General features: G+C 41.9%; 9 protein-coding genes across 20 annotated transcripts; 7 read left to right on the plus strand and 2 right to left on the minus strand.

Annotated features, from left to right (window-relative positions):
- The first annotated feature begins 12614 nt into the window (after positions 1-12614).
- On the plus strand, positions 12615-25540 carry SPNS3 (SPNS lysolipid transporter 3, sphingosine-1-phosphate (putative)). Its single transcript, XM_054847449.1, is given in 8 exon segments — positions 12615-12858; positions 16598-16663; positions 17123-17259; positions 17835-17986; positions 18879-18945; positions 19864-20054; positions 21951-22103; positions 25245-25540. Coding segments are annotated over 8 exon segments (1251 nt in total). The 5' UTR covers positions 12615-12650; the 3' UTR covers positions 25522-25540.
- Positions 25541-35458: 9918 nt separating this feature from the next.
- LOC129215284 (transient receptor potential cation channel subfamily V member 1-like) lies at positions 35459-44826 on the plus strand. The gene is given in 13 exon segments (XM_054848093.1): positions 35459-36065; positions 36592-36758; positions 37064-37216; positions 38246-38544; positions 39167-39343; positions 39520-39684; positions 39958-40053; positions 42309-42375; positions 42794-42900; positions 42903-43109; positions 43677-43804; positions 44057-44171; positions 44694-44826. Coding segments are annotated over 13 exon segments (2022 nt in total). The 5' UTR covers positions 35459-35763; the 3' UTR covers positions 44733-44826.
- LOC129214985 (transient receptor potential cation channel subfamily V member 3-like) lies at positions 44771-79550 on the plus strand. Its single transcript, XM_054847448.1, has 18 exons — positions 44771-44850; positions 61663-61785; positions 65092-65196; positions 66829-66915; positions 67615-67772; positions 68389-68565; positions 68771-68911; positions 69357-69637; positions 70383-70559; positions 71332-71490; positions 71967-72068; positions 72631-72704; positions 73634-73799; positions 74318-74384; positions 74763-75034; positions 75861-75973; positions 76595-76665; positions 77561-79550. Exons 1-18 carry the CDS (start codon positions 44828-44830, stop codon positions 77653-77655), a joined length of 2391 nt encoding a protein of 796 aa, XP_054703423.1. The 5' UTR covers positions 44771-44827; the 3' UTR covers positions 77656-79550.
- Positions 79551-79693: 143 nt separating this feature from the next.
- LOC129214984 (aspartoacylase-like) lies at positions 79694-89836 on the minus strand. Of its 3 annotated transcripts, none has more exons than XM_054847445.1 (7): positions 89621-89817; positions 87724-87986; positions 85067-85262; positions 83781-83874; positions 82868-82975; positions 81847-81956; positions 79694-81316 (listed from the first exon to the last, which is right to left on the minus strand). In XM_054847445.1, the coding sequence occupies exons 1-7, from the start codon at positions 89678-89680 to the stop codon at positions 81104-81106; spliced, it is 1044 nt and encodes a 347-aa protein (XP_054703420.1). In that variant the 5' UTR covers positions 89681-89817; the 3' UTR covers positions 79694-81103. The 3 variants fall into 3 exon arrangements, with proteins under 3 accessions (XP_054703420.1, XP_054703422.1, XP_054703421.1); XM_054847447.1 differs by lacking the exon at positions 89621-89817 and adding an exon at positions 88209-88285; XM_054847446.1 differs by having other exon boundaries at positions 80767-81316; positions 85067-85259; positions 89621-89836.
- Positions 89837-91849: 2013 nt separating this feature from the next.
- SPATA22 (spermatogenesis associated 22) lies at positions 91850-97309 on the plus strand. Its single transcript, XM_054847163.1, has 8 exons — positions 91850-91892; positions 92319-92447; positions 93165-93219; positions 93352-93447; positions 94495-94849; positions 95160-95289; positions 96155-96252; positions 96615-97309. Exons 1-8 carry the CDS (start codon positions 91850-91852, stop codon positions 96804-96806), a joined length of 1098 nt encoding a protein of 365 aa, XP_054703138.1. The 3' UTR covers positions 96807-97309.
- A 517-nt stretch (positions 97310-97826) lies between these two features.
- Positions 97827-163761, minus strand: LHFPL7 (LHFPL tetraspan subfamily member 7). The gene is made up of 3 exons (XM_054847164.1): positions 163356-163761; positions 152362-152500; positions 97827-101116 (listed from the first exon to the last, which is right to left on the minus strand). The coding sequence occupies exons 1-3, from the start codon at positions 163641-163643 to the stop codon at positions 100890-100892; spliced, it is 654 nt and encodes a 217-aa protein (XP_054703139.1). The 5' UTR covers positions 163644-163761; the 3' UTR covers positions 97827-100889.
- A 5802-nt stretch (positions 163762-169563) lies between these two features.
- On the plus strand, positions 169564-189562 carry AKAP10 (A-kinase anchoring protein 10). 8 transcript variants are annotated; one of them, XM_054847149.1, is made up of 16 exons: positions 169564-169783; positions 171426-171529; positions 173815-173862; positions 176178-176360; positions 176683-177237; positions 178710-178808; positions 179229-179313; positions 179676-179799; positions 180656-180792; positions 181892-182036; positions 182776-182949; positions 185115-185224; positions 186081-186163; positions 186755-186807; positions 187479-187574; positions 188630-189562. In XM_054847149.1, exons 2-16 carry the CDS (start codon positions 171487-171489, stop codon positions 188633-188635), a joined length of 1941 nt encoding a protein of 646 aa, XP_054703124.1. In that variant the 5' UTR covers positions 169564-169783; positions 171426-171486; the 3' UTR covers positions 188636-189562. The 8 variants fall into 8 exon arrangements, 7 of the variants coding, with proteins under 7 accessions (XP_054703124.1, XP_054703119.1, XP_054703125.1 ...); XM_054847147.1 differs by lacking the exon at positions 169564-169783 and adding an exon at positions 169803-169939; XM_054847144.1 differs by lacking the exon at positions 171426-171529 and having other exon boundaries at positions 169564-169939.
- A 1788-nt stretch (positions 189563-191350) lies between these two features.
- On the plus strand, positions 191351-199256 carry NLE1 (notchless homolog 1). 2 transcript variants are annotated; one of them, XM_054847159.1, is made up of 13 exons: positions 191351-191398; positions 191761-191904; positions 191986-192203; positions 192296-192375; positions 192673-192749; positions 194119-194216; positions 195669-195861; positions 196314-196449; positions 196838-196884; positions 197038-197240; positions 198179-198338; positions 198434-198504; positions 198998-199256. In XM_054847159.1, the coding sequence occupies exons 1-13, from the start codon at positions 191390-191392 to the stop codon at positions 199008-199010; spliced, it is 1449 nt and encodes a 482-aa protein (XP_054703134.1). In that variant the 5' UTR covers positions 191351-191389; the 3' UTR covers positions 199011-199256. The 2 variants fall into 2 exon arrangements, with proteins under 2 accessions (XP_054703134.1, XP_054703135.1); XM_054847160.1 differs by lacking the exon at positions 194119-194216 and having other exon boundaries at positions 191986-192375.
- A 6459-nt stretch (positions 199257-205715) lies between these two features.
- ULK2 (unc-51 like autophagy activating kinase 2) lies at positions 205716-246933 on the plus strand. Of its 2 annotated transcripts, XM_054847142.1 has the most exons (28): positions 205716-206458; positions 207763-207855; positions 209126-209167; positions 218688-218720; positions 219101-219137; positions 220632-220805; positions 221922-221995; positions 222988-223089; positions 223442-223500; positions 223817-223899; positions 227397-227447; positions 227808-227896; positions 228615-228786; positions 229742-229802; positions 230052-230144; positions 233260-233397; positions 234472-234617; positions 234852-234932; positions 237736-238022; positions 238146-238339; positions 238852-238961; positions 239806-239955; positions 240695-240903; positions 242210-242388; positions 243340-243458; positions 243847-244004; positions 244857-244992; positions 245096-246933. In XM_054847142.1, the coding sequence occupies exons 1-28, from the start codon at positions 206366-206368 to the stop codon at positions 245161-245163; spliced, it is 3231 nt and encodes a 1076-aa protein (XP_054703117.1). In that variant the 5' UTR covers positions 205716-206365; the 3' UTR covers positions 245164-246933. The 2 variants fall into 2 exon arrangements, with proteins under 2 accessions (XP_054703117.1, XP_054703118.1); XM_054847143.1 differs by lacking the exons at positions 205716-206458; positions 207763-207855; positions 209126-209167; ... (1 more) ...; positions 219101-219137; positions 221922-221995 and having other exon boundaries at positions 220680-220805.
- Positions 246934-247496: the final 563 nt, after the last annotated feature.

The raw sequence follows: 247496 nt of genomic DNA on the forward strand, positions 1-247496 counted from the left end.
TGCTGCAGCTGCTACAACACATCTCTTCAGAACATACCTCCATGCAGAGTATGATGAAAATGTTTATATTTACTTGTATTGTAGCAATGTTTAGATTCTCCAGCTAAGATCAGAGTCCCACTGGGTTAACACTAATCCCTGAGGATCTCCTGTAGAGGTAAGACTCTCCATTCTTCTGTAAGAGTCCAAATAGTTAGGTTGGACGTGTGTGGCAGTCCATGGTGCTAAAATGTCTTGCCTAAGGTGCCTGAACAAGCCTGTACTGGAGCCAGAAATAGGACTTGATGCTGACTTCCATTCCCTGATACATGAAACCATAATGGCTTTAACGTTCAAACCTCACCATGTGTCTGCCTGTCATTCCTTAATAAATCTAGCAGTATTCCACCTAGGTCACTGACCAGAGATAAAGGTCTCGGTTGTGGCATGAAGACTGGAAAATGATTGCTTGAACCAGGGAGAAGGTATGTAGATGTAGACTAAGTTGTTCGCTGAAGGGCGACACCTAAACAAAGTGGTTTGATGTGACTTTTGGATAAGATTGCTGGTATGAATCATCCTTGACAGAATGGTCATGGTAAAACAGTCTCTGAACTGCAGGAAATCCTTATGGATTCTTATGGTGGTGTTTACTCAGACTTTTGGCAGGAAGGCACTGTTTAAGACTTCAGTAAACCGGAATGACCTTGTTCTAAACTTTATTTGTAAAAGCTTAAACTATTACTTAAACAGATAACATTCTCAGCTGGGAAACTGAGACTTTGTCTAGTCATCAATGTTAGGATCAGAGTAAAATCCTCACCTTTACACAACATGGACATAATTTCTTCAGAATACATTGGATTTCTTCCCTCATTATTAGTGAGAAACAGATGACTTCAAAATAGGACAGCAAATGAAAGCAGCAGAAATTAAGGTAATGATGAAAGACTGGCTCGAATGCCAAAATAGTTATGGGAAGGGTTAAGCTAAAATGAAAATTGCCATTTCTAGCTCACATTTCTAAAGCACCGAGTGTGAGAAATTTTTGCTTTGCTACCTGCAAAGCCTGACCTAATTGACAATCAGTTTAATATACCTAATGGAAAGCAGTGATGAGATCCACCACTGTGTCAGTTTTCAATCATTGGAACAAATACAAGGATGTGAAATATGAGGCAGGTAGTAATTGATTTGCCTTTTCTGAAATGCTGGCATGTTACTCGAAGAAAATAAACATCAGTATTCTTACTTGAAGAAAACAATGATGACATATATTTGAGAATGGTTATTTGTATATAAATTTAATGCCAGAAGTTAAAATACTGTTTTCACTACTTCCTCTTTCTATCGTTGGCTTAAACCAGAGATTTAAATAATCGATTCATGATTTTAAATGGTAGGCAGGAAATCTTAATTTACATGATTTATTTTAATCTTATTTTACATTTATAATTCTTAATGCTTTTATTAAATAAAAGCAGATTCCTTGTGCTTGGCAGGATCTTATTTCTTGTCAGTCAAAAGGACAGAAGTAGTCATTGATTTAAGATATATCAACATATATCTATTCAAACTTTTGATTTTGTTTTTTTTAAGTCATTAAGTACTATTTGAGATCTTATTTTTATTAGATGCTGATTATTTCTGTTAAGTTACATTTAGATGGAATTCAGTTAAAATGCACAAAGGATTCATTAATGAGAGATGAAAATTTGTTTTTAGCTCCCCCAACTTCCAAGATATTAATACTACCAGATCTTATCCTCCCACAAGTTAGAACTAATCACCCTGCATCTTGATTTTGTTCATAGTTTGGAAAAGGGAAAAGCAAGCTGGCTTCCTTTTTCAAATCCCAGTTTAGTTCTCATCTCTGAATGAACCAGTAATCAAAATGAAACTTGTTGAATAAACTGAAATGAAGAATTCACTTTTTTTCTGCACCTGCAGATGAAGCTAGTGTTGTAAAAAGCTGGTTCAGCACTCAACATGCTATTTCTAGCCACTTACTCAGTAACACCCACCAGTTTGGTGTTTTGACTTTCTCTGAAATTTCTGCAGCAAGCCTGGACTGCTCGTATATTTTGTACTTAGTGATTCTAGATTTCACTGTAGTGTAGGCTGCCCTTATTTTACATTTTATTTTAAATAGGACTGGTTTTAAAAGGACAAACATACTTGGTTTAAAATAAAGAATGACACTTTAAAAATTGTTTCACCTTTTAAACCGATAAATTCTTCGCTTTTGTTCACACTTTGCAGAATGTCTCATAGTTGATACCACTTACCTCAAATTGTGGCTGATAATTGTTGGTTAAGATTATATATAAAGTACTCTGCAACAAAGTTAATTTTTTCCTGGAATCGTCTAGAACAATAAAGCTGCAGATGTTTGAGATATACTCATATTTGTACATGATGTGTTCTAGCACCTTTGCTAGTACAAACTTAATACAGTGCACAAAAAGAAAGAAATTATATATGTGTGACAGATAGGTATTTCATAGCAAATTGTCATAGAGATTAATGGAGCGATGGATATAATTGTAACCTGCACAAGGGCTGTACTTGAGCATAAGCAACGCGACCTATACTGGTACGGTTCAAGTAGCAAATCCTTTAACGTGAATGCAGTTATACAATATATGAGGATTAGTCCAATATGGGAAGCAAAATAGGTTAAGACAGTGTAACTAGAGACATGTGTGGGCTCTAGTGTTATCATATAATATGATATTTGCCTCTACTGGAATATTATGCTACCATAATTCTTATACACAGGTACTCTGGCATTGAATTTAATTTCTACAGAAGCCCAAGGAAAACCGGCTTTGAAGCAGAGAAGGAAATACCAAGCAGACCTGTTGCTGGAAACAGGTGAGTGGGCAAAAGGGAAGAATGCCTCTGACCTGTGGAGTCCGGTAACTTCTTGCTGCAGTCTTGCTACAGTGCTGTATTTTTCTGATCTTAATTTCTTGCTATGTATGACTGGTTTGTTTTTCTGTTAGGACTACGCTATGAACTTCTGAGAGGAGGAGAAAAGGGGTGGGGAATGGAGGCAGAGAAAACACAGGTGGCTTGAGTTATATTTGGCTTTTTTGAACAGTTTAATCACTTTGCTGATTTATACCATCCTTATTCTGTACTTTTTAATTCTTAAGGAAGCATCTTGATGAACTAAGTCAGAAAACATTATATTGACATAAGCCTTGTTGTGAGGCAAAGAAAATATTTTTTTTTTACAGTTCAGAAAATTGAGTGACTGCAGTTCTTCCATGACTTTGATGAAGCTAGTTAAAGTCCTGCAACTGCTCTAGACTTTGAGACAAAGATTCTTCTTAGCCTCATTTAACTTGGGGATTTACAATTATAAATTCTCGTAACACTTTTTTTCAAATAAATATAGGAGCTGAAGTTGATATTAATGCTCTTATTGATAAGAGTCGTAGCATTGCGTGAGTATTACTTTCTGCTGTGTGTTACTTTTTGGCTTAAGACAACAGTGTTACATAACAAAGGAACATGTTTAAAAACTAAATATCGACTATTAATGAAAAGCATCTCAAAAGCTACTTTGAAGTATAGACTTTGCTGGTTGCTGGCTCATAAGAACAAAGAGATAATAGTTCTTTCACTGGCGCTGAACTTGTCTGAAGCAAAAGTAGCTACTAAAGCCATGAGAAAAAAATTCTTTTATTAGCAGCCTGAGATTCTGTATTATTATGCCATATCAAAAGTGTGCAAAGTGTGCAAATGCCAGCATGATTCCAGGCAAGAAAGAAAGGTCAGATTTTGTTCATACACCTTTTAATTTTATGTGGAAGACCTTTTGAGACCATCTTCAGACCAGGTAAAATTACTGGTAGTATAAAAAGTGGATGGAAAGAGATTATGAATGGAATGAATAGGTAGAATAGAAGTGTAAGATATGAGTATGTCTACTTTTTAGTTTAGTATTGCTAAGTAATAAATAAATATAAGCAATTCACATCATTACTGTTGTTGCAGATTTTGTAAAGAATATTGTATGCAAAACAGAGCCTGAAGAACCAAGTGCTGAAGCCTGAAAACTTCTTGTGCATTAATTAACAAAAATCAGATGTTAAGTAGAACTGTGTAAGTGTTTCAAAGTTTTAATGGTTATTGTTTTCTTTCTCCCTTTTAAGGATCGATGGTACCATTTGCTTTAGAGGTAGGGACTTGAGGTCCCTTTGCTTCAGCAAAGGAAATTGGTAACAGAGCAGGGAATTCTTCTTCCCAACTCTTCATCTCCCAGATTACCAATATAACAGATAGATTATCCTTCCCACACTTTAAATTTTTTTGCTCCATGTTCATGGATTTTTTTGGTTTTGTTTCATTAAAAGCAGACATTTGATTGGCCAAGGTTTTTACAGACCTCTTTATCACTAGCTGATTAAAATCAAACTGAAGATGCCCAGGAGAAGAGTCTCTAACCACTTTCTGCATTTGTTCCCTTGTTGTTGGAGTGGAAGCTACCCTCTGCCTCAGGGGAGTACCTGTCAGTGATAGTATAGATAGGTTTTAATCCCAATTTCCTATCTAAATTGCTTTAAGTATTTCCAAGTAGTTGCACAATAGCTGTCATAAACATCAGCATCCTGGGGTTAGTATAACTAAGAGCTTCGAAATGACAAAAGTTTTCTTTTGTTGCTGGCAGAATTTGTTTCCCAGTGCTAGCTATTATGCATGGCTATAGGAAGTTCATGTACTTACCCTTACCAAAAGGATGACTACAGCTTGCACTTTGCCTTACTGGAAACATTGAGAATGACAGTAATTTTTGTTTGTGCAGGACACTCTTCTGAGAAGTAAAGACATTCTCAATACTAAATTAGATTACTCTTAATTTAAATCTATGTTTATTCAAGTTTTTAGTTAAGGTTAACCTTAACATTCTCTGCAGTGATTAAAATACTGTGGTCACTTGCAGAATAGTCTGGACGTACTGAGGCTGGGTAGAAAAAGGCCTCATAGGGAAAGGCCTCCATTTTTGTTCTGTCCATGCTTGTCTGTTTGTCATCATTACTCATAATAAATGGCTCCTTATCTGTTACCCTGTCTTCTTAATTAAGAGGGCTCTGGTGTATAAAAGTGAAGACTGCAGTGGCAACTAATGGTTCTTCTGGGGATGAATGTTTCACTGTGGTAGAAAGGTCAAAACATAGGTTAAACAGACATTTAATTCCATAGTTTTCTTCCCAAATCCATGCAGATTTCACAGCCCTTTCCTGCTATAATCGTGGCAGAAGCATCCAGAATCCTAAAATGCAAGAAATCCAGTTATCAGGTACTCCAAAAAAAGTAAGCTTGAGCTAAAATACGATAAAGGCAAAAGCACTTAAATTGGTTAGCAAAATAGTATTTTTGGTGTATAGTAACTATAATACCTCCCCTCTCTCAACCTCCACAAGCTGTTCTGTGCTTGAATAAATCTCAGCTAGAAGAGGAAGCTCTGTTTCAGTGATGTGCAACTTCCTCCTTTGTCTGATGTTAATGCAAAATGTTCTCACTTGCAAAGGTTTTTTTTCTGTTTTTCCTTTTTTTTTTCTTTTCCCCAGAGAAGAAGGAGGGAACAGTTAATAGAATTGGAGTATGTTCATCTTTTACTGCTCTGTGATTATGTGCTAGAACTGTAATTTCTTCTGCTATACCTTTTGAGGCAGAATTATATGGATACAACTGAGGAGAATGTTACCTGTAAAATGAGTTATTTAGGTAAGCACCCCATGAAATTTTTCATAAAGTTGCAGGTTTTTTCCTAATTAAAAAGATGTGGGAGAAGAGTCTGAACTAGCCTCCCTGCCCAACCAAAAGCATGATCTGCATTCCAGGAAGTTTAAAGCTATATATAGCTTATTTGTCAGTAATAATGAAAAAAGTGGATTTTACACTATAGAGTGTGTAGATTTTATTTGCTGCTATCACAAAGCTAAAGTGTGCTTACCCTGGATCCACACTGTGTTTTGTGCTATTACCCAGGTAATGTGAAAGAAAGCATTTTAAAAGGAACAGGCTGAGGAGGTAAAAAGGATGCGGTAACTAAAAACATAGCATTTACTGAAACTCACAGAATGACAACCTTCCATGCAGATATTTTCCAATTAAGTGTATAGTGAAACAGGTGGTCCCGCTGGTTTTCTTGAAGTTTTCTGATAACAGAAGATTGCTCATAAAGTGTGCTGGACTCATAAAAATTGTTAGTCTGGATGGTTCAGTCCCTTGCTACATATTTGTTCCACAAGATGCATGCAAAGGTAAGAGATGCACAAACTGAGTAATGGCTCATACTGCTAGTTCTGCCTGCAAAGGTTTGTTGGCAATCTGACAGTCTTGATTATTCAGCTACTAAATTTTATTCTAAAATACTAAATATTTCACAGGAGTATTTTAAGTCATTAGCAGTTGCTACCTGAATGTTAATCATGACTAAATGTGGCCACAAGCAACACACCAAGATAGAGCAGATTCAACAAACTACAGGTGCGGAATTTCTCAAACTTCCGTCAGAAGGAGAGCACTCAGGCTCCCTCCCCTCTGGCTAGTACAGGTTGTATATTCCAAGGAATAACGATCTGGCAAATGGGCTTCAGTCTGGAGGACTGAAATGCAGGAAAAACATACACATTAGTAAATGAGTCATCCCTGGAGTTTTGCAATATGGTCTTTTATGAGAACAGGATAGACTATTGTTTCTATAATATACCTGAAACTGAAAATCGTGCTGAATTTTACACATGATTACATTATTTGAGTAGCCTGCTCTTGTGTCAGGTCAGTCACTGTTTGGTTCAAATTGTAGGTCAAACTGCCATCCCCCCAGTCATGCAACCCAGATATTAATGTCTAGGTCCAAGTTTGTCTTTACGTTTTATCATTGCAGACTGGGTTCAAAACCAAAAGTAATTTATTGTGCAGCCATGGTTCAAACAGAGACTACAGTGACAAACCTTAAAAAAACCCACAGCCTCTTACCTAAATCTCTGTCACTCTGCAGCTCTTTTGTAGTCATTATCATTGTCTTTGAATCTCCTTGGAGTGGAATATTTCAGGTAGGTCCAGACATGCATTTATTAAGCTGTCTGTCTACCAGAATTATGTTGAATTTAATTTTTCTGATTTTGTCAGATGCTAAAATGACTAAGTCTTGCAGCAATCCATATTTCAATTATTTGCAGAATCTCATGATTTATGAATTTGCTTCCATCACAATAGGTTTAAAATATCTACACCTCAAAATGGAGACCATTCCCATATATGCTTGCAAATACACACAATGATATATCCTCTTTCAGCTACTTTATGTTCTCTGTCTGGGTGATGCACAAGAGAGGTAAGATACCAAAAGCAGCTTATTTCTTTCTTCCTAAAATAAGTATTGGCAGATCTAGTCAACAATAAGTATTATATCTGTGTTCATTTCTTTCAGAGACTTTGTTGCTGTTTGCTATTTAGTGGGTTGTTAAGGTTCTTTTTGTTACACGTATAGAAATGGTTAATCAGGATAATAAAATATTCTTCAATTTATGTCTTTCTGACAACTTGGTTCACTATTAATGCCCCTTCTGATGTAGCTTTCTGGGAAAGCTCTGGCAAAACCTCCAAAGCTGTTCATGGATGCAGCAGCATCCAGCATTATAGGACATTTGGATAAATAAATACATTCAAGGGCATTTTGTAGTAAATACTTGGAAATCCTTTCAGGGAAAACTGGAAGCTCTCACATCAGTTGTCTGTAAACAGTCCTGTCTGGATTGCAGGCCTGGCATGTTTGTCGGCAGCATCTCACCTGGGTTCAGTTAAACTGACAGGAATACACCAGCGGCTGTTTCACTTGCTGCTTCCACAAGTCTCAGTGGGTTAATGTAGCCCTGCCTTTGAGCGCACAAGGCATCTCTTCATTAGCTGCCTCCTACCCATACCGCTGCCTTCTGTCTTGCTAGCAAGAATGGCAGCACAGGGTAGGGTTGTGGCCAAGAAAGGGTCATTCCTCAGTCTGTCAGGCAGAGCACATAGTGCAGAGTGAAGACCCAGCAGGACTGCTGCCCAGATGCTGAGTGGGTGCCCAGATAGACAGGACACTGTAGATGAGCAATAGCCAAGGAGAACTTACTTGAATGCTCTAGTTGAAACAAGCCAGCTTCCTAAGCACATAAAACTCCCATGGCTTGGCCTGCTGACTATCAGCCAACTAGTTGTAGCTATCACCAAATGTGCACGTTCATCTGGGGAGTCTCAGTTGCATTTGTCAGGTTCAGCCATCAAAACAACTTTGGTGCCACAGCCAGATTCAGAATGGTGTAAGAAAATACGTTGCTCTGTGTGTGGACTCATGCCAAATGCCTAGAATAAACAGGTTCTGACTTGCTGCTACCGTAGAAGGATTTAACTGCTGGGGACTTCTTGCATGACACAGCTATGAGATCTCATGCTTAAATGAACCATCAAGAGAACAGAGCTGGTGAAGGGAGTATGACAGGAATAAAAAGCTACTTTTTCTATTGCATTGGCACCTGGCGCCCCTAGTGTAAGCTATGTGGACAAACACTGCACTTTGTTCCCAGACAGTTAGTCCATATCCTGACTGACAGTAATGAACAAATAAGGAAAAAAAAAATTGGCTATAAAGAAATGAGCTGTAATCTTGCCTAACAAAAGTTGACGTGTATTGTATAGTGGCATTCTGTAGCTCACACAGCAAAAGTGGATCATCACCAAGTTTTGCAGGAATTTTTTGGCAGAGTGTCATCTGCATGAATATGAAAATGGTAATTGGAGAGAAGGACAAACAGGCAGTTAAAGGAAGGATAGCTATCAAGGAATGATGTCTCTAAAAGCTGACAGAGAAGGGCTAAGTCACAGAGGGCCTTTTAGAAGCGACTGCAGACTTGTACCCAGCAATGAAAAATGGTGTGGCTGGAAGGATATGGCCTGTGACACTGGTAAAGGAGAGAGGGGGGACGATGCAAAGGGAGGGTGGTGTCTGGTACCCATAACGGTGGCAGAGTTGTATATTCGGCACTGAGGTTCCACAGGATAACCTGGCTCACAAGTTTGGTGCTGCAGACAGAAAAATGGCCAGCTAGTGTAGCATCAAAAAGCATAAAGTGGGAGTGATTTCTGGAAGCTTTAACGAAGGGCAAAAGGGGAATCAAAAGTTTTAGAAGAGTTTAGAGCTGCTGGTTTGGTGTTCATGAGGAATATTTTCTGTTTAAACTGATTCTATCTTTGGAAATTGTGGAATTTGGAAATTCCATTTTAGGAAAGCAGAACTGAGTTCTTGCCATAACAGTATTAGTTAAAAATCTGGTTTTATCTGTCTATAAACATCAGGTCCAGCAGTAGATGTCAGGAGTTGAGAGCAATCTAGGACGTGCCCCAGAAACTCAAAGGACATTTAGATCAAGGGACGTTTAAGCTATCTAGAGTGAGAGTTAAATCCTGATGAGCTGCCCTGTGGGGCCTTCCTTACAAGGTTTGAGATGTGGCTGGGCATCAAATATGGAAAATATTTGTACTCAAGGATATAGAGCCCAGATCCACAACTGCCGTGCTTCTGAAGAGAAGAAAGATGAAAAAAAACAGCACAACTTGGACTGTTTCACTTCCTACTGCTAAGGAACGTCTCTGCCCCAAGCAGCTAACATTCATCAGTTTGAGTCTCCAACACCCAGTCCAGGCTCTACTTCTGCCTGCTGCTGTTGATTTTTCTTAAGAAAAAAGGAAAGGAAAGGAAAGGAAAGGAAAGGAAAGGAAAGGAAAGGAAAGGAAAGGAAAGGAAAGGAAAGGAAAGGAAAGGAAAGGGAAAGGGAAAGGGAAAGGGAAAGGGAAAGGGAAAGGGAAAGGGAAAGGGAAAGAAGGGAAAGGGAAAGGGAAAGAAGGGAAAGGGAAAGGGAAAGGGAAAGGGAAAGGGAAAGGGAAAGGGAAAGGGAAAGGGAAAGGGAAAGGGAAAGGGAAAGGGAAAGGGAAAGGGAAAGGGAAAGGGAAAGGGAAAGGGAAAGGGAAAGGGAAAGGGAAAGGGAAAGGGAAAGGGAAAGGGAAAGGGAAAGGGAAAGGGAAAGGGAAAGGGAAAGGGAAAGGGAAAGGGAAAGGGAAAGGGAAAGGGAAAGGGAAAGGGAAAGGGAAAGGGAAAGGGAAAGGGAAAGGGAAAGGGAAAGGGAAAGGGAAAGGGAAAGGGAAAGGGAAAGGGAAAGGGAAAGGGAAAGGGAAAGGGAAAGGGAAAGGGAAAGGGAAAGGGAAAGGGAAGGGAAAGGGAAAGGGAAAGGGAAAGGGAAAGGGAAAGGGAAAGGGAAAGGGAAAGGGAAAGGGAAAGGGAAAGGGAAAGGGAAAGGGAAAGGGAAAGGGAAAGGGAAAGGGAAGGGAAGGGAAGGGAAGGGAAGGGAAGGGAAGGGAAGGGAAGGAAAGGAAAGGAAAGGAAAGGAAAGGAAAGGAAAGGAAAGGAAAGGAAAGGAAAGGAAAGGAAAGGAAAGGAAAGGAAAGGAAAGGAAAGGAAAGGAAAGCTAACTTTACTTCACAGGAGGGACTGTTCGAAGGGTTGTCACACCGCTCAGCAACAGGCGTCGGACGCGGGAGGGGGCGCGCGGCTCTGCCCGGTGCCGGTGTTTGAGCGCCACCCAGCGGCGCGGTGCGGCGCTGCAGCGGCTGCCGGGAGCCGCGGGGGGGGGAGCAGCCTCTGCCGCCGCTTCCTCCTCACAGTCGTGTTTGGGCTGACCTTCACCTCGCCCACCTTTAAAGCTAAATGTCATTCTTCAAAGAAATTTTAATATCTTTTGCAGATTTTTTTATCCACGGTTGTGGGTGTAGATGAAGTTTTTAAGCTCTAGAAAATTGTGCTGATTCTTTATTGCTCCTGAGTATAGTCAACTCTTGACTTTGTTAGTTTAATAAACAAGTGGGATGCATAGATAATGTGACATTTACTCAGTGAAGGGTCTATAGTGTATAGTAGAGAAAAAGATAGTAGTGATAATATTGAATAGAGAGCAAAAATTTCTTCCCAGTAGTAAACTGACATACTCTGAATTGTTTTCAGACACAAGTTGACTTACCTGGAGCTCCCTTGAGCAGGAGTGGGGAGAGATGCCCATAAACTATATCTGTATCCTCCCTTAGAAAGTTGAGAGCTAAGATGTTACCCCCAAAAAAGACCCCTCTTGAAATAAAAATTAATATAGACTTACCTGTGATTAAATTAAACATGCCTTCTGGTTCATGAAGAACTAGATCTTCATGAAATGAAGATAGAATGACATACTACAGTGTTGAGCATGCAAAAGTAAAGGAGCCCGGATTTTACAAAATAGCCAAGAATACTAGGTGCTATTTTGTTTTTCAGTTTAGTCTGAAGTGTGAAACACACAGTTCTTAAAAAAAGCCCCACAGACTCTTGTCTTCATGCATGAGTCATAAACTGTAATCAGTACTCATTCCAGTTAGCTACCTCACTCCAACTCTTAACAGTTTACTGTTAATTTTCACTTTAAGCTTTCTTAACAGTGTGCAAAAAATGTTACCTTCTGAAGTTGGTAATCCACAAAATGGCTCAAAAGACATGTGACTAGTTATGTCTCTAAAAATAATTAATATAATAGGAAAACTGATGCTGGAAGAATTAAGAATACTTCTTCAAATCTGAGTGGCCGAAAGAAAGACAGGGAAGAAAGGTGTTTACATGCCCTGAAAGAACAACAACGCCTTCCTCTGTCCTCCTTTCTTCCCCTTTCAGACCCCTTTTTGGGGCAGAAAGGGGAAGAAATTCTGTTGTGCAATTCAGAACTGTGGAATATGCAGAGTTCCAACAGGGGTGAAGAGGAGTGGTTTTGTTTCCATCTCCTTTTGCTTACTGTAGCATTCTGGGTTGGTGTCTGGGGTTCTTGTTGGGGTTTTTTTGGTATTCCTCGCCTAAAAGACCTGAAACCAGCATGTAGTCTGGACTATGAGTCTTCTGCTTAAATTGCTGATTTGATCTAAAAACTCAGGGCCTTATTGGAAAGGATTTTGTTCATGGGGTAAATCTGGCCAGTGCAAAGCAGATGGGCAGTAGCAGGGAGAAGTGACTAGTCGGGTGCAGGGACAAAGCTAGGTAGCCCTATTTTAAAGGCCAGGGGTGTGTGGGGGTGTGGCAGGAATAAAGATCTGAGGTGCAGAGAAAGCAAATGACTTGTCCAGAGTTGCACAAGAAGTCTCAAGTCAAAGATAGCTACGTGGTCTAGCAGATAAACTTTTTTTTTCTTTCCCTCTCTTCTCTAGAAAGGCTATTTTCAGCTCTAGCAACTCACTGAGACCTTTGCAAAGATTATTATTAATTTTACATATGTGGTTTCTGTGAGATCATTGCAAAGTTGTGCACTTTTATTTCTTGGATGCACAATGGATTATTTTGTGTTTGTTTACATTTACTTTTCCTTGTCTTCATGGTCTAGCACTTCAACACTTTTGCTTTTGCAAAAACACAGGACTGCAGCTTCTTTCTTTGTAAAGTTCTTCCTGTTGGAAGGAACATTTCATTTCAGTTTTTAGTGGCTGGGCTTCATTGCCGGAAATGACTGTAGTGATTGAAGTTCCTCATAGTGTGAACACAAAATTGACTTGTAGCTTGGTGCGCTAAGGAAACACTTCATAATCTGTGGTGACTTTCTACTCTGGGAAATATGCAAAACCCCAGTACACATGAAAACACAGGCTTACAGTCCCAGCCACCTCCTGAGGAGCAGAATTATGGAGCTACTGCAGCACATGTGAGACACGGTCTGTTCGTGTCTGTGTCAAGGAATGGTCCAGCAAAGAGAAATTACCTGATAGCTGCTGTGCTGTGCTATGCAAATTTAATAAATTTCATGGATTGGTTCATTGTACCAGGTGAGAGCCTATTTTCTCCTTCTAAGGAAAAGGAAATTTAAGTTCTCAACAGCTCTACTTTGTAGTTACAAGTGTTTTCTAAAGTAAGGATATGCTTTATGTCTTTTTAATAGTTCTCTCATCTGCTTTAGCCTGTTGATCATACTCTTAATGGAACTTCCAATTACAAATCTTGAAAGACCAATAAATGATGTATTAGTTATTAGTGGTAGGTAGAATGCTGATAAAAATCACATCTGTTAAATGCTTAAGATTCATATTTTTAAATCTAAGTCTCTTATAAACAGACTTTAGCATGCAGAGCAACTAGTCTATTTTGTGTCTGAATTCTACAGAGATTTGACAAAGAAGCTTCCCTTTATTGTATACAGCAGCTTACCAGGCCTTATTTGGATCTAGGAGATTAGATATGGCATCCCTTTATCTGAAGAATAGTGATGCCATTCCCTCCATTAAAAGTACAAAGAATATGTTATCTTTGTGCAAGTTTGTTTAGGGGGAGGCTTAACTTCCTCATGGCCTGCCAGAAATTGTGTGATTTCTGCAATGTAGAGTGTAACATGATTGTGTAAAGAGAATGGAGACCCACTTCCATAAGCATTACCTACCAAATTTACAATTTATTTTCTAACAAATAATATCGTTCTTCCAAAATGTGATTTTTTTTTTTTTTAACCTAGCTGTGAACAGCAAAGCATTGCTTCTAGTAAACTGGTGGGAAATCTATGGTTTTTCCTGCTATGTACACTGTGATCTGTATAAATTCTTCTATTTAGCATCACTCCTAAGCATCTATCATGCTTCCAGGGATCTGATTTATAAATTAGGAGGAAACACTTGTTGTGAACTTGCTATATTTTACTTCTGAAGGGCCTGGAAATCATAAATGTTTTAAAACCTTGAAAAAAACCAAAGGATGGATTGTTACATTTGGAATTAATATCTAGTAATATATACAAACTAATTATTTTTACTACTTAGACCATTCAGAAATTTAAGACATTCGGTCAGTATCTTTAAAAATTGAGAGGCTAGTGAGTTTAAGAGTTTAAGCTTTTTTCTTTTGAATACTTCTTAACCACACATATAAGAGGGAAGGAAACAAGTAGGAGTGCATGCTGAATGATACTGCAAGACTGTTAGTGAAAAAACTTCAATGTGTGAGTTCTATTGCCAAGTAACTTTCCCTGGAGAAGGGCAGAGGACAGGAGAGGATGAAAGTATCTTCGAGCAAGAACTGGGATGCTAGGAGGGTATGCACTTAGAAGTATTAAGTGCAAGCAGTCATTGGGCTCATTCCAGGCTTTGAACTATCCTTTGGCTCCTGTGCATGCTAAGAGCTTAAAATTTTCAAAAAGGCCTGTGAAGTAAAGCTTGCCGCCTTGTTAACATGCTCAGTTTCTTGTGAGTGAGGTACCTTCAGGGACATGTAAGAATTCAAGAGCAGAGGTGGGGCTAGTGTCCAGGCCTTTGAAATATCAAACATCTACTTTCATTACAATATATGACTAAAACAGTTTTTAGTTAGCTCTAGGACCTCTTGGGCCATGGGGGAAATCTGTAAATGCAGTTTATTACCACAGCAATACACTGTTCATCTGCTAGAGTTCAGCTGCATTGCAGAATTCTTGCATCAGTACTTTTGAGTTTGTCTGTCCATATGTATGAACATACTGTTAAATATAAGTTAACAGGAAAGTGAAGAAGGAGAGGCTTCAGTATTTGTTTAAAAGTAAGCTGGTGGCAGTTATGAAGTTGTGATTTCTGGGCAGTTTTGCTAACAGGCTTTGACAAGAGTTTGCATCAATCTTCACACAGAAAACAAGCTCTTCCACTTAATTGTCTGCTGGAACTGAGTCTTCAGTTTGTTAAAAATGGTGATCATGCAGACTATATCCCCTCTCTGATCTGTTACTCTGTTCCAAGCTGTTCAGATCAATGCTTTGTAATTTGCCAATAACTGCTCAGGCCAGTTATTCCAGTTATGTGGTGGGGATAATATTTTAATGGTGCTCAGTGTGAAAGTTAGTTTGAGATGATGTTGTGGTTCAGTTCAAGTCTTGTGTTAGCTGTCATTTGTTCTAAATACTCTATTAGTCCAAAACTGAAGTGCCTATAATACAGTATTTCTGTGTGTTGATAGTCAGCTACCAGAAAGAACGGATGATTGATTGTCCTGTTTTAATGATGCAAAATGTTTGAATGAAGTCACTCACTTAAAATTCTATTAGGAAAACCCTAAATGCAGAATATGTTCAAGAGTAATTGAGAAACAGCTATAAATCCTCCGGTGCTACTGTTAGGCTAGACCTTGATCTACACTGACTTCAAGTCACATCAGTAAATGGTGAGGAGACTGCTTATGCTGCAGCCACAGGTACTGTGGGAGAGCATAGATTTACCATTAAGCTAGCTGGCTCAAGAATGCTTTTAAGTGGCCGCAGCAGCATAGTATATGGCATAACATGTAAAACACATGTAGGAGCAGAGTAGGTACCTCTTGCTAACCCTGAGCTCCATTCTGCTGCAGATCAGCTTCTGTGAACATAGCAGACAATTTACACCAAACTTCTTTTCTTAAGTGGTGGCTTCATTCTCTTAATAATGTTTTGATTTTGACTATTTTGGCAAAACTAAAGCTGCATGAACAGAAATTTCTTTTTTAATTGCTATCTTTCAATATCAAAGTAAAGGCATGCTTATTCAAAGCACTATCTTCTGCTTTTTTTTTTTTTTTTTTCAGGAATATAATGCAGAAATGCAAGATAGGTGAGATGGTAGATCTGCAGCCTTGGCGTGATGTAGAGATAAAAATGACCTTTTTGTCTCAACAGCATTCATACATCCATGAGGTGCCAGATCCATGGATCTTCCCTCAGTCTGTTGCTTGTGTGACTTTCTTCCACTCTTTTTGACAACTCTTCTAGCTTTTTTTCACAGATATTGAATGGTTAGAAATCGAGATGGAATTTCTGTCAGCCGTTTATCACAAATAGAAATGATCACTTTTGGTGAAGTTTGTCTGTCATTGTCACCACCAAAAAAGTTAATTTGTAATTCCACAGTTATCTATATCTCATCTGATCTCTGCAAAATTGTCATGGAAATACAAACAGAATTACACGATTGGAACCATGATCTGAATTACAGTAGTATTTCTCTAGCTATGGGCTGATTTAGCCACCATTGGCTAATGAAGACTGTAGCCATTTGCATCCTGAAAAATCCAACATGCACTAATTTGAATACTGTATATACTGAAAATATTAATAGTTTTTCTTAACAGAAGGAAATTCAATTCATCTTAATGTTTTAAGGTAATTAGGAAAATTTTAGGATTAGCTGTGTGAAGATAGCAGTCTCCTTGCTGCAAAACTTTGCTACTGTTTTGTTCCACATAGTGTCTATTAAACATTGAACTGTAAACTGTTTATGTGCTTATGTACTAATGGTGTAAAAGAAACAGAGCAGTTGTGATTGAAATAGCGGGTAAACTGACTCTTATAAGATCTATATAGTGGAAGATCATGAATTTTATCTATAGTGATAAGAATTTTTAATTCTCTGTGTATCTGTGCTTGTGGCAGAGTAATGGTTTATATGTAAACTAGCAAGCGAAATGTGCTGCAGTTCTTGCAAACCCTGTTCCTTGAAATAAATCTTTGAGTTGGCAAATGAATAGAATTACAAGGAATGAGCAGGGTACTTTGCCATCATTCAGTGTTTGACTCTGTTGCAGGGATCCTGTTGGATATACAGAAATACTTCAAGCTTAGTGATGGGGATACAGGTCTACTGCAAACAGGTAATAAAAACTCTTAAGTTCAGATAGCTTACTTTGCCTTGCATCTCTGTGGTCTGTTCCTAAAACACAGTCTAGTTACTTATTTCTTCTAGTTCCTACTCGTGGGGTATTGCTCACTTCCACTTGTGGGCAGGCTGACTATAATGCAAAACTGAAAGTCTCTGGTTCAGTGAAGGCTGGAGTTGAGTCCTTCAAAAATCTCACAGTATGTGAATCACAAAAGATGAAGGAATCTCAAGAAATACAGATCTTGAGCAATTCACACATGTTTTGTTTTTGTATAGGTTTTTTTGAATCTGCATTTATCTTCTAAATATCAGTCTACCTACTAGTTCTACAAACTCAGCCTGACTTTAACCTCTGCCCTAAAAAATAACTTGAGTTTGTCTGAGGGGTAAGGAGTACGTACAATAAAAATAATTTGACCAATATTGTTTTTGCTCCTTCTTGGATTTCCAGTCTTCATCTTGTGTTACATGCTCGCTGCCCCCATCTTTGGATACCTCGCTGACCGGTACAACAGGAAAATCATCCTTGGAGCTGGTATTTTCTTCTGGTCTGGTGTAACATTAGGCAGTTCATTCATCAGTGAATAGGTATGTTGCTTTTTTAGAAGGTACTATGAAAATAATCTGCATAAGTCTTGCAGGAGTTGATAGAGTCCTTCTCTGATCACATTTGCAAAAGCTGTCCGTGAGCACTCACCCCCAAGCCTGGACTAAATGCTTTGTGCAGTAATGCTTTATGGGATTGTGAAGTCCAGCCTAGGCAATGGAGAACCCAGACATTGCTGTTGCAATTGATGGGACCTTATTTCTGTGCGAAAAGTTTGTTGATTACGACCTTACAGTGCAGCAACTTGTTTGGCAAGCTTGTGGTCTAGTGACTGTATCCTGTAATTCCCTCTGGATGTCACTCTTACAAGTCAGTACAGTGCAGAAAGCACAGCAGTGTGATGCAAGGGAAGCAGGTGTGAGTAGAGGGAGTATGATATATGCAAAAGGCAGCTGAATTCTTATTTCCTCTGGCACATTTGATCCACTAAAATGCATCTCTCTAATAGTAAGCTTGCTTGCTTGCTTGCTTGCTTGCTTTCTTTCTTTCTTTCTTTCTTTCTTTCTTTCTTTCATGGGCTTTTTTGGACTATATATAATATGTCTTTTGCCTGCAGTATTACTGGATATTCTTTCTTTCACAAGGACTAGTTGGCATTGGCACAGCCAGTTATTCCACAATAGCACCTACCACCATTGCAGACCTGTTTGAGGAAGGAAAAAGGACCACAATGTTATCTGTCTTCTATATCTTCATTCCAGTGGGAAGGTTGGTTTGCTTGCTAGTAACTGACCAGCCTTTTGAAATTCTGTCTGACCATGCCTGCAATTCAATATACCCTGAGCCTTGATTAGATGGATTTTGATGTATATCTGCACTGGCTCTTGCAAAAGGATTTGTCACTTGCTTAGTGTGTTTAAATAGAGCTGGTAAGGTTTATTTCTGTATTTACTTTGAAGAAAAATTTTCTTTTTCTCCACCAACATTTTTTAGGGAAGATCTAAACTCTGAAAACCAGTAGGCTTTCAATAAAATATTGAATCAATTCTAAAATAAGTATGTGCATGGGAGTAAGTAATTTATTTCTGGGTTTTGGAAAACAAAAGCTTTCAGATGTTTGTTTACCTGGCAAATTTTTCAAGAACCGCCCATTAAATGTCTTCCAAGGAAGAACTGGAACTTCCCTCTCTTCTTTTAGTTAAATTGACATTGTGTCTGAAGAAGAGGTGGAGAAGGCTTTTTTAAGTGGTGTGGAGGCATACTCTTTATTAGAGCAGGCAGTCAAGGCTAACCCCAGAAGGCAGATTAAAACTAAAGGAATTCCTGCAGGCTTAATTCATGTGGCTAGCACAGAAAAGAGTAAATAATAAACTGCTTTATGGGCTGTTTGATCTGGGTTTGCAGTGCCATTCTACAGAATATGTATTCCGAGGGGAATCTGGGACATTTTTGCCACCATCTTAAGTCTGCTCTGAGGAGGTTAGACTCTTTTTAATACTGGCTGGCAAGTAGACTAGCATAGACCATGAGGATTGTTTCTGTTTATCCATTTTGAAAACTATGAGTGCTTCTCTGTGCTCTCCTTACCTGGCAAGACATGTCATTTCAGCCAGCAAGAATTCTTTGGTGCCTACTGATTATTCCTTTCTGTTGCCTACAGTGGTCTTGGTTATGTCCTAGCAGCCAGCATGGCAGAGGTCACAGGTGACTGGCACTGGGCATTCAGGGTGAGTTCTTCCTTTCTACTCATGGGGCTGAGCCATTCTCTGTAAAATCAGCATCATCACTGGGGTTTGGATTACTTGTACTCATTGTGTTAAAAGACGTGAGCAGTGGAAGGACTTTGTGCTGTCTGATGGTCAGGAACTTGGTGTTTAAGAGAGAGAACTCTTCCTGCAGGGCAAGCAGAACATTTATGCTCTTGCATAATGAAAGCAGGCATAGGTGAAATTGTACAGCAGCCAGGGCAGGTGCTGGTGTTCCTCTTACCTGAGGACACACTTGGAATGGTTATCAGTGCACCAGGACCTCCTCAAACAGAGGAAACTGAAGGTAAAATGATCATTACACTGGTAGCACCAGTATAATTCTTCAGGAAAATAGAGATACTGTTTTCTGAAATGCTGCTGGGAACAACTTCTATGATGTGAGGGTTTCAAGAAAAAACCCTCTTTTGTTCTGGTCATGTCATCATGATGTCTCTCCATGCTGAACACATACTGAACAGTGCTTTGGAAGTACTTTGTCAGGTCCTCCTAATTTATCTGTAAAATTAGTTAGCAAGTACAAGATGAGTAGGGAAGAATGTTTACTGGAATAACAGTCTGATGTTACTCAGATAACACTGATGCAGATTCTTGCATTTGTGGTCAGAGTACTACGGTACAGTTTTATTTCTTCATATGTTTTTCTCCAGAATCAGAGGGAGTGATCATATATCTCCGTGATGAGGAGGAAAGATCACTATAAATCACCAAAGTTACTCTTCTTCTTTACAAATATGACCTACAAACAGCAAGTTACGTCTATTTCTGAATATATCTGCTATTCTCTGAGATGCAATTCTAACAGTGAATTTGAATTGCTGTAGAGTTTTCACTATAAGAAAAAAAGCATCCTTGATCTAACCAGCCTTGTGTCTACAGATAACTCCTTGCATGGGAGGTCTAGCACTGGTTCTTCTGATCCTACTGGTCCCTCTCAGGGTCCAGAGAAGGACAGCAATACACAGAGCACTGAGCATCTCCGGCACAATACAAGTAGCCGCTGAGAAACCAGGTGTACAGAGAACTGCCAAGACTACTTGGTGTCAAGACGTCATATCACTTGTCAAGAAGTGAGTGATTTTAGCAACAGAGGTTCTCTCCATTGAGGAACGATCATTCCATTATTAGAAATATGACCATCAAATCCTGCTCTATGCAAGATGATTGAAATGCCATTAATAAAAATCTTTCTTCCACTCTTTTACAGGAAAGGTACACAAGAGATCAAAAATTTCTTTGCTTCTGCTATCCTCCCATTCTGAGGAGGGGGAAGGAGGCAAAGTTTTGATGGCAGTGTGATTCTATTTAAATCCAACTCTACTTTCTACTGTTTCCCCTTCTCTCTTGCTTTAACATATAGGGTAAGCTAGATTGGTAAAAGCGCATATTTTGCAGGTGTAACTTTACCTGTAATTCTTAGTGCCTGAGGAAGGTTGCATTAGTATGTCTCAGGCGGTCCTTATATGCTATTTGTGAGCCTGCTGTGCCTCATACAAGAGGTCAGAGCCTATAGGACCCCAATATGGTTTATAGAGTAATTGTACATGTGTTTTGACCAGCTAGTCTGTTGGCTGGCAGATGCTCCACACAAAAATTAAAGTCCACACCAGCTGACCTGCTGGACAAAGTAAAACGCTGCTCGGAGCAGGTTTCTCACGCCTTGTGACCGTGTGTTCCGTGAGCCCTTGCTAGGGGCAGGGAGGAAGAGATGGATCCGGTTTGAGAACAGCAGGTGCCGCTGTGCAGCTGTGCCAGAGCCGGCTCCGCACTGCCTGTGCCTGCAGGCTGCTGCCCCGGGGTCCCCAGCAAATGCTTTTGGTTTAAAGACTTGCTTTCCTGGGACCTTGTCTGTCTTTGGACTGTTCCTCTTCTAGAGGATCCAGCGTTTTCGAATTGGTGATTAGATTTGCATCCTGTTTGCATCCAGAATAGCAAGTACATTAGAGATCCAGTTTGTGGGATCACAATTTGTAGGCAGTACAGTCTGAAGTGAATCAAAAATGAACTTTCCTGAATCAAAAATTAACCTTTTGGACATTTCAACAACTAGACTATCATCAAAGTTGCTTTCCTACAAAGATGTTCCTTACAAACCTCCAGCAATTTTGTAAAAATAGATTTTGATTTTCTTTTTCTTTAGCAATTGATTTCCAAAGCATAAGAGCATACTGCCAAAAACCAGGTGGTTCCAATTTTAATCATGTCCAAGAGCCCGTTATCTTTAGAAGGTGAAGAATTAGGTTCATATCTTAACAAATCCTCTAGTCCGGTGGTCACCTGGTCATTTGCAGCACTTTTATTTAGTCTTAAGATTTCATACCTCCCTATTGACCTCACATGGGGCTTTCTGCTGAACTATTAGCTAGAGAGACTAGTAAAAAGTTAATTTTCTCATAGAATAGGGCAGGAAGGAGAAGAGATTTGGACAGTTTTGTCTGAAAACTCTCTGTGCAGACTGAGAGTCTATTTTTACTCAGGCAGAGTTAAGGAGTGCTTCAGCCACTGCATCTTAGCAGTTTGGAAGACCCAGATGTTACTCTCATTTATATTGGTTACACAAACAACTTAAAACCATCCTGAGGCATTTAAACTTGCACATATAACACTTTCATTTAGCTACTAAGCCATTAAATTCATTCCCACTGTCTATTGTTGTAGTTCTATCAAAAATTTCATAGCAATGGTTTTAGCAAAAGTTGGCAGCGAAATCTGCAAGAGACCAGGACTGGGATTTTACATGAAATCAGTAGGTCATACTCTTTGCTCTAATTAGTACTTTACTGTTGAAGTTAACAGATGAAGCCTCAACAAAATTCGTATCTTCAAGGGAGTGCATTTTGATTATAAGATGTCTGAATGAATTGTTTCATTATTGCTTGAAATCCTGGATATTGCAGGTAGGCTTTCCCTTTTTCCTCACACCCCATTCTTTCTAGCCTCTCTCATTTCTTTCTTTTGACTTTCAGTTGGAGTTTTGTCTGGTCCTCGCTTGGTCTGACTGCCATGGCCTCTGTTACTGGAGCCCTGGGGATGTGGGTACCGCTGTTTCTTTACAGGGCTCAGGTTGCCCAGGGCATTGTATCACCATGCCTCCAAGAATCATGCAATTCATCTAACAGGTGAGGTGTGCACGACTGTGGAAACACACTTGGAAACACTGCACAGTGCTAAATCGCAGTTTGTTTCCAAAGACAGAAGGCAGCATGTGACTGTGAACACTTCTTGTCAAGGCAATTGGGAGTGAATGTTAGACTAAATTGCTTCCAGGTATGCTGAGACATTCCTATTTATTTGTTTGTTTGTTTATAATCACTCGGTTAACTGGAAAGATGCTGCCAGCCCTATTGAAGTAAAGTGGAAAAAAGCAGTAACAGGAACACTTGCAGGGAAAGGAGCAGCTTTAGCAAGGAGACTTCAGTTGACAATCAACTGTGCACCCCAAGCTACTTAAATACCCTTCTAAGTATGTTTAGATCCTGTGTTTTGGTCACTTTCCTATTACCTCCTTGTTAGTCTGGTTTTAAAACTCATGCCATGTTGGCCAGGTGATTGTGACTCCCAGCATAAAGCAAGCTTGATGACTTTGATCTAGCATCATATCATTACATCAAAACAGGATAATTCAGTCTTGTGAGTAACTGCCAGCAGAGCTCTGCTTACAGAGGCTGTCCAGACCAGTAAAGAGTCATGAATAAGTATCAAAGGTTGGATGGGCAAAGGGAATTTACAACAGGAGAGGACTTCGAAGTAATCATAATACAACTTTTTGGAGATCACCTTCCCCCAGCTAGGAAGAGAATTTTTTTCTTTACAATGTGTTATGCAGAATAGAAAAATGTATTCTGTGTTCCCCTTGAGTCTTCACGGCTACTCTAAACAACAGTGAGCACTGGGACATTTCTCTTCTATGTACTGACTCCCTATGAGTAGCCTCCGTACAAGTGTCCCCACCTTTCTTCTGGAGGCATCCCAAATCGGGTTTCAATCTGCCTTCATGATGGATTTCCAAGAACCAACTGCTTATTACATTGTCTTTCCAGGTAAAGACAATTAAAGGGAAAAGCATTAATCATACCTTGAGTGTGTCCTTTGGTAACTGGGTCCTTTTGCTTTTCTGCAATAGAATAACCAAGTCAACTCAAAAGTGGTTTCCAAGTTGTAGTGTAACTGGATGGATTGAATAGGCATTCGCAAGTCCTTCAATGGGAAACGCTATCGTCTTTCCATGGACGCCACCATTGGCACATCACTTAATAACGAATAACGCTGAGGAAGGGAGTGAACTCAGGAGTCTGGCTCAGGGTAGGCAGAGAAGGGAAGCTGAACAGTTTAAACTGTTAACAGACACAGTTTAAATGCTTCCTTTATTAAGCTGAAGGTGTTAGCCTGTGTTTTGTTTTCTAATCCGATTTCTGAATTATTGTTCCACAGTAGTGTTGCTAGAGCAGACATGGTCTTCAGGGAAGTAAAATGGAGAACCTGATAGTTTAACTTCATGTACTGCTTCTTACAGGACGCTTTAAAAATAACCTTGGCATAAGCTAGTGCCAGAAGCAGCATAAGGCTGGTTTTAGACTGTTATTCCATGGGGATGTAAAGAAACATAATATAAACAACGATGTCAGACCTGTAGCTGGTGGTGCTGGAAGAATTGAGCTGCACATTCCCAGACCTGCCCAGGGCTACTTTAAGGACATTTTCCCCTCTGGCTGTTCAGCAGTTGCAGGCTTTGTTTAAGGATCAGGGCTGTGTCACTTAGACTCCCTGGAAACACAAATTCAAATGGCACAACAGCTGACTCAGGTCTCAATCCTTTCAAGGTAGATAAATAGGCAGTGTGAAGTTTTTATGCAGGTCTTTGTGCAGACACTTCTGAACAGATCAGACAGATAAGTGAGCATTCTCAGACCCTAAAAGATCCCATAGGAGCCTTTCCCCAGAACTAGGCTTCTGTACTTTCCTACTCCCTGTCAACTGAATGGTGCTGTTCCCGTTTCTTCCAGCTGTAGGTTTATTTCAACTGCAGTTTACAACCCATGAATCTTCTAAACACAATTCCATCAATGCTTTGATCAGCTAATGCCACCTTGGAACTTGCATCTCCTGGACATATCTCTAAGATAGTTATTCTGCCTGGTGACAATCTATATTGTCACTATCAAGCTATAGTGAGTGATGGATCAGAATCCTGAAGAACTTACAGGGAGAGTACAAATATCTTGTATAGAAATACTTTTATTTTTTTTCTTGTAGGATTATTGAGTTCTTCCTAATCAGCCAGAAAGAAATTTAAAAGTAGATGCACTGTAGTTTAAAGGAATAGATCATATCCTCACTGGTTGCTTTGCAGTCAGAGAAAGCTTAGCAATATGCACAGAACTTACCATGTAGCACTTTTTGAAATATTTAGAAGCACTGTGCTCAGAACACAATGCTCTTGTCCCCATTTGCCTTGGGAGAATTATGATGCATTAAACAATCAGTGGCACCACTGGTCTTGTTGCAAGAGAATGGCTTTGTCATTGGGCTCCCATCTGGGACAGAGAGAAAAGCATATATGGAAGTCCCCTTGGAAGCTGAATGTTCTAAGCTATTCAAACACATACTTTTAAAACATGAACTTGTCATTCCTGGAGAACACATTTGCATTTGCAGACACAGAAAGCTGAGTGGCATTTGAAATTCTGTGTTCAGAAAATACTACACGGACCTCCCACTAGTTAACTATTCAGTATTCTTTGAACTCTTTTGGGAAGTGGTAGATGTTTCCCGTAGTCAGAGAAGTGACTAATCTCAGCTGTGCTAACTAGAGGGTTATAATTTAGATGTATATAATTCCATGTGATAGGATCTCTTCCAAGACAGCAGATTGTGATACAGAGTTATTCCATCTGTGTTTTAGGGATGACTGAGTAGATTGGTTCACAGGGTAACCGAGAAGACTGTGTCTCCTGTAAATCACTGGATGCCCAAGCCAGGTCATACTGAGAAGAGGCCTCCTTGAGCCTGGGTGCATAATACCTGCTCTGCAAAAGGGAAAATATCTGCTCCACAGGATAGAGCTTCAGTTGCAGAGACATAGCTTCAATTGAGGCTTGGGATTAAATCCATTTAGAAGGAGTGGGAGGGTTAGATCAAGTGGAATAAAATTCAAGTTTCCCCTTAAATATTCCTCTGAAACTAAAGGTATATGCTAACACCATTTTTTTCCCACAGTATAGTCTTACTATGCTCAACTGAATCCTTTGCTTTGTCACCAGCCTAATATTTGGAGGCATTACCATTGGGACAGGAATCTTGGGTGTCCTTGTTGGGGCAGAAGCTGCAAGAAGATTAAGGAAGATAAACAATAAAGTTGATCCTCTGATCTGTGCCACAAGCATGTTCGTTTCTGCTCTGTGCCTCTACATAGCTCTGATGGTGGCCCAGATGAGCATCCTTTCCACTTTTTTAAGTGCCAATCTATCTAGCATTAGCAAAATATCTTCTGGGATCCTGGGGAGAAAGGGGAAGGGGAGACATAAGGCGCTATGTTGAGCCCTTGCTCGGCTAGGCGAGCCCGCAGCCCCAATGTGAGTGGGGCTGTGCGAGGGCCGCTGAGGGAAGTTTCAGGCCAGGCAGCCCTTTTGGGGCTGGCACCTTTGGCCTGGGAGCAGGGGCTCGACGTTTACACTTTTCAGCATGAACACTGATGTTGTTCAAGAGTGACGTAAGGCGCTATGTTGAGCCCTTGTGCAGCTAGGCGAGCCCGCAGCCCCAATGTGAGTGGGGCTGTGCGAGGGCCGCTGAGGGAGGTTTCAGGCCAGGCAGCCCTTTTGGGGCTGGCACCTTTGGCCTGGGAGTAAGGGGCTGGACGTTTAAAGTTGTGAGGCTGGACGCTGATTTTGGTTGAGAGTGACGTAAGGCGCTATGTTGAGCCTGCTCCTGCCTGCATGCTGGGCATAGACCTGGGCACAACATCGGTTAAGATAGCCCTGTTGGTAGAGGCAGAGCAAGGGTGGGTGGTGGCAGAGAGCCGCTCCAGGGAGACGCAGGCACACACCAGTAGCCTGGAAGCTGGACCGCGGGTAAAGGTGGCAAATAGCATTGCTGGCAATTTCAGGATACTGGCCTTGGCCTGTAGCGGTCGCGTTGTTTTGCTACGTTGTGCAGACTTCAGTGGCTTTCCTGGATTGCTTTTGTGCCTAGATTGACAGATGGTTGCTGTGTGTGTCTGGGTGTCTGAAAGTAGAATTAAAATGCTCTCTGTTTACTGTTCAAGGAAGTCAAGTACAGCTGCTTGATTTAAGAAAGACTTAAAGTTGCACAAGACAATCTAAAACTATTCTTTCATGAACTATCACCTTGTCTTCTACACTACCAGTCAGGTAACAGCAACCATTTGCCATCTGGAAGGGTATTTTGTAATGTGAGATGGAATCATAACTGGAAATTCCCTGTGGAAATAACCAGGAACATGTACTCCTGTTAAAGATCTTTACGTTCATTGTGTTGGTCAGTGTAAGAAAGGATGAGTCAGAGTCATAAAAAATATTTATCAACATTCCTCTGGCCTAGTATTGTAACAAGTCCAGGGGCTAATTTCTGAGCAAAGATACCAAACAGGCCAGCCCTCTCTACAGTCATGTTTATGCAGCCAAAAGTATGTATGCACAGATTAGTTTACATCTATATGTAGATTATATTTGAATACTTTTGCTTATAGTCTTCATACTGGTGTGTCAAAAAGTAATCTGAATCTTCAAAAGCATGAAAGCTGGAATACAGGTTCTCTTGTGGCACGTTGTGGTCAGTTTGCCGAGTAGGTCAGTTTGCTGGGTAGTTCTAGCAGTAGTGTCCAGAAACGAAGTATCAGCATCATCAAAATCAACAGTGACTAGATACGGAGAAGCTTTAGGAAGATGTAAGGGAGACTGCATGCTAGTCAGAACACACAGATAATCCTCTTTGTGAGGAAAAAGAGCAATATATAAGGTGAACTGATTAAAGCATGTAATGAGTGTTAATGCATTTTTTAAAAAGATCTATTTCAGTATGGTAACTCAGGAAATTAAGAATTATTTGGCTTTCAGTTTAAGAGGCTGTTATCTCATTCTCAGCTTGCTAGTATTGGGGTTTAGGTTTTGTGGTTTTGTGGGTTTCTCTGCATTCTTTTTTTTTTCTTTTCAATTTAGTAGTGAATGTTATTCTAATACATGCCATTAAGCTAAATGAATTCTGTTCTTCACTTCTGACTAGAGTAGCCTTGTTTAATAAATACACTGAGTGAATCCTAATGGTTTCATGCTCAGAATAATGCTTTATGATTGCAGGGAATGGAGCAGAATGTCCGGAGAACAATAAGAGCATTGAATGAATGCCTTGCTACTCTACCCCAGCAGCAGCTTCAGAGTCACTCACATTGGCATTTCAGGACAAATGCATGGGATCGTATTTTGGAAAAAAGATAAAGGTAACATTAATTCTGTGGCATTCCTGTTCAGACTATTATGATGCAGAAAATAAATTTTTAACACTGAAGTGATCGGTAGGAAACTGCTGCATGTTCACTTTGGTCTTCTGTAAAACAGAATTAACAGAAGATCTTCTGAGGGGATTTTGCTTTAATACTGGAATTTCAGCTACTGACTATATTTAACCATGTTGTTTACACAGATTAGTCAAAGGATTTAGTCCTATGAGATCCCTGCAGAGTCAGCATAATTATTAATATGAAGGAGGAATAACATATTTGTGGCTTGCTAATTGCTTGTCCATCATATGCTATCTGCTGCCAGTTGAAAGAACTTCTACATCATGTGAATGACTTCGGCGGGGGGGGGGAGAATATTATTCACCTCATAAAACACTTAACTAGCTGTTGCCCAGTATCTCAATACCTTCTAATGATTCTACAGTAGCAGTATTAACAGTTCTGTGTCTGCCTTGAAAAATAACTTATGTTTGATCTCTATGTTAGAATGTGCATAGCAGTAGCTATCCAACAGTGAATATCACTATGCTATTTTGAAATACTGTTTGAAAGTACAGTAGGAGAAAAACTGAAGTTCAGTAAACGATGTTTTCAGTCCTTTCCCTTCCCTGCCCCCCCCGCTCATATCTCAAGGCATGGGGTTTTTTTCTAGGAAGTCGTAGACTGTCATGTTGCATTTGTGTTGCTTCTTACGCTTCTGTTAGTAGGAGTTTAAAAAGTATTACGATCATGATTCTGAATACTCAGCTGCTTGTAGAATGAAGGGCCAAGATCTCAGAAACAAAATCAACACAGTGAGGTAGTCACATGAGGTTGATTGTGCAAATACTCAAATAATCTTTGTGACAGCAAGATGTTTGAAAAATTCAGGCCTTAAATTGTCAGCCCTGTGAGACAGGAATGGTTTATCTTCTTGGCTAACATCCTATAAACCTGCTGAAATCTAAGGCTTTCAGAATGTGGTTCTATGTCTTCTTTCTCTTTACCTTATGATGTGCACATCTGAACAATTATACAAGTCTTGTAATGAGTTATGCAAATTAAGCAAAGATTTATTGTAAACCACAGAATAGATTTCCCAACAGTGCTGGTCACTGCCTGTCAGAAGTTGTCAGGATCTTAATTGCTTTAAGAGACACTATGCTATTCATTACTGGCTGCAATTTTATGTTAAATACTAAAATGATTAGAAAGAAAGAAATCCAAAGGCTGATATACTGAAGGAGCTGTTGCTTGCTTTCCAGCTGTCCCAAGGGCTGCATAACAAAACCTCATGGGTTCATGCTAGACATAGATTCTTATGTCATATTGGTTAATATTTTATTTCCTAAAGCCACTTGCCACTTTTGTTTCATTTCTATCAAGTGTAAGAAGGTGTTTGCTCTCATTTGTTTTGAGTAGACTAAGTAAATCCGTGCACTTTGGGACACAAATTGTATTTCTAATAGCATCCTTTAGGGTTAGATTTATGGCTAATAATATTTCTTAGAATCCATTTAAAACTAGAAAAGCAAACCAATTGGAAATTCAGTTCAAACAGACTTGATACAACGGGGAATTAAGGGAACAAGAAAAAGTATGTGTTTGCTTTGCATGTTTCACACAGTACTTCCCAGCTTTCATGGTTGCTTTTTACTGTGTGAGTGTAACTTCAAACCCCTGTATCCAGCCCAAGACAGACTCTTTTAGCCATATTTGTGCTAGTCAGTTCAGCAGCCAGGTCTCTTCTCTGACCTGCATCACAGCACAGCTCGAAACTCTGCTCCTGTCCCAGCCAAAAACCTAAAGGTTGCCTCAGTTGCAGAGCCAGCTGGAGACAGTGTGTATCCCCACATTGTGGCCAGGCATCACCTGGGAGAGCAGTAGTTGTCAGAGGCCAAAGCTGTGCCAGCAAAACCTGCCAGCAAACATCACATGCCAGTGCTTGAGCTCAGCCTCTGCTTAGTTTGCTGCTCTGACAGGACCATATGCTGCCTTTGCAGGACTGCTTGTGGTGAGCATGTCAGGGCAGGAAGCAGCACACTGGACTGGAGCAATAGCAGACATTGCTGAGAAGGCTTCCTGCAACTCTGAGAAGTTGCTGTAATTTATTGAGGCCTTCACATGAAAGAATGTGAATGTTTCGTCAAAGGTGTAGTGTTCTCTGTTCAAAAGGAACATGCTGGACTGGTAAAACTGAATTAAACCCTATTCTACCTTTGGTGAAGCTTTGTTGCGTAGCATGGGGGACGAATGCTCTTTGGTACTTTGCAGTCCATTGCTTAATTCATATAGGCCAAGGTTTCCTGTTGCTGTGGCTGAAAAGCTGATAAAACTACGTGCTATTCATCATAGGCAGTTCATTGCTAATACAGCATTCCCTAGGTCATGATGTGGCAGATCCCAGTTAAGGTTTATATGTGAGAGCTGTCATATCAGCACATTGCCTCCCATAGCAGAATTGTGATTTTTTTTTTTTTTTGTGAGTCACCTGTTATGAAGTTGTATCATTAATATCTCAAGGTGCAAGTTGCTCGTTCCTCTAGGCACTAGCAGTGCTTATAGAGGAGGAAGGCCTTGGATGCCATTCTCTGTTTTAGCAAAGGATGACTTGCATTATGATGTTATCTAGGGCTGGAAAGTACGACTAATTAATTTGATTACCATCACTACTGGCTCCGTTTCCACTCTTTTTCCAATATATTCGACAAATTACCAAAAGTGTCCAGAAATTAAGAATTCCAGGAAGACTACACTGTGGGGAATCACTGGACTTCTCAGATACTGTTTCAGGTTGCAAGTGGACAGAGTGTGGTACAGGCCCTGCCTTTGAGCCGGAGGAGGTCAGTCATCTGATTACTTGGCAAGATGGCCGCTGCAGTCCCACCTTCCTCTCTTCTCTTCCTCTGCCTCAGTCACATATCAGCTTGGCTACAGGATTTGGGTGTGCCACAGTCTACTGGTATTTAAAGAAGAGGTACATCAAGCTGTTTCACTGGCAGTTTCGCATCTTGAATTTATGTGACAATTAGTATTCCTGTAGTGTGTTAATGTCACTACAGGCTGAGGGGCTGCGTTTCTCTGTGATCGTAATATTAATTAAGTAGTCAAAGAATATTTAAAATGGCAGTATTCAATATAAACTATATATATACAATATAAACTGAGCACACATAAAAATACCTCTGACCTCATATAAATACTACAGATCTATTTAACACAAATAAAATCTTTTGACCATATAGTAACAGAAGCCTCGAAGTATCAGAATTTCCCATCTGTCCTACTGCTCAGAGTGTAGCCAAAAAGATAGGCCTGTAATGAAGGCCTGCTTGTATTATACATAATAAGAAAATGTAGCCAAGAAGAAAGGCCTGTAATGAAGGCCTACTTGTATTATATGTGATAAGAAACTGTTCATTATTACTTTAGGTAGAAGGCTAACGATTCTTAGAATGAGCACCTGCTACACATCATGAGAAAAAGGAGGAGCTACAAGACACTTCAAGGTCCTTATGTACATACTTTGCAGAAAGGGAGGACATTAATTGCCTCCAGCAACATCCTTATCTTGCTGAGGTGTATAGCAAACAATTACCAACACCAAAATATTGAGAAACTAGGGGAAAGGTAATGTGGGCCAGGGTCCCCACGACTACCGACCCATAAGCCCCCTACCCAAATTAGACCACCTACTCAAAAGATAGAGGCAGAGAAAGGAACTGAGCATGCGTTCTATTTTGCATACTAGGCAAAGAAATATGAACCAATTATTGTAATGGGGAGTGTACGACTTTTTGTAATTTTTTTAACATTTGTGTATAAATATGACAAGAGAACCAGCGTTAGGTGTGCCTGATTTGAGGAACTATCCTCCTGACACCCAGCGCTGCAATAAAGGAAATGCCTGCTTCTTAATGCTAAATTGGTGTTAAGGAGTTTTCTTTCATTCCCGAATTTCAGTGACAAGAGGAGCTCTGCTAACACAGTTTGAACACTATAATTTTGCCTTGTGAAGACTGTGAAAAGTACAGACATGTCTAAAACAGACAACAGACTTGCTTTGTCTAGTTGCTGCCAGATGCTAAACCAAACAGTCCCTAAATTAATTTCAGTTCCTTCCTTCCTTAGACACTGAGATACTTATGAGGTGTTACGAATGGTCTGCTTTGTTGTGGCAAGTTTGCAGAGGATATAATTTTTCACATATGACTTGGCATCAACAAGATTTCCTCTTCTGTTTCATCTGTAGTATGCTATGTTTCTCAAACAGCCAATGTCTTCCTCTGCCATAAATTGAGGTTCAATAAATGGGGAAAAACTTAGTAGATCTTGGTTTCTTCCAATGTGTGTCCAGCAAATATGTGAAGCATGGCTTTAGAGCTGTATAACTCATGAGTCCAGCTGCTTTGTTTTGTTCCTGTTTTGTTTCACCTTTTGGTACCTTTCCATTCATGTAATATGTGGATCGTAGAGCAACTGCAGGAATTTACCTGTTTTTCTCAAATGCTTGAGAATCAACGAAGTGACATCTTTTTTTGTGCAAACAATTACTACCTTCTTGGGAACTTTTGCAGTGGTGTGCCTTTGAATCTAGACAATTCATTCCTTAAAGCCAGTGTTTCTCCATCTTCCATCAGGAGATAACTATTGCTGCTGTGGTGACAGCTTGGAAAAAAAATCCATTTAAAAAACCATTCCATTTAAAACTTTGGAAATGGTGAAGGAGTTAATCGTAATGTTGAATGAGATGCTCTGCTCAGCAAAGCTACAGGAGCACCAGCTAAGGACCTGGCTTATTGGTAACCTATACTTATGCATTAATAAATAGATATTTTATTTCTCTTGAGTACAGTGCCGTAGGGTGTTTTAAGTAGTATAATTAGTTTGCTATTAAATAGGCAAATATATTATTCTTTTATATGTGGATAGATAGATAGATAGATAGATAGATAGCAAGACTAGAAAGATAGTTGCCTTTTGCAAAACATAAACCAGATAATTTCATTGAATAATTTAATGATCTAACTGGAAACCTCAGGAGCTAGAGGTTTGGAGGTTGCTTCTAGCCTATCAGCTCAGCCTGCTGGAAAAGCTGTTTCTCTAGACTAGTTTTTGGCAGAAAGATTTTATGTAACTTATATACTTAAAAATATATCACAGAGTTCTTACTGTTTCATAGAATCATAGAATGGTTTGGGTTGGAAGCAACCTTAAAGATCATCCAGTTCTAACCCCCTGCCATGGGCAGGGACACCCTCCACTAGTCCAGGTTGCCCAAAGCCCCATCCACCCTGGCCTTGAACACTTACAGGGATGGGGCATCCACAGCTTCTCTGGGCAACCTGCTCCAGTACCTCACCAACCTCCCAGGGAAGAATTTCATCCCAATATCTCATCTAAATCTCCCCTCCTTCAGCTTAAGGCCATTATCCCTTGTGCTGTCACTCCATGCCCTTGTTAACAGTCCCTCTCCAGCTTTCTTGTAGGCCCCTTTAGGTACTGGAAGGTGCTATAAGGTCTCCTCAGAGCTTTATGGATTAGATAAGAATTATTTTTTTCCTAATGACATTAATATTTAAAAGCTGACTGTTACATATATATTATCTAAATAAAATATAGTAGGAACATAGAACGATAGAATGGCTGTAGGACTTTGTCATTGGTTCTCCCTCAACTCTGTTCAGAATCAGCTTATCTTTAAAATACTTGGTAGGGCTTTACAGCAGCCACCCAACAAAGATGTCCAGAAAGATGATTGATCTCAGAGAAGAGCTGTGGCATATTTTACAAAGTCTTGTAGATTGAAATGAAACTGTGACCCACAGAAACAATTGTCTGGTGGTTTGGGGTTTTTTTGCAAGCTTGAGTGTGTTTACAAAGAGGAAATCTGGAGAAGAATATCCATTACTAAATGCAATTAAAGACGAGAGAAAATCAACAGCAACTTACTGCAATTCTTGTAAAGAGCTTTGCTAAACTCCTGGGAGTAGAAGCTACTGATGCTTCTGGTTCCAGAATTGTTCTTAATGATTTTATTACTCTATTCCCTGTTCTTCTAGTGAACTTCCCTTGATTCTAAAAATCACCAGACACATAGAACACTTTTGCAGACAAATGAAGTGGAGAAGCAAACTCAGAGGTCTTTTCGGTCCAGGCACCTTGGAGGAGGAATATCCAGCATGAAATTCTTACAGATCAGAGGGTGTTTACTGAGGCTGAACTATTTTGTGGAAGACAGGATTTTTTTCAATATTTGTAAGTTCTGCATGTATATTTGAATAACATGGTTGTTAGATATTTGTAAACTCTCTTCAGTATTTACTATAAGTTGTGATGTGGTTAGACATTCTATCAAAAATATTTCCTTATTTATTGTATCAAACATCAATGTATGTAGGATTCAAAGAGCTGAAGTAGGTCATACATTTTTTAGGATAGGGGGTTTTTTTATAAAGAATCCTCCCACAGAATTTTGAAGGTTATTTCCCTTGCAAATTCATACTCATGAGGAAATGCGGCTTTGTCTTCATTATCAAAGATATTACCAGCAGGGATTAGAAATGAAAGGACATATAATGACTAAACCGAGTTTGAGCAATTTGTATAGGGATTGAGTCTATTCTGCAGATTTTAATAATGCACCTATTCTGTGGAAAATAAGGGATTCCATTTTCCATAGCCACCTCTCTGACATTTTTGGCTCAATCTACGTTAATTTAAATAAGACAAAAATTTAAAATTATACATGGCTGTATTACCAGTGTATTTTTTCCATATTTATAAAACTATTTTAATAACTTTTTCACTGAAGTAATTGTTCTTCTGTATTTTTAGTACCACATTCCAAATGGAAATATTTTTCTATATATAATTTCTTATTTATAGAACAATTAAGTTAATAAGATATTATGTTATTCTTTCAGAGTGATTCTAAGGACACAAAGAACTTGAAAGGTGAGCTCAGAGGGCATAGCGAGTTAAACTGCAGTCATTAGTATTTTGTCTATACTACACTGTTTTGCTTCCAGTAACCCTAAATGTGCAAGTTTGCAAATCAATGTTTTCTTTACATGTATGTTATACAAAATTATAGAAGATGCAAATGCCTGACAAAAGATTTTTTCCTATCCTACTCGCACAGGAAAATGTAAGTGACTCTTAATGTGAATATTAACTAATCCCATAGAACTGAAAATCTAGCTTTAATGTGCAATGTGGATTTGCAGACAACCCCTCAGAATACTTTTGTGAAGAGAAACAACCTTGAAGCATGTTTATGATGTTGTTTTCACACTGATTGTACAGAGAACATTACTGACCACTGTAATTAGGTTTATAATTGAAGGCTTTTTAAAGATTTTGTAACACTCCTGTGCTCAAAGCCATAAGATTTCAAAGCAATCTAGGATTTCGGAGTATGTTTCTAAGGCTGTTCTGCTCTTTCTAAAAGCCAGCTATGCAGCAGTTCGAATATGGTGCATTCCTGTCTCCACTGCTGCAATTTCAGAATATTTTGCATTCAGTGGCATGAAGACCAACATTTGTTTGATTAAAAAAGTTTGATAAGAAAAAAAAAAAGAAAAAGCCTGCTCTACTTTTAGTATAGTATATTTGTTAACTTGTGTCAAATTCTTTGTGGTTGTAAATCAGACAAGATCAAATGTGTGGTCTTAGTCATCTCTGATCTGTGGTAACCTTTCCCTTTCTGTTTCCATGTATCATGTTTGAGGTGACACTGATCTCCCAAGAATCACATGCCCCAATTTTCATCTAGCACTGCTGTAACTCTGGTAAAGCCATTAAGTGATAATTTTTCTATATGCAAGAAGGTATCTGTGCTCAGCATCATTGAGATACAGTTATGGCACAGGCAGGCTTTTTTCACATGCCTGATATAATCTTGAGAATATATTGTGCCACAAAACCGTTAGAACGTAGAGAAGACAAGCAGAGATTGTGCAGGGTTTGAGATTGTTCAGGCTTTAACAGCAATCGGAGGAGGATGAGGCACTAGTTTTAAGCAGACATGGTCAGCTCTGCAGTGAGGTGGCTGACAAGCTCTGGGACACTCTGGCTTGGTTTCTCCGTTCTGAAATGGGGAAGGGCAGTGGGGGCACTAACAGCGTGGAGGTAATGACCTAGTAAACAGTTCTAGCTCTGGGCATCATGAATATGTGTTCATCTGTCTCGCTTCTGGGATGAGAGCAACCAATTCATTCCCAGCTGTTTCTGGAGAGTAATCCTAGGCAAAAGGGAAGAAGCCTGGCCCCATAAAGTGCTGACTTGAGGTGTTTGTGTCATTCCTTGCAGACTGCCTGCTCATCATGTCTTCCATCCTTAGGAAGAGGAAGAAATTTGGCAGTTCTGACATGGAGGAATCTGAAGTGACAGATGAACACACGGATGGGGAGGACTCCATGCTGGAAACACCTGACAGCCTCCAGGGTACACTCAGCACCAAGGTGCAGCCACCCAAAAGCAACATCTTTGCAAGACGTGGGTGGTTTGTGATGGGTGATAGTGACAAGGACATGGCTCCCATGGACTCCTTTTACCAGATGGATCACCTGATGGTACCTTCTGTTATCAAATTTCATGCCAATTTGGAGAGGGGGAGACTTCACAAGTAAGTTTGCCTTGTAAGATCTGGTTGTAATGAACAGTTTGACAACTGCAGACTGTGTTTCTTGGAGCAGCATTTCTTCAGTTTCACTGTTTTCTATGCCACAATACGGAGTGTTGCATCTGAAAAAGACAATAGCTGTTGTCTCTTGGCATGTCTGAAAATTCAGTCCATGGATATTTTGCCCACAATTAGCGGTAGGCCTTAATTCACTTGCATGAGACTGTTCAGTGAATGGACATCACTCAGAATGAGAACATGGGATTGCCTGGCTCCCAGGCCGGCAGTTAGACTGCCATATTTCAATGCCTCTTTTAAGTCTTTTTCTCAACTTTTCAGCAACAGACACATAATTTTATCAGGACAGTTGCTTGCAGACTCTGTTGATCTTGTGGACTTTGCAGATCCATCTATACTAATCTGTAGTGCTTACTATGTCGCAGAAGGAAATGAAAAATAGTATTCTGGTAGCTTATAAAAAGTCAGCTAAATATCTGACTTTAAGTAACTGAAATTTACCCTTCTATAGGCTCCTATCTACAGAGTCCATCACAGGCTACTCAGAAAAAGCTTTCAAATTTTATGACCACAGAAGGATCTTTGATGCTGTAGCCCAAGGCAACACAAGGGACCTGGATGTTCTGCTACTCTACCTTAATAGAACCTTGAAGCATCTCACAGATGATGAGGTCAAAGGTACCCTTTAGTGTCACATACCTTAAGTTGCCCTCTTCTTCCAGTAGTGCTCTTGAGATGAAAATAAAGAAATATAATTGTGTTAAGTGTCTGCAGGAGGTCCTCTAATAGCTGGTACTTCCGTATTGATTGGGGAATCCATTGATTGTAAGGTTACAGGAGAATTCAGAAAAATTGAAATTTTCTGTGAAAGCCTGAAGGAGTTTTCTTGTCTTTTGAAAAGAACCTCATTAATTCCTGCATGCCTGGGTGTAGATGGTAGATTTGTAATCACTTCTATGTAGCTGCAATTTTTTGTGTTACAGAGCCAGAAACTGGGAAAACCTGCTTACTGAAAGCCATGCTGAATCTACATGATGGGAAAAACGATATCATTCCCTTGCTGCTGGATATTGCAAGGAAAACTGGAACTCTGAAAGAGTTTGTTAATGCAGAGTATACTGACAACTACTACAAGGGTAAGAGAAATGGCTGCTACAGTGTTGTAGAAAGTACTCTTGGTGCTAAGACTGAAGATGGGGTTAGGCAGGGCTCTCAAACAGTCTTCTGCATGAGGCTTTATGCCTGAGGATGCAGCATGCCAAAGTTGCAGCACGTGATTAACAATCAGTGCATTCATGCTAGGGCAGTGTTTTGTTAGGTGCAATATTCTGCCATTTTTGATATACGGTGATTTAATAGCAAGTTCAGGAGACTTGCATTTGCTGTCTGTGCCATCTTTTTTTGTTCAGTTCTCGAGCTTTTTAGTCTGCAAAGCTCTCGGTTCCACCATCTTACATGGAGCTGAATGAATCATGGTGCCTGAAAGCTCTCAGTCTGTATTAAATGTTGAAGATTTCTGACTGATGAGTGTCTCTGTAGGCCAGACTGCGCTTCACATCACCATTGAGAGAAGGAACATGTGCCTGGTGAAGCTCTTGGTCCAGAACGGAGCAGATGTTCACGCAAGAGCCTGTGGGGAGTTCTTCAGGAAAACCAAAGGGAAACCTGGCTTTTATTTTGGTAGGAGTGAGCACAATATGAGCTTTATTGATTGGTGTTATCCTAGCATTATTTCAAGTGCAAGCTGTTAAATAATCGTGTATGTGCGACTGGAGGTTCAGAAGTACCAGATGGGCTGTTCCACCACTTAGTCCAAATATTTACTCCCAAAGGCTGAGATTATAAAGAGACACAGTTGGTAGTCTGATGGTGTTCAGTGTGAGTTTGGTGTCTGCATCCCTTTGTTTTCTGGGCACTGTATCCTTTGAAATTTTGAACCTTCTGCTAGCTCTCCTTTCAGTGCTTTTCTAAGCAGCCGTGTTTCTGTGACGTAGTTAAACTGGAGGAAATGTGATTCTAACAGCTGTCACAAGAATTAGTGCTATATCAGACAGAGAAATTCACCTCTTATCACATTGTTTTCATCTTCCACCATGAGCTTCTTTCTGTTTATGCACATGTAGTAATGGGCTTTCTGACCACTTATTCCCATTGTGTGCCCACAGGGGAGCGGCCTTTGTCCCTGGCTGCCTGCACCAACCAGCTCTGCATTATGAAATTCCTCCTTGAGAACCCCTACCAGGCAGCCAACATCGCCGCTGAGGACTCCATGTGGAATATGGTCCTGCACACATTGGTGGAGATTGCAGATCATGCTAAGGATAATACCAAGTTTGTGACCAAGATGTACAATAACATATTGATCCTTGGTGCCAAAATTAATCCAATCCTGACACTAGAAGAACTCACCAGCAAGAAAGGGCTGACTCCATTAACTCTTGCAGCCAAAACAGGGAAGATAGGGGTAGGTGAGCAAATGTGTTTCTGTCCCATTACTGTATCAAGTTACACAGAGTACATGCAAAACATTTATGCAGGACAGATTTTATCACTGCTTATTGTTGGGGCCTTTTAGTTAAGAGGAACTGTTGCTGCAGTTTAACGTGCACAGCTGCATAGTCCTTAAAGGCTACAAAGTGTGTGTGTGTGTCTGTGCCCAGCTGGCATTATTCATATACCACCGGAATGCAAGGCAGCCCAGGCAGAAACAGAAGGTGAGTCTCTGCTGTCATCTGAACTGCTAGAGGCCTTGTACTTTTGACTGGCTGATATAACTCATCTCCTGGCAGTCTCCATTCAAAATGACTGTATGCTCAGAGATGTGTAACATATATCTCTGTTCTTCTCTTGCAATTTTGAAACAGATAATGGCAAGTTGTAAGTGTTATTTGTATTTCTCATCTTCCAGCATCCAGTGAGAAAATTAATTTTGTTTACTTCAGACTTTGATCTCTGCAGCCCCTCAGTGGGTTGACTTCAGCACAGTTAAACTAGGGAGAAATTAGCCATCCTGTCTTGTGGAGATACTGAGGAACTAGAAGTCCATTAGCACTGAAATGTTGCTTGTATTGTTCTTTTGCAATTAGATTTTCACTTACATCCTCAGACGAGAGATCAAAGACCCTGAGTGCAGACACTTGTCTAGGAAGTTCACTGAATGGGCTTATGGACCTGTCCACTCATCTCTTTATGACCCATCCTGTATAGACACATGCGAGAAAAATTCAGTGCTCAAGATTATTGCCTACAGTAGTGAAACACCAGTGAGTATGCACCTCCTTGGCATTTTATTCACAGGCTGGGGCACTGCACACAATGTCCCTTCCTGAGTTTAAGGGTACTAGAGGGAACATTTGCTCAAGACGAGTATCATTTGCTGTTTCCAGAGCCTGGTACATACTGGTCCCGTCATGATTCTCCTCTTTCTCCTTCCACTCAGAACCGTCAGGAGATGCTGCTGGTGGAACCCCTTAACAGACTGCTGCAAGACAAGTGGAACTGGTTTGTCGAACACTTATTTTACTTCAACTTCTTTGTCTATACCATGCATATCATTATTCTCACCGCAGCTGCTTACTAGAGACCTGTACAGAAGAAGGAAAAGGTATGTTAGTCCTGTTATATATGAGGGGAACCACCCACTGCGTGATGTCCCAGATCTGCTTCCCATTTGAATCTGTGCTCCTAATATCAGAATTTTCCTCTTTCCCGAAGGCAGGAGGGAGATTTTGACCCTGCTTGCTTCTCAGTCTTGCCCCCTTGCTGCAACACAAACAACTTGTCCCCCCAGAAATGTAGTTGCTTTCAGCTGCTGGCAAGGCCAAGTCTTTCCTATCCCCAGTCCTGCTGAACATATCTACGTTCCTGTCTTATACAGCCTCCCTTCATGTTTGGTCACAGCACTGGGGAATGTTTTTGAGTGACTGGAGAGATCCTGAGTGTAGTGGGAGGCCTCTACTGTTTTTTCAGAGGGGTAAGATATTTGAAACTTTTCCTTTTTGCACTTTTGTTAGATGTAGGAGAGAACCAAATGTGCCTTTCCATTCATTAGAATTGGCTGCTAAGATAATCCATGTTTTAGTCAAGAGCTACACATCTTTTTCCTTGGCCTGATTAGGAGTTCTCAGGTTACTAATGAGCTAAGGTACAGTTTGATCTATTGTATAAAAAAAGATGATCCTTAGAAGTCAATAAGCATCTCAGCAACTAGCCTGGCCCAAGCTTAAGAATGGGGTATTGCAAACAGCCTCTATTAAAGATTACCTGTCTTAGCTTAAAGTCCCCCTGCTTCCTCTTGGCTGCCAATGGAGAGCGGACAGTGAATCACAAGTCCTCAAACCAGTGACCGAATAGGTTGGTGTCTTCAGAAGAGACACCAGATGTAAGAGAAGTCTAGTGGTACTGGAAGAGTCCTCCCTATAAATCTTGCACCAGTGTTGGTTTTGAGCTGTTCTTGAGATACTTTATAGGTATCAGCTCCCTGGTAATAGGTATCAGTGCTTAGTTGATGTGTTCACATGGGATACTTAATCCCTCCTTGGATGCAAACCTGGTCTTCATTCTCCCCCCCCCCCCTTTTTTTTTTCATATACAGTATTTCATGCAGAGGCACCTGTCATTCAAGATGCTGATAGTTGACAGCTACAGTGAGGTTCTTTTGTAAGCTCCAATATCTTTGATTGCATTTCAGCATCAAACAGATGAATGTATGAGACCTGTAGCTTTGGCTGAAGCCACTTGTAATAGGTAGATGCTTTGCTATAATTTCCTGGGTCCTTACAAAATACTTACCAGTGGATATCATAGCACTTGAACAAGTGGGTCTGGATCAGTAACGTCCTTTGGAGGTAAAGCAAACGAAGTGTCTAGAAGTTCAGTTACTGTGTCATGCAGCAGAGTTAGGAATAGACCTCCAAGTTGGACTTGCAATCAAGTGCATGCATTGGATGTGCAGAAATCCTCCCATTCCTAAAGGGAGCTTTGCCTCTCCATAGTTTGGGCCCTTTCTCTTCCCAGCTGGAATGTAGCTGAACAGGGCAATATCATGGGCCCATGGAAAAAGAGGGAGTGCTGAAGAAATAAGTGTTTTTAAGGACTTTTCTTCCCTCCAGTCACAAAGAAGAACAGGGATGAGACTGCAGAAGTTTGTATGTGGGGAAACCGAGGAGTTCGCAAGAGGAACTGTAGGGTTTAAGAAGGAAAACAATGAAGGGAAAAGAGGAAGTGTCGGCCAAGGCTCCTTTGTGTTTTTGAGAATCCCTCATTCTGCTGTATGCCTCATGGGGCTCCTCTGTTCCCACCACCTGTGGCCAACTCAGCACTCTGCATTCAGACCATGCTTGTCTTTCAGCTTTGTTCACTCCCTGCTCCTCCTGAGCTCTGTGGTGCTGTACTTCTGTGGCCAGGAACTGTACGTGGCTTCCATGGTCTTCTCCTTGGCGCTGGGCTGAGCTAACATGCTGTACTACACCCGTGGCTTCCAGCAGATGGGCATTTACTCTGTCATGATTGCCAAGGTCAGTCCAGTGAGTGGGTGATGGGGGCAGCAGAGTGCTCAGATCAGGACGCTGCTGCCAACAGCCCCGTTTCCACATCTACCTCCATGATGCCACTGGGAAATCTCATTGCACTCTGCTATACTTAGCCATCATTTTCTGGGTGAAGTGATACAATTTATGTATAAAAACCTCCTGCTCCTCATCCATACGTTTCATAGAAGTCTTGATATTATTACCTGCCATGCTTCAAAATAACTACATTTGGATAGGCATGGATGAAAGTAGACTGAGAACAGTGCAAACTGGTCTGGTGTGAAATGGCACAGCTTTCTACCAGCTGGAAATTTCTTTAGCTGCAGTTTAAATGTTACCAAACAGAGCAATTAGCTAAGAGGCAGTAGTTGGCTAATAAACCTCTGTATATGCTGTAGACAGCTAGCCCAAGAGGGGAAGAAAGCTGCAACTGTCTTAATGTGGTTTGTACTCACAAAGATGAAACTGTTTGGCATGCATATGTTTTGCACGTGTGTAAACTGTTGCATGAATAACAGAGAAAAATGTTTTCTGTATTAAAGTTTATTATCTCAGCAGGATAAACAACAGTTCAATGCATGAACAGTGAGTTCACAGCAAATAGCCTCTTGAGCTGAAGCATTATTTTCTACCAGTTTTTGTTGCAGTTTATATTCAAGTGTTAGCAATATAAAAATATTCTGTTTCCATGTTACAGATGATCCTTAGAGATTTATGTCGCTTCATGTTTGTCTATCTAGTGGTCCTCTTGGGATTTTCTACAGGTAATATCATGCTTGGAGTTACTTTTTGTTATCTTAAAGAATCTCAGAAAATTTTATTTTTCAAGTGGCTTAGACTTTTTGTTTCCAACTAAAAACTAACAAGTTAACCTAATTACAAAAAAATCTCCTCAGAATAACAATTATGTGTAGTCATTTCATACAGCTTTTCATCCCTGGGTCTCAACTACTTTGCAAAGCTGAATAGAAAAACAGTCATCCTAGTCTATCTAGGTAAAACTGAGTCAACACCTTCTGAGAGGGTGTCAGTTATGGGGAATATTTTATAGAGCAATTTCACTAGGGACAATGCACCATGAAGATAACGTCTTACCTTTATGCTCATTTTCATTGCTTGCAATGGAATTGTGATCTCGCATTGTATTTTTATCCTGCATATGTGATTCTTCTTTTGCAACAGCTGTGGTGACTTTAATTGAAGATGACAATGAGGGGCAAGACACAAATAGCTCTGAATATCCCCAATGCTGCCATACGAAACGAGGCCGCACATCCTACAATAGTCTGTATTAACCTGCTTGGAGCTTTTCAAGTTCACTATTGGGATGGGGGACCTGGAGTTCACAGAGGACTACAGGTTCAAGTCTGTGTTTGTCATCCTTTTGGTTCTCTATGTCATCCTTACATACATCCTCCTGCTCAACATGCTTATTGCACTGATGGGGGAAACTGTGAGCAAAATTGCACAGGAGAGCAAGAGCATCTGGAAACTCCAGGTATGTTGGTTCTGTGAAGCTGCTATCCAAGAAGGAGGGTGCAGGGAATCATAAGAAATTTTGGAGAGAATCTTTAGGAACTGACATGCTTCTAAATAAAAGGTCACTGCTTCTTTGATTCCCCTAAACAGTTCCAAAAAAAAGTATATTATTTCCTTTTCCATGCATATTCGATGTTTTGCCTGAGCAGATGTTCCCAGCGTTCCACAGATGTTCAGAATTTAAGAAAAGAAGTACTTTTGTAATTAGACAGAATTATTTGGGTTTTTGATGATGGAAAATCCTGATCAGAGTATGAAGACAGGGATTATGCAAGGGGAATCTTAAAGGCACATCAACTTTTGTTTGAGGTAAGAAAGGGAACTTCACAAATCTAATGACAGGGCAGTAATTTAGCATTTCAAATGGCATCTTAACAGAGGTGATATTTTAGATATGGATACGATGCCTGCTCTAAGATGGTGACAATGATAAATGATCAAGGTTTTTAAAATAAAGGCAGAATTCAGGATTGGTATGACTTTGAAACGGCAGCCTCTCAGTGGTCTGCTTTCTTTTACCTGGTAGAGAGCCATCACAATCTTGGATATTGAAAACAGCTACTTGAACTGTGTGAGGCGCTCGTTCCGGTCTGGGAAGCAAGTCTTGGTGGGGGTCACACCTGACGGCCAAGATGATTACAGATGGTGCTTTAGGTAACCTGTTTGTATGTCAAATGAACAATCCTTTATAGACAAACAACATTAAGGTATCTGGTAATGGGAAGCGGAACTTTCCCCCTGGAGCACTCCGAAAAATAGTGCACTAACACTGTCTACAGTAGTCAGTTTAATCTGTTTTCTGGGTCAGATCTGAGGTGTGAGAGGTGGCAGTTTGTGATACAAACTCATCCTGGAGTTGTCTGGTGATCTTTATAATAGATTTTGGTTTTGTTGTTCTCTCTCCAGGATTGATGAAGTGAACTGGTCCACATGGAATACTAATCTGGGCATAATAACGAAGACCCTGGGTACTCTGGGGACCTTGGACGAAATCCCAGTTACTCTATTAAGCCTGGCAGAGGTGAGGGTTTCAGGGACCTAACTCCTATTATGGGCTACATACTGGCAATAGAAGCAGCAGTGATTAATTGTGAGAGGGCAGTCAGTTTTATGCACTTAATGATAATGGCTGTAGCTAAATTAATGGCATTTTCAGTCAGGACAAAATGTAAAGGATTAAGTGGGCTTGTTATCCACATAGCAGTTTTAGTCTCTGGAATAGAAGCCCCATAGATTCATCATTCTGATTGTAGATTTTACAAAACAGTGTATGATGGCAGCCAGATAGCCAAGAAGTTACTTTGGAGGCCCCAAACCCTATAGTTTGGGATCTCAGCATCCAGCGCAGAAGTATTTAACTGTATGATTAGTCTCTGCTGTACTTGCCAGCTGAAATATGGAAAACTCATGGAACAGTATGGGGAAGAAAACCACAAAGCCATTTCTTCCTGCTTCTTTCTTCTTTCATCAGCTTCCTATTTAAACCACTTGTATATTCTGGTTCTGTGGAGGGGAAAAAATTAACCGTTCCTTTCCTTTTTAGTTTCAGGGAAAAACTGGAAAACATTGGTTCTGCTTTTAAGAGATGGAAGCAGGAGAGAAGAGACTCAAAAACTACCAGAAGTCGTCAAATTGAAACCTATTTTGGAACCTTATTATGAGCCAGAAGATTCTGAGATGTTGAAGGAGTCTCTTCCAAAGTCAGTCTAATCTTATTTTATTTTTAAGAAGAAGGTTAATTCTAGTTGCCCATGTTGGTCCTCACAAGCAGGGCAATTAGAGCACTTCATTCATAGGAACAGGGATTTTTGGAAAAAGGTCAGAGGACTTAGGAAATTACTATGTGCAAGGATTCATTAAGTATGCTAAATAAACTACTTGTTGTTTAAGCTTGTGTCTTCATGGTTATTTTTAATACAAATCTGCAAGAAACTGTCTATACTACTTGGTTTATATTCACTTGGCTAGATATTTGCATCTAGGCTGTCTCATGAAGTGTTAGAAACAGTTCCCATAGGTTTTTTTTTTTGTTTTGTTTTATAAATAAATACATTGAGAATTTCCTACACTTCAGAGCTGTCTGTAAAGTAGCTAGCCCTTTTTTAGTGCAGATTTTTTTTCCAGTCTTCATCCATTTCTTTTACTCTTTGAAAGTGCTCTTGTGCATTTCTGAGATCTGAGCTGATATTGGCATTGTTAGCTAACAGGAGCTTCACTAAGTTTTGCAGGTGGCCAGTGATGGTGGATAGTCTGTTGATAATATGCAAAAACCAAAAAGTGCCTATAGAAAACCTGTTATCACTCAACACCCTCAACATAGTGGATTTCATACCTTCTGTCTGCTTTTAGATTCTCTTTCTTCTAAAAAGTATTTTTGTGAGCAGCTACAGACCCCAACTTTGTGGCTTGGCAGCCTGAAAAACTAACCCACCAAACTACTATGAAACTGGAGAATGACTCATAAAAGAGCAGTAAAAATCTCCAAGAGCCCAGAGATATGTTCCTGTGAGGAAAGTTTCTTGGAAAGCAGATAAATAAATGGGGACACAGTGAAAGAATACAAAAGTAATGAATGATCTAGAGATGTTGTTATTCTTTTCTCATAACACAAGAACAAATACACTCTGTGAAATTTTAAAGGTTGAATAGTCAAAATCAATGAAATATATGCTTCTTTTACACTGTCTGAGTAAACTCCAGAATTCACAGTTATTGTTACTGAGGCTAAAGGCTTAACAAGATCCCAAATTTGACATTTATTTAGATAACAGATGAACTTTGCACAAAGTAAGAGATAGTGGTTATAGAGAATATATGTTTTAAAGGTCAGATGTATAATAATGTATAATAATAATAATCGTGAAATCAGACAGGTTTTTTTTCTTGACTTTGACAGCAACAACAGGAAGAAAGAAATCTGGTGCTGCAAATCCATCTGGCTGGATTTACAAAGAGAATCAGGAAAGATATCTGAGAGGGAAAATAGGCAGATATTCCAAAACTACAGATAGTAGTCTTTCTCTCCTGGAAAGAGAGGAAAGAATAGGAGGAACTTTGGCATCCTCTTGAAAAGTGGCTGGACAGAAGGGAACTGAGGATAAGAAAATTTGTCTTATAGACAGCTGGCCCAATATTTCAGTGCTGGACCTGTGCAGATGTGTTGGGCAAGAAAAGGTACATTGTTTTACCTTCCTTCCTTGTTATGTATCTCTAAAGCACTTAGACTTAACAGCCTTTAATGCCCAAGTACAGCATGCATATACAAGTATCCTTAAGACAACAAGGTATTTAACCATGGGTTTCAGTTTCAGCATGTGCACTGTTTCTGTGGTTGCATTTGAAGTATGGTTGTGCTACAGCGCTCCTGTGAAATTGGGCCAGAGTGCGCAGCCTTTGCCAGGGAAAGCTCGTCATGCTTGGCCTGTGACGCATCCAGAGGCTGCGGTCAGAGAACATTCGTATGAGTCATTGAAGTTGAAAAGTGGTATGCTGGAGGGGTCAGTTGCAAATTATTGGGAAAATTGGAAATTAAAGACATAGAAAATTGAGCCAGCCTTTGAAAGATAATTTTCATCAATACATCCTGTAATTTTTCTGCATTTAGTAAGATACTGAAACATTCACTACTCTTAAAGAGAAGCAATTAGTATATATACATAGAGACTGCCCTTCACTGCTAACACTGTTAGATGAAGTTTTGGATTGTTTGACATCAGTTCTTTTACTGGGGTCAGGATTTCTCACAGTGCTCCTATCTCATAGGGTACTACAGCAATATATTTCAACAAAATCTTCAAGCATCCAGTTGCTTTATTTGAAATAGTAGCACCATCTAGAGGACTAATAATTCTTGTTTCTTTTGTTAACATCATTCAGGACAAACGTAGGGGTTTTTTTTAGAGAGTTTGTAGGGTATAACCAGAGAAAGTTTGTAACCAGCCAAAGGATTTGAAAGAATTGCTTGGAAAAAATTGGAATTTAAACCCAACAACCTTTGTCTCTGGTGGACAGGGAAACCACAAAAGAAGTTTAAAGTAGGCATGTTCCATTTCATACCATTACAAAGGTGTATCTCTAAATGCTTGGTAGCAGTCTCTATATAGGTTTCACTCAAGACTTCAGTATGCTCCATGCTGAACATGGCAAGAGACAATTCACGTGGAAAACAAGGCAGGCTGAGACAGCAAAATAATTTTTTATTAAAACTGTTAAGAATAAATGTAGAAAGGGGCTGACCAGAAAAACAGAGTTGATATTGTCTCCATGCCTTTGTGTGCCAGGACAAATTTATGTTTGAAAGCACACCAGGATGATTATATAGCTGGAAAGCATTTATGAAATTTCTTTATTCCCTGTGAGGGATCTATTTCTTACAATTATCAGCCTGGGTAGAGTCCTAACCCATTGCTTAAATTCTACCTTGATTTACATCAAGTGCCTATCGAGAAAGGTTGATCAGCTGCCCTGGGTAACCTGAACAGAATATAGATCTCTGCCTTCCTGTTGCTTTCTGCTTCAACAAGGTTACAAAGACTGCAGGGGACTTCTTAATAAAAAACTGAAATGCTAGAATTCAGAGTGAAAGCATACGTCAGTATAATGTTGTGGTTAAAAATGTAAATGCCCTATATTTGTGGAATAGGGTGGTGCTGGTGGGTTTTTTGGTTGCATTTTTTAAATCCCTTAGTCTTCTCTGGGAAGCAAACAAAATTATCCCACTTTTCTAGAGTCAGTTACTACTAACCTCTCAGAATTTCCAGCTATATCATCAGTCAGTTACTGCAATGGGCAGAAATTTATTTCCCACAGCTGAGGAGGTATAGCTCGGCAGTGACTCCAATCCGGTGTTGCACACATTTATTTAGACTCAGCTGGCCAGGGCTTGCTTTGCCACAGTTGACTTCCTTCATCTTCATTCCACCTAGGTGCATAGAGTTGCTTTTGGAAATTGAGGTGTGTCTCTGTTTAGGCAGACTGGGTGGGATGCCTATAGGGGACATACTTGTCTCACTCTCACAGTGGAGGGCTGCAACTAACCCCCAGGGGAGAAAGGTGGCTTGTCAGGAAGTATTTCTGCTTTAAAAATAGCCTTGCTTGGACGAGCACCTTTCTATTCCTGCTGCTAGACACCGCCACTGGCTGAGGAGGAGCATGGCTTTGCAATAAATTACCTTTACTTGGGTTGTTTTGGGGAGGTTCTGCTCACTTTAGCAGACATACTTTGCATGGTCTTGCAGAATCCATGTCCTGAGCACCGGGGGAGTTGTTTAGTTGGAAGTTTGGTACTTATTTCACACTGAACATGGTTAGAAACAGCACATGGTTCCAATGCTGTTCCTTGAGGCTTGCAGGTGGTAAAAATCTGTCCTCTCACAGTTATTAGTCACATGAATTTGTGTCCACACTAAGTGCTTAATATGTGATGATCAGGTTCTGCAACTGTATATATCCATCAGCTCCCAGTAACCTCACTGGCTCAAAAGCAAAAGAAATGAAAGGTGGTGATGCACTCACCTCCTGTATGTGGGTGACAACTGTAATTAGCAATGACTGCAAATGTGTGTGGGATGGGAGATAGCAAGAAGAGACGAGCTGGATGAAGATGAGTTGGGCTACACCTCACTGGGAGTTGCAAATTGGCTGATGAACATCTGGAAAAGCAAAAATGCAATCTCAGTATTATACAGCATTGCCATACCTGAGATAGAACTTGTGTAGTCAGCCATGTAAATGGAACTGTTGTGTCTTTCAAGCTCCAATAATTTCTGAATTAGTTGAGAAAAACATGCATCCTACCTGAAAAACTCAGAGCCGCACAGCCTGTTGTTCGTGTGTGCTCATTGTGCCCTCTGCAACAGCTGGCATTGGATTCTGAATAGCCCTTGTCCTAATTAAACAGTAATGTTAATCCCCTGTCACGCAGCACATTGATAGTTTTTAGTGGGGTCCACGGGAGACACCAGGGCCCACAAGAGGGCCCCCACGCCATGTGCAGGGATGCTGCCTGGTACCTCTGGGGTACCCCATAACTGACTTGCCCAGGAAAGCCCCTCTCCGACACCACTGTCTTGCTTTGCTGCCTCTGATCGTTATTGAATATATCGAATCATATTTATCTTTGCCAAATGACAGCTAATCCTGTCACTCTTCTGTGGCATCTGTATCACACTAGCACGTTATTCAGTCATGCATCTTTGCTGGAGTCCTCAGTACTCAAAAATCCACAAGGCGTGTGCCCAGCAAGTGCTGCTCTGCTACAAATCACAGGGGAACCTGCCAACCCCATAGCCTTAAGGGATAAAGCTAGTGGACTCAGGTTCTGATGCCTGAAGTTTTCAGAACCCGTCAATAGGAATTCTGTACAGTGTTTTTGAATAAACTATCATGGTAAACCTTCCAAACTCAAAAAACTCCACGTACATTAAAAATCCCAGACAAGCTGATGTTCAGAGCAACTCACTGTCAGCCAGTGTCTTGGATATTTAAAACCAACTTGCATGTTTTGGTGCATTAGAGAGAATCCTCTTGCAAGGAAGGATACTTCGTAGAAGTCTCTTGCTCTATTAGGCAACAAGAATGGATTTATTAGGGCCTGGGAGGAAGAGGTCTTAATCGACACTGCCAGATGTGGCATAGACATCCTGGGTCTTTCTTGATGTGGTTAGAGGGCTCTGAAGTGCTTTCCATCACCCACAGCACACAGACTGGGATTACTTCTGACTCTGGAATAGTTTCCACAGAGAAAATATGGACCTAATTTCTCCTACATCAAATGTTAAACTGTACAAAGCACTCCAAAATTCATGGTGGGGAGTACCCTGTTTCTCTGGGAAGGAGGGGAAATCAAGCAAATGACCTCACTGGACTTACCTCTTTCTGGTGTGTTTGTGATACTGTGGCAGAGCTACATCACTATTAGTAACGCTTCCTGTTTCAGTATGCAGGCAATGAGTGGGCGTGAGGAGACATGAACATTTACAGAATCACCAAGGTTTTCAGACTTCATCATCATCCAGAAGAGTATTTCTTGGTCATTGTTATAATCAGGCTTTAAAATCAACATTTTAGTCACTTGAATGTTGGTATGAAAACTCATGTCACCTGGAATTGCCACATCAGCTGGCTATTCCACAGCCAGCGAGAACAACTCCCAGTTACAGGAACTGGAAGGAAGTGTCCTACTCACTTGGCCAGTAAGAGCAGTTTTAAGCTATGTCACTAAGTCAAAGTCATTTGTTTCCATGCTGACATAGTAGGTTTAGCCCAGACAGCTCCTCTTATTCCAAAGGGGAATGCAGACAATGAACCACCTGGAGAGAAGGGATCGTGTCCTGAGTTCCTGTTAGTCAGACAGGGAGAGCCAAGCGTGTTTAATTAGCTTAGAGGAAGACACAGGGAAGATGATGTCCCTCATTACCAGAAAGATACAGAAAAGTGGAGTTTAAGGCTGGAAGTAGGTGGAGGGTTCTCAAGAGACTGATTTGCAAGGACAAATGGAAACAGTTAGCTATATCTTAGCTAAGCACTGAATAACAGAAAATTGAAGCATTGACAAAGAGAGAAGATGATTTGCATAATAAAAGGAGGGTTAATCAGAATAATGAGTTGAAATTGAGACAGGAAAAATGTATCCTGAAAAGATGATCTTTCTATGCGAAACATACAACATGTGTCTGCCCAAAGAACTGCTTTTGGAAACACTGGAAGATTCAAACTTCAGCCCACATAAGCAAATATATCAAGTGCCATCCTGACTGCAGCAACATGGGACCTGCAGGTTTTAGCTCTCTTATTTTGGGGAACCAAAGTGTCTGAGGGTTTATTTCAACTGGTAGATGTTCACCTTCAATTCTGCTTCACTTATTTCCCAGAAAGAGCTTGACAAAAAGTGAAAAGGGCCTGCAAGGACTTTATTTTGTTACAGTTAGTTATCATCTCATATGTTGCTATAGTTGATGCAAAGTGTAGCTCTCAGTATAAGATGTCATAGTGGGTGAGTTTTTGTTCCCCTCATATTTTTTACAGGTCTAACCTCCCTAGCTTGGAGGGAGAAGGAAAAAGAGCAATTCCTCAGATTTAGAAGGATGAGATTGATTTTTTTTTTTCCTTTTAAAATGAGACATTTGATGCTCTTAAAATTAAATGACTAAACTATTAGTTCAATCTGAAACTATTATAACATTAAGGTTCCTCCCCAGTTTTGGTGATCACCCTCCAAAGACTACTTCAGTCAAACAGTGGAAGTACAGACTTGAGCAAAATATGTAGCATATAGGTGGGGCACGCTTTCTTCATGGTGTATTCCTTGAGACATTTTCATATTGCTTAACTCCCCTGCGCTGCTAAGCGTTACCTGAAACCATGCACCACAACTGAAGATTTACCGAGGGTACAAACTCATGCTAAAATAGCTGGAGAATAACCCTGACCTAGTTGGGACTGTGAGGCTCAGAACAGCCAAGCGAAGTTTGTGCTTTGAAAGACCTCAATGAAATGTTACATGCCGTTTCACGCAGGACACACAGCACGCACCTGGGTGACTGTGAAGTGAGAACCAATAGAAGTAAAAAGTGACTATCTCATGGTCTTAAAACTGGTTTTATTTTTTCCTCAGATAGAAGCCTCAAAAGGCTGCATACCCATGTGAGCCTCCCCACTGACTGTGCATGGCCTGTGACTTACAGCACCAGCAGTCAACATGTGCACACAGGACAGGGACGAGAAGTAGTGCCCAACACCTCGCACATTGATGGAGCGATGACCGGCGAAGGTCTTTGTAGGTTTGCACTTACTTTTTGCCTTGAGAGCAGCAGGGAACACTAACAGTAGCACAGATACAGGAAAAGAGTGGCAGAGTCATTCTTCCCATCACTTATTTTTATCTTGTGCTTATGTAGTCCCCTGTAACTTTGCCAAGAAGGGATTACTATGATCTGAAGTCAAATGCTGATGCCACTCAGATGAAGTAGATTTTTACTACAGTGATTTCAACACATTCATGACTGAGCTCACCCCTACATAGAGAAATGGCCACAGGTGCAGGAATTTGAGAGATTCAAGTGGAAGTGAGCACACTATCAGGTGGAGGAAGAGTATAATAAGGGAGGAAGGGAGATGGTTTTGTTTCTTGGGCAAGGGGAGGAGTGGGTAGAAGCTGAGACACAGAATTGTCTCTGGTTTTTTGTTCTCTTTGTGTATATATTACAGTAGCCTCTGTGAGCTCTAGCTGTGGTTCAGCAGGGCACTGCTATGCTAGGTGCTACTCAAGTGCAGAATACAAATGTTCATGTTTCCAACCTTAGCTATAGAAAGGAAGACAGCAGCAGAGGAGTGTCATGAGCAGTGCTACTTGTTGTGATAGGCAGGAGTCTCAGGGCATCAGCACTGCACCTGGAGAAAGCTGCTTGAATTGGGTCAAGAAAATGTAGTTTGAGGGAATAGGAAATAATTAGGGTGCCTGGCTATGGGATAATTTAGACAGTCCCAACAATAATGCTGGTCCTTCAGTGCACCAGGCTCATCTTCCTTTTTTTTTTTCTTCTGTCTGTCCTGAGTGAAAGAGTAAGTTGGATAGTGACATAGTTGCAGGGAATATACTTGTGATGGAGGCTACAGTAACTGTCCTTTTGTGAATGGGACTGTTCTTTTATAGCAAGAATCTGGGGAATAAAATCTCCAAGCTTGTATGTTATGCAAATGTGCATAACAATATTGCTAAAGAGGCTGACTTGTCCCTGCAGTCTGGACTGTACCAACTGGTAAGTGATATCCCAAGATTTTCCTGGAATGATTTCCTACCAGGCTGTCTCCTGTTAGGCAATAGTCAAATGCTTACAGGGTAATTCATTTCTCTGTGGCTCAGCAGCATAAAAATCTCACAGTTATGAGCATAATATTTAAATATTTACAAGTGCTATTCAGATGTCTGGAGCAGTGGAAAGGCTCTTCATATGTGTGTGCAGCAGCACACAGGTATGATCCTAGAACAAGTTTAACTCTGAGTGGAGGAACGAGGAGAGCATTATATCAGAGATAATGTTATTGAAGCTATATACTTAAAGAGCAGTCAGGAGTATGCTATTTTAATTCTGCAAGCTGCAGTCTCTGAATCTGAAAATGTTTGGTACTAGTTACATGGGATATAGCACAGCATGAATGTCCAAAAGTGTTAGCATGGTAAAAACAAACTCAGTACAGACTTTTGCGGATCTTCAAAGTCCCTTATTTTCCACCCCCCCAGAGTAAGAACAGCTAAATAAAAAGAGGGAAATTGTTTCAACATAATCTGTAAAACAAGGAAACAACTTGGTGAAAACTCAAGTACAATTATTAAAAAGGCCTAAATCACTTGCAGAAGTGGCTAAATATACTCTTATCTCTAAAATGGGGAAATTCTGGCATGCATATTAAAGGAAGATTCTTTTCATCTGGGATGATACTTATATTGAAGTATTTTGAAAACAGAGAAGCAACCTTTAAGAAGCAATGTGTATCTCTTTGAATTCAGATACAGTTCTGTATGATTAGACTTCCTTTTTTTTTCAGGGGAGAATGAGAGAAGGTAACACTGATCATACTAAGCAATAGTTGTTGCATTATTTTTCCCTTATAAAGTTTGTATAAAATGCCCTGTGAAGGCCAGTGCCAAGGATGAAGGTCATTCTGATGATTTAAGATGGGATATTTGTTTTTTTTCTAATACAATATTTCCTGGTGACATAAAAATGATTTGTTGCAAGGAAGATGATTGCTTATCATAGCTGATTGAAAAGAAATCAGTAAGACAAAACCTCTCAATGCTTGGTGACCGGATGTGTACTGGGTGAAAATCTGACTCCTAAAATCAAGAGTTCATTATTAGCAAGCCAGTAAGAACAGGAGAGCTTTGCCTTGCTACAGCATCACTCCCTGTGGAATGGCTGCAGCATTTACAGTCTTAAAACACAAGATCAGCAGCAAAGCACCCTTTCTGAGTTCTAGTTGGGGTAGCACTGTGACCATATTGTTGTGACTTCCCTATTCTCTCCTGCTTCCTTCCTTATCTCTCTCTGGCTAAAAGTTAACTGGAAAAACTGTGGGAAAATGATAATACCTTATCACTCTTATCCCTTACAGAAGTACATCTTCATGTGGTTCTTCAACATAAACTATAACACTAGCATTAAATGCATGCACATTCTTTTAAAATCTGTGGGATATCTTGTGGATCCTTGCCACAACAGATCAACAACTCTGAATCCTTTTCCACAAAAACAAAGAGAATTTAAATGCACTTTTTCCACAGTGAAAAAATCATGAAAGACTCTTGTGAATCAAACGCTATGCTCAGAGGAACTGGACTGCTACCGGTAGTTGGCATGTACAGTGCTTAAGTATTAAAGCTGTGTATTATTTTTAAGGAGCTTGGGGAATGAAACACTGACAAGAAGTAATTTACAGTTATCCTCGCTGTTACCTGTTAATGTTAAAAATGCTTTTTAGACGGTAGCATTTCCTCTTAGTGACTCCCTGTTGGGGTACTGAAAATCCCAGAATTAAATATAAAATCTGAATAACTTCTAATGCAAGTTTTACTGGAATTGTGTCATGTATCAGCAGAACAGAAAATGCAGCTCTGACTCGTTGATGTCAGATGGCAGATCTCCAAGTGCTCAATCTCTTCCATCTGGGGTTTCCTTCATCTTGTTCATTTTAGTTTCTAGTGAGTCTAGCACTTGCTAGAAAAACAAAATAATGAATGCCAAATAGGACTTCTGCTTATTTGTACTGTGCAGACTATGCAAAACAAATGTTTTCAAGTAATTTTTCATAGGAGATGCATGATTAGTTATTAATGTTCCTGACCTTTACGGCATCTCTGTTAGTAACTGAAGCAGCTGGTAACTGTCGTAAAACCCTATAAAATGGTCTGCACAGTCATGATACGGCCTATTGCAAAGCCCTCCGTGACTTCTGAAAAATGCTAGCCTTGTCAGAAATCTCAGGGTGGAGCAGGTCTGGGAACATAAAGGTTAAGCAGGTTAATGATTAAAACTATCAGAAAATGTTTGCACAGATGTGACTTACTGTAGTTCTGCCTCTTATTTCCTGGCTCTTAAGCCTGCCCTTAAAAATAGCTCAGTTCAGGCTCACAACACCTATGTGTCGCACGTGATGTTCTTAACTGTTTTCAGGAAGATTAGCTAGAAACAGTCTGGGCTTATGTTTCCTAAATCTGGCAATTGCACAGAAAAGGCCACACTTAGGTTTAGCAAGTGAAAGCTGTCCTCTGAATGGAACAAGAAGCTGTTAACACAGAACAGGCAGGATGAAGTGTAATTCTCATGCATGTGAACTGCTACAGCTTGTGCAATCTTCCACACCTTTTCAGAGGCAGGTTCAAAACAGAGCTCTGACTCTCTTGCTGTAGCTTGTCCCGGTTTTTCTTTTTGGATACCTGCCACTACATTATAAATAGACCACACTGCTATATTCTGCTAAACCACACAGATCTGGGTGTTTTCAGATATAGCCACTTTCTGAGTTCAAAGTATTGGTTGCTGCCAAACACGTCTTCTTTCCTTAGCAAAAGACTTTCTTAAGCGGTCTTTTACTGTGGTTGATACAAGAGTTAAAGCAAAAGTCCTTAAATGCACCTTCACCCAGATTTAATCTAACTTTGCTTATTTTCACGTTTCCATCCTCAGAGTGACTTCAATTAAACAGTCTCTCACAGTTTGAGAACTAAGCTGATGTTCTCCCAGGCAAGATTAAATGGCAGTATTCAGTCCTTATTCTAGGTCGTCAGACCAGCAGGTAAGAGACTGTCAAAGCAGCTGGCTCTAGACTGTAGCATATTAGCTTAGGCACAGTCATTTGACAAGGTGTGAACAACCTTTCCTGGTACAGGATTTGGAATATATTATCATAAATTTGTGTCAGGTGAAACTGGATGTGTGCTCAGCACATGTAACCAAAGGTCTCCTAGTGCCAAATCAAACTGGCCTGGACATGGCTTGTTTCACCACGCCATTTGTGGGAAGCTGATTCATTACCAGAAACAGTGTTGTGCTGCTGGTATTTCATACAGCAGATTTGGCTTTGATTTGAGGCAAATGTAACACCCAGCAGTCCTGCTTTTAAAGATACCTACTTGATGAACAGAAGTTGTTTACTTGCAGTTTGTAGATATATTTTAAAGTCATATTTTTCAGATTCAAATGCCTGGTTCTAGGTCTTAGTATCCTAAGATATTTTATGGTTTTATTTCCAATTTTTCAATCATCTACCTCCTACCAAAAAAACCCAAACTTGACTCTTTCTTCCCTTGTCTACAGCTGGAGAAAGATTCCTGTTTTGCTGGCCTGCATAGTTCCCCTTAAACTCCTGTCTGTTAATCAAGTAAAGGAAAGACCAGCAGCTGTAAGTACATCTCTTAGGCCTCACTGCAAAGACATACAATTTTTAATTGTACCATTTCTGGTGATAATAGAAAGACTCTATAAGGAGAGCAGAAGAACTTATGGTCACTCTTCTAGCATTTCCCAAAACAGACATCTGCATTAACCATTGCTCAAGAGCTCAAAATGAGCAAAGCTGAAAAATGCCATTCCCTGTAGTTGGCACAGCAAGAAGTAACACCAGTACGTACTGTTTATGTGAAACACGCCTGTTTGTATTCTCACAGACCCTAAGGGCACGCATTCATCAAAAACTATTATAGATAGGGAAAGATCTAAACACGCCCACCATGTTTTCACTGACATTATCACTGTGAGAGTGTGAGATTATTTTAAGGCCATTTATACTTTTTCAAAATAATAGCAAAAATTTTTGCTTTCTGGAGCACTTAGCATGATCGTTTTCTTGTTTTTGCTTTGTGCTTTCTGAATAGTTCCATAATATATAATAAACTAAGCATGACATAAAGGGATGTCATTTACAACCCAAATGCATGTGCATAACCATTTTCTTTTGAAAACAGTATGTAAACTGCAGAGCAGTGATCGTTTTAGATATTCTACTGCTGCCATTAAGTCATCCGTGAGCGACTCGGCTTTAGTAATATTTCAGTATGTAATTATTGCGTGTGTGTGTGTGTCATCCCACTTTGGCAGCTATGAAGTAAAGAGTTTGTTGTCTAGCAAGTTTCTCTCTGCTCCCTAATTTCAGATGTAGCAAACCCTGTACAGCTGCAGTACTCCAGCACTGTATTTACCTGTGCTTTCCAACAGCTGAGCAAACCGGATGACTGAAGAAGGGTGGTTTTGTGTTTTTAGGATAGTTTTGAGCTTTAATATAGTTCTTCTCGTTTGGCAGATCAGCTTCTTTGGATGTTGTCACCGCGGCGGCGAGCACCTACTTTGAACTTCATTCGTACAATTCTGAGGCTTGTCTATACTAAAATGCAAGTTTCGTAAGCAGGGTAAGTTCTCTGGGAGCTTCTGTGGGTGTTCAGTGTAGGTGTGATGCTTTTGTAGAGAGTGAAATCTTCAAGAGACAAAGGCTAAACCTGTATTTCAACTGGAGAATGCTTTTCTGTTGTGCTTGTTTCTGGTTTTCTAGTTTATAAATCTGTCTTTCTCCTGAGCCATGCCACGCTGACTCCTTGGGCATTCAGAAGTGAAGATAGACAGACCTAATTTCATTTGTATTTGTCAGCCTGATACGCTTCCTAATTTCTGTGCTAAGGGGATCTAAACTATACTATCACGCAATATAATGCTATCATTTAAATAATATTTTCATCTTCCACTGAAAGTTTCAGCTAGTGTAATGACCGTCAAAAGTAAAATACCTAGCCTAGTAGAACAGTTTTCATTTCAACTCAGTAAAATTTCTTCTTTTTATTTAATTCAGAGATAGGCAAGTAATAATTTTAAAGTATTTTCCTCAGAGAAAAACATTGCTTTTTAGAGTCTTTTAAAATTTCTGTTAGGAAAAACCTTCATAGGAAAGAACAAATTTCTTACCAAGAAGAAAATGACTTTTTGATAGCACCTGATGTCTACAAGTGCCCCTCAAAGGTTTGAAAATCTTTCAGAAAGATGAAACTCTATCAAGTGTAGCTTTCTGCTGATAGGATTCATATACCATATGAATAATGCACAAAAGTCAAAATGATATTTTATCATCTTTCCCCTCAGGGAGGGGATTTTTTTTTTTTATGAGCTAGTAAGAATTAGGTTGTAGGTGCTGGAAAGCGCTGTGGTCTGTGCTGTGGATGTTCGAAGGATCCTGTGAATGAAACAACTATTGTTAGTCACTTCCACTCCTCTGCCCTTAAGGAATAAGAGAAGACTTTTGACCCATGATATCACAGCTGAGTGTTTCTTTTGATTTGTAGGATTCTTTCTTTAGCCACTTTGTTTATAGAGTTATTGAGCTATAGAGATATAGATATGTATGATTTTTCTTGTTCTCAGATAAGATGAGTCTGTGATAGGGTGTAAAGAGCCACTGACTGTAGGAGTGGCAGAGTCCCATTCACCATTACAGATAAATGCCCTTTTCTTATCCCCAGTGCACTGGAGACGAGATACTAAGTCTGCAATGTCCTCAAAATCCCCTTCAAAGTAATACTTAATACTATAAATCAACACAGTATTTTTGTCTCAGTACCCACTTCAAATAAGCCACTTCTCTGGTGGCCTGTAAGTAACAATTAACTAGATAATGGGAGTAGAAAATAGTTACAACAAAAGAAGACACTCCATATCAGGTTACGTAAGCTACACTACTTATGATTTGACATTCTTCAGACTGTTGCACTGTTTTTCTCTATATGTCATAGATTACAGAAAATGATAGTGCACAGGAAGATGATGAAAGCAGTTGGTCGTTAAACTAACAAGACAGAGTAAGGAAAGAAGCTCATAAGCATAAAAAAGCTCCATTAACTCCTATGAGATTTGCATGGATATAGTTAAAATAAGAAGTGAGCTCCGTAGGCCATATTGTCAAAAGTCCTAGCTTAGTTTTCATCTAAGTGTGCGATTAATCGTGATTAAAAATGAGAAAGAGACACTACCTCAGCACTGTAGCAAGGTTCTTCCACCATTGTGCCTGCAGTTATTTACTTGTGTAGACTCTGAGATCTCATTTAAAATAGTCTTTGTAGCTGAGGCTACAGTCAAATCTCCTCTGTGCTTTTGAAAGCTGTAGTCCATGTATACAAAAGTGAATCTTTTCTCTTTTTCCTTCCCAAATTGTTCCCTTAAATCACTGATGGTTCAGTAGTCCATCATCCAATACAACTTCAATGCTATCTTTGCCTATTTTCACCTCTCCTAAACGATGTAGCCTGCTCTCAAGTCATTGCTAAAATTTCTGGAGCTTTGACTTGCTCCCCCACACAGAAACTTGTTGCCATATCTGAGCAGCTCCAGAGTTGCTCACAAATGAGAGGCTGTTCCCTGTGTCTGTTGTGTGCTTTAGAGACTTTAACCTTGGTCTTTATTTTTGCCAACTCTTCCTACCACTCTTTCTGACCCCTCCAGCTTCACACACCTACCAGCTCTGTCCCTCTCAACTTGGCAACTCCTTTTGCTGGCACGCTTTTTGACCTATTAGTCTGTTTCCAATTATTCTCTTCCTTTAAAGTCACTTTTGTGAAGTTATTTAATGCCCATATTCATCTTATTCTAGTCCCCTTATATTTGATTTATGTCAAGTATCACATTTGCCTCTTCCTCTGGATAGGAAATGTCTTTGCTCATAAACTGCTCTGTGTTCTTAAAGTACTTCATAAGAAGTAAATAGCTGAATTATTTGGGAATTAGGCAAGACAACAGTCATTTGTTTTAGCTGTGTTAAGATTAAATGTTTATCAGCGTATTTACTGATACAACATGTGTCTGAAGAGTACATGAATTGCATTTGCAAAGGCATAGACAAAACCCTTTTTCCTACCTTGAATATGTAATATCCAAGTTCAGTTCTTTTGTGCACTTATTGCAGTGAAAGCTAGTGTACTTTGTATGCAAGTGTACTAAGTAAATCACATTTTTCCTTTATAAATTATTTCTGTGAAAGTTGTGATATGAATTCTTAGGAAATGCATCCAAGTTAGGCATATTTCTGAGTTGCACTAGTGTGAACATGATAAAAAACACAATAAAAATTTATTTTCATGCCTGTTGTTTAAGCCAGCCTTTTCAAATTCAGGAGTACTTTCCAATATTTAAGATTTCTATTCAATTTAGTGACAAGAAATTAGCTGCACTTACATGTTTTGGGCCTTGTAAATTCTGTTCTCTGTAACTGGGATTGAAAATTTCCCATACTTATACATTTGCCCTTTATGTGTTAATAGATTTTCATTCAAATATCAATGTATTTGATATGCCTGTCTCCTCTCTCATACCAGGTGTCATGTCTTTTCAAAGCTTTACTGTCTGCTCTCTATATCTTGATATTCCCATAATGAAGAAATTCTAGTAGTAAGGCACAGTGACAACACTGTGACAGGAGTAGAAAGTTTGTGTGTACATTTGTCATATTACAGAAAGTGGAGGTAGGAGAGGAAAAATATGTAGTTCATTTTGCTCAAATTTGCAAGTGATTTTTATCATTTATCCTTGGGTATGGAGGGCACTCCCCTGATTTCCTTGGGAATGGGTCCATGACCTTGTAAAACCTACTATTTTTACATTCTGTGAAGTTTAAAGCATCCTAAATTAACCTTCTCACTTTCAAATTATACCTGGTGATTTAAAATGATGCCCTTGAGTATATTGAGAAATAGGAAGATAGTTATTCATTATTACTTAGAGAATTCATGTTGTGGGTGTTTATAAGCAGACAACATGCATTAAGATCATTTTCTCATGTGGTGGTGATCATTCCCGTCCAGTAGAGGCATGATTTTTTCTTTTTCCCTGAAGAGATGTTGAGAAGTGTCACCAGGACACAGAAGTCCTTGATGTTATCCATGTGATTGTTTAGCTGAGCTCAGCCTGAGCATCATATTCAGAGTCTGTCTGTGGTTCTGCTATTCTAATGCAATGAAAAGTGTCAGGGCTTTTCCTGTGTTTACTACCCTTCACGTCTGAAACCTTCCTTCACACGTTGTATCTCTTGCACAGATCTTCGTGGAATTTACCACTGTTCTGAAGTTATCTTGGATAAAAGCAGACTACTTAAATTAACTGTAAATATGTACAAACTTTAGGGCTACCTATGAAAGTCATTGTGCTCTTTTGATTTCTCTAAATAACATACACTGTCATTGTGACTGACAGACTCCCTTCAGTTTAATTGAGGCGCGTGCTTGAATTTATGGTTCTCCTGGACTTATGGTATCACTTTTAATGACACTTAGAATGTAATTTAATCAGTCATTAAAAGAATCCTCCAGCTTTGACATATAAAATGGCATGTATGTGCTTAATAACTGAAAAATGAAAAACTTAAAAAAAATAAAAATCAAGGCTTGTGTGCTTACATGTGAAGAGACTGTACATAGGCAATATGGTCACTATACTTTCTTCAAATGAACAGGAGTTAAGTAACTGTTGATCTATCTACTGCAGAAACATGATTAAAGATAACAACGAAATTATTCCACTAATGGGCAAGAAAACAAATCCATCTGGTATTCCCCCTTCAAACCAGCAAGACAAAAAGCCAACTGAAAGCACTCCCACAAAGAAAAGGTATGACTGTAGCTCTGTCTAAACCACTAAAACTCCCTGGGCTATTTCCTAGTAGATATTTGCACTGAAATATCACTAACATCTTTATTCATGCTGCACATATGAATGAGAGAGACCTGACGAACACAAGGTGCCTTCAAAAAATATATATGTTTATGCTGTTTAGAAGTGACAGAGAACCCTAGTTAGGTAGACATATGATGTGTTTACCCTAATGGGACAAATATTTAAACCCAATCCTAGAGACATCAGTTTTAAGTTTGTGTCTAATATCAGCTGGGTTTTCTGCATCCACTCGATATACCTGTATATATATATAGCTTATAAGAATGTGGTCTAATAATGGTCAGTGTTTCAATAGGAGAAGGTAGAGTGATCTCTTTAAAGAGATCACGTGGCAGAGTACACCAGGTTTTATGTAAGAGATGCTGGCCTGACAGAGCATTTCAAACTTAGCCTTATGGGGGAATGTGATAGATTATAGAGAGGCAGAGGTGAATTAAAAAATGAGGGCTGGGAGAGCAACAGGTTTGAATAATCCCATCACAAACAGAAACCCTTATTCACTCTGTTTTTCATTATTCTGATTAACAAGACTTCTTCATTATTTAATTTTATAAAATACTTTCATTCATAATTTATGATAGAGAATTAATACAATAAGGGTTTGTATTTAATATGAATAGGGAAATATAAGCAGTAATTCATCCCTGATACTATGCTATGGAAGTCAACCAAGCTACTGTAGAGTGAGGGTGAATTTTCATTCATAAATTTTTCACTCTGGCTAATTACTAGCTATTACAGCAATTTTTGAAACTCTGAAGGCCTAGGCAATTGTGGCTGTTCTGACATTTATAATTTTTAATAATCAGAGGAATCATTTCCACAGAAATGGTGTCATTAGTTATTTGAGACCCACTGCCTGGGTAGCCCAATTTGCCTTTCTGTCATTACATTCAAAAAGAAAAGCTCTTTGGTTGTCTAAGGGGGAGATGAGGTGTCTGAACAGCTCACAATACACCTACTACTTCAAAAAGAGGCAATTCCATGAAAGATGGTGTAGTTGTAACAAATGCTGGCAAACACTACCCCTCAATTACTTAAGCTCATATCTCCCATTCAGTTTTGTGGCATCAGAAACAGTAACCTTGGGGTTTTTCCCACCTCTCAACTAAGAGCTCAGGGTGTGGCTGACAACATTCCTGTAATATAAAGAATGAAGATCACGTGAATTTTAATGCAGAGGTTTAACGTGTTCTATTAATTATATGTTTCTATGCTGCTGTACTTCTGTTGCATCAAAACGCTTCCTTCTACTGTGCCACTCAGCAGCAAGTGCACCTCCATGGGTGGCGTTTCTCACTTGACAAGTGTATCGGCAGGATGCACTTTCTCAAAAGACAATGACTTCCCCTTCTGGAAGGTCCTGGTATTTGTGTGGACTAACAGTATATAATTAAGCACAGGAAAACCAACAGGCAGGCTGGGAGGAGTGCTGCCAATGTTGTTAGAGCCCGATTATGTTTGTGGGCAGTGTTTCTGAGAGTGTGCACCATGGCCACGTAAGCACTTTGGTATTTGTTGGCAACTGTCCACCTGCTTTGCACAGTGGCTTTTGGGGTTTTTTCCCCCCATGGTATCCCCACATATAACCCACATGCCAGGATAGGTTAGGTATGTCAGCCTCCAAAACAGCGTCCACTTCATAGTTGCTGTGCATCTACTGGATGCCAAAATCTTCAGCATGAACACACTGTTGGGAGAGCAGGAGCCGCTCTCGGAGACACTAGCCTGTAGCGCACTCTCCCCTCCTTGTGCTGAGCCAAGGGCAGGTGAGATGGTCCAGCAAAGCCCAGAGCTTGGCACTTCTGGCTTTATGGAGGTTCACTGTGGCCTCCAACAGATGCTTGCCTGTTGGGACAGCTCCTGCACTTCATGGTCAGGGAAGGCAAATAAGCAGGATGAACCCATGTCTTTCCCACTCCTCCTTAATCTCTCTGCCAAGTCCAGACCCCAGTGAAAGAACAATGATTTACAGCAGACAGTGTCTAGCTTTTTCCTGTACTCTGAAGAGCATCCCCTGCCTAGGTAAACAGTCCTGCTAACCAGAAGTGGCGTTTTACTTGCTGCCTGCTTAGAATACACTCACAGGCACATCTCAAATCTTAAAAGGTCATATAAGTCTAAACAACTACACACAGTGAATTAACACTTGGATCACCAAGCCATTGGAAAAGGAAGTGAACGAGGGCCATTAGATCATGCTATTTTTAGCAGATATCAACAGGTTGTTCAGTAGTGTCCTAATAATATACTGCATTTTAGCATCAGTATGTGTACTTTAATTCGACAGGATTCTTTGGGGAAGATGCAGCTAAAAAAAAAAAAAAAAAAAAAAAGAGAAATAGCCTGTGGACTAAACCATAAATATTAGGTGAATTGGAAACGTTTTCCAGGTGACTACTGGAACTTTTTAACAATATAAGACAGTTTCTGAACAACAGGCCATGTGGGAGTCACTACATCCAACAGTGAAATTCCTTTGTCTTTGGCGAAATGTGGTGATGTTTTAATGAGATCTAGTAATACCAAGCCATTGATTTTGCCTCTCAACTCTGCAGGCTTTTAAAGGGTGAAATCTTCCTATTCTTCTCATGTGTTTTCTGTGTTGTTTCAAAGTTCATTTATTTTCCCTGCAAATAAAAATAGGGAGAATAAATAGTTAAATGTCATGTACTGACTGGCAAGATTACACATTCAATCATGGATGGTTGAAATGTCTGATGTCATTTAACATGTGACCTTTCAAACTTTCTGACTTAATGATTATCACTACTGATGGGTTTGAAATTATCCATCCTGATGGCTCCTGGCTGGAGAAATAGGGACTAGAATGCAGTAGATAAAAAAGCATATGCATGAGTGTGGTATGTATACACATATGGCTGTTCAATAAATGTCTGGTGTTGCATTTAGCTATTTGCACAGAAGTTGGTTGCAAGGCTGTTTTTAGGCTGCTAGGGTAGCTGCTTAGACATGTCAGGATCTGATGCCGTGTGTCCTAAAAACATCTTGGGATCTTTTGCCCATCTGCCAGCATGAAAGTGCTGGGCACAATGCTGGAGGATGGGATCCCCCCAGGGGAAAGTAGGTAAGCCTCTGTTCCAGCATCCTGTTAGGTATAATGCCAGAAAATAGAAGTTGTCAACCTTGTCCTAGGCCTGTATGTGTAGTGCTTTGCTTATTTTATGGGTGAGCTTGCTTTTTTTTACTAATATTTTGTAAATGCACTATGTTCAACAGTTCACACTTTTTTCTGGAGATTGATGGTTTTGAAAGCAATGCAACTCCAGATAATACCTCTCCCCCTGTGTTTTCAAAACCAATGGATTCAAATATTCGTCCATGGTAAGTTATAGATGTGTATGCAATATTTATACTGTAAATATATCTATTTTCTTTTCAGCAGTTACTCCTTATTTCTCCTTACACTTCAGAGCTAAAATTTCACATGGCTTTTCTTAGCTTTTGGTCACTTCGAAGACAGAACTCCATTGGATGTCAGCTGTTGCTAGATGACTTATCTTTGAGTTTATCTGCTGCTGTCATTTACACTGAATAAAGCAGGCCTCAGATTTCAATAAATTTAAAATCACTACAGTCTTTTTTTTATCTTAGCCTCTTATTTATGATACATCAGGACAAACTCCACACACCCATTTGTGTATTTTCTACTGTGTGAAGACCACAGTTTAATTTAGCAAACCCTATTCCCAGCTGTGTACTGACACCCTCCCTCTATTGCTCATTAACAATCAAACAATGTGAAGATGCTGAGTCTGAAACATTTAAAGGCAGCCATTTATGCTGAATGAATAGAGAAAAATTATGACTGGGAAGAATGCACTTTACTTTTAAAATGTGTGGGGTACTAACAGCTAATAATTATGAATAAAGGAAATATGCATCAAATCTAGCATAAGCCCAGAATGACCAAATGCTTTGTGTCTGGTCAGCTTTTTGGAATTAGCTGACAGTCTTATTTTTGTTTGAGAGGAGAGGTATCCAAATTTCTCCCCCTCACTCAGGGACAGACCTGCACAAGACACACATATGCTTTGTCACCAGATTCCTCACAGTTTTCTGCAGAGAAGTGATGAACTGAATAAGAATGGACTCTGAGCTACCAGCTTTATTTCAAAGGGAAGGGAATATCTGCAGAGCAATGCTGAATCCTTGCATTACTGCCCATACATCTGTTTTGTCAATAACTAATAGTTCAGGCTCCCTAAGTTATTAACCATCAGATCTGAACCTTATAGAAAACAAAAGCACAAGTAAGAAAAATTATAATAAATTAATTTTTAAGTCAGATCTGCTTTTAGGAATGTCTGGAAATGACATACAGCAATTACAATATACCAATGCCATTTAAATCCTTTAAATGGATTACCTAAATATGTATTTAGGGCACAGCCCTCAATTTCTTTTGGCTGAAGCTTCTATTCAAGACAGCTACAAAATACTCTTGAGTTGCCTACAGTGTACTGTGTAGTAAATCTTTAGGTAAATCACTTTCATTGCGTGCTTGCAATGCATGTACAGTTACTGATTTAGCACTTGTTCTATGGCAGATGACAAATTAAGCATGTGAAAAGGAAGAATGTAAGCTTCAAGCATTCAGGATGATGCATAAAAAGCAGTGAACATTAAAAAAATAAAGGCGGGGAAAAAAAAGAAGAAAACTTCCCACAGTTTCAGGATCTGTAATGAAATAACATAGTAAAACACAAACCAGGTTGCTTTCCTAGTGATTTTTTAAATATAATAAAATCCTGTGGGTCTCTTCTTTTTGCCACTCACTTTAAAATTCACGGGGGAAATGAAATGATAGAATTAAAAAGCACAATGTCAAATTAGACTAATTTCAGCTCTGCTGTAGATACTGCTTCCTAGTATTGAGTGATTCTTCATGCAATTTGCTAAAATGTCTTCCAGTATCTTCCTGACTTAGCACTTATGCTTTTCTGTTTTCTGTAGCGCATCTGGAAACGGGGAAGATATGGATTCCCCACAGTCTCTTCAGGATGATGCGACTGAATATAGCCCTAATGTAGACAGTTGTTGGTGAGTGGAGACATGAGGTACTTCTTAGTACATTTTCAATGGATTAGAAATATTTAGAAATAGATTCATATGTGTGCATGCATTTCTGATTCATCAATAATTCAATTGAACACTAACCTCTGCTTTTCTCAAATCTCATATTTAGTGTGAGGATTCTTCATGTATAATGTGTTTCCCAGCTGACAACGCAGGGCCTAAACACCATGCACAACTAGGCATGAGCTAGGAGTATTTCTGATTGGGGGGAAAATATTAAATCATTCTTATTCCAGAATAATGTATGATCAGGAAAGTTGTGTAAGAAGATGTGAGGTTAAAAATTATCTTCTGCTCCAAGTGGGATGGGTACAGCTGGAGTGCAGCATCAGGTAATTTCAGGCACTGAAGTCAGTGAGTTGTGAACAGATCGGAGCAGCAGAGAAGTATTTCTTAGCCTTTGTTTTAAAAGAATGGGTAAACTGGAGAAAAATGCAAAACAAAATACTTGGAAAATGTCCATTTTTATTATAAAAATAGCCACTTATCTGCAAATAAGCAATCTGCAGAAACATTGAGAGATCCATGCCAAGACACATATGGAAGCAGGGCAAATACATGTAGTCTGGGGCGACTAATTGTATTTTTTCCCTCTTATGTAGAAAATAAAACAAAACACAGTAAATTGAAGCAGGAATTTCATTATTATTTCCTGTAATTCAGTGCTAACATATCACAAGGCCCCGAGCAGACTAGTGCCCGGAAGAAGCTGAAAAAGTACATCTTTCGGGCAGTATCTGAGGGGAATATAGAAGAACTGCAATGTCTGCTCGCAGAGCTGAAGGAACGATCAAACGCGTGTACAAACATGACCGTGCCAGGTAAGCTGAGGAGTTACCTGCAGGAAGATTGTTAGCTCTTCTGGCAGCATTTGGGTAGTCTAAAACTGGGAAATATGTCTGTGCTACAGCTACTTGCCTGTGTAAAGCCTAAGGTATTCAATCAGCCACCTCCTTGCTGCCTCCGAGACAAGGGAGAGTATTTGCTACTTATGATACACGGGGGTTCTGTCTGCACTCTGTTCCCATTCCCTAAGCTCACCTTCTGCAGCACGACACTCAAAGCTGATGTCTCTCTTCAACCTGCAGTCAAATTGCAGTATAGATTTGGCTTGTGATGTGTGTGGCACGGTAGAATGGGCAGAGAAGTTAGGAAAGGGTTCTGGGTCAGTCTGGGGTTACCATGGCAGTGGGATGTCCGAAAGAGAAACCAAGTGCATTAGCTACCTTATTAATTAGTATCACATCTCTGAATGCATCATCTCACCAAGTATATGTAGCTCAAATACAGAGTGAATAGGATGGAGTAATTGTTTGGCAAATAATTTATGTTCATATATATCCCTCAGGTTCCGCCCCAAATAAACAAAAGATTAGAATTATTTTCCATCTGCTTTAATTAGTAATGATGATCTAATCTCAAAATTCACTCTTGTAGAATATCTGATGAAAAAATTCACATCTTCAGATACTGGCAAAACCTGTCTGATGAAAGCTCTGCTGAACATCAATCAAAACACGAATGAGATAGTGAATACACTACTATCGTTTGCAGAAGAAAATGGTATTTTGGAGAGATTTATCAATGCAGCATACACAGAGGAGGCATATAAAGGTATTGCCATCTGATACCAATTTCAGGTATATGGTTAAATATACCAGCCATAAAAGTAATGTTTTCTTCAGACATTCTAATGATGGTTTAAATTCCTAAACAACTTTTATTCAATATCACTGGTGCTACCCATTGTGAAATATCATTAATGTTTCATAACATGCTTAAGAGATTCAACACTGAGTACCTGCGTCTGTTGTTTCAGGCCAGACAGCTCTAAATATTGCCATTGAAAGAAGACAATATGAAATAACTCAGAGCCTTATAGAAAAAGGAGCTGATGTCAATGCTCATGCCCAGGGTATTTTCTTTAATCCCAAACATAAGCATGAAGGCTTTTATTTTGGTAAGTGGAAATGCAATCTCTCTAGAAAAGTTAGGAAGGAATACCCAAACAATTAAGACAGTGTAGAAGACAGGCAAGTGTGAATCGTTACTGTAGCTAAACATGGATTAGGGAATTCGCATCACAAGATATAAAAATGGCACAGTACCTTTTGTAAAAGTAACTTGCCAGAGTATAATGCATTATAAACACTCAGAAATAATTGTACAACACTTACAAAAAAAATTGTAAATGCCAAATGGCATATAAAATGTAACAAATTTGATTTTGAAGATTTTCGCCAAATGTTTTCATGAAAATTAAGCTTTTATAAAATGAGTTAAATTCAATACAATATGTAAATGTGCTTTCATGTATTAAGATGGTTAAGAGTCACTCTTTTATAATATGATTTGAATTGCTTATCATAAAATGTGAACACATGTTACATTTTATAATTTTGTAGGTGAAACTGCACTGGCATTAGCTGCATGTACCAATCAACCAGACATAATTCAACTGTTAATGGACAACACCAGGACTAATATTACTTCTCAGGATTCCAGAGGAAACAATATCCTCCATGCGTTAGTTACTGTGGCAGAGGACTTTAAAACCCAGAATGACTTTGTAATCAGAATGTATGATATGATTTTGTTGAAAAGTAAAGACAGAAATTTGGAAACAACAAAGAATAAGGAGGGTTTGACACCACTACAATTAGCTGCAAAAACTGGGAAATTAGAGGTGGGTATTATTTCAGTAGCACGTAAGAGAAATTAAGTATAGAGAAAGAGTTAAGGCCAACTATGTACTCAGATGTTAGTGCACTGACATGTAGTTTTCCACACTGGTTATGCTGTACTATATATCAGTAGTATTTGATGAGCTATTTTGTTCAAAATACAAGCAAATATTTCTATTGCAATGTTGCTTCCACCCTTGAAGGCTTCCCTCTAACATCCCCTCTCTGTATAAAATACACATGCTGTTTAAAAAGAGCCTTGCAAACCCTTTTATTGTACAGAAGCTCAGAAATTCTGCATTTATTACAATACTACACTTATACAATATTCAGTCTTTGAATAATTTCAGAAAACTCACTAGAACTGTTCTGTTATGCTGCTGTAGAATTTGGCTTTTGTAAATCAACTGTATTGTGGTAAAGAATTGACAATGGCATAATTTAGAAAGTCATTGATTAAGTTAAAGGAAGGTATAAATGGGAATGCATGGAAAGTTGTGCTTTCATCCTTTAGAAAAATGTCTCTTTGACAGAAGATCCGGAGGCATTAAAAACACTGTATTTATTTCCTAGAGGTCTATCATCTCTAACACTGCTTACTGAATAACAGAATTACAAATACATTGAATTGCACTACTGTAGCAAATGTGAGAATTAAAGGTAGGGGTTTTGGCAAGTATGTGTGTGTGCTTTCTCCTTTCCCATGAAGAACGCATCTGCTTACAAATGATTCTGTTAATGTTATAGATTCTGAAATACATCCTGAGCAGAGAGATAAGAGATAAACCTAACAGGAGCCTGTCAAGAAAATTCACAGACTGGGCTTATGGTCCTGTTCAATCTTCTCTTTATGATCTGACTGAACTAGATACCACCGCAGACAATTCAGTATTGGAAATTATTGTCTATAATACAAATATTGGTGTAAGTTACCTATTTCTAAAATTATATATATATAATTTCTAGCAGTACACTCATTTCAGATGTGTTAGCTTATATATTTGACTGAATTATTCGTAAAAGAGAAAACAGTAATTTTTGGTTCTCAGTTTTGTATCAGGAGCAAGATCAATTTTATACCTCTGTGGATTGTCAACTGTAAGTGAATACACATTCAGCTCCTGAAACACTGGCTAGGCATTTTGGGACTGTTTTTCCTACATTTGAAGCATTAATTTGCCTTGCATAAGAACATAAATACAGCCCAGCTGGTCAGACCAAAGCTAGTGTCTTGTCTCCCTGGAGCGGCCACTAGCAAGCTGCCTAAGATCGTGCATGAGAACAGAGCAAGCAAACAGAAATACTTTACAAGAATACTCTGGTTAAAGTTATGAACTTTACTTAGCAGGTATGTATTTTAGGCGTTTAGGAATGTTAGCTTTTCAAAGCCAGAATTTTGCATTTGCTAAATTCAAACACTGCCATAAAACTTCCGTAGGAAGCAAGACCAGAACTTCACAGTACAGTTTTTAGCTCAATCACAATTTACTGGACTATGGCAGGTTATCCCGGCATGAGTCGGAGTTGTCCCATTGTATCTTGTCAGGTGAGGGTCTGACACATCTTTAAGCATAGATGTGTTTCTAGATCAGCGCAAGGATAGACAATGAAATACACAAAACACCCGCCTGAAATTATCTGTTTCCCTACAGGCAGCAAGTTCAAATCTTAATTGTTGGGGTCTTTTTTCCTACAGAATCGTCATGAAATGCTGACTTTGGAGCCTCTCAATTCACTCCTGCGAATGAAATGGAAGAAGTTTGCACGACACATGTTTTTTATGTCCTGTTGGTTTTATTTCCTATACAATGTAACATTAACACTAGTTTCCTACCACAGGCCTAATGAAAATAAAGTGAGTACAGCAACTTGATCCCACCAAATTTTACCGATTTAAAATGCAATAGTATTTCCTGAATTGTATTTAAAATGCTAAACCAAAACCAGATCCCAGAATATCTGGCTGTAGTGAGACCAGGTTGTCCCACATCAGGCCTTTGTATCTGGAAGGAGAAAGAGCAGTAATAGAGGAGACAATTGTATTTGCATTTTGTGGAAGTAACCCAAAACACAAATACCTAATATAAAGACAGGTAGTTAAATTTCTTAAAGTGTGGAGAGGGTATTTTGGCTTTCTTTTAAGAAAGAAACTTCTGCTTTTTCAAATATACGCATTAGGGGGCCAATTCTGTAAATCCACCATGAAGAAAATTCTCACTGAAAGGGAAGAAATCGTGTACCCAGAGAGCTACGTTCATGAGGCTTTCTGTTACTTTGCCTTTTACCTTTTGGCTATGGAACTCAGTCTTTCATTTTGGACCTGTCTTGCAGGCTCCACCTTATCCACTGGCTCTAACACGTGGTGTGGGACGGCTGCAGTTATTGGGACAGGTGATGGTTGTGTTAGGAGCAATATTTTTAGCCATAAAAGAGGTAACACTTTTTAATAACACATAATAAAATAGGTAAAGAACTTCTCTAGATCTGTAAATACACTGCTGATGATATTGGCGATATGTTTGGAATATCTTTGATATGTGTAATTTGTAAAATTCACATAATACACCACTTAGAATGACCCTGGTTATACTTTTGAATATAAGTGTATTGCTCTGTGAAACAAACATGAAAGTTTTTTCCTTTCAAATTCTCAAGACAGAGATTTGATATTTGTATAACCTTGATGTTGTCAAATGACTGGCTTTAAGGACATTGTTGAATTAGAACTTGTAATGAAAAAAACAGGGTATAATATTTGCTATTTACTATAAGTAGTTAAGACCAGTAATCAACTCTTAAATTATGCCAGAGATGACAGAAATTTAAACTTTGAAGTTATAGACCTATAAAAATACTTTTAATTGTAGAAGTTATGTCTTGTCAGTAGACAGATTTTTTTAGAACATCAACTTCAATTAAATTATTTTGAAAAGTCAATTTTGAGGCCTGCTTTCTCTTACTACCATTTCTGTATTTTGTATATTTGTCTACATAGAGTGTAGCCATCTTTCTGCTTAGGCCTTCAGACCTGCAGTCAATTCTCTCTGATGCGTGGTTCCACTTTGCCTTGTGAGTCTGTCATGCATCTATTTTATACTATATAGAAAATGCTTATCTATCTCATGGTCACAGAGAATGTACTCCTGTAGCAGATGCTCACTTTCTCTCTACATTATCATTTTTTAGAGGGATGGATGTAATCTTACGTGCAGTTTTCCCATAACACACACTAATGTTTGCACGGGTCAGTAACAATACTGGGGGTTGATGTGTACAGACTGGATTTTTTTTTTTTTCCACGGTACAGTACTGTCTTTAGCTTCTCCTGGTGCTGTATCTCTTCAGAGCTGTATATAGAGAAATGTGTTTAAGAAACCTGATTAATAAACCAGATACAGTTTCACACTCCTCTCGACTCCATCAGGAAGGAAAAATAGCATAAAGCTGGTTCAGCTGGCTGATGGGAGTTATCCCTTCAGCTGGCCTAGATAAAGCACAGATGATTCCCTCTCATTTCTAGCATGTGATTGTAGGATCAATAAAAAGAGAGGTGGCTTAACTCTACCTTTCTTCCTTCTCTTACAACCACACTGGCATCGATCATGTGCTGCTGAGAATCTGGTCTACATCTTATTGCAGCATGTCACACCTTCTTCTAGTGTCTTCCTTGTTCATGGAAAATCTGTAACAATTCTAACAATTCATTAAGCTAAAGCTTGAATTAAATGGCTTCAAAAATACTATTAAGAATTCTTAATGGCTTTGTCAGCAAAATCTGCCATTGATGAGCTATTTTGGGGAGAATAGTTCACTTAAGTAAGCTTTAATAAATATTATTCTAGTATGTTAATATATTACCTGTACTCATCTGTTTTATTGTTAAATTATAATGGTAATGTTCATAGGGGAGAACAGAATGCATTGTGAAATTAGAATGGAAGTATAAGAAGTAAAGAAGTCTTGTTTTCATATTTTTCCATGTGTTTGTTTTTTGACAGTTTTATACAAGCTTTGCTTGTGATCTTCTCTGTATTTTTGTACTTGTTTTCCTACAAAGAACACCTCGTGTGTCTTGTTTTGGCAATGGCCCTAGGATGGGCTAATATGCTCTATTTCACCAGAGGTTTCCAGTCCATGGGCATTTACAGTGTTATGATTCAAAAGGCAAGTTTGGTTTGGTTTGTTTTATCTGCCTTGTTATAATGGTTACTTTGTTATGAAATGATCCCAATCAAGCATATTCAGCCATTTAGATATATTTTATAGTTCATACTGAAAGTTCTTATTTTCAGTTTATATGTATTATTTCAGCAGAATACACTATATAACTTCAATGGCAGAAACTAGTTTATATCTTAAAATTAACATTTTATTATATTAAATATGTAAGTAACTTGTGTTTTTTCAGCTAATATAGTTCTGCCATTTAATTGCATCATATGCTGTGATGCCTATATTGTACAGAGTTAATCACCCTTGGAAATACATAAAACACCAGGCTCTCCATCATGAGATAAAAAATTAGACCTAAATCTTCTCTGGGTTCCTCACTGAGACTACACCAGCTTAATGAAAGCAATCTGATACTTTAGTGTGTACTACACTTGTATCCCTGCAGAATTCATAAGCATAAAACTAGTTCTCAGTTTTCATTTCTGATAAATATTTAATTTAATTTTTAGGTCATCCTGCAAGATGTGATAAAATTTTTAGTTGTCTATATCGTGTTTTTGCTGGGATTTGGCGTAGGTAAATATTACTGGAGAAAAGCACTGATGCTGTGTGTGAGTAAAAATTTTAGCATTATTATGAATAAGAACACTATTGTCATAATCAGAGCTCATGCTGGTGTTTCTTTTGGATATTAAAAAGCCAAGTTCAGAGATTTAAACTGTCTAGAAGCTATCTGAACAGATAAGTAATTTGGCTCTTTCTCAATTGCCTGCGATTTCATTTGGACCTGAGCTCTTTCTGCTTCCTGGTAATCTGTCATCTTGTTGCTGCTGTGTATGCTGCTGGGCAGCTCTAGCTCTTTATTATGCAGTGCATTTCAAATTCTTTAGGATAAGATGCCATGTATACATAAAGCATTATTGTGATTAAGATTTTCTCATGCTTTCTTCTCAGCTCTTGCTGCATTGATTGAAACATGCCAAGATGGTGGTGAATGCCATTCCAAGAGCAGTCTGGGACCTGTTCTGATGGACCTTTTTAAGCTCACCCTAGGACTGGGTGATCTGGAGATCCAGCAAAATTCGAAGTATCCTGTACTATTTCTTCTGCTCCTCATAACATTTGTTGTGTTGACTTTTGTTCTTCTCTTCAACATGCTGATTGCATTAATGGGAGAAACAGTGGAAGATATTTCTAAAGAGAGCGAGCACATCTGGAAACTTCAGGTTTGTTTGTGAGATAGTTTGCTTAGTGACATATAGATGCATTGGCTAAAATCTTTTGAGCTGTACCAATGGTAACTTACCATGCTGACAGAAGGGGTTAGTTATTAACAATGATAATCCCCATTTGTATATGTGTACAAATAATGCAAGTAATTTTATTGTTAGGCTATCGTAATAAATCCAGAATGAACTACTATCCTAAAGGTAATCTTCTGTCTTGGATTTTCAGCCTCATGCACTGTCACATACCTATATGACTTTCATTCCCCTTGATATGTCACCAGGAAGGTGTGTTTCATTATCTACCCTGAAATCTGTAACACAGCGTGCTCTACTATTCTGTCCCTTCAGTCTGAGCAATGTGTGAGTTCATTCCAATTTTTCCACATCTTATCCGAGCCTGGTCTTTTACCAAGGCCAGCTCTGAGTCCCAAGCTGTCATCAAGAACACAGTCATGATTAGAATTGGAGTTGCGTTCTGTGGTGGGCAGCATCCCACTATGGGTTGTATACATCCCTGTGGCAGGGTGTTGCATGAAGGTGTTGGCATTAAACCCTAAATGCTGAGTGTAGAGTGAGATTTCTTGATTCTTCTCTGAGTATGCCTTCTGCGGTGGGGCTAACGAGCGAAAGCTATCTGCACATCCCAAATAATAAGTAGCATGTTGTATTAATTACTGTTGTTGTAATCAGTGTTGGTTATGGATGGTGGATGGAGGCATCAGATGTGATAATGAAACATGGAGCCTGCAAACTGTGTATACTATGACATCAGACAATTTTGAATATGGTTAACCGTAGTCATGTTACTGTTTATTGTTAATAGAGAGCCAGAACTATTTTGGAATTTGAAAAATTCTTACCAAAGTGTTTGAGGAAAAAATTCCAACTGGGAGAACGGTGTAAAGTGGCAGAAAATGACACCAGGGTGTGTTTAAGGTAAAGCAAAGCTAGAATACTGTGCTATCACTTCTGCTCTGTGTTTCTTCAAGGTTATTTCTCCTCAAAAGCCTCTTTAAAATATTTCTACATCTATGTATAAAAATCCAATTTGTTTTTTTCAGTTGTAACCAATTGTTTAAAAAAGGGGGAAATGTGTTGTTCTTTTTTTTAATAGACGCAACTTTTTGGTAAGAAAACAGATTTTCAACTTCATGTTTTTAATGTCCAAGTGTCAAGTCTGCAGTAAATGTACTTTGGCATAATCTGCTTTGAATGTTAGCTTAAAACTAATTACATTTAAATTGATTGCTAATTGATGATTACCATATTAAAGAAAATATTACTATGCTGTTCTATGAAAAATATTTAAATATTTAAGGTGAGTTTCAAGACTGTACCCATAATGTGAGAAATTATAAAGTAGCCTTAGTATTATTCTCATCTTCATATAGTACATAATGCTGCAAAAGACATTCAACCTGTTAGTACTAGTAAAACAGGTGTGGATGGTAAAGTATGACAATCCCAAGAAGGAATAAAGAAATAAAAGGGGAAGTGCAGCTGCGTAGCTGGGAGATCATGCATGCTAATAACACAACTTATATACAATATAAACAGGATTAATGAAGTGAAATGGACGGAGTGGAAAACACATGTTTCATTTATTAATGAAGACCCAGGACCAACAGGTACTGCAGAATTTTATGACACCATATTTGTGAAACTTTTTTTTCCTTAGAAATGCTTTGATATAGTTTTATACCGTTAAAAATATAAATTCTCATAATCCAGGTATTTAACCACACTTTACTGCTAGGGAAACTCATGGCTAATATGGCAGGGGTGTTAATTATTTTTGAAGATTTGGAGAGAAGGTTGGTTACAAACTCATTATTTACACCTTGGTGCCAAAACATGGTGCTTTTACCTTTTCTTTATTTTTCTCTCAGCTGTTATGCTTGATTTAAGTTTTACATTCTCTTATGGCATTTGAATGGTATAAGACCAGAGAACTTTCTAATAGACAGAAAATATTCTTTTTCAAAAGTTGTCATACTCTTAGTCCTTAAATAGTGAAATATAGCATTGCAAAATTTAGCAAGAAGTTGAACTGATTCTACCTGATGGTACTATAGTCTGCTGTTTATAACCCTAGAACATTCATGTTTGTTTTGCAATATATATTAGATGACAAACTGCCCCTCCTGAATGTTGACCAGGAAATTCAAGATACCCATCTGCTGACAGCGTAGGGAGTGTAATAGAGAAATGACCTAACTCTGAGGTGTCAAATGTCCTGGCAGCAGGCATCAGAGCTTACCATGGGGGCATACGAGGATCCAAGAGACTTGTTCTGGAGTTTCTTCTTGAGTCAATTAGCACTTATATTGCTTAGCAGAATGAGCTCAGTAATAATGAAAAGGGGCAGACAGAAAAATTTCTGTATAAGATATGGTAGTAAACTGACAACTTGTTTAAATAAATGCATGGTTATTTTAAACAAAAACTAGATGTGCAGAACTTTGATCTTGCATATACAGTTTCTACCATATCCTGTTTTGTTTATAATGCATTTTTTTGCAGATCCAAGCAGAGTTCAAGATAATTCAAGAACTAATAGCAAAACCACCCTGAATACATTTGAAGAAATGGATGATTTGCCTGAAACTTCTGTTTAGTTGTGTATTTGTATTTGATATGTGGTCATTCTAAAGGTTAAAAGTGTCAGCAGTGGATGCTGGAAGCTTTGTTGATATTTTGGACAGCTGTAACCAGCTGGAAGAGAAACTTTCAGCGACATGGTCTGATGACTTTCACCCATTTAATCAGGGCAGCTGAGCTAAAATAAAATGGACTATTTCACTGGTTCAGTTTTGAGCCTTTTGAAAACCATTGCTGTCCAAGTTTGTGTGACAGTACTCAAACTTGGCTCTAGACTTTTTACTGGATAAAAAAGGTCAAATGTGGGATATTTCTTCCTTTTGTGGAAAATTAGGATCATCGTGATCCCAGTCTGCTGTCTTTTGTTTTGGAATCTCTAACTCATGAGAAACATTTTGTACGCTGAAAAAAGTTAAGTTTTTATCGTGGAGAAAAGAAAGGCATTTCAGTTCTGAAGACTACTAAATGAAGTACGTTATTTTGAAATAACAATGTTCTGGATACATTTGATTGAAGCTTTTGTATTGCCTGTCAGTGTTTCTGGGGGCTTGATCCCACAAGTTGGAGAAAGCCTCGTCAGGTCTCATTAGCTTTGCCTGATCTGTTTTCCTGTGTGTAATCCCTAGGGTATGATGTGGTGTTTATGGCTTTTTATTTATTACTATGTATATATGCCTTCCCATAAAATAACAGGGCAGAAACATAATTCATGATGGAGAATATTTCTGAGTTTGTTCTGGTAACAAGGTCTTTATTTTCCTACTCAGCTTGTCCATGCTGTTGGAACTTGCTGCATAAAAAGAAAAGTTAACACATCAGTTCTTTGAGTTTAAAAGTAAATTAATTTCTATATTCAACCTCTTCAGGAAAAATAGAAATCAGTATTTTTTTCCAAAATTAACAAAATTAGTTAAATGCAATTGCAGACTTTTAAAGCTTTTTTTTATTATTATTCAGAGGACTCTGTGATGCATTTCTGTAGCACTTTTTATTTCACTGCCTGTGACAACCTAGTACTATGAATTATATTTTTAGTTTTCTATTTTATATCTGTATGTATAAAAAGCAGTATTTGTTCTATGTACTTTTAATTATGTGTCTTCAGCATCATGGCTTTTCATCAGATGTGTTCATTTGGTGCCTGTTTTAAAGGTGCTATTTAGGAAAGACTCAGGTGAATTCTGTTCCATGTTTGAATGATAATACGAATTGCATTGGATTCTTACAGCTAAGCCTGCTGTGGGCAAAATGATCCAAAAGACTTTCTTAACACAGAAGAGAGCGTGAGGGAACTCTCCAGCGGAAAGGATAGTGCAAAGCTGTTTGCAGGGATGGTGAATGTGGTTCTCGCTACCCAACCGGTCTTCTACAGATGCCGTATGCCATTTCCTAACACGTATGGCCTGGATGGATGGGATCAAACTGAAATCTTCAGTTCCATGTGAACAAGCCCCAGGAATCTGAGGGGAAGGATGTTTATGGGTACCAATAGACCAATGTAATATCTGGGCTTTGCTTGGCTGCCTTAGGAGGATTTGTGAGTATGAGAAGAATAATTCCTGCAGTCTTGGAATCTTTCATCTTTGCTAGTTAATTTTGCATTGAAACTGCCAAAAAAGAATATTGCCTTAGGACTATGCAGTTCTGTGTGGATTCTTTAGAGTGCCAGTTTTTGTACAAAAAAAAATATACCTCTTTGCATATACTCAGGAACCAGAAGAAACTGGCCTGTGCTGTACTCCCTGTTGCTATGGGTAGGTTTGTCACTGAAAGCAAGTTCAGGTATCTCTGCTGTACTGAGGTCACACTGTAGGTGTAGCCATAAAACAGGGAAGGCACAAAACAACCATAAGGAATGTGCTGTGCCAGTGTCCAGCTACAAAACTGTATGAAAAAACTTGAGAAAGAAGCTGGGGGGTTGTTTCTAGAAGTTCTTTGCTGAGAAAATACCCCCATTTGTGGCCACAGAGCCCTGCCAGATCACACATGCTGTCTGCTATCTCAAGGCTCTTATCAAGAACACTACGAGTAATGACTAGAACAGATAATTCTGTACTTTTTATACAATGTTTATTTAAATTAAAGAAATAAAACTTGTAATTCAATAAACATTGTCCTGTGTTTTCATTTTATTGCCATGGGAGTTACACAAAGCAAGGAAAAAAGGATTTTGGCTTAGTAGTAAATAAGGAAGACATCACTTTTCAAAAGATGTAATTTGGGGGTTCTCTAGACAATGAATCTTTCAGTAACTGGCTAATTATTGTATCCTTATGCAAAGTTCTTAATGTTTCCTCTGTCCCCAGTTATTGTCAACTATGTTAAAAACTTTAGAAAAGTAATTAAATCGCCATTTTGTTCTCTTTTTCAGCTACTATGACGAGCTTTCTTTCTATAAATACAGAACAAGTCAGTCTCAAAATTCTGAGAATTCTCCCCATGCGGAATTCTTCTTAATTTCCATTCTGAAATACTCAGGTATGATTTGTGCATCATTCTTCATCAAAACCTGAGTAATTACCTAATCTTGCCTTATTCATTGTAAACTTTTGAGGTACAACAGTTGATGAAAATTTTACTTGAAAAATGTTGTAAGCAGTAGGTGAATACACCTAGAAAGTTATAAAGCTATAAACTTGTCTCCATTGCAAAAGAAACTTTCTGCAAAAGTTTTTGTGGGATAAGCACATCTTTTTCCTGAATTTGAATATTGCTCCAGTATGTTTCCAACTACTAGATACTTTTGAAACTCAAATCAGAAACAGCTTGAATTAATGTTGTAATACTTTAAATTTAAAAGCTTTACATTTCATTTAAATGTATTTTTCTCAGAAATCATATGGTTTTAGCTTATTTCATATCTTCATAAGTATAAAAAGAAAACCAAAACAAACTCTAATGCTTCCACTTCAGCACAGTAGGGGTTAGTCACATATGCAGATAATAAGAAAGAATTTTAATATCCATGCCCTCATTCTGTTTCTCTCTCCCTAGCTTTTCCTTTGTCTCGTATTTTGTATGTTTATCTGAGGAATTAGTTTCAGGGATCACCCCATTTTAAAAGTGTTGGTTATTGGAAGTTTGGGGTTATAAAGTAGAAATGCTGTATTTTTTTTTATATAATATAGTTTTGTGAATGAGCATCTTTCTATATAATGCCAGATATAAGTTCTATAGCCACTAACCCATGTATGGTACATCATTTAATCATTTCATATAGTGTGAACTAACAAACTTCATAAAAATATTATTTATTCTTTGCATCTATAGTAATCTATTAAAAAAGTAAACAGTAGTCATCATTAGCATTATGACAGTATGCATCATCTTAAAAGTGCTCAGCAATGTTAAATTACAATTTAAAATTAGATTCTGCATTTATTTATTCCATGAATTACTACTGAATGGCAGTGGATTTCAGAGAGAAGAAATCCACTTTTTGTATGGAAAATCTGTGATAAGCTTTTAGGAAGTGTTCTGGTCTAAGACTGAGGATCTGATGTGTTTTGCAGTGAGTTTCACTTTTACTGTTTTTACAAAAGCTTGTTTCTTTTCATAATATGCAGCTTCGTTAATAAATGTTGGATAGACTGTACAGTCCCCTTTATATGCAATTACTTCTCCATCAAGAGTCAAAAATAGAGGATCACCGTTGTTCAGCGGCTGCCAGTCTTGATCCTTAGAGAAAGAAAATAAGTAGAATATATTTACTTTCAGGTTTTTGTATATTTCATGTGATTTCAGAGTTTATGCTCAATAATAGTATTCTCTGCAGTTTATGGCAAAAGCTTTAAAAAGAATTCCTTTTAATCTTCAGTACGTAATTTCAGTTTCTGGCCCTCGCTTTCAAGCTTGTATAGAATTCACTGGTAAAGGTGAACAAAAGGAAACTGCATATGCTCATAATTGATTAAAATGACCCTCATTTTAGAATTCAAAATCAGATTTCTATTTTAGAATAATAAGCTATTGTCTTTTTAGTTTTAGGTTCAAAAGTTATTTTAAATTCAATGATTCCCAAGTCAGTTACTGAAATACTGCATTACCTTAGTGATAGAACTTACCACAGGGAAGGCCTAAAGTATTCAATAAACCCATTGGCAATATTGTAATTTTACGTATTTACTATGAAAATATACTACAATGAAGTAGAAGCAACACAGGAATACTTACAAAATGTCATAAATGGAAACTACTTTAGAATTTACCTGCAGTTTAGGGTGAATAATAGCAATAACTTCATCATTCTTATTCCTGGGATAATCTACTTTCTCCATTATTTTAAAAACCTCAATTGTACATGGTGGAAATTCCTTTCCTAGAAAGAATAAATGTAATTTAATGTCAAAATGAACAACTGCCTGTTAAAAAGAACAATGCATTATTTATTATTTTTAGAATGGCTTAAATCATGAGGTTGTACCTCATCAAAAGTTTACACACTAGTGATTAGCTCATATATCATAAAAATGTCTAGCTCCAGACTTTTTTGTCCCCTGGAAGCTAAGTTGCAGAAAGATGGTCCAGTCATGTACCGTAGCATATGAAGCCCAGATCTAAATTTGGTGCTGAAATGTGACTTTTCATGGTATACTTAGAGATCTATCTTGTAGATGAAGAAATCAATGAACGGCCTGTGTTTGATAGTGCTGCACAACACAGAATGGTATTGGTGCTATTTCATCTTTACCATTCCAGCACAGTAATGGAGATTCTGACACGCACGACTATATTCTTTTCCTTCTACTTCCAAAAAAAGCCCACTGACAAAATGTCTTCTAAAAGAAATTGAAACATCTATTTTTGTCAGTATGTATTTTAGATAGTACACAGCTTTAACAATCTTAGAAAATTTATTAATTTTAATTTTAGAGAGCAATGCACAGAAGACATGTAAATTAAAACACTTCTTAGTATTAATTTATGTATGTTCTCCATGTACATACTACTATACAAACATTGTTAGCTAGTATTTCAGATTCTTAAAGCAACTGTAAGATTAAGAGCAAGTATACTTATTGAATCTTCAGAAAGAGGAAATATCCTTAAGGAGCTATACAGGCATTCTTCTGACACCACACTTAGGTGGTCTAGAGAACAAACACCACCCCTCACCCCCCATTTTACCTGTTGTAACTGCAAAAGGCCAACCTATTTTTTTTTTAAATATTGTCCTGAAATAGTCCACCGACATGACACGGAGCTATATTCTCTCAGTACTTACTCTACCTTCATTAAAAAGTTGCACAAAATCAAGGCCGTGTTTGACAATCTTCCTCATTTTGTCCACAGTATCAGCTCTAACAACACCTTGCGGCTGAGGACCCACCTCCACGCCTGTTTGCAGATGAGGGAGATTATTAATATAGTCATATCACATGCTTAGATTACAAGCAAAAATAGATGTCTGATTGGGTCTGTGTTTTATGTTCAAGAGGAATTGTTTTTTGTTTAAGAGGAATTTTAAAGTACAGAGTTATCTGATTTTCTAAGGCAAGCAGACAATGTAACTCACCAGTCAGGATCAGTTTAAAGAACCATATGGACATTTTTAAGTGTGCTACTAGAGTAAGAGAAAGGGTCACTATATATATTCATGTATCTTATTCTTTTCCTCTTCCTATCTTTCCATGCTGAATTTTAGAGAACTCATTGTTCAATATGAAAAGCAAACAAATTCCCCCCCCCCCACCCCGGTTACGGGTTTGATTCCAGTTTAAAAGTTTACCAGTTCCATGCAGAACATCGTTTCCCCCCTTCTTTTATCACATCGTCTCTTTTCCCCTTCTTGGCTCACAACCAACATTTCAGCCAAGGCTTATTTAGAGGAAGTAAACATTTCTTTTCTGAAGCTGTTATTTCTTCCTTATCCTCATATATTATAAATATTTTCTGCAAACAGTGGGTTAACTGAGTTTAAGAATTTCCATCTGGCTTCTGTATTTTGTAAGCCAAGTATAAATCAGAACTCTTCAGAAGAAGAGATAATCACATACATTTGATTCAGTAAATATATTGTCAAACAAATAGCTACTGCTGATCAGAACACTGTATAATGTAATGAAATGAATAGATCTGGAGACGGGCATAATTTCTAAATAATTTATAGTGGGTTAAAATAGTCTTTATTTTTCATATTTACCAACAGGATGTTTTGCTACAGATCGAGTTGTTGCATATTTCAAGTAAGGATGTTCAATCAGCAAAACAGGACAGCATTCCGGAGCCAAAGCATTCTGTGGAGATTGTTTAAAAATGTCTTTGTTATGCAAATATTTTTAAAATGTTGTGCCACAAAAGATTACTGATGCAGAAGTGATTTACACAATGTCTTCAATATGTTGCCTTTATTTTGTGGCCCTCAAAGAAGTAGGACATCTTTAGAAAACATACAAAGCTGTATTTGTTGGTCTCTTTTCCATTAACTCATGCCAGGCATGCTCCACTGAACTTTGCTGTCTCCTAATATAACTGAACACAGTTCTAGTCTTAAAATTGCTAACAGGAAGAAAAATCTAGTCATTGGCATTCCAAAACTTAGAATCAAAATACTGTAAAGCAGATTTCAAGTATTTTTTGTTAGACCTAAGATTCTCTTATGGGGACACAGATTGTGAATTAAGCCTTATTTTAACCTTTTTTTTGACATAGAAACCTATTTCAGGCCTCTTTCCTGTTGACTGCCTACTATTGCTCTTCATTTAGTCATAAGCTTTCTAGATGGTCACATATTTTATAAACATTTAAATGGGATACATGTAGTAAGAAAAAAAATCAAATGTTAAAATATACCTTGTTTCTAAGGAAAAAGAAAAAAAGTAAAAATCCGCGTTGTTGGCCTAACCTTGATTTCATCAGTCACTGTCTAGGTCACTAGTACTTCAACCAGATTATGCTTAAGCCAGCACTTTTGCAAACCTCACTCTACCAATACTTATCAGTTTCAGGAACAGCAGAATCAAACAGCTTCCAAAGACATATCACTATTCCTATAAATACTGATGAAGGGAACATTTGTCATTACCTAGTTCCATTATTTTTTCTGTGTCTTTATTTCATAAAATTAATGTTTAACTATTTAGCATGCATGAACCAAATTTATCCAAGTTCCTGACAGATCAGTGTGAAAGCAGATTAAATTACATTCATTTTCATAGATGTTATTCTAAGCATTCCTCTTTGCCCATCAGTCTAACACTCATTTTAATACATGAAGAATATGATAAGTTCAAATCTGAATTACCTGATATTATAATCAAATTAATAATTATATCTGATTAAAAATACCCATCTTACAAGTGATTAAATATTTTTAAACGGTTTTGCAGAATAAAAAGTAGTATATTTAAAGAAACTACAAAATAAGATACAGTAATACAACATTACAACTAATAATCTATTTTAATAGTTCATTTAAATTAGTTTTACCTTGATATAATGAAACATTTGAATTGTAAAGTCATCCCTGGAGTTTTCAAGAATAAGGGTACCACCCATGTTAGAAGTGGTGTTGTGAAGGTCAAAAATAAGGTCATACGCATCATCACTACCTTTTGGACCAAATATATGATTGATTTCCTGAGCCCTCCTCACTTCATATGGAATATCTTCCACCACTGTCCTGCTGTTAATATCAGTACAAAGAAATTAGTAAACTCATTCCATGGCTTTACAGTCAACAAAATATGTATACCCTTTTCTTTTTACTTTAATTCCGTAACTGACTGGAGTTGAAATCACCTATTTAATTACCAAATTGTTAAAACCTGATGAATTTGTGCTTCAAAAAAGCAAGTATGACTGTTAAACAAGTCTTACTATTGTGTATCTTGTGCAGAAGGGTAGTAAGAATTTTTAAATCTGATTTTAGCTGGAGACTATTTACTTCTTTCTTATGTCTTTACATCCCAAATTTTCCCCCTATGCAGAAGACTAACTCAAAATTTATCAACAATTTAAACAACTTCCAAGACTGGATCCACCTCCTACTGAAGACAGTTTTCAGATACCGGTCCATGCCCTTTTACCTTGGACATCAGTCACAAGCTCTCTTGTAACTTGCTTTATTTCTTGTCGTCTTATATTCTGATCAGACTTTTGCAGTCTCTTGTTTTAAGCCCTCCTGACCCTCAAAGTTCACAGAAGATTTTGTTACCTCAACTCCATTCCTCCACAGTTTTAATACTTGTAATCTCAGGTGCTATGTCTGTACTACACTTTGGAAAAAAATGGTGTCAGCCTAAGGAAAGGTCTGAGATCTGCTTCCCGTCTGTATAAGGGCTCTATAGGAAACTGATGTGTGACACAGACATCTATCTCACATATCAAAGGTGTACACAACTGCTGTAGGCTCAGGCTTGTTCGCATAGATGGCAAATCTGGTTTTGATGACAGGCTTGGGATACTACCCAAGTACAATATAGAAATAACATCTTTTGCACTAAACTCAGGTGTTTTTTCTCAATACAACTCAAGCTTGGTGATACTGTAATTTTGTAAGAACTACTGGTATTAAGAAGCATAAAGAAAGGTTTGTTAAATACTAACAAAATGCCTTACTAACTGCATGGATATTTAAGGAACAGAAGAGGCTCCTGAGGAAAATTACAGGATCACCACTGCTGGAGTCTAAGAAATGGTAAGACATAACCTATTAGGAATGTCTACCTGCAGTTGATCTACTGGTAGGATGAGAGATGGATTATCATTTTTATGTGAGCCACCAAAGCTCCTTTTTCTCTTTTTATGATTCTGTATATCACATAATCCACCTTTGCATTCTTTAATTCTGTCTTTGAAATTCAAGGGTTCTTCACGTAAGACTGTTAAATACTTCTTATTGAAGCCAATGGGACTTCTACCATTACTTTTAGTAGTATCAGGATTTCACTCTACTTTTTCTTATATTGTAAAATCATTTGTAATCTTGAAGAGTTTACACTAAAAGGGATCAGGTGAAGGTATTCCAAACTGTCAGTAGCGTTTAATAGGACTGTGCATCTTAATAGGATTTACTAAGGAATATTAGTTAAAAAACGAAGACAATCTGCAGATGTCTTAATTTTCTAATTTTTTTTAAGTGTTCTGTGTTCAAAGCAGCTGAAAACAAACCAACCCACTTTTTTTTTCCAGATGTGTGTCCAAAGTAAGCAATTAAAAGAATGGCCTCAACACTTATGTGTTCAAAAGTCTGTTTATATAATCACCAACAAAAAGTCTGTTTATATAATCACCAACAAAATTATAAGATGAAAAGCCAGATGAAAAGATGTGCAGGGTAAGAGTAACCATGCTTACAAAATATGTGATACATATTTTTCAGTGTTATTCACCTTTACCGTTAAAACCTTTCTGAAACATGATTACCTGTTTAGCACACAACTATACCAAGCATAAAAATATTTATACAGCAAAGTACTCCTCTGAAATAGATGTCCCAACAGCAGAGAAATAATATAAAATCCCATTAAAAATAGAAAATCAATTACTATTTTACAGTAACTATAGATTATATTTCTTCTAAAATAATGTGTTGGTTAACTTATTGAGACTTTTTGGCTATCACTTTTGCCATGGAATACATTCTTTCTAACTTAGCTAAGTTTTCCTCTTTTACTGTATATAACTGAAATTACACTTCCCCAATTCATATGCCATTCTTTCAGATACTCATATGTCTACCTTTAAATTGCCTTTATCTGCTATCTTCCTGCAAGTATAACTGCATTCAGAAGAACTCCAAAGCTGAGTTGCACAAGACAACGTGAGAAATAATGACTTTGCAGCTTGGAACACCAATACTTAAGTTTACACAAATATAGCTAATCTAATACTAATTTAAAATGCTGTGTTTAAGATTATGTGCTGGTTTAACACTCATTCTACTAGCAATAGTTTTAAAATGAATCTGTTAACACTCGTGCAATTTGTTCTTTTTGGGTTAAAGGTCAATAATTTCAGTTATGTGACTACACAGTTAAAACAGTAGTGGAACTTGTGTTAACATTTTCATCTAGAACAGAAGCTCCTTACAATTTTTTATAAAAACAGAAAAGTAAAACAACAGAAAGTACAACTATTCTTACCCAAGATTATCAGGGTCAAAAACACGGTTCAGATCACAGTCAATATATCTAGTACACTTCTTCACAGCTCTTGGGTTGGTAAGAAATGGTTTCACTTCCATTCCTGTTCTTTGAATCTCAGATCCATTCTCCTGCCAGTGCTTGACCAAAAATACCCCTGATAACTCATTCCCATGAGTTCCCCCGAAGATAGCAACCCGTCTTACCGGCGGTTTATCAACAACAGAAGAGGAAGTCATGCTTTTCAGCAGCTCTAAGAATTGCTGAAAGCAAAACAAAAAATAACGATAAAGTAAACCTTTTGTCTCTGGAAAAAAAAAAAATAATTCTTTTTACTCTTTTAAATAGGAAATTCTTTAAGCCTATTTAGGTCAGATGTGAATGAAAGTGAATTAAGATTTCTCTAACTTTTAGACTCCCGTTGTGAGGCAGGGAGTTGCCAACCTGACACTCCTCCCTCTCGAGGAGCCCTCCCCTTCACTTACCGTATTTAGTAGTATCTCCAAGTCTGTTAATGGTACTGTTACACAGTTCAAAAGTTAACTTCTCCAGGCAATCTCTAGTAATATATGATATATAGGTAAATCTTGTACTAATGACAGTGTGAAAATACTTCTTTAATGTAAACTTTAATAATGCACTTAAGTATCTCTGACATTTTTGCATTGCAAACTAGGTGTAACAAGTATGCTCATGTATATCTGAAGTTACATAAACATTACAGTATACAAGGGCAGAATGATGTAAAGTGAGCAAAAACAGTAAAATATGAATATCTTGGCTGTAGATCAACACATAATGCTGAAACATCAAGTACTTTCATCTAAAAAAACAAGAACAGCTGAGTTCCTCAAAGCATGTTGTTGCTTGTATGACCTTTTTTGTTTTATAGTATCTGAAGAACAGTGATTAGAAGGAACACTAGCTGAAATTAAAGTGTGGTTTATCCACGACTGACCTACCTAGCATTCCTGGCTCTAGTTCAATCTTGGGATCTGCTAACACAGACCTCTAACACATTGAAACAACTCTGTCAGTGATGACCCTTCTTACTTCTGCAATCTCTTATAAAAAGGGAAATATAGACCACAATGGGACAAATGTTGTGTTCTCCGCCCAAAATGTTAATCAACAACTTCTTCCATTTCCAAAAGCACTCAGGCTCCTGAAGGGAAACTTAAGCCAAAGAGCAGCCATAACTTCCATCATGAGGATCCAAACATCCAGAATAAAAGCTCTTAATAACAGGAATTAAGTTTTACTGCTGTAAATTACAGAAGTATTTGCAATTACACAATTTAAATATGAAATATGTTTTATACTCCAGTGACTGAGAGAATATTTGGCTAACGCCTGCGAGAGACTTTATAACCCAGGCTGATGGACTGTAGGTCTACGAAAAGAAAGTTAAACATTGGACTTATCGAGACAAGCTCTGCCAGGAATATATTTCCTACAAAAGTTGCTATATTTCAGCTTATGCACACAGGTTTGCTGAACCTTACAGCAAGTTAATACAGAGAGACTGTTTACTTAAACACTCAACTGTATTACTCCCGTACTTAGAAGCTGTCAGATATTTAATCATAGTAAGTAATTTATTAAACAAAGCAGTAAAGTTGTATTTTACAGCATTGGACAGTCTGTACTGTCCTTTGACCCCAGTCTCTTCAGCATGGTGCCAAAACAGCTATTTACACGCTGCCTGGAAAAATGACACTCTCTCTGAATCTCGGTTTGCTGAATTTAAACACCATAGCAGTCTGAAAAGTAAACAGCAAAATGTAAACATGCAGTGCCGATACGTATAGTTTGTCTTTTATTGCTGGTGGTACTGTAACGGTTATAATTCCCAGCAAAACGCTGAATGAAATACAGAGATTGTCTGTGCACTTACCTCATTTAACATGCAAGTTGGTCTCCTAAGAAGAGCTTTCCTAGGACAGATACAGCGCATTTCCAAACATGAGTTTAGGAACTAAAGCCATGGAGGCTTCTTTTATACCCTTAGAGCAACTTAACTTCCAGTTTTAACTCCTGGTCTCCCAGAACATTACAAGCATCCACGAATTTGTGGCATAAATACAGATGCTTGAAAAGCTTTCACTTTTCTGAATTAAACACCGGGACTGATCCCTTATTCCTCTGCTTTGCCAATACTTAGACTTTGAAAAATTATGCAGGATCGCATTTAGTTCATTAAGAATTCAGGTTGGTTTTATGTACTTCATGGAAGTATCTGGTAGTGCATCTGAAAGCTTAGGATGTGTGCCACAAGCTGAAAAACATATGCAATAAAACATAAATGCAATGAAGTCTAGCTATCGAAGCCACAAAGGTATATGTAAGAAGTGTAATGCGGCTCCCCAAGGCATTCCAAGGCTGAAGAAAAACGATTACAAAGAAAGGACAGGCTGCAGTCCTGCCGAGCGCTAAGATTTTACACAGGAACCAGTCAGAAGTTACACGGTTGAAAACAGCAGCGTGTAAAACACGGCATAGTGGCTGAAGAGAAAAACAGCGTGCAGAATGACTTTTATTTATACCCATGTTCGTGCCACACGCCTGCGGGGCCACAGCTCCCGCCCCACCTCGCGCACGAGCGCTTCCCAACGCGCTACCCTCGCTGCCGGGCGCCCCCTGACGGGCGGCTCCCCCAGCCCACTGCGCCTGCGCCAGGCGCTGCCGCCTCTGGCAGCAGGGTGGGGCCAGCCCCTTCCCGCTCTTTTTGCACGCACCCAGGCGCGAGAGCGTGGGCGTTGCGTCCGTTATTTTTGGCGGGCTTCAGCTCAGCCCTCTCCTTCAGGCGCCAGCAAGGACCTGAGGCTCCTTCAGTCTGTGACTGGCGCTGCTGCGGTGTGAAGTACTGCAGAGGTTTATTCTGGTATCTTCCCCCCCCTTTTTTTTCTCTGTAGCTTTAGCTCTGGGTTTTGGTTTGCTCATCCTTAAGAGAGGACAGAAAGCAAAACAATACAGTCTAAAATACTATGCAACATCAAAACTGGCTTCATAAACTGAAATGTCAAGTTTACAGGGTTTTATTTTACAAGTACGTCACTTACTGATGGCCATTAGGCTTCATAGTACTAGCAATACAGTTTAAATTGTGTAACAGCAGCATGCTAGAAGCTGCTGTAATGTTGTTGTGCATGTAATTGATATATCTCACAGAAATAAAGAGGAAATTGATCTATTAGTCCAGCTGTGGTAGGTACTTGTGCTTAATTCTTATCCACATGTTTAATAGCTGCATGCAGTCAACTGTCAAATGAAAATAAATGTAGCGGTAATGTCTTATGTTATTTGTACACACAAGTAAGTGGTATTATTCATATACCACTGAAAGCAATATGCATCAGTAACTAACTGATAGAAGAGCAACTAATGCTACACAATGGTCTGTGTTGTATCCTCAATGTATACAGTAATGTATAGGCATTTACTATAGAAGTAGATCAATCAGAAAACAAATACAGGAAGCTACCTGTACCTAATATGCTAATATATACTTTTTCTGTTCATAATATTTGGCTGGTAATAATGTTAGTTTGATATGTAGGCTATTTTCTGTATGAGGAAATTGGCTAAAGGTTTTAGATCTGTACCATAAAGTACAGAAAAGAAGTTTATTTTTTGAAGCATGACACTATTTTTCACAGAATAGTTAAATCAGGGTTTTTTATTCAAAGCCATGTACCTTGTAATCACACTTTGCAGCAATGTACAAGTACGCATTTTCTATTAGTACTCTATTTTCAGGAATTAAAACCCTTGTATTTGAAGAATGCATATGTGCTTTTAAATTCAGAAGTGAATTTAGTGTTTTTAAACCACTTTAAAAAAATAGATAGTATAACTTCAAGAATGTAATCATTTGGTCCCTTAATCCACAAAGAGCAATTGCATGTTACTTGTGTGCTCATGGATCTTTGAAATTTACCACAACTGTGTGTACATGTTAGCTCGTGTCAGTGACTATACAGAGAGTTAAGAGAAACTGCCATAAAATCACATAAAATTTGGATGTGTTTACAACATGAATTAGTTTACTTTGTCTGCTTATCTAACTTCAGTACAGCAAATTTGGAGTAATCAATACCGTTGCCTATTAAAATACAGCAAAGAAATGAAAAGGAGTCTAGCTGACACTTCAACTCGCAGCACAGCAGGTACCATCCATTATTTGTGCTTTACACTTCATGTCTCATTATGGTCTTTTATTTTCTCTATATATGTATATATACACACACATACACATGCAGTATTCATACAGGATATACAGTATTCAGTCCTAGACCCCCATTTTCCGAGTGGACTTGTATGGGTTGTCTGTTTTATTGCAGCACAGGGCAAGAGATTGAATGGAGTCAGGTGACTGGTCACTAAGGGGAATGTTTCATTCATGGGATTATTTGCAGGAGAGAGAGCTGAGAATATAAATTATGTCAGGAAATGGCTGGTCTGTTACATGTTTATGAAATGTAATTCCTATGGGTGCTGTAAAATAACTGCTAAGTAATTTTATTTACATATTTTCAGTGTAGATTGTGTATCCTTTTGCTATTGGTATAGCATTATTTGAATTTTAATTTTAGGTTGTCTGCCTGTGCCTCTCTTCAATCAGAAAAAAAGAAATAGACAGCCCCTCACTTCAAATCCACTCAAAAATGAGCCAGGTACCAGTTCTGGAACCTGTACTTACAGCTTCTCTCCCACATCATTTGGTAAATAAGATATTTTTTAATGGCTCTAATTCCAAAAAAATCTTAACTTTATGATTGTTTGTTATTAAATTAGACATTATCAAGAACTATATGCATTCTTTATGTTTTGGGGTTTTTTTAAGTTCATTATGTAAAAAATGTCCTCCAGGAAATTTCTTTCTCCTCTATACAATTGAGCTTTTTATACTTTGTGCCTAGAGGGAGTTTGACTCTTTGTGTGTTAGAGAATGAAGTAGCACTGGCATTTAAATAGAGTGTCTTGAAACTATGACCTTTTGTTTTCAGTTGATTTCAATCAACATTCAAGTCCTGTGTTACAAGAAGAAACATTTATAAGATGTCTTTCTTGTAATTCAGAAGAGAACTTCTGTTCTTCAAATTGTGCTTGGAAAGAATGATGCAGAATTCTGCCTTTAGTACTTCCTTTGTTTTACTTATAATAAAGTGAAAAAGTTTACTTAAAGTAAAAGTCTCTTTGCTAGTAAGTCTAATGTCTGTAACTTAACCATTGTCTAGAGGAGCAACTTACTTGTTACAAGTTGCCTTATAATTACAGATATCAAAGAATCACATTCCCTTTTTTTCCCCCTCTCCTTCCTGTATGAGATTATTTGTGGAACATTAAGCAGATAAAGAGTAGGAGCCCTAAGCAGACCTATTACCTTTCAACCTTTGCAGTTTGTATCCATATTCAATCCTTTGTCTTTTGAGAATTAGGCTGGGGAACTGCAAACCTAGAAGTGGCTGAACTACAGAAAGCAGCAAACAATGGGTATGTAAAAGCAGTTTATTTGTTGCTTATTGGTTTTTATTTGGGTACCACTTGTTTCACAAACTATGATCCATGTGTCTGTCTTACAATAAAGCTACTATGTCACTGATACTTTAAATTTATCTTTGAAAGCCAAACAGAACATCAGATGGCTCCTTCCCTTATGAAACCACCAAATGCATCAAAGGCTAATTTAGCAAATGTTGGGAAAAGCTTGTATGCCTGCAGGTTGGTGTGATGTCTTTAATTTTTATTATCCTTCCTTAACCAAAACTATTCTCATGTGAAAATATATCTTACATTTTTCCATATTCTTGTAGCAGAGAGACCCTTTTAATTCTCAGATCATCACTGTAGTCCTCAATAATTCCATTGTGCTTATGAGCCAAAATACTGAAATGAAGTATCTTTCCAGTGTACCTAATGAGGACTATTAATTAGATGTAATATCTAGCCTTATTATCAGGCCTAAAATTCAGTCTTATCATAAAAGTTGATTGAATTTTGCTGGTCTTAGATGTAATTTTTTGAGATTCCCCTTTACTTGAAGTTTTACCCACTTTCAAACCAAATTTCTCAATATACTCAAGTGAGTTTCTATCAGTGTACACTAGGGCAATTTTATATTAAAACTGAATATAATTGTGAACTCTGTGCTTTTATAAACCAAGGAAAAGCCTAGAGATTCAGATGCCTAGAGCTGGCAGGAAAACTTCCAGCAATGTTACAATTGTCCTTTTTCTCTCTTCCCTTCCTCCTATTCTTTCCAATGGCAAAAGAAAGGGAATGTTTCACACAAGTGCCTTCATAGGCAAAATGGAATGAAGGTGGAAGGAATTTCTGGGATGCCTTTATAAAATGAAGGGTGTTAGAAATAATAAGGTCAGCACTAGAGTTTGTTGTAAAATGACTTCTTTGGTGACAATGGTAGAAGAATTCAGAAATATCACTGTCAGAAGAAACTTTGCTTATTTTATTTTAGACTTAGGAAAAGGTGTGAATCTTAGGTCAGGAAGGATCCCTTATACCACACAGGACAATAATTAAGCAAGCTTTTAAGGCCTATTGAATTCAGCTGCATTTAAGCACAGCTGTGATCACTGCTCTGTATATGGATAAATTTAAGTGCATACTGAAGTGTTTTGAGTCTGAATATTTAACAGATGTGTTTAAAGCTAAACCAACAACACATAGATTGCTTTTATATACTTTAATTACATATGTGAGTATTCAGAATAGATGTGATACTGAACTATGTCTTACATTGTACTGCAGGGCAGAAGAGAAGGCTCCCAGTACTAAAGTTTGGAACAGAAATGAGTATGCTCCTTTAACTAACACAACAGATTCAAGATCTGATAGTGGAGTTATTCGAAAGTTTGAGAGCCTTTCAAATAGTTTGAAAACTGTTCAGCCACAAAAAACCCCTGGTAGCCATAATTCATCTCAGCATATCAAAACAACAGAAACCACCCAAACATACACGTCTAAAGGACAATGGCCAGTGAAACCTAACACTATTTCAAGAAGTCTGCAGGATCATAGTCTGGCATATAAATTTAACCACAATATTCAGCAAAATAAAATGAATGAAAAACAATTTGATTGTGTTCCAGAGGACAAAAGTCAGGTAAACTTATGGAGAGAGTTAATAGGAAGATACAGTAAAGAAAAAGTGAGGAAAGATGAGGCTTTCATCAGTCCTATCTGCCTTAGTAAACCCTTAAGTTTCTGAAAATTTAGAAATGAGATTTTCATACTATAATAACCTACAATCCTCAGCAGAGTCATATAAATTGGCAGGGAATTGTTCATATAGTCTGAAGAAATACTCTAATTTTAATGTAAATATTGGATATTTAACATAATATATGTCTATATGCCTTTTAAAATTGTGTGAGTGTGTATCTCTAACTTGAGTTTTCATCTTCATCTGAAAGGAAGTTTCATCATCTCAATTAAAAATTAAAGAAAAAAAGAATTCTTTGCGAATCATATCTGCAGTCATTGAAAGTATGAGGCACTGGAGTCAATATGCTTATAAAACTGCGCTATTATTTGAAGTTTTAGGTAAGCATGGTAGATTGTGCATAACTGATAATAATGGTAAGAGAATAGCCAAGAGAAAATGTTATTAACTGTAGGAACAATAGCTGAAATACTTAAAACCACAAAATACTGGCATGAGCCCCATCTGAGTTTCCTGCTGGGAGATATTCAGCTATCAAAGGTTACTAGAATAGGTACAAAATTAATAATAGAGTCATCCTCCAAGATTTAAGCTCTTTATATCCTGTTTCTTTCCTTGTTTTTAGAATGTGTTACAATAAATTTCCCTATTTAATAGGAACCTTCTGGAGAGAGGTACAGTTTTACGGTAATTTTTAATACAATTCATCTAGGAATGAATTCAAGTCTGGAGTACTTTTAAACATAGATGACTTTTAGTGTGTTTCGCTTTCCATTTTAATTGACATTATCTGAGAAATGAACATGACAAAAGAGTGAAATGACTAAACTTTAAATCAAGATGAATAAGAATATACAATGTAATGGCATCTCAGAAAACTATTCTTTTGACAAGATTGCAAATATTTAAAGTTGATTTGAATATGAAGATCAATAAAACTTAGAGAATTGTGCTCTGCTTAACAAGGGAATAACCTCTTTACAGTGACAGTTATGAAAACCACATTTGGTCACTCAGTTTAGAGAGACATCATATACAGTTGTGCTATTCAAAGACAATGTAAAGCCCATAACTTTATTGGAACTTCCTGTGCTGTCAGCACAAGTTCTCACAGAAAGCTGATGCTGACTTCATGTGACTTAGTGCTTTTGTGTAGTAAATGTTGTCCTGGTATCTTTGTGTATTGTACTTAGTACTGCTCTGATGTTTATTTACATCATGATTTATTTTTGCTAAATGGTATAGGCACACTTGATTCTGCAGTCACACCTGGAGCATATGGGGCAAAGAATTTTCTTTTGAGAGATGGAAAGGAGAGTCTGCCTTGTGTATTTTATGAAATTGTAAGTATTCTGTGTCTGTACATGACACAGACATCACTAGCTATAATCCCTTTTATGAAGCTAATAATATGTTGTTCTGATAAAACAGAAAATTACTATGTAAAAGGAAAACTGTATGCTTATACCATATTGTTCCCAAAGTGGTCTAGAGCAATAATCCAGACACTGTTTAGGCATCCTCAGAATTCTAGTTCAGCAAAGAAGGTGGGACTTTCAGTTCAACTTCTAAGTAATTGATAATAGCAAAAAAGCTGATGTAAATTCCTTCTGCGTTTGACGTACTCTTCAGAAACCAGACATTTTGAAAGCTTTTATGTTAGGTGATATAATTTTTTTATTTGTTTATTATGCTTTTGATGAAGGACCGTGATCTTCCAAGACTAATTAGAGGTCGAGTGCACAGGTGCATGGGAAACTATGATGCAAAAAGGAACATTTTCAAGTGCGTCTCTGTAAGACCAGCAACTATTCAAGAACAAAACACTTTCCAAGAATTTGTTAAAATTGCAGATCTTGATATGACAGCATATGTAAAAACAATTAATGAAATTTAAAAGTTAAAATGGTTGTCCAAAACCCATTTTCACTAATCATTACCCATAAAAGCTGGACATCATAAAGCACTTACAAAACTAATACTGAAAATCTGATTAAATAATTGAAAATATCACTATGCTCTGTTAGCCAGCAAATGTTAGTAACAATGTTTTGTTTCCACTGTTACTTTTCATAGTTTATCTTTCCCAGTTAAATGTGCAATAACAGGGATTTGTTACCTAGTAGATTAGACTTTACTGGAGAAATTCTGAATTAAAATGTTTAAGTTGTGCAGTAGCGGAAGTGTCTTAGAAGACCATCAGTACTAGTTCAGATTGCCATTGCTTTTCATTATCTTCAATTTTTAGAAATTCCTTCAATACCTACTTCAAAATGTTGACTATATATTACTTTTGAGGAGTATTTGGTCAAAGTTTAATAGTGAACAAACATCAACAAAGTTCTCTTTGGCTCTGCATATTGCATTAAAACTCCTCTTTGGTAGAAAGAAAGAAGGTAGTCTTTATTCCACTTCAGTTCCAACTAATGGGTTCCCTTTTGTTTGCTGGATTACAAGAACACGTGTAAAAGCTTTTCTAGAAATAAACATAATAGACATTACAGAAAAATTTCACAGGATGCAGCTGTGTATATTAGGTATTCATATTGTTCCCATTGATATGTTATCTGATTCATGTTTTTTTAAAAAATAAATAATCAGTATGACACCTGTATAAAACAGCTACCCTGAAGCTGTAGGAAGATTGCTCAAGGACACAGAGGAAGTTGGAGAGAAATAATTATTTGAACACAGAACTTCCTTGCCTTTGCCATTGAAACATCTTTCATGAGGGATGGACCATGTACATGTTTATGTGTCTTTGCCTTCAAACATCAACTTTCATAGATTATTCCTGCTGTTTCTATTTCCTTTTCCCGTTAGCTAGTTTCCCTACTTCAGTAGCTTTGTACCTGATCTGTTGGGAATTGTAAAACAAAAAGAGTTGTTAAGAAAATAGTGAACAGTGTGATTTTTCTTTTTTTTAATTTTATTATACAGTGTTGGCAATTGGAAAGTTCACATTTAAAATAATTGAAATATTGTATCCAACAAGTCAAATACAGAAAACAGTTAATATTCTAAAAAGGAGCCAGCTAGTCAATGCAGAAACACATTAATGGAAAATACAGCTTTTAGTTACACTTAAAAAATTATATATTTAGAATAAAACTTGAACCTGGTCCAGTAAATCATTTGACTTGTAACAGGAAAACGCTTTTACACAGTTTAACGCACAGACAGTCTTTATTTAAAAAAGTGATCTGTCAGTGTTAGCACATGTATTGTTAGCAACACCCCCCTAATGTTGCAGCTGAGGATCTAAAGTATATGCTTTACTAGCTGTTGTGAGAATCACTTGCATTATCATCTCTACCTTCTGTGCTAAGCTGGTTCTGAGCGTGAATGTTGCAAGGAGAGTTGTAGAAGTCATATACATATATTTTATTTCCTTTATATATTATAAAATATTAAAGAAAGTTCCAAATGGAGGCATTAGCTTAACTCAGAGCTTGATGATGTTTGCAACAGAAGAAGCTGAGTTTTAGGAAGTAAAGGTACAGCAGTGTTGTAAATTGTAAGAGTCCCCTGTAACAGATAGCTCAAGCTTCCTTTGTAGTTTGAAATATGGGACCAGACCTGCAAGCATCTGTGCGTGTTATCAACATCCCACAAATGTTGTAGTCCTACTGATTTCAGCTGAATGATGGTTCCAGTTCTGCACATGTGAAAGTGACGTTAATAAGTAATGACAGGAATAGGTCATTCGTGTCCACTAGGTAGGTTATGGCTGTTAATAAAAATCTAAAATAATTTTACTTTCAGTAAGTGTTTAGATCTTTGCAAAAAAAGTTTTCTACTTTACACTAACAAATCACTTTTTCTAGTGAAACATTGAGTGAACAGTCGTAAACATTACACAAAACAGAAAAAACCCTACGTAATACAGTTTATACACATTACTCAACATTTTTCAGTTGTTGGTTGCTTGGTTTTTTTTAATCATATTGATCCTGTCTTGTATAATGGTTCTAGGGTAAAGGCACAGGTTGGTTAGGAAAGAAAAGCCTGCATCTCTGTCTCTCCTCTTTGCGGTGATGATTTTCTTTTTACACGTTGTTTGTTATTCCTCACTTTTCTGACTCATGTAAGAAAATTACTCATTTCAGCCATTCATGAAAAAAAGTGTAAGACATTACTGAAAACTACATTACTATACATAAGTGACTGAAATTTATTGTTCTTACTTTAGGGGCATTCCTTCAACCTATTTTGTTAAATATTTGGATGATTTAATTCCTTAGTCGCTGCGAGCAAAAATGCATAGCACGTGCTCTTTCTCAGTGTACTTATTTCTACATTGAAATCTGTACTTTCAAAGATTAGTGATGGAATTCGCTAAGTTTACGTGCAGAATTTGCTTTTAGAGTGCACGAAAATATAACAACAGACAATTATTTTGGAAAACAATGCAACGTTCCATTGAAGTTTAGAAGGGTGAGGAATGTAAACAAGACTGCAGAAGTCTTTGACATTTATTAAAATAACGCAGTGATTGTTCTATCTGTTTGCATTTTCTTATACATCCTCAACATGTTTCTGTCTGTCCCTTCATGTACACTTTCCAATAAAAAAATAAAGTAAAATTCAGGAATCAGTTGGACTCAGCTAAGTGAAGAATAATAAATTTGATCACTTGGTTTGTGCCAAAATACAAAACTAAGAAGTACAGCTCTGAATTAAATATAATCTATGTGATTATTTCCTTTTTAATAAATAATAGAAAATAAAAGATGAGAATAGAATTAGAATTCAATTTTTATTTTAAATGAAAAACTTAACAGTGGGGTGAGGTTAGAACCCAATGTTTCTTTTGCTTAAGGCAATCAAGTGCACTTATTTCAGTGCTTGATAGTAATGAATTCAGTGCTATCGTAGAAATCAGACTTCACAAATTTCACATACAAACTCATGAAATATGGCCATTGGCTAGTTCTGACACGGCATCAGATTCTTGTTAGTCGTGTTCAGTAGCATTTCATTTCTTTTTTTTTTTTTCTTAAATAACGGGCTCTTAATAGTAATGGAAATATTAGAATCTAGTTCATTCTGGCGTGGGTTATAACTACATATAAGGGTCATCGGGCACATACATTTTTTTAAACAGAGATTTTTTTTTTCCTTTTTGGCCTTAAAAAACAAACAACAAAATGCCAAATCTATGCTTGTAATAGTTCAAATGATTTTGTAAACATCCACCTAAAATTATAATTTAAGAAATACAGAAAACAAATTCTTAGCAATTTTTTCCCTGTTAAGTTATTAAATCATCATGAAGCCTTTGGAAGTAGTTAGATATCTCTCTCTCTCTCTCTCTCTCTCTCTCTCTCTCTCTCTGAAAAAATGTAATCTAAATTTGATGCAAGTCTTCATGAAGATGACTCTAAATCTTGAAGATTAGACCAGTATTACAAAGTGTCCCGACAACTTACTTACAATATGCAGGTACTACTAGTACATATAGATTAAAAAGAAACTTTTTCCTTGCATACGATTCTTTTTAGATATCAAGCTTAATTTTAGGCTGTGGCTACTAGTAGGTGCTTTTTCACTAATCAAAATAATTGTAACAAAATATCATTATTGATTTTAAAATTATTGGGTTCATAAAAGTTTTGACATTTAATAATATATAAAAAGTGAATTGAAGCTTTTAAAAGACGTTTTTGAGACACAAAAGAAACTGGGAGGTAGACAGATGTTTTGAGGATAAACAGATTTTTTTTTTGTCTAAGGCATTATGCCACTATATGTTTAGAGCAGTATAAAGGCTGCTGATTAATGTTATTTCAATTCCAGAGTGTTCGCTGCTCATACTTACGGAAGACTAGCAATGCACTTTTGGTCTTTGTGAATCTGACCTTCTCTTCCCCAGCTCCTCTCTTCTCTCTTTAGCAATACAGCTAAATGGAAGTGCTATAATAATTTCTGCCCATTGCCTGTAGACAGGAATGTTCTGTTCTTTAACAGTAATAAAATACTATAAAATAGTAGGTATTGGAGTTGGAGATATGTGCTCTTTTGGTGCATATTTTGCAAAGAATGGTAAAAAGACAGACAACATGACCCCAACAATTGCCAGCATATACCCCCAGCCAATCTGGCAGTCTCCTGCATAGTAGATGTCTGAATTCTCACAGAATCTCTTCACAGTAGCAGAGTTGAAACCAAAAGGGTAAACCAGAAGCCCAGAAGCCATTATGAACACTAGAGAGGAGAAAAAAAAACCACAACAATTATTATCGAACACTTAATTCCTTTGGAAAAATTTCCTTCTTTTAGAAAGGCAAATGTATGTTATGTTAATGGGAAAAGTCACAGCTCAAAACTTGTGATTGTCAGATGTTCTTCCCTTTCATAATTACCTCTTATGGACAGCAGTGTCATAACACGGTAGCAAGTTGGCACTGGGATTTTTTTCATGAGAACTGTTGCCCATTACATAGCTTCAGAAACGCTGTAATCCAAATTATGTAGCCATTTAAAAAGTAAGATGATTCAGCTACAGTGGAATCCAGAGTAGAAGAATTCCTAAGCTTGCAGATTCCCAGCCAGCTTGACTTTCTTCTCAACAGCATTTTTGTACTTGAGACAAACAGTTACTTTGTTCTGCCAAATAAAAACTTCCAAAGAAAGCGTTTAAATGTAGTTTCTCAGATTCTGCTGATTAGGTTCTGGTAATGTAAGCACTTTCTCATTATTCTCAGTATTACAAATTCGAATTGTTCAAAAAAATCCTGCATTTGCCCCAAAGATTGAGAGACAAAAACCAATACAATCTGTTGTCTTTTTATTTAGCTTTTAGCATTGGAGTCTTTCAGTATATTTTTAGGAATTTTCTCTGTAAACTTGAGGATTAGAAAAATTTTCAGCCTGAGGTTGAGACCTAAATTATTAAGACCTGAAGTTCCCATATAACCTTGTATTGACAGCTTGGGCTTTAAAACCACCCAGTAAGTGTAACAGGATATGCTATAGAAGCGTAAAGGTTCAGTAAGTAAAGGCACCGACTTAAAAGTAGCAGTAAATCTCTCTCAGTAAGTCATCTTGTATCTCCTTGTAGCCAACACACTAGCAGATTAATCCAGTGCAAAATGAAAAAATATGTCTAAAATACAAACAAAGCTTAAGCCACCTCTTGATGTTGGAAAACCAGACTTGCCTCCTGCAATTACACTCTGTATTATCATAGAATCATAGAATGCTTTGGGTTGGAAGGGACCTCAAAGATCATCTAGTTCCAACCCCCCTGCCGTGGGCAGGGACACCCTCCACTAGACCATGTTGCCCAAAGCCCCATCCAACCTGGTCTTAAACACTTCCAGGGATGGGGCCTCCACCACCTCTCTGGGCAACCTGTTCCAGTACCTCACCACTCTAACAGTAAAGAATTTCTTTCTAACATCTAATCTAAATCGACCCTCCTTCAGCTTAAACCTCTTACTCCTTGTCCTGTCACTACACTCCCTGATAAACAGTCCCTCACTATCTTTCCTGTAGGCCCCTTCAGGTACTGGTAAGCTGCAAATTATCTGTTTGCTTTTACTAGAACTCTACAGCTTTTACAGTCTTTAATGAATACCTGTTATATTTAAATATCCTGGCTTATGCAATTAATTTAATGAGCAGCAGAACTACTTTTCCAGCTTTGAAAATAAGACTGCCCAAGGTATAAATCATTACTATGATAAAGCTGCATGAAAGTACTACAGGTACAGTTTTTGCCCAGCTGGGAAGTCAGGAGGGGCTGAGCTAGACCGATGCAAAGTGTTATGTCGACCCACCGCTTGTTTGAGAGAACACCGAGAAGCCATTTTTTCTTTTCTATCCTTCCTGCTAATGAATTACCGCTGTATTTAAAATCTATAGTCTGTTTTAAAAGGCTTTATTTTATGTACCAAAAAGATACCATGAAGCAGTCCCTTCTCCTACCTTCCCATTCTTCCAGGATAGTGTTTTGTTCAAATTCAGGGTGGATTGTTAGTGATTCAAGAATACTGGTAATCAGAATTAGTGGTTATGTTTGAGCTGATAGATAATTCATAACCAGCAAACACCTAATGAAACATTAAGATTATAAAGCAAACATAACATGCTATTCTCTGTATTTGTAATTGCCTTTCAGGTAGGGCATGTGCATATGACTCCAATTATAATATTGGAGAGGCTTAATCTTAAAAGTATCCACTAAAAAAGGGCAATCACTCATTAATCGTTTTTAATTTAAAAAAAAAATTTAATAAGCTTGAGGGCTAGATGAAGTAAAAAAATTTAACACACACAGCCTGTAAGTCCCTGAATAATTTGAATTAAACCTTTCCTTCTAGTCTAAATGGAACCGCTGAGATAATCCCTTGTAGAAAACAATAAGACCAAGAAAATGGAAATGAGCAGGAGAGAAACTGGAACAGAAGAAACTTGCCAGTCCATTTCCCTCTAGGGGAACTCCGGGATGGGTACGAAGAGAAATCATGGCGCTCTCTGAGAGCAAGGTGCTTTTACCTGCCCTTGCTCCCACAACCACTCTCTTTTCCTTCCAGCCTTTATGAATTAGGGTTTTTTACTGGTTCCCAAGGAAAGGACACTGTGGCCTTTCCCTCCTTCCAGGCTCAAGGTGTGTCACGGTGATGCTGCAGGAGCCAGTGAAGGGAACGGTCCTTCCCAGCACAGGCAACATCTTGAGCACGTTGCACACTCCCTGATACGCAGCCAGCTGTGCCTGCTGTGGGTGCCAGGGCAGGAGGGAGCTCACAAAGCTCAGCACCGAGTTCTTGGCAGCTGTGCTTGTGCATTTAGGCTCTAACATTAAACAAACATACAGAAGCTGAAGCTAAATACAAAGAAGTAAGTTGTATTATGCAGATGTCCCTTACTTACACACATATGACAACACTAAAAACAATACAAAATAAAAATACAATTAAAATTAATCTAAACTAGACACACACACAAACACCTCATCTAGCAAAGGTCACTGAGCTTTCCCAGAAGAAGAAACAGACCTAAGGCCAGCACGCTTACTTTGTTCAGTTAGCACAGCCTGAAAGTTGTGTGACCCTCTTGCCTGCCCAGGAAAATTCCCCGAGCAGCACCTCTGCAGGCAGAAGCATAGGAAGGGACCTTAGAGAACAACCAGAAAAAAGGGGAGACTTTCCTACTGCTGGTGTGAAGCTGGAGAGTGTTAAACCACTAAGTTGAGCATCAAACTAAACGGTGTTAATCCACAGACATATGCAGGTTGTAGCATTCACTCGTGGGCTAATACAGCTAGGAAATGGAACAACGTGCTACCTAAGAGACCGTGATATAAAGTGGATATGCAGCATAGCCCTGCTTAAACCCCAGGCTGCTCGACTGCACAAAGACTCTTGAAATAGCCCCGTGGCGCAAAAACTTCTGTAATATGTCGGGCCCATTTGCAAAGGAAAGTGAGCCTGTTTTAAGAGAAACAGCAACTGCTCTAAGCAAGAAGCAGCACTAAAATTAAAATTTCAGTTTGTTCATCTTTTCAAAGCCAAAATAGTCCATGCATCTCATTCAGCAAAAGAAAACATTATGCAGAATTGGAAGCAATTGTTTTATCATAAGATCCTTTTAAACTTTGCTAACTGTTAAAATTTGCTGGGTTTCTGATACTATCTCAGCCCCTTGCTCTACTTCACGTAGCTGGCCATACGTATGTTTTCTTTTTGACTGGGTTACACAGAGTTATTTTGAAGGCTGTGCTTTACAATGACACCAGTGTTTTGATTACCAGTTGGTGCTGATGTTGTATGGTGTGATTTAATGGAAGAAGCTTTTTTTTTTTGAAGGCTAGAAATAATCTGTCACAGTCGAACGTAATGTGTTCACATATCAAACGGGCTAAAAAGTTACCCATGGTTTCATATCCTCAGGCATGTCATAGAATGACCTCATTATTCTCATTTAGGTGCCCTCTTTCTTACAAAGGCTCAAAATATTGAATAGCTTGTTATTATCAGCAGAAGCCAAGCTTTCAGACGTGGTGCTAATGACTGCTTAATAGTGCTGTCTGTCAGCAGTGCAGTTAGCTGGGAGAGCGCACAAAGGAGCAGTGGGGCTCCATTTAGGCTCCTCATATAACACTTATGCCTCTGCACGGGTTTTCAACAACAAATATCACTTTAAAAGGTGTCAGAATACAGTAGCGCGTGCATCTTACCATTATGTTTAGTGTAATCCCACTGTCATGCAAGACGATGAGAAGGCTAGACAACACATTTAGGCTTGTTCTATAGCATGAAGTATATGGAGCATAGAGGGGACTTGCTGGTAAAATGGATAGTTGGAGGTCTTTTTTTAACATGGCTTGACTGATCATTTGGTTCATTTCCCATCAGCTGTTGGGTCTTGTTAAAAATGTGCGTTTTTTTATTTTATTATCTGACACACAGTGTTTGTTATTGCTAGGTCCTCATCCCCAGAGTTCTCACCAGTAAGTCACAGCCACTACTGACTGCAACGCAGGTTAAAGTCAAGACCAGGCGCGTTGGTTCAACTGTAAGTCACTTTTTATTTCTACTTTCTAATCTTCCGCCCTCCCAAACAGTTACAGTCTCACTCTCATCCTTTCTCATCCTCTTTACTTCACCGGTGTCCTACAGCCAGACAGTAAGTGGCAGGTTCTCCTCTGAAGGGTTTGCTAGCTGAGGCAGGACTGCTGTGCTCTGCTCTTGCTCCCTGTGCAGGCCCACAGCTTAAAAAATATGGTTTACCTGTTTATTTTTTTAAAAAGTAGCTTCCTGAATTGGTCAATTTCTAAATATAACAACTTTAATTAACAGGAATAAGATATTATTAGAAAGGAAGACATTTCTTTTTAGGGGAAACTGGGCATTTCGTAGAAAAAGTTGTAAATTGTTGGTGATAATACTGAATCAATGACACTTATACTCAGGGAAAATAGCATTTTCTGCTATTTTAAAATCTAATAAACTGTGACTCTTTGTCATTGCAATGGTTCATTCATTCCACTAAGCTCCTGAAATACTGTTTAATTATTTAAATCTATCACATAGCATTTTCATGTTTATTTTAAACCAGACAAGCCAAAGTAATGCAGTTCTCTAGAGTATGTGTAGAGGGCACCAATGTACAGCTCTCTTAAATACCATGCACAAAAAATGGCTATTTCCATTTCCACTTCTTTCAGCAAGACTGATGGAGTTTTCAATGTATGAAACAAAATAATTTAATAGTTTGTATTGTGAAGCAGGAATGTGAAAACTTGGCTAAGCTTATGCGTATCCTTCCACATTAAATGTTGAAGTGGATGGAAATCCAGAGGTGGACCACAAATGCTATAGAGATCAGGAAAAGCTATTTTATTTATTGTATTTGTTAATGTGTTTAGAAGATGTGTAGTAGTAGTACTGATCACCAGTAGTAAAATATGATGTGTGCATGAATTATCTCCCTGAAATTACCTGCTGTAAGAAGATTAGTTTGTCTTAAAAGTTTAATTTGCTTATTTTAGGAGTATATTATATTCTTGATACTTCTGACAATGACAGATTAATTGCAAGATTGTGGGACATATCAGACAATCATTAGAATTAGGGCTGAATCGTAGGCCAGCAAGAGTATTATTCCAACCCTATTACAGATTATCACAGTCTTATCTCTTCGTGGAACATTTTTATTGACAGAGCTTAATCTACCAAAGCAGTTTTCACTCATCAAGAAGTTTCCTCTCACATATAATCCATTACTTCCCTTCTTAAAGCTGGCAGTTCTTCTTATGCACAATCAGTTGACTTTGAATAAAACATTTCCTCTCAGGTTTATACATTTTATTAATGTATTAGCTCGTCTTAAGCTTTTCTTTATGTTTATTTGATTTTACTTGCATCATTTTAAATAAGAAAACAGATGCTCATCCAAAGCCACAGACACCCTAACACAAAGCCAGAAATACAGCTAACGTCTGAGCAGCAATGAGAAAACCTCTCAATCAGTAATGGAGCCAGACATCTTCAAAAACATCATCTCTTCTCCTCCTGCACTGGCTAGCCTATACTCAACACTTCCCAGCACTCTTACCAAGCAAATATTTTTGTAGCATGCCTGAAAGGTCACTACAGTTGGGATATTTTGGACATAGGTGGTGCAAGTTCCCTTGCACAAAAAGGAGATACCTATATGTCTCTTCCAACCATTGGAAACCTAAAGATGATGCTAAATAAGATCCAAGATCACAGTTACTGTTGGTAATAGCTGTGCAAGTACAAACAGAAACAAGATGGAATTTGGGGCTATCCACAAATAGCAATTTCCCTTTGGCTACTTCAGGTGAGGAAGAATTACTTAGAGTAACTTTAGTGAGACTTGAAATACATCTAAAATCAGCAGGCATCATTTCAAATGCCAATTAAGTACAAATAAAATGAACAGGAAAGTGACCAGTCAAAAATAAAACAAACCAGACAAAATCCTACACTTATGGAAACAAAACTTTGGAGAGGCAAGGCAAAGAAAGACCACTGTTACATGCCATTCTGCTCTGCCAAACTCCTGGCAGGTGCATGTCACGTACCTATAGTTCAAACTCTTGAAAGCAGCCCCAGCAATTACTCCCTCCAAGGAAAGGAAAATGGACAGCAGAGAAAAGGGATAATAACGCCCATGTACTTGGTATCAAAATGTAGCTATCTTCCTTTGTAACTGAACAAAGAGCTGGAACTCATAGTAATGATACAGCCACTTCTAACATACTACAGTTTAGCTCTTCTCCTTTGTAAAAAATATTCCATTGGCTTCATTTCAGTCAAACATGTTGTGATTTGAAGAGCATGCATCAGTGCTGGACTGTTGCCAAATAAGTAGATTATACCAGTTCCTTTTCTAGCTTTTCTAAATGGTGCAACTCACAAGTCAGGACTTAGCAGCTATACTATAAATGTGGTTATAACGAATGCTATGTAGCTTGTCAAACCCCTTTGTTGGCTAACAAAGGAAATGTATTAATTTGTACAATGTCTCCAAACTCTATGTTTACATAAATGCTGAGTGTGTGACTACAGCTCCCAAGCTAAGGAAAACTGCATCAGATAGAGCAGCTTGTATTTTTATATATGTATATATATGCAAAACTACTGGGAAATATATGTATATAAAAAGCTTTACAATGTTTTCCCTTTCAGTTTATTTGAATTTAGCTGAGGTAGACTAGGAACAGGTTATTTTAAATAAAACTAGCACTGAAATAAGAGTGCCCATGCACCTTTTTTGCACCCATCTTTTTAATACCAGTTAAACACCCCATTCAAGTTCTTTTGGCACAACTTCATCATTCAGCCAGGCCCTTATTGCCCAAATAGCCTGTTTCAGAAATGTCTAACAATTGTACAAATAGCCAAATCTACCTCACTTTTTAACTGAAGGAAGTGGAATCTAACCAGACTTTGGAAAAGAAATTCTCTGAAGCCAACATAGAGGTAATTGGGCTTGGTAATCGCTGCATTAGCTGCAAGTATATTAAGGGCCACAAAGGAAATGCCATCCCAGTGACCTTTGAGGTTGCATTTCACAGCATGTTTTCTACATGAGAACAAATGATGAAACTCCACTATTTCTGCCAAGTGAGTGGTAGCTATGGTGAAGATTTATAGATGTAATCTGGTAATCTATGGGCCTAATCATGCAGTTATAGAGTTGCGTGTCATTTACTCAAAAAGGCTGAAATGATCTAGCACTGTGTGGACTATGGTGAATGAGTGCATTTTGTCATCTGCAAGGTTAGAAGATATACAGCCTATTTAGCAGACTGTAAAAGGGAGAGACAAGAGCAAATGTTTCTCAAAATAGCAGACTGTTACACAAAATTTTGCAAGACTCAGAGAGCTAAGAAACGGGGACTGTCAGATGCGCTCTAATTTGGAAGCCATTATGATTTTCCTTTTTTGTATTGCTTCAAGAATTACTTAGATTTTCTATTTAATTTTTTGGAAATTCTGTAAGTCATGCTCACATCATCTCTTTCAGAACAGCAAACACAGAAGCAGACTAATAATATAATATTGACATATTTAAGCATTGGATTCTTTAGATGAGAGCAGCATGTTCAGAATGTATTGTGCCTGTAACGTGCCTGTATTCCCTTATCTCTGTGTTACATTTCATTCAACAGTTAAGAAGTGCTAATACAAAGTGCATATTTCAGTTCTTCTATTTTAGGTAAACATAGTATGGTACACGTTTTCTAAGCAATGCACATTGGTTAACTGCTCAACTCCATTTCTACAAATAGAAATAAAGGTGGCAAGTGCTTTGCTTCTCTAATTAACCTATCCATGCCAGAACCAGTATGTTCTCCAGCACAGGCAGGGAATGAAATTTATGACTGAAAATTTAGATTAATACTTCTTCTTGCAATCTTTTGGCTAAGAAGAAGTGCAGCTTCAACTCACCGTCTGATGCATTTCCTATCAAGGAACAGTATCAGCCTGGGTCCATATGCAGCTGGAAGTAGCGAGGGAGCGGACACGTTTCCTTGCAGCATATTGTCTCTCCCCTGGAGCCAGCTCGCCTGGGAAGGGGAGATGCTGCCCAGCCTACAGCAGGTCTTGGCTCCTGCTCTGGCTGTCAATTCCAAGTTCTTAAATAGCTATTTAGAGCAGGGGCTGAGGTCCAAAAGACGGGCAGTGATGTGTAGATCACCTGAAATGTCATGATTTGACATGACACATTTGCTCCCTTCTCTTCCCCACCTGCTCACCTCACCGGTCTGGTTTAAATCAATCTTTTCACCTCTCCCAAGACTCACAATTTAAGCAGAGCAGACACTCAGGAAAACAGATTTATAATGAAGCTGGTGGCCATTAAATACTAGCCTTACATCAGAGGTGACCTTATTGTAACGTGTTGTACGGTGAATTTATTTTGACTTTGCACATTCTATACCTTGTCTCCCATATCGCAGAGATGCATGATGTGGCAGCCAAGTCAGTGGCGGCGAGAGGCCTGATGCCTGAGAATAATGCCAACGTCTCACTTCGTTACAGTTGCACTTCACATCCCAGCAGTCTTCAAGCCCCAGGGATATCGCATTCATTACCTCTTTCAGAGACACGTATTTTACATAAATGGCTGAAAGGTGATTAGAATCCCTGACAGAACAGCATTTTATCTGGAATGCAACCATGAAAAATATGTGCCTAAAACAAAAAAAGCATCCTACATCCTTCTCCTAATTGATTTAAGCTACAAAGACCAGCTTCAGTTTTTCCAGGGCACAGAAACTACCAGGAAGACACAAATTGCATGTTTTCATATCTCCTAATAAAAACTCCTTGACAGGGGGTTGAAACCAGAGTTTTCTATTTCTCAGATGTCCTAGTCCTGTGAATGTCATCACTCAGCAGAAGCACACATACTGCCACCTGATCATAAAAAACAGTTCTGTAACAACCCTCATTTCACGCTACTGATTCCAGCCCATCATAAATCAGCCACACCACAAGTAATGTTGGAAATAATTGCCCGTTCCTGAGCTCCCCCTTTTTTACGGCCCAGGTGCCACACAGCTGTAACCATATGGTAGACTACGTCCTACTGGAGTGGGTTATAGCAGCACCTCCAGCAGTAAATACTACCTGAGTACTTGGAAGCTTTTTAATGCCGCAAACTAGAAAAGTGCAGCTTGTACTCAGGCAGTGGTGTTCCTAATCTTTCAAAATGTTATAAAAGGAATCAGCTCTGGCTTAAACCAGATGCTCTGCAGATAGGAAATGGGATAGCAACTGTTAATTCACTGAAAGGTCCCTGGAAATGCAGTGGGTGATGCCAGGGCTGGACCTCAGACAAGTCTGCCAGCGTGCTGCACTCTGACCTGTCCTCCCGCGCTCAGCGCACCCTCTTTCTACCATCCAGCCTGGTTTTGGTCTTGAGCAGAGGTTGCTCATACTGATTCCTGGCTGTGCAAATGAATTAGTGCAGCATAGCTAACGTTTTGACTTCAGCCATGTTTAACCCCTATGTTCCTTAGCCAAGTCTTACGCAGCAGCTTTCAGGAACGTATCCTGTTAAAGCACAGGGTCAAAACAGTACCAGGCTGGGTCATGCTGGTCAAGCCACACACTCAATTAGCAGCAGACAGGTCTACTTTTAAGAACCACCAGCCACATCTCACATAAGAGGCTGATTTAGTCCAAGGCTGCTGGAAGAAAAGAGCCGAAATGTGCCTGATACCTTATTGCTGAGCGCACCATTGGCCTGCCAGCGGGAAGGACCAGCTCTGCTCCTCACCTCCCACTGCAGACACCATTTATAAGTAGCTGAGCAAGTCATTGCTTGCAATGGCCCCTGTCAACTGCAACAGTTTGTCATTCTAGTGCACTTCAAAAGGCAGGTTTTGGCTCGTGTCCCTTCTCCGCTGCAAGAAACTCATCATTGACCGATGTGTGCTTCAGCTCCCAACTCGTAAACATACAAATGTAACTTCAGGCCATAGTAAAATAAAAGAAGTAATTGAGTTCTGAGGCGGAGCTACTTAGGTTAGAAAAATAATTTAGAAATCCAGAGTAGTGATAGAAATGGCCAAAATTACTAGCTAAATAAAAGTGATTTGGGATATCTGATCATTTTTATCAGGTTGGCCCAGCTGCACAATCTCCCATCTCCAATTATACGAAAAGGGCCCACACTTCCTCCTTCATTAATGCATTTGAAGGATTTAATGAGTTACTTCATCAGGTTAATAAATCCCTTCAATAACTTTATTACACTTTGATACAATTATTCAAGTAGTGCAGCTAACAAATGATCATCATTTATATTTCTTGACAGAATAACTCAGTTAATATATTTGGACCGTGAAATACAAAATCCATAAATAAACTATGGGGACGATTGAATGTCTTTGTGGGGGAGGGTATTTTTCTATCTCCAGTCAAGGTAGCATTGGGAGTCCTCTGTCTCTTGGGCAAGTAAGTTCAGGCAAGTGCTAAGGAGAGCTGCAGGAGGTTGGTGCCTCCTAGCAATGTTCTGATTCCCACCGAGCTCTTAGGAAGGAGGCAAGCTGCTGCAGGACATGTACCACTGCCTATGGGGAGATGTCTTAAAATGCATCAGAAGGGACATAACCCATATTTATTTGTTTCAGCACTTTATCAGGTTTAAAATCCAGCTTCATAAAGGCTGTTCCGTTTCTTGAGGTTAAGATCTTTGGCTACTTTTGACAAGGTGCAGTGACACCATCAGAAAATAACATTATATTCTGGAAATTATTTTAAAACTAAATTGAATTGGTTGCTATGCCATTTGTTTTTCCTGTGGCATCATAGTAAATGACATCATCAACAGAATAACCTTAGGGGCAAGGGTGTTTTCAGAATCTTAACCTTTGAATGGCCAGCAGTATTACAGCTTCCTATTACCAGAGTAATAATATTTGTGGTAGGTAGACTGCAAGAATGGAACCATACCATTTATTTACTTATACTTGATAGCCACCTCTGGCAAGAACAAATTTCCCATTAATCACCATCTTATCTCTGTAAGAAACAGTTACTCTCAAGGACATCTGTATTATTCCCTTTGTTTTATTAATACAGAGAATAGTGCTTCTATGGATCTTTTGACACAGAACTTTATTTATTTTCTAGGCTTTAAGGGGAGCTGAAATGCTTAAATAAAATAAACATTGATCTTTCTTAATAAACAAACTACTTAAGACCCCAACCATAGCGAGGGATGTGTTCATTGGAAATTTCTCTGAATGTATTTTTATGTAAAGAAACTGCAAATCAGTCTCTCTTTCTTCTCTTTTTTATCTGCTGAAACTCCAGTTATGAATTCTGAGTTTCTCCTGGGAGTGGAGATGACCTTGTTAACATGTGAGTGTGCCAGAAAAGCAGTGCCCTCCTGTCCAGGGGGTCAGGGAAGTGACGCCAGTTTCTAAGCTCAGATCTTATAATAAAAAATGCATATTTCTCTTCCCTTTCACATAGTCTTTAGCTAGCACTTCAAAAATTACATATTATATTGAGCTCCAGGCTGATTTGTTTTTCTAATTTTTCAAGAGCTCTGCATCATATATTTTCATCTTTAAAAAAGAAATCAATATAGGCTCAGCAGGGGACAATATCAGGCAGCCAAATTCTCTTTCATGTGAGAAAAGCATTAGTGGAAAGACTTCCACAAGCTGAAATTTGTGGAAGTTTCTGCCAGTCAGTGGGTTTGGTTCTGTTCAGTTTCCTAAACCAAAAGATGATCACAGATAAGCATAAGTCTCAGGTCAGCTCGGAAGGACCAGGACTCTTCCCGCTAGCAGCGGACTAACTTCTGTGCAATCTCCTTTGAAATAATAGAGCCGCAGTTTCCCATTTCCTTTCATTTTGGCTCCAAGCGCCACGCAGAGCTCAGGGCGGCAGGGCCACTCGAGCCTTGTGATTGCAGAGGAGACACGAGCAGCATTTAATGGCTGCTTTCCCGTGCAGCCGCCTCTCAGCTCCGTCTCGGTGAGCGATAACTGTTGGCAGCGGGAACTGGTGATGCTTGTGTGTTTTAGAAAGAGCAAAGTAAAAGGCTCTGCCACCAGCCAAGCCCTGTGCCCCCTCTCTCTCCATCTGTCCCAGCCCAGGACACAGAAGACAGCCTCCACATTGCCTGTCCTGATCGGCACCTGCTGAAATGCTCTGGTCCACCCTGCAGGCCTGAGTGTCCTTTCCATGGAAACCAGAGATTGAAGATGGAGGGAAGGAAAGAAAGCAGTGAACCTGTCCATGCCCTTTCTGGCACGACGGTCCCCCTTCAGAAGTGGCCAAGTGCTTGGCAGGAAGATGTGCCCTGTTGCCCAAAAGCAAATAATTTATCTTGCAATAGCACGAGCCTTATGCAGTACCAGAATTAGATAGTTATGCTAGTGGAAGGGGGACCTATTCATTTTCATTTGCTGTTTAATTAGGTGTCCAATACCATACAATGGTGAGACGCTTGCTTGGATGGGATGAGCCACCTAATTGTCAGGTGAACACGCAGTCACGCCTGCCTCCTAAACTCAAGCTCTGCTCACACAGCAATTACTGTGGAGTCTGTCAAATGTGATTTAACCAGTAATTTGCTCGCAAAGTGAAAGCTGTGCTTTCAAATACACTAAAGGACCCTACCCTCTGTCCTGCCCCCGTGCTGCTGCTGGGTCCAAGCTATGCTGGTCCTGCCGAGGATGCTGCCCAGCACAACTGTCCTGTGTGAGATGTCAGGTGTGGGTAGGGTTGGCTGAGCCAGGAGAGCAGAGGGAGCCCGGCAAACCCTCCGGTGAATCTGTGCTGGTTTGGCAGGTTGCAGCAACCCAATGGAGGAGTGTGTGTCAGTGGGGGTGTAAGGATGCTGTCAGGAGGAGCGCCAGCCATGCAGCTGGGTTTCTCTGACTCCAGCCGGTGAGCAGAGCCCAGCCTCAGGCACCCCTGCTCAGCTGTGCCTGCCCGGCGCCCCGCTGAGAGCAGGGACCCTTCCTTTGCCACAAGCACCAGCACCGAGACTGCCCACCCCACAGCACGGCAGTGAGAAACGCCCCAGGCAGGCGCTGTGTCAGGGCTGGTTAGTCCATGACAGGGGCTTCCTTCAAGGATGACAAAAATAACCCCACAGCATTTCCATCTTCCTGCATTTAAATGTTTGATTTAATAACATTTAGGGGGCAGCACAGAAAAACGAACTTAAATACATCATTTGTCATCTCAGGATACCGAATTACACCATTACTGAAAGAGATACAGAGAAATGTGTCTAATAAACATAGTAATAGTATATTTTGCACAATTTACTTTGCATTTTCCATATCCTGCAACAAGCACAGGATAGCAAGGCTTCTTAATGATCATAATGTATGTGCAGAAAGAGCAGTTCCCTGAGGGCTACTGATTAATCAGGGAAATACTCATTTGTTCTGGCAGAAGCGATGTGCATCTAGGCTGGGCAGATGATGAACCCTAAGTGCACACAGCAGCCATCGGGGGCCAAAAGTTTCCATTCATTTAACTAATTTTCCCTCTAAGAAAAGAACACATTTCAGCACAGCACCAGGACATAACGGCACTTGTTCTCCGTCCTAATTTCTTTAGGCTTTTGTCTGACAAAGGCATAAAGAGGCCCCACATTCATTTTAGAGACTATAAGTGCATAAGAGTCAGCTTCCAAACTAAGACATCCCTGCTGCTTGCTTAGATATGCTGTTCAGGAGAGGACATAAGGGCTCAGCTGCAGTATCTGATTACTGTGTGAGGGACTTGGGAACAAGTTAGAAGTTTTAAAGGATTTTTCATCAGCTGATCTAAATCCCTGCCTGGGTTTTTAGTACCCGAGACACACTGCATGCCCACTGATTGCAGTCCTTCCTACGCTCCATCACAGTCGTATTCATTTTGTGGTTTGGCACAGTTGTTGCCACCTAGAAGTTTGCAACCCGGTGTTTACTAGTAGCAATGTGCAACCCCTGCGCTGTACATGTATTTCTCTAGCGTTTGTTTTCAAATTAGCCACAGAAAGGACAAACTAAAAGCATATGTGTCATATTTTTCTCTGTATATTTGGAAGCTCAGTCATGGAAATATCTTTGTCAGATAAATGAATTCCAGGTCACTGGGATAAATGGATGCAATAAAATACTTGTATGTAAAAGAAATCCATACAAAAATGTGATCCAACAACTCTTCAAGGAAATTGCCGTGTAAAAGATCCAACTTTGAGGCTTACCTCAGGTTTTTGCATAACATGATAGTTAGTACTTTAAATTGGAGAAAATGTGATGGGATCTTTCAATTTTTTTCCATGTTCTTTTTCAATTTCATGGGATCAGCAGAAAGTGAAGGGAACCAAAGCTGAACTAATGCTGCGCTTTTGACTCCACCACTGCCTGAACACACAGAAGAGATCATTTAGTGGAGAAAGGAGTATGTGTTACCCCTCTTATGGGCATCCCAAAATTGCCAGAAAATGTGGATTTTTGAGTTGTTTTTAACATAGCATGAGAAAGAGGAAAAACAGCAATAAATGGGAAGGCTGAAACATAATCGGAAAACAGTAGTTATTTAGTTTGGCTACCAATTCATTAATGCATTATAGTCATGCACTCAGGAATAAACCCTCACTTAAAAATGTTCTTCAACTCTAGCTGGGATTATTTACAGGAAATAAAAACAGTTAAAGAATTAGAATGAAATCCTGCCCGTACTGAGTCAACAGAAACGTTGCCACTGACCTCATTAGGCCAGGTTTTGGCCCCAGATATCTACAAAGAACCACAATTCTCTTGCAGCATGACTAGCAGATTAATATTCAACAACACCAGTTTATCTTTCCCTACAGAATCCTTCATTTTTATGCAGCTGACCTAAAAACTTTGCTCCACAAGTTTGCATTTCAGTGCAAGACAGACAATGATCTGTCCTCCTTCTTAGCCTGTTTGCCCAACACCGCCATTCCCCTTTGGCTTAAGCACTTTCTGAAATTATTATTTTGCGTCCGTGTCCCTTATAAGAATTTTCTTCCTCTGAGGTATCTGCTTTCTCAGCGGCAACTTTAAGGCATTGCAGGCTACGGAAGAACTATAAAATTAACACTGTGCTCATATATATCATAAAGAACATGCTCCTTTAACCCCGTCCTTCAAAAACCCATCAACATTCACTGTACTTCAGCAACTCGCCATATGCTTTTGCAAGGAACATTTTGCACCTGCCACCATAATACAGGAAAAAGCCAGCTTTGCAGGAGAAAACATTAACTAATTTACACAAAGCCTTAGGTGGTCTATTAGCCCTGCATAAAAACAAGGACATGTAATTACTGGATCCACAGATAAAATTAAATTTGATTGACTACAAAGAAGGAATGAGTGGAGCAATTAACAACAAAGCCCAAGTAAATTCTTCTGATCGGGAACCCAGGGACTGGCTGAATGATGCTGACAGTACAGTATCTACCTCTACTGTCCCCAGAGACGTGTCCACACCAGACCTTTAACTCAATGCAAACAGTTAAACTTCTGTCAACAACACTGTTCAGCTACCTGCTGAACCGCTGTGGATTGTGTAAGATACAAACCAATAACCATATAACCAATATATAACCAATTCATCACTGTTCTGGTCTTCTAGCGTCATTAATTTTGTCAAATCATTCTTTCTCCTGTGTTTTTGGACATGGATAGCAGCCACCCAAGGCGGCTGATGCCATTTGAGGAGGATACAGCATCGCTCACTGGAGCACCAGGTGCCCAACCGGGCAGCACAGCAGATATTGTCCTGCAAGTGCGTGGAATAGTTCCTCCGTAGACTTAAGTTCATTAAGATAATTGTGACTGGTCAGAATCACAGGTGCACAGTTAAATTTGGGATGGCAAAATTCATGCAGAAGAAAAGCACCTCTACTTTCCAGCTTCCCAGCCATGCAGTTTAATTGCAAGTATTTTGCCAGCGCCTGTGGTAAGGCAGGAAGCTGGGGTGTTTCTGTCACAGCTTCCGTCCATGATTTGATTTAATGCCCTCTATGAGCGATTGCATCTCAGTGCTTGTAATAAGAAAATGTCATAAAGGTACCTGCTGCCTGGTCCAACATCTTTTGGCTTTGACAGTTCAAATTTACAGCTTTAATTCAGGAGTCTGGAAGCCTGGTATTCTGTACACACTTAGCAAAAGGCTGAAGGAACAATATTTTATAAAATGTGCACCTGTGTTCGGTGACCCATGGAGGATATAACCCCTCAGACCTTGTGGAATGACTTGCAGACAAATTCATAGTCCAGATTGTCCAGTGGCAAATTACAAAGTCCAAGTTAAATCTCTGTGTGCCTGGATGTCCTGATGTCCTAACTTGAATGTTTTGCCTCTGTACAATAAAGAGTTGAACTTCCAGCAGCTTAATTGAACAATAAGTGCTCAAGTGGGTTCTCTCTGCCTTTTATAAGATCCTCTCAAGCTTGATTTCTCAATCGTGTATACAACAAGCTGTATTTCAAAATTGTCTTACATTTCTGCAACTTTTTTCCTAACGGAATTATTTTGCTGAGGGATGGAGTAGCTAAAACACACGAACAATTATCAATAAATTCACCACCAGCACCTGAATTGCTTTTGCTGCTTTTTGGGCCACTTTGGAGCAGGATAAGGCTCTTCCATGGCCATGAGATGTGGGTGGTGCAGAGGGCAGCTGCACCTACGCCATGTGCTTGTGTGCCATGGGCTGAGGCTCTTCCACACTCCAGGTGTATTTGGCATCCTCTTTAAAGCCTCAACCTGCCACGGAGTCTGAAAAATTAGCTTCCTCTCTCCAGACTAAAATCAGTAGGATTTAGGGGGTTGAATTCTGACCTCGACTGCCCCTTGCACCGTTTCGCTTACCAGCATTGGCACAAGCCCTTTGTCCCGGGGATTCTGCCTATTTCAGTGAGCCCGAATATGGGTGGCTCTGGGGCCAGGGCTGGGACAGCTTGCATGCTGAGAGCAGGGCAGATTTGGTGTGCAAGACAGACAGCTGGTTTTATCAAGCAGTTTCTGTAGCAATGGTGATTTGATTTTCCAGGTGTTTATTTGTGTTCTTCAAAATGGTTTATAAAATACTGTGGAGAGGTTACTGCGCTGAGCACTATTAGAGATGGCATGGTAAGCTTAACACAGTGCTGGATTTCTAAAGACTGAAAGAGACTGTCGAGGAGAAATGTATATATAATTTCATCGACTTCAGGAAAGATCAGATCCTTTCTCTCAGTTCTATAAAGTCTCAGGCCATAACACTTAGGAAGCAGCATCAAGAAAGACACAATGTGCCCTGAGTTTATTGGCACAAGACTGGCTAGGGCAAGTCTTGAGCGTGGGGCGAGCCAGGGTGGTCACAGCCCAGCCCACGCACCTCGACCAGCAAGGAAAAAGCCAGGAAGGAGGTGGGACATGCCATGAGCATCCATAGCAGGAGCAGGAAAGTGCCCTTCAGAACAAGCAAGATCTTCCTAGTCCTGATAACCAGGTGAACCAGGCAATTCATTACACGGGTGCACTGAAGACAGACATGAATTGCGTCTTTGCAGGCAGGGATTGTGGCACGCTTTCTGCAGGAGTCACAATATATTTCACAAAAACAGCATAACTGAAACACAGAGCTAAGTGTGCCTGTATGAAAGGCGCTTGACACACAAACACCACTTGGGAGACTCTGGACAAAACAGCTATGGGATTTCCTTTAGGAAAAGAGGAGCTGTGCGTGTGGCTGTCATGCATGGGACAATGTCACCCTGCTGAGCACAGCGGGTCGGCAGGAACTGAGTAACGAAGCATTAAGCAGAGGTGAAGGGAGGCAGCACCCCAGCCATTGCCCAGACTGCTCCCCATCACAGGGAGAGGCCAACTTTGACACTCCTGTTCCTTTTGCAATCCGATTTATGTCCCACGTCTCTGTTACCGCTGTGTTCCCAGGGGTCACGTTTGGGGCTGTTATAAAATGCAGGCACACTAGCATTGCAAACGTCCCCAATCTGTGCCGTATATGCAGCTGTTTAATGAGGCCTGCTGTCATTACAGCAAAATGACTCAAGGACTTTCTTTAAAAAGGCTCTTATTTATAGTATCATAGATTACCTTAATGTCTTTTTACTGGGAGGTGCTTTGAAATACTGTGCAAACATTACAAGATGGTCCTGAAATAACGTGAATTTAAACAGAATCTAACAAGAAAAACATAAATATCTGATGGAAGAAAAAGCATTTGTTGAAATTTGCTGAAATCTTCAGGAAAGGAGTATTCTTATGAAACATAGGCACTTCTGAGCTGGAGTTTTACAGTGTATCTTCCACACGGGAGTCACTGCAAGTGTGCACTCTGGCACAAATTCCTGATGGAGAGATCTATGTGTGAAGTGTAAAGATTAGTAAGAATTTTCTCCTACCAACAAAACTACCTAAAAACCAACATTACAAAGCAATGCAATTATTCACCCATAATATTCAGAAAGCAAGAGTTACTTGTTCCAGGCAGTGTCTCAGTTTTCAAAGAGAATGTAAAAAACCTGTATTGGTATCTAGTCCTCTTCAAAGCTTTAAATAACCCTGTCTATAATTTAATCTTTTGCCTATGCCACCTCACTCTGAAGTTTTCCTTCTCACTGAGTTTCACATGTTTTCTCTCTGCTGCTATCCCATGACTTACCCAGAATTATTTCTGACTCCTACTGCCACATCAAACTCCTTCCATCCTTCCCATCACATTTCAATGACATCCTCACTTTTTTGTAAAATAGAGGCTAAACTTTTGTATTGTGTCTAGTTTTTATTCTATGGCATTAGTTTTAGTTTGTGCTTTAATCTCTAGGGGAGAGATAGAAAATGTTATTTGTACCAACCTCTGTGTGTGTTAGCGTGGGCTTTCTCTTGCCAGATAAACATAGCCTAGAGGAGCCTTCCATGAACTATAGCTATGCATCCCTGTTTGAACAAGGAAAATATTTGAAGTACCTATCTGGTGAATAAAGGAGATATCCAGGGCATGCTGATTTAAACCTGGCCAGGTCCTCATGTTCCTACAGTGGGTAATTACAGGTGGAATCTTAAACGGAAATGCATTAATCAGAGTAGGATCTGCTGCCAGTGCCCTTGCCGTCAAAACTCAAGCAGCAGCAAGGAAATGAAGAGGTAATGACAGGGCTTTCATTTAGCCTCTAAATCTTTTTTTTTTCCTTAGGTATCCATATTTTAATGAAATTTATATGCTTTTCAATGTAGGAGACATTTTGATGATCTTAAATACAGTCTCTAATTAAACATTCTGTAATTAAACTTCTTGGTTTATCTATGTAAAATGCCAAGGAATTAGAGCAAGCCTTACTCCTCCAGGTTAAGCCCTACTTTAACTCAAAGACACGCAGGGAAGACAGTGTCTAACACCAGGTTTTCTAAAGCAGTCATGGGAGCAGAAGGATGTCCCTACACCAGACAGCCTCTGTGGAGCAGAGCAAAGGAAAGTCCGTGCCGTTTGTGCCGTGTCAAGGCCAGTGGGTTGGATGTGCTCCCAGCCCACGCGCCTCTTGGTCTGGCTCAGTTGGAAACTCTTGCCTCTCTTGACTATTTAGTCATTTACTTTTTCCCCAACCTTTGATGAGATTCCCATATGGGATGTGGCATTTGTGAGCCACAGATTACTTTAATCTGAAAAGAACATTTTGGAAAACACGCAGAAGACACAAGTATACCAGGTTTTGAATGTCTTCATTCTCACATGCTGATGTATAACATTGCATCCCAGAAAAACATATTTTAAATAATTATTTTAATTAATTTGTGGAGCGTCTGGCTCCTGTCTTACAGACAGATCTATGCCATACTCGCCTTTGTTTGCTACATCTGTGAAACATCCATTATTTCTCCATGGTGTAAATGATCTCATTTCTGCTCCTTTCCCTGCAACACAGTGCCACGTTCATACCTCCTTCGAAAATTTCAGAAAGAGAAGCGATTTGTAAGAATGACAAGAAAATGGCTTCTCATTTGTGTACACCACAGCAATCTGACACACAGAAAGAGGCTCCAGTGAGATTCATAAACCCTAATTCTGAGTTTCAAGCAGAAAAAAAAAAAAAAAAAAGAATCACATCGACCAATTTGATCGTAAAGATTCTAATTCAGCACAGGTTAATTGAGAAGTCAGATTTCCTGCTATCATTTCTGGAGAGGAGAGAGATAAGCGAACACAATGACTCTTTATCAACAATATGGGGACTTCATTTAAAGAGAGAGCATTAGGTTACAGGCTAGAAGATTAGTAGCAATCAGACCGCTCTCAGAAAAGAAAATGCACTGGGTAATAGAGATAGAAGGCATGAAGCTGGATGCATAGAAATGAGGTTTGATGCCAAATATTACAGGTCAAATCTGAGCTATCTGTCAAGTTGGCACTGATCATTGCCGATGCACAATTATTATTATTCGCCTGTGATCAGGTCATTTACCACTATCAAGTCAGTGGCTCCTCCCACCCGTTCCATTTGTTAATGGCATTTTCATTAAAAAAAGTCCATCTATTATTTCTCTGAGATCACTAACCATTGTATTATAGTACATAGTATATGAAATACATTTACTTTTTCCCAATCACCCATAAAAAGATATCAGCTGTTATTCTGTTCCTTAGCCACAACCCCATAAATCTGAGTGCAGTTCTGCATTTAAAGGTGGCAGGCTTATTTTTCCTTTTTCTTTGTGTGCCTTGTGTTTTCCATACCAAAAAGTGCCTGTTTTGTTGCAAGTGACAGAAGGAGAATTTAAAGGGATGCTAGAGGATCATAAAGACTCTCCTCTACCCAATCCCAAGCATGCATTCGCCTTATTGTTCTGCTGACTAAAGAATTAGAAACTATTAATATTGTCTCTGCTGGCAGGTCAGAAAAATACTTATTCTGTAGTCGAGTAGATTAATCCGAAGGGAGGAATAACCCTGCAAAGCCCTGCAAAAGCTGGCTGTCTAACCAATCCATTTTCTAAACCCAGATGTTTTCAATCTGTTAAGTGTTAATCTCACGATACTTCTTTTTATGCCTAGTGAAATGATTTCAACATGCATTGAACTATTAGAGAATTCATATAATTAGTGCAGTTATTATTCTTTATGAAGGAGCCTTTTGAACAAAACACTGTCTGTGAGTTTGTCAGTCATATGCTCCCATTAATTATCAAGGCACGCTAAGACCTCTTGCCATTAGCTTTTTTGATGAGCTCTGGATACTGCCCAACTTTGGCTACTCCTTTCAAAGAGACATATAGTGAAATCAGAGGCAGTATAATAATAGGTAAGTTATAAATTAAATGCTGGCATTCTTCTGTGATGAGAGCATGAATAAACTGAGATTTAGGCTTCAAAGAAGACGATTGAAGGGTTTGGTCTAGGGAAGACACGGAACACTTGTCCCCTCTGCACAAGGGCAGGGAATTTCTGATGCTCATGCTCGGCACCCTCCCTTGAGAGGCGATCTGAGGGAAACAGTTAAACTACAAAGCAGTTATCACAACATTACATCCGATGACTAATTGATGTTCCTGGGCAGAGCAGGAGGAGTGGGCAGAGGTTGAGGTCAGAGGTACTGTTTTGCAGAGCTCGTGATGAGTACGTAGAACAGGTTTGCAAATGAAGGCACTGAATCTAGACTTTTAGATTTACTCCAGCAAAAACTGGGTAACTCTATGAAATGTAGTTATTGTTAGCCATTTTTCCTGGAAACTGGAGAGATTTTTTCCTTCTTACACACATCCCTCTTACATCTTTTCTTGGCATGACTTTGGTCTCCTCTGATAAAGAGCTGGTTTGAAATATGACAGCTAGACTGTGAGTTTTAAGCTGAGACCTCTTCCGTGACAGTTGCTGATGGGCTTTGCTATCTGGGCTCACTGTGTGAAGAATAATGGCTTGTGAAAGGAAGGTTACAAATAAGGTCATGAAGCAGCTCAGGAAGCCTTGCATTTCATGTCTAGGATCTTAAAGGTTATAGGAGGGCTGCAAAAACTTTCCTCTGGGGCCACTGAGTGACAGATCAGTGTCATGATTATAACCTGATTTTGATAAATCAAGTTGATCTACCATTTGCAAAAGGCTTTAAGAGCGCTGTTGGCGAGTTGTGCGTTCCTGTGAAATAGTAGATCAAATCCATAGAAAAAAAAGCAACCTATGCCTTCCTATATGTCCTGCTAGCATAGACACTGTACAGTAGCCGGTCTGTGCCATCCGACAGCAGGACCTCCCCCTGGGGAGCTGCCCAACCTTAAAGTGAAGCACCCAAGGGAGACTCTTCCAGTTTTGTGAATCTTCATTGACATCCCAGATGCCCCATTTAGCCCCTGAATCCTTAAGCAAAGTCCCTTCGCATAACAAGCAGCCATTAGATTTTGTCTGTGGGAACTGGCTGGCAGAGAATACGTGTAGTTGCAGACGGCTGTGCATACCTACACAGGGTGACGGGTTTATCGTGGGGCTTAAGGATGCTTCTTTTGTAAGTTTGGTATGAGATGAGGGACAGGAATCAGTTTTAAATTAAAATGAGGATTTTTCAACTTGTCCTTAATATTTATGAGGCTCTTTTTGCCTTACGGACAAATCCTCAAAGAGAAGATAGAAAGCTGCTCATCCGTATTTCTTGTGCCTTTAGTTCAGCTTCTCATTGTTTATACTACTCTAAGCAAAATAACTGTTCTGGAAATGCAGTCATTTACAAAATCTAGCCTACTAAGCCTTAAACAGCAGAGACATGTCCTGCTATGTTTGTTCCTTTGTTGTTGCTATGGCATTACCACACATTTTTCCATGTAGGAAAGGAAATCCCATGGAGACCAGATAATAAAGGCTTGAATTTCCAGGGCACAGTGTCCGTCTCGCCTCTTGACCTGTTTGACACCCTCTTTCACCAAAGCTGCATTCACTGAATCCAAATAAACAGCCAGCCATCAAAGGCAATATCTTAAAAGGATTGCTCATGGTTAGCCTTGATGAAATATACATTGGAAAACCTGCATTTTAATCACGTTTGGAGTTCTGCATTTCAAAAATGGTTTTGTTTAACTACATCAGACTTGTCATTCAGGGAAGTTTCCTTCCGTAGGATGCCTGCATTTAAAGTCAAGTTAACCAAACCAAAACAAATTTCCCAGGAGGCTGTAACAAACCAGACAAGCATCTCATGCGCTCGGTGTCTGACCTCTGCGCTGGACTGGGTGTATCTGCCTGCTATCTGCAAGAGTCTGAGCTGCTGCGTGTTCATACATCAGCACTTCTCAACAAGGTGTCATGAGGTTTCATCACAATATCATCACTGCATCTCACTTGTTGGGACAACCTTGGCTTAGATTCTCCACCTGGCTTGACACTAGTTACAAAGATTAATCCTGTGTCCCAGCCACAGTCTGCTCTGCCTAAAGCCCCTGGTCATTCTAGGTTGCACAGAATTGTTGTGCTGTGTTTTATCTTAGAAATAGCTATTTTGTGGTGTTACCTGAAATTACCCTTTGCATCTATGTTAAAATTGATGTGTTAATACAAGTTTGTCAAATGCTCGGGGATATTAATCCTATGTGATTTTTCATTCAGGCCAATATACAAGGTAGTTGTCACACTCAGTACCACTGATCTTCAACTTTAACTTATTTTAATATATATCTAATTATAATTTAAGTGCCATTTGTTGATGTAGTTATTAGGGAAGAATGCACAGTTCACAACTGACTAAAGAGCAAATGTCTCAGACTCAGAATTGTTCTGATGCAAAATGGCATGGTATGTTTTGGGCCAAACTTCTTGGCCTTCATTTGTTGTCTGTCTTCCACGGCCAGCACAGGATAATCTGCCACAGGCAACATACCGCTTGTGGCCTTCCAAATTCTTCAGACAAACACAGGAAAACAAACAGCAGCCTTACAGACTTAACAGACTTTTAATGGATTTGATGGATTCTGCATCAGCAATTTCTAATGGAACATCTAAAAAGGAAAAATTTCCTTCCCATAGAGATTCCTGGGAGAATGTGTACTGACAGTGCAAAGGCTCCTATTTGCAACGCTTTGATGCTGTGCAGGAGAACTCAATTGCAAGACTCAAAATCTTGGTCTATTCTGAAAAGTCATTGAGTTTTCAGGGAATAGTAACTGAGCCGTGTTGTGCCACAGGCTGGTCACGTACCACAGCAGTCACTAGTGGCAAAAGGTACCAATAAACCCCGTGAAGTCCGTGACCTCCTTGATCAGGGCCATTTAACTCAATTCCCCAGAGCCAGTGAAGAGGAGGCGCAGAAACTGGGGCTAGAAGTCTGCTCCCATACCTAGAGGGAGGCTGTGGTTTTAGATGGGGAGTTGCTCTGCAGCTATCAAAAAGAAGACAAAGCCTAAAATTCCTTTGTCAAATCCAGAGAGGCAGCAGTGATAATACCTTCCTTCTAGTCACATATCCTTGACTTTGTTAGTTTTGCATAATCTTTTAACTTCAACTATTGATAAATAAATTGGTTTACAAACCAGAGAGTAAATCACTATTCACTGCTGAGCTACTATTGTGCCTCTCATTTGTAAGGCAGCTTTCAAGCTTGTTTTTTAATCAGTTTGGCTTGACATTTTGTTTTCCTAGTATTATTTATGAGCTGTATCTTATGAATGGATTATGTAAAATAGTTTAATTCCAGTTGTTGCAATTTCTCAGATGCCATCACACAAAAGCTTGCTTTGAGTAGAACACTCAAGTCCAGATTTTGTCCTCAGTTGTGCTGATACAAATTAGACCATCATCCACTGAGATCAAAAAGGCTTTCCTCAGATTTACAACCGTCATGAGAATTTAGGAAAAAATCCGAGCAATGCTCTTCTCAGAGTGAACAAGGGCACATCACTACCTCCCAGCAGCACATTTCACAAATAGGATCAACCCACTTATCCAGTGTCCTCAGCTCTGCAACTGAACCTGGTGATTCTTGTTGCAAGGAATTAGCAACTGCCTTCAGCTGTGCCTTGACTGCTTTTGTTAGAACATGTCAGAAACGTGGATGGGTGAACTTTATAACATTTGCTTTCTAAGATTTTGGATGCACTCAGTCACTTTCAAGCAACTAAAACCTCGGTGGCTAATTAAAGCAAGTGCGTTTGTCCCCTTTTGATGACAGGTGTTAGCTCTTTTCTGGGAGAGAGCAGGCTACTGCTGAAGCAAACCAGCAGTTCTTAAGCCTTTTCTTGCAAAAACTAACTCCAGATGCCAAAAGTCTCGCCAATTATTACTCTCCATTTCACAGGTTTCTCTGATCTCTCAGCATCTGACTTCACACCTGAGTCTGGAACAGAGAACGTGTGAAAACAAGAGCTTTGTTGCTAAGGAGCATTTGGTATGTATTTTTGCTATTTATTTCCCTATACTAAATGATAGTTCACTTCTCAGGATGAAGCATGCGATGTGGCCTGCAGCAGTTGTAGATAAGGTGTAACATCACGCAAAGGAGAGAGAAAGAACTGTAACTACAGATTTCTGCTTTGCGTTGGCTTGCTCAGGTTATTGCCCCGTGGTTGCCTGGACTCAGGTCACTCGCACAAGTGCCCAGTTCCTGCGCTCGCCCAGTGTTTTGTCAGAGCCCAACCTGGTGTGAGGGTGGCAGCTGGCCCGTGCAAAGCCTCGCGAGGAGGCAGCCTGTGCTCTGCCGCTTGCAAGCCAAACTGGTTACGTTTTTCATCTCAGCACGTGGAAATAGGTATGGTTAATTTGTATGACGTTGTTGTGACAACACAGAGCCATGAAGATGCCGGATGTCACAAAAGCCATTACAGGGCAGTTTTTCAAAGATGACTGCAAACACAGTGCAAGGCAAAAGGCACATGGTTTTGTGCGTGTTAATGAGGCAGTTATAACCAGAGGCATGCAGACTGCACATTTGCAAAACTCTAGCTCCCTTGTTTGAAGAAGTGCCCCTCAGCAGAGTTAAGCTGGGCTTTCCAGGCTTGCCTGGCTTTGCACTCAGGCAAGGAGAGCAGGCGGGACCTGCATGGCCCAAACTGATGCCCGAGGCCTGACTGCATGGCCAACAAGTTTTGTTTGGTGCTCTGCTGGACCCAGCACAACTCCTCCCTATTTGAACTACAAAGGTCCCAGAGACCACCCTTTCCTGGGAGTGGGGAGTAATCCTGCACAAGGCCTTCAAGAGTCATTTACCCTTATTTAGAAAGGCATGTTATTCTAATGGCATACCATGCTAGGCATTATACAGTTTAAACGTTCTTCACTGGTTACAAATGTGACCTTCATTAACTCGTCTTTGTGTGCCTAGATCTACAGGAACAGCTCATTGCATTTTCAATTTAATTTAATTTGAATGATAATTTAAAAGTTGTTTGATGCAAATGCGACCATCTGCATCCTTGCAGCTGACACAGTTTTTAAAGATGAGTTTGTCAGCAGGGGTGGGGTGGGGGAGCTTGATGGAGAATAAGAGCCAGGGGCTGTACAAGGTGGTTTGCTGTGGGGTACCCCAGGAGCAAGCTGTGAGTGCTTGGGGGCTGAGTGGGGAGAGGAGAGAAGCTGAGCCAAGCAATTGCTTGGTGTCAAAGTTGTACGTGACCACTTAAATATGGAGTGGTGATTACAAGTCATCAGACCACCTCAGCTCATGGGACTACTTGTCGTCTGAGCCATGTATGTGCTAGCTAGACCTGCTGTGACACAAAGCTGATGGCAGCTTAAACTGCCAGGAGGGGCTGAGTCTGGATCTCCGCTGCCTTGTGTGTGGCACGCCGGTGCCTAGTGAAGATGCTGGCTGTGGCTCTTGTTTATAGTTTTAATTACTGTCAGTAACAACACTGTCCTCAGACCAAGAGCTCATGGTGGCTTAGGGGGAGGGGGGTGTAAGATGTAGAAAAACTCTCGTTTTGCTATGACTAAATCTAAGCTGTAGGTTTCTGGGAGCAAGTGCCTGCTGTGCACCCTGCAGTACTGGATGCTTGAGAAATGTAAATAATAATGATAACATCGCTGCTAATGGCTGTTCACAATCACTACTTGGCTGCCAAACTTTCAATAACTTGATAAAACTGAAACCCTGAAATGTTGTACTGACTTTTCTAGAACTTAGTCTGGCTTGACTGCTGACTTCCTCCTAAAGTAACATGATAAAATGGGCTCTGTGTCCAATTGAGGCTCTTGAAAAGGAGCCAGAGGAACCACTTTGCCCCTAATGCTTCCCTGCTGGCAGCCTCGGTCAGGAAGGATGGAAAGGGAGCTCCTTGCCAAGCCCTCGCTCTGCAGCAACAGTGCTTCTACCTGTACCCCAGGGAGTCCTGCTTGGAGACTAGCATCCCACGCGGCTCGAACAAAACCTATGTGAACTCTGCTGGAAGGGCTAGCAAAGGGAAGGAAGCTGGGGAAGGAGTTAAAACAAATCACTTTCTGTCCTCTACCCTGAGAATCTTCTGTATTTCAAATAATGCTTTTTTTTGGCACCTGTGTACAACAGCCATTGCACTGGTGCTCATGGGAATGTGGTTGAAAGCTTTTAGCTAAATTTGCAAGCATCACCTCCCTTGCCATTGCGAATCTGGATCAGGGGAATGAGAAAAATGACTCTTTCTAATAAGGAGGGGTTGGTTGGGTTAGCATTGTCTGTGGCTCAGGAGACCTGGTTTTAATTCTTGGTACAACCCTATGTTCCTGAGATGCTGAAATCTCTCCTAATTTCTAGTGAAACTCAAGCATTACCACTCCTGCAAGAGCAGACCGTGCCCATCTCTGCTCTATTCTGGGGGTAGCGCTGTGTGCTGCTGTCTTCTCAAAAGCAAAAAATAAGCATGTGCTGCTTCAGTGCAGTGGAGTTCTAAGTATGGTCTATGCCAAAGCACTACTGAGGAAGACAGATCCCTTATTAAAATGAGCATGCATGTTATGAACTGTAGGGTTTATTGTCTTAAACCTAGGAACTGGATGAAATATTGTTGGAAAAAACATCACAGCAGTTTCTGTTGCAGAGACTTAACTACTGATGCATTTATCTAACATTTTTCTTGCCCTTCATTTAAAACCATGTTTTCTGCTATTTCTCTTGTGCTCCCTAAATTGGGACATGAGAGATTGCAACATCTTTCACAGTGAGAGCAATTGCCTAGAACTCCCCATAGGGCTCAGTTGTCTATTGTGTTGTGGTTCGGGTGCCTCTGAGAGCTGCATTAGCGGCCACTCAGGAATACCAAAGCTTGGAGATACTTGTGGGGCTGCATCTTAGGTAGCAAGATGCACGCATGACTTTGTTAAAACTTGGTCCCATTTGAAGTTCACCTTACAGTCTGTCAGCATCCCTGGCTCTCTATCTGACAGCAGAAAACTAAATGTAGCAACCTGATTTCTAATGGATTTCTTACTCTGCAAATTATATTTTAACTGTATTTATGGGCATTAAAAATGTTATTTAAGTCAGCTTTTAGAAACAAGCAAGAGAGGTCCCTGGTTTTCTTATGAGTGAATAAGGTGAACAGAGAAGCTGAGAAGGTGGTTGGGAACAGAAGCTTTAAATTGCAACTATAAGGCTGACTTCTGATCTTCTGCTACGTGTCAGTACGGCTTCTCACCAAACCCATTAGAGAAACACTTAACAGAAGAAGGCAACCCCCCCCCCCCCCCCGGGAGAGCCTTCTACCTCCTGTAGAGATTTGGAAGAAAGCTCACATCTACACATTAGAAAAAAGTACTTTTAGCTTTTAAGTTCAAATTATGGATCCAAACAACATATGCTGGAACTGAACACAGTCTTGCTGGGAGGGGATTTGCCAAATCTAAGGCTGCTCTAGCAATAAATAATAAACCTAATTAGGCTCCTTCCCTCTGGAGCACCCAATTTTGTGATAGTGATACAACAGGGCATCAGGGCTTCTCTTCTTAACAGATATTCAGAACACTATGGAAGTGTTTAAAAAAACAAAAACACTTTTCTTGAGAACAGCCAGTTATAGACAGTCACATTATTTGTGGTTGTATTTTCCTACCACTGTACCTCAGCCGCTTCTGAAAAAAATAAATTAAACAGCAGCTGGTCTGACTACTGTGCATTGCTATGCAAGACAGGGAAAGCAGCTATTTTTTACAAATACTGATTGCAATGTGAGAAAACTATGGACACTTTATTTTTCTCACAATACTTAGTTTTCTGATATCAAACATCTCTTTGATAGAAACCTTCTAGTTTGGCTTTCAAGAGGCAAAATCACTTTAACTGGTGTGTTAGAAGGACTGCAGATTTCATCTGTCACTGAAAATCCTTCTGTGCTTCCTCTACAAACACACAAACATCAAATGGTGGAACTCTTCCAAGGCTGTCAGCTCAAATATCCTTTTCTGGCCTGGAAGATGCTTAAAATGGGAAGTTTCAGAAAGAGAGATGAGAAGACTCATGTTTCACCTTGCTGCAAAAACTCCCACTACATGCATTGCCCCTTGCTGGTAGTTCAGCTGCGAGGCTGGGAATTCATCTATTTTTTCCCTCTGAATCTCTAAGCTTTGGCTCTTCCCTCTGCATAAACCTTGAAACCAGTCAGAGGAAATGAATGGTGCTTTTCCACCCACAGTTCTGCCAAGCCCAGTTGGCGAGCTGTGGCTGACGTGCCGTTTAGTCCTGTGAACAGCCAGCAATACTAGCGCAAGGGAGGCTCAGTGCCTTTGTTGTAGGAGGAGAATTTTTGCACCGCTGGGGTAGGAGCCCCCCAACAGCTTGGTAGCTGAGCCCTTTCCCCCTTGTGTCCTCATAAATTAAACATAACGGCTGCCGCCCGCTCCTGCAGACAGCCGTATTCTAATAAATCATGTAAATAGAGTCTCGGAGATTCACTGTCCTTTATTTCACTTGAGTCCTGTAACTCAGCTGTTAATTGGATCTGAGATAAAATCTATTTTACCGCATGTTCCCTAAGCAGGATCCTGGAAAGTCCTCTCCAGAATAATAACCGATAGCATTGCCCTCTCTGTTTTGCTCCTCTCTGACACCATGGAGGAGAGTGCTAAGGCAGCACAGCCAAGCACGAGAGAAATTTCCTTCCTCGTGGCTCTCCCAGGCTGCTCCTGTTTGACCATCAGCTCTGAGCCACCGGCATCCTGGTGAAGATTCACGCTGTTTCTTGCGATGGCAAGCAGGGCTGCCTCTGCCTCCAGTCCCAAAGCAGTGGTTTCCAAGGGCCTGGCAAAGTGTAACCCCTTTGGAGCAATTAGACGAGGCTGTTCTAACCAGCAAATATTTTATCCTAACAGTAAGCTTGTTTTTCAGAAAGATTTTAGAAAGTTCTGATGTTTTAATTGGTGTAATGCACCTTTTCAGCTGGGAATTTCATGGGTGAAACAGACACGGGATTTTGGAGTAGATTTTTTTCCCTTAGAGAAGGGGAACCCCAAATCTTCTGTTTGCTTCTTGCTTTCCACTAATTGCAACACAGAAGATGTTCCAGGCCTTTTTAGGATAGTTTTTTTAAGAGATGAATAAAACCTGCACCCATGGAACCAAGGGAAAGCAAGCTTTTTTTCCAGCATTTTCTCTCAAAAGTGAAATCCTAAAAATTTTAGCAAGAAGATTTGGTGCAGGGTCTCTTGCCTAGAAATTGTCACCTCCCTGGTCCGGTCCAGTGCACACTGGGTGGCTTCGGCTCAGGATGTAGCCCCTATTCCCTGCAAGCACCTGGCCTGCGCCTTGTTGTGCGCAGAAAGCATCCAGAGCGGAGCAATGCCTTCAGCCGGCACCATACAGAGCCACAGCCTTGCACAGGTGATATCAGCTAAGCTACAGTGCTCTGGCTACTGTTTTTATTGTTTATAGACCTAACCTGAACCAGTATCTAGGAGCAACAGCAACATAATTAGCTTTGGCAATTAACACTGCTTAACTGAAGCTGCTGCAGGACCAAAGGCACTTTTTCAGACTGCAGAAGCAGCAATTAGCATTTCATTAAAGTAACAAGCCTAGCTAGACTTCTGAGCCTGCTGGGGTCTGCTGATCTAATTTTGGGATCCATCAATAAACCCTAGGGGCATTAAAGTGAGATGCATCGAGTCTTTCACCACCACATTTGAAAAGCCTGACTGGAAAGCGACAGGAAGATTTTTGTCTGTTCTTGGTTAGTTAATGGTCATCTCAGTGGACGTGGAGGTATCACTGGGCAGCACCGACTGCAAAGAAAGCAGATGGGCACAATTGGGTGTGTACACCCAAAGATTGAAATCTGGGCCTTGCTGGACCCTGGGGGGCAGAGGTGGTTCAGGGAGGCTCTTCCATCTCCAGCTTTCAGGTTCTACCTCCAATCTAGTAGTAAAGAAAACATAAATAATTTCCTGTCTTATCTGTACCCTCAAGCCAACATCCTTTTCGTTAGTTTTCTGAAGGAGAATACATTTCTGTGCCAGTTTCACCTTCAGTTCTTTTGCTGGTTTCTGTTTGAAAAATAATGCATGTGTTGGGAAACATACCTTTTTTTTTTTTTTTTTAAAGTCTTGCCTGTAGCTGTGGCTTGGTGCTTCATTCATCTTAAATCTGAGGTCAGTTCTGCCTTGAGTGGCAGGGGCTGACACCACTCAGCCACGTGTTAGTGCTCAGGGGCAGAGTGACCAGGTTTAGTCCCTGATGCTGTTGGGCATCAGGGAGTTAGGATGGTAGAGATGCATTACATGCACATACAGCTTTCAAGCGCCAGGTTTCAAAAACCATTAGCTACAACATAGTGATTCACATCTTGTGAAACCATCTTTTGGATGCTGTCACTATTTTGCAACCAAGAGATGAGTTAGTGACCTTCAAAAATTTGTTAAAGTTGTTCCAGATCCTACAGATAAGGCAGTCTCATTTTCTTAATTGACGGCTGCTTTTCCTTATCTTTCTTGCTTGAAATACCCAAAACATGAGAAGCACAATATGATTTATTATTTGCAGTGATTCTCATGATGAAAATCATAATGCAGCATTTTATTGGGTTTTCCCTGAGAAAGTCTCCAGTGCCCCACATTTTATAGTGTTTAGGATGATGTTCGTGCCATGTTAGCCTCACTTTGTGAAAAACACTTTGGCCTTTGGTATGTTGATATATTTAAAACTGGACTGGATTAATAAATACACTGAAAAAATGCTGAAAAACACAGTGTTTCATTGGCAGAGCAATGAGATGTATCTTTATAGGTATTCCTGGTTTTGAAGGTCCAGGATAAAAATTCGCAGTGCACATCCCTCCCTACCATCATTCGCGCACATTAAACTCCAGCTAACATACCAAACAGTATTTAGTGGTTTTGCTAGGAAATACCACTATAGAATCGGCAGAACATACCTTTTTTTGACTGTTCTTTGGCGTAACGCAGGGAAAAAAAACCATCCTGCTATTAAGCTTTCTCATATCTTAAGGGTTATTACCCAACGCAGCTGTTAATATAACCTCTTTTCTTTGCAACCTGCTTTGCTGTTTTCTGTGCTTTACTGTAACCAGTAATTTCCAGTAACCTGGAAGCTTGCTAAAAAAATAGGCGCAGAGCCATACTTCTGCAAAAGAGACAGGTATGATAAAGTCAGGAACTTTCTAAATAGCAGTTTTATTGGAAGGTGTTTCCGTTGCAGACAACGACAAGGAGGGCTTTGGTGTCTTGCTTCTGAATCAGTTCTGTTGGGGTTTGAAGGAACGTTCCTCTGGGATATGCATTTTGCATTCCCAGAAGCACTTTCTCAAAAGAGCCTGTTTCTGGATATGCCAGAAAAATGGGAATACTTTCCTGTTCCAGAAGACGAAAACTTATTAAGGAGGAGAAAGTGTGTTCCCTTATTCACTGTTTACTTCGATTACATGTGAGGTTTTTATTTATGGCTCTATATCAGGCTTGGGATTTTCTTCGATACTCGAAGAGTAAGACAAAAGTCTCTAATCTGGTTTCCATGAAGTTTCTGCCACTGAGCTGCACGGAGGGGAAGGAGCTTGGCAATGGGACACCCGTTCGCAAGCTGGGGACAGGCTCCCCGCTCCGTGACGTTGGTGATCAACACCCACTAAAACTCTCTGATCCCAGCGCTGGTCACCATCAGCAGCGTTTGTCACAGCTCATTACACAGCAGGAATGTGGAAGCCCAGTGACCTTTCCCAGAGGGACAGGCAGAAAAGAAACGACACAAAAGAGGGAAGAAAATGTTGTACACTTTAGAAGAGAAATAATTGAATGTTATTGTCATGGAAAACACTGGGCTGACAATGGGCAGGGACAAAGATTTTCCTGTTAGGGTGTTGGTTACGCGACACGTAGGATTTGGACATCTGTTCGTTCAGCTGGTTCCCTTCCTGCCCCCTCCTTGGCTACCAGGGAATTTCAGGCAGGCTGGGGACCAGGTCCCAGTGATGCTGGGGCATGGGGGACCTGGGCACTTTAGTGATGCACTGGAGGAGGGCTCAGAGGTGGGAGAGCTGGGGCCACCTTGCGTGGCCTCCTTCAGCCAGGCAAGGGAAGCAAGAGGCCTAAATGTGACATTTCTAAACCTATGAAAGAATTAAAGGCAAACTTTTTCAGCTTTTCTCCCCAAAGCTCCCCAGCTTCTGTAGTGGGGGACTAGAGCCCCTGGGACCTCCTCCCAGCTGTGTGACCCCAAAGTTTCTTCTTCAAACAGGTCCAGGTTTCCAACCACCTTGCTCCCCCCTTCATTCCACTTCCAGTTTTTATTTAACTTCTCCAGTCTCCCAAGACAAACTGATTAATTCTTTTCCCCTACGTAGTCCCCTGAGTCCCTTGTTCAATCTTTCCCACCTCAGTGAGATCTTAATAAATGCTGTCTGTGGCTGGAAGTGGGATTGGGTCTCAGAACTGTAATTAATTCTTTACTTCCTCCATTGCTTCAATATGCTATTTACAGCCGTCAGCCTGTGCAGAAGCAGAGGTTTGCAGACTGCCTCCAACTTTTACCTCTGATTAATGTGTTGTATCCACCTTTCTTTCTCCTTGTTCTCTTGCATTTCTTGGTTCGCTTTGTATCCAGTTTACTGTCGACATACAAAAACACTGAACTTCCAGTTAAAATGTAATCCCAGGGACAACAATTGCCAGGCTTTTCTCTTTGCTCATGCTCTGTTACTTGAAAGCCTCTTAGTCCGGGCTGCCTGCTCATGGCAGGACATCCAGACCCATTGCAGCAGCATGACCATGGTCTGTCAGTAATCTCCCTAATTGCTTTCTGCAGTCTCCTCTCCAGTAGCAGCTTGCAGGAGTTTAGCTCCAGCACACGCCAGCCTGGGGAGTGCTTTGGTGGCATTGCACAGGAGGAGGAGGATGTAAGGGAGGTGGGTGAGACACAGCAGAAATGATTAAGAGAATTGGAAGGTCTGAATGAGAAAAAGCTATTTAAAGGGTTTGTGGTTGTTGGCAGATCAGTAGAGGGGAGCACGGTGAATGCTTGAAGCCTGTAAACACTAGAGAATTATGTAGGGTGATACCACAGAATATAGCAGTGGATTGAAATTAATCTAGGGATAATTGGGCTGAGTGGTGGAGCTGCTCCTTGCTGGCTGTGGGAGCCCCCTCCGGCAGGGATGGAAGCCCCAGTGCTGGCCCTGTTTTATACTGAGGGAAGTGCCTCAGCCTTCTGCCTGGGACCCGCTCAGGGTTTCAGCAGTGAACTGGAAAGCTGCATTCAATACGCCAGCGAGGGAGCTAATGCAAATTTCCTCCTGCTCTCTCTTTTGGGTGAGATTTATGCCACCTCCACAAGCACAGCCTCCCGGCAGCAATAAATCACAGAGGGGGAGGGAATGCTGCAAGGAAACAGTTCCCCTGCAGTTTCTGTGCAAGGGGCAGGGAGATGGGGTGTGTGGGGATCAGCCAGCCGCTCCCAGGCACGCAACCCCAGCATCACAAACCTGGTCCCAGTGCCCGCTCCCACTCCTTCCCACTACTACACCAGAGTCCACCTCCCCAGAGCCTGGGGAAACAGAGACATCTAGTCATCTGCCTTCCCTTCCTTCCTGCATGAGCGTTGCATGTATGCCCAGGTACCGGAGGCTGGGATGGAGCCAACAACCTCAGCTTGGCAGACAGGTTTATTAGAGAGATGAGTGCTTTGCCTCCTCCATGCCAAAGTCCTCCCCAGCGTGTGACAAGCTGGGCACCCCCCAGACCCCCAGGCATGGGCTGTATTGCAGCCCCACAGCTAGTGCATCAGCAGTCACCTCACTCATTGAGACCCATGGAAAATACATGTGGGATGGAGGGCCTGGTTCAGCCTGAATCGTGGCACAGCACAGCTCTGCTAGCAGCTAGTCCGGGTGAGAATCTCTCTGCTTTGCCCCAGTGGGCATTAACTCTGCTTGCCCTGCAGGTCCAGCACGGCCTCCTTGACCTCTCTGTTGCCTGACAGAGGTGTCTGGGTTCAGCCCAGGGAAAGCAGAAGAGCCCCAGGGAGCAGCAGGGGCATGAAGCAAAATAAGCAAATGTGCCCAACAAGTTTCTCATTTGGGGACTGGAGAAGCTCCAGCAGACCTGTCTCCTTGGGCACTGACAGCAGTGCTGTCAGGTGCCTTCACCTCTGCACTGCAAAGCAGAAATGGAGGCAGGGCAAGGCCATGGACAGGCACCGCAGGAAAGCTCTCGGTACTCACACCAACCCTGCAAGGCACCAGCTCAGCACTATGCTCCATTTGCAACTCCTTGGCATAAATGCCCAGCTGATCTGATAAAACCTTCTTGTCTTTCTGCGGCAGCCTCCAGCCACCTCCTAGCCTTACCTTGCAGCCCCCCTGCTCCTGGGACTCTGGCCGGGCCGCTGTCAGGACTGGAGACACAGGAGATGCTGAGTCCCCTTCACGCTGGCCACAAGCAGCAAGCATGAGAAGACACAACAGGGACGAGTTCCCTCCAATGTGTCATGCCGAGCCCAACATGCTCTGCTCCCCACCACCCCTGCAGCTCAGCAGGGCTCAGTCAGGGGAACAAGCCCTGCCCTGGGGGATCTGGGTTCAACCTCCGGGAAAGGCATTTGGCTGCTGCCTGTAAGCACCTGACTGGGGTTTAATCCACTTTCAGTGCAGAGCTCTGACAAGCCCCCAGCAGAACTAGGACAGCTAAAAATACTCAGTGCACAAAGAAAGTAGTAATTTAGGTAGGACTGAACCAAAGTGATTTATCTCAAATGAAAAGGTTCAAAAGGCGCAAAATGTGGTCTCATCAGGTCAAGCATCAGAAAAGGAGCAAAGTTGTGAGCCAGTCACAGCTTAAGAAAAGCAGCAAAATCTCAGCAACACAGGGAGGTGCCTACTGATTCCCCTACAATATGCTGACTTTACCTTTACTTGTCAGTCTAAATTCTGCCAATTATTAAATTATCCAACTTGCAGCAGGAACGCCGTTAGATGTGATCCAAATGGTGTCACTACAATTATGGTAATTATCTGAAAACAAGCCAATTACTTCCCTCCTCTTTGTGCCAGTTGGTACCAAGATAGCAGCTGTTCGAGGCAAATTTGTTATCACGTTAGTGTACATTTGTTAAAGGTTGGGGTTATAGATTCTTCCCTTCTTTTAAATATTAAAAATGCTATAAAGTCATGGAGTGTATAACTTATTAGGGCTTTTTTTAAATGTCAGGAAGGGAGAAATTTCTTTTATATGCCAAGAGAACCAGTGGGAAAGTGATTTACTACTGATTGCTGGCTGGAAATGTGTACTTTGCAATCAGCATACAACTGAGCTATAAATTAACCTGTGTCAGCTTGTTACCTCTACCCATGTAAAATGAACTCAGAGCAGAAGTTTTCTGGGGATCTATTACATTTCTCCCGTCTTCAGTTTTGGCATTCGGGCTGCTTAACGCATCAGGAGGCATCTTGCAGGATTGGCCCCTCCACTGGATTCACTTTCAGCAGCTCGTTCAGTTTGTCAAGTGCTTTGGCTCATTTAATCGTGTGAGAAGCAGCAACACTCACTCACGGAATGTGAGCGCTGCCCCAGGCAAAGCAAGTTGGGCCAACATTGGGCAGAGCCATGGGAAACTCTTCGCCCACATGAAGAGGCTCCTGAAAAGCCAGGATATCAAGGCATCTTTTACTTTTAAACCTGTTCATATTAAGGACAGCCTTGCTTAAATTGCTGAAGGTGTCACAACTTACAAAGTCCACCACTTGTAGGTAGTGTCAGAGGTGCACATGAAGTGCCCTTGGACCATAGATCAGCGTGACCTCGTTTTGCACAGACCTTCCTTGTAGAAACCAGAGTCTTTCATCTCATGTTTGCTACCATATCCTCCCTTGGACTGACCTTAAATTTTTTTTTCATGTGATTTTTTTTGAAATCTTTGGCTTTGATGTGTGTAAAACACTTCTTTCAATAAATGTCAAGAGCAGATTAAAGAAAATTAAACAGTGGAAAGAAGAGATACTACCTTTTGGCTTGAACAGCATTTTCATGACAACTGAATGAATCAGCTATGAAAAATGTGTGTTTCCCTCTCCATGCTCAAGGTACATGCCAGTAGGATCTGTTTATATCTGTGGGCTTAACATACACCCCCGTGCATCCATAATTCCCTGCAGCTTGTGTACAGCTACACAGCCAAGGCACAGGGCAGAGCTGAGTTCCCAGGAGCAGGTTAGTGGCATTAGCCTGCTGCTTTGCTTGAAATAATTAGCCTTGCTCACAGATGACCTTCACAGCAAGCCCTAAAGGCTGACAGATTTGGGTTATACTGGAGCAACAGAGAGAAGCACATTTCAGAGTGCTCCTCCTGAAGAAATCCCTGCTGCTCACTCCACCATCAGCCCCCAGGAACTGGAGCTGGCCGTCACAGTGCCCACGCACCCGCAGCAAGGGGATTTCTCGCACCCGCAGACCACGAGGGACGGATGCAGCCACTGGGCTCCACCACCTCCCTGGACATCCCTGGTACCTTCCTGCTATTCTTAACTGATACCGTCTGCTTTCCATTTTCCTTTCCCAGAAAGTCCCAGTTGCTGTCAGGGTGACATGCCAGGACTCTGCATGTGGGGCTGTGTCCAGTTCCTACTAACTTGGCAAGATATGAAATACCACCTCACACAGGAGAGTGCAGTTACGCTATTCCTTACTGATCGCCACTCAATTCTTCCTTATTATCATTTAAGATTTACTTATTACCTTTATCCTTTTGCTTCACATGAGTTATTTTCACTTTTGTTACCTATTAAAACTGTTCAGTTCAGATTTCTCCCTGTTAAGCAACAAGGAGACATTCAGCCACAAGGATTACATTAGATAGTGTTAACATTTTTTTAAAAAAAATAATCCAGGCAGTCCCCTGCCCAATTGTAGCATTAGATATGAGAGAGCGTGTAAACAGGTTTCTGCTTATCAGTCCCGCTGCTATCTGCTGCATGCAAACTGCTCAGCCCTGCTAAATCCAATTTCCAAGAGGTTAGAGGAGGGAACTGTTTGCAGAAACACAGCAATACAAATCTCCAAAACCACAGCCCTCATTACGCTGACGCTGAAGGGAAAAATGCCGCTTGACTCCCTCTGGCACCCAAAGGTGACATTTACTTTTGTGACTTTGATGAGAGTCAGCCCAGCTTTGCCATGGAATTGTTTCCTCCTATTTTCCCCTGCTTGTGTGGTGGGTCGGTGAAAGCTGCTGAGCCCCGGCTGCAGCCAGTGTGCCCAGAGCACATGCTGGGCATGGGGGGTCTGCAGCACACCCTGGCTCTGTGGCACAACCATCACCTCCTGTTTCCCCCAAAACAGCTTGGAAGTTTGACTTAGAAACACCAGTCACGCACTGGCAGGAGAGATAGGAACACAGCCTGCTGCCTCCCGTGGGGTGCCCTGCACGGGCATGGAGCGAGCAGGCCAGGTCTCGCGTTCAAGGCTACGCTGTTTTGAGTCAGTCCTGGAGGAGCCGAGCCCTCCAAGTGCCCTCTGGCACTGGGGAGGAAGGAACACAGCACCAGGGATGCCATGGGCCGGACCCTCTGACCCGGCCGCTGTAGGCAACAGCGGGAAGGATACAGCAGCATCCAGCGGCAGCAGGGCTGCGAGGTGCAAAAGGCAAATGTGCCTCAGCCCCGGCACAGGCACGAGCTCTTTGTTTATTCCCAGATTAAGCGATCAGGCAGCAAACAGCCCACCTCTGCTCCCGACGCCTCCTGTAAAGGGCCGCTGCCCAGAAGTTCATCGCATCAGTAAAAATGCAAACTGTAAGCTGATTAGATATTCATAGATACTCTTTCTTGATTAGCTCACCATTAATATTTCAATGTCAGAACTGGATGCATACTGCCTCCCTGCTCCCTTCCTTCCTGCTTAATTAATTTTGACCAACACCAACAACAGTCTCTGACAGATAGCAGAAATTAAAGTGGGCTGTTCCGTGACTTTGCTTGCTGTAAACGGCTATTTGCAATTCTTTTTCATACATCACCCACCCGCGACAAAGAGATCACGGTAGCAGAAAATGAGTCTCCCTCCTAAGGACTTCAGAGCTCCAAAGGAACATTTGTTTATTCGATAAAAATAATCAAAAAGACAATGCAGTAGGCACAACTCAGCAACAAGATTTGTGTCTCACCTAGTAATCAGCTGGCTGCTATGCCATTAGAAAAAAAGAAAGGGAGAGAATTGTTAATTTATCTTCAAAAAGACAGGGCCTTTGATTTAGGGTAGCTCATAAAAGCCATAGTATCGCCCAGCTGTGAGGGCATGTGATAATCGCTGCAGCCCCAGCAGTGGTATGAGCAGCTCACTTCATAAAATGCAGGCTGCATGGCTGCCTAATGCACAGCGCACACATCCACGACTGATAACGTGACATGCTGCTAATAGCCTGTTTGATTTTATTGACGTGCTCAAGATATATGGGGGCAGGAGGAGCAGCAAGGCAGAAATTATACAGCGGCATTCGTTCCACCCCAGCCCAGGGGACCATCTGCCTCCTGGGCCCAGAGGGATGGGGGGGTTCTCCTGCATGACAGGAGGGCAGTTTGCCACCTCCCAGGTCCACGGCGTCCTGACACAACATGCACTGGGACTGGTACCACGATGTGCCTACCTGGGACCAAAGCAGCACTGGGTTTGCAGAAACAACATTTTTGCCTTTTTTTGCTACCACCTGAGCAGCATGCTGCTGCTGCTGAACAAGCCCTCTGCTACTGGACATGCTCCGCATCTCCATCCATTGCTGCAAACCATCCTCCCCATCCTCCAGCCTCTCCTTTCCCAGGAAATACACCACGGTGGTGGCCCAAGGCAAGCAGAAAGGCAGGAGGAGCATGTTGCAGCCTTGCCCAGCTCCATTCCCTCCACGCAGTAACTCAGGCTGTTAAACGCCTGGCCAGAGCTCACCATCTGCTTCCAGTCTTCTAGGAATACCGCTGCGTAATTCAATCAAAAAGGAGAGGATCCTTGTTTCACTGAATCGTAAGTCACTCTTCAAGTAATTATATTTTTATACCCCTATCAGGAGCAACAAGGGCTGCTCATTTTATGCGCTTTAGCAGCCAGAGCCAGGCTTCTGCCAAGGTTATGACTGGGAGGGGAATGCGATTTAACATCTCCTCAGCCACCCAAGGCTTATCCATGTTTTTAGCTTTTTGGTTAGGGAAGTGAATAAAGTCCTGCAGGACCAGGGCCTTTGTCCAGCAGTGCTGTCATTGTGGAGCATAGAAAATGCTCTGCCTTGGACTGGAAGAGCTGACCAAACCACCAGCATGAAGCTGATTCCCAGCGGCGTGAACATGCCAGACCTGCCCTTCCAGGGCAATGCACAGAGCAGCTTCCGCTGCACAGCGATTGCTGCCTAACCAGGGAGCAAAATCCTGCTTATCTCACCAGCTGGAGGAGACTCATCCCTCGCGTGCTGCCTTAGAAAGGTCAGATGAGATTAGTTCAGGGGAAAAGCCTACAACTTGTTCCATCTAAAGTGCCTGGGATGCAACTCACAGGACTAAAAAAAAAAAAAAGGACTCTTTAAAAGATCCAAAAAGGTAACCTTGCTGGATCCTTCTGCTGCTCTTTGGGGTATTTTCCCCACTTTAGACACTTCCACTACCCTACGGTTTGTGCCCGCTCCCCAGACAGCCATCCCTTAGCACCACTGTCCTTTCTTGGGCTAGTTCTCCACCTGCTCTTTCACTGTCCCAGATGTTCAGTCTTTTAAACAGATTTATTCCCTTGACTTTGAAAAGGGCTTCACCATGTTTCCATCTGTGTTTACACTCAGTGCGGGGTAAATTTCTCCTCCTAGCAGATCTGTTCCTTACCAGCAAAGAAATACGACTCAGCATAGATTCAGACGGGAAGGCAGAGCAAAACATTTCCGAACCAGCGCTCACTTGGGAGCTGTGCTACGTGCCCGCACAAGGATGGAGACCTCTGCCAGACTGCCTGCATTATCAGACTGTGCAAAAAGGAAGCAGGATCTGGCCCGGAGCCACCACTGACATGTCCGTTGTCAGGGCTGCCTCCCCAGCTCACCCAGCAGCCCAGATCACACAGAACTGCCTGCCAGTTATTCGGGATGCTGAAGCCCAATGCTTATCTAGAGCAAGCAAAGCAGGATGAAACATCCCGCATCCCACCGAAGGGTCTGTCCCAGGCAGCCGGGACCCTGCTGGTCAGCCGGGGCAGGAAAGACCCATTTTGTCAGACCTTCACAGCTCCTTTCTCAGGGAAACCCTATCTCTGTCCATGCTTTCTCTTCAAGCAGGACTGGCTGATGCATTAACAACTGCCCGAGCAATTTGTGACACAAAGGACAGTGAGCAGCTGCAGCACAGATTTATCACCTTGCTCGCCAAGGCTAGGCCAACACATCTCCGCTGTACAACAGCAGCAAGTCCCCGTAATGACTTCCCAGGCAGATCTACAGATAGTGTGAGCTTCATCTAATCTCAGGAAAACAGATTTTGAGGCATTTGGGGGCTCACTGCTTCACCCTAAACTGCTATCAACCTTCAGCTTTCAGGGCAGCGTGTTGCTGTTGGCAGACGGGTGTCCGTGCTGCTCTCACCGCTATGTTCTGCCCTGCTCTGTGTCCTGACACCCCCATGTTCAGATGCCAGTGAAATTACAGCCAGGATCCAACCAGCTCAGCAAACATTTATGTCTAACACCAAGGCCAGAGGCTGTCTTCTGTGCTGCTTCTGTGCTTCCATGGTTTAGCACATCATAACGGGCCAAAAACTTCCAACATTGACAGAAACAGAGGGCTGGACACTGGGATTGACCAAAGCTCCCTGAAGTGCATGCATCCTTCTCTTGAGCAAGCTGCCCATGACAGTCCCAAGCTCCCTGTCAGCATCAGAGATGATGGGGAGGGGGTTTTTTCTGTGTTACATTATACACTCAGTCCAGATGGATGAGTCAATAAAGATGATGTGACCTCTACACAATTACTTTGGGATGCAGGAAATTCAGCTAGGAGCTGCGTTCCCCACAGCAAGGGAGGATATCCAAGTGGTCCTGGAGGGGGTTTGCAAGGGTCTGTCTCCATCTTCCCAGCAACAGCAGATACAAACATGAGCCAAACCCGGAGGAAAAAAGGGAAAAGTCAAATCATTTATGAAGAGAGACATCAGCTGAAGCACATAATCATAGAGCAAGCAGATAAGGAGACATGCTTCTTCCCAGTATTGTGGGCATGCCACTAATGACAGCTATTAAACAATAGATACTCCGAAGCTTTGCAGGATCGGGTTTATCATATCCCAGCTGTGCTACCAGCAGCCTGACCTTGCAAGGAAAGAAGGAAACGCAGTGGTTCTCTCCTGGAACAACCTACAAGCACAGTTAAACTCCATGAAAGGTGAACTATAGTCAAAGCTCTCTCTCCCCAAAAACTCATATGCATTTCCTGCTTAGAAAGGTATGGCTTGAAGAGCCCTCCGATAAAACCCTGAGCTCCACACTGGTACCTTGAAAATGTCAGAATGGGAGTAAACATCCTGCACTGTAGAGAAAGGAACAACTGCCTGCAAACTGAACAGAGAGTCACAGGCAAAGGGAAGCAAATTCCCTCTAAAACTGGAGCATGGGTTTTCCCATCTGAAACACATGGCTCCAGCACGGTGCTGGGGTCCTTGGGCTGGCTGGTATTTCCTCAGGGGCAGCAGCTTTGGAGCCCCAGGGGTACTTGTTATTTGTTGTTTCCATTTACTACAAAGCACTGTTATTTAAAAAATATACCTCTTATGGACTGTTACTGCATCCAAGTGCAATAACTGGTCTAAACTCAAATCCCTAGGAGAACCGCTGAAAGAGAAGCAATTCAGCCACATATTAATACGACAAGGATTTCCCCAGGTTTAAGGGAATAGGAAATATGTTTTGTACAAGTGAACTAGTTCTTTCTTGAAGTATAAAACTGCTCTTTTCCAGTGATAGCAATGAAAGGATATTGCTTCTGTCACTGATGCCACTGGAAATGTATTGCCCCTCTCCAAGAAACCAATGAAAGGACATGGCTGGTTTATTCTCTAGATGAGGCTACTGAGAAATACATTGCTCCCAGCATTAGCCTGGGCACGCTGCTACTGCCACGTCCCCGGCCTCGAGGGAGGGCAAAGCCACCAAGTCAGCAGGTTTGTGCCAAATGGCAAAACCGTACCTGGAGAAAATCAAAGCATAGTTTGAGAACTAAGCAGAAGAAAGAAAACTGTCCAAAAGTCAGATGGAAATGAATTCCTAGCTTCTCTCACCAAGGGCGAAGCAGGGCTCAGCTGCTGTCCAGTGCAGCCAGGATCTGGCCCCTTCTTCAGCGGCTCTGCACCTTGTCTGAACTAAGCTTAAACCCTGGGGATGGCTAATCTAGACGTGACCTGTGGCAGGGAGCCTGGCTGTTAGGAAAGCTGCCAGCCCCTCTCCCTTTTACTGCTAAGTTTAATGGTCTGGCTCTCCGCTGAAGATTTTAGGGTTTGAAAGTAAAATCATGAAATGGCTCTCAAACCAAGATGATCTGTCATTTGAATGTATCCACCGAAGTGAGCACAGGGAAATTACTGTTGGGTTGTTTGGTTTTTTTACAGAAGTAAAACCTTCCTCCAGTGAAAGGCTGAAGTTGAGTCGATGGTTGTGGTTCCACTTTCATACCCATCGATCTGCAGATCTGGCAAGTTCATTTTGCTCCCCTGCAACATCCTCCCAGGTGACACCTCCCACTTGGAAGGTGGAAAAAAAGTCAATTGTTGGTTTTAACATGGGAGTTCATCAAATTCTTAAACATGCAGAGACTGGTCAAATAACATCATGTGGGCTTTGGTGCTGGTGCCCAGCATCTCCGCAGGGTTCAGAGCAGTCCCTGCTCCAGGACATACCGGCCCAAGGCCCAGGATGGTGACAGCTTTTACTGAGCTGAATTATGGAGCAAATTGGCAAAAAACCACAGCAAAAGAAGATGTGCATCAGTGTGAGCGAAAAAAAATGAGAGCACATGTAAGTCAGGCGTAAGCAATATTGGCGCTGGAGCGAAGCACCTCTCAGGCTGGGCTGTGACAGAGCCCCCTCTCCAGCGCCCGGCAGTGGGCTCCTACCACCAGATATTTATTAGTTGTGTCAGGAATTAGTGAGAGTTCACTGACTGAATAATAATGTGCCAAAGGCAGTTTTTTGACTTTGCTAATGTAATTAAAGAAAGCAGGAGGAAAAAGCCTCGCACCGGGGAAGGAACCAGGGCTTCCGACATTGTTGGTTGCTGTCTCTATTGCAAGGACGAGATGTGAAATGTGGAGGGGAGAGGGTGAAGATGGCAATGAGGACCTGAGCAGTGACGAGGATCGTGCAATTACTCCCAGCTGTGATGGGAGTGTTGCTCTTTCCAGAGAAAGACAAGGGGAAAACAGAAGAGTTGCCCTTGCCGCTCAGGAGCTGGACCCATCTCTGGGTTCAGGTTTAATGCTGCTGGTTTTTATTTGCGTGCCAAGCACCTCGCATCAAGGCTGGACTTTGCTTTATTTTTGGCGCTTCTGCTCTTGCTTAGACAAATCTTGCGGTTTGGGGGGCCTTATACGAATGGCTGAAAACAGCTTTATGGCAACATTTTTTTAATGCTGCTCTGGTGATGGAACACAGTCAGCAATGTCATTGCATCAGGCCTGAGCATGTTTTTCAAGCCCCACAAGAAGAGGGACCACATGGGTTCTGCGATAAAAGCCAAGATGCTATTTTTAAAACAGGGATGCGGGAAGCTTTGGGTGACTTTAACTCAAATCGATGCCTGGACAACAGGGCGCTGTTCCCCCTCTGCTTCCACTGCCAAGTTCCTCTTCCAAATCCCAGGGCTGTCTTCTGACAAACAACCCTCGGCATCAACAGGATGGGGCTCCCGGGCGCCACGGCCACGAAAACGCCCATCAGGAAACTGGCTGTGAGTCGGCCCCCGGCCCGGGCTGTGTGGGAGGGGGTGGGAGAGGCTGCATGCTCTGGGACCGGCTCAGACCCTCCTCTCCTCGGCCAGCCCTGGACATTTTTAGTGTCGGTCGCAGCGTTGGCCACCCAACCCCAAACTGTCCCCTGCCTTGGGCAGATGTCTGCTGCATTTATGTCTCCTCAAAGAGGTGCTGCAGGGGCCGTGCTGTGACACTGCCTGCACCCCGAGAGCAGTGGGCACGTCCCCATTGTCCGGTGGCCCTGGCAATGTCCTCAGACATTGCTCTCCAGCATCCCCAACAGCTGCTGGTGCCACAAGTCCTTTAGTGCATTGGAAGGTGCTATTTGGCAGAGTGCATTCCCCAAGCCATTATTTCAATCGTGATTTCTTGGCGAGGGGCAGGACAGGGGGGATCCGAGACCTTGCAGGCAACTGCTGCGGGTGCAGCCTGGCCACGCGCACTGACAGAAGTGAAGCTCTGTCAGCTCACGGCATCCTTTGGCCCGAAAAATGCATCACTCGAGCTACAGGGCAAAACACAGGGAGGCAAGAGGAGTGGCTCTTTCCCGAGTCATGGCAACAGCTCCACTGGTGCCTGGTCATCAGAGACCCTGTGAGGCAGCACTCCAGAACCGCCTTGCATGGTAGCGATGGCAGCAGGGAAGGGGAGATTTTCACAGTGTTTTTAATAGCTGCACCAGGCAGCCACGACCCCTCTATTTGCTGCCACCATGAAGATGCTAGCAAAGGTCAGAGTACCCAGGCAGCTTGGTTGTACACCCTCTTGGTGCTATTTTTATCTAAGTTTCTAATTACACATTACCTATATGTCACCAGGCTAATCAATATTAGTCTGAGGAATCAATACGGACATGGATGACGATGCTGTTTGCCATTCAGAGCCTGCACAGGCTAGGAAAGACAGGGTGCCATCGATCCCAAGGGTGGGCTGAGATGCAGGGCAGAATGTGAGACACGACGGGGGCAGTGACCACACACTGCTTTGCTAAATAACGCTGTGACACAGGCACTGGGCCAGCCTGGCCAGGGACCTGCCGTCTCTGTGCTGCCCCGAGCACATGCCAGCATCCCACGGCTGGGGCAAACCTCCCACCCATCCCGCAGCACTCCCAGGGGAATGGCACAGCCCATTCTAATCTGAGTTGCTTTTCAGTCCTTGGGACACGATGCATTTAAAAGATTCACACTGATCTGAAAATGAACAATTCTTCCTCTTTATGTGTTCTTACGTGATGATCAGTGTCTTAAGTAATCACAGGCTTCTTCAAAAAGCACAAGGTCTCCTGCTTTTTGCTTTGCTGCTTAACTAACCAAGAGCTGAGGCCACCTCTGTAATGCCACCGTGCTGCTTCTGCCAGCAAGAGGGACCCTGGCTGCAGAATGCAATCAAATTTTGCAGGAAGAAGCTCTTGGGACTACCATGAAACTTGGGATTAAAGTGCGGCTAAGTAAGGGAATTGCATAACTGTGGGTTTCTGCCTGTCTTGCTGGAGTCTTATGACTGTTCTGATTCTGTCATAGCGATGCTGGGAAATTGCTCTTTGAAACTAAAAGAGCCTTAGAAAGGCACAGGCAGGTCAGGATCATTTGCCCTCAGCACTGGGTTTGTCTTCAGCAGTGAGTTGATGGTAGTAGGATTAGACAGAGAGCAGCGTGGGGTGAAAGCAAACCTCTCCCCGACGGCTTCCCTCACGCTCGACTGTGCCTGTGTCCTCAACAAGGTGCAAAGCTCTGCAGCCTCCCCCTGCCAGGCCATTTCGCAGGCACATCTTGGAGACCAGGGAAAGGATCAGCAGCCGTGGGGCGGCTGGGGGTGCCTCCAGTTACTAACCACCGATGGATCGGCCACCACTCGCCTGCAAAGCAAGAGCCCTTTGCCTGAAAAGCTCATGGTGAAAAGCTTCCAAAAACCAACACAATCCTGGGTTTTACTGAGGCTTCTAGGGTAGCAAAAGGAGCTGTGGAGGGAGGCTGCTAGTCCTTGCTGCCCGCCTACGAAGACTTGTTGCTTTTCCTAAGCAGCAGATGCAATCCGCTTTGGTGCCAGAGCGCAGTCACCAGCAGCTTAATCCAACAGCAGACCATATTCCTTCCCTTAGTCCCACAAGCCCCAAAAGCAGAAAGCTGCCTGGATTTGCTGTTTGATGGGGTTTACTCAGCCTCGGCTCAAATCTCGGTTTCCACCGGTAGCAAGCCTCACTTCCCCTGGACAGGCCATTCCCATGGGAGCGCAGATGCTCCCGGGCTGCAGAGCAGAGATGGTCCATGCTGGAAACCTGGCAGAGGCTGCTTTGGCTCTCAGCACCCCCGGCCTTCAGGACACTTCCCTAACGCGGTGGCACTGCTGGGGACTGCATGGGCTGCAACAGCTCGGAGCGGGGCCTCGGGGCATCGCTGACGGTGCTGTGGGTAATGGTGCCTGAGACACCGTGATGGCCCCACGCTCCTTCCAGCAGCGTCGCCACTGGCAGTCACTCAAAAACTAGTCTGAGAGCTTTGCAGAGATAAACTGTAATGTCCAGCTCTAAACCCCAGCCCCCCGGCACAGGACCTGGAAAGCACCAGAGAGGTTGTACCGGCACAGCCAGCCCTGGAGAACATCCCCTGCCCTCCCCTTACAGCCCCGTATGGCAGGAGACATTGCTCCCTCGAATTAACTCCTATTTTTAAAATGCCAGCAAGGAGACTTTTGCTGAAAAACAACTGTGGGAGGACTTCAGCTGTGCACCCATTTGCACTCCCTGTCCCTGGGGTTAGACCTAGGGCCCCTCTCGGTCAGCAGCGATGGGCTGCAGCTGGGGCTGGGGCCGCCCACTGACCCACACATAAATGGGGCCAGCTTGGCTACCACAGCCTCTCCAGAGGGGCTGCTGTCAGGTTTAGGAGGAGGTATCATAGCAGAATTTTAATTTTGGTGAGCTGGCACCATGCTTAGGGAGCGAGCCCTGTTTCTAATCTCTCAGGGGCAGCTTTGACTTTGCTTGTAGGGTGTGAGAGCTGAGCAAATGTTCTTTTCTCCTTTCCCTGTTGTTCTGCTGCTCATTTACTCTTTCATTAGGGATCATCCTCTTGTCATTTGTGTGGATATGTTGGTTTTTTTCTAAGGGGCGGATGCCAGGCATCAGGAATAATGTGTTCAATGTATGGTGGCAATTAGCCCAGCTCTGAACCCTGATAGCATGTCTGCATCTGCAATTAATGCTCTGTTCTATCTGCATGAGGTTTCTATCTTCCTTCTGGGGCTGGAAAATGCACAACTTGGTTCTCTAAAAAAAAAGCAGGACAGTGACAAAGACATAGCTTGAGCCTAACTGCCCCTTGGTGTGGGGCTGCTCTCAGGATTGCATCTTGTTTGGTTCAGCTTGGCCTCTACACCTGGATTTAAGTGAGTATGACTCGGGGCATCTGTCTGGTATGGCACAGAGCCTGCAGGGACTGATTCTGGCTCTGCTGGTGCCTCTGCTCATGCACTTTATGGTGTGTTTCATGCTCCTGGCTGAATGCACCTGGCCCTTTACTGGGAAATTAGATTGCCTGATTCAATGTTTTTATAGTATTAAGTTTATTTACTCATGCCTTTGGTGCTCTCTAAAATACCTTGAGTTATTTTTGTGAGATGGGAAAAAAAAGGGAGCAAAACTTGGATTTCAGGGGCAAAATGTCAGAACAGGCAGAGGGAAGGTGCCTGTGGGACCTGCTGTGCTTCAGGGAAACCTGGGTTTGGGGAGAATCGTGGCTCCCCTCTTCCCTCCTGTGGCTCTGCCAGCATCTCGTGGTGGTTTTATAGGGGTTCCCTTGGCAGAGCTGCCCCCCACCATCAGAAAGCTGCTGTACCAAACCTCATGGGCTTGCTCAGCTTTCCTTCCATATATATTCATCCACCCTCAAACCCCTGCTTTTCTCTATGAGATAATGTGATTTTTGGGGAGGAGTTTTGCTGTCACCCAGCTGCTTGCTGGGCTTGCAGCTGATTTCTAATGAAGAGCTTCCTCCTGGCTGGGGGGGGAACAGGGAGAAAAATTATGGGAGGGCAGCATTTCTGAATCCAAATACATTAAACTATTTAATTCTGTTGACTCAGGGCTGCCTGGCTCTGAATAGGAATTAATCCACAGTGAACCAAAATTAAAAAGCGCAATACAAAATGCTTAGCAAGGCATCACCAGGGTTTAAAGCAACCCATTAGCTTGCTCGAACGTACCCAGTAAATTTTCATTTGTCAATAACGCTTAGAGCCTACAGTTTATTTACAGCCTGTTCAATATTACCAAAACCCCTCAGAGCACCTCATTTGTATTTATCTGTCACAGTCCGTTTCCTTTCCAGGGACTCTTCCTAATCCCTTGCTTTGCACCCGCTTGTCTCTTGTTGCGGAGCCAGACGCGGTGGGGATGTGCCACCCCCTTGAGCAAAGGTAATGCAGATTACCCCTTTCCATCCCGCTCCTCTTCTGCACGGGACAGCAGCCTCACGGTGGCCCTGAGCCCCCTCCCGGTGACCCACACTGTCCCCAGGCTGGCACGGGTCTCTTCCAGCCTTTGCCCTGCACCCACGGGACCTGTTGGCCACAGGCACCATCCGACTCAGTGGTGATGGGAATGCCCAAATCATGGTCTCCAAGGGATGCACCGGTCACTAGCGATGGGGTATGAGCAGCTGCCTGTGCCCACCCACATCCCAGCTGAGCTGGAGCAGCCGTGGCTAGTGGGCCAGGCCCCTCCATCTGTTCCCAAATCGGCTCCTGTGGGATGAGCCCTGGTGAGGAGAGCATGTAACAGGATTTCCCCCAAAAGCTGCTTGAATGCTGCCAGGGAGATAACGAAGCCTGGCTGGCCCTGAGGATTTCTCCCAGGAAAGGAGTTTATTCTTGAGCACAGACACCAGTGGTTTAATCTCCTGTCGTGGCTCGTGTCCAGTTGGGGTTGCTTGGTCCAATGCTTCATCTCCTGGAGACACGGCTCCCTGTAGTGGAGACCGGTCTCAAGTGGGGTTTGTCCCTCTGCAGGGAGGGCAGCATGTGGACGGACCTTTCCCAGCTGCCTGCTTTGTCCCCTCTGCACTAGCACTTCTCCAAGGCAGAAGTATAAGCAATTGCAATGGAAATATAAGTGAATGCAGCATCGAGAGGGCTGCTGGGGGAGATGCAGGACAGACTGGGCAACAGCCTGTCTCGAGTGTAAAGCCTAGAGAGGGAAATCCCTCCAGAGGCTTAACCGCTAGGATGGCCCAAATGGGACTGCAAACTTCACAGGAGGCATCTACTAGACCCCAGGAGGTGCAGCAGCACCCTGCCAGCCGGCAGCCTGGTCCCCACCACTCGCTGCAGCCCCCTGCCCTACACAAGAGCCTGAGCAAGCGGCAGTGAGCGGGTCCTGCAGCCCAGGCTCTCGGCCACAGACCTGTGTATTTGGGTAGAGGGGATTTTCAATAGATTTTATAAGAATGGATGCAGGAGGCAATTGTTAAAGTGAAGGGCCACTTGCTTTTCTCCCAGTGTTGATTAGGGTTTGCAAGCTCCTCTTGCTGCTGAGATCCAGGGTGCTGTGAATGGCCGGGCAGCACCCTGGGGAAACCCCGTCTCTCCACCCCAAAAAGCAAAGTCCCCGTCACTTGCCTGCCGCTGTCTGCATGTAGCCAGCCAGGGTGCAGACTCGTCTCTCGCAGGCTCCGCCAGGCAGCAGGACGGCGACGATGGCCAGGAGTGAGCTGAGGGCCAGCAGGGCACAACCGCCCGCACACAGCACGGCGCTCGTCTGAAAGGACATGCAGGGCTGTCAGTGAGGTGATCCCCACAAATTCCCCCTCTCGAAGTGACAAGCAGGGCCCCATCACGGGCAGCTTCTTCCACCCTTTCCCTTCCAGTTTCTGCTGCTTGAATTCACCATTAAGTCTTGAGCCCACAGTTCACCCATCACCTGGTCCCGGGGGTTATTAGTATTCGGGCTATGGTGCTAATAGCAGATGTACTGCATGCATGAAGGGCTACGTCACTAATACAAGTGCCATTAGATGCCTGCAATGCGTGACAGTGCCTCCACTGAGAGCTGAAACGTATCTTGTGATGGTGCCCACCCCTGCAAGCCTGGCAATTAGAAGGTATTTTGCCAGTGATGTTCCACGGCAGGGAATGGTTTCATTGCAGCCATCCTCTGCTGACACAGCAGGCTGCTCCCACCCCCTCGCCTCCAGCAGCCCGGCCCTGCAGTGGCCGGGTCTTTGATTTAGCCTCTCTTGCAACAAAACTGGGTCATTTGGGGCTGTTACCCAAACCCAGCCCATGCTGTGTGACGATGCTGTGGGGTGCCAGAGGCTGTAGCAGTGCCCGGTGGGCAGCGTTTTCCCCAGGGGCTGGCACAGTGCGGAGGGGCAGCGAAAGGGGTGGCCAGCACAGCAGCCTGCCCCCCTGCCATCACCTGGCTGGGGCGGAAGCAGTTTTGCCGTTTAATATTCTGGCTGTATGATGCAAACTGCATCAGCATCTAAAACTGGGAAAAGCGCTAATTTATGGCAAAACAGCTTGCCCTTGGGTACGGGTGCCTGATTGCTGTGCTGTTGCTATTTTGTCCCCATTGTGGGTAACGTTTCCACCTCTGCCAACAGGATGGCACTGGCAGCGAGGTGGTCCCTGTCCCGGCAGGGACACGTGCCAGCCCAGCCAGGGCACGGTGTGGCTGGGGCAGCGAGGGGACCCATGACGGATGCCTTCTCCTGCAGCGCTCAGCTCGTGGCAGTCCTCAAACAGCACGAGGGCACCTTGGTCCCGGTATTGCAGCAGCCACGTCAAGTCCTGTCATTTCACGGTAAAGTCCACGAAATGCTCCTGGCTTTGGTGAGTCACCCTGCAGTAATGTTGGCCTCTTGGTTCCCTAAAGCAGTACAGCTGTAAGACAGGTCTTGTCCCCATTTTCTTAACGAGCCACACTTTCCTAACCTGTGCAGGAGCTGCCCTAAGGAGCTCAGGTCCCACCTCCACCCACCCTTGTCCAGCCCTCTTGCCCTGCTGAGACATTCTGGTTAGAAATGAACATTTTTCTTTTTTAACTTTTCCCCCTGTATTTGAGCTTTTGGGCAACCATGGTTACCATAGGAACAAACCAGATATATGTTTCTGTTTGCTTCCCCTTACCAAAGAGGTTACAAATCAGGAGTAATCTGCTAAACGCAAGTTATGCTGCAGGAACCACAGGCAGGCTGAATGGGGGAAGAGGAATTGGGTTTACCCTGTGATGGCTACAAGGGGTTCAAATGCCTAAAAACCCTCCTGACCCTCCAGCATGAGCGGTGCTGCCCCACAGGTCTGGTGCTGCCCCACGTCTACCCGAGTTATTTCCCGCTGAGCTGGTTTTTAGCAGTTGGACCGGCTGGTGCTGTGGTGGCAAAGCCGCTGCCTGTGGGGTCCTGCCGGGGAGCTGCCGCCACTCCAGAAAGGAACACGCGGGTGCTGGCGAAGGACGGACCCGGGGAGCATGGGCACCACCCCGACACCCTGGTGTGAGTGCTTCCCCCGTGCTGTGCAGTGATTAAAAATCAGCAGCTTATTTATACCCTATTTATACACCATACAAGCAATGCAGACGCTGTCCCAGCAATAAATTAATTCCTGACCTCAATGTAAAAGGCAGGGCAGTGCAAACAGCTACCGAGAGAAACAGAGAGGCTGTTCTGGCAGGGACTGCAGCAGCACGGGTATCTGCTCCTCTCCGGTGCCTTGCAAGCCACCGAGACCCAAAGAGACAAGTGCTGCTTCAGGGCAAAAGAGATGAGGTTGGGATACCCCTGGCAGGGACTGGCCCCTTGTCCCTTCTGTACCCCAGGAGGGATCCAGGATATTTGGGGTGGGATGGGTGACCCCATCGCACAGACACCCTCCCAGCACAGGGCCCTGCAGGGAGAGCGGCCACAGCCCTGCTCCCAGGGCAGCAGTGTGACGAGGGAATACAGACTCATTAAAAAAAAAAAAAAAAATTCTCTGCCCGGCATCTGAGTTTCACCTTCCACCTGGCAACATACAAACCATCCTCCTTCGCGAGGACCATTAATTATTTAGAGTGATAAATTTTTCAGCAGAAAGGGGTCTTGTGAAGCAGGCTTGGTCCTCTCTCATGTGAAGCATATTACTTCTAATGATCTAGGTTCATCTTAATTATGGTAGTGCAAATCCCCTAAAAACTCACAGCTCCTGCTGGAAACAACCCATGAGCTGCTCAGGCTGCTAATCCCCGCAGAAAGGTGCAAGGATGTTTTTTCAGGACATAGCGCCAAGAGAAAAGGCACAAACAGGATGGGTGCAAGTGAGCGTTACACTGAAAGAAGAGAACAAAAGCTGGGAACGTCTTTCCCCAATGCATTGGCGTTACCTGCCAAAACACTGGATGCGCTCTTGTAAACCAGAAACTTTGCTTTTGTCATAACCTTTCCAGGGCCTTGGCTGGGAATTAAACCCAAGGGCTCCTGCCCTGTACTGGAATTGCAGCTGCAGATCAAACAGCCAGTTCCAAAGAAAAATAATGAGCCTTAAGTTTGAAGAAGTCCATGGAGCAAAGGTACCAAACAGCAGCAGCTAAAAAATGTCTCCTTCCAACTGTGCAGCACCTCCCTGTTTGTGCTTGTTGCATCTTGAGCGGAAAGGAGAGGATGCAGGAAACAGGATGCAAAAGCTGAAACCCAAAAATAGACAGGGGGAAAACAAATGTGATGCATCGAGGCCGTCTGTGAGAGCCCAGCTCGGGCGGGGGCAGGAAAAAGTGCATCCATCACAGCAGAGAGCACAGTTCCCACTGCAAAACCGGCCAGGGAGAAGCAGGGACCTCGCTGCCCCGTGGGCTGCCTCTCCCCCGGCACCGCAGACCCGCATCCGCACCAGGGGAGCCCCCCCTTTCCCCCCGGGGAGCTCGGCAGCCCCGGGGCTGTGAGCCACCCTGCCTCCACCAGGAAAAGACATAAAACCGTGTCAGATTTTCTGCTCCCACTCCCAGGGAGATTAATTGTTTATCCCCAAACAAATTAATAGTCCCCTGGTGGGACTGTAAATACGCCTTTATGTAGCGTAATAAATTCTGATTAACAACAATCCTCTACCCATTATTTTAATATTTTACAGGTCAGACATGTGCCATGGCTATGCCATTCACTAAGCAATAAATCTGCTGAAGATGCTGTTTCATTCACCAAAAAAAATCAAAATGTCACACAATGACCACCCTGGGAAGAATCACTTAATATCCATAATGAAAATTTTACAAAACTAGTAAACCCATCTTTTGAAACCAGCATCCATGATCTTCACAGTTTAAAGTGAAAAGGGCAAAGGGAGGAAAAAATTGTCCGATCCAATGAGTTAGTGCTGAGAAGTGGTACCTGGTGTTTGGCTTGGTGGAGATAAACCAACTTGGCAAAGCTCCTGCTATTGCATCCTGTGTGCTGGATCGCTCCATGATGCATGTTAGTCTATTAATGCAATTTATTAATTGGAACTTGACCATGCCCAGGAGCTGCCATCCTGGCTGGGCCCTGTGGTACCCAGAGCAGTATGTTGAAGGCAACATTACAGGCTGCTCGCGTATTTCAGCCCTGCTCAAATGCTTAAGCATCCTTACGAATGGGGGCAGAAAATAAGTACTCTAAATAACTAGGAAATAAAGCCATGAGCTAAAAAAGAAAGAGTGAAGGTCTCGGTGTGTCTGGCTTTCTGGGTGTCTGTTGAGGCAGAAAAGCTCCAAAAAACTCCAAACAAGCTGGGGAAAAAACTGGCTGTAAAAGCAACTGCAAGAGAAGAGGGGCCAAAATTAATCAAACCATTTTCTTTTTTGTTTTTTAATGCAGTGCCTTTCCATCAGAGTTCTGTGTGATTGAATATTCATTTAGACAAGATGGTTTGGGGTTAAAGTGGATAGTGCCATACCTGGGGAGGAAGAAACGAAATGGACACCGGTGTTTTTAACCTTGTTAAAAAACATAAATCAGTGCTGGATGGAGTGGGGATGTGGGGTTTGGGATTTGCACCAGTGCTGGCAAGGACCCGCGAGGCCACACCAGGGGCTGATGCCGGGAAGCGGATGCAGATGTTGGCAGCTGGATCTGGCTCTGCATGCTGCATGGCTCGAGATGCCCCTGGCCAGGCTCATGGTAGAGGGGGAGCGGTTGCCACCACCTGTTGGAGGGCAAATAAAGGGGGCTGGAAAGGATCGGTGCAAATACTCAGACTGGTATCTATCTGCAGGGCAGCAGCAGTGCTGGAGCAGCAGAGCTGCCTCCTCTCCACCCCAGCACCCAACGGGGTCCCTGCGCCCCACGAGTCACTGCCACCGGCACCACGTGGCCACCAGGTCCTTCGCTCCTCCCAAACCTTCCCGTGAGTTTTGCACCGGACCCTCAAACCCTTACTTTCATCCACAGCACGCTGGCGAGGCTGCCCTGCGCCCAGAATAGCAGTGCCTTCTCCTTGGACAAAGGTGCAAGAGGAGATCTTGGTTCCTTGGTAAAACCCAGGAATATCCACCTGGGCGCAACAGAGAGGCACCCGCCTCTGCAGGAGATGCTGCGTGCACAGGGGTGGGTGGATCGAGCCTCGCAGCTTGTTCATATTTCCCCCACAGAAGTCACAGAAACAAACATCCGCCATCTGGTCGGCATTAAAGCGACGGCCAGGAAGAGGATCCCGCACGTCCTCGTCTTCTCCTCTGTGGCAATTACCTTCCTTTCGGCGCCATCTGAGAGCTTTCTCCTTCCTATCTGATCTTCCCTCTCCATCCTGCTCCCATGCAGATGCTATCCCCTGCCAGCAGCACTGGGAAGTGCCCGGTGTCATCCGATGGGAGCGGGTCCAACCTCCCCAAACCAGCCTGGCAGTAACGCAGAGCCCCAGGACTGATGCTGCCGGGAGGTGGCCGACGGCTGAGTCCCCTGAGCCGGGGTGGTTTGGGCTGGGGCACAGGGACGCAGAGGAAGCAACGAGGCCCCGGTCCTCATTTCTTCCCCTTCAAATGAAGGTTTTGGTTGATGAGGACCTGCCTGCATGACAGCACGCACAGGGTGAGTACTTCTCCCCAGCCCAGATTTAGCTGCTCACACACAAAATTCAGAAAAAAAAAAAACAAAAAACAAAAAAACCAACCCCAAACCAGACACAGCTCAGCCACTCCTGGCCTTCCAGGTAACTTTCCCCACTTACAAGCTAATCAGGGCACTCAACACAAACACCAAAGGGGTTAATGCCTAAACCGATTCAAGAAAAAAAAAAAAGGCATTTTTTTAATTAGGCAGAAAATAAGAGACAGATAATAAGTCTGATGAATTATGTCTGTCTTTCTTCCAGTGCCATTGCATCTGGGGACGCTGGAAAGCAGTTCCTAATGGCACTGCTTTATCTAAGCGGATGATGGATAGTGGTGAAAGAGGGGAAAAAAAAAGGGAAAAAGTAAGACATTAGCACATCAATGGTGCGCCTGTGACCTCCATCAAGGGATGCGAACCAACTTAATGAAATTTTAATTAGGCAGCAAGCAGTGCGCTGTTGCTGTCGCTGGGTACCAGATCAGACCTTCTTACCCGCAGTCTGTTGTTATCCTTCCTTGGGATAAGCCCTTTCCTGGCGCTGGCGGCAAAGCTGGGCTCATCGTCTTGGGCTGCGGAATGCCCCGCAGGTCACAAAGCTCTCCCATCTGGCTTCTCCTTACAAACCCAGCGGAGAGGAGCCCGAAGGGAGTGGGAGTTGCAGCCTCAGGAGGATGGAGGGAATGTCCCACCATCAAAAACCCCTCAGTCAGACTCTGCTCTGGGCCGTACAAAGGGGAAATGCAATGTTCAGCCCAAAACGTCTCTGAGGGGAGCCGGCGATGCCCTTCCCAAGGCGCAGGGTTCAGGGCTCCCTGTTTGTCGAGCAGGCTTGCGGGCCAGTGACCCAGCATGAAGTGGTCATCACTGTCACGAGCAGCCACATCTCAGCTAATCCCGGCTGCTGCCCAGCCCCTGGCCCCGCAGCCCAAGCAGAGACGCTGCGGCTGACACCCATCTCTCCATGCCTTTGTTTAGCAAAGCAGCTTCCGTCTCCTGTTGAGAGTGGAGTTGATAGAAATAATCCCGAGAGCAGCCTGTCTGTATTTGCAATCAACTTGACCTTCCAGAGCCCACCCATAAGCTGGTCCTGTCTCAGCACCCATTTCAGCCCAGCTTAGTGGTGAGAAGTTCACTGGGCAGCGAGTCCTGGTTATGGTTGGCCACTCAGGGATTGAAGCACGGGGCCAGAGCCCAGGAATTACACGTTTCCCCAACACCGAGTGTTTTCTGTTCTATTAATGTAGGTCAAAAAACTCTGGGTGGCTAATGAAGGGAGATAAAGTCTACTGCAAAGTAATATGCATAAAGAGGAAGACAGTGATTTCAAGAATTGCTGAGCACTTGCACCTCTTGCCAAGGTTGTGTAAGTGCAATTAAAAATCAAACTGACTGGTAGACAGAGTAAGCCTGGAAGGATCTGCTCTCTTGGGAGGTTCTTAGGATGAGGAGCTAAAAGTTGATTTCCCGATAATCCCAAATTAACAGGCTGGCCTGATACACAGCCCCCAGAGGTAGAGCGGCCTCTGCCCGAGAGCCAGTCTTGCACGTGGCTCCCTGCTCGGGTTGCATCGCAAGCCGGGGACTCCCAAAATGCTCAGCTCTCTCTTGTGCCAGAGCCTGTGCTAGAAGAGGAGCGATGGATTTTCCAAATACCTTCCCATCTCCACGAGCACCCCACGTGCTTTTTCACTGGGAACGGGGCTGCTCATAGCTTGGCAAATCTGACCCCAACGGGCAAATGTCAGATTACATCGGGAACCCAGTGCTGAACATGGCAAGAAACTGGCAATGGAGGATTATGAAACCTTTCAGCATTTTCTGATAAAAAGGTAAGCAGGTTTACTGTGCGTTTGCACTTGGTTGAATCTTTTCAAGTCCCGCTGTGGACAAAAACCCAGGAAAGACCCACCCAGGGAACTCCTGGGGCCATGCAAAGCCTTCCCCCCCCTGTCCTGAGTGGGTTATTTCGTGCTCTGCTCCAGCAGGGCATCACTGGCTTCATAGGCAAACGGTCCATGTGGGTTTTAACCTGAATGCCATGGGCTGATCAGCTTCTTTGTTATTTCAGATTACATGCTTGGCAAAGCCTGAAAATAATTGGAGACTATCTGGAAAAATAAAAATAGAAATTTGAAATGAAGCAGCACTAGCTTCCGAAGTGCAGCACTGAGACAGGAACCCATGAGCCAAATGCTCCCACTGAAACAGAAAATAAATTAGCTCAGGATAAAGCACTATTTCGCACACACACAGTGATCTGGCACCAAAAAAAGTAGAGAGATGCGATGAAGCAGCTCAGAGCTCAAAAGCTCACCTGTTTTTCCCAGCTCTCCCAGTTGGCGTCCCAAGAGCAATCCCCTCTCCCCGTGGCGCCTGCACCCCTCGGGGTGCCCCTCTCCAGGTCCTCCCACAGCGGATCCTCCTTTCCGTTAATTGTCCGTGTAGGGGCCTCACTCATAAATTGGCTGCGGCCCCTGCGCAGTATCACCATCACCATCCTCTCTCCTCACCTGGCTCCAGCCAGACCCTCTCCAGTTTCCTGCGAGGTCTCAGCCTGCACAGACAGCCTGGCCGCAACATCTCCAGGCGTCGGGGCTATTTTATTATATCCCAGCCCAGCAAATCACCGTCATGATGCTGAGCATGGTGCAAAGCCCCAGCAGCCTGAGCACTGACAGGGTTAAATTAAAGGTACCCATGATATTAGAGAGCTGCAAAGTAATTATGAAAGGAAGCAGAAAAAAGCCAGCAACTCTAAGCAGACATGAAGGCCCTCTTAAGAGAAGAAAGGCATGTTAATTAACCTCTAGACATGATTCAAAGCATCATTTGTAGCATGATTAACATAATCCCCCAAGTGCAAACACACAACTGGCATTAACGATCATTTGCAGGGCTGAACGCTCCCCCACCCCTTCATCAAACCAGGCACATTTGAACGGGAAACGGTTGAAACGCAGTAACGTGCACATTTCAGGAAACAGAACAAGGTTGCCCAGGGATGGACATCCCGGCTGCAGGCTGCTTCCACCCCCTGTGCACTGCAGGTGGGCATCCTCCCCAGATGTGCCATCGGCATCCTCCCCAGATGTGGTCTCCTCATCCCCCCAGATGTGCCACCAGCTTCCCGCTGGAAGAGCTCCTGACCCCTGTGTCAGCTTTTGCTTCCTTTGCCCCCCATAGCCACAACTTCACACCCCTCTCGCCACCCTCCGCCACTTCAGCAAAAAGCTGGTGGCTGTTTTCAAAAGCTCCTAGATTCCCATCCACGTTAGGCTCTTGGCTTTCATTTAAAGAAGGAGCTGCCCACAAGATTGCTTAAAAGATTGGAAATGAATGTCACAGGTTCTGAAAGCATGATTTTCCCGTTTCTCCAAAAAGGAGACTCCTGCTGGAATTCGCGGACGGAGCTCACAGCACTCAGCTCCCCCCGCTCCTGAGCACCGAGGCGTGTGGGTTCGGAGGGCTGCTCATGCAAGAAAGCCAAAGCTGTTGCCTGCCTTAGCAAAGCTGTCAGGGATATTTTATTATATTCCACCCCATCAAGTAACCATCACAACAGGTATTCTCATCCTCATCATGGTGGAAAGCTGGTAGGGGAGCACTTTCCCCTGAAAGAGACTGCACTGTTTGTTGTTCATGAATTATTTGGGTGGTATTAATAAAGGAAACAAGGATGTCTCACCAAAATCCCCTGTAAACTCCACTCGGTACTGTGATATTATTCATCCTTCCCACAGCCCAAGCTCAGGAGCTCAGAGGCTTTGCGTTATGTTAGAATCTGGATCTAAAGTCTTTTCAGAGCTATTAGATGGCTGAGGCTGTGCGAAGCTGAAGCTTGTTCAAATGAGTCACTGCTGAGCTTCATTCTTATCTTTAAAGTTTGTTATTACTTGGAAGTGTTTATCTGAATTACATTTGCAAAAACATCTGAACAAAGGCCAACTTACGGAAATGACGGCATTTTTGCACGTTTTTATATAAATAGGAAGGATTTTATGCAGCCAGTTCTTTTCTTTGCAATTCACAGTATTTGTCTTTAATGACAATTTTAAGGACCATGACAGGATTTAAGTAATTGCATGCAGATCTGGTGTCCTGGGAGAGATAACAGCACAGCTTCAGGCTCCTTCAACTCCTGACACCCATTGTGCCCTCACAGCCACAACCTCTGGGGATTTTGCTGTCGTATTGGGGTTTCTGCAATGTAACGACCCGGAGCAAGTCAAAGCTCGTGTTTTGAGCAGTGGTAGTGAAATCACGTTCAGGGTAAGAAGCTAAGAATAAAAGGAGAGGAGAGGAGAGGAGAGGAGAGGAGAGGAGAGGAGAGGAGAGGAGAGGAGAGGAGAGGAGAGGAGAGGAGAGGAGAGGAGAGGAGAGGAGAGGAGAGGAGAGGAGAGGAGAGGAGGAAGAAAGGGCAGGGGCAAGCAGGCGGTGGGATGCTGGGGCCAGGCTTTGCGTGGTCCCCACGCACACCCGGTGGGGACAGGCGGCTCTTTGTCACCCCAGGACACCGCACCGAGGCAAGCGGGGAAGCCTTGGCCTCCTTCCTCCCAAAACCTGGCAAGGCATCACTCCCGGGCTGGCCGGGCAGGGGAATGGCCACAGTCCGCACACCCAGGCTCAATTTCTGGATCATCGTGTCCCAGGGGCAGCAGTTTCAGCACCTCCCTGCTCCCTCCCGCTCAGCAAACTCAGCCGGCAAGCGATGCTCGATGCCCCGCCGGGGAGCACCAAACCTCTCCTGTTTTTCCCCGACTCCCTCCCGCACACCCACGCAGGAGCCCGCCCGGGCAGGTCGGAGGGATTGGAGGCCCCGGCAGGAGGCACGGCCAGGAGCCCCGGCGGGGCAGGGTGGCTGGGTCAGACCTGCGGCACTGCTGGGGCCACGGCTGGGCCGTGCACCACGGGCACGCTCAGGCTGCACTGAGCGCCACACCGGCATGAAGGCACCCGGGAGGTTTCCATGCAGCACTCCAAGCGTGGTGAAGCATCCCAAAGAGGGATGTGGCCCCACAGGGACCACGGAACACCCAGGGGGTGCTGAGGGGGTGCTTAGGGATAGGATGGAGGAATGCAGAGGATGGAAGGGATGCTTGAGAGCAGCATGGAGAGATGCAGAGGATGCTTGGGGGCAGCCTGGGGGATGCAGGGGATGCCGAGGATGCTGAGGGCAGGACAGGGATGCTGGGGCAGGTCCGGGGGACAGGATGAGGGGATGCTGAGGTGATGACAGGGGGTCCTTAGGGAGGCGAGGAGGACAGAGAGATACTGGAGAGCCTGCGGCAGGTCTGGGGGGATGTGGGAGAGATGATGGCGGGGGTGCCTAAGAACTCGGGGCACGTCGAGGGATGCCGGGGAGGTGATGAGGGATGCCGGCGAGCCAGGGGAAGGGCAGAGGGGATGCCGGGGAGGTGATAGGGGAACGCCGGGGAGCCCAGGGAAGGGCAAGGGCGATGCCGGGGAGATGATGGGGGGTGCCGGGGAGCCCAGGGTAGGCGGGGGGGGGGGGGGGGGTGCCGGGGAGGCGCGGCGGGGGGGGGAGGCGCTCACCTGCCAGGAGCCGGAGGGGATGTCTCCGAAGCCGCCGGGGCCGGCGGAGCCGTGGCAGCCGCGGGGCGGCCCGGCGCAGCGCCAGAGCAAGCCGAAGCCGGCGGCAGCGCGGCCGGGCGGCAGCAGCCAGGCCGGGGAGAGGAAGGCGGCGGCGCAGGCGGCCAGGAGGCCGGCGGAGAGCAGCGCCCAGAAGCAGCCGACGCCGCTGCACATGGTGCGCCGGCGGGGCAGGGAGCCCGCGCCCCGCGCCGCCCCCGCGCCCGCCACCGGCACCGGCACCGACAGCATCGGCGGCGCCGCAGCGCGGCCGCGCAGCCGCCGCGGCGCGGGGCGGCCGGCGGGGCCGGGCGCGGGGCCGGCAGCGCTGCCCGCGCCCCCTGCGCGCTGCCTGCGCGCTGCCTGCGTGCCGCCCCCCCACACACACCCCCCCCGCGGGGCGCGGCTGAGGCCGGGCGCGGTTGCGACACCCGCGGCGGGCGGGAGGGAGTCCCTGGCGGGGAGGGGGGAGCGGGGCCCCCCTCACCTGCGCGCACGTTTTGGGGTCTTTTACGCCGTTTTCCCTGCCCGGCTGCAGGCTGCGGAGCGGCCCCTAAAGAGGCGTTTTATTCCTGCCGTTATCGTTAACATCGTTACCCCCCCTCCCCAGGTGCCCGCAGCCGGCGATGCTGCGGATCCGCGGCTGCAGCCTTCCCGGGCACGGGCACGCGTGGGGGCTACGGGAATTTCTCCCGCGGGGAGATTTTAAAGCGCACGCACAGCCCAGAGGTTTCTTACTCGGGCTCTGCTCGCTCGAGCAGTATTAATTTTATCCTTTAATCTCGCAGGTTTCTCCCAAGAGCGTTAAAGGCAGAGCGGCTGCCCGGGAATCTGGGCTTATACTTTAGATATAAAAGCTGCGACTCCCAGTGCAGATGAATTTTTACAACACTTATTGTGAAACTCCATGGATCAGCCAGGTTTGGGTTTGGTTTTTTTTTTTTTTTTTTTTTTTCCTGCTGACCCCCCCGGCCGCTTTGCAGCACGAATTGAGATCTTGTGCTCCTGCCTGGCGGATCTGATGGGGTTTCCTCCATCTCCAGAAGCTCGGCTGTCCCCTCGAGAGGTACCCACGTCCACCAGCCGCAAGCCAAAAGAGCCAGATCATTATTTTTTTTTTTAAATATAACAAAAAATATATTTCTCCTGCCCTGATGTCCTCAGGCGGGTTTCAGGCACTTGCTGCCGATACCGCTGAAACGGAGCTAAAGGTATTGGGCAGGTTTTGGTCAAATAAAGAAAAAAAAAAAAAAAAAAAAAAAGCTTTCCCTCCAGAGCCGGGGTGCGTTGGTGGGTGTTTTATGCGGATGGCTCAGAGACTGCCGGAGCCGGACTTTGCTGGTGAAATCCGTGCGGTTTGGTAGCGCAGAAGCCGGGGGCTTGGCACCCTCTCCTGGTGTGCGCCGAGACTGCTGCCGGGCGGGACTTGGGGTGCTGGGCTCCCCGAGGCTCCCCGGCGAGGAAAGTGATGGGCAAATAATTTGCGCTTTACTGCTGAATTCACGGAAAAAAACGTCCGGGATAAAATGCTGCAGTTATGTCTGGGGGCAGGAGTTGAGCTGTTTTTTCTTGCATTTAAAAATGTTGTGCGTGTTTGTTGTCCTGTAACTTCCAGGAAAGTTTGGAAGGGACAAAGTCACGCTCTGCCTTGTCTTTCCCAGTATCGCTGGTTTGCAGAAATACCCGACTACTGTCATGTGCTGCATCACTTCTCATCTTTAAGGCATTTAGAAAAACAAAAGGGAAAGAAAGCATAAATAGAGAAACACAGAAAATGGTTTTAAACTAGATTTTTTTTTAAAAAAAACCCTTGGTTTTATTCAAGTATTTATGACACCATAAATGACCAAGAATTTGGGAAACACACTGTGAATTGGAGAAAGGTCATCTGAGGTGAGTCCCACACAACTCTGGCAATACCACCTGGTCAGACTGGAGGTAGGAATGATCCAGTTTATTTTCAGTAAATCAGAATAATTACAGAGTGGCACGAAAGCTCTGTGGAAAAGACAGCGAGGAACAGCCTGCAGCAGGGTCAGGTCTGGGGAAAAGCTGCAGAAACTGCTGCGAGGGCTTTTCTGTTTCCCACGTCTGTGCTCCGGTTCAGTGCTCCTTCCCCAGAGCTCGGAGATCAGCAGCAGCAGGTCACCAACGCTGCTCTTTCTGCTGGGAGTGGGGCTGTTTGGGGGGTTCTTCCCCCATTTCATTCTGTCTTACACTTCATGGTTCAGGTTTTTACCCACCCACTGAGAGTCAGACAGAAACCCCTCGCCCCTTACTTGCAGGCACAGAGGAACAAACCTCTCCTTGGGCATGTGCTCAGTGGAAGGAGACAAGGAGGGATTGCAATGTTTTAATAAAATCAGTTGATTTTTTGCCAGGCCGGGACGTGGGATAATTCCCTTCTTTGAAATCCTCAGCACAGTTGAGGCGCCGGTACCAACCTTCCCGTTCCCACTAAGGCTAATGGACTGAGGTCAGCCACAGCCAAATTTGCGATGAATTTTATGAGTGCATGCAGCTGCTTGTTTTCCCATTTAAAAAAAAAAAAAAAAGGCGAGAGAAAAATACAAGTCTGTAATTGAAGCTGCTGCGATTGCAGTTTTGGAGCACCCCTACAGTAATGGCATCAGTTGCGTCTTCTCAATTTTACAGCTTCTCCAGCATCCTCTTGTGCACCATTATATGCGTGTGCTGCATCTTTCCCGCTCTCCCCCACCATTAATTCCTGGACTTTTAGTAATGAGTATTTGTATTGCTTACTTTGCAAGTTTGTCTAAGATGTCTGATTGTTTGTTTGAAATAATATTCTGTATTTTGTTAACAATGCTAATGGCAATGTTTAGAATATATGATTTTTTCAAGCTTGTAGTGTGTTTCTGTACAAAGGCATCTTTGACTCCTTATATATTTTGGACATAATTATTGATTTCAGAGTAAGATCTAGGCTGTTAAATCCATAGTCATAGAGGTTTTATTATTTGTATTCCCACAGTAGCGAGAGGTCAATATACGAGATAGAATCCCAACATCATGTAAATAAACGAATGGACTGTCCCAAAGATGTGGGAAATGGCAATGGCCAGTAACGTGATTCGTTACATTTGTGTTTTTCTGAATGCTGTAATTGAGCAGAGTAGTTCCCTGTGATTAATTATCTGAGTCAAAGATGCCAAGCTATCAACAAAGTCTTGTTCTGCTTTATTAATTCTGTCCAAACAAGAGCATCCCACTTAGATATTTTCAAACATTAAAGTTTGTTTATTATTCTAGATATGGAGAGGGGAAAATCACCAGGCAGTGAAGTTGTTTTGGTTTTTTTCTTTGAATATTTTAAATTAGGGAGGTGTCCCTCAGCTTCTCTGATATTGGCCAACCTATGTCCTGAAGTCATATTTCAACTGATTGCTCAGATAATTAAACTGTCAGGTTCTGTTAAAAACTTCAGAACCTGATGTTACTCATGTTCCAGTTCAGATCTCCAGGGTCCAAGGCTGAGTGACTAACTGTGGAATGGAGATTCAGCCCTTCTGCAGAGTCCCAAAAAGGGGAGAAAATCCAGTCCAGAAATGTAATTCATGCCAAACATACCTGTAGCTTGAGGTTTCATCAATTATCTAGAATTTGATGCAAAGATAATTGAATTATCCCAAAGATTTTGGCAGGTTGGGTGAGGTTTTTGGAAAAGGAGCTGCTGTTTGAAAATTAATTGCAACATAGCAGGTCCTCCTCATCGAGTGTGATGCCTACAGTTCACACACACACACACACCCCCCTCCCCAAAATCCCAGCCAGGTTCCTGACAGCCTCGCCCTACTGATGGTGGCAATTGTCCCTTCGCAGCTTGTAGCGCGGTGTCAGGAGACTGCGTGTCCTGGCATTTAAGGGTCCGCTCTGCTTGAAGCAGATCTGTGTAGCTAAATAAACCTGTTAGAAAATATTCTACCACTTCTCCTACCACTTCTCAGCCAGAAGAGCAACATCAGTCGGGATCTACTTGGCAGGGAAAAAAAAAGGTGAGAAAAAGGGTCCAGAATACAGACTCCCTTGGGAATTTTACCAACAATGACCAGGACTCTGTCTTACATTGCATCCTGCTTCAACCCCCACATACACATTGAAACCTGCAGCGTGAGCTGCAAAACAGACCCTGTAACCACAGTGGGTTACATGGAAATAAAGAGAAATCTGTGTGCAGTATCCTGGCGGATCAGCTGGGTAGTGTTAGGGCTCTCTTTATACTGTGTGTTTGTAGGGGACTGGGTGCAAACTTTTTTTGACAGAAGATGTTAATTTTGTGTTCCCTAAATGAGTCACTGCATTCTGTCACATTTACTCACCTTTGGAATACTCTAGTCTATTACCAGCCTCATAGGTTATGTGCCAATTAAATCATTTTGTTCGTTATGCAAAAAACGTATATAATAGTTCATTATCTTCAAACCAGCCTCTGGGCACATGTACAAAAATGTATCAAAGAGCATCAGTTAACAAAAATAATATGAAAAGAGAAAATGCAGTTGCTATAGGGTGTTCACGAGCTGCAACATCCTGCCCAAGAGATGGCTTCATCTCAGCCCTGAAGAGATCCCTGTATACCTTTTATGCAATTTACAATTTATGAGTCTTAATTACTGAGTGTTCATAAAGAGCTTTGCAACACTTGGATGAGAGACGTCGCAGAACTCTACGTAACGATTATTAATTACATCATTTTTTCATGGCTCAAGCACCAACGGCAGGACAGTTACATCGCAGAGGGATGGCACTGCATCAATCCGTCGTGACACAGGGATGTAGGAGGAAGAGCTGCAGCTGCCTCCTGCTGCAAACCGCCTGCAGGGTTTGTTTCAGGACCCTCGTGGTGTCTTGTTAACTGGGCCCCATGGGACAAGGTCCTTGGGATCAAGCCCAGAAATATCATGGCATAAAGGAGCTTGAAGAGGAATTGGGCTGAGCGTTATGCATTTGGAAAGCTGATTCCTGTCCGTTGGTAGGACGTGTGAAAGCACGCAGAGAGGTGAAGGAGGTTTGCGTTTCTTCCATGCTCACCGTCCCTGGACCTCAGTGCTCTCAGCTGGTTCTCCAACATCCACAGCAATTTTAAAGGTGTAAGGTTGTATGGTTTGCTGCACGGATCATGTGTAGCTGAGTGGTTTTCGGAGAGCTGCTTTCCAGCGCTGTGCCTCAGTCTCCTCATGCGTAAACCAGAATTTATAATAATAGTCTTTATAAAAGTGTTTGTAAAGCATTCGTGTCATATACTGCTCTTCAGAGATCAACGTAAGCAATGTGTTATAACTACAAATGTCTTTGTAGCTGAGAAAAGAGATTTGCCTCGGGAGGATAATTAAGAGGATTTTTGTGGTGGGATTTGGGATGCAGACAGAACTGACTTATCAGACACTCTGCTCCCCAGCACCCGTGCAGCATCCCCACATCCTGACCAGCGCTATGCAGCTCAGCAGGCTTTTCTGGTAACGCTACGCCAATGACCGGGTGGTTTGTGATGGAATGACAGAGCTGCAGGAAGCCCTGACACGCTTCTGGCACCACGCGAACGCACCGACCGGTGCCACCATGGACCCCACGTGCCAGGAGGTGGCCTTTTGCCTGCAGGGACCGGGGCTTTGCTCAGACAGGACCCCACAGCTTGCGGCTGCCTCCATGGGGACTGCAAAGCCCCCACGCCAGTGCTCTGACAGAGAAGAGGTCTGTCGGGCTGTCACCTCTCCTCTGCTCCAGTCCCCGTGGCCCAAGGGGCCATTTTGGGCCCACGTCTCAGGGGCCTCCAGGGTGCTTCGCACGGCACCTCGGCCCTCGCTGGCCCTGCCATGCCACTACCTCCTGTCCCTCGCTCATGTCGCCTGCCCTCAGGGCAGGGTGTCACCCTTCGCTCACGGGACGTGCCCAAATTTTCGGAGCATCCCCAAAACACCTCCTCAGGCCTCTCCTGCCCTCATCGAAGATGGCCGACCACGCCCCACTCCCCCCGGCGCTCCTCGCCCTGATCAAATATAGCCAACCCGTCCTCCCCGCCGTGGACCTTCTTGCCCTCACCCAAGATGGCCGCCCAGACTCGCGGATTGGCCGGTCTGCCCGACGCCAGGGCGGCCATGTTGAGTGAGGCGGGGGCCGCGGCCGCATCCCGTCATGCTTGGCGGGCCGCCGGCCGCCCGGAAGAGGGAGCGGGGCGGTTGTTGACAACATGGCGGCCGCTGGCGCCTCCGCGGGAGGAAGAGGCGGAGGGAGAGGAGGTGGCGGGCGGAGGAAGGTGTCTCATTCATAGGGAGCCCGGCTCGCTGCCCTTGCCCCCTCCCTCCCCTTTTTCCCCCCTCCCTAGCGGCCGCCTCGCCCCCTCCCCGGCACCATGTCCTTCTTCAGGCGGAAAGGTAGGGGGGCGGCGGGCGGGAGGCCCGGGGCTGAGGGGCGGCTGCCGGCCTCGTCCCCCGCACGGCTACTGGGCTCCGGCCCTGCCCCTCTGGGGACGGCGACTGGGCCCCGAGAGGAAGCTCGGCCCCCGAGGAGCGGGCTCCTCGCAAATGACGGTCAGTCTCGGCACCTCCCGGGGACGGGGCCCTTTCTCCCCCTCAGGGTTCGGGGAGGAGGTCGGGGGGGGGGAGGCGGGCCGGGGCTGCGCGGGGATCGCTGCTGCGGGATCTCGGGGTGTCGGCAGCGATCGGGGCTCCCCCGGTGACCTCGGGCAGCCCCAGCCGCCGGCGGTAGTGAACGCCGGGCTGCAGCCTCCGTCCTTCCCGGGGTGGCTCTGGGAGCGGCTCTGGCTGCAGCGCTCGCCGGGGGCTTTCCTCCCCTCCTACGGGAGGAATATAGCTTGGCAGGTCTGAAACGGGTGGCTTGCGCAATTAGGTGGACTGGTATAAAACGTCTCGCATCTCATGCAATTTTTGAGCCTCTTTAACTGTTTGCAGAGTGGGGGTTTTTTCACAGTGCTGATATACGTGGTTTCGTAAAAATAGAATAGACTAAGTATGTTACAGCAGTAGCTGGAAACCCTAATTGAAAAAGGGACCTCATCTCACTGACCTCTTCGTACAAGCCAAAGGAGTCATTGACAGTTTATTCTGTAGTATGTTTGTTGATGTTCTGAAGCACAAGCTAAGATTTGAAATTTAGGACTCCTGAAATATTTATAATATTCCTGTAGCACAAATGGATATAGTTTAAATGTTCTTTGAGATTGAAACACTTGAAAGCCACTTGTGCTGCAGCTTGTGATGAAATGTGGTGTAGTGCGCTTTCAATCTGCACGATATGTGGTTTGAGTGGTTTTTGTTGAAAGTGGCACCTTTTAGGAAGGGCCTCTTGGGAAAGTAGTTCTGTTACCTCTCAGTGCTGTAGTTCAAGCAATATGATCATTGCTCTTCCAGCAGTGGCTTATACAACGCTCTCGTAAAGCGTTTCTCAGTTACTAAAACCCAAACTGTACATCTTGGGAGGCAAGACTGTAAGTTTGGAGGAGAGAACTTATTATCTGAGATGATGTTTTGCTCTTGACTGACATGTCCTGTTGTAAGCTTGCTCAGCCAAAGTAGCAGCATCGAAAATTTCATTCTTAGTGGAAGTTAGTTAGTCCTGGAAGAAATGAGTTTAAACTTCTGTTCATATTAGTAGTTCTGAGGACTCTTGAAGTCCACTGAGGGTTTTGCAAGTGCCATAATCCTTTTGGGGGTGTTTGCATACTAATGTTGAACTGCAGAATAAAACTTTCATACTGCTTATGAACTGCTCAAAAATAGCTTCTACTCCTTCGTTGATGAAGAGAATTGTGGAGCTGATGTTCCATCCTGATGCGTAGTCATAGGAACAGTGTAAGCTTTGGCAAAAACTTTCTCAGGGAGAAAGTAAAGAAATGTCTGAGTATCTGTTTGTGTTACTTTGATTAAAGGCTCTTTGGTCAGAGAAGCACAGTCAGAACTAAATGCCCAAGAGAGGTGCTGTTAAGGAGAGGAGAGAAGTAAGCTTTCATCTGGGTTGTACATAAAATAATATTGTCTTTTATAATCTCCATTTTAGATACTGACTTTTGGAGAAGATCTTAAACTGCAGCTGGGAGAAAAGCAACAAATTAAGGCGTATGATAAAACTCTGTAGACTAGACACATGCGGTCCAAACCAATGTAAAATCTTCAGTGTCTTGGGGTTGAAGTATTGTTGTTGTGTAAAAAATAAAAACCATTTTTTTAAAGTGAATACATGTAGAAAAATCTCAAAAATAATAGCGAAATAGTTTTTTAGTATATGCCTTAAAATAAAGGCTTGCAAAACTGAGGGTGGGTAATAGGTTGAGGAATTAAACTGTAACATTTGGAGCAGCAGCGGGGGGGCTTGAGGGCAGATTATGAAATTGTTATCAATGAAAACAGCCAGACTACATGCTCATTCACTGGGGATATCTTGGAAATAATGTACACAGTCCTACCGGCAGGCTCACCTCTGAAGTTATATATTGCTTTTTGTATACTTGCATGCGTGAACAGTTTAGGTTTGTTCATTCTTCTGTATTTCAAGATGTGAATGAAAATTCTCAAATCTCACATGGCCGGCTTGCGTCAGCTTGACGCGTTACCCCTTTTTGAATGGGGTTTGCTGCTGGAAGTTCTCACAGACTCTTAGTCCTCGGCCAGAGTTATCTCTCTGGCTTCACACAGACATCCTTTTTGTGAGGAAAGCGAAAGTAAATCCTTTAGTGAAACTTCACTCTCTCAAATTTGGTCTTGTCATGTATAGGAGTTTTCTTTTGTCCTCTGCTGTTACTTCTTAATTTTGTTCTGCTTGAAGCTGATGGGCACAAAAGAAGCCTGTGTATAAAGAGTTTGGGAATATGAACCAGGAGTTTGTACTACCAGTCATAAGTAGGTAATTAGAGAGGAACTGAGTAGTTGGTAGGAAGGAACAGATGTATTTAAACTGAAAATAGGCTCATGCAGGATTCTTCTGCTGAAACTCAGGAATCATTGCCGGTAGTTAGGAACTGGTTTGATGAATCAACTATCAGAATAATTTTGGAAAGATGAAGAGTTCGTAATGCTGTACAGGGGTTACTTCACCCCCATTGTACCTCAGTGTTACTTCAGACATGCAGATCTCTTTCAGTGATTTTTCTCCTGCATATCAGCACGCCCCCAGTTATGTAAAAGCCAGTTATTCTCACTGTTCACAGCTGCATCTGGCTGCAAGAGTTCAGTTTTAGAAGAATCCAGCTCTTTTAACAGAGGCTTAAACCTCTTTATCGGAGAGAGAATGTGCTAGCTGCTAGCTTAAATCTTAAATGCTGAGTTGCTAATTTGCAGACCTGCAACGTTTATACTTCTCGCAGCGAAGGCTGGCAGCACGGCAGTGCTGCAGCCACCACCGTCCAGGACAATTATGTAACCAGAGATTGAAGTTCCCCTTTGAAATATTTAAAATACTTAGGTCAGAATAGGAAGGTGGGGGTTTTTTTTAATCTGCTCGTGTTTTGTGATGTAAATGTTTGATTGTGCCGAGTTATGATTTGTGGTTAGGTTTGGAAGGACTCCACAATGGGTGTTCAAAGATGACCTATTTGTAGTAATAATCCCAGCCTGGAGCAGCCAGAGAAGGTTTCGCTAGTAGATCACATTCTTCAATATCACCACTTAATTTGTTTTTTATGCCATCCTGTTTATGTACTCCTTCAGTTTATTTTTGTTTCAAACTGATCTCATTCACTTCCTTTAGGAGCTTCCATTAAAATAAAAACCAAAAAACAAATAAAAATTGAAAATTGCTTTTTCATCACAACTTTTTTAAACTATCTTCCATCAGTTGCTTGCCATAGGCTGGATGGTAGTTCAGCAGTATTATTTGTGAGAGAATTAACTATTTACAGCGTGTTTCCAGAACACTTCTGCAGTATCCATCATGAATGAGGAGTCGTGGGCTGGCTCTGGCTTTGTGGGGCTGGTTCCACATACATCTCTCTCTGTGTTGTACTGCTCTGCCTGTAATGCAAGGGAGACGTTGGGTTTAGATGTGTGATTTCTAGTCCATAGAGAGCATCTGCCAGTGCCCTACGCTTAAAACACATCTATCCCATTCTTTCCAGTTAATGCTATTTATTAAAGTAACCTTGAATGTGGCCTTGCTTTAATCATATAGATAGTAAGCATCTTTCTCAATGTTAATTTTAACATACTGTATTTCATGAAACTTCTTTCATTGATGATGAGGTTTTGCTTTTGAAAATAAACCTACACAAAAGCTTTGAAAGCCTCCGTCAGTTACTAAATGTGCAGATTTAAATACAAGAGATTAGTTTTAACAAAATTACAGTTTACATCTGCCTTTGATACTTGCTGAAGTCGGGAATTTTATGTCCATTCTCTGGTAAATGCCATTAGTCACCCAAAATAGCATTAATATTTTCCTGTGTATTTTACAGTGAAAGGCAAAGAACAAGAAAAGACCACAGATGTGAAAGCAATTAAAAGTAAGATCAATATTTATTTCGTCTATAAATTCAGATATTAGATATCATTTGCCATTTTTGTTTTAACTAGTGGAATTATTTCCTTACAACTGAGCGCAGATGTGACCTATGCATTAAAAACAAAACAAACCCAAAACTTAATTCTGTTTCTGAGTATTTATAGTTACTAATCTTCCCTAGTCATCTTGCCGAATCTGTAAGTACAGGAGGTTATTAAATTATGTCAGACATGAGCTTTAATTCACAGTGACCATGCAATTTAGTCACTTTGCAAATAGTGGCTATTCCTTACCTACAACAGATTGCTTCTGAAGTTTCTTGCTTACATGTAGCATACTTTGCAGTTTTGAAAATGCAGCTTAACTGTGTCTAATTTGCCAAAGAGGCTGCCAGTGTCTGATTTAACTTTGACTGATGTGGCTTGTGAGACTGAAGATGTGAATCTTGGTCAGAATTAATAGCTATTGTGATGCAGCTCCATGTGATACAGAAATCTTGCTGCTAAATCTGTTGGGAGAGAAAAAATATTGATGGGAAGGAAGTTTATAAACCATGGGAAAACAAGATTATTTATCCTGTCAGTTTTTATTGCAATACTAAAAGGAGATGGGGTAATTTGTGTGAATCTGATCTGTTACTTTTATATCCTCAGACAAAGTCCTGTTTCTGTACTCGTTAATGTGTTATCTGGATATCAAGAGAAAATTAAAGGCTTTCTTCACCTTGGCAGTCTGTCTTTCAAGTCAAATATGGGAAATAGACCTTTTAATAGCACACCCTGTGATTTCAGTGCTGCCACGATCTCCAGTGACTAGCTGAAAGAGTTTAGCAGTAAAAGGCTACAGTCTGGTGATCCTGTAAATAAAAATAAATTTGAAAATTTATTGTATTACACATTGTGAGCTGCTGCAAACAGCGTCTTTTGAGTTTGGCGAGCAGCTACTCTACGATCTGTATGATGTTAGACTAGCGATGCAGTGCTACCTGGAGGTTTTGGAACAGGTGTTTGAGCCTTAGCTTAAGTAGAACAATTTTGCATCGAATGTTCATAATATAAAATTAAATCTGAATCTAATTCACAAAAGCCTAAACCATTATGAGGAGTGTGGCTCTGGTTCTACAGGAGTAGCCTCCAGCAAATTTTCCTCAGTTACTGTCATCAGCCAAGTGACTGGCTGCCACCCATTGGCCTGGAAAAATATGTTTTCTCCATTATAGCTGGTATTAAATACTAAAGGCTTTGTAAGAGGCGGCAAGCGGTGTCGTGGTACCAAACACTGCAACTGGAGAAACACTTTGCAATAGCTTAAACATTTTAACTCTCCTATACTGTTGCCTCTAAGGTACCTGTTACCATGATGGGCAAGTTACGAAATTGTCAACTTCTGTCATCATGTGTCATAAAATTGTGAATAAAAATAAAGTTATGCAGCATGAAAGTCATCAAACCCAAGTTGCTTGACACCTTGATGAAGCATGTTGTTCGAAGTAGTGTACTGAGATAGTGTCATCTGACTCACTTTATTTTTAAGTCAGAGGTGTAAGATGTCCTTGCATGACATTCTAATCAAATGCGATTTCCTGAGAGCTTTTGAAACTATGAGCATGTTTTGTTGTTTCAGCTTTGTCATCAATTAACAATTAGTTGATGCTTTTTTCACTGGCAGAGTTTTGTATGAGGAAGTTGTGCTTTGTTCTCTTTGGGCTCGAATAGCCAGCTGTGTTCTGTAACAACTAGAGGAGGTTAAGGCTTAACCTGGGTTTCATCAGAGATCTTTCCTTACTGCTTTTTTCTCTTAAACCCAAATAGAGGCAAAGAAAATATTTTTGAAAAAATATTCTTTTTAAAACTTACAGATAGCTTCATAGTTCAGCATTTTGTAACACTTTTTAGCCTTCAAAAAGGTATGAAAGCGGATTGGCATGAACGTTGCAACTACACTAAATGGCTGACAAATATTAAGCTGTTACAATAGCGGTTATCAAGGAAGCAGGAAGACTCAGGAATACTATTTCATGTGTAAACTTAGACTTGGCGTCTTTTGATTAGCTGCTGAATAAGGAAAATAAAGGTGAGTGGATACCACTGATCTGTTGGAAGTGAGTTTATTCTTGCTGTGATAAAACTTGTTTATTTCTGTGGTCTTTACTCTTATCAGCCCCTCGATCAAAGATGACACACAGTGGTACAATGAAGTTTTTAATAAGATTGACTCTTGCAAACTCTCTGGCATATCTTGGGGTACTTAGCGTTGGATACCACTTAGAAGGGGTCTTGGGATCCTTGTCTTCAATTGTTCTTGTCTTGATTCCAGCTCCAATACCAGTACATTCCCCTCAAAGAAGCACTAGAAATCATGCCTTGCTGGAGGCTGCAGGACCAAGCCATGTGGCAATTAATGCCATCTCTGCCAACATGGACTCTTTTTCTAGCAGTCGGACAGCTGCCCTTAAGAAGCAGCCAAGTCACATGGAAGCTGCTCATTTTGGAGACTTAGGTAAGACTTCATCAGCTCTATAATAATGTCAGCATTTCTTTGTATTCTATGTATATTACTGGTATGCTCACCATCCTTTGGTTTTCAGGCAGGTAGATTAGGTAATTAAAAAAATTGACTGCTGTTACAATAGCATCTGTGTTATCCTAGAAGGGTATTGAATGGGGACAGTACATTTGTTTGTTAAAAGAGGTTCCTTTATTTTGTGTACCACCATTATATGGGAATCATCTCTCCGCCAGTTGTATTGCAGGACATTTCTGTATCGAATACCCATGTCTGTAGTACAATATGGAGTCATTCCCTTTATGTTTTTCTTTAGGCAGATCGTGTCTGAATTATCAGGCCCAAGAGACCAAATCAAGCCTTTCAAAGACCCTTGAACAAGTTCTGCAGGATAATGTAGCCCTCCCTTATTTTATCCAGTTTATGGAACTGCGTAGAATGGAACACTTGGTTAAGTTTTGGTTAGAGGCTGAAAGCTTCCACTCCACAACATGGTCCCGTATAAGAGCACATAGCCTGAACACAGTTAAGCAGAGTTCATTGGCAGAGCCAGTGTCACCCTCGAAACAGCAGGAAATTGCGTCGTCTTCTCCAACTGGATTGCTTGAGGAGAGACTGGAGGATTCTAGCACGGTCCATCTGCTCAGGACCAAGCCAGTGGCTTCGGACAAGAACGACAGAACTAGCAACAGCCAGAACCACGTGCTCTCGGGTCAGGAGAGTGATAATACCAGTGTTCTTGGTCTAAGAAAATCTGAGACAGGGACCTATTCTGTTCCAGCTGATCAGCAAGAATCTTCCAAGCTTACAGTATCAAATAGAAACAGCCCCTCCTCTGCACTAAAAGACTTGTCAGGAAAACTCATGAAAAGTAAGTGCCATGTGTTCCATTTCTTTAAAAAGGTGGGGAGATGGGGAACATACTAGCTGCTTCTTGCTTTGTATGGTAAGCTGCCTCCGTTCTCACGTGTTCTTAGTAAGTATGATGTGATGTTGCAAGGAATAAAACGATTTTGTGTGTCAGTAATGTTAACTTGCTGTATCAGCTAATGGTCAGTTTGAGCTATGTATTGCTAGACTGTCTGGTTGTTTAAAAATAAATATGCTGCCGAAGAGACTTCAAAATCATTATGTACTCTAATAAGCTTAGGTTACTTCTGTTCTTGCATGTGTAATCTTAAGAAACGAAGGTGAACTTTGCAATGTCCCATTCTTCCCTCACCTATCCCATCCCAACTTAAAAGAATTGCAGAAAATTTGAATGATGGGGCTGAGAATTGATAATTAACTTTCCACAGAAGGTAAATATCCTGCGTCACATAAAATGACGTAAGTAACGGTTACTAGAGACTTGTAGAGACTTTTGCGTGGAATGCACTGGTTTTTTTGTTGTATTTATTTGCTAGAGTTCCTCCTCTTGTAACTGATTTGTTCTCATTTGGATTCCACCTCTTCAGAGGCTACTGGAAGTAAGGATGAAATTAAAAATATTTACTTTTGGTAGTAAGCTACATGCAGAGTAACCTGTTTCTCTATTTTGCATCTACTCAGTCTTCCCTCATTTGTGCAAGTCTACAGACAAAAAGGAAACACTCCTTTCTTCATGTTGGTTCCTTTTGTTTGCCCAACTGTTTCCTTGTATTGCATCCCTTTCTCTTGCTGTTTGTCTTTCTCATAGTTATTATCATGTTGTACCTCCACAATACATAACCTCAGCCCCAAAGCAGCTTAAACAAACGCAATGATACTTTAGTCATGAAAAGCACCTCTGCTTTCTGATGAATTTGAAGGTACTAGATCCTTCTTGAGAAATCTGAAAAGTCTGGAGTATAATTTTTTTCTCTCTCCCAGAGCAATATCCCAACTCTTGAAAGATAACGTGTAAAGCGTACATCATGTTCTGAGGCATCCCCTTTTAAGATTTTTTTCCTTTTAATTCCTTTATTATGTGAGTGTTTTATATTCTTTATGATGAGAGCTAGAAATTGGGAACTTCACTGCAGTTCTTGCTGCAAAGGCTTTACTTCTGTGACTAAGGTGTGCAGCTGAGGAGTGGGTGCTGCCTTGTCTGGTGGTAGGGAATTCAGAGCTACGATGCTTTATTCCGTCTCACTAATCAGTCCATGCTGGGCTTACTGAGACCTGGCTGGAGATAACACAGTCACTGTAGCTTGTCAGTAGCAAAGTATCGAGTAGCAGACTGAAAACTTCACAGGAAGGAAACTTGTCACTGACAGATACTTACTTTTTTGAAGAGCAGGTGTTTGTTATTCACTCTTTTAGACCTATGCCAAGGAATTTTGGAAATCCAGGAAATTTTGATTCTGTATTTCTTCCTTGTAGGTATAGAACGGGATGCAGTTAGTACTTTTACCAAATATATTTCTCCAGATGCTGCTAAACCAATACCTATTACAGAAGCAATGAGAAATGACATAGTCGGTAAGAATGTATACTGCCTACTCGTTTCAGAGCTTCCTCCTTCCCCATAAAAATGTCTTTAATACCACACACACTCATGTTTCTTTTTATTTTTATAAATTTTCAAGTCAGTTGTAAAAAGATAGTAGATCACATTACAAGTATCAGTGGATCTGACGTTTCAGTAGTGCTGTGCGATATCCCCAGAAGAACTTTCAGACGCTTTGCTTAAATTAGTGAAAGAATTCCTGGTGGTTATGGAGGGAATCCACATTTGAGTCTCAATCAAATATTTTAGCCATGATATTATCATTCAGCTACCTGTGAAACAGCTGATTCTAGTGGATATGAACTGCAATTTTTCATTAACTAGTCATCACCCGTGTCTTTCAGCTCAATTGGCCAAGTGCACGTTAATATTAACCCGGTCTTTCTTTGCAGCAAAGATTTGCGGGGAAGATGGACAAGTGGATCCTAACTGTTTTGTTACAGCACAGTCAATAGTGTTTAATGCAATGGAACAAGAGTAAGTTGATTGAATTGTTTGGCTTCTTGTGTCTGTCCTTTTGCAAAAGGTGGTTCCATTAAAAATGGTTATGGAGGTATAACCATACAGTCACCTTTTTGTGCAGTCTTTGGTATTTGAAACTGCTCAGATCTCTTCCTCCAAATCCATTCTTGTGATCACTTGCTGAAGTTGTATGTGCATGCTCTTATTACATTCTTTGTATCTTTTTTATGTCACTTGTAAACCTGCGCCATTTCTTGCTTGTTTCGCTCTTACCCAACTAAAAGCGTAAGACTTCTGGGGGAAGAACTAGTTGGTTCATAAGGTGCCTTGAATACTGTTGACCCTTAATAGCTAATTGTTATTCTATCTGTGTGCAGGCACTTTAGTGAATTTTTGCGAAGTCATCATTTCTGTAAATATCAGATTGAGGTGCTGACTAGCGGGACTGTTTATCTGGCTGACATACTTTTCTGTGAATCAGCCCTGTTCTATTTCTCCGAGGTGAGTGTTAGGTTTGGGGTTTGGTTTATTGTATTATTCCTTTCTATCAAATGGAAAAAAACCTAGTCATCCCCTCATGGCTCTAATAAAGAAACCTCAAATATAACCCAAAAGATGAGGTCTATCTTTTTCTGGCAGAAAATGCCTTAAATGGTTTCCTGCCCGTGTGTAGAACTATTTCAAATGTTCAGACCTGTACACCGTACTGTAGAATTGAGTATTTGTACGTATCTTCTCCAGTTTAGTGAGTGCTTCTAAGTGTCTCTCTGCTTTGTAGAAGCTTTGACATAGTTGCCTTAATGAAGTAGTGACTTTGAAAGCCTTGACCATTCTTACAGATGACAAATAATTCACTAGCTTTTCATAGAGAGGATACTAAATTGAAATGTGGTAGGTTAAATGTATGATTTTACAGTTGCGGGGCCCTGTACCTTTAGGGAATCACCTGTTAATAGCCTGACAAGCCAATGTAGTTGGGAACAGCAAGCTGGGAAGCTGAGACAATATGCTGAGTTCAGTGTAAGCTAAGCACAGCATGAAAGTAGAAGTAGCATTTCCTGTGTCTTTAGTATGATACCGATAAGTAGTTGTTTGGAAACTAAATGTGAAAATCAGTACAGAAAAGAAATATCACAAGTTCCTGTGTTGTTTTTTTTTTTAAACAAACAACATCTGTCTGCAACACTGTATCTGAAAATGCAGAATATTTATATGCCCTGGTGATAATTTTGCATCATTAATATATGGACTATGTTTCTTGTTTTAAATGGGAAGGAGCAGGCTTGTCTGTGCTTATGAAAAATTTCTTGCTAAAACTTCTTTAATTTCTCCTCTTTTCTTTTAATTTCTCTTCCAGTACATGGAAAAGGAAGAAGCCGTTAACGTGTTGCAGTTCTGGTTGGCAGCAGATAACTTCCAGTCTCAACTTGCTGCCAAAAAAGGCCAGTATGATGGGCAAGAAGCACAGAATGATGCCATGATTTTATATGACAAGTGAGGGAGTTCAACAATTATTTGTTTCTGAAGCTCTAATTTTGTGCTTGTGGTTTTGTGTTGCACTGTGCAAAAGGAACTTTTCATTTTCAAACTGTAACTGTGCAGTCTTGCACTGTTATGCTGAAATGCATTTTATTAAGGTGGCCTTCGATGTGTATGCATACAAGAACTTAGAAAATTTTTCTTTATACATGAGGAGAAGATTCTTGTAAGGACTCTGTTCTTAAACACAATTCAGAATTTTCAGGACTTGATTGCTTGAGTTAATGTTTGTTCATGAAATATCAAAGCCAACTGGTTTCCATTTGAAAATGTACATGATTCAAACCTAAGAGCAGATGCATTGCTGTAGAAAAACCTTCAGGTTCAGAGTACTGTTAGCCATTTAAAGTAGGCTGTAGGAGCTGTTCTCACATGTAGTAAAGGCTAAATAGTATTTGTTCTTAGTATTTCAAAAGACTTTCCTTTTTTTTAAGGAAGTGACCAGATCCCTTTTAATGTCAGATGTTCCTCTCTGTAGTGTAACTTTTTTCCTTTATTTTGTGCTTTACCTTAGCAATAACACAACTGGAAGAAGGACATCAAAACTGCTTCCAGAAAAAGTTTATTCTTAAGCTTAAGTGTGAGACTCATTGCCACAAGCTTGTTGAGTTATTACCTTAGTAGGAAATAATAATTGGAGAGGAAGCAAAACAATTCACTCTGACTTTCATCAGTCATCCCCCCACTTTGTCCACAAACTCAGTTTTCAATGATGCGATTAGTAGAGCAAACGCTGCTTCAGAGTTCTGGGTGTTTCCTGCTTTATTCCTGCTACAAAGCTGTGTGTGTGAGATTCTGCTCATCAGTAGTTACGTGACACACTGTTTCTTTTATCTGTATCTTCAGGGCAAGGCTTTATCAAAAATGTTTCTGTGAATTGGGGATTTTTTTTCCCCTGTACTTGGTTAGGATCAGTTTTATGCACATTTTTGAAGCCAGCACCATCTAGTGGCTGTGACATGATTTATGGTCTGGTGGAAAGGGTGGGTGTGAACGACCTGCAAAGTTTTGCAAATCCTTTTGTGTTGGCTTCTTCCCCTGTCCGGTGCTGCAGGTACTTCTCCCTTCAAGCCACACATCCGCTTGGGTTTGATGACTCTGTCAGGTTAGAGATTGAATCCAACATCTGCAGGGAAGGTGGTCCTCTCCCAAACTGTTTCACTACTCCCTTACGGCAGGCGTGGACTACCATGGAGACGGTGAGATACCTTTTTCAGAATGGTTTTGACAGTTAGTAAAGATGATACAGAGGTTCTGCAGCATGTCAAGTGTTCCCTTCAGTGTCTGATTTGTCTTGTTCTTTTACCGAATTTCCTGTTTACCTGGATAATAGAACAGCTTTAGTAAAATTTGCTAGACTATTTTCCCCAACCTGATTTGAAAAGATACCACCCACTGGCTTCTGTTAATTCTCTGTGAAATGTTTGTCTTGGGTGATTATTGCATTTTAATGGAAGTAACAGAATTTCCTCCCCTGTGAATTGCTATCAACAGCTTATAATACATCTTCAGAAAATTTTCCTTCCTGCTAGCAGCAGTTGTTTGCAAGACTAATACCAGTGGTGTGGCTAATATTGTAACTCTGGGATACATGGATATTAGAGATTAATGATTTGATTCTGGACCTGCTGCTGATTTTTGAACAGCATAGTAAAATAATTGTAAGCCTATTGGGTTGTCAGGCCTGTCTAGAGGAGGACAAAAAATATCTGAACTTCAGTTCCAGTTACTGGAGGATTTGGTTAGTACATAGTTATTTTTGTTCATTTTGCAGTAGGGTTAAAATTTAAAGCAATGCAATCGCTAATCCAGAATAATTCCATGTATGGACATTTTTACTTGTGTACCATCTACATGAGCACCGAGATGTTTGTGTGTCCCTTCTGTTCTACAAGTGATCTACACCCTTGATGAAAGAGGACTCCTTTTGTCTCTCAGGTTTTTCTACCTGGTTTCTTGTCCAGCAACCTTTACTACAAATACTTGAATGATCTCATCAATTCAGTACGAGGAGATGACTTTCCAGGAGGAAATATTGCACTGAGTATTCATGGCCCCGGTAGCTCTCCTGATAGCGATTCTATAGGGGGCCCGGATGGCTCTGCCTCCCAGGTATGAGTTTTGTGGTTTGATTCTGTTAGAGGAGATGCTGCAATCACTTTTCTGTATCAATATCAAAGTTGTTGTAATTTGAAGCTTCCCATTCCACTTTAACGTTAAAGCCTGTGTTATGTTAGGATATGTTTAGTTTACCTGCTGCTAATTTCAAACGAACAGTATTGGTGTGGAAGGGTATCTATTGTATTTGTTGTACCCCAAGTCTTGTACTGCTTTTAGTTCTTTGCATCAAAGTTATGTTTTTATTAAGCTGTTAATATTCACTGAAAACTGCTTCACAGTGCCATAATGTTTGAGAATGCTTTTTATTAGAAGTAATATTTTTTAATCAATAGCATAGTTATAACTTTAGGCAAAAATTGACACTTGTGAATATGCTATAGAATTTAAATATAAACATGCAAGTTTTGTGTGCTCAGTTCTATTAAACTGTCAGATCTTCTGTCCTGAAGAGTCCACTCAGTTCTAGGGTTTAAGACATCTATCTACTCGTGCATAGAGCAGTGACAGTTAATATCTGACCAGGTGGTGTCCGCTAGTTTATCTCAGCAGACTTTTCCCTACTATCATCCTTGAGCTAGCTAGTCATGCGGGGCCAGCAGAAAAGGGCCAGACTCCTGACCTTTCCAAAAGAGAGCTCTGACACTTTACTGTATTACCGCCAAGATGCTCTGAGCCTGGAGGGTGGTACTTGCATTTTGTTTGCACGTATATAGTTTGATGTAAAGCTGAGCATAAAAAAAAGTCCATTGCCAGGTAGGGCATTCTAATAGCTCATTAAGCATGATTAGAGCTATGTGGCTGCTTCTTTGCCATACTGTGTAGAAATGAGAATGTGACTGGGCTCCTTCGGCTCTCTTACCCTTCCAGAGTCATTGAGAAATGGCCACTCTGTATTTGCTTTGCATGGAGCCCTGGTTGCAGGCCAGCGTCTTTTTTTTTTTTTTTATTGGCTTTCTTGGTGCTGCTTTCCGAGAGCTGTGTTCCTGTGGGGGCCTAGCCTCAGAAACAGGCAGTGGAGCTCGTTATGCTCTGAAACCATCCCAATAACGTCAGAGATGTGTTTTTAACCAAGAGTTCTCTGTTCCAAAAATTCTAGCTTTGCTTAATTCAGATGTGAAAGAAGAGAGGACAAGCAGATTCTAGCTTATCTGTAACCAGGTCAGCTTGCAAACTGCAAGCCCAGCTGAGAGCAGAAAAGCTAAGCAAGAACTGCTTCTGCTGAGTTGCTTTTATTCAATGCTGCAGTGCTACCATGGGCTTTAAATCCAGTATCTAGACCAACATTATTGATGTACTGTGTTTCAAGCAACTTGGAAGCTGTACTACCTGCTGGTAGCATTTTTAAACCTCCTAATTTGCAAGGAGGGAATATTCCCCCCTAGCTGCAAAGTGGGAAATAAAATCTGTGTTCTTGAAATAGCCTGCTGCTTGATTGTCTGAGCAGGAGAAACTGCTGGTAATTGGCTTGCTTGGACAATTTAGGAAATGAAGTGCTGCATTTTGTGGTGTGCATTCCTACTTATCTGAATAGGAGAATCTCTGGGTCTCTGCATATTTTTGCATAAAGAACAGCACTTATGCAGAGCAGCAGGAAAGGAGTTTGCAAGGCAGCTGCCATAAATGTTTCTGTTCTGTGTTAAGGTGCTAATAGATTGCTGTGCATTTGTGCTTTCTCTGCTGTTGCTCTAATGTTTCCTTGGCTTTTTTTTCATAATCTTATACAAATACTCCAGGTCAAAAAATAAATATTTGTTCTCGGTGTATGGGGAAGCATAGTGTGTTTAGGAATTGTTTAACAAGCGTGTGAGAGGGATGAGTGAGGTAGTTCAGTGTTACGTACTCACAAACAAATAATTTGCACGTGCACACAGATCTGTTCAGTCGATAATGCTTAGGCAGCAGTCCTTACACACATGTATGCTGACCTGTACATTGTGTCTTTGGCTCTGTTCGTATAACTTTATCATCCTCTGTTTAAAAACAGTGTCATACTGAGTTAGGAATTCATTGCTGTGTAGATGCTCTCTAATTCTTTTATGCTTGCTTAGGGACTTTATGGAGGTTTATCTAAGTGTAAAAGCACTAAAATTGCAGTTCTGTTAAGAAGCTATTAGCTGTCTGCATTGGGCACTAATACTTAGAATTTTTATTTGTAGTCCAATGTCAAAAAGGCTAATGTTAAAATCCTGAAAAATTTTGATGAAGCAATAATTGTAGATGCTGCAAGTCTGGATCCAGAATCTTTATATCAACGAACATATGCAGGGTAAGGTTCATTCAGTGTATCTCATTCTTACTACTTGTGTGTTTCACTCTGTTTTATTTTTGCTGTGTCCTCCTGCATTGAGTGTGTGCATAAATGCAAGATGTTGTAATCTTAGTACATCTCTTAATATTTGAAAGCAAACTTACTTCAATAGTGTGGTTTAACACCAATGTCATAGTGAATGTTTCTCTGACCAGAATGGCAGCCAGAAAAATATTTCAATTGGGTTTTCTGTTTCTCCTAGTTATTATTCCTCTTTGCCTCCAAAATGCAGCTAAGTAGTTCCTATTTGGGGTTGGAACAGAAAAGAATAAGCTCAAGCACCTTTGATACTGTAATGTGCAGCTTTGATTTGTCCCTATGCTTAATTTCTTCAGCACATTGCACAGCTATTCTTCTGTTTAAGTTGCTCTTTGTTATGAAGCTCTTCTGCTCTGTGGATCTCTTACAGAAATTCTTTGTTTCTATAGCTACCTTGCTTTTCTATTGCATACCAGTCTTCTGTCCTTTTTGGTGCTGTAAACTGTTTTCTCCCTAATGAACGTGTTTTTATGATAGTGTAGAGCACTTGCTAGCACTGCCTGTTTATATTACATGATTGAGTCATTGAAGCATTTGCCTGCTTCTAGTTTCTAGAAGAATTTTTAAGATACACTTCGAATTCAGATACATGAGAAGAGCAGGAGATTTTTCCCAATGTATCAATGTGGAAAAGGTGGTAATTGGTAAAATGCCAGTCTTCTGACACTAGAGTCTTTATTGTGGTGGGTTTTTTGTTTCCCTGACTGGGTAGCTTTCCACAGTGCCAAAGTTCTCTTGGTAACCTGCGTGGTTCTTTTACTCCTCCTCTCTTCAGGAAGATGACGTTTGGACGAGTCAGTGACTTGGGACAGTTTATTAGAGAATCTGAACCAGAGCCTGATGTCAAAAAATCAAAAGGTTTGCTTTCCTCTTTCTCTCCATTTCTGTAAACATCTGCAGAACTACTCTTTTCCTTACTGCAGTCAAGATAAGCAAGATTCCTGACTCTTTCAAGATCTGTTTTAAGCCAAATAAAGATACATAGGGGATTGTCCTGTACTGAGGCAAACCCATCTCTGGCCCAGTTTCCTAGCCAAATTCTGCTTTTCTGGTCCAGTTGGACTCCTGAGAGTATGATCAGCCTGTGGGAGTTGGAGCTGTTGATAGAACCTGGCAGGGATGAAAGCTGCTAGCAGCTGAGCTGATGATCAAACCTTCAAAGATTTGGTCTCGAGATGAAAAAGAACTTCAGCTCTTCACATGCTTCCCACCCAGTTTGGGATCTGCTGTTAATGCTGCTTTTCAGCTCTGGTAAAGAGGAAAGGTTTGGGCTTGGTACCTGATGAACCATGGCTCCACATAATCCCTTCTCTTTCATACCACTTTTCTGTGTTCTCTAACGCCAGCAGTGCAAACCCTTCAGAAGGATGGAAGGAATTAGCTTTTCTAGAAAGTGTGCGCCACAGAGTTTGCTAATGTACCTGACTTGCTGTTTTTTATCTCAACTAGGGTCCATGTTTTCACAGGCAATGAAGAAATGGGTTCAAGGAAACACAGATGAGGTAATTCTCTCTTATGTTGTCCTTGTGACTTACTTTACAGTGTAGATGAGGGAAATGAAGTACTGATGTTCTTGATTCTGGCTGTTTCTCTGCGTATCTTTCTGATGCACCAACAAGAACTGTCAGACTCTGTGTGCTAAATATAATTGAATTGCATGAGTGAAACTAGTTTGATTTTTGCCGGTGCTTGCTGGTTTAACTGATACAATGGTTCACTGTGTACTTGCAGTCAAGGTTGTTCTTATTACGGTGATACAATGGTTAACTGTGCAGTCAAGGTTGTTCTTATTATGGTGTTATATCCACAAATAGGAGTGGAGGGGCTGTTGTTCTTTGTTTTTTACTTGAGTGGCCACTGCTCACGGATTACAGGCTGCATTTTTCCCCCTCAGAGGGGCTTGGACAGGTCCCCAACAGATAAGTCTAAAAACTTCACTAACTCTCTCGGAAATTGCATCAAGCCATAGATATTCATGATAATTGAAGTTAACACTGTACTTGGAAACCAGGTGCATTTCTATCAAGGGAGGATACGTTTCCTACAAGTCACTGAGTTGTGAAGGTTAACCACGTCTCCAAGGATGAGCATGTGAATTATGCTGAGAGGACTGTATTTTTACTTTAAGAACTTGAAGCTATCTGTATTTTAGAATGTTTTTTTTCTATGGCAGGCTCAAGAAGAGATGGCTTGGAGGATAGCAAAGATGATAGTCAATGACGTTATGCAGCAGGCGCAATGCGAACAGCCTTCGGAGAAGGTTACGAAGGTGAGGGGGTGGAAAAGCTGCCTGTCTTTACCTGACTTCAGCCAGGCTGTGGGAGGAGCAGAGCTCTTGCCTGCCTTCCCAGTGCACCTGAGACCCGTGCTGGTAAATGTTCAAACTGGCATAGCGTGATATGAAGAAACAAAGGTTGGAAGTGTTTCAGCCTACATATGATGTAGGAATTTCTTAATTGATACCAGTAGTGGTTCTCCTGTGAAAGCATTAACATTGTTCATTTTGAGTCTTTACAAACTGCCTTTATTAGTTAAGAGTGATTTGTGTTGCAGGATCAATACTGTAATTCCTTATTTGAGTTCACACTTGCTGTTTCATGTTAATGAGTGCTGGTATATTTGCCTAAAGTATCAATAAAACTCAGCAGCTGGAAGGTTGTCTTGTTGGGTGCAGTGACTTACACAGTGCTGTGCCTGCACTCTTTACTAAAGACACAGCAGCCGTGTCAATGGACTAGTGGTTTAATGTTGTATCTTGTTAGGGACTTTGTACAAGTCCATACTTCTGTGTTTAAAAAACCCAGATTTTGTGAAATAATGAAGACAGCAGTTTCTGAAGTTAATATCTGGTACTTCTGGCTTTCAGGCATCTGATTTTTTTAACTTGCCCTTTTTTCAGTTATTGAAGGTAAATATGTGCCCAGCAATTAGGCCTGAACAGGTAGATCAATAGTTTCCCTATGTGACTGTTTCCTTTTTTTCTAGAGCAGTTATATTTAAATTACTTGTATAATGATTTCACTTAATTTCTTGGCTGCAAATGATACAATTCCATTCTGGGTAGATGAAAAGGTCAGTCAGCACAGTATTTAGAAATATCAAGTGGCTGCCGATGCTCTGGATTCAATTAAGCAAGTGTGGTTACAGTAATCGGAAGGCTGAGTGTGTTGTGGTTTGGTGCTTGGTTTTTTTTTTTTCTTCCTCTCCCCAACTCCTAAGCATACCTGGCTTCAGCATTTTTAGACACATAATGTCTTTCTATTGAGCGATTGCCTTGTATGTTTTGGGGTAAAACAAACTCTAACCCTGTTTTCCCCTTTCCAGCTATGATTTTAGAAATGCCAGAACAGGAAATCTGGTTTTCCTCTTCAAGAATGAGTGAACTTTCCCTTTTGGTGGATTCTTTAACACAGCCAATAAAAACAAAGCACTGTTACTCCAACCGCTGAAATATCCCTTGTTTATAGGGAAGAATTAAAAAGAAGCAATCCTGTACCTCCACTGTAGAGCGTGAAGAAACACTTTTTCCTGTTGTATGTGGCATTCACAATAATGATGGTTTTTAAAGAGATGAAGACACAGTTTACGAATGTGTCACTGACAAACTGTGATCGACTTCACAACTACATGACCCTGTCTCAAAAAGACTTTTAGGCAAAATATCTGGAACGGGACACAAGCCACAACAGAGGGGAAGGTTTTGCTGTAGTTTCTAGTTCTACTACTTGTAATTTTTAAACACGTAATTGGAAAGGCCATGGGGCATGTTCCCGACATTGGCCACTGGGGAAGTGAACCTGAAATGGTGAACTCATTGGCAGTGAATGACCTAAAAATTCTAAGTTTTATTTTTTCCTTACTTGAAATAGATGCGTATTCAACTGTAAGATAAATGTATTTTACTTCATAACCACATTAACTTTGAAGGCAGCGTAGAACGATCAGGAGCGAAGCCTGGACGGCGTAACTCTTCCTTGTTGAGCTCTCACCCTGCATACGCAACCCCTGCTTCCACCACAGAGCAGGCTCGAGGGCCAGTCTTGCACTCGTGCCACCCTCTGCTCCCGAGCCACGACTCCGAATGCAGCCCGGCTTTTGAGGAGACTGTACCCTGTAGAACGCTCCATTTTCTTTCCTCTCCATCCCATGAGCAAGGAAAAAAGTAATTGCTGCCACGTGTTGCTGCCATTCTCCATAGCTTGTTGTCCTCCAACCAACATAGTATCTAATTCCAGATGTTTGGTTTACAAAGAAAAATAATTTTTAATGACCTCTGGCCTTCTCCCTGACATTGTCAACACTTGCAACTTGCAAAACCTTTAGTTTAAGTAAAAAAGCCACTGTGTTACACAGCACCTTTTTTTTTTCCAGTGAATTGATTTTGCAGGGTATCAAAAAGTACTCAGTGTGCACCATTACCTTATCGCTGCATTTTTAATATACAACACTTTTGGATTTTTGTTTTACTCTTATGATTGCTTTTTTTCCTCAAACTTGTGCAAAAAAAAATCACTTTGCGAAGAACTCAAATCATCTCCAATGTTCAGAAAATCTTGATTGACTAGCAAGTGTTATTCTGTTGCAATATTTGATTGTATAGAGACACACTGTATTATCTATAAAAAAGCAAAAAAGGCTGTGTATAGGTTTTTGGTACTATGTACCACCTCTTATTTCTCTCATGCCCAAGTATTCATGTACTTAAAACATACTATATTTAATTGTGTTTTGATTTAAAATATATAAATATTAAAATTTGTGTCAATTTTCTGTTTTGATGGGATTCAACTTTACATGGTTTGTTTGGTTTTTTTAAACAATATGAGTCTTAGGGGTTTATAAAAGAAACAACCCCCTGACCAGTTTCTCTTCGGTACATTTGCGCATACTTCTTAATCTTTTAATGGGCAATGTTAATGGCAGTGTGGTGAAATAAGAATAATTTCTGTCTAAACACTAAATAAGGAGTTTGGGCTATGAAATGGGAGGAAGGGGCAGGACTTGGTCCTGTAGCACGTTCAGAACTACATCCACACACTTGAATCCTCTTCGGTGCAGGAGAGGTAAACCCGTTCTGCGTGCAGCACTTACTCATTTTTCCACCTTGGCAGGATCCAAACCAACCAGCTGAGCATGTTTCAGGATTACAGGCCATGGGTTTGGGCACAAACGGTGCTCAGAGCTGTGTTTCTTTGGCTGCTGCAGTGCCCGGAGGCGGATGTCGCTCAGCAGCAAACACCTCTAGTGCTGCAGCTCCTGGAGACTGATAAGACAAAAAAAAAAAAAAAGTATATTAAAAAAAATCCCTGCCAAGGTTCCACCTCGTTCCCAGGGCCTCTCCCTGCCCTTCCAGGGAACAGCAGTGTGCTGGGGCTGCTGCGGACCAGCTGGGCGCCTGTGCGGGGCAACTTCTCAGTGCTGCTTTGCTTGAACAGTGGCTAACGGGGAAAGCAAGGCTTGGTTGTTGGTTTGGACCCACCCGCCTGTTTTTCCTCTCTCCCTAAGTGGTTCTTAGATTTGATGGAGTGTTGATCTTGGGTTACGGATGTCTGATGCTCGGTGTGGTTGTTACTGGTTTGTGCTGGACAGGATCAGGGACATTGAATTTCTCATGGGATACAGGTTTGCATGGCAGATTTGAGGCTCTGTCAATGCAGGATCTTCCTCTCTTCCTTCCTGCCTCGAGGCAGGTTTATCTGGTGAATAATAAACACGAGCCAGCATTTATCTGGTGAATAAACCACGTTTGATTGCAGCCCCAGCCCTTCTCTCCTTTACTCCGAAGGGTTTGCACACACAAACTGGGCAGGCTGCGGCAGTGGATTCGTTAGTTACTGGAATGGGGTATTGGGGATATTTTTTCCTGGTGTTTTGCTGCTTTTTACTTTAGAAATGCAATAAAAGGCACCTTTGTGGTCACCACGGAAAACGCCTCGGGGCGGGACGCTCCCACCGCGGCCGCGAACCGGTGGCGCCCTGGTGTGGCGCTGTTCCCCCCGCCGGCCGCCAGGGGGCAGCAGCGCGGCGCCCAGCGCCTCCCGCCGCGGCGGAGCCGCTTCCGGCGCACGTGGGCCGCGCAGGCACATGGCCGCGGTGAGCGGGGCTGGGGCCGCGGGGGATGGAGGGGAGCAGGGCCGGGCCGGCGGGTGGATACTCGAGGGGTGTGGGTGTTGGGGCGCTCCGGGGCCTCCTGACCAACACCTCCCCCACCCCGGGGTTCCCCTGTGGGGCTCCTCCTTTCCCCGTCCCGCGTGGGGTTCCGGTCGGGTGTTTCGCCGTCTCCACGGCGCTCACGCCGGGTTTCCGTGTAGCGGCTCCTTCTCGCCCACGCGGGTATCGTGGCCTGGGCTGGGACGCTGTGGGGCTATTCCTTCTTCCCATGGTGGGGGTCTCTGGGCCCGCGGTGCTGTGGGCCCCCCCGGTGGGGTCCGCGCCCTGAGCTCGCTGTCCCGCAGGGCATGTCGCCGGACGAGGACGTGCAGCGGCTCCTGATCCAGTTCCGGGACGAGACGGGGGAGTCCCTGGGCTCCCCCTTCGACGTCCCGGTCACCATCACCCCGGACAAGCTGCAGCTGGTCTGCAACGCCCTCCTACAGAAGGTGAGAACCACCCCCCCCCGGCACCCCCCGAGCCCAACCCGGGGCAGCCCCTCGCTACGGCTCCTGCCCTTCCTCCCCCAGGATGAGCCGGTGCCTCTGGCCTTCTTCGTCCATGATGCCGAGATTGTGGTGTCGCTGGAGAAGACCCTGGCGGGGCAGAGCGTGGAGACGGAGAAGGTCCTGGACATCATCTACCAGCCGCAGGCGGTGTTCAGGGTGCGGGCGGTGACCCGCTGCACCAGCTCCCTGGAGGGGCACACCGAGGCCGTCATCTCCGTGGCCTTCAGCCCCACGGGAAAGTACGAGGGTCTAGCAGCGGGTGGAGGGCTCAGCAGCGGCCGCTGTCCCCCCTGGGGCACCATGCTGAGCCAGGCTCTTTTTCCTCTCCCAGGTACCTGGCGAGCGGCTCTGGAGACACCACCGTCCGCTTCTGGGACCTCAGCACGGAGACGCCACAGTTCACGGCCAAAGGTGGGTGCAGGGGTATCCCAGGAGGGCACCTCCCAACCCCCCTCCCTCAGGGACGCCCTGCCTGCTCGGAGGGACAGAGCAGGGCCTGGGTGCTGCCTGAGCTGTGTAGGCTGGGACCATGGCTCGGGGAGGGAGTAGCTGTCTTTCACTAGCAAAGCGGAGGAAGAGGATCTGGCCAGGAGGAACATGGAGGGTTTCCCCCCACCTCTAGTCCTGCTTGGGGGCGGCTGCACGCTGGGACGCGGGGACATACAGACACAGCCATCTGCTCACGCCCACTCGTGCTCTCTCTGCCAGGTCACCGGCACTGGGTGCTCAGCATCGCCTGGTCGCCCGACGGCAAGAAGCTGGCCTCGGGCTGCAAGAACAGCCAGGTACGCGTTGGCTCCCCTCTCCGTCGGTGCGGGGCCAGGTGCCCTGACAGCCACACCGGTGGGGTCTGCAGCCGCCTGCAGCCCCATTTTGGACTGAAATGAAACCTAGTAAAGGGGCTTGGGGGGATTAGGGGCAAAAAGTTGTTTTCTCTGGCAGCTGGGGCATCGGGGGGTATCCAGTTGTTCTGGGCAGGATTCCTGTTCCTCAGAGGAGCTTTGCGTGTGGATGCATCACGGTAGTTGCGAGTAGCGTCTCTGAACTCTGCCGGGCAGTGCTCTGGCTTTGTCACCTTTGCAGAAGTCTCACCGCTGAGCCCTGCTGTCTTGTAGCAGACGCTTTTCCCTCCGCACAGGAAAGAGTCCAGGCCTTGGACGTGGTCCTTGGCAGACTGCTCCATCACGAGGGAGGTGTCTGGAGCAAGAAAAGGGTATCGCCTGGCCAAGCCAGGGTTGCTGTTTGCATGACCCAGACGTGCAGCGGCAGCCTGTTTCGCAGCGCTCCCACTCGGACACAGCCAAATTCCCTCTTACAGGAATGCGAAAGGGGCCCTGCCCCGGCTGCAGGGCAAAATGTATGCGCTTAGGGTGCACGCAGAAATGCCTGGGGAAGTGGGAGCACTCATGGGCAATTAAAAGCGAGTCAGTAATTTGCTGAGCTGCAGAGGGGCAGTTGCTTGCACTGACCTTCGTACGGTCTGGGAGCAATGAGAGCGGCCACGGAGCTGCCGAGCACTGCTGCCCTGCGCTCAGTTTCTGAGTGGCCGTTCGGTTGGGCTGCTTTGGTACCAGCCCCAAGGAAACAGGCCAGGGTGGCTCTGCCTTGGTTTGGTGCATTCTGGCTTTAATCTAACCCAGGGAGCTGCTTGTCCTCCGTTTCCCTTTTTCTCCCAGGTTTTTAAGTAGGAGATGACTAATGCCTTGGCTCTTTGGATGAACATTTATGTAGAGAGAGAAAAAACAAGAGAAAACCAGCATGTGTCCCACCCACAGAATCCGATAATAAGTAGCATTTAGCACGCTCTGGCTTTCATCATGCTCTGCAAACATTCACTAACGCTGGCACAAGGTGTCAAAGGCTCAGGCTGGCTTTTTGGGGACTGGGATGGGTTTTGAATTGAGGCAGATATTTTTGTAGCAGCAGCGTTTTAGGCCGAGAGGAGGGTGATCGGGTCTCATGCTTTGAGATGTCAGCTGATTGCTGCAGGGATCTACAAAGGCATCCAAGCCCTCCCGCCCCCCTCCCTTTCTCCTCCCTGCTTCTGCCAATGTAAATGCGACGCCAAGGACACCTAAATGAAGCCCAAACATCCCTGGGATTCACATGATGCGTGTGGCCTGACGCGACCCTCTTGCTTCCTCTCTTGGACAGATATTTCTCTGGGATCCAGCCACTGGCAATCAGATCGGCCGGGTGCTCTCTGGCCACTCCAAATGGATCACGTGTCTGTGCTGGGAACCGCTCCACATGTAAGCGAAGGGCCAGCCCGGCCCTTCCCCTTAACTTGTATGGAAAAGAGCAGCCTGACCCGAAGGGCGCTGCTCCTGTTTGCTTTTCTCCGGTACGGTGCGCAGAAGGGATGCGTGCGGGGGAGCAGCCCCCAAGGTGGGCCAGGAAAAATGCATCTAGCGTGGAGGCAGAAGTCCCAGCCATTGCTCACAGCCCCCCAAGGGTGCTGGGGAAGTCACTGCGAGGCTGTGCCTCTTTCCCCCTCTATAAGAGATACAGCCTGCAGAAAACACTTAATGTTTTCATGGTGCTGGACAAACATTTGACACGCTCCTCCCCAGCATGCTGAGCTGGGAGCGGGAAAGCCTGCCTGCATGGTGCCCAAGCTCAGGCTCTGCAGAGCATTCCCTTTCTGCTCTCCTGCATCCCGGTTGCCTCTGTCATCTGGTTTATTTATCATGAGGACTGTGCAATCCCCTTATCCCTTCGATCAGCTAAAGCTCTGTCTGAGAAAGATGGGTGGAGAGGGACAGTTGTGGCTAATAATCTGAGACATGACAGAAATAAATAAATAAAAAGAAAGAAACAGGGCCCTTTCAGAGCAGAGCCCTGCAAATTGAATTTGCCAGTAGGAAACTCCAGCTATTTGCAAACAATTAACTGGATTAGCAAAAACTGATTATAAAGGAGGATGAGGAAATGGGGAGGAGGGGGATGACCCTGCCAGAGCTCTACTTCTCCGTCTCCAGCCAGCTGCGCTCCCCGCTCGGATCCTGTGCAAAAGGAGGGGCCATGCTTTTCCTCACTGCTTATGCCACGGGCTGCTTTTTTTGATACTAAAATAGTGTTGAGTGGTAAAGACAACGTGCAAAGGACAGAGGGCTGTGGCTCCTCTGTCCTTGCTGGGTTGTGGCCAGCTGTTTCCAGACGTGTTAAATTTGCCCCCATGAGCCATGTGGCTGGACATTGCTGCTTTCAGCCCTGCCAGCGCAGTGGCTCTCTGTCCGCAGGCCGGCACGTTTTCTGCTGGAGGCGAAGCATGGCATAGGCAGAGCGTTCAACGCGTTCCCATTGCTGCCCAGCTGTGCCGCAATGCGTAAGGCAGACTGATCCCCCTGCCCAGGGCTCTCCCCAGCCAGTGCCCGAGGAAGCTGCCAGTTTGTGGTCCCCTCGTTAGCCAGCGGGTTAAAGCTGCTTCCTGTGAAAACAAGGTCATTGCCAAGCGCTCAGGTGCCAGGTTTACCCTGGATTGGATGTCGGTTTGGAGGGAAGCATCTGTCTGCCTCTCCCCTGCCTTGTGGGATCTTGTTGTCTGTAGGTCAGTGCTCTGCCTCTCTCTGATCTTAAGCCAAAAGAGAAAGTTGTCTTCTATTGACTTCTGGGCCCTTGAATCTTCTGGGGCTGATGGGGGAAGAGCTTGGCGGAGGAGCTGCGTGCACTGCGCAAACGGATTTGATCTTCTTTTTGCCCAGAAACCCGGAGTGCCGCTACCTGGCAAGTGCCTCCAAGGATGGCAGCATCCGCATCTGGGACACACTGATGGGCAAGTGTGACAAAATCCTCACGAGCCACACGCAGTCGGTAACGTGCGTGAAGTGGGGAGGCGATGGCTTGCTCTACTCCTCCTCCCAGGACAGGACCATCAAAGTCTGGAGGAGCCAGGACGTAAGTGAGGCAGGAACTGGTGAAGGGGGCTAGACACGCTGTGTTGTAGCTTTGTCTGCTCTTCCTGGCACAGATTTTGCCCTGGAAAATGGAGGTGCTGGGTGGGTGCTGTATCCTCTTGACCTGTCAGAGCCTGTTGCTTAGCACTGTTTGGAAGGGGTAGATGCGCAATGTTTTCATCTCTAAAAGCATAAAATGGGCTAAAAGCTGGAAACATCCCTGGAGCGACCTGTCCTGGTGGGCTCCTTGCAAGGTCCTGTGGGAAACTGGTCCCTGAAGCTCAACAGTGTCGTTTCTTCCCTGCCAAGCCTGGCTGGGGTCCTGCCTGCTGCTTGGGCAGGGGGGTTTGGAAACTTTAGGGTTGCTCCCTGCAGCGTGATGGGTCTGGTGGGTCCTGCTCAGTCTGGCTCTGTCCTGCCCATCCCTCTCTAAGCAGGTGGTTCTGTTTCCAGGGGGTCCTCTGCCGCACCTTACAGGGCCACGCTCACTGGGTGAACACCATGGCTCTTAGCACCGACTACGTTCTCCGCACCGGTGCCTTCGAACCTGCTGAAGCCACCATCAACCCACAGGACGTGAGCGGCTCCTGTAAGTGCAGCACTCGTGTTGTAGGCTGGGGGAGGTGGTGGGGAGGATAGTGAGGAGACCTGATGTCTCCTCTTAATGCTGCCATGAGCCAAAGCCATCTTGAGAGTTGGGAGCAGGTCCTGTACCGGTGTCGGTCATGCTGGCAGCCATGATCTTCCTTGCCCATGTGCACGGTTGAGCAGTCTGGAGGATGGGCAGGCCACTCTGTTTTCAAGGGCTTTTGCTCCCAGTATTGCCCTTGGCAAAGAGGAAGTGGGCGAGCAGTCACAAATGTGTCTGCTTGGCCCAGAAAGCCAGGATTGGAATTGGCATCACAGAGTTAGAATGTTTCCTTTCACCTAAGGACTTCAAATCTCTCTTTCTTCCCCTTTGCCTTTCCCTCTTTCAGTGGCAGAGCTGAAGGACAAGGCACAGCAGAGGTATGACCAAGTCAGGGTAAGTCCCTTTTGTCCCTACTGTCGTTTTTAACCCTATTACTGGTGGAAGCAGAAAACATGCACAGTTGGCTGGTGACCCCAATGCTGGTGTGTTTCTGAGGTCTCCACACCGGGCTTGTACAAGACTTGGACTCTTTCATCCCTTTCTCAGGGCCAGGAACCAGAAAGGCTCGTCTCGGGGTCAGATGATTTCACACTGTTTCTTTGGAGACCAGCAGAAGACAAGAAGCCACTGGAGAGAATGACGGGCCACCAGGCATTGATTAACCAAGTCCTGTTCTCGCCAGACACCCGGATAATAGCTAGTGCTTCCTTTGACAAGTCCATAAAGCTCTGGGATGGTAGGACAGGAAAGTGAGTTGGTTTGTTCTGTTACAGAGGTGGTGCTCGTATGAGGTCTGCGCGTAACAGAGGTTACGCAGAGATGGGCCCCAACATTGATGCCAGCAACTCTCTGGTGTGTTCAGTGTCTCTGTAGCCTGAACTCATGCAAAGTAATTCTGCCTCTGTCTTTCTCTGCCCTTGGGAAGTCCCTTGTCCGCTCCTCTTGTGTTGCAGGGTCTGTGCTCGGCTGGGTGCGTGTTGCCTAGCCCCGGCACTGCCTGGCACCCGTGCGGCACATGCTGTCTGCTGCAGGGTTGGTTCTCCGGGGCAGGCACGCCTGCAGTGGGATGGGATGTTCCACTCGGCTGCCCTCCTGAAGATGTGTGTTGCACACTGTAGACTGACCCAGTTTAAACAGTTCCTGTGCCAGAGAACAGCTTGTTCTGGACAATGCAAATTCTCTTAGTTACAAATGGTGCTGGTGGTGGTTGGATGCTCCTGTAGTCCAGCTGTTAACCTTCTGCTAGAGTGTTGGTGAGCTCGCTGAGGCAGCAGTCCTTCCCTTGTTTTGCCATTGTACTGATGAGCTTAGGTTTCATGTCAGTAATTTTAACGATCCTTCTAAATCCAGGCTGCTCAGCCAGAGAGAAGGAGGACGCATCTGTATGGTGAGGCTGTAGTGTTGCCTGTTGGATACAGGTTTCTTGGCAGAGGAGTTGAGATGAAGAGCTGTCCTCTAGAAGGCTCTGAGCCCATCTGGGGGGGTTTTTAGACAGACTGAACCACCTGTGGACTCTGTATAGTAATTGACTGTGGTGTGTGCTGGCGTGGGGTTTGCTGGGCATCCTGTGACCATGCTTGCTTGCTCACAGCTGGAGAAAAAACACGAAGGCTGGACAAGGGCAGGTTTGGAACAAACCCAGCTGCTTGCTCCTCTTAACAGCTTCTTAGTGCCTCCTCCGCACCAGGTACCTGACGTCGCTGAGAGGGCACGTCTCGGCTGTGTATCAGATCGCCTGGTCAGCCGACAGCCGCTTGCTGGTGAGCGGGAGCAGCGACAGCACGCTGAAGGTCTGGGATGCCAAGACAAAGAAACTGGCCATTGATCTTCCTGGCCATGCAGATGAGGTGAAGTGTCTGGTCGAGCTAAGGTGTTTGAGAGAGGCAGGAATGACTCCTCCTCCCGTGACAGCAGAAATAACTGGGTCTTTCCCTAATACTAGGTGTATGCAACGGATTGGAGCCCGGATGGACAGAGGGTAGCCAGTGGAGGGAAGGACAAGTGTTTGCGGATGTAAGTAACCTGTTGTCTGTCCATGTAGGTTGTCACAGCCACTGCGGGTGTCCTTCAGAGCTGCAGCCTCCTTGCAGAAGCCTGCGTGATTAGGGCATGATCTCTCCTTGCAGAGAGCACAGCGCTGGGCCAAATTCCAGCCTGGAAACCTGACATCCCTCAGGGCAGGAACTGCTGCTGTCATCTGGGCGATGACTAGAAAGCAGAGTCCCTCCAACTGAGCAGTCAGTGGTGAAATGTGACTCGTGTTTTGACGCCTGGAGAGGGGAAGGAACAGTTGCACCAGTTGGTCAGACCCTTCCTTTCTCACCTTCCTCCGTCTCCCAGTTACGCAGACAGGCAAATTCCCGTGAGATGGTTGCCATTTGACTGTGGCTGATGAAGGAACCCAGTCCCCGGGCCCCTGCTGTGCTGCTGTCATATGGTACCTGCTGCGCCGTGCGGCAGCGCTGGTGTCGGACCACAGGGATGCAGCAGCTCTTTCTATTTGCAGATGGCGTCGATAGGAGCAGTGACACGAAGCTGCCGGTCCTGTCCTGAGCTGGCCTGCCTTCGGTGCAGTCTGCCTGGGAGATCTGCAAGGTGATGGACGACAGAAGCTGACCTGAGCATGGCTCCCTGTTCCTGTTGGCTGCTCTCCCTCGTGGACTCTTTCCTTATATTTATTTAAGGAAATTTTAATTCTAGTTCTTAAGAGCTGTGTTTTGCAGGATGATTTCCTCTGAACATTACAGGAGGGATATCTCATCTGCCTCCATCTCAACTGGCCTTTTATTGAAATTTCAGCCTTACAGTCGCCTGCCGCCTTGGAAGAAGGGGCAAGTGAAGGGTGGGGACGGCTCATGCCCTGTCTTGCTGTGTGAAGAATCCTGCAAAGAGGCTTTTAGTGGGACAGAAAGGGTTGTCCTTGTGTGACCTTCAGAGAGGGAGAGAGAAGGTAGAAAATCCAGCATGTCATTACGTGGCAGAATTGTGCTCAGCTCTATGCCTGGGACAAAGATCTGCTGAGAGTAAGGTCTTGGGACTTCTCGTTAATCCAGTAAGGTTTTGCCTTTCCACTCAGCCCGTTTCCCTGTGGGCTGTGCCGAGCGTTATCTGTTAGTGATCCTCCACATCCATGGCAGATAATTCATTCAGTCATCCATTCAGGGTGCAGCAGACATGGACTTCAAACGACTGCTAGAGCTGTGCTGAATTTTCAGGTCTCAGCGGCTCTTGGAAATGAGGGAATGAGGCATTTGTGGCAGGGAGCGCCCTTTTCCCATCCACTGCCGGCTGGGGGGGGGGGAGGAAGGAAGGGGTGGGGAAGGGGAAGAACAGAGCAGGCATTTGGGTGGTGTTTGTCCCTTGCCCTGGATACGTGCTGACAGCAGGGCTGGTACTGTCACAGTAAATGGCAAAACTTCCATTACACAGAGTTGGCTCCTTCTGGAATTTCTCAAGTGCATTTACTTGCCCAGTGGGTGAGAGGGATTCACGCTGTCATTTGTATGTTTCTGAGTTTGCTTATGAGCCTTTCTATAAGTCAATTCAGGCTTCCGATAATCATGAGGCTAATAGACCTGGATTTAGTGTTTATTTCCAGGATGCTTACGAAACAGTGAAAATCAAGATGTGATTATTAAGGAGTAGAAATTACATTGTCCGATTTAGTTGCAGCAAGTTAACGTGAAGGCCAAAACTTTCTCCATAGCCCTCATACTGCAGTTGCTACTCAGTGATTACTACAAATCAGAACAGGAGTTTGGGTCTCAGATGCTTCCTAGCCACAGAAGATGCATTTTAGGACTTTATTCCTGCTGGCAGGATTGCTTTGGAGAATGAAGAGGGGCTGGTGCAGTAATGGCCATTTGCTTGTCTGCAGGTGAGCAAAAGACTGGAATGAAGGGTTAAATCTTTAATATGACTGAGAACACAAATTGCGGTTCCTGTTGTTAGTATCTCTTTCTGCCAGCCGAGTCAGCAGGCTCTATCTTCATGGGATCTTTTGGGAAGAACTTGATATCCTGTACCTGCTCTTTCATTAATGTGCTTCCTCCAGCTGGTTCTGGCTGATGGTGAAGGCCACATTGCGTCCATCTGCATAAACAAAACCTTTCATATCTCACTAAGGTAAATGCTGTGGGACAGGGTGATTTAAAACTGAAGCTGATAATTCTGCGTCCCCGGACTGCTGTGCCCTTGGGAAGGAGAGGAGCACGTGTGCTGACGGATCTCTGGTAACAGCCAAGAAGCCTGCCTGTTTTCCAAGGTTTTTGGGCTGCCTGTGTCAAAGGAAACAATCCACCCTTGGGAGTTCAGTTTCGTGTCCCTGGGTTTGGCTTGCTGAAAGCCGCGGCTTCTGCAGCTCCTGGTAGTATGTGGCTTTTTCCGAGGGAAGAAGCATCGTTCTCTGCTTCAAAGTGCTGCACAGGGTCACTGTGCCCTCTTAATCCACGGTGTGTTTTGTGTTAGAAGCGTGGATGTATCGGAGCTGGGGGAAGCGATCCTGCCTGCGGGGACTGGCTCAGCCATGCGTGTGTGTACGTGTACCTAAAGACCACTTCCTTGTCCACTGATTTCCAAACCAAAGCAATCCCTGTGCCCTCAGGCCGTGCTCCTAACCTAGGCTAGCTCCTGCCATCTGTGATATTAGGCACCGAACAGAGCCTGATTAAACCCCACCTTCCTAATGCTGGAGCAGAAAGGTTTCTACAGCAAAGTGAGACCTCTTGAAAGAAAGGGCCTTGCAACTGAGTTTACACCAAAATAAGCTATCTCGGCCTTAATCTTTGACCTGATACCGGGTAGATTTTGAACCTCGTCATATGATGGGTTTGCACGTAGTCCAAATCGTATTTTCCTATCTAAGCAGCTGCTACTATTTTTATTGTTCATACCACACCAGCCTTCATGCATAATAAGTGCTGGAGCCGTTCCAGCTGTATTCCTAAGCAATCCCGTAACACTCCTCCCAGTTTTATTTGAATGCGGCATTTCCCGGGCCTCGTTCTGCAGTCTCCTGCCTGCTCTCGTGCGCTGGGGAAGAGCTGCTGCCCTTCGCTTCAGAGGTGGCTCCTTTTTGGCAGGAGGCAAAGCGAGCACGCGACCTCCCTCGCTCTGCTGGCAATGGTGATGTAAGCTTTAATTAGCTAATTTTTTAGAATTGCAGATGCAGATTTGGGTCGATGGTGTTATTGATGGGAAAGACATTACTTTTTGTTAAAGGGCAAATCTCAAAGGTAGGCTGGAGCTTTCTGATTGCTTTTCTGGGAACCGCATCGCTAACTGTACAAAAAAACCCTACTGAAACACCTGAACGTGTCCAGTGCTGTGTGATGGGAATATCAGTCCCTGCTCCCATGTTTCAATCCAGTTTCACCCGAGTTACTCGCTAAGCATGCCACACAGGTGTGTTTTTAACTGATAATGTAAGAATAATTTTAAGCATATCCAGGAACTGTTTGTCCCCCAGAGCCCTCTGACACTTTCTCCTTTAAAAGCTGTTACAGCTCAGCTGATGCCAGAATTAATTTTGTTACAAATCCCCAATGGGAGGACAGTGATGATGAGGACTGGGAAGTGTGGCAGCCCTCTGAGAAAGGTTTACCTGTCTCACAAATTTCTGGGTATGATGGAGGGAAGGAAGGAAGGAGAGAAGAAAATGGTAAGAACACCTAGAGTGAAGTAGATCGTTTGGGATAACGCTGAGATGAGCGGGACAGTGCCAGACTTCTGCTTTTGGGAGTAGATTTAGTTAAGTGGGGCCTTAACATCCTTCAGAAAATTGTCCTCAGGGCTGTGTGTTCTGCTTATCCACACAGGAGTAGCGTATGCGTTGTGCTCCCCGGGTCTGGGGTCCCTGGAGCCACACATTCATGTTCTGCTTGACTCAGCTGATCTCTTGATTATTTTCCCAGATCAGTAATTTAATTTCCATGTGCGTGTTTATAGCCTGGGGGAAGACAGAAGAAAAATTTTTTGATGAACAGGAAGAAAATCAGCATCTTCATTCATTGTTCTGCATGAATATTAGGAAAAGCAGTCATCTTTGTGCTTTGCTTTGGGTCAGCCTGGGCACTGTTCAGGTGATGTTTCTGCCTCAGAAAGGGCTGCGTTTTGGTGGCACGGCAGAAAAGGGCTTACTGTGAAGACCATTAGCGCTTTTGAGGATGAAAGGTGTTATGGAAACTCGGAACAGCGGTGTCTGTATTCTGGGGACCTGCAGCCAGATGAAACTGTACTTCCCTTGTGTACTCAAGCAACCTGGAACGTGTTAATTCCTTCCCAGATCTGTTGTGATCATGAGTCCTGGCTCACATCTGAGGGACTAACTTAGCTGAACCAATGTAGTGCAGCTGGGAGAGAACCACAAATCCATCTCCAGTGCTGCTGTTCTGCATTTTCTTCACTCTGACCCATGTAAATTGCTGGTCCTTGCTGAGCTGCAGGTCAGTGGTGGTTTCTGTCAGTAGGCTGCATCTCTTGCATGATGTTAAAGATAAATAAATTCAGCACACGGTACTCTGTGCTTTTGAAGGATTGCTGTGGTTGGTTAGAGATGGTACTGGTGCCCACTGCCCGGCCATGCGTTTTGAGCACGCTGAGTATTTTATTGTCCTGCCACGTGGCTTGTCAGAGCAGAGCGATGCATCCCTCCAAGTGCTGCAGGGCTGCTGCCGCCTGCCAGCACTAAATGGCAAATATCTCTGTATTCCTCGGGCGAGAGGAGCAGCACGAGCCCTGCAGGGTTACCATGCATCGCTCTCCCAACATCTCCAGTAATGAGGCTCCATTTCGGAAGGGCGGGTGAATTCAGTCCGTTGTGTCACCAACCTCTTTCAGCAAAAGCAAGTGAAGGTGCTGTTTGTAAAGAGGTTTATTGTAGTCCGCTGGTGCTGGAAATGTTGACACCTAGAAACGCTCCCAGAGGCTAATCACGGACCCAGCTCAAACGAGTGACCTGCATGCAAATCCCGCAGCCCTTCCTCGAGCGGTTTTTCAGACCTCAGCCCTTCAGATCCCGTTGGAATCCCAGTGCGACGGCAGCATGTTTAGTTATTCTGGTCAAACCTCCCTGCTGCTCCTCGCTGTTTTGTCCTTGCTGTGCTGAAACAAACCTGCTCGAGGGCTCCAGCCCTGTTATGGGGACAAAAGGACATCAGATGTGCTGGTGCTGAAGCAAAATGTGTCTCATTTTTGAAGTGTAATGCAGAATAGGTGGCTTAGAAATTCCTGAAGTGGCTTTCTCTGTTCGAAAGGCATCTTTCTGGATATGTTTGGGTTTTTTTAGCTTCCTGAAAATGAAGCCTGTGACATTGACTTTGGGGTGAGGATACACACTGATGCTGAGAGCATTAATACTGAATGTGAGAATCAGTTAATGGCAATAAACAGCTAATTCTCAGGGAAATTATTTTCTGAATCAGAATATTTAACACATTGAGACTTGTGGGCTTTTTCCTGGTTTTAACGGGGCACTGTGAATGCGTACTAGAAAGTGTTTGTGTTACTACCAACACCTTAATTTATGATTAACTTGGAATATTTTTACATCTCATTTATTTCTTCCACAGGGGTGTTCTGAGCTGCTGAAATTACTTGGTTAGTTTCGCTTTCTCTGGTTTGTTTGTTAGTTTAGTGTCATGAATGGATTTTGGATGGGGGCTTAGAACTTCAGAAAATTCAGTCTTGAGGGGGTTTAAAGCTCTCTGGTTCTCTTTTGCACAAAATAGATGTTTTAGGATTCTCCTGATGCCTCTATATAAATGTCTAGAGCTTACAACATCCTTTATAAAGCTGTTGATATTCCCTTAAGTATCTTTTGCTGAATTTTTTTTATCCAGGTTTGTTGTCTTTGGAGAACTCTTCAGCTATGGAGGTTTTTGACATGGCACACAGCTCCAGTAGTGCTTGGTCTTGAGTACCAGAAAGCGAAGGGAGATTAGCAAAGGATAGGGAGAGGACCGACTACGTAACTCTGCTCAGTCTCTATTTTGCTGTAGCAGCGCTGAAAGCGGAGGCTATAGTTTGTGAGGGAAGGTGCAGCACAGCCAAGTGGGGTTGGAGCTCTGCCCGTGCGTGATCCCGATGCTGTCTGTAACTTCAGCGGAGGGTTAATCCTGCTGCTGTGGTGTCAGAGTGCTGAGGGGTTTGGGGCAGATGGGGATGGCGGGGAGGCCTGAAACAGCTCCGGGATGCAGAGGTGGCATGATGGAGAACAAGGGCAGAGAGAAAAGGGAAAAGAGCAGTGAGGAACGGAAAGTGAAGGAGGGTAACTATGTAGGTCTGGAGGTGAAGGTCAGAGGCTCCATGTGACTGGTGTGTGGTGGCTGGCTGGGTTTTGGTGGTTTGTTTTTTTGGGGTTTTTTTGTTTGTACATGTTGCTGTAAATGGCCCCAGGCTGATCTAAAAGTGCTGGGGGGGGCAGAGGCTGTAAATTAAAGAGGTTGCTCTTCTAAAGAGAGCGAGCAACTTGAAGTATCTTCAGCTTATGGCATTTTGCATGCTTGTTCCTCCATTGCTTCTCCATTTATTTAACTTCCTTGTATTAGGTCTGACGTAGAGTCTTGCTTACTCATGGAGCAGGGACGGTGCTGAGGGTGTGTGACCCCGGAGGTGCTGGGTAAGCAGCATCGCCGTGGCTGATATCGAATACCTGCCTTCCTGCCTCAGGCTGCTGCGTGACTGGCCTGGGCCTTGCCCTGCCTCGCTCTGTGCTGAGGGCAGCTGGTCTGTGGGGTGCCTCCAGCCCTTCCTCTCCTGGTGGCCCCTCACCTTAGTCCTGGCTGACAGGTGGGCCCAAGGTGGCCAAGAAAACGGCTAAAGTGAAATACAGCAAGTGTGAAAAGTGATAGCCGGGCTTGGGGGGCTTAACTCGGGTTTGGAGACTCTGTCCCAGAGCTGAAGTGAGGACAGGGGGTGGCCCTGGGGGGTCCCGGAGGGGCTGTGAGGGGACCGACCCCAGGAGCCGTGGTAGGGTAGGGGTGTGCGGGGCCGGAGGGCGCCCGTGGCCGGAGGGGCTCGGCCGGGGCTGAGGGGCGGCGGGGCGGCTCCGAGGAGGAGCGGCGGGGCCCGGGGCAGGGCGCGCTCCCGAGGAGAATGGCGGCGAAGGGACCCCGCCTCGCGCTCCCGCCGGGTTAAACGGGGTGAGGCACTCTTTGGCCGCCGGCGGAAGCAGCCGAGCGCTGGGGCCTGCGCGATGCGGCCTATAAAATGCGGCGGGTGGCGCGGAGGTCTGGGCAGTCGGAGCCGGGGCTAGTGGGGTGTGAATCGCCGGGGAGGTGCTGGCGGAGCGGCGGGAGCCCCGGGAGGCGGTGGCGGCCTGAGAGACCCTCGTCTGCACCTTTACTTCTTACTCCTCTCTCGCGAGGGGTGCGGCAGCGACAGCGACAGCCACCCCCGGAGCCGCGGGCCGCGCTTCCCCCCGCCCTCCTGGATGATCTGGGGCTCGGTCCCTGAGGGGGGCCGCGGCGCCGGCAGCCCCTACTGTGGCGGAGCCATGGGGGCGGGCAGCGGCAGGGCGCGGAGCCCCCTTCCACTCTGAGAAAGGCCCCTAGTCCCGGCGCCGATGCCGCGCTGTTCCCTCACACCCGGCCCCTGAGATCCTTCCCCTCCCCTCCTTCCCCGCCTTGCCCTCCCCATGCCAGACGGAGCCCCTCGCCTCGGAGACGCCCTGCAGCAGCCCCGCCGGCCCGGGGGTCTGCGGCTGCCCCCGCGGTATGAGAGGAGTTGCCCCCGCCGCCGGGGGCAGCCAGGAGAGGGGCAGGTTCCCACCCCGCCGCCGGCTGCCGTGAGGCGGCTGTAGCTGCCTCGGCTGGAGGAAGAGCCCCTTTGTTTTCCCTCCCTCCTTCCTTCCCTGGGCTTCATGCCCCCTTGAGGGATGATGGAGGTGGTGGGGGACTTTGAGTACAGCAAGAAGGACCTGATAGGACACGGAGCCTTTGCTGTGGTCTTCAAAGGTCGCCACCGCAAGGTAAACAGCGATGGGCTTCGCCCGCAGCCGGAGTGGGGCTGGTTACACAACCCCCGCCCGGCCCGGCCCGGCCTGGGCTGGCGGGGGCCGGGGTCTCTCCGCGGGGCTACAGCCGTCAGGAGCCCCTGCCGGTGGGTGACAGCGGGGGGCGGTGTGTCCTTTGGGGAATTTTGTCGTGATTTGAGTGTTTGGGGGAGAAAAAAAGAAAGGTGCGGGGTGGGCTGAGGTACCGGAGCGGCGGGGCCCGGGGCTGGGCCTGCGCCCGGGGCAGCCCCGGCGGCCGGCCTGCTGCTGCTGCAGCCCGCGGCGGCCCCAGAGCCGAGCAGCCGGCTCCCAGCCTCCATGCCCCCCCCCTTGTCCCCCCCCCCCCTTCCCTTAAAAAAGCCACAAACTATCTGTGTTCCCACCTCTCCTTTATGCTGTTTGGTAGCTCCCTAACATAACGGCTAGTGGAGAGTTGCAGCTGTATGGGAGGCTGAGCCCTTTGTTTGTCAGGAGGGTCATGTTTATCTCGCTGTTTAACGAGGGATCTAATGGCAAATTGTCTCCTTAGGGATTGGCTGAAGATTTCTTAAATTCAGAGGTGTCTGGTTTCCTGGCGTGGCTTGCTAATCACCCCGGATATTCATAGTTACATTATGGTTTCTTGATGCTGTGAGAGTTTATTCTGGTGTTGGTGTCAAAAGTGCTCTGCTTTCCAGAAAACAACTCTTCAGATTTATCATCTTGCAGCATTAGGGCAGTACTCACAACTTGGAGAGGCACAGTGCAGTGATTTTTGGATTTAACAAAAAAAAAAAAGGAAGAAAGGAAAACTATAAAGGTTAATAGAGATGCTTCCACCTTACAAATAAATAGGCAATTTATTTTTAGATAATACATAAATAGAAAATATATAAGCTTACTTAAAAAACCAGATGTTTTCTTGTGCAATATTCAGCTGTACAGCATAAGAAGGCTGAAAATGGGAAGTCCTTGAAGGAGAGTAAAAGTAACTTGATCATTGAGAGAGGACTAAAAAGCAGATATGTAGTGCCACTACCAAAAAATAAACGGGATATGATTACTTTTTTTTTAATGCTTTTGAATCCATGAAAGTGCGGTGTAGCTGCAGCTGGATTTTAATAGCTGTCTGAGCTATTGTGGAATGAAATAGTTCTTGATGGTGTCATGTGATGTAGTAATCACTGGTGGGTAGAGTAGGGGTGATCTTGCAACTTTTTCTCCAGCGCTTTACAAGCTAGTTTTTAGTGGATAGAGTTAAAAAAATATAAAACTGACAATACTTTTTTGTTTGTTTCCAGAAAACTGATTGGGAAGTAGCCATAAAGAGTATTAACAAAAAGAACTTGTCAAAGTCACAAATCCTACTTGGAAAAGAAATAAAAATCTTAAAGGTATGTTGATTTCCAGTGATTTTTAAAGCTGCTTTACTTGAAAAGGAAAAGAGACTCTTGACCTAGTTCATTTCGGGTTATGGGTAGTATCACAGTAATTGCTATTCTACCTTTTGTTTCTTTGTTAGTTCCAGGAGAAACCCAGAACTAAAAAGACCAAGAAAAAAAAAATAAAAGGAAAGAAATACTTTTTTAAGGTCTAGAAATGGTCTCAGAACTGGTTACGGGCATGCTTTTGTTAAAAGTTAAATTGGAAAATTGTTGTAGAACCAGTCTCTGTGCTTTGCTTATTGCACATGTAGAAAACTTTGTCCTTCTGGATGGGTAATGGGGCACCTTTCCCAAGCAATGCGTACAACAAAAGTCATAGCTGAGGGTAAAACATCAGTCGTTGATCTTTCTTCATCTTCTTTGCTCAAAGATGCCTTGAAAGCTAAAATCAGCATGCGGAATTTGATTCCTGAAGCGGTCTTCCCACTTCTGAGTTGTGTTAATTGACTTAAAATGTGTAGTGTGACTCTAATGAAGGAAATAAAACAGAGCATCATTTAGTTTTTCAATGCTATTTTATGGAAATGTCTCCTTGGATAGTGTCTCAGCATTCTCCGCTCTCTGAACTTCACCACATCTCATTTTACATAGCTTTGCAGTAATAATTTGTGCTGCTTTCGCTCCATGTTTCCAAGCTTCTTGAGATACATCGCTATTTTATATACTAATATATACATATTCTAGTATATTTATTAGATACCATAAATTGCGGTGTTTGGTATATTAGTGTGCTGCAAATGCTTAGCAAAGCCAGATGCTTTTTTGAGCAGTTACAAATAATCGCATGAGCTGTCCTCTTGAGTTTTATTTGGTGGTGTTTGGCTTGATTTCCATTTTATTGTAAAATGGTAAGGTTGGCTTGAAAATAGTGTAGTTGGTTACTCTGCTAAGCAAGAAATTGTGTGAGACTGTAAAATTAAATTTAGCCAGTTTTCATTACTCATTAAAGAATCTTGTGCTGTAGTACTTTTTGTAGCAAGACATAGAAAATAAGTTCTGGAACCAAATGTTTTTATGAGCTCTAAAGATATTGCCTAATTTCCTATTCCTGTAAATATTGTCTAAATAGCTGGGATTTCCTCCAAATTCTGTCAGATGGTCTAAAAAAGATGTTACCTTTCTCTGTAAAATTTGGTTCTCTTTTAATTATCACCTGGCATATTACATTTAAAATAATAATAATAGGCTATTTCCATAATACAAATATTTTGTCTTACAGGAACTTCAGCATGAGAACATTGTAGCTCTCTATGATGTCCAGGTAAAATATATCTTGATGCCTTTTTCTTCATTAAATTTTATTTATGAAAATATAATATGTGTGTGTGTGTGTATATATATGTATATAAAACAATCAAGTAGAACATTTTGAATGGCCATATATTTTGTTGCTGTAATCAATTTGGTATTTAGAAAAAGAAATCCAGTTCCCCAGTAGTGGCAGGGGAGTTCTCTGATCTTCAACACACTGTGCACTTATTTTGTATCGATTCTTTTTAATAAGCAGCATGCAGAGTTGGGATAGAAAGCTGTGAGGAATATGGTTTACTTCCAGGCAGCAGGCGCAAGTGGCAGCCTGAGACCCTCTGCAAAGGCTGTTTGCGTAGTCTGGTCCTGTCTCCAGAGAAAAAGCATCAGCTGGCTGGGCTGGGAACTCTATCGGAGGCAGTAACTATTTTCCTGAATTAGCATTGTTTCATTGGCCCTATAATTTAGTTGGGAGGTGGGTGTTTGTGGATAACAACTGAATACACCTGAAGGAAAATGTACTAGTAGGAGTTGATCTGAATGGATGAAGCAATGGATGAAGCAAATGACATTAAGAAGTCAACCTAACTTAAAATACTCCGTTGTAGAAAAGGAGCAGCATCTCTGAGATCTCTGTAACAAAGAAATGTATTGTATAGCCTTGTGTCATGGTGAGGAAGAACTGAAGGAAATAGAAGACTGAGATCACAGATGTATATATTGCTGTTATCTGTGTTCAAAAGGATAGGATAAAGTATAAAAGTCAAGCAGACATTTGGATGTTTTCAACTAGGAGAAATAAGTATTAAATTGCTTCAAAGTGTCTTCCTTTTTTTTATTCCCAGGATTCAGCCTGATAAGGTGAAGGAGTTAGTTTTCTAGCCTATCTAGGGTAGTGTATTCTATTTAGTAGGAAGTATGTTTTTTGTATCCTAAGGCCTGTAGGTGTTGAGTAAAGCTAAATACGACATGATGTAGGTTATGCAGCCATTTGTTCTGCTTGAATAAGAACTATACATTTATCTCCTGGGCACAATTCTAATCTTAAATACAGAGTTACATTTATGAAAAAATTAAGAGCCACCCTTGGGGCATCACATAGTTAAAGCAATGCAAAATAGACATTTTGACATTCTTCAATATTTTCTGTCTCTACATGTTTGCATCCTAAAAGGTTTTCAGCTTATGTGTAGATGTGTATTTCTTTAGCAATAGAAATCTGTGTTCACATGATACATGCTAGGCAGGCTCGGGTTTTACGGTGTGTAGTACTATAGGACATGTACTAACTAATGTGGACTTTTGGTACAAAGCGATGGTGTTCATGTAGACTATGCATTAAAACTTCCTATTTGGATGTGTAGACTCTTTTTCTTCCTGGGTCTTGACTTCACAATTCTGCGTTTTGAATATTAGCTACTCTGAGAGGAAAAGTGTAGTCTCTTGTGCTTCTTGAAGAGACCAGGTTTTCCTGAGTATTGCTAAGTGGAAATAATCTCTCAGCGACCTATATTTAGTGTATCCAGACATCTTAAAAGAAACTGGAATTGTTGATTGAGGGCGTTGGTGTGTGAGTAAGCAGCTGAATTTCAGATTTATCATTTACAGTTGTTTATATGTAAAGATTACTTACTAAGCTTTGCAGCTCCAACCTGAGGGGAGTTGACTATGTATTTTGATGATTTAACATTGTGTATCTTCTAAGCCTTGGAGAGGCTCTTGCTTCTTTTGATTTATGCACAGAACATCCACAAGGGAAGAGAGGACAAAACCATACACTTGTCTATGGTTTCTTTACCTAAAGGTTATTTAAAAACATAACTTCTGTGCTTTTCTACTCTGCCACAGGAAACGGTGCCCTTAGAGTGACAGGACTTCTTGAATGATCAGTCCTGTATTCCCCATGTGAGAAGGGGATGTTGTTGCTTGTCACTGACTACTGCATTTAAATAAAATGAACAGTTAAAGCAAAGAGAAGGGGAAACCTGTGTCTCATACCTTGGATATATTTCAAATGCATTCATGGCAAATATAAAGCTTGGCAGCATGATGCTACATCTATAGAAGAAATTGCTTTACAAAATATGCTCTAAAGAATGCGACACTTGCACAAATAAGCTTTTCCCTTTCTGCACAGGGCTATGTTTGTGAAATATTATACATCATTAACTTGTATCATTACATTAATTTATAACCCAGCAAGAACGAACACTATGCAAGGCATTCACATGTCTAGTAGGCTGTTACACCTACTAATTTTCTTCAGCATTTCATGTTCTAGCATGTACTGCCCTTTTTGTTTGCTGTAGTGTTGTGAACATAGTGGTATAGTACAGCAGATAAGACTGTAGGATTACAAGCAATTTTTAAGTTACAGAAGCTATTTTTTTTTTCTCAGTGCTGGAGCCAGTGGAGTCTGTGTCGCCGTAGGAAGTTCTCAGTGTGACTGGGAGTCTGTTTTATTTTTATAGTTCTGTTGGTCTGAAGTTTTTCTTAACCTTAGACAGTGAGAAATAAGAAAATGCTCATGTTTCAGATGCGCTGTTTGGCAGACCATTTAGCTGAACAATCCAAGAACTGATTGTACCAAGTTTTCAGATAGAAAAGATGGTGTGCAATCTAAGTGGCAAAACTAAGTGGAAAAAAAAGTGCAAATTAATTGCGATGAAGAATAAATATGTTTACATCTCATAATATTAAATGAAATTATTTGTACTTAATGGCAGTACTTTGAGATTAAAGTTGTATCCCTGCATAGCAATTTGGAATATGTCTTTTAAGTTTGAGAATGAAAGGGTAGTTAATATTTTACGTATTGCAGAAGGGTTCATTTAGAATTGTTTTCACAGGAGATAGATTATTTCTCTTTCATCTCTGTTCATTTATGATTGTGTTCACATTGCATGATCTGTGACCAGTGGCACAACTCGGTGTAGTAAAGATACATACACCATTAAGGTTTTGATTAGATCCAAGGAGAACTTGTGAGCCATTCTGCTGGTAGTATATGAATGTTTTAAAACCTTCTACATTGCTGTTGCTTCAGCTCCTATGAACACCGTTTTGATGTGTTACTTAGTACGTATTGGGTCCCCTGAGTTAAATTACTAGAAATGCCCGTTCAGCTGGAGACACACCTGAATGAATTGGTGTACCGTTAACGTTGTCTGTGCGTTGATCGGCATAAAAATCTTTTGTTCTGGTGCCAGCACTATAACTGCCCTTGATTTCTGTAAGGTGGTTACCTGCAACACTGGCAGATTTGATCTGCAGTTAAGCATTTTATGTAAGCAGAGCGTACTGTTGTTGTTCGTGCCATCTTGGAAGGCCAGGCATCTGCACACGCCAGGGTGTGGAGGCCAGCAGTTTTAAGACTGAACACATTTGTGGAGATACTTAACTATGAACTCTCCATCTGTGAGAGGCAAACATTTTGCAGTAGTAGGGCTCTGAAAAATAAGTGTATGCAGCTCAAATCTACGTGTGAAATTAATTTTTCTTTAAGTGAAATGCTTTAAAAAACCCTGAGAATATAATAGATGGAGAGCAAGATATAACCTGCTGAGACATTTATTTACTTATCTTCTTGGTCAAGAGATTGGTATTCTTTCTTTGAGGAATAAAAAAACCTCTTGAATCTCTAAAATGGTATAAGAATGCAGGTCTTTTCCCGTGGTGGTGCTGTGGGATGTTACTCATCCTGCAAAAGAAGATCAGACAGTCTTGGATACCTTTAATTGGGGAAATTAAACCCACTGTTTCTCAAAAGCAAAAGGAGTCTAAAATAACCTCTAACTCACCAGCATAAAGTACATTGAGGTCCTTGGATAAAGTATTATACTGAAGTATGAAGGTATCAGTAAGTTATTTGGAATGTGCTATATTTAGGACATGAATTTACAGTTTTGTGCAGTTCATCATCCCAAGTGTGTGCTGAGTAGAACTAATCTCTTACACAGTGCCAGACAGTGCCTGTTTTAGCAAATAATTTAATTCAAAACCTCTTTAGAATGTCAGCCGTCAGAATGAAAGCCTGTAATGTATCTTGGAGATAGCATTTTAGAAGAATGAATTAATGTCTTCACTGTATGGAGTCTGAAGTTTTCTATTTGAACAGTAGTTTAGGGAGAACTAATTTCTAGCGTGTTATTGGAGAAACAGTATCAGAACAGAAATTGTTTCTTGTCTTAGCTTGTTGGTACATAGCAGACGAAATAACTGCAGCGGCTCCTGCTGTCCTTGAAAGCAGTGAAAGGTAGTGGGAATGAAGCCAGTGGTCCTTCTGGTACCTACACCTCAGCCTTTACTTATACACAAGTGCCCAGCAGTTCTTACTAGGCATGCTTATGAAGGAACCATGTTTATCTATACCTGTCGTTTTACCAGTGGGAATTAAATATTGCTGGTTGGTTTACCCAAGGACTCCAGTTGGTCTGGTAGTATTGCATATGTTTCTTGAGGCGTTTGCTTCAAGCATTCTGGTGTGTGCTCTTGATCTTGCTGTCTCACAGCTTTGATTGCCTCCATACTCTCATCATAGCTGTTTCTGAACTGTCATCTTTTGAATGAGAATGTCTCAATATCTTTATTTTTTTCCCTCAGCTCCTTGATTAAGGCCTTTGTGTTTGTCCATATCCATCCTCACTGTGTGTGGAAGTAGTCATGTGAAAACATGCCATCCAGAGTAGTTTTCAGATAAAAAGAGAAGTCCTGCCCTGTACAAATTGTAAAGGTTTTGAAATGTTGCCTGGCAGCTGGTGCTAACAGGAAGGTTGGTTACGACAATATTGGACTGCAAGGTGTGACGCCAGTGTAGATGTTGAAGGTTAGGAACAACCGGTTAGAATTTTTTTTGGCCCACAGAACCAAAGAGCTGGAGTTACTACATGCTCCTTAACTCACCTGCTTTGCCTAGATGCTATAATTTGTATTTCAAAACTGTTTCAGAAGATGTTCAAGTATGCGAGTGTGTTTAATGTTTGGTGTGCTGTGAACAGTTGTGCCTTTGTGTTGTGCAGCAGGCCAATCTCTTTCACTGCCTCCCATATATATTAGTTAAGTACAGCATTGAACGTTACAGAAAATGAGCGATACGGCTATTATGGTACATTTCTTCATGGCTGATTGCTCTTTCATGTGAATAATTGGCAACATGCATGCTATTTGAATCCTATAGGCACATGTCAACTGTCGTTTAGTCTGAGACTTAACATTTAGTCAGAACTAACAAACTGTTCAGTCCTTTAGACGTGATAGGAGCTGAGCACGTTAGAAGCTGCTGCTGTGGTGCACTTGCAAAGCAAACCAAGAGTATCTTTAATACATTGAGAAACAGCCTTAAAAAGATCTGGACTGATCCCTTTTCACTAAATCATTAGAACTTTTGCCAAATATATTTAATGCCTAAAAAAAAAGGAGTGTATTCCTGGCCAAAAAATTAAAGGAAACATAGCACAAATTAACATATCAGAAAATTAATCAGATAATAGCAATGCACAAGCTGTCGGGTTCACTCTTATGCTCTTAGGACTCTGATCATAAACTGCAGCTAAACAGAATCTACAAACTTGGAGCAAAAATATAGTAACTATTTGTTTGCCACAGTTTCTGCTTTGGCAGCTCACTAAAAGCTCCTTGCAGACTTTCAGCTTGTTCTAGAGGACTTCCTAACTAAAAAGAAATTAGGGTATGTTTCTGCCAATACGTTAGAGTTCTAGCAACAGCTGTCGTGAAGTAACCATGGATGTTTTGACTTCTTTTTCAATTAATGTCTTTTAAATGGAACTACTATGCTGAGCCTGTGATTTGGGTTGGAACTTCACATCCCCTGAGAAAACTGGGGATTAAAACGCATGTTTTGGCAGATAGGTTGCATCTTAATCTCTTTCTAGTAGGTTTATCTGTTAGCTTTCAGAATTGTAAAATGTTTTCCTATTAACCTTTGCTGTCTTTAACTTGCAAGTAAACCCTAGATTCAGAATAAGAAGGAGCAAAAGTAGGTTGTTGGGGTTTTCTTGTTTTGTTTTCAAAAAAAACTTTAGGCAACAAAGCAAGGCATGCTGGGAAAAACTGTTCCCTAATTGTTGCAACACGCCGTACATCTGTTTTGCTTGATTATTTTTCTAGGTAGAAGTGTAGGCCAGAACAACTCCAGCTGCAGTAATTTTATGATCTGTATCTCAATGTAAATTTTTGAAAGCTTTGTTATCTCTTTCAGGAAGCAGTTTAAAATAGCTTGCTAGGTCAGCTTTATTCCTGAATGTAAGATCTGAAATACGCTGCTTTACTAATGTTTTCCTTTTTGAGCACTTTGCTCTGCTTAGCAAGTCAACAGAAATCACAAGGCTAGAGAATGATGATAGGGATAGCTTTATATTTTTTCAGCAAAATAATTTAGAAGGGAAAAATGTGTCTGCAGAATGGACTTGTGTTTTCTGAATGTATTCCCAAAATGGAGATCACATTCCCAGTCAGGCTGGCCAAGAACTGTAATGCAAAATTTGAGGAACTGTGAAGGGCTGAACAACTTCAGCTGTTCTGAACCAAAGCTTGCATTGGTGGGATATTGAAAAGTGTTTGGTTATGAGTTGAAGTTGGGACAAGATGTGGCTGGGGTATTTGGTACCAGTACCGTGCAAAATATTACTTCTGCAATACAAATTAGATGGGACTTTTGACCAGTCTGGGAAGATCTCCTTGTGAAACCTCTAATCTGCTCTGCTGATTTAATAAAAAAGGATTATCCGAGCTGCAATAAGGAAACGTGCTCTACTTCTTAACTATGACTTTAACCCAGTGACTTGTTTGATTATTTTTAATCAAGAATATCAGTCAAAAAAAGATGAGTAATGCTGTTTGAGGGAAATCTAGTGACATCTGTAGGAATGACTTCCTTTAAACAGGTGAAGCCTAGTACAACAGGACAAATCATCAGCTCTGTGTTTCTGAAGACAGCAGTTTAATTAGAAAGGACTTTGTTTCCAAGGGAATCCAGAAAACACAACTCTTAGTTCTGTGATGAATAAATGTCTGTCATGAGCTGAGCATTACATACTGCCATAAGCTGCTGGTTTTGTACAGAGTATGTTGTGTAGTGGAGGCGCTGATGCTGTGGAACTTGTGTTTCTGATTCATGGGATTGCTATGTTCGATTGGAAATCCGCTAGCTGAGCTTCTTTCTTGTCACTGGCGAACGGACAGTTTCCATGCTTCTTAGCTGCCTTACTCTTTCACACATCAGTCATCCTTTAAGTGAAGTGATCCTCAGTCGGCAGAATGTTCAGTTTGATAAATTGGGATCTCAGGAGTTGTTGTTTCGTTGGCATCCCTGAGGTTGCTGAAAGAGAGTGAGTTTCTGTCTTGGAAGATGTTGTTGGAAAGGAACAATGTAGAAAGAAACAACATTTATCATTATGTATTTTCAGTAATTTGCAGAGCAAGTAATTACTTATCTTTTTCTTTTTGCTTTAATGTATGCACTTAGGTTTTGAGGCATTTATAGGATTGCAAATTACGGTTCATGTTGGCCACAGCTGTTACAGAAACATTGAACAATTGGGACTTCCTGAAATGTGGTCTGCTGCTGCTTTAATATTCTATATTGGTTGGAGTTTGCCTTTCATTCCCAACAGATTTGACTAATGTTCCTAGAAACTTGCTTTCTTTGAAGCTAATTTCCAAATGTAAACAAATCTGTAAAGTGCTTGATGTTCTGAGCTGGAAAGAACCTCAAATGCATTTCTGTAACACAGACGAGAGTGGCTAAACTAAATGCTTCCAGAAAGTGAAGCAGCCTAATACAGTCTTGAATTAACCTTAAAATATCCGGTTCAGCTTGAACTGTACTTACTACAGTTATCTGTAGTGGATATCTGTATCTGTGGTGGATTGGTAGAAACCGGCTTTAGTGGGTTGTGCCATCCATGTGCTCTGTGTGATATTTAGGGTAGCTGGTTTCCCTAGTCTGGGCCCATGAGCCCATTTTTACTTTATTTGTCTTTTTGAAGCTTCCTAGCCTGACCTGTTAGCAAACCCTTGAAAATGGCACTTTTGTGGTAGTTCTTGCCAGTATGGTCAAATTGAATGTGTGCTGAAGTTTTAATACAAGCACTGAGAAAGGTGGCTAAGTTCACAGGTTTTGTTTTGCCATGCAATGGCACTATTGACTACTTCTGGTACTAGTTAACAGAATACAGTTAGACTGTCGATGGTTCCGCTTCTGACTGGGGCGTGTGCCTGGCCTTGTCTGGTATGCCATCTTGCTCTTTTCCTCCAAGTATCTTCAAAACATATTTTCCCACAAACTGTCAACCTTTGTTTAAGTTTATTTTTAAAGTGAAAGGGAGGTAACATACTATGTAACTAAAAGTATCATCCTGTTTGGCATCTACTTGCCTTATGTTTCCTTCTAGTTCTCTTTGTGTTCTTTCCTTTCAGTCTTAATCAGCTCAGAGACAAAAAATGCTTTTACCTTATGAAAGATCTCTGAGTGTCTTCAACTTTGTAGGCACAACAAAACTATTTTATGCAGGAGACTTAGTGGAAAAAAAAAATTGTTAATTTTATTAATTACTGGCATAGACAGGTAGGCTCTTTCTTCCCTCACACAAATATTTGTACAAAAGATGAATGTTCTTGTTACAGTCGGGTTTAAGCGCGGCCATTTTTACTGCATTTTGTGGAGCACGTAGATAATTTACAGTAGAAGTTAGCCAATCTGCCTTTCAGTGAGTCTTGCCCAGTTACAAGAGAGGGAATTCAGGTTGCAAATAGGTCAAAGGAGGTCAGTGCTTTGGAAAATCTCTGTAGGACTGACATACCAAATCACACCTTTGCCATGAGGCATTTAGATCCATGGCAGAGACATGCTTCTGCCAGTGACTTGCCGAGGGAGATATTTTACAGAAGTATGCATGATTCCTGAATTAATTATCCCTTAAAAGAGCATTTGGGAATCAGTTTATTCCACAGTTAACTGCTCTGTGATTTCTGACTGACCTTTGGCTTTTCAGATGGCAGAACCAAAGCTTGGTTTACTCAGAAGCGGGGAACGTAACTGCGGAATTCCTCCTCTAGAAAGCTGGTTTTCATAGCCAAGTTGTCTTGCTCATAGTTTTGAATTCTATCCAGTATATTTGTGACTAAATATTACTGTCCCATTAGTGACTGATTTCAGTGACTTGTGATAGCGAAGGTATATTTATTTGTAGGGGTTTTTAATATAGAGGTAGTGTTGCTAGAGCAGTCCAAGGCAGTTGAAAGCGAAGGGAATGACATACAGTGGAAACTAATGTTACACACTGTATGATGCTCTTTCAAGTGATAGCTTCAGTCTTTGGAATATTGCCTGGTAGTTTTTTTTACATACACTAATGCTTTTGAAAATGTGAAATATTTAATGATGGGGAATGTATTTGACTTTAACATAAGGTGTCTCAGTTGATTGAAAATCTCACATTACACTTGGTTAATGCAGGTACTAAAGGCTTTGTCTTGTCACATTCTTAAATGGGATTTTTTTTCTCCTCTTTTAGGAAATGCCCAATTCTGTCTTTTTGGTAATGGAGGTATGTATTATTTCTGGCTGATTTTAAAGATGATTTTTAGACAAAACTACTTCTTTGCACAGCTGCAAAATAACCATGACTTGTTAAAACAAGTAATTCTGAAAACTAGATTATTTTGTCTGCACTACTAAAATTTATCAGCAGTGTTTGTTCCATAAGTTATTCACTTTCATTTTATGATACTCTAAGTATTGATGAAATACTCATAAGTATTGATGAAACGGTACACCTTAAATTATTAACTACAAATAATTGACAAAATAATTGAGGCAAACAGCTGGAAAGTATCTTCTAATTCTAGTGAAAAGATTACAAAATAAAAATTATGTAGTGAGTATTTCAGTGCTTGTGTTTTGAATAAAAACCTTTCTTTTTAACAGTACTGCAATGGTGGGGATTTGGCAGATTATTTACAAGGTAACTGCTACTGTATTTCCCTATTAAGAAGCTATTGCATTACATGTTTATATTCTGTATTCCTGTAATCTGTTGGTGTTTCTCTGAGACTTTTTGCTTGTGGCTTAAATATTTTCCTGTTTATGGAATGTCTGTAATTCCACAATGCTTGTTCACCCTGGTGTGATTTTAGAGTAGTCTCTTCATACGAATAATTGATTTCACCAAGGATCTGTTTAGTGTTGCGTTCTGTCTCCAGTCACGGTCAGCAGCAGAGTGCTGTGTGTTTGTGTGCCGCCCTGGGAACTTGAAAACTAAATTTTGAAGCTGCAGGAAGACATGAGGTTTTGCATTTCTTTAAAATATTTCCCAGTGTTTTTAAATGTCATTCATAATTAAAAATAAACCGCACAAACTAGCAATGAAGGTGAATAAATTAACACACAGGCAGAAAATACTTTTTGTTGCTGCTTTCAAAATAGTTGAATGTAACATTCCCTTATTTGTAAATGAGAGAGAAGATTTAGGTAACCATAAGTAGCATGCTGAAAATTGCGGTGGTTTTCTATTTTGAATCTCATATTTTGGGGGTTGCTCCCAGTGGCTTGATTCCACCTGCTTTCTTTTCCAAGATGTGAACTTAAAAATACTGAATTACTTGTATAACAATGCTTTCTACAAAGAGGCATTTCTGACTTCAACATGGCTTTGCCCAAAGTGAAGACAGAAGTTACAGAATCATGACAAATGGATTCTCATTACAAACAAAATTTTGAGCAGAGATGTTAATCTTCATATATTTCTTGATAAAAATATTCTTCTACTTGCCTTTGTACCTGCAGTATGTTGAAGGAATCTTTTTGTGAACAGCTATTGTTATGGTAACTGTATATTAAAAGCCTAATTCACTTCCCATTAAATCCTTGGAAAGACTCATACAGTATAATCCAGCTCCTTCGTTCAGTACTTTTTCAGACTGCAGAATGAGATAATACCTTCTGAAGAGACTTTCAAAAGTACATCTAAATTTTTCCCTTCAAAACAAATTTTATCATGGATGAAATTTTTTGAGTGGAGTGGTTATCTGCATCCCCATGATAATTTGTTTAAAGAAAGAATAGATTTTACAGCTTCAATTCGTAACATGATTGTAGATACATTTAATGTTCTAAACTGTGGAGTTCTATTTTCTTGGCTCCTTTGCCTTTTTAGTGAGTTTAGGATTTAATGATGATTGAGAAGTTCTACAATCATTATGTTACTGAGTCGAATAAACTACTGTAAAAACAGATAAATCAGAGTACCGTAGCGAGTGCAAACTATGGAGATGGGTATGTTACTGAGAGTATATACATTTGTAGAAAAATGCTCTGAGACTGGATTGTTCTGGATGGAATCGACTATGATTTGATTGTTCTCGTTGTTTTCACAGTTGATCACTGTGAAGTTTACTGCTTTTTGTCCAAAGATAATAATATTTATTTGCTCATCTGCTAATGTGTATGTTATTTTCAGCTAAAGGAACACTTAGTGAAGATACCATCCGAGTGTTCCTCCAGCAAATTGCAGCTGCTATGCGTATTCTGCACAGCAAAGGAATCATTCATAGGGATCTTAAACCACAGAATATTTTGTTGTCTTACGCCAGTCGTAGGAAGTCAAGTGTCAGTGGCATACGCATCAAAATAGGTAAATATGCTTTTCTCTGACCTAAAGGTAAATCATCACTGTCGAATTGTTTCCCTACTCAGAAGTGTCTTTGTAGTTAAAGCGCAGAGGGTGTACTGAATACGATGTGTATTAAATTGATGCAAATCAGACAGTAAGTCTAGAATTATGAGCTTTATGCTGTAATGCAGATTCTCAGTATAAAAAAGCTTGAGTCATAAAGACCTTTTTGATTCAGTCTGCGGGAAAAAGAAACCTATGTAGCTGATGTTTCTAGTATTAAACTATTTTAATTAGACATAAATCTGTAACCTTTAAAACTTTGAGTAGCCTTTAGCCCATTTCAAAACTGTGTGTATGTGAGACTCCAGCCACAGTTCCAGCTGGGTTGTTTGTGGTAAACCCTCCTAAGGGTTGAGACATTTAGAAATGTAGGTTATGACCTATTTTGGCAGATGGAGGTTTGGCATTGTAACTGGGGAGATACGTCAACTGTTCAGGATACTACCAAACTCCTCTTCAGAGGATACTTCAGGAGTTTTAATCTCTCGTTGTCTGTTACATGTCCATTTTAAAATACCTTGTTTTTAACAAGTTTCTTTTCTGTGCCTTTGCTCAACCAAGATCTGAGATCTGTTCCAACTCACTCCATCTTCTAAACAGCACAGAGGAGGCAAAACTTCTCTTGCTGTCCTTTCTTGATAGTTTCAGATGCTTTTGCCTATGTGGAAAATTCAGGCATCTGAAACTTGACTTCTTAAAACTTCTACCTGATGTGATTTCACTGAAGCAGATTGTATATTCATCACTCTTAATGAACCATTTATATTTAGCCTCTGACTTTAATGCTTTCCTGCTGATGCCAGACAGCATGCTCTGCAGCTGGGGAGATGACTGAGCAGCAGTTTATGCAAATGATGCCACTGCTGTTTCTTGGCTTGCTATTTGGAAGATAATATTATTCTTTCAGTGTAACACAGATTTTACTATTCCATGTAGTTGGCTATATATTATACCTGTCTTTTTCTCTCTTAACTGGTAATTGTAGCAGATTTCAATAAGAGACAGATAATTTCTAGACTTTAAAAATTTGAAAATTATCTTTCTTTTCATTGACAAATGTGTTTCTTTATGTAGCTGACTTTGGTTTTGCTCGTTATCTGCATAGCAACATGATGGCTGCAACTCTGTGTGGTTCCCCTATGTATATGGTAAGGGACGGTATATTTCAGATTATGTTGCTTATCTCAAACATTCTCCTACCAGAACAAAATAATTTAGTGCTGGCAGATTGGCAAATGCTTAATGTTGCTTCAGAAGTATCAGGGGCAGCATGCAGTTCACCTTTCCATAGTTTTACTAGCTCCTTTTTCTCTTGTGATTTGGAGAACACGATTGTTAAAATCAGAGACACACTGAACATTTCTTAGCACTGCAGGGAGGAATAATCTTAGAGACTTAAAAGGCAACTTCTTAGCGTTAATTTTTTGGCAAAGTAGTTTCATTCCCACTTACATACCTTTTTTCTTTTTCCTTTTTTTTTCCTGAAATAAGGCATTATCTCCTTCGTAGTTTCCAAGAAAATGAAAAGTGATCAAATACAGGCTAGAAGAGCTTTACACTAGTAGTTAAAAAAACTACTTTATGTTTTCATTCTAGTTATTTAATGTATTCTCTCACATGTGGGGTTTGTTTTGTTTTTAAAAAAAACAATTTGGAGTTAATTGCCAATAATCTTTACTAGGTAGCGTGGTAGTCAATTGAGCACTGAGCTGTCTGACTTTGGCACTACCACTACTGTACTGTACAGTCATGGGAAGATTGTTGTGCTTTCCCTTGTCTTGTTTTTGTATATATAAAATGATGATAATGACATTTCTTATGAAATGCTTGGTTATTTATCCACAGGGAGGACTATATAAACCGACTAAATAACACTTACTTCTTATTCCCAAAGATGCTGATTGCTAGATGCTTTCTTTAGAACATCAACATTTCTAGTTTTCTGTGGTTTTGAAACGTAGCTTTCATTTTAGATAGAACCGTCGTCTTTCAAGTCATATGATGGAGATTAAAATGTTAATTTTGTCTTATAATAAAGTGGTCTCTGTTAATACTGCTCTGAACAGGAGAGCTGTAGAATTCGAATTGCTGTGGCTTTGTTTTTTTGTTTTCCCTTCTGAGATTTTGCTGTTCTATTCAGGCCCCTGAAGTGATTATGTCTCAACACTATGATGCTAAAGCAGACCTGTGGAGCATAGGAACTGTGATTTATCAGTGTCTTGTTGGAAAACCACCTTTTCAGGTAACACTTTATTTCCTTTTCCCTCTTTTTAGTCTCATGGAAATACCTAGGGCTTTTCCTTCCGGTCATAAAAACAGAAGTAGTGATGTCTGAGTGGAGTGTCGATGCTTCAAAGATCAGATCGCTTGAGAATACCAAGGGAGAAGTTGCTCATACTTAGTCTATGAGATCGGTGTGTTCAATCCAGAGGAAATATATAAGGATACTCAGTACTGAAGTCACTGCTGTGCTTGGGATCTTCTCCTTTAATGCCCATATGCAAAAGCCTCCTTTCTGTGTATGCGTGCATAGGTACAAAAGCTATTTTCTCCATGAAACTGAGCTTTAATTAATGTACATTTTTATTTGACAGGCCAATAGTCCTCAAGATTTGAGAATGTTTTATGAAAAGAACAGGAATTTGATTCCTAGGTATGTCACCATGGCCTTTCCTGTCACTTACATTTGTTGATTGAACACTTTTCATCTTTGGGAATGCCTGGGTTTCATAAAAAGTATTTGATGTTGCTATCTTGACAAGGACCTAGTATGATACGAGTGTCTCCCATTGCATCTTGCATTCATTGTACCTTGCTGAGCTGAAAGTGTCCTGTACTAAGGCTATAGAGCATGTGTAGTGAAGACCTAGGGACACAGCAGAATGCTGACTTCCTGAAATGTAACGTGTTATGCGTCATTTCATGCATGCGTGACATTTAATGCACGTTTTACTTCCTCTTGTGTGCAGTATTCCTAGGGAAACATCAGCTTATCTGGCTGACCTGCTGCTGGGTTTGCTTCAGAGAAACCAAAAAGATAGAATGGACTTTGGTATGTAACTTCCTTTTGCACTCTTGAATTTCCTTGTTTGTCATGTTCATGTGGCCAGAATAACTGTCTTGACCTTATGTCTACAGCCAATTACATGAAAAGTGAAGTATTTTTTCTTCTTGGCTCTCATAAAGGAGGCAGAGTAGCCAGAATAAATCATTAGGTAATTACTGTCATTCAGTATTAAGTGATGTGCATAAATTATGACTTTGTAGTGGAGTAGTGAAATATAAATCAGTTTAATTCTTTCAGTTGTGGCCTTTTTTTCCCCACAATGTGAATTGATATACCTTAAATTTCATGTCACGGTCATATTTCTGTTACTTTAACTGCTATTTTGGCTTCAGACTGGGAGCAGGCATCTCTGATCTCTATGTAGTGGTGTTTGCAGAAATGTAACAAGTACTGGAAAAACCCACTTTGGAAGCAAAGTTGCTTTAAATGCTTTCCTCTTGCAAACTGCAAGTATCATAACTGTATTAATGGGGAGTACAAATTGTGTACATTTGATTTGACCTTGAAAGCACTCACTCTCTCTATATATATATATCTGAGGGGAATGAGATATGTGACGTTACATCAAAATTTTTTTTGCAAATCTATTTGCAAAGATGAATTCCCAGTATTGCGCTTAGGTATTGCTAGCCATAGAGACTCCTTTATTTTAGCGAAGTATTTTCACTGAGGTTTTCTTAAGCCAAAAAGTAGTCGAAACAACAGTTCTATCATCGTATTTTCATTAAGTCCTAAAATTTTAAAATCTTTAAACTGTGCAGTGACTGAAGTTTGCGTACTGTTAGTTTACTGCAAAGTCTGTTTAGGACTGCATTTTGAATTAGTTGGGAAGTTAAGCCTAATACAAACTAGATGGATACCCCCTTAACAAAAGTGAACTTGTTTGGCTCCAATTAACTGCTGTGTTTGGCTTTTTCTCTTTAGCTGGAGATCTTTGGTTGCAGAACATTGTTCTAATTTCTTAAGATTTCAAGGCCTCAAATCAGTACTATTGAATCATTCAGAATAGCTACAACTGTTGCCTCTTCAAAATTAGTCAGGAGTAGTTTAGATTTGTGTGTGCTTTGTACTGTCTGGATTGTCTGTTGCTCACTTCAGTCTCAAAAAGGCTTTTTATTGCTGGGGTTTTGGTTACATATTACTGCAGAAGTAATAATGCCTTTTTTCTTTTTTTTTTTTCCTTTTTTCTTAAATGCAAACTTAGGCAGCATTTTTAAAAGACAACCACTGAAAAGTTATATCTTGCTTAGTTCTTAGCTGCATCTTGTATGTCATGTTATTCATGCTGGTTGTTTAGGTTTTATAGCACTATTTGTTACTGCAGTTTTATCATAGCTGCCAGGAAATGTTAAACTTTTAGTTAATTAAAGCTAACTTAGCTAAATACAATTATCTTTGCTATTGATATAAAATAATAATAATGAAAATGTGCTTTATACTGAGATTTGTTTTAGCAACGAGATAGGTGACCCATCAAGTTTAATCTGTGAATGCTGAGAAAGATAGTAAACCTTAAAGTCTTTTCAGGCTCTTTGTAGATAAGACCTAGTTCTTCCCTTGCCATAAGCTATTAGCTCGTGAGATGCTGAGATCCTAGGGTGAGTTGCAACCAAAAGTCAGACATGCTCAGTTTTTGTTTCTGCTTATGAAATTTCACCATTGCGCTTTAGTTATGCATGCAAGCTTGGTTTTGATGCAGTGCTGAAATACACAAATTGACTCATTCATCACATGTGGTCCTTGTGGATTTGTGATAAGACGACTATATTTGTTAGGCTGTGGAGAGAGGAGGATTCAAAAGGCATTTTAGTTCTTTACTTGAAGCTCAAGACTCTCATAGCTAGATTTTATCTTTCCTTTTCAATTGCTGCTATGTTTTGCTCCAAGAAATATCAAACTTTTTTTAGTAATTTGGAATTTAAAACATCCGTCAGTACTGGCACAATTAAGGTGTTGCTCTTCCGAGAAGCAGGCATGGGTTTTTGTGTGTAGATGTAACTGACATAACTCAATTTAACTGCTGTACATAAAAACATAAGTAGAAGTCAGATCCAGAAAAAAAACTCATGACAATTGGGTAAAATGTCCCAAATGACAGTGACAGTATTCAGAGGTCAATACATAAATCCGTGTGTGTAGAAGAATGAATAAATCACAAATGTGGACTGTGAGTAATCAATTCCACTTTGCACTCTGGGTATGCTGATCCCTACAGTTTCTTCAAACATGGGAAGATTCACTGTATCACTTGTGGTAGTGGGAGAATGCATTTGTGCTTAGAAAGAAAAATAGAAAGCAGAATGGTAGTGATGAAAGTCATGTTTTCCTTGGCTGAACCACTTGAAGGGCCTCAAAGGGGCTGCTCTGGAATGTGCTTAGCAAAGGGAGTGAAAGGGAGAGTGTATAACTGAGCCCAGTTGCCTGTTGTTAAAGTAAAAATAGCTTTGGAAATCTTGTTGATCTTCCAGCAATATAAAGTAGAACAGCAGGTGTTGTACAAAAGCTCAAAAACACCTGATCCTCGTGTTAAAGTTAATCATTACATCGTTCCTGCGTTACAGCTACCCTCCCTTCCTTATCGGGTCGTGGAAGAAAGTGTTGAAGGAACAGGAGATACTGCAGGCCTCAGATTCTTTCATTTATTTTTTTCCTTGCTATTTGCTTAGGTCTGATGAAAAACATTGTTTTTCTTCAACAGTTAGAACATTAAAGTTCACAAAGCTCAGCAGCTGGCTTCTACCAACCTTCAACTTCCCTTACTAGCTTCTTGTAGAATAAAACTTTCCATGTAAACTGCTAGCCAGCTGGTTATGCTAAGTCAATTAAATGCATCTCAGCATATCCATTTACAACAAAAGCAAAATGTTTCTATTGTAACAGTAACAAGTTAAATGAGGAAATTGTTAAAGAAATTGTATTTAATTCTGCTTTAAACTGTGAACTGGCTGCACAGGTCATGTTCTGCTGTTGGGAAGTGGGATGCAGAATGGCTGCCGCTCTGTTGTGATTTTTGACCCCCTAAGGAGTAGCATTAATGGGTTCAGAAATAAGCGTCAGTCCTTGGGAAAGGCGGAATTGAAAATACTTTCAGTGTTTGATGTGAGAGGTGATCATCATTTTGAAGAGAAATTAAAACTTGAGTTAGTACTGTATTGAACATAGAGAACATAATTTCATGATGACTATAGGAAGGCTTCTTGTGTACATGCGCCTTAAGTACAGTGATAAAATGTCCTCCAGTAATTCGGTCTGATTTGCCTTCCTGGCTGCTGTTTGGAGTTACTCAATTGATTTTGTTTCCTTTCCAAATGCTATAGCAACCTATAACATAGAAGGCTTTAATCTTTTATAAGCTCTTCGCCCTCTGGCTCTAAAATATTGATTCTAGGAAGGCAACCATTTATCACCATCTGCAAAATAGTCTGTAAATTCTTTGTCATTTGTACATTTACTCACCATGGTGGTTGTTTCTTGTTCTGTAGAAGCATTTTTCAACCACCCTTTCCTGGATCAGATTTCAACAGTGAAAAAATGTAAGTAGTTTTGGTTTTCCACTTACTTGTGTAAATGATGAATGTTGGGGGCTGGAACGGAGAAAAATCTGCCAAATATCATGCTAAGTGTTTATGAGTCTGACCTGTTGTTGTGCTCTATTGTGAGGCTAAGTGGTGAATCCTTTTTTGTATTAGGCTAGACTGAAATGTGATGCTTATGTACTAGTTCCTTTGACATTTCAACTGAACTTGAATACCCTTGTGTGTTTAAGGATGTGCTGTGCTTATAAGTTGCATAAGAGTTTATGAATGAAAAACAATGAGGAAATGAGTTTGTTTAAAATTCAGTCTTCCAAAATCTTAGTCCCTTTTTTCCCCACCTTGGTGTTCCTCTTCTAGCTTGTCCTGTACCAGTGCCCACATATGCAGGCTCAGTCTCTGGCAGTTCTTGTGGTAGCTCTCCTTCATGCCGTTTTGCTTCTCCTCCGGTAAGTTCTCTCTTTTACAGAACAATCTCTAGAAAATATTTTCTGTAATGTTTAGCCAAGAGTTACGGGATTTTAGATCATTCAGTTCTTGAACAGTGTAAACTGTTGTGTTTAAGAGCACAGAGCAAGGAATACCTCTGTCTTTTACTTGAAGAATGGCATTAACATTTTGGTTCTCTCTTGCTCCTTGGGTTGTACTTTGTGGGTTTTTTGTTGTTCTTTTTTGTTAAAGAAAAATACGTATGTATATCAAATGTTAGACTGGCGGATCTTTAGATATGCTAATATGGTTTGCAACATAATGAATGTTATGGATAATTTTCGAATTGGCCTTTTTGGCTAAGGCAAATATATATTGGCCTATACCAATATGAATCGGTGACTTCAATTTTATGTGGTATTTGAAGAGGTGCATCTGTATCATCAGGAATGATTGAATACATTGCAATTCTTTAAATTCACAGCCTATTTAATATAGAACTGTCTAAACTGACAGTACAGGGTTATCCAGTATTTGAAATTTCCAAATTCAAATACATTTTATGTTTCTAAATACTTAAGAAACAAAAAACGGCCCAAGATTTTTTTTTTTATTTTTTTTTTTCAAAGCTAGTGATGATTCTTACTTCAGAAGCTTCGTAGTTAAAAAGAGCAATTCTATATTCTGAATCACTGGATTTACAGTAGTTTATTTTACTTCCCTCCTCCCCCCCTTCAGTCTCTGCCAGACATGCAGCATATTCAAGAAGAAAATTTGTCTTCCCCTCCATTGGGTCCTCCTAACTATCTTCAAGTCTCTAAAGACTCTGCCAGTACCAGTAGCAAGAACTCCTCTTGTGACACAGATGACTTTGTTCTTGTTCCACACAACATCTCTTCAGATCACTCATGTAAGAACCTTCCTTATCTTTACGTTTTAAAACAATTTCCACTTGTAACATACTTTTATGTCCTGTTATTCTTTGGCTCTCTTTTCTCTAAATGTGTCTCAATTCACATTGGAACTCATTTCTTTAGTTTGATTACTCTGAAGGGAGACTGTTTGGTATACCCACATGTCCATCTGGGACACTTTAACCTTCCGCTGAGTAGCCAGGTATGCCAAAGATACCAAAGTGATTTAAAATCATGGAAAATATTTGGATTTGGCAGTAGAAGAAAAGACTGTCAGTTGTGAACAACTGCTCATAAGAAGCCCAAGGATTTTCTTAGCGGAGGCCGGCACGTTGTTACCTCCAGACTAACTGAACATTTGTAGTCCGTGCTGTAGAGCTTTAGATAATAAATAAGTGCAGGTAAAAACATAAAAAATGTTTAACATGAAAGGTAAGGCATCAGACTGGGCTTGCACAGTAGTAAGACTTGAATACAGCACATTGTCGTTTTACGGTATCGTCCAAACCTGAATTGCCACTAGGAAAGTAGTCAGCTGATTTCTGTACGATGCCACCAACTCATGTTAAATATTTGACTAAATTAGTGCCTTGATCTCTGAAGGGTTTCTGTCATTCATTATTGTAAATTTCCTAGTGCTGATACTGTGCATTCTTAAACAATGGATTTTATTTCAAAATTATTATAATTAGTATAGCAAAAAAAAAACCCCTAGCAAAAAAACCAACAAAAATCTTGTTAAAGAACTGCCTTCCCCAGTTACATTTTTGTTGGTGGTCACATTTGAGATATTATCATACAAAAAACAGTTTGTGGAAAACTTTTATGTGTTCACAGGAGTTTGTCAGAGGTGGTTATTTCTACAACAGTAATATTGGAAGATTTTATTTTTTTTTTTTAAGATTCTGCTTCATGACGTAGGTTTTCAATGTGTTCTTCTGCTTACTGTAGATGATATGCCATTGGGAGCAGCTGGCAGGCGGGCTTCAAGCGAGTTCTTGATGTGTGGAGGGTAGGTGTGCTGAGCTTTATCCAAAAGAAGTCTCATGTTCTAAAATTGATACTGCAGCTGTAGAAGGGGTTGCTGGGGTTTTGGCAGTGATGAGTTTGCATAGCTGTGTGGACTTTCTTAAAGATTAATATGCCAAGTTGAATTTAGTATGAATATGTACACAGCTTGAATTCAGAAAGTTTTGCTGCAAAGTAGATAGTTTCTCTGATGTGAAGACCTGTCTTTTGACAGTGGTTTTTGTTTTCACAGGCAGTCGCCATTAACTATTTCTGGAAGCTCAGGAACTGTACAGAAACCATCCTCAGCCTCTTCTCGAAGTACTGCTTCTGGTACAGTTAACAGGTGCGTGATGTAGGCTTAGTATTTCTTCTGTTTTAAAAAAGGTTCTCTGCTGCTATGGATTTGTGGTTTGTTGTTTTGTTGTTTTTTTAATTGTGGATGGGTACTGGAAACTGAATTGAAATAGAAGCTAAACGTGTTTTTTCCAGGCTCTCTATGCTTAATGCCTTCTAATGGCTGATGGTTGTGTAGCTAACTTCTGGCTCTGATGCATCCCCAAAAGACTTCCTTAAGGAACGAAAGCATTCTTTTATATGTTTAAATTTTGAACTGGTTGAAACCAGAAACTTGGGAGACATAACTGACTTGTCCTTTTTGGTGTTATGAAGTACAATGCAGTCTTCATCTAGTAAGTCAAGATGTTGAATGCAGTATACATTTTAAGAAGTAGTTTTGTGTCTCCTGGCTGGATTGTCTTGTGTCTGGTAACTGGGTGTGGCTTCTGTGCAAGCAATTATTACTGTGAATTTCATGTTTGTGTCTCACAAGATACCAGAGAACCCACATGAAAGAGCTAAACATGTGTTGCAGTTTTTCCATCAGCAGGACTGTTAATAAGTCCTCTCTCTTCCACATGGTTGTAGACATAAGTTTCTGCTAGTTTGAAATTAAACTGATATTCATCAGTGGTGCCTGAAATCTTTCCTGTATTGTATTGGAGAATGTAAAGCTTAATTGTGCTGTTCAGCTATTCATGTAATATCTAAACAGAAGGGTTATGTTTGTCATTTGACCATGTAATGAATTTCACAATGTTTTCAGCACAAATAGGAAGAGGATGAGTGGCTAAATGGGGAATACAGCTATTATGTTGTGTGTATTTTTTGGCTTATGCTAATACTACATGGCCAAGAGTCGGCATTATTTGTTTAGAAATGCTCGTCACAAGAAAAGTTTGCTACTTTGTGCTGATCTTTGTGCAGTTTGTGGAATCTGCTGACATGGGCTGTCAGTACAGCTTTAATCTTACCTGCTATCGATAGAGCTTTAGTCTTACCTTTTATGTTTAAGGGCAGATAATGGGGATGGTGTGTCTGTAAAGATCCATTTGCTGTGGATTGGTCACCTACAACGTATTATAAATACATTGTAATTTCCTGTTCTAAATTATGTCAGGTGTCACAGTTTTTAGAGTTACAGGTTTTATGAAACTAGGGCAGTTATGTTATCTGTACCTTAGTCACTTAAGGGCTAAATGATTAGGAACAGGTGCCTACTGATTCAGTGTTTGTACTATAATAGTTTGATTTATCTGTTGGTTGAGTAAATTTGGTAACTAACTGGCTGCTTGAGACATGGTCTGAAGGAAGCAGAGTGTGTCTAATACTCTACAGGATGCTGGTTTGGGGTTTTTGTTGGTGGTTTGTTTTTTTTACTTCCTGAGAAATGTTCTTTCACAGTGTGTGATTTATTTTTTTTACAAAAGGTTGTGTTCTGTGAAACAGTGATTTTTTTTTTTTTTTTTTCCTGATTGCTGATCAAACTGAATGAATTGTACCCATAGTTATGCTGCTTTATGTCAAATAGAAGAAGCTGTAACGCTTCCCAGGCTCCAGCCAGAATGGGCAGAATAGGGAGAGGTGCTTCGCTCTCCTGTGGTTAATTGCTAATTTTATTCTCTAGATCTCACAGAAACAAGATTTGCATGGAACTCTGCACACATCTGTATTGCGTTTTTTCTAGCCAGTAACAAACCACATCAGACTTGAGGATGCCTAACCAGAGGTTAGCTTAGGTCTGAGATGGGAAGCCCTGATGGAAGGCCAAGTACTGTACCATGCCTCTCCACCACGCTAACTCAGCATTTCTGCTTCCGTTAGCTCACAACTCGCAGAGCTTGCTTGGCTCTGTCTGCACGGCTGTGTGAGAGCAAGGGAAGGCATTTTTCATGCCGAGTACTTTAAAAGTTGGAGTGCCTTCATGCCCTCCTCAGTGTCATTGCCACAGTTTAAATAACATCTGCTTCCCCTCTCCTGGAGGTCGGGCCTAGGGAGCCTCCCTGTGCTACCTCAGCGTGTTGGGTTAGTCGTGGCAGGCTGCCCGCTGCCTTTGTGTGGTTTCCACTTGAGACCTTCTTGTGCGGAAGCTTTCAGGCCTGCCACCAACTGTGTGCTCACAGCTGACTCTTAAATTACTCGGTAGTATCTAGAAACTGGGTGGCAATAAAATGGCAAACTTCTTTTGCTAAGGAAGCTCTATGTATATTAGGAAGTAGTGTTTCATTCTCAGAGGTAGCTAAGAGAATGGGACAAATGCAGTCAGAAACCCAGATTTCTGTTTAGCTGTAGCTGTGCAGTGAGTGCTGTAACTGCTTGTTTTCTAGAGCTCATGGTAGAAATTTTTTTCACATTTCCTCTAAGAATTTGTAATCTTTCTCTGAAGAGGTGGTTAATAAAGGACCAGATACAAAACTGATTGTCTTCCAAAAAGCCTATTCGTTTGAAAATCTTTCCATTGAATTCTGTCTTCCTTTAAAAGTGTTGGTAACTGATGACGTTGCAGTGGTTTGATTCCCTTATCAGATAGTGTACACTGAGGTAAGTCAGGTCACTGACTCTTTAGTGGAACTCGGGTAATGTTAATCTGCAGTTCGCGTCTGTGGTTTAATGTTCAGGTGTGTGGGTTTGGTCATTTTGTCAGGGTTGGTTACGTAACATATTTTCCTTTTGCAAGTTCACGATGTCTCTTGGGATATCTCTGACTGTGGCTTTTGTACGCATTCCAACCCTGCTGCTGAACTTCCTGTTCTTAGCGCAGTGGGTTTTCCTAGAACGCTATTTTGAAGTGTGGTAAACAGAGCGGGCTGATTGGCAGGAAGTCGGAGGGATCTGTAGATCGCTGTGATGCGTGACGAGTGCTTCAGCTAGTACTGCACTCTCAGCTTGGTTTGATTCTAGGCAGTGTAAGAAAGGTAGTTAGTAATGAACAGTTCCTGATCCTCCTCCGTGAAGTGTTAGAGCTAGATTAGGACAAGCTAAGATCATACTGCATGCAGAGACTGCAGAAGCAGTTTATTTGCCCTTTTCCTAGATTTTCTTGCAATTTCAACAATGGTGCAATTCAGAGAGAGACCTGTCTACCTATATTCATCTCCTGTCTCCATACCTTCCAACTTCAGGCATTGTCAGCCTTCAGTATCCCCCCGCAGCGAAACAGCACCTATCCCAGTTCCCACTCAGCTACGGAATTACCAGCGCATAGAACAGAACCTCTCCTCTACTGCCAGCCCTGTGTCAAACCCCCACGGATCACCAAGGTGAGTTTGTGGTGGTTTATTGGGGTTTTTTTAAACTCCTTTTTCTTGGTCCTAGTTTGTGTTTGTACCCTGACAGATGTCCGTGCTTTCTTGCTGATGTAATTTTTTTTTTTCTGCACAAAAACATACTTAAAGAGACATTTTAATGATAACAAATAATAGTCCTTCACAATCTCAGGATTGTTGGATGGGCACTTGAAATTTTTCATGAAAACAAAATGAGCTTGTTCTTTCACTCAGATGCAACCCAAGAAGGTAAAAAGATGAAGTCTTGCTTTTTTATTCCTCTTTGTGTATTGTATGGCATTACATCATAAACTAGAAAGTCAGTAATAAGTTATGTTTTGTTTTCACACATGTAGTGATGAGATGAACACATTGTTCTGTAGAATATCAAGAAAACAATTTTTGGCATGCTAGTTAACCAGCTTGTCTTACTACAAAGCTCTAGTGTGCCAGACTTATTCTCTGCCTTGTGGTCGACAGGATCAGGATTGTGAGGGTCAAAGACTTGCAAACAGACTACTCGGAACTCTGGAGATCTTTACAAAAACAAAACCCATGGTTCCTTGCATATTTTCAGGATCTCTGATTTTATAATAGTTGCTACACTTGGGGAAGTGCCGTTCCCTTAAATAATCTGTTTGCAGTTATTTGACCTGCATATCAGACCCAATATGAATTTTGTCATAATCTTTGTTGACATAAAAATGGGCATTTGCGACAATGCATTTCACTTGATTCTAAAATTTAGAATTTGATGATCAAGTTGTTTGACGATTAGGAATCCATATAATAAGGGATATCTGCTTTAATTTTCTCCAGTTAACAGGCTATTATGGATGGCATTGAAAGTTAAAAAGTCAGTGTGAGCAAAGGGAATTAAATCTTGCTTGTTTTCAGTATGGGAAGCTTAGCTTAAGTTACTAGCTTAAGCTTCAATGTTACAGCTTTCTCTTTAAATATCAGTATTTTCTTTAACCGATCATTGTACTCCTAGAGGGATTCTGAAGCTTTTATCTCAAGGAACCACAGTTACTATAGTGTGTGTAACCATTCTTTTCACCTTGTTAGAGCTGGAGTTGTGAGACGCTCAAATACTAGCCCAATGGGCTTCATGAAGATGGGCTCCTGTTCTCCAGTACCAGCTGACACTGCGCAGGGTGTTGGGCGCAGGTTATCCACAGGATCTTCTAGACCGTATTCTCCTTCACCACTAGGTAAGCCCATCAATTTTTAGTGATTAGTAAAGATTTATCTGCAACAGTATTTCAGAACACTAATTCTTGCTTGAAATTATCTTAAAGCAAAATCTGCCCAACTAGGTCACATTTGCAAAAATAATTTCTGTTAAATGACTCACAGAAGTATACTAGCTAGGTTTTATTTTTGTTTACCTTCATTTGTAGGTGAAGTATAAAGTGTAAATTCATATTTTGATTTTGTTTGCATAGTTGGAACCATACCTGAGCAGCTTGGACACTGTTGTTGCGGACAACTTCAAGGACATGAATCAAGGAGTAGAAACTTCTCAGGTGAGTGATTTTGGACAATGCAACGGTACTATTTTGATAGCACTTCTACAGCATTTTGTGAAAGGGGAGGAGAGCCAACACTACATTAGTATGGGTTAATAGGAGACACTAGGTAAGTGGTACACTGAGTTTCTGTAGAAACTTAGCCCAGTTTCAGCTATATCGAGGCACCTTTCCCCATAACTAATTCCCTACACAATAAGAGAGCAATTGAAGTTTCTTTTTCTCAAGATGAAAAAGCAATTGTGATAATACCTGTCTGTAAGCAGGGGTGGAGGTGAATGGATTATAATGAATGGTAGTAACGTGCTTCTCGGAATCTGGTTTTGATAGACCAGCTCTGTCATGCCAGTCCTCAGAAAAGGGAGGAAGAACTGCCAGTGTACAGTGTGCAGCACGTTTTTGTCATTCCCTTAGGAAATTGACTGGGATCTGATTTTAGTGTTGCTAAGCATTCAGTAAGCTTTGCAAGTCATAAATTATTATGGCATGCCAGCAGGAAAAAAAAAAATCAGGGAGAAATAGAACTTGAAGTTGTTCTGAGACTGTTAAAGATGGAATTGCACTGTAATGTCAGAAGGACTGAGCATAAGAGTATACAATTCTGCAATGCGTTCTTTTGCTCAATACACATTTTGGGTGCAATTTCTTCTTTATCTAAAACACGAGTTACACGTTTTATTTCAACTTTGAGAGGTAGTGTTGAAACTGCATTATGGGGGGTTTCCCCCTATTTAAACACTTTCCAAAATCATCTGGAGATGATAGAGCATTTCTTGGAGTAGCCATATCTCAAATATCTGGGAATGGTTTCATCTATGTGAAATAAGTTCTATGATGTGTCTCAAAAATTGCCTTCATAATTGCTATGCCATTGGCAGTCTCAGCAAAAGACAAGGAATGAGTGAATCCTCAGATTCGAAATGATCTCTTCTCTTAAAAAAAAAAAAAGTTTGTGTGAAGAGAATACAAAGCGGTATGTATGCTTTTCTTGTTGCATCTTTTCTTTGGATAGAACTTCATAGGGCTGTTGGTTTAGTGCCTTTTGCCAGTGTCAAACTGACTTGTAACGTACCACAGCACTGTTTTTATGGCTGTAAGGGGTTTTTTCCTAATGTTTCATTTCTTTATGTGTCTTCTGCATTCTTTTCCTACTTGACTTTATTTCATAATTTCAAATGAATGCAGTGGTATTTGTATTTGTAAAATACCACAAATTGCAGCAAGTCTGTTTCTCAGCGTTTAAATGGGTATGGGAAGCTGTCTTTTGCTTCTGGGTGAAGTGAGGTCATCTGTGCTGAGATTTTCCTAAGGACTGAAGATGTCTGTCGTAATGTAGCTTCTGAACTAATTGAGCTGCTCTTGCTGCCAGTGGCAGCAGAGCGCAAACTTGTAATTCAGAAGCCTTCCCTGTGGTGGCAATGACACTATATCAGTAACCAGTGAGATTTAAGACTCGTTTCTGAAACGACAGGTGAGGACTTTCAATGCTGTGAGACAGACAAGCAGAGGGATTTCAAACAAGCAAATTCTTGGCTGGGAAGTTAATGAGAAATAGACTTGATCTCTCTGCTGGAGCTGCAGGCAGAAGGGCTATTCTAAAACATTAATGGAGTGGAATGAAATCAAAATGAAGTAGTTCATATTCAAAATCTAACTAGCGAGAGCATAGGCTTAAGAAGGTTGAAAGATGTGTCTTAACAGCTACGCACTTCATGAGCAAACTGCAAGAAGTTTGTGATTTTTTTTTTGAGCATACATTTATGAAACAGAGCCAATCAGAAGATTGTCTTGGCCAGCTCTTAAAAATCTTATCTAGTTAGTATGGTTCATTTTCAGTTTTGCCTTTTTTTTTTCTTTTTTTTAAATGTGAGTGAAATTGTCACTTCAGTGTCAGTTCTTTGAGTTTACAAAGATACACATTTTATCTGGGAAGCTGTGGCCATAAAGCTGAAGTCTTATGTACTATCTGTAACCTTGCCCAGTTCCTCATCATGAGACATAAAAACATCACAAGGAAGAGACCATTTCATCAAATCTCGGGTTCCTTATTTTGAAAGAGGAAGGGCACCTTTCAGTAGGTGAGATGTTCATAACAGATATTTCCCCAAAACGCTCTGTTTAAATGACTGCTTATAGCTCTTCCATATCTGTTTGCATTAGGAGAAACTCTGCACTCATACTTCCTTTGTACACAGTAAGCTTTTGAAAAGGATTCAGTCTGACAGACTACAAAGCAAATTACTGCCCAAAGTAATGATCCCAAACTGTTTCATCAGAATAATTTGGTTCTTTTTAGTACCTAGTTTTCTTGCAGGAACCATGAGATGAGCTGCCTTTTGTGTCTGCAAATGAAGTCATTGCGTACAAAACAAGTCATTAACATGCAATGTTGTATTCACGTGCTTGTTTGCAAGAATGTAATTCCAGTACTTGAGAACGTCTATTCAACCTAGAGTCTTGGCGGCTGCACTTGAAATTTCAGTATTGGTTATGCCATTCCTGCTGAATCCAACCACTTTATTTGTCTTGATGCAGGTTGCCAGAGGTACTGCAGCTGCCAGTACAGCTGTCACCCTGAAATCTTGCCTATTTGGCAGCTCAAACATCTCATCAGTGTAATGTAACCTTAGTCCAAATAGCCGACAGGCTAAATCCATTCTCCTTGCCATCTAGTGAGTTGATGATCAGAGATATCTCATGATATTTGCAGTCCCATCTCCTTTCAGTTTAATGTTGATCTCTGGCATTTTGGGCTTCATTGATACATAGAATTTTACTTCATTGTTTTTCATCCCTGCAGGTTCTCCGATACCACCATCTCAGTCTCCACAGTCGCTTTTGATGGGAGCGAGGTTGCAGAGCGCTCCTACTCTCACAGATATTTACCAAAACAAGCAGAAGCTCAGAAAACAGCATTCAGACCCCGTATGCCCATCCTATGCTGGGTATGGATACAGCCATTCTCCACAGCCAAGTAGGCCAGGTAGCCTGGGAACATCACCTACCAAACATATGGGATCGTCACCTAGGAGTTCAGACTGGCTCTTCAAAACTCCATTACCAACGATCATTGGCTCTCCTACTAAGGTTTGTTGAGTTTGTCACTGTCAGTAAAATGTGAAGTGGTAACACACTGTCTGAAACCATTCCCAAGAATATTTTGGGGTTCTAACTTTGTTTTTTGTGTGTCCTTGGTCTTGATTCTTAAAGGCAACAGCTCCTTTCAAAATACCTAAAACTCAAGCATCCTCGAACTTGCTGGCCCTGGCAAATCGCCAGGGCTCAGTAGATACCCAGTTGCAGCCTAAAGACATCGCTGACCCAAGGGATTTCACGCACTTTCACTCGACCCAAGGAGGTGAAAAGCAGGCAGGAGAACAGCACAGTAAAACTGTATTCGGCAGGTAGGCATTGTAGTATTTACAACCTGTGAAGTTGGGAAGGTAACTTGGCAGGAGAATGTATGTTGCACAAGTGACTTGGAGGGGAAGAGCATGCAAGAAGCGAGCTGTGGAGATGCTGAGGTTTGGTGTATACAACAGAAACATTTTGTACTGTGTATAAATATAGCACGGACTTCCTGGAGCACTTTGTGTTGCTGTCTAGTTCCTCTTTGTTTTGATTATCTGAACATGGAATTTCATTGCCTCTGTGAAGCCTGTTCAGTTTTTGCTTGAAAATCTATATGACAGAATTTTGCAATATAAATTTTTAAGAGAAAAAGGTCTCTGTTTTTATGGTTAGCTCTGTTTCAGTAGGTCCATGGTGAACAGTGAGATTTCAAGACTTTCTGTACTTTTGTTGAAGAATTCTCTATAATAAATACCAAGAATCTGAAAGTCATCCTTAGTTGCAAGTTAGATAGGAAGATCTTAGTGAAGAACTTTGTTGTGAATTCATATGTTTTTCTGTTTAGGTCTGTTAGTACTGGGAAGCTATCGGATCAACAGGTAAAGACTACCCTTGGTGGCCAGCTATATCAAGGCAGTACAGACAGCCTCAATACAGAGCGACCGATGGATACAGGTAAGGAACAGATTGATACATCCAAGCAGTCTTTATGTTCTAGGGTTTTTATGGAGTGCCAACTAGATACAGTTCTGCTTCCAACTTTGATAATTGGCTCTGACAATTTATAGCCTCAGTACAGAAGGCTTTTTTTAAATCTTTATGGGGATATGTTTCATTTCTTTAGCATAGCTTTAAAAAGAACTGAGACAGGAAAATAGCTATTTCTGTACTAAACACAGAAATATCTCAACTGCCTATACTGGCTAGAGAGGTTTGGGGTTTTTTTGTTTGGTTTTATTTTTAATGCCACATTTGTGGCTGTTTCATTCCTAATTCCATCTTGTTTTCATATGAAAGCCAGCTTATGTAATTCTGGGTCGTTTGGGTTTTTTTATTTTTTCTCCTCCCTCCCCCAGCTTGTCCCTTGCCACAAATGGCCACCTAAAGTTCTCACCTCATTTCTGAGCAGATGGAAGGAGTTCTGCAGACAGGGCTTGTTTTTAGCCTCCAGACCTGTCATGGTCTGCCTTCAGAATTTTTTTGTTGTGTCTTTTGCTGCAGGACTGGTGTTGTCCTCAGGCTCTCAGAGAGAGCCTCTGTTGCTCTTTTCTAGGCGAGAATAGAGCAGAGAGAGATCGAAAGTAGAAAGATCTGTGTAGACCGCATCCTGACTCTTTTTGTGTGTTGCCAAGGCTGTCCACTGACAGCAAATAAAACAAGCTGAGAACTTCTAGCTAATCCAAGTTTTGGATGTACATCAAAGCATGTTGTGTTGCAGTGCTGCAGTTGGCTGCATATAATTACTTATTGGTATGATTATATGTAATAAGGACTAACTTGCTGAAATCTTCTCTTCCAGCTCCAGCAGGAGCCTATGGAATTGCCATGGCACCTCCTATGGGAAGTGGGGCGAGTTCTCGGGCTGTCATGTTTACTGTTGGGTCCCCTCCAAGCAGCGCCACCCCTCCTACCTGCACCCATATGGTCCTCAGAACAAGAACCACCTCAGGTAAGACTTTCCTGACAACCGTGGACGGTTCTCAAATGCAGTATTTAGCCTTGCCTACTTCTTGGGCCAGTAAGCTGCTTACTGCCTGGCGCAGTAGGTCCTCTAGGCCATACAGTAAAAGTGCTCTCTATAAATAGAGATTAGTATCAGATAACTTCTGCCTTCTCTGTCCTACAGAGAGGGCCAGAGGCATGGATTTACAGTACAGCAGTGTGTAACCTCCTGTGTACACAGCTTTACTCCACCACAGGGAGTATAATAGATCTCTGTGACAAAGGTGGAGAGAGAAGGTTAGATTTCTGATTCTGTGTTTTTGCCTGCTGCTGTGCATGGTACCAGAAACAACACACAAGGAGTGTGAGCTGACTGCATTTCAATGTCAGCTATGTTGCCAAATATCAAAGATCTCAAGGTAAAGGCCTTCATCTGTTCAGGACAAGCAGGAGTCTGCAGCAGTGTGCTTTTGGGAACTATAGCACAACCTTTGGTCTGTACTGTTGGACTCTGTGCCTTGGAATCCTTGTCAGCCATTTTCCAGAATCTGTAGTATAAATCGTCACTGTTCATTTAAGGTGTAGCCTTCGCATTCTCTACAGAGCAATGCAAGGAACAATGAGGAGAGCCTCCCAAGAGTGAATCTGTGATGACTACTGATTTGTCATTTGCTATCATCTGCAGCCTCAGCACTGCGAGATGGAACAACCTATTAGACTGAATGTGTCTGTTATTTTTCTTGTAGTTGGATCAAACAGTTCTGGAGGGTCTCTCTGCTCTACTAGTGGCCGTGTATATATGGGCTCTCCTCCTGGTATTTATATGGGTTCTTCTCCTCCGGGAGCCGAGGCAGCTCCGAGTCTGAAGTACATGCCTTATGGTACTTCGCCTCCCAGCTTAGAGGGCTTTATCACTTTTGAAGCTCCCGAATTGCCTGAGGAAACTTTAATGGAGGTATAGAAAAAATAATTTAATGTTTTATAATGTATAATGCTGCTAAAACAGAGACATGGTAAAAACAGGACTGCTCAGTGCACTTAGTAGTTTCCTCCTCCCTATCTCACATATTCCTTTTTAAGATCTTGAAAATATTCCTGTATCAATTGTGGCCAGTTTCTCTTTGGTAATTATTCCTGGCATTTCACGCATTTGAATAGGTAACCAAAGGAACACGACTGCTTTTGTTCACCGGAGCCTTCCAGAGAGGCCTCCGTTTGAACACCAAGTCTCTGGACATGGGTGCTGACAGTCGCAATATTCCTCTGGGCATTGTTTTTAACTGCTTCTTTGCAGTCAGTGGATGACGTTAAATCCTACTTGTGGGAAGAGTGTCATATTTTTTTTTTAAATGTGTGGAGGAGTGACACTTTAAAACGCAAATTGAGATGGTCTTTCACCAGACTGCTATCCTGGGACTGTAAATCTCTCAAGACAGATTGCTGTTCTGTTTTCTCATTCACATCTTGCTGGAAGGTGTTTGGATCTCTATTGAAGCTATATGTTGTAACATGAATGTTTGACAGTACACTGTATTCTTCCCACAGATAGAGTTTAAAATGTACTTAGACCTGCATTACTAATGAAAAGATTATAAATATTGCTAACCTATGTTTGATTAGTTTTGAAGGCTAACTTTTTTTTCTGAGCAGAGACTATGCATGTAGTATCTGTTTTAGTCACCAAGAAACAGTGATTTGTTAGCTCAAATTGAAGTTGTTTAGTTTAAATTGTAAACTTTGGCAACAGCCACCTTTTAACACAATATAATTCTAGATCTAAGTGTAAATTAGAGTGAAGCAGATAAGTATGAAGCTTTTGATCGGTTCTTTTGTGGGTGTCAAGTCTGTTATATAATAAAAGCCAAATGTTCTTCCTGGCTTCTCATACAAGTGCCGAGCATATTTTTGGGTTGCTGATAATATAATAACAAGTAATATGTCCCACTTGTCATTCCTTTAGTTGCTCAGGTTTCAACAAACATAGAATTCTGTGTCCCAGTTCCTTTTGGCTTTGTTGAAAGACTCTTAAGGATAAGCTACAGTATCTTGAAGTCATTAACAAAGAGAAAATAAGTTAATATCTGTTGATCTGTTTGGACCCATTTGGTTCTGTAGTCCCTAGTGCTGGATCTAGTACAGTGTGATTTCTGCATAGAATTGACATACCAAGAAATCCTCAAATGATTAGCAAGAGTTTTAAGTGTACTTGTTTGCTTTATGGCTTATAATGGTTAAATTGTTGTCGTCTTTCCCTCTGACAGAGAGAACATACAGATACACTGCGTCATCTAAACATGATGCTGACATTTACAGAATGTGTTCTGGATCTGACAGCAGTCAGAGGAGGAAACCCAGACCTGTGTACTTCTGCAGTATCGCTGTACCAAATCCAAGAGAGCATAGTTGTTGATCAGATCAGCCAGCTAAGCAAAGAATGGGGGTAAGTATGTGGTCAAATAGTATCAAGGGAATTAGTGAATATTCAATACCTATAAAATGTATTCAAACTGTGCCTTTTTTATTGGGAGTGATTGTTTTACCATATAGAATATTTTATAGGAATAAGTTTTTAACAACGGAAGACAGATCAGAAACAGCAAAGTATAGGGACATATTTGCCAGCAGACAAATAAAAGGACAGTGTTTCCTGGCCTGCCACATAAGTTGGGGAAAGTGGTGAGGAGTTGCGGCTTGAGGCGCAGCACCCTATTTCTAGACTTGGGAAATTTGTGTACCAGCTTCTGGCAGGTCTGAGCCCTCATCTGTTCCTGTTGACCAGGCTGCAGCAGTAGCACTGAGGGGGAGGCTGGGAAGGAGGAAGGAGTCTCCAAATTGAACTTTTTCCAGTGGAACCAATCAGCCCTAATATAAAACCAAAAGTGAGGAGAAATATGAGAAATTTGGAGTGGTGGGAAAGGGCAGTTCCACTTCCTGCCTTCTTCCTGAAAAAAAAAACCAACCAAAAACCCAAACAAAACCCCCCCCAACAACAACACAAAAAAACCCCTGCAAAGTGTTTGCTTTTCACAACTGAGAATTCCAGGGGCACAGGAAATGATGCTGCAAGAAAAGTACACTCAGTTGCTTGTGGTAAGACGTTGACCTCGGGCAGTTAGTCCCCACAAATAAGTGTTCTTTTTTAAAATGTCTACATTAAAGCAGTTTTTATTTGCTGCTGCAGCTACTAGATCAGCAGATGTACTCTCAACCCATGACAGAGTGTTTGTGAAGGGAAGGGAGGGGTGGAGTTGCATTTTAAACATCTATCTTCCTTTTCAGCTGCTGCTGGGTCCTATGTAGGGTTGTGATTAAAAAGTGGTATGTGCCCATGGCTTGAGTGTGTTCAAGAAAGGTGGTTTGATACTTTTTTTTTTTCCCCTCCCCTTCTCAGACAAGTAGAGCAGCTGGTGTTGTATATGAAAGCCGCCCAGTTACTTGCATCTTCTCTGCATCTTGCCAAAGCACAGGTTAAATCGGGGAAACTGAACCCATCCACTGCTGTTAAGCAAGGTAGATGCAACATAATTTAATTTGCTTTGCTTGTGAATTTTCTTTGCTGATACATCACTCAAGAAGCTTAAGTTGCAACATTTGTTTGTTTTCCTCTGTACAAGAGAATTGTAGATATGTACAATTCCACAGTTCTGATAGTAAACAAAGATACAGCTAGAAACTGTTAAGAAATGGGCAGTTATTAACTTGAAATGGAAATTACTTGATATATACTTTAATGTTTATTTACTCTGCCACTTCTATGAATAAAAGCACAAGTTTAAACAGGTTGACTTTGCTAGTGCTGGGAAAGCTGAACTTAGGCTATGTTGTTGTTTGGTTGTGCGGGGTTTATTGGTTGATTGTGTTTGGGGGTTTTTTTAATTTCTTCTTACCTTTCTTCCAGTTGTGAAAAGTCTCAATGAGAGATACAAATTCTGTATCGGCATGTGCAAGAAATTGACGGAAAAGTTGAATCGTTTCTTTTCAGACAAGCAAAGGTTCATTGATGAAATCAACAGTGTAACTGCAGAGAAACTTATCTACAGCTGTGCTGTAGAAATGGTAAGTCATTCCTTTTACCTAAACGATAGGGCATTGAGATGAATTGCTTCCTTTTCTTGCATACCTCTTCTACATAACCGGAAAATAGAATATATGTTTCCAGAATTCTGTTTGTGGTAGTTTTTGTTAGTCTTTCACTCCTGCCCTGCTTTAACTGTGGCTAAAGTTCCTGGCAGATACTGTTCCTCAGGGACGTTTCCCCTCCATCAGCACATTCGGTACATAAACACTAGAAAGTGAACTCCTCAGCCACACAGCAGCCCTGTGTGCTGAAGCCTGAGCCAGAATAAGGCTTACAGCAGTAGCTTCAGCAATCTGCTGGGTCAATTTGAGGAACATCAGCCTGTCCATACAAAGCAAAACCAGTAGCAAGCGTGGGGAAGTGTTTCATGTAATTGATAAACACTGTATCTGCCATGGAGCAGATGCAGTAACCATACAGGAAACTGAACTGCTTTTTTGGTGAGAGGGAAGTCTTTTTTTTAACATAGATGTCACACAAAAGATACTGGTGAATGTTGTGCTTAACCCTGAAAACGGTGTAGTCGTGCACAATTTGTCATCTTTACAAGAGATGTGGGTATAAGAACAAGCATATTTATTCATACATTGTTGTAACACATGTAAACACAAAAGATCAAAAAGTGCTTTTATAGCTTGTATGTGCAGATTATCCTTGGCTAATACAGCACAGGCGCTATATTCTCTCAGACTTCATTATAAAAACAAATCAGCTAAATTAAAGCTCAAACATAATTTCTTAATGACACTTTTATATCATTTGTTTTGAATCTTTCAATTAATTACTTACCTAATGCAGTTTATGTAACTGCATCTCCTGAATGATTCCAGGTTCAGTCGGCAGCTCTGGATGAGATGTTTCAGCAAACTGAAGATATCACATATCGATATCACAAAGCAGCCTTGCTGCTGGAAGGACTGACTAAAATACTGCAAGACCCTGCAGATATAGAAAATGTACACAAGTGTAAGTTCATGTTGAATAATGAAAATACTGAAAATTACATGGAGTTAGTGCATTATAAAATAATACTGAAGTCATTGCCTATTTTACCTCTCTCTGTTTTCAGATAAATCTAGCATCGAGCGAAGGCTTTCCGCACTTTGCTACAGCACAGTGGCTGTATATGAGCAGTAGGAATATCCCGAGGACCAGATGGTGTGAACATAAGGGACCACATCAGTGATACTGCACTTTTCACTACAGCTTAATTGTTGTCCTTGTTCTGCCCCACGTGGAAGATGATTCTTACATTTCTGTGGTGACTACCAAAGAAACAGCAGCATATTCAAAGAGGAAAAATTCCAAAAGTACACTTGCCTTACCAATCCAGCAGCTCCTTTTTCTTCCTAGAAACAGAATTTAAAAGAATCTCTCTTCACATTTCAAACTGATCCTTGTACGTATGCTTTGACTTGAATGATCAGGGTTGTTTTTTTCCTCGTGAGGCTCATAGAGAGAGTGGATCCTTCTGCATCAGGTACAAAAAGACATTTCCGTCAGAAGATTCCCTCAAAAGTTTGTGACAAATATTTTTAAGTTGTCGGTAAAATGTGGCAGAGTGAATTTGGGAAACCCTAACCATGTACAAGTGCTGTTCGAAGCTTTTGGGGCTAAGCTGGCTTGTATCGGAGCTCACATGTTGTAAACATGGCTCAGCTTGTCATATGAAGGGATGGCGAGAAAGTGCTCTTTCACATGGGGGAAAGATGGTAATGGAAGAAATTGTGCTCCATCTGTGCAAAATCCCAATGGGTTTTCAGCTGATGTGGATACAATTTGATGATCTTCTTCCAAAATATTTTGTTTTGCACTAATTTACTAAAGCAACTGTATATTCATTTTTGAAGAACTATATAAAAAAAATTAGAGAAAGAAGGCACAATGGACTTGGCTGAATTTCATTTCAGTGTACATAAAATTCTTTTCAGAATTTCAGATGTAGCTTCTAGAAGACTTTCAAACAAACTGTACAAACTTGTATTCATGTGAACCTTTCCATTTTATACCTATTTGTCTAATACTTGAGTAACTACTGCTCTGGACTTTCTCAGTAATAGCAATGTTGAGTTGCTGGTTGTTTGCTTTTTATATAGATTTGGTTGCATCTTTTGTTGTGCATGTGATATGTGCATTAATGCCTGCAGTCTCTAGGGGTGTAATGACAGTTCTCTGTAGTTTGTTTCTTGGGCAGTATTACAATAAATACTGTAAACGGAAAGGTTCTGCAAGGAACCATGCAAAACCAGAAAATAATGTTGGGGTTTGAGATGCTGATAAATTGATGTAGAATATCTACATATTCTGTGTGAAAAATCAGGATTATTTTGTGTGCATTTTGGGGGAGAGGTGGGAAGCTTCATTTAGCCTTATGGGCATCATCATTTCAAGCATCCCACAAGATCATCAGGACAGTGATTTGCAAAGTATTTAGGCAGATCAGCTTCTCTGGAAATGGTTCCTATACTTTATTTTTGGGACTTTTTTTGTTACTCAGCTGCTTGGATACTTGAATAAACCATTCTCCAGGACAAAATCATTTTAATCCTCTTTAAACACAGTGGTTTGAACTATTTGACAAAGTTGTACAGGGCTTACACATCAAAATATTGTTTCAGTGTTCAGATAACCATGTGTTTCCTTTACTTTGACAGAGTAATGTACTTTTTACCTTATTTATCTGTATGAAATTCCAACAGTTAATTTGAAAGTGTTTGTTTATATAATGTTTGTATTTTTAGGTCTTTAATACGGTGTTTCTACCTCTCCTTTGTAATTGCATGCATTATTCTTGAAACTAGGTAATAACTCACTGAACTGTTGCGTAATAGCCTTTTTATTATGGCCTGTATAAATGTATATTAAGGTAAAATAAATACTGACACTAGAAGTGTTTCTATGGTAAAACCAAGTTTCTTCGTCTCTGTAACTGAAGGCCAATGGCATTAACTTCAACACAAAACAAAAACAAAACAGTTTGTACTTGGCTGGCTAAACCAAGTTGCTGAATGTTCCCTTCTTGGATGAAGAGATGCTCACCTCTGCAGTTGGACATGTCACCGGGGCAGGATGGGGCGACATGCTTGAGTTCGTTATCTCTGGATAGGTCTGGCACAAAGTGTCTCCACGTTTGTTTTCCCTTGCTTTAGGAAAACAATTTACCCTGCCTTTTTAAAAAAAAAAACAACTTGGATTTGAAAACAAATATGGTAAATAGGTTCCTGGGTAACAGCTGTATGTTCTTTCGACAAGGTGCCTCTAGCAAAGAGGAGCTGTCTGGGCTGCCAAAACAGCATGTACAGAGCCAATTGACAAAAACCGGCAGTAAGTTACAGTTTCAATCCAGACCTTACAAAAAACAGGCTTTGTCCGCCTTGTAGCTAATATCCTCTCCCCAGCTGAGGTGTGCTGTGGTAGCTGGTATGTGGCTGTTGTATTTCTTTGTTGTACTATCAATTTTTTCCTGGTTT

The sequence above is a fragment of the Grus americana genome, chromosome 19, assembly GCF_028858705.1.
Source record: "Grus americana isolate bGruAme1 chromosome 19, bGruAme1.mat, whole genome shotgun sequence".
In the NCBI taxonomy this organism is placed as follows: domain Eukaryota; kingdom Metazoa; phylum Chordata; class Aves; order Gruiformes; family Gruidae; genus Grus; species Grus americana.

Bases quoted from the DNA above. Each gene is read 5' to 3' on its own strand.
- LOC129214985 (XM_054847448.1), top strand. From the start codon at position 44,828: ATGTTGAAGGAGTCTCTTCCAAA. The intron at 71,491-71,966 runs GTGAGTACAGCA...CCTGTCTTGCAG, and splicing joins ACAGGCCTAATGAAAATAAA to GCTCCACCTTATCCACTGGC. The intron at 73,800-74,317 runs GCAAGTTTGGTT...TTTAATTTTTAG, and splicing joins ACAGTGTTATGATTCAAAAG to GTCATCCTGCAAGATGTGAT.
- LOC129214984 (XM_054847445.1), bottom strand. From the start codon at position 89,680: ATGCGCTGTATCTGTCCTAGGAAAGCTCTTCTTAGGAGACCAACTTGC. The intron at 87,987-89,620 runs GTAAGTGCACAG...TTTTGCTTTCAG, and splicing joins CAACTTGCATGTTAAATGAG to CAATTCTTAGAGCTGCTGAA. The intron at 81,957-82,867 runs GTAGAGTAAGTA...TATTCTTTCTAG, and splicing joins TGTGCAACTTTTTAATGAAG to GAAAGGAATTTCCACCATGT.
- SPATA22 (XM_054847163.1), top strand. From the start codon at position 91,850: ATGAAAAGGAGTCTAGCTGACACTTCAACTCGCAGCACAGCAG. The intron at 92,448-93,164 runs GTAAATAAGATA...TTTGAGAATTAG, and splicing joins CTTCTCTCCCACATCATTTG to GCTGGGGAACTGCAAACCTA. The intron at 96,253-96,614 runs GTAAGTATTCTG...CTTTTGATGAAG, and splicing joins CTTGTGTATTTTATGAAATT to GACCGTGATCTTCCAAGACT.
- LHFPL7 (XM_054847164.1), bottom strand. From the start codon at position 163,643: ATGCTGTCGGTGCCGGTGCCGGTGGCGGGCGCGGGGGCGGCGCGGGGC. The intron at 152,501-163,355 runs GTGAGCGCCTCC...ATGTCCTTTCAG, and splicing joins TCCCCTCCGGCTCCTGGCAG to ACGAGCGCCGTGCTGTGTGC. The intron at 101,117-152,361 runs GCAAGTGACGGG...TCTCCTCTCTAG, and splicing joins CTACATGCAGACAGCGGCAG to TGTTCATAATGGCTTCTGGG.
- AKAP10 (XM_054847144.1), top strand. From the start codon at position 169,762: ATGTCCTTCTTCAGGCGGAAAGGTAGGGGGGCGGCGGGCGGGAGGCCC. The intron at 176,361-176,682 runs GTAAGACTTCAT...GTTTTTCTTTAG, and splicing joins TGCTCATTTTGGAGACTTAG to GCAGATCGTGTCTGAATTAT. The intron at 186,164-186,754 runs GTTTGCTTTCCT...TATCTCAACTAG, and splicing joins TGATGTCAAAAAATCAAAAG to GGTCCATGTTTTCACAGGCA.
- NLE1 (XM_054847159.1), top strand. The intron at 192,204-192,295 runs GTACGAGGGTCT...TTCCTCTCCCAG, and splicing joins GCCTTCAGCCCCACGGGAAA to GTACCTGGCGAGCGGCTCTG. The intron at 194,217-195,668 runs GTAAGCGAAGGG...CTTTTTGCCCAG, and splicing joins TGCTGGGAACCGCTCCACAT to AAACCCGGAGTGCCGCTACC.
- ULK2 (XM_054847142.1), top strand. From the start codon at position 206,366: ATGATGGAGGTGGTGGGGGACTTTGAGTACAGCAAGAAGGACCTGATA. The intron at 209,168-218,687 runs GTAAAATATATC...CTCCTCTTTTAG, and splicing joins TAGCTCTCTATGATGTCCAG to GAAATGCCCAATTCTGTCTT. The intron at 238,023-238,145 runs GTTTGTTGAGTT...TGATTCTTAAAG, and splicing joins TCATTGGCTCTCCTACTAAG to GCAACAGCTCCTTTCAAAAT.